The following is a 261,869-nucleotide window of genomic DNA, read 5'->3' as shown; positions in this document are numbered from 1 at the left end:
TTGGGACTCAGACTGGTTCTCCTTGCTCTTCAGCCTGCGAGCCTGTTGTGGGACCTTGTGATGGTGTGAGTTAATACTCAATAAACTCCCCTTTATATGTGTATCTATTCCATTAGTTCTGTCCCTCTAGAGAGCCCTGACTAATACAAGGGCGTGTCACCATGTTGGCCAAGGCTGGTCTCAAACTCCTGACCTCAAATGATCCACTGGCCTGAACCTCCCAAAGCACTGGGATTACAGGCATGAGCCACTGCTCCCAGCCTACTGACCTTTCTTAAATGTATCTATAACTCACATTTATTTCAATGGTAAATATTGAATGTTTAATGTTCAATGTTTTGGTCTTTAGAAGTTTGAGCCTGGACAACACAGCAAGACCCTGTCTTTAAATAAACAAAAAAATACAAAATTTAGTGGGGCATGATGATGCACCCCTGTCACCTCAGATATTTGGGAGGGTGAGGCAGGATGATCACTTGAGCCCAGGAATTTGAGGGTGCAATGAGCTATGATCATGATACTATACTCCAGCGTTGGTGACAGAGTGAGACTCCATCTCTAAAAAAATTAAAATTAAAAGAAATATGTTTGAGGACATTTCTATGACCAGAATTATGCTGTAGGAACTCAAATTTTGTTTATATCAGTTAGCCTATAGTAAAATTGGTTTTGCTATCACTGTTTCACTTAAAGTTGAAGTTGAAGTTTCCAAGAACATATTGATAATATTAAATGAGAACCTTACTGTGGTGGTGGTGGTGGTGGTGGTGGTAGTGGTTGTTGTTGTTGTTGTTTTGATACAGAGTCTTGCTCTGTCACCCAGGCTGGAATGCAGTGGCGTGATCTTGGCTTACTCCAACCTCCTCCTCACAGGTTCAAGCGATTCTCCTGCCTCAGCCTCTCGAGTAGCTGGGATTACAGGCCCCTGCAACCACGCCCGGCTAATTTTTGTATATTTAGTAGAGATGAGGTTTCACCATGTTGGCCAGGCTGGTTTTGAACTCCTGACCTCAAGTGATCTGCCCACCTCAGTCTCCCAAAGTGCTGGGATTACAGGCGTGAGCCGGTCACTGCGCCCGGTCTGTATTTAGTTTTTTTTTGAGATGGAGTTTTGCTCTTGTTGCCCAGGCTGGAGTGCAATGGCAGGATCTCAGCTCACCACAACCTCTGCCTCCCGCGTTCAAGCGATCCTCCTGGTTTGGCCTCCCAAGTAGCTGGGATTACAGGCATGAGCCACCATGCCTGGCTAATTTTGTATTTTTAGTAGAGACGGGTTCTCCATCTTGGTCAGGCTGGTTTTGAACACCTGACCTCAGGTGATCCACCTGCCTTAGCCTCCCAAAGTACTGGGATTACAGGCGTGAACCACAGCTGAGGCAGCTGGCGTGACCCCAGGCTGTGGCAGCTGGACCATTTGAGGTCAGGAATTTGAGACCATCCTGGCCAACATGGTGAAACCCCGTCTCTACTAAAAAAAAAAAAAAAAAATTAACTGGGCTTGGTGGCATGTGCCTGTAGTCCCAGCTACTCAGGAGGCTCAGGCAGGGGAATCACTTGAATCCGGGAGGCAGAGGTTGCAGTGAGCTGAGATGGAGCACTGCACTCCAGCCTGGATGACAGAGCCAAACTCCATCTCAAAGAAAAAAACAAAAAAAAGGTAATGCAGTCCCTGTGTTGCTTCATCTTCTGATTTTTCAGGAAAAGCTAAGAATTCAGATTTTTAGTGAAAGTTTCTGATTTGTAAATTTAGCAGCTAATTCAAACAGAACAACAAAATAATCATTTTATGGGCATATGCACCCTTTACTTCAGTTCTAGCCGGCTTAGAAAGGAGGAGGTGGTCATTGGAAACTGGTGTTTCAGGAAGTACTTCCTGAAGGAGGTGAGACTTGAGCTTAACCTTAACCTGGGCAGAGGTGAGAGGTAAGTGAAGAGGAGTGTATTAGTGTCTTCACACTGCTGATAAAGGCATACCTGAGACTGGGCACTTTAAAAGAAAGAAAGAGGTTTATCGGACTTACATTTCCAATACAAGGGAATTGTGGCTGGGGGGCCTCACAATCACGGCAGAAGGTGAAAGGCATGTCTCACATGGCCAGAGACAAGAGAAGAGAGCTTGTGCAGGAAAACTCCCCTTCTTAAAACTATCAGATCCCCTTAAAACTTTGCTATTACGAGAACATCACAGGAAAGACCTGCCCCCATGATTCAATTACCTCCTACAGAGTTCTCCCACAACACGTGGAAATACAAGATGAGATTTGGGTTGGATGATTCAATTACCTCCTACAGAGTCCTCCCACAACATGTGGAAATACAAGATGAGATTTGGGTTGGACACAGCCAAACCATTTCAAGGAAGAAAGAAATTATATCGGCCTGGCACGGTGGCTCACGCCTGTAATCCCAGCACTTTGGGAGGCCGAGGCGGGCGGATCACAAGGTCAGGAGTTCAAGACCAGCCTGGCCAATATGGTGAAATGCCATCTCTACTAAAAATACAAAAATTAGCCAGGGGTGGTGGTGGACGCCTGTAGTCCCAGCTACTCAGGAGGCTGAGGCAGGAGAATCGCTTGAACCCAGGAGGCGGAGGTTGTAGTGAGCCGAGATCGGGCCACTGCACTCCAGCCTGGGAGACAGAGTGAGACTCCGTCTCAAAGAAAAAAAAAAAAAAAAGAAAAGAAATTATATTACAGAGATCAGAGATCCCTGAAGGGATGATGGAGAAGAGCTCACAGGTTACAGAAAGAGAGGACATTGTAAAAGTAGGTTGGAGTTAGATTGTAGAGTGTTTTGGATGTTGAGAAGGCATCGGAATCATACTCCATTGGCAGCAGGAATTCCTGGAAGACTTTGAACTGGAGACAAAATGGTAGAAGATGTGACATTAGCAAAGTTGTGTTTTAGAAAGGCTGAACTAGTGGTAATGTTGGGCAGAAGTGACAGCAATAGTCAGTGAAAACATCAATGAGTGGTCCCTCTTGGTCCTATCTGTTATCCCCTTTTTCTTTTACAGTTTAATTTATCCCTCTCTAGTTGTTCCCCAAAGCCTAGTAACATACATGCATCCTATTCTATTATGCTCAATCTTTCCTTTCCCTCTGGCACTGCTAATTTCTTATCTTATCTTCCTGCCAACTTCCTTAACTGCTTTGTTGGCTCTCATACACTCTTTAATCTGTTTCATTTGGGTCTATGTTCTCATGGATTCCCTGAAATTACTGTGGTAAGGTCATTAGTTTTAAATTGAATAGATCCTTTTCAGTTGTTATTTTTCTTCATGTTATTAGCATTTATTGACAGTTTATTATGTGCCAGCACTGTGTTAATAGCTTTATTTACATTATCTAATTTAATCCACACAATAACTTTATAAAATAGGTGTTATGATTGTTAACCCCTTTTTACAAATGTTTATAAACTTCTAGTGACCTCTTAAAAGTGTCATTGCTGATAAGTGGCAAAGGCAAGTTTTAAACCCAGGTCTGTCCAACTACAAATCAATATGCAAAAGTTTGACCTCATCCACCATTTTCTTTAAAATCCCCTTCCTTCTTTTGAAAGACAAAATTCTTTCATTCCTTTTTTTTTTTTTTTTTTTTTTTTGAGACAGAGCATCACTCTGTCACCCAGGCTGGAGTTCAGTGGCATGATCTCAGCTCACTACAGTCTCCATCTCCCAGATTCAAGTGATTCTCATGCCTCAGCCCCCGAATAGATGGGACCATAAGGGCCCGCCATCACACCTGGTTAATTTTTGTATGTTTTGTAGAGACAGGGTTTTGCTGTGTTGGCTAGGCTGGTCTCAAACTCCTGGCCTCAAGTAATCTGCCTGCCTCAGCCTCCCAAAGTGCTGGGATTACAGGTGTGAGCCACTGTGCCTGGCCAAGACAAAATTCTATCCTGTTTTTTTTCCCAAACTCTCTGGCTGCTCATTCTCTAGTTCCTTGGCAGTTTCCTCTTTCTCCCCTCATTTAACTGTGTGTTGTTGTTGTTGTTGTTGTTGTTGTTGTTGTTGTCGTCGAGACAGGATCTTGCTCTATTGCCTAGGCTGGGGTGCAGTGGCGTGATCTCAGCTCACTGCAGCCTCAACCTCTTGTACTCAAGTGATCCTCCCACTTCAGCCTCCTGAGTAGCTGGGACTACAGGTGCACACCACCATGTCTGGCTAATTTTTGTTTTTTTTTGTAGAGATGGGGTTACACCATGTTGCTCAGGCTTTTCTCAAACCCCTGTCCTCAAGCGATCCACCTGCTTTGGCCTCCCAAAGTGCTGGGATTACAAGGGTGAGCTACCGTGCCTGGCCCTTTGAAACATTTTCTAAGTCAAAGCAAGCAAGCAAGCAGGAGAGGCTATATTAATATCACATTAATTGACTTCAGAACAAGGAATATTAGCAGCAATAAAGAGGGGCATTAAATAATGACAAAGGAGTCAATGCACCAATAAGGCATTAGCAATCTGAAATATTCATGCAACTAACAATAGAGCTTCAAAACCCATGAAGGCTTTACGCAGGGATAACTGAAAGGAAAAACAGAGAAATCTGCAATTATATTTGAATCCATCAGCACTCTTCTCTGAAAAATTGATGGAACAAGTAGATGGAACATCGGTAAGGATATAGATGACCTGAACAACAAACACTGTCAACCAACTTGAGTTCACTGATGTGTTCAAAGCATTTTGCTCAACAGCAGTTGAATATACATTCTTTTCATGTGAAATCCCACAACAAACTTGAAGAATTATGTCTTGACCTGAGATTGTCAAGAATGGGCTTCCCACTCTTACAGAGTCAGAGTTTTCCAGGACACCTCGGGCAAACTCAAACTTTGTCAGATTCTCTGCTTCTGAGTACAGCTTACTTATGGACCTAGCATTTATTTAGCCACGTGGAGACCTCCCCTGATGTGTCTGCCTGGTGTCTCCCTAAGCACTGATGGCTTTACATGGCTGGTTTCTGCTTTGATGTTTGCTATCCGCTACAGGGAAGAAACATCTTCCTTAAATGAATGCCATATCTGATACATAATATAAATCGGTTTATCTGCAGTGGCTCATACCTGTAATCCCAGCACTTTCAGAGGCTGACTCGAGCGAATCACATGAGGCCAGGAGTTTGAGACCAGCCTGGCCAACATGATAAAACCCCATCTCTACTACAAATACAAAGTGAGCTGGGTGTGGTGGCAGGCGCCTGTAATCCCAGCTACCTGGGAGGCTGAGATGGGAGAATCGCTTGAACCTGGGAGGTGGAGGTTGCAGTGAGATGAGATTGCACCATTGCACTCCAGGCTGGGCAAAGAGAGCGAGACCCTGTCTCAAAAAAAAAAAAAAAAAAAAAAAAAAAGAAATTAATTTATCAAGAAACCAGCAAATGTTTCAGGCCCAACAGCCTTTTTTTTCCACTTCCTCATTTCTTCTTTTTCTTGTTTGTTTGTTTTTTTTTGAGATGGAGTCTTGCTCTGTTGCCCAGGCTGGAGTGCAGTGGTGTGATTTCAGTTCACTGCAACCTATGCCTTTCAGGTTCAAGTCATTCTCCTGCCTCAGCCTCCCAAGTAGCTGGGATTGTAGGCATGCGTCACCACGCCAAACTAATTTTTTTATTTTTAGTAGAGATGGGGTTTCACCATGTTGGGCAGGCTGGTCTCAAACTCCTGACCTCAAGTGATCTGCCTGCCTCGGCCTCCCAAAGGGCTGGATTACAGGCATGAGTCACTGCACCTGGCCAATTTGTACTGTTTTAAGCCACCAAGTTTGGGCAATTTATTACAGCAGCAGTAGAAAACTAATACAGCAGTCAAATTTATCCATCTTTCTTTTTTTTTTTTTTTTTTGAGACAGAGTCTCACTCTGTCACCCAGGATGTAGTGCATGGTGAGATCATGGCTCACTGCAACTTCTACCTCCCCAGATCAAGTGATCCTTCCACCTCAACCTCTGGAGTAGCTGGGACCACAGGTGCCTACCACTAGGCCCAGAAATTTTTTGTAGAGATGAGGTTTCGCCATGTTGCCCAGGCTGGTCTCAAACTCCTGGACCAAGGTGGTCCTTCAGCCTTGGTCTCCCAAAGTACTGGGATTACAGGAGTGAGCCATCGCACCTGGCCCCATCTTTCTTTTTATAGTTGTCTCGGTTTGAGTACTTGTATACAAAGACCTTTACCACTCTGAGATTATGAAACTTTTTCCCCAGTCTCTTTTTGGAACTGCCATGGTTTTAGATTGTATTACTTTAATATATTTACTAATTAAAAGAATTAGTACACATCTTGCACTGATAGCGTAACAAAAAGGACACACGGTTGGCAAAATTATTGTCCATTTGACCTTTGGACTGGGGCCTGTCTTTCCCTGCAGGAGTCTGCTAGCATAGGTGGCGATGGCTGTTTACTGTCTATGCAGCTGACATTCAAGACTGCAAAACTTAGGCTTGGGGCACAGTGTTCTTGGGAGAGTGAAGGAAAGAGAGCAGGAACTCTTTTTGTGAGAAAGGATGTGTTTTCCTCAGTTGGAGTAGAGAGGTGGGACGTCCACATTCCTGAGAAAAGACTCAGATAAGTACATAAGCCTGAGGGCTGGCTACATAATGTGTGGGGCCCACTGCAAAATGAAAATGTGGAAACACTTGTTCACAAAATAGAAAAAAAATACTGTCGGCTGGGCGTGGGGGCTCACGCCTGTAATCCCAGCACTGTGGGAGGCTAAGGCCAGCAGATCACCTGAGGTCAGGCATTTGAGAGCAGCCCGACCAACATGGAGAAACCCCACCTCTACTAAAAATACAAACATTAGCTGGACGTGGTGGCACATGCCTGTAATCCCAACTACTCAAGAGGCTGAGGCAGGAGAACCGCTTGAACCCGAGAGGCAGAGGTTGCAGTGAGCCGAGATCACGCCATTGCTCTCCAGTCTGGGTGACAGAGCAAGACTCCTCTCAAAAAAAAAACAACAACAAAAAACCATACTGTTAAAGGTGCTAAAATATAAAGCTTTGCCCTTTCTTCTAGTCCAAACTTGTTCAACCCACAGCCTGCAGGCTGCATGCAGCCCAGGACAGCTTTGAAAGTAGCCCAACACAAATTCAAATTCATAAACTTTCTTAAAACATGGGATTTTTTGGAGTTTTTTTTTTTTTTTCCAACTTATCAGCTATCATTGGTGTTAGTATATTTTATGTGTAGCCCAAGACAATTCTTCTTATTTCAATGTGGCCCAGGGAAGCCAAAAGATTGGACATCCCTATATCTAGTCTTTCTTGACGTGGCATTTTAAATTTACTATTTAATGCCATTCTTAGTAAAGAAAATTAATTCTTTTTTTTTTTTTTTTTGAGACAGAGTTTCCCTCTTGTTGCCCAGGCTAGCGTGCAATGGCGAGATCTTGGCTCACTGCAACCTCCGCCTCCTGGGTTCAAGCAATTCTCCTGCCTCAGCCTCCTCAGTAGCTGGGATTACAGGTGCATGCCACCACACCAAGCTAATTTTTGTGTTTTTAGTAGAGACGGAGTTTCACCGTGTTGGTCAGTCTGGTCTCGAACTCCTGACCTCAGGTGATCCACCCGCCTCAGCCTCCCAAAGTGCTGGGGTTACAGGCATAAGCCACCACGCCCAGTCAAGAAAATTAACATTTAACATAGTTAGCATGACTTCATCTTTATATTGTGCAATGCCGGCTTTATGGTTTATTTATTTATTTATTTATTTATTTATTTATTTTTATTTTTTTTTTTTTTTGAGACGGAGTCTCACGCTGTTGCCCAGGCTGGAGTGCAGTGGCGCGATCTCGGCTCACTGCAAGCTCCGCCTCCCGGGTTCCCGCCATTCTCCTGCCTCAGCCTCCTGAGTAGCTGGGACTACAGGCGCCCGCCACCGCGCCCGGCTAATTTTTGTATTTTTAGTAGAGACGGGGTTTCACTGTGGTCTCGATCTCCTGACCTTGTGATCCGCCCGCCTCGGCCTCCCAAAGTGCTGGGATTACAGGCTTGAGCCACCGCGCCCGGCCTTATTTATTTATTTATTTGAGACAGTTTCACTCTTGTTACCAAGGGTAGAGTGCAATGGAGCAATCTCGGTTCACTGCAATCTCCACCTCCTGGGTTCAAGCAATTCTCCTGCCTCAGCCTCCCAAGGAGCTGAGATTACAGGTGCCCGCGACAAAGCCCGGCTAATTTTTGTGTTTTTAGTAGAGATGGGGTTTTACCATGTTGTCCAGACTGGTCTCGAACTCCTGACCTCAGGTGATCTGCCTGCCTCTGCCTCCCAAAGTGCTGGGATTACAGGCATGAGTCACAGTGCCCGGCCTAATTCCAGCTTCTTTTTTTTACTTATTTTTTTATTGAGATAGAGTCTTGCTCTGTCTCCCAGGCTGGAGTGCAGTGGCACAATATTGGCTCACTGAAACCTCTGCCTCCCAGGTTCAAGTGATTCTCCTGCCTCAGCCTCCCGAGTAGCTGGGATTACAGGTGTGCACCACCACACCTGGTTGATTTTTCTATTTTTAGTAGAGATTATTTTTAGTAAACTAAAAATTTTCTATTTTTAGTTTAACCATGCTGGCCAGGCTGGTCTCAAACTCCTGACCTCAAGTGATCTGCCTGCCTCGGCCTCCCAAAGTGCTGGGATTACAGGCATGAGACACCACGCCTGGCCTTTCATGGTTATTTCTTGATCTTATGCTAAACAAGGGGCAGACTATTCATTAGTTTACTGGGAAAGGGGTGAAGATTTCCCAAAACTAAAGGTTCATCTTCCTTTCAGACCATAGAGGGTACCTTCTAGACACTGCCGTGGATTTGTAAACTGTCATGGTGCCAGTAGGAGTGTCTTTTAGCATGCTAATACATTCTAATGAGCATATAATGAGCAGTGAGGTTGACTAGGGGTTACTCTCATCACCATCTTGGTTTTGATAGGTTTTGACTGGCTTCTTTATCACATTCTGTTTTATCAGTGAGGTCTTTGTGACCTGTATCTTGTGCTGACCTCCTATCTCATTCTGTGACTAAGAATGCCTAACCTTCTGGGAATGCAGCCCAGCAGGTCTCAGCCTCTTTTTACCCAGCTGCCATTCAAGATGGAGTCGCTCTGGTTCCAATGCCTCTGACATACCCACTCTGAATCAGGCTGAACTTCCATGAAATGCGGGTCTGCTAGAATTGTCTACTCATAAGGCACTGCAAACCTATATATAAATGGGAGGCAGTGAATGATGGACATGCATATTATGAGTATCTTCTCTTCCCATGTGCATTCTCCATTGTCCCAACAGACTTCATTTACAAAACACGAGTTCAAAGATAAGAATTTCTTTCAAAGGTAAGAATTTCTTTTTTTTTTTTTGAGACGGAGTCTCGCTCTGTCGCCCAGGCTGGAGTGCAGTGGCCGGATCTCAGCTCACTGCAAGCTCCGCCTCCCGGGTTTACGCCATTCTCCTGCCTCAGCTTCCCGAGTAGCTGAGACTACAGGCGCCCGCCACCTCACCCGGCTAGTTTTTTGTAATTTTTAGTAGAGACGGGGTTTCACCATGATAGCCAGGATGGTCTCGATCTCCTGACCTCGTGATCCGCCCGTCTCGGCCTCCCAAAGTGCTAGGATTATAGGCTTGAGCCACCACGCCCGGCCAACAAAGGTAAGAATTTCAAGATGGCAACAGCACAACATTAAACCAAGTGCAGGGCCCTTCTGAGTGCCAGGCCCCATGCAACTGCTCGGCCAGCGTGCCCAGGAAGCTGGCCCTGCATGGGAAATCGCGCTCTTGTGAAGGGCTCCAGGTTCCTTTCATTTCTCCTGGAGAGTCAAAGAAGCACTGGAGATAAAAAGAAAAGGTTAGAGTTTTCTGGCTATGTTGTCATATTCTTCTGAAATGATCCTAACCCTTCGGGTAGAGACAGACATCTACCTTCCCAGTCTGGAGCTGGGAATGCTGAAGGAAACGATTGGCAAGAGGAAAGGGAGGCCTGTTTACTTCCATTTCCCTCTAACTTCAGGGGAGCAGGACACTGGGTTATTGACCGAGAGTTTCTGGAAATATTTGCAAGTCAGTATAGGCCCTCAGCCCACAGGAAACCCAGAATTGACGATAAAGCCTGTCATAGTAAGGGGGTGCTGAAGGAGGACAGATGCCAGATGGACAGCAAGACCTCATCTTCCGTTCACCATTAGAGGGTAGGAGTTTCTAGAGGGAAGGAGGGAACTTAGTAAACCTCTGTATTTTGTACTAAACAGTATCCCGAATGAAGACACACAATCAACATAATATGGGTTTGAATAATTAGTTCACTTTATTTAACTAATTAAGGAATCAAAATGGGTTAGTTATCTTTGTTTGTTTGAGGCAGAGTCTTGCTATCGCCCAGGCTGGAATGCAGAGGCAAGAATACGACTCACTGCAGCCTCGACCTCTTGGGCTCAAGCGATCCTCCCACCTCAGCCTCCCAAGTAGCTGGAACTACAGGCAAGCACCACAATGTCTAGCTAATTTTTGTATTTTTTTGTAGAGATGAGGTTTTACCATGTTGCCCAGGCCGGTCTTGAACCCCTGGGCTCAAGCCATTTGCCTGCCGTGGCCTCCCACAGAGCTGGGATTACAGGCGTGGACCACTGTGCCTGGCCTTGGTTATCTTTATATCTACTTTTACATCCTATCCTAATCTTGAAAAGATTTCCTCATATTTAGCATTATCGAGTGTATGAGATAAGACAATTAGTCAAAATTCCCTGGCAACCAATGTGAGAAAACAAAACCATAAATTGAAAGAAACAAATTAACATTCAATAAAAAATTTTTCATTGATTCATTTGCAAAAAATTCTTAAAACAAGAAATAAACAGAAAAGTTACCTATCTAATAGGAGACAATCTACAGTGCATTAATCATTCTTGATTTGGAAGAGTATGTAAGTGTGATTGGCTGATCGCGGTATCCAGCTTGTTGGTGTGTAAACAAGCAAGAGCTGCGTTAGGGCCCAGCGTGGTGGCTCACGCCTGTAATTGCAGTACTTTGGGAGGCCACAGCGAGTGGATCACCTGAGATCAGGAGATCGAGACCAGCCTGACCAACATGGTGAAACCCCATCTCTACTAAAAACACAAAATTAGCCAGGCCTGGTGGTGGGCGCCTGTAATCTCAGCTACTTGGGAGGCGGAGGCAGGAGAATTGCTTCAAGTTGGGAGGTGGAAGTTGCAGTGAGCCGAGATCATGCCATTGCACTCCAGCCTGGGTGACAAGACCAAAACTCCGTCTCAAAAAATAAAAAAGAGCTGGCTTAGTTTATTCCAGGACCTGCCCCCAACTGATACGTTGTCCCTCCCACCCTTAATGGGTGACCAGCTGTCTTCATAACTTCTAATTTAGATCCCATAACTTTTCATCCCCTCTTAGTTATGAGAATTCTCTCATGCCAACGTTTAAGATTTTGTTCAGTCCATTTAAGCTTCATTCTCACATAGGATACAAACTTCTCCTTACTTGACTATGGGGTTGTCCTTTCTCTGCCCTTGCTGCTGCCCTGGCTAACCCTGCTTGGTCATCAGTACCAGACTGTCATGGTTCCCTCTGTGTGGCATGAATTTAAATGCTGGCCACTTGGTGGAGTAATGGTCTGTTTTCACTCACAACACTTCTGACACCAAATGGTGGGGTTTTTCCCCAACAGCCGACCAATTTTCCAGCTTTCTGGACACCAGTTGGGTGTCCTGCAATTCAATTCTTACACTAACCTGCCTGTCCTTATCTACAATAGTTTGACTTATTTAACCCAAATATATATATATAAGTAGTTACAGAATTGCTAAGCCATGCCTCTGTGAGATACAAATTTACCAACCAGAGTGCAGTTTTTGTATGTAGTTCTTTGTGTCCTTATCTACAGTTACAAGTCAAAACATTGTTTTCCAACTTTAATTGTCAGTTCTTTTTTTCTCCATCCCTTTCAGTTAGTTGATATCATACATTTATAATACAATTAGATTCCTTTGCCACAGTTTGACATCTTGGGTTCCCTTGACAGTCTGTTCATTTTTTAAAATTTAAAATTTGCATATAAAGCCCCTTTGTCTAGTGTATAGTTTTTTTTTTTTTTTTTTAAAGACAGTCTTGCTCTATCGCCCAGGCTGGAGTGCAGTGACGCGATCTCGGCTCACTGCAACCTCGCCTCCCAGGTTCAAGTGATTCTCCTGCCTCAGCCTCCTGAGTAGCTGGGACTACAGGCGCACACCACCATGCCAGGATAATTTTTGTATTTTTAGTAGAGACAGGGTTTCACCATGTTGTCCAGGACAGTCTCGATCTCCTGACCTAATGTTCCACCTGCCTCGGCCCCCCAGAGTGCTGGGATTACAGGTGTGAGCCACCGCACCCAGCCATGTGTATAGTTCTTGTGTTTGCAAATGGATATAGTCATGTATCCACCACACGGTACCATACAGAACAGCTCCATCAGCCTAAAAATTCCCTTTGCAGCCCATTTGTAGCAAACTTCCCTCCTTTTTCCAAACCTGGCAACAACTGATCTGTTCTTCATCCCTATAGTTTTGGCTTTTCCAGAATGTCATATAAATAGAATTGCACAGCATGTAGACTTTTAGGCCTGGCTTCTTTCACTTAGCAAAACGGATTTAAGATACGTCTATATTATTGTGTGAACCAAGAGTTCATTTTTTACTGTTGAGTATGGATAAACTCAAGGAATGGATATCAACAGTTTATCCAATCACCCGTTGAAGGATATGTGGATTATTTCTAGTTTTTGGTAATTATGAATGAAGCTGCTATAAACAGTCATGTGTGAGTTTTTGTGTGAACATAAGTTTTCAGTTCACTTCGGTCAATTTCTAGTAGTGAAATGGCTGAGCCATATGATAAGTTATGCTTATAAGAAAAGGCTTAACAGTTTTTCAAAGTGGCCCTGATGCTTTGCAATCCCATCAGCGACCAGTGAGGGTTCCTATTCTTCTGCATCCTCACCTACATTTGGTTGCCCACACTTTTTTTTTTTTTTTTTTTTTTGAGACGGAGTCTCGCTTTGTCGCCCAGGCTGGAGTGCAGTGGCCGGATCTCAGCTCACTGCAAGCTCCGCCTCCCGGGTTTACGCCATTCTCCTGCCTCAGCCTCCCGAGTAGCTGGGACTACAGGCGCCCACCACCTCGCCCGGCTAGTTTTTTGTATTTTTAGTAGAGACGGGGTTTCACCATATTAGCCAGGATGGTCTCGATCTCCTGACCTCGTGATCCGCCCGTCTCGGCCTCCCAAAGTGCTGGGATTACAGGCTTGAGCCACCGCGCCCGGCCGCCCACACTTTTTTTTTTGAGAGCGACTCTTGCTCTGTCACCAGGCTGGAGTACAGTGGCACAATCTCAGCTTGCTGCAACCTCAACCTCCCCAGCTCAAGTGATTCTCCTGCTTCAGCCTCCTGAGTAGCTGAGATTACAGAGGCACACCACCACACCCGGCTAATTTTTGTATTTTTTGTAAAGAAGGGCCATGTTGTCCAGGCTGGTCTAGAACTCCTGGCATCAAGTGATCTGCCCTCCTCGGCCTACCAAAGTGCTGGGATTACAGGCATGAGCCACTGCACCTGGCCTGCCTATACTCTTTAAAATGGAAATTGTCCACCTCACTCCACTCCAACTTCTTCCTTCCTTTTGACCTCTACCTGGATTATACAATAATCTATACTCCTGCTTTGCAGCCTGTTGGTATTAATGAAGGTAATAATCTTAGAGTACTGTGCACGACTTTCCTGCTTTCCTCACAGTTCTAGGAAGCAGTTTCAGCAAACGTTCTTAGGCTGGTGCAGGAGATAACTACACACTGCTTGAGAAGAATTCCCTTCTGGAATTCCCAAACCTCTGCTTTTGTGTGGCCTCTTAGTTCCCTGCTCATCTCAGCCTCTTTTTAATCTAACCAGTGAATCCACTGAAGCACTAAGGTGATCACGGGTCTGCACCAATCTATCCCATAAGATAGACTACTTGATGTGGCTTTACGGCTGGGTATCTGGGTCTTCATTCATCAGGAAGGAGCTGAGTGCCAGGCCCCTGCTCAGAGTCCCTGCCTCCTAACTGGGCAGTTAGCACATTCTCATAGTCATTGGAGTCCTCATTTGACATCTCTTCTCTATGTTTCATCTGACTGTTCTCACTCTGTGTGAATGGCTGAAAGTCTGCATAATCCCCTGAAGCAAGGGATGTCCTTTTGACACATCGGACGTGGGTCCCTGGATCATCTGTCTTGTCCTCAACATGACCTATGTTTGAGGATGGCACATCTTTCTCAGCCTGCTGCTGGCTTCCACTGGGATCTGCTGCTGGAACATTTTCATAGTCTCTGCAGCACTGAAAAGTCACCCAGAGCTGCCTCTCCTGGATGGCACCGAGATCCAACCCTGTCATGTTGACATAGTCATTTGAGGTCTGAGAAGAACCTTCTCCATTGCTGAGTGAATCACTGTCCTCAGTTTCTGGAGAATACAAACTGGTGCAGTCACCAGCATCTGCACAGCCCTCATCTCTTTCCTCAGTAAACTCCAGCTTCTGGGCACTGGGAAGAACAAAGAGATTTCTGGAAGGGCTCTTGGTAGAAGCTAGAGTCTCAGCAATCTCTTCTGCTGTGGGGACATTGACATACTCATGTGAATCCTCTGAAGAAATGCTTGTGCAGTCTCTGGAAGCTCTGACATTGATGCAGCGTGCTGAGGGAGTGAGGCTGTCACACATCTGGGGGACCATGGCATTATCATAGATACCTACTGCGTACTCCACAGCATGGACGTGGGCTCTATGCTCCTGGAAGGCATTGCCTGCTTGGGAGGGCTATGAGGAAGAAAAGGAAGCCAGCAATCAGATGCAAGCAGAAATATGGACAAAGCCTTTCTTCTTGGCAAATACCACTGGCATAGTTCACTTGGCTCTCCACCTCGAAGAAAATCTCTAAATCAGGGTCCCGAACTGCAAGGCTCTACATGCCAGGTAGGTATAAGGGAAGAGGGATGAGTTTAAGAAGAGCAACAGTGCAAATGTGATGATAAATTGCAACTGGTTTTTGGCCACAGTATGGGAATCAATTTGGGGGGTGGGGAACGGGTGGGACGAAAGTATTATCAACCAAAGAGCCCATTGAGAGGAAGTGCAACGTAGTGGCTAAAGGTGAGGCTTAGACTAAAGGCACAAATCCTAGCCTCACCACTTTGTGCCAAGTAAGTATGAGCACCTGACCTAGTCTCTCGGTGTTTTCATTTCCCAATTTATAAAATGAAGATTATCGTAATATTTACATCATAAGTTTGTTTTTATTTTTGTTTTTGAGAGGGAGTTTCGCTCTTGTTGCCCAAGCTGGAGTTCAGTGGAGCGATCTCAGCTCACTGCAATCTCTGCCTCCCATGTTCAATCGATTCTCCGGCCTCAGCCTCCTGAGTAGCTGGGATTACAGGTGCCTCCTACCACCGCCTGGCTAATTCTTTTGTATTTTTAGTAGAGACAGTGTATGTTGTGTTACCAGGCAGCAGACACACAAACCTGTTGGTCCTGTAACAACCTCATTTGATCAAACACTTTCTACATCAGCTACAGTGCTGAATGACTTACAGACATTTCTGCTCCTGAGGGTAATTGAAATAATTGACATAAGCCCTGGAAGTAATATCCAAAGCAGGGTCGTAAGTGTGTTTTGAGCACCAATGGCATTGTTGGAATATTTGCATACCCTCCTGAGATGATTACTTTGAAGGGAGCGACATTCATTTGAATAAGCATGTTGTCATGTCTTTGTTAAAATAATCAATTGGCAGGGCATGGTGGCTCACACCTGTAATCTCAGCACTTTGGGAGGCCAAGGTGGGCAGATTGCTTGAACTCAGGTGTTTGAGACCAGCCTGGGCAATATGGTGAAACCCCATCTCTACACAAAATACGAAAGCTGGCCAGGCGTCGTGGTGTGTGCCTGTGGTCCCAGCTACTTGGGGGACTGGAGTAGGAGGATCGCTTGAGCCCAGGAAGCAGAGGTTGGAGTGAGGGAAAAAAAAAAAAAATGGCTGGGCACAGTGACTCATGCCTGTAATCCCAGCACTTTGGGAAGCCAACGTGGGCAGATCACAAGGTCAAGAGATCGAGACCATCCTGGCCAACATAGTGAAAACCTATCTCTACTAAAAATACAGAAATCAGCTGGACGTGGTGGCACATGCCTATAATCCCAGCTACTTGGGAGGCTGAGGCAGGAGAACCGCTTGAACCTGGGAAGCAGAAGTTGCAGTGAGCCAAGATCACACCACTGCACTCCAGCCTGGGTGGGAGAGCAAGACTCCATCTAAAAAAAAAAAAAAACTACATCTATACATACCAATCAATTTCAGTTCTGACATTGTGCACTTGAATATCTGTACCCTGGTGCCCTTTTTAAAATTCCAAGCACTTGCCTCTGTCCTTAATTTTTCTTTTTGGGTCTAGGGAGGTCCTGAGGCTAGTCTTCCCAATTTATTAATAGGACCGCAGGGCGAGCGCCAAAGGACATGCTGTTTGTTTGCAGTGAGACCAGATCCAAGCCCTATAACTCTTTCCCCTCAGTTCTTCTGCCAGAGACATGTCATTCTCCCGAGAAGCATGACTCTTACCACATGCTCAGGGCTCTCAGAATTTCTGGAGAGGAGGCTCTCAGTACTGAAAATGCGCATACTCCTTGACTCATGTCTCCCTGAAAGGACAGAGAACAAATTCTGAAGATAGCCAGTCCTCTGAGTGCTTCAGCCCAAATAATCCCTGCATCATGGATGAACTGGGTTTGTATGGTGTCTGGAATTTCCAGCCTTGGGTCCTGTGTTCTCCTGTGTTCTGAGGTCAGAGCTATGGGGATGACACTCTGAGAACCGGAAGCCCCTCAGCTTCTGTGGCATTGGCGGATGCTATCACGGGGATTGGGAGGCTGAGAAACACGGTCCTGTGGGAGAACCTCCTCCCCGCCCCTCCTCTGCCTGTGATGCTGGCACTGAGTTCTCCTCCTTTGTGTCTCCCCATGCCTGGACACACGTGGCTTTCTTCTGTTGCCTTAATATTAAGAAAAAACAAAACTCGGCCGGGCACGGTGGCTCAAGCCTGTAATCCCAGCACTTTGGGAGGCCGAGACGGGCGGATCATGAGGTCAGGAGATCGAGACCATCCTGGCTAACACGGTGAAACCCCGTCTCTACTAAAAATACAAAAAAAAAATAAGCCGGGCGAGGTGGCGGGCGCCTGTAGTCCCAGCTGCTCGGGAGGCTGAGGCAGGAGAATTGCGCGAACCCGGGAGGCGGAGCTTGCAGTGAGCCGAGATCTGGCCACTGCACTCCAGCCTGGGCGACAGAGCCAGACTCCGTCTCAAAAAAAAAAAAAAAAAAAGAAAAAAAAAAGAAAAAACAAAACTCCCAGCCCAGATGACCCTCTGCTCCCTCTTTGGAGCCCTCCAGGTTCCCCCGGAGTTGCAGCTGACGGTCTGTCTATCCCATTCTCCCTGATACTCTCTGAAGGGCAAACAGGTTTGAGAACTTAGAGAAAGTTGCTTCTGGAGGGTGAGAGGCACATTCTGGGAGTGGAAGTTTGAACATCTGGACTCCATAGATTAGAAGGAAAAACCTACCCAGGTCTTCCTGTCGCCAAGGCAAGATGTCATAAATATTTTTGGCTCTTTGTCTGTTTTGTGGCAGAGTCAGCAAGGGCATGACGGTAACTCGGAGGTAAGGAACTTGCCCTGCAAGGCAATGAGAGAGATGGGAGTCAAGGCAGGGGTCAGCTACACAGAGTGAAGGAACTCATGGGAATGAGATGGCCCCTGGAAATGCTCCCCATCCTTGCCAGTTCTCACAAAAATACACTTTCAGATTTGAGTTTTCATTTGAGTGAGAGGAATAGGGGATTCCTATTTGAATTTTCATTTGAGTGAGAGGAATAGGGGACTTGATGGACAGAAAGTAAAGAAGAAACTGGACACAGGGGCACCAGGGCAATGATTTTCCCAGGGGAACTCCATCAGCACTGGGCCTTTGGAGCCACAGTTCAGGATCTTGAGTGAGGCAATGACCAGTGTATCAGGTAAGAACTGAGGACTCTCCAGGCCAATAGTTTATCCCTGGTAAATAAGCTGGGCTTTACATTCCAGGCTAGATTATTAATCCTACTATGTCTAAACTCAGGACAAACAAGGGACTCACGCTTCTTCCGTTTATTCCAGTTCCACAGGATGCAGAAAACTGCAACGACCAGGAGGATGGCAAGGAGTCCCGCGAACCCAGAAAAGATGTTGCTGATCTGGTCTTTATTTCTAGAAAAACAATCAAATGCCATGTGCTAGCTGTAGGAGGGTGGGGAGGCTGGAGGAGACATTTCCTTCAGGAGTTAGAGCCTGAAGATTTGGAATTGGAGCCGAGTGAAAGAAAGCCCAGGTGGGGGGCGGTGGAAGAGAGGGTTATCTCTGAATATTGACTTTATGAAGAGAGGGAACTTGGACAGGGGAGAAGGGAACTGTTCTTTTCAAATGCCTACCGGGTGCCAGGGGTTCGCATGTGAAATTTAACCTCCTTTCTTCCTTTCTTCCTTCCTTCCTTCCTTTCTTCCTTTCTTCCTTTCTTCCTTTCTTCTTTTCTTCCTTCCTTCCTTCCTTCCTTCCTTCCTTCCTTCCTTCCTTCCTTCCTTCCTTCCATCCATCCTTTCTTTCTTCCTTTCTTCCTTTCTTCGTTTCTTTCTTTCTTTTATTTTTTATTTTAGGTGGAGTCTTTCTCTGTCGCTCAGGCTGGAGTGCAGTGGCATGATCTCAGCTCACTGCAACCTCCGCCTCCTGGGTTCAAGTGATTTTCCTGCCTCAGCCTCCAGAGTAGCTGGGATTACAGGCACGTGCCATGACGCCCAGCTAATTTTTGTCTTTTTAGTAGAGATGGGGTTTCACCACACTGGCCAGGATGGTCCCTGTCGCTTGACCTTGTGATCCGCCTGCCTTGGCCTCCCAAAGTGCTGGGATTACAGGCATGAGCCACCACGCCCGGCCCTTGAAACTTATTTAATCTTTACAACAATCCTATCTCACTTTGTGTCCAAGTAACCTGAGCTTTAGATTCAGAAAGGTAAAGTAACAAGTCAGAGATCACCTAGGTAGGAAGGAGCAGAGAAGAAATGTGAATCTAGGTCTGTTTGCGTCCAAAGACTGTGCTCTTTCCACTCTGCCACACTGTCCTCCAAACCTGCAAAGTCAGTCATTTGGCCTTGCCCTTTCTCATCCCCTACTCGTGGCCTTCCTGGCTTGCTTGGAGGAGAGGATTAGCCAATTTACAATTAGGGAGTGGCTCTGTGACAGAGTCCATCTTGCATGAACTTGAATAACCCCCGGCACCAATTTGTGGAGCTGGTCTCCAAGCAACACGCTGTTGTGTGGAGTTTAACCAATTCACGTTCTGTGCTACCTTGCAATTCCCTGGCAGGGCTGGCGTCACTGCTCAGTTTTGCTTGGGTGTTGAAATGCGTCCAGATGATTACAACTCCAGATGGCTATGCCTAATGCAATAGAAAGCTGCCAACTGAAGTTACAGCAGGACTCAGGAACTGACGTGCTACCCCCAATTATTAGAAACCAGGGCATTTAACAGGGAAGGTTTTTGTCCCCTTGAGTTTTAGGGTTATTTATACAACTTTCTTTCTTTCTTTCTTTCTTTCTTTCTTTCTTTCTTTCTTTCTTTCTTTCTTTCTTTCTTTCTTTCAGACAGAGTCTCGCTCTGTTGCTCAGGCTGGAGTGCAGTGGCATGATCTCGGCTCACTGCAACCTCTGCCTCCCAGGTTCAAGCGATTCTCCTGCCTCCGTCTCCTGAGTAGCCAGGACTATAGACACCCGCCACCACGCCAGGCTAATTTTTTTTTTTTTTTTTTGTATTTTTAGTAGAGATAGGATTTCACCATGTTAGCCAGGCTGGTCTTGAACTCCTGACATCAAATGATCTGCCCGCCTCAGGCTCCCAAAGTGCTGGGTACAGGCGTGAGCCACCGCACCCAGCCTATTCAAGTTTCTAGTGGGCATTTCTAACTAGCTGCCTAACAGACATCTCAAACCAAAACATCTCCCCACATAAACCTGCTACTCCCCACGTGTTTCCCATCATCTAGTGACTTAGTCAAAAACCTTGGAGCCATTCTTGACTTGGAGCTCTTTTTCTTTCATGCCCCACTTCCAGTCAACCAATAGATTCTGTCTGCATTACCCTGGGCATTTACCCCAAACCCAACCACCTCTTGCTCCTCTGTTGCCACCACTTGGGTCTAAGCCACTGTGTTTCACAGGAATCTTTGTAATAACGTTCCTGATTGGTTTCCTTGCTTTAACTCTTGGCCCCAACATACTATCTTCACGCAAAAACCAGTGTGATAATTCTAAACAGTAAGTCAGATCACATCCCTCCACTGCTCGTCACTCTCCGTGGCTTCGAGTAACTTAGAATAAAGTCTATAGTCCTTCCTCAGTGACGACTTTATGGCACAATATGATCTGGCCTCTGCCTACCTCTGACCTTATTTCCTACCACGTTCCCTCTGACTTTGACTACCAGGATCCCTTGCCCACGCAAAGCACAGTTCTGTGTCAGACCTGCCACTCCCTCTCCCAGGAACCCTCCTCTCCCAGCTGTCTGCATGACTGAGTCCCTCTCATTCAGGTCTCTTCTGAAATGTCAAATGTCATCTCCTCAGACAGGTCTTCCATGGCCACACCCTATTACTTGCAGTCCCCTGTGCTCCATTTTTTCTTCATATCACTGATGACTGATTGATGTATCTTTTTTTTGAGATGGAATTTCGCTTTTGTTTCCCAGACTGGAGTGCAGTGGCACAATCTCGGCTCACCGCAACCTTCCCCTCCCGGGTTCAAGCAATTCTTCTGCCTCAGCCTCCCGAGCAGCTGGGACTACAGGTGTGCATCACCACGCCTGGCTACTTTTTGTATTTTTAGTAGAGATGGGGTTTCATCATATTGGTCAGGCTGGTCTCGAACTCCTGACCTCAGGTGATCTGCCTGCCTCGGCCTCCCAAAGTGCTGGGATTACAGGCATGAGCCACCACGCCTAGCCTGATTGATTGATACTATACATTCATATGCTTACCTGTTTATCATTTTTTTATTTAAAAAAAAACAAAAAAACCAAACAACAACAACAACAACATTGAGACAGGGTCTCCATGTGTTGCCCAGGCTGGGTTTTGAACTCCTGGGCTCAACTGATCCTCCTGCCTTGGCCTACCAAAGTGCTTGGATTATAGGCATGAGCCACCACATTCAGCTCTGTTCTTTATTTGACTCTCCCCTTTGACTATAAGCTTCCAGTAGTTATGGACTTGTTTATCCTGTTCACCTAGTGCCTTAAATAGTGCTTGGTACTTTGTAGGGCCCTGATGAATATTTGTTAAATGAATGAATGACTGAATTAATAAATAAATGAACTAACATAGAAATAGTTTTAAGTGTAGTACAGCCGTTATGGAAAACACTATGGAGGTTCTTCAAAAATTAAAAATAGAACTACCAAGGCAGGGCGTGGTGGCTCATGTCTGTAATCCCAGCACTTTGGGAGGCCGAGGCAGGCAGATCACCTGAGGTCAGGAGTTTGAGACCAGCCTGGCCGACATGGTAAAACCCTGTCTCTACTGAAAATACAGAAAAAAATTAGCTGGGCGTGGTAGCACACGCATGTTTTCCCAGCTACTCAGGACGCTGAGACAGGAGAATCTCTTGAACCCGGGAGGCGGAGGTGCAGTGAGCTGAGATTGTGCCATTGCACTCCAGCCTGGGCGACAGAGTGAGACTTTCTCTCAAAAAAAGAAAAGAACTACCATACGAGCCATATAATCCAATAATCTCACCACTGGGTATATATCTGAAGGAAATGAAATCATATTTGAAAGACATGTCTACACTCCCATGTTCATTGCAGCATTATTCACAATAGTCAAAATATGGAATTAACCTAAGTGTCCATCAATGGATGAATGGATGAAAAAATGTGGTATATATACTCAATGGAATACTAGTCAGCCTTTAAGAAAGAAGGGAATCCTAGGCCAGGCGCGGTGGCTCAAGCCTGTAATCCCAGCACTTTGGGAGGCCGAGACGGGCGGATCACGAGGTCAGGAGATCGAGACCATCCTGGCTAACACGGTGAAACCCCGTCTCTACTAAAAAATACAAAAAACTAGCCGGGCGAGGTGGCGGGCGCCTGTAGTCCCAGCTACTCGGGAGGCTGAGACAGGAGAATGGCGTAAACCCGGGAGGCGGAGCTTGCAGTGAGCCGAGATCGCGCCACTGCACTCCAGCCTGGGTGACAGAGCCAGACTCCGTCTCAAAAAAAAAAAAAAAAAAAAAAAGACATATCTTTATTATATTTATCACTACATTTTATTCATGACAAGTTTTTGGATCTCAACACACATCCTTGGAAAACTCAGCCTTTCATTTCTGTCATGGTGACACCTGGGAAAGACTGACAATAGGATTCAGGGCCTCTGAGAGGTGAGAAATCCAACCAGTCTAAGCAACTAGCTTTAAGGACCAGTGTTACCACAGTTTTTCCTCTACCAAATATCTTCTTTCTTTCCTCAATACCTTCCTTTCCCCCTAGCACCCCTGAGCAAATGCCTCCAAGCCTAGAGTTTGGTGGTCTTAGTAGACCCGAGCCTGGGTATTGAGAGGAGACAGCACTGCTGTGTAAGAAGCTCCTAAGTGTGGACTAGGACCTTCTGCCTAAATCAGGGCAGGGTGGAGCTCACCACCCTGAGTCACTCACCTGTCCAGGCTGCGGGGAGTCACATGCAGAGTGCTGGACTCCAAGGTCCTCCCTCTGATTGTCGAAAGGGTTGGAGTGACACCATCCATTGTATCAGGAACCTTTGAGATGCTCTCTGGTTTCAGCTTCTAAGTTTCTCTTAATCATAATCAGTTAGCCAGCATGTCTGCCACTTCTCCCCACCCCCACAACAAACTGCCTATCTTGTGTCTACCTCTGAAATGTCAGGCCAAGTTGACCCAACATACAAAAGCAACAGGTTTGGTTCTACCTGGACGTGGCTAATGCCCGCTGCAGGAGGTGCAATCTCATCCGGACGTGGTGCTTCCAAGTGAGGTGGCTCAGGGAGAATCTATGGCCTCTGCCTTCTGGTGGAAATGTGAGGGGCACAGAGGGGGAAACTGCCAAGAGGCTCAGGAGAGGCTCCGTGAGAAGCTCATCTTCCTTCAACACCCAAAGCAGAGTGAAAAGAGCAAACCACTTTGCCAGAATGGAAACAGAGAGTCAGTCACCGGAAACGACACCACCAATGTGCTAATGAAGCACAGGGCACAGGAAACGCTGCTCAGCTCTTAATCTGCTAGAAGAAAACATATCTTTAACCCACCGTTCCCTGGGTTTGCCAGGTGCTCTGTGGTCTGTGATGAGTGTGATTAAAAATGGGGCAGGGTAGTAGAGAACTTGTGATTCTTCACCCTGGGTTTCTGAGACACTTAGAGTTTTACAAGTCTTCAGTTTTACAGTGTTTTCTAAGCAAGTTAAGGAGCACTGGAGGTTGCCTTTTAGAGTCAAATGCAGATCTCCAGGACCCTCTTCTGATTCAGTGGGTGGAGGGTGCAGAGGGGGCAGGCTTTGGATGTCAATGCTTTGCAGGTGAATTTGATGGAGCTTTCAGGTGATTTTGATGGAGCTGGTCTGTTTCATGTTTTGGGAACCTCTTCTCTGGGCACTACCTTAAGAATAGAGGTTATGCTGGGTTAGCAGGACCCCTGCTCCCCAAAGGTGACCTTTCACAGCTCCTGGCTGCTGGTGATCTCCTGTTCTCAGGGCTCTTCTGAAGATCAGTTGCAGTCTTACTTGTCACACATCTGTCTCAGAAGCTGAACAAGTTCATCCCTAAGAGCTACCCAAAGTGTTCCAAACTTTGAAGATCATTAAAAATTTGTTGCTAACTCCCCTCCCTTCTTGAGCCTACTAATCTCCAGAAACACTCTTTGCATCTTGGGAGAGTCCAAAGAGAAGGGGCCACTAAGACTGTTGTGAGGATGTGAAGAAGAACTTCTCTGATTGCACTTTCCACGGTGAAATGAATTCCCAGATGAATGGAAGGGCAGACCAGCAGTACCCTCCTAGAACCATGCCTCCCTCCCATCTCTTCCCAGTGGACATTGAGGTCCTCAGCTTTCCTGAGGTGACAGCCCCTGGCTTGTCTGCATCCAGACTCTCACAGAGTCCCCAGGGGCTGCAGACTGGCCGTGGCTGGCTTTCCACAGAGCTTCATCATCCAGGTCCTGGACCCCTTCCCTCCTAGGAGCTTCACCTGGTAGGAAGCAGAAATAGCTCAGAGGCAGCTGGTGCTGGAGCTGGAACCTGGGTCTCTGCCCACTTCTCCTTTGGATCAGGTCTGAGTAGGAACTAGGACTACTCACAAGATCCATCATGCTGGTGGCAGGGACTGGGGTCCTGGGCCATTGGAACCAATAGGGACTGTGTGTGAATCAGGACCTTGGAAGGCAGTACAAGGAAAGGACACATGGAACCAAACCTCAGAACCATGAATGCTACTCAAAAAAAAAAAAAAAAATTCTTTCTTTTTGAAAGAACTTTTCCATTGCATGTGATCATTTCAAGGCCTCACTTATCTTATCTACCCAATCTGCTGCAGTTAGACCAATCTTCCCTCTGATTGTCCGATTCTCTCCTGCCCCCACATCTGAGGGGAATCACCACCTCAGAGGCAGCTGCACACGTTACCTGCCCCAGGCTGCAGGTGAGTGCCAGGTTTCCAGGCCCCGGCTGTGCCCCTCATCCTGCTCTCCTTTCCTTCCCCATGGGGCAAAATCCAATCAAACTGACAAACTAAAACAAAAAGTCGGTAGCTGAAATGATTCATCATAATAGCGGGGAAAAAACAAAACACTGGGAAATGGGGTGTTTTTTTTTTTTTTTTTTTTTTTTTTTTTTTTGAGGTGGAGTTTTGCTCTTGTTGCCCAGGCTAGAGTGCAATGGCGTGATCTTGACTCACTGCAACCTCTGACTCCCTGGTTCAAGCGATTCTCCTGTCTCAGCCTCTAGAGTAGCTGGGATTACACGCATGCACCACCACACCCAGCTAATTTTGTATTTTTAGTAGAGACGGGGTTTCTCCATGCTGGTCAGGCTGGTCTCGAACTCCTGACCTTGGGTGATCTGCCCAACTCGGCCTCCCAAAGTGCTGGGATTACAGGCAGGAACCACCGCTCCCGGCTAAGCAGTGTATGTTTTAAATCCGATTGCTCTAGTGGTGTTGATGGTGTTGTTTTTTTCTGAGACAGGGTTTCACTCCTGTTGCCCAGGCTGGAGTGCAGGGGCATGCTCTTGCTCACTACAACCTCCACCTCCCAGGCTCAAGCCATTCTCCTGCCTCAGCCTCCCAAGTAGCTGGGACTACAGGCACACGCCACCATACATGGTTAATTTTTGTATTTTTAGTAGAAATGAGGTTTCAACATGTTAGCCAGGCTGGTCCAAACTACCGGGCTCGAGTGATCTGCCCACCTCGGCCTCCCAAAATTCTGGGATTACAGGTGTGAGCCACTGCACCCAGCCTGCTCTAGTGTTTTAACCACTTTTCATGATTTTCTGGGGTCGGATGTTACATATGATTGTTACCAGACCCCAACGCTTACCCAAAGTTAGCCGTTGGGTTACGGGTTTCTGCGTTATAGTCCCTTCAGTGGTTGCCAGAAAGGTGTTACAGGAAAGGGGTCCTGATGCAGACCCCAAGAGAGGGTTCTTGGATCTTGCCCAAGGAAGTATTCAGGGTAAGTCCACAGAGTAAAGTGAAAGTAACTTTATTAGGAAAGTAAAGGAATAAAAGAATGTCTACTCTATAGACAGAGCAGCCTCAAGGACTACTGGTTGCTCATTTTTATGGTTATTTCTTGATGATATGCTAAACGAGGGCTGGATTATTCGTGCCTCCCCTTTTTAGACCATATAGGGTAACTTCCTGTTGTAGCCATGGTGTTTGTAAACTGTCATGGTGCTAGTGGGAGTGTGGCAGTGAGGATGACCAGAGGTCACTCTCATGGCCATGTTGGTTTTGGTGGGTTTCAGCTGCCTTCTTTACTGCAACCTGTTTTATCAGCAAAGTCTTTATGTCCTATATCTTGTGCCAACCTCCTATCTCATTCTGTGACTTAGAATGCCTTAGCTGTATGGGAATGCAGCCCAATAGGTCTCAGCCTCATTTTACCCAGCCCCTATTCAAGATGGAGTTGCTCTGGTTCACATGCCTCTGACAGAATTCTAAAGTGTTAAGACTGGTTTTTGGCCAGGCACTGTGGCTCACACCTGTAATCCCTGCAAGTTGGGAGGCTGAGGCAGGTGAATCACCTGAGGTCAGGAGTTTGAGACCAGCCTGACCAACATGGAGAAACCCCATCTCTACTAAAAATACAAAAAATTAGTTGGCCGTGGTGGCACATGACTGTAATCCCAGCTACTCAGGAGGCTGAAGTAGAAGAATTGCTTGAACCAGGGAGGCAGAGGTTGCAGTGAGCTGAGGTCATGCCATTGCACTCCAGCCTGGGCAACAAGAACAAAACTCTGCTCAAAAAAAAAAAAAAATATATATATATATATATATGTGTATATATATAAAATATATACTATATATATTTTTGAGGGGAGTTTTATATATATTATATATATATATATTTTATATATATATATATTTTTTCTTCTTTTTGAGAAGGTGTCTTGCTGTCTCGCCCAAGCTAGAGTGCAGTGGCGTGATCTTGGCTCACTGTAACTTCTGCCTCCCAGGTTCAAGTGATTCTTCTGCCTCAGCCTCCCGAGTAGCTGGGACTACGGGCGTGCACCACCACATTCGGCTAATTTTTGTATTTTTTTTTAGTAGAGACGGGGTTTTACCATATTGACCAGGCTGGTCTCCAACTCCTGACCTTGTCATACACCTGCCTCGGCCTCCCAAAGTGTTGGGATTACAGGTGTGAGCTACGCGCCCGGCCTATTTATTTACTTTTTAAGACAGAGTCTTGCTCTTGTCGCCCAGGCCAGAGTGCAATGGCACAATCTTGGCTCACTGCAACCTCCATCTCCTGGGTTCAAGTGATTCTCCTGCCTCAACCTCCTGAGTAGCTGGGATTACAAGTACTCACCACCACGCCTGGCTAAATTTTTTATTTTTAGTAGAGACGGGGTTTTGCCATGTTGGCCAGGCTAGTCTCAAACTCCTGACCTCGTGATCCACCTGCCTTGGCCTCCCAGCTTGCTGGAATTACAGGCGTGAGCCACCGTGCCTGGCCTAGACTGTTATTTTTGTATGTGGTTTTTTTTTTGTTTTTTTTTTTTTTTTGCGATGGAGTCTTGCTCTGTCAATCAGGCTGGAGTGCAATGGCGCTATCTCAGTTCACTGCAACCTCCATCTCCCAGATTCAAGTGATTCTCCTGCCTCAGCCTCCTAAGTAGCTGGGATTACAGTCAAGTGCCACCACACTCAGTTAATTTTGTATTTTTAGTAGAGATGGAGTTTCACCATGTTTGCCAGGCGGGTCTCAAACTCCCAACCTCAGGTGATCCGCCTGCTTCAGCCTCCCAAAGTGCTGGGATTACAGGTGTGAGCCACCGTGCCCGGCCCTAAACTGGTTTTATTTATTTATTTGAGACAGAGTCTCGTTGTGTCGCCCAGGCTAGAATGCAGTGGCATGATCTAGAATCCCTGCAAACTCCACTTTCCGGATTCCAGCGATTCTTCTTCTTCAGTCTCCTAAGTAGCTGGGATTACAGGCCATGCCACCATGCCTGGCTAATTTTTGTATTTTTTGTAGAGACAGGGTTTCGCCTTGTTGGCTAGGCTAGTCTTCAACTCCTGAGCTCAAGTGATCCAGCTGCCTAGGCCTCCCAAAGTGCTGGAATTACAGGCATGAGCCACAGTACTTGGCTTAAGATTGGTTTTAAATAGAAATAATTTATGTACCTAAGTCCACAAAGTCCCTTGGTGGGGATGGGGGAACTACATGTTATTTTCATGATGTTGCTAACACCAGAAACTTTGCAGAAGTTCTCTTTGTGAAGGCAGAAAGCACATGTTAAAAGCATCAACCTGAGTTCAAGTTCTAAATTACTTCCTGGCTGACCTTAGCAGTTCATTTAATCTTTTTGGGTGTTTCCTTGGTTGTAAAATGACAATAATACTACTACTTATGTAATGCTGTTGTGAGAATTAATTGGACCAACAACGAAAAATGCTTGGTGTAGGACTAGGCGTATTTAAGAGCTCATTCAATGGGGCTACTATTATGACACTAGCTCATTTCTTTATTCTTAATGGATCCCTTTGGTCTTTCTCTTTTTTTTTCTTGATGTTTACTTGCCTGCCTTTCAGGTGTTACTTTATGCTTTAAATACATATTGATGGGACATCTCCCACGGCATTGCACTAGGCATTGGATTTGTACATAAAACAGACAGTCCTTACGGCAAAGTGGCCAGTCTGGCATACTGCCGTCTTGCAGCTGCACACTGCATTCCAAGCAGACCCAGTTCATTGTCACTTTTGTATTCTGGGCCTTTACATGAGTTCCTTCTGTTTTCTTTTTTTTTTTTTTTGAGACGGAGTCTCGCTCTGTCACCCAGGCTGGAGTGCTGTGGCCGGATCTCAGCTCACTGCAAGCTCCGCCTCCCGGGTTCCCGCCATTCTCCTGCCTCAGCCTCCGGAGTAGCTGGGACTACAGGCGCCCGCCATCTCGCCCCGCTAGTTTTTTGTATTTTTTTTAGTAGAGTGGGGGTTTCACCGTGTTAGTCAGGATGGTCTCGATCTCCTGACCTCGTGATCCGCCCGTCTCGGCCTCCCAAAGTGCTGGGATTACAGGCTTGAGCCACCGCGCCCGGCCGAGTTCCTTCTGTTTTCTTCCTTTCTTTCCTTTCCTTCCCTTCCCTTCCCTTCCCTTCCCTTCCCTTCCCTTCCCTTCCCTCCCCCTCCCCTCCCCTCCCCTCCCCTTCCTTTCTCTTTCTCTTCTCTTTCTCTCTCCCTTTCTTCCTTCCTTCCTTCCTTCCTCCTTCCTTCCTTTCTTTCTTTCTTTCTCTCTCTCTTTCTTTCTCTCTCTCTCTCTCTCTCTCTTCTTTCTTTCCTCTCTCTCTCTCTTTTTTTCAGAGTCTCACTGTGTCACCCAGGCTGGAGTGCAGTGGAGCAGTCACCACAGCCTCCTAAATAGCTAGGACTACAGGCATGCACCATCATGCCTGGCTAATTTTTGTATTTTTTTGGAGAGACAAGGTTTCGTCATGTTGCCCAGGTTGGTCTCGAACTCCTGGGCTCAAGCGATCTACCCACTTTGTTATTGGAAAGGAGTCCTGATCCAGACCCCAAGAGAGGGTTCTTGGATCTCACACAACAAAGTATTCAGGACAGGCCTGGCGCAGAGGCTCATGCCTATAATCCCAGCCCTTTGGGAGGCTGAGGCAGGCGGATCATTTGAGGTCAGGAGTTCCAGACCACCGTGGCCAACATGGTGAAACCCCATCTCTACCAAAAATACAAAGCTGGGTATAATGGCGTGTGCCTGTAATTCCTGCTACTTGGGAGGCTGAGGCAGGAGAATCACTTGAACCCAGGAGATGGAGACTGCAGTGAGCCTAGATAGCACCACTGCACTCCAGCCTGGGTAACAAGAGCAAAACTCTGTCTCAAGAAAAAAAAAAGGAAAGAAAAAAAGTATTCAGGGAGAGTCCATAGAGTAAAGTGAAAGTAAAGGAATAAAGAACGGCTACTCAATAGACAGAGCATCCCTGAGGGCTACTGGTTGCCCATTTTTATAATCATTTCTTGATTATATGCTAAACAAGGGGTGGATTATTCATGCCTCCCCTTTTAGACCATACAGCGTGACTTCCTGACATTGCCATGACATTGGTAAACTGTCGTGGCACTGGTGGGAGTATAGCAGTGAAGACGACCAGAGGTCACTCTTGTCACCATCTTGTTTTGGTGGGTTTTGGCCGGCTTCTTTACTGCAGCCTCTTTTATCAGCAAGATCTTTATGACGTGTGTCTGTTGCTGACCTCCTATCTCATCCTGTGACTTAGTGTCTTAACTGACTTGGAATGCAGCCCAATAGGTCTCAGCCTCATTTTACCCAGCTCCTATTCAAGATGGAGTTGCCCTGGTTCAAATGCTTCAGCCTCCCAAAGTGCTGGGGTTACAGGCATGAGCCACCACACCCCACTGAGTTCCTTAATTTAATTTAGTTAATTTTTTTTTTTTTTGAGATGGAGTTTCACTCTTGTTGCCCAGGCTGGAGTGCAATGGCATTGTCTCAGCTCACCACAATCTCTGCCTACCAGGTTCAAGTGATTCTCCTGCCTCAGCCTCCCAAGTAGCTGGGATTACAGGCATGTGCCACCATGCCTGACTAATTTTTGTATTTTTAGTAGAGACGGGGTTTCTCCATGTTATTCAGGCTGGTCTCAAACTCCTGGCCACAGGTGTTCCACCCGCCTCGGTCTTCCAAAGTGCTGGGATTATAGGCGTGAGCCACCCCACCTGGCCCGTTAATTTTTTTTTTTGAGACAGAGTCTCACTCTGTCACACAGGCTAGAATGCAGTGGCATGATCTCGGTTCAGTGCAACCTCTGCCTCTAGGGTTAAAGCAATTCTCATGCCTGAGCCTACCAAGTAGCTGGGATTGCAGGTGTGTGCCACCATACCCGGCTATATTTTTTGTATATTTTAGTAGAGACGGGGTTTCGCTATCTTGGCCAGGCTGGTCTCGAACTCCTGAATTAAAGTGATCTGCTCGCCTTGGCCTTCCAAAGTGTTGAGATTACAGGCATGAGCCACTGTGCTGGGCCTGAGTTCCTTCATTTTAACAGCAGCTTCTTTTTCTCGTGTAAAATTCCAGTAAAGTCACACTTTAAAACTTTACACTGGCTGTTTCTCAGTTATGTGGCTGAGGTGTTTTGTTACTTTCTTCTTTGGACTCTTACTGCTTGAATTTTTACAAAGTTGTTTTTTTTTTTTTTTTTTTGAGACGGAGTTTCCCTCTTGCTGCCCAAGCTGGAATGCAATGGCATAATCTCGGCTCACCACAACCTCCGCCTCCTGGGTTAAAGTGATTCTCTTTCCTCAGTCTCCCGTGTAGCCGAGATTACAGGGATGTGCCACCATGCGCAGCTAATTTTGTCTTTTTAGTAGAGACAGGGTTTCTCCATGTTGGCCAGCCTGGTCTTGAACTCCTGACCTCAGGTGATTCGCCCACCTCCGCCTCCCAAAGTGCTGGGATTACAGGTGTGAGCCACTGCACCCAGCCGAGTGTCATTTTTATAGACAAAAACTATTGCACCTAGACAACATAGTAAGACCCTTGCCCTAAAAAAAATTTTTTTTTCTTTTTTTTTTGAGATGGAGTCTTGCTGTGTCCCCCAGGCTGGAGTGCAGTGGCACAACCTTGGCTCACTGCAACTTCCGCCTCCTGGGTTCAAGCGATTCTCCTGCCTCAGCCCCCTGAGTAGCTGGGATTACAGGTGCACACCACCATGCCCAGCTAACTTTATTTATTTATTTTTTTTGTATTTTTAGTAGAGATGGGGTTTCACCATGTTGACCAGGCTGGTCTTGAACTCCTGACCTTGTGATCCGCCCGCCTCGGCCTCCCAAAGTGCTGGGATTACAGGTGTGAGTCACCATGCTTGGCCTAAAAAAAATTTTTTTTTAAATTTAGCCAGGCATGGTGGCAAATATCTATAGTCTCAGCCACTGGGGAGGCTAAGGCAAGAGGTTTGTTCAAATCCAGGAGTTTGAGGCTGTGGTGAGCTATGATTGCACCACTGCACTCCAGCCTGGGTGACAGAGCAAGACTCTGTCTCTGAAACAACAACAAAAATAAACCAAAATTATTATTTAAAAAAAATGTGCCCCAAGTGCCACCAGCTCTGCGAGCCTTTCCCTTCTGAGACCTGGGTTTCCTCTTCTGTGCCCCCATTCCACTATGCATGAATCTTTGTGAAAGCATCTCTCAAGCCGCTGGGGTTATTTGTTGAAATGTTTGTCTCCCCAAGTAGCCTTTGAGAACCTGAGGGCAGCGGCTATGTTTTATTTATTGCATCTCTGGCATTTAGCACAGTGCCTGACCACAGGAGTTGATTGGGCCATCTGAAAAGGTCTCTTAGGTGCTTCTTGCTGCTGTGAATTTGGGACATAACTGTGTGATGGTGTCAGAGGTGTTAGAACCACAGCCACTCCATCTTGAATAGGGGAGGGGTAAAATAAGGCTGAGACCTACTGGGCTACATTTTTAGGAGGTTAAGCCATTCTTAGTCACAGGATGAGATAGGAGGTCGGCACAAGATACAGGTCACAAAGACCTTGCTGATAAAACGGCATGTAGCTGGGCGCGGCGGTTCACACCTGTAATCCCAGTACTTTGGGAGGCTGAGATGGGTAGATCATGAGGTCAGGAGATCGAGATCATCCTGGCTAACACGGTGAAACCCCGTCTATACTAAAAACACAAAAAAATTAGCTGGGTGTGGTGGTGCGTGCCTGTAGTCCCAGCTACTCAAGAGGCTGAGGCAAGAGAATCGCTTGAACCTGGGAGGCGGAGGTCACAGTGAGCTGAGATCATGCCACTGCACTCCAGGCTGGCAACAGAGCGAGACTCCGTCTCAAAAAAGAAAACAAACAAATAAACAAAAAAAAACAACAACCAACAACAACAAAAAACACAAACAGCATGTGATAAAGAAGCCAGCCAAATCCCACCAAAACCAAGGTGGCAACATCTGGTCATCCTCACTGTTTATTATACACTAATTATAATTCATAAGCATGCTAAAAGACTCTCCTACAAGTGCCATGACAGTTTACAAATGCCATGGCAACATCAGACCCTATTTGGTTTAAAAAGGAGAGGAGCCCTCAGTTCTGGGGATTGGCTACCCCTTTCCCAGAAAACTCATGAATAACCCACACCTTGTTTAGCACATAATCAAGAAATAATCATTTATTTATTTATTTATTTATTTATTTATTTATTTATTTTTGCCCTACCAAAGTGTTAGCAGTAAGTAGCTTTTGAGGCCGGGCATGGTGGTCCATGCCTGTAATCCCAGCAATTTGGGAGGTTGAGGTGGGAGGATCACTTTGAGCCTGAGTTCAAGACCAGCCTGGGCAACATAGCAAGACCCTGCCTCTAAAAACAAAAAAACCTAGTAGCTTTTGTATTTCTGTGCTTCCTTTTTTTTTTTTGAGACCAAGTTTCGCTCTTGTTGCCCAAGCTGGAGTGCAATGGCATGATCTCAGCTCACTGCAGCCTTCTGCTTACTGGGTTCAAGTGATTCTCCTGCCTCAGCCTCCTGAGTAGCTGGGATTACCAGCATGAGCCACCATGCCTGGCTAATTTTTGCATTTTTAGTAGAGATGGGGTTTCACCATGTTATCCAGGATGGTCTCCATCTCCTGACCTTGTGATCCGCCTGCCTGGGCCTCCCAAAGTGCTGGGATTACAGGCATGAGCCACCACGCCTGGCATTTCTGTGCTTCCAAATGCCAAAATTGGGCCGGGCGTGGTAGCTCACGCCTGTAATCCCAGCACTGTGGGAAGCCGAGGCAGGTGGATCACAAGGTCAAGAGTTGGCGACTAGCCTGGCCAACATGGTAAAACCCTGTCTCTACCAAAAATACAAAAATTAGCTGGGCGTGGTGGTGCGTGCCTGTAGTCCCAGCTACTTGGGAGGCTGAGGCAGGAGAACTGCTTGAACCTGGGAGGCAGAGGTTGCAGTGAGCTGAGATCACTCCATTGCACTCCAGCCTGGGCAACAGAGCAAGACTCTGTCTTGAAAAAGAAAAAAAAAAAAAAAGAACAAATGCCAAAATTGTCCTGTATGAAAGACAATCCCAATTAGGCTTTGTTTTTGGTTTGAGGGCTGGGACAACCATGGTACGAAGACACAGGAAGCCTTAATGGTGGCAACCCCCGCCCACCCTTCCTCATGTATTTGCATATATCCTGGAGGCCTCTCCAGTCCAGACAAGTCTGAAACAGAAAACAAAGGCAGCAAATGCCTCCTTTTGAAGTTAAAATTGTGAGAGACTGGGGTTAGGAAAGAAAGATTTAGAAAAGTACAGAAACATGTCTCTGCTCCCTGTCTCCACTCTACCCGAGACCCTTGAGAAGAATGAGGAGTATGTATTTGCAAGCAGAGTGTGTGAGCAGACTCGGGGAAGTTTCTGTTCCCTTGCTTAGGCCAAACTCTAATGGAAGAGGTGGGTTGGTACTGCTAATGGGTAAGAGAACCCTTTTCCTTTTCTTTTTCATTTTTTTTTTTTTGAGATGGAGTCTCACTTTTTTGCCCAGGCTAGAGTGCAGCGATGCAATCTCAGCTCACTGCAACCTCCACCTCCCAGATTCCAGCGATTCTCCTGCCTCAGCCTCCCAAGGAGATGGGACAGGCATGTACCACCATGTCAGGCTAATTTTTGTACTTTAGGTAGAGACAGGGTTTCACCATGTTGGCCAGGCTGGTCTTGAAGTCCTGACCTCAGGTGATCCACCTGTTTCAGCCTCCCAAAGTGCTGAGATTACAGACATGAGCCACCGCGCCCGGCCTGAGAACCCTTTTTTTTTTTTGAGATGGAGTTTCGCTGTTGTTGCCCAGGGTGGAGTGCAATGGCGCGATCTCGGCTCACCACAACTTTTGCCTCCTGGGTTCAGGTGATTCTCCTGCCTCAGCCTCCCATGTAGCTGGGATTACAAGCGCCTGCCACCAAGCCCGGCTAACTTTTGTATTTTTAGTAGAGATGGGGTTTCACCATCTTGGCCAGGCTGGCCTCGAACTCCCAATCTCAGGTGATCTGCCCTCCTCGGCCTCCCAAAGTGCTGGGATTACAGGTGTGAGCCGCTGCACTCAGCCTAGAACTCTTTTCTTAAGTCTGGTGCCCTGAGAGCAAAGCAGGCCTCTGCCTCCTTGTTCCTTCTGGGGTTCTCTATTTGGCAGCCTCCCCAGTGTCCCTTGAGACCTACCAGCTGCACAGCCACAAAGCAGAGGTAGCTGTGAGGCGGGTAGGGATGAGCAAATACCTGCAAACAGCCCCACACCATCCCTTAGCCCAGAGGAAGTGAGTGCAAACAGCCCATTGTGAGTGAGCCGGCCTCTCTCTTTCAAGCGCATACACAGAAAGATTCTGACCCAGAGCTGTGCAGAAAGGGGGCACTCCTCAGCAGAGGGGACAGGGTAACTAGTCACATCAGGAATTAGATGAGGGCACAGCGTGTCTCCGTGGAGGTGAGGAGGGTGGAGGGCCTGCCTGGGGACCAGGCAGTGAATGTGACAACAGGAGTGGGGAACCAGAACAGGGAAGGCACAGGTGAAGGCGTTCTTTTTGGTGCCCGTCTTGAGTGAGTAGAACCCGTCTTGAGTGAGTAGAACATTTCACTTACTAACCAGGGTGTTATTTATTTATTTATTTATTTTTTTGAGATGGAGTCTCGCTCTGTTGCCCAGACTTGAGTGCAGTTGCGTGATCTCGGCTCACTGCAACTCCACCTCCTGGGTTTAAGTGATTCTCCCGCCTCAGCCTCCCGAGTAGCTGGGATTACAGGCACCTGCCACCATGCCCGGCTAATTTTTGTATTTTTAGTAGAGACGGGGTTTCACCATGTTGGCCAGGTGGGTCTCGAACTCCTGATCTCAGGTGATCCACCCACCTTGGCCTCCCAAAGTGCTGGGATTACAGGCATGAGCCACCGTGCCTGGCCCGCTCCCTGGTTCTTATCACCACTTGACATGCTATATATTTACTTGTTTCTTTAAATTTTAAAATTTAGTTTATTTTAATTTTTTAGCAATAGGGTCTCATTCTGTCACTCAGGCTGGAGTGCAGTGATGTGATCATAGCTCACTGCAGCCTCAAACTCCTGGGCTCAAGTGATCTTCCTGCCTCAGCCTCCTGAGTAGCTGGGACAGCAGGTACGCACCACCATGCCTGGCTTACTTGTTTGTTTCTCCTCCACAAGACTACATTCTAAGAGGTAAGGGACTTTATTTTGTTTATCTGCAGTGCCTGGCACCATCAATACTTGTTAAATGAGTGAGTGAGTAAATCAATATCCAAGGGAGAGGAGACAAGATGACAAACAATGACTAAAGGGAGACCCCTCACTGATCTTGGTGACTGCAGGATAGTTCAGTGCTAGATTTGATTTAGAAAAAAATAAGGAGGCTCGGTGTGGTGGCTCACACCTGTAATCCCAGCACTTTGGGAGGCTGAGGTGGGTAGATCAGCTGAGGTCAGGAGTTCAAGACCAGCCTGACCAACATGGTGAAACTCGTCTCTACTAAAAATACAAAAAAAAAAGAAAAGAAAAAAGAAAAAAATTAGCTGGGCTTGGTAGCCCACACCTGTAATCCCAGCTACTCGGGAGGCTGAGATAGGAGAATTGCTTGAACCTGGGAGGTGGAGGTTGCAGTGAGCCAAGATGGCGCCATTGCACTCCAGCCTGGGCAACAAGTGTGAAACACCATCTCAAAAAAAAAAAAAGGGGGCCGGGCACTGTGGCTCATGTTTGTAATTCCAGCACATTGGGAGGCCAAGGTGGGTGGACCACCTGAGGTCAGAAGTTCAAGACCAGCCTGACCAACATGGAGAAATTCCCTCTCTGCTAAAAGTACAAAAATTAGCTGGGTGTGGAGGTGCATGCCTGTAATGCCAGTTACTCAGGAGGCTGAGGCAGGAGAATCATGTGAACCCGGGAGGCAGAGGTTGCAGTGAACCGAGAGTGAGCCATTGCACTCCAGCCTGAGCAACAAGAGCGAACCTCCCCTCCCTAGGGAAAAAAAAAAAAGAAACATAGAAAAAGAAACATATTCGCACTTTAGGGGTGTGGATAAGTTTGTCTTTATTGCAGTTACAAGCGACTGAGCCTGATGTGAAGCCTGCCTGCACATGCCCGGTATGCAGTATGCGTTCAATACACACACAATAATGCTACATTCCAGGGAGATAAAGCAATGAAAGAGAAATTCCATGTAGACATTCTCCAGCGGTTATTAATGGCAATTAGATGTGAGAGCAAGAATGGAAAGAGTGTCAGAGTTGGAAAGACCCTTAGGTTCCCGAGCAAACGAGGTTCAGGGTCAGCATTATAACACAGGCCTTCTAGTTCCCAGACCAAGTTCTTTCCACCACGCCTTGGATGAGACATCTCACTTCTTCTCTCTAATTTTATGCCATTCCACTGCGTTAGATCTCTGCATTCCCAAAAAACTGCTCTTTCCATCATAAATTTCAAAGCAGAAGGTTATCATTCCACTGCAGAATCAGCTAGATAATAGTCTCAGTAGGCTAGACTACAGTCATTAAGATTTGCTGAATTTTACTTGTGCATGCATTGATAATTGTAATGGGAGATAATTTGAGACAGGATCCAAGTTAGGCTTGCTTGTTTGTTTAAACACAATTTGTTACATTACCACCCAACTTTGGACTATTTGTTTTGTTAATTAATATCATAGCATTTCAGAGTTGGCAGGGACCTTAAGGATGAACTAGGTCAGTATTTTTTGTTTTAGTTTTTTTGAAATGGGATCTTGTTCTGTTACCCTGGCTGGAGTGGCATCATCACAGCTCACTGCTGCCTCAACCTTCTGGGTTCAAGTGATCCTCCCACCTCAGCCTACTGAGTAGCTGGAACTATAGGTGTGCACCACCATGCTTGGCTAATTTTTTTAAATTAATTAATTTTTTTTGAGATGGAGTCTCACTTTGTAACCCAGGCTGGAGTTCAGTGGCATGATCTCAGCTCACTACAGGTTTTGCTTTCAGGTTCAAGCAATTCTCCTGCTCAACCTCCTGAGTAGCTGGGATTATAGGCATCCACCACCATGCCCGGCTAATTTTTGTATTTTTAGCAGAGACGGGGTTTCACCATATTGGCCAGGGTGGTCTTGAACTCCTGACCTCAGGTAATCTGCCCACCTTGGCCTCCCAAAGTGCTGGGATTATAGGCGTGAGCCACAATGCCTGGCCAAAATTTTTAATAGAGATGAGATTTCACTATGTTGCCTAGGCTGGTCTCGAACTTCTGGCCTAAAGCCATGTTCCTGCTTTGACCTCTCAAAGTGCTGGGATGATAGGCCTGAGCCATTGCGCCCAGCTGGTCAGTGTTTTAAAGTCATCTTTTAAAAGCTACAGCTGACCTGGAAGCCAATAACATTTTTTTTCTTTTCTTTCTTTCTTTTTTTTTTTTTTGAGATGGAGTCTCATTCTGTCTCCCAGGCTGGGGTGCAGTGATGCAATCTCAGCTCACTGCAACCTCTGCCTCCTGGGTTCAAGCAATCATCCAGCCTCAGCCTCCCAAGTAGCTGGGACTGCAGGCATGTGCCACCACGCCTGGCTAATTTTTTGTATTTTTAGTAGAGACAGGGTTCTGCCATGTTGGCCAGGCTGGTCTCGAACTTCTGACCTCAAGTGATCCACCCGCCTCGGCCTCCCAAAGACCTGGGATTATAGGTGTGAGCCACCGCGCTTGGCCCAAAAACATTTTAAAAACGTGCTATTTTTGTTGAACGCCTGTCGACCCTAAATTATCTCTCAGGAGTTCCTTTCTGATCTTCAAAATGTAATTTGGAAATCACTAATGCACTTTAATGATCTCCTTGTACAGATGGGAGACTAAGCTGGTCAAGAAGCAGAGTTGAGGTCGGGGCATGTGTCTCCTGCCTTCCAATCAGCGGCACATCAGAATCTTACTCTTGATTTTGCCATTTTAGCTCCTCCATCAAAGAGTAAACAGAAAAACATTCAAACCCCATTCCCTTTCCTACTTGGTCAGCAGCAGCAGCTCAATTCAAAAGGTTTGATAGAAAGACATAGGAATTTTTTTTGTTTTTTTGTTTTTGTTTTTTTTTTGAGACAGAGTCTTGCTGTGTCGCCCAGGCTGGAGTGCAGTGGCACGATCTCAGCTCACTGCAACCTCCACCTCCCGCATTCAACTGATTCTGCTGCCTCAGCCTCCTGAGTAGCTGGGATTACAGGCGCCCGTCACCAAGACTGGCTAATTTTTTGTATTTTTAGTAGATACAGGGTTTCTCCATGTTGCCCAGGCTGGTTTGGACCTTCTGAGCTCAGGCAATCTGCCTGCCTCTGCCTCCAAAATTGCTATGATTACAGGCGTGAGCCACTGCGCCCAGCAGGAATTCTCTTTTTTTTTTTTTTTTTTTTTTTGAGACAGGATCTATCTCTGTAACCTAGGCTGGAGTGCAGTTGTGCAATCTCAGCTTGCTGCAACCTCCGCCTCCTGGATTCAAGTGATCCTGTCACCTCAGCCTTCAGAGAAGTTGGGATTACAGGCATGAGCCATCATGCCCAGCTGATTTTTGTATTTTTAGTAGAGATGAGGTTTCACCATGTTGGCCAGACTGGTTTGATGCAGGAATTCTTTACTCAAACGGTTTTGGATGGTCATGGATATATTTGTTCTTCCTCTTAAGCATGGTTGAAGGCAATCTCTAGGTACCAGTTCAGCTCTTCCCAGCCGTACTCCCTCTTTCAAATGAGTTATCATATATACTTGCTTTAAATAGGCCAAGACATGAAGATCTGGAGTTATAAAACACAAATCAGTCTTTCAATGGAGTGTTCCTGGGTCTAGCATAGCAAGAAAGCTTAAATCAATTGTGCTGTGTTTGGAAAAAGAATGTGCTAAAAGGAGATGGTCTATATGTCCTCTGTGATAGGAGACACCAGAGGAACCAAGCGATGCTTAACACAGGGCCCAGTTCTATTCTAGAGTAGAGACAGGCCAGGCATGGTGGCTCATGCCTGTAATTCCAACATTTGGGAGGCTGAGGTGGGAGGATAGTTTGGGCCAGATGTTTGACACCAGCTTGGGCAACATAGTGAGACACCATGTCTTAAAAAAATTACAGGCATGGTGGTGCATGCCTGTAGTCTCAGTTACTTGCGAGGCTGAGATGGAAGGATAACTTGAGCCAAGTCTAAGGCTGCAGTGAGCCTTGGTCATGCCACTGCTCTCCAGCCTGGGTGACAGAGCAAGACCCTGTCTCAAAAACAAAAAAAAAAAGAGTAGGGACAGATATATCCCCTGTGAGTGTAACAGCACTAGCCACTCAGACAGTTCTATTATTTTCCCTTGCTTAGAGTTCATGAGCAGAGGTTAAATTTCTGACTGTAATCTGGCTTTCCAAATGTGTAGATCATTTCAATTCTTCTTCTTCTTTCTTTTTTTTTTTTTTGAGATGGAGTCTTGCTCTGTCACCTATGCTGGAAGACTGGAGTGCAGGATCTTGGCTCAACCTCTGCCTCCCAGGTTCAAGCGCTTCTCCTGCCTCAGCCTCCCGAGTAGCTGGGACTACAGGTGCATGGCACCACGCTCAGCTAATTTTTGTATTCTTAGTAGAGACAGGGTTTCACCATGTTGGCCAGGATGGTCTCAATCTCTTGAGTTTGTGATCCACCCACCTCAGCCTCCCAAAATGCTGGATTACAGATGTGAGTCACCACACCCAGCCTGTTTTCATTTTTGTTTGTTATTATTTATTCTCCATCCCCTATTTTAAAGAAACTAAGTGGGCAATGTGTTCATGCCTGTGGAGAGCAACGTAGGACAGAAAAGAAAAGTGGGGATAAGATCTCAGATCATGTAAGTAGTTTCCTTTTCTTGAGATGGAGTTTCGCTCTTGTTGCCCAGGCTGGAGTGCAATGACGCTACTTCGGTTCACTGCAACCTCCTCCTCCCAGGTTCAAGTGATTCTCCTGCTTCAGCCTCCTGAGTAGTTGGAATTACAGGCATTCCCCACCACGCCCGGCTAATTTTTGTATTTTTTTGTTTGTTTGCTTGTTTTGTTTTTTGAGACGGAGTCTCGCTCTGCCACCCAGGCTGGAGTGCAGTGGCCGGATCTCAGCTCACTGCAAGCTCCACCTCCTGGGTTCATGCCATTCTCCTGCCTCAGCCTCCCAAGTAGCTGGGACTACAGGCGCCTGCCAGCATGCCCGGCTAATTTTTTGTATTTTTTAGTGGAGACGGGGTTTCACCGTGTTAGCCAGGATGGTCTCGATCTCCTGACCTCGTGATCTGCCCACCTTGGCCTCCCAAAGTGCTGGGATTACAGGTGTGAGCCACCGTGCTTGGCCCAAAAACATTTTAAAAACATGCTATAATTTTTTAGTAGAGACAGGGTTTCTTCATGTTGGTCAGGGTGGTCTCAAACTCCTGACTTCAGGTGATCCGCCTGCCTCAGCCTCCCGAAGTGCTGGGATTACAGGCATGAGCCACCGCGCCCGGACTTTTTTTTTTTTTTGAAATGGAGTTTCGCTTTTGTTGCCCAGGCTGAAGCGCAATGGCGCGATTTTAGCTCACCGCAAACTCTGCCTACCAGGTTCGAGTGATTCTCCTGCCTCAGCCTCCGAGTAGCTGGGATTACAGGCATGCACAACCACGCCTGGCTAATTTTTGTATTTTTAGTAGAGATGGGGTTTACCCATGTTGGTCAGGCTGGTCTTGAACTCCCGACCTCAGGTGATCTGCCCGCCTTGGCCTCCCAAACTATTGGGATTATAGGCATGAGCCACTGCACCCGGCCATAAGTCTTTTTCAACCAGGGCTAGCTCCTCCTTCAGAAGCAGACTATTAGAATAGCCAGGAGAGTTTGGGATGTTCTTCAATGTGTGTGACACTTTTCCTAAAGGAATTTGGGGAGTGGACAAGGTTCTTTCTTCCCTACGATGTGTATTTTGCGTGTGTGTGTGTGTGTGTGTGTGTGTGTTTGGAGATGGTGTCTTGCTATGTTGCCCAGGCTGGACTTGAACTCCTGGGCTCAAGCGATCTTCCCGCCTCAGCCCCTTCACCTCCCCAGTATGTGGGACAACAGGTGTGCACCACTGTGCCTGGCTCCACCCTGTGATATTTTAAAAGAGGGTTGGGGAACTTCGTTGTGCACCTGGATGAGAGCTGCCGGAAGGAGTTGACTCAGATATGAAAGCTCAGAATGTAAATGACCTGCCGGGAAGCTGTTTTGACCTGAAACTGGGCTTAATATGAGTCTCTAGCAAGACTGAATTAATGGAAGACATTTTTTAAACTATAGGGAAGGGAGGGGGAGGGTGGAAAACCCGAGGGAAAGGCAGCTAATATAAGGGAAACTACTTCTCCTAAAAGACATTTCATATAAAACAAATCAAAAACAAAACCAAAAAAAAAAAAAAAAAAAGGACAGAAAAAAAGCAAGGACTGCCAAGACTGCCTCTTATTCTTCCAAAAGCTCCAGCTCCTGAATTGTGGATTCTAACCAAGGTGGGTGGAGCAAAGCTTGTACTACAAGGGAATGAAGCCAATGCAAGGGCCCAGAGGTAAGGGAAGCGTTGTCAGAGTCTAGTGGTAAGCTGAATTCTGTGCCTGTTTAAATGGGGTTGTCCTTGTGGTTGTGGCATTTCCCTTCTCAACTTCAACAGACAATCAGCAGCATTACTCAAAAGTGGAGACGCATGGAGGACAGCACAGTTACAAGTGGGCATGAGTTTTTATTCTCAGTGCACAGCAGTATTGGTTTCTGTTCATCAGCAAAAAGCTTTATTGGTTCCAAAAAATTATCCCTTTTAAAACTCCCCTTCTTCTTCTGGTCTCAGTGGAACAACACATTTGAATTTTAGATTTGACAGTTTATAGCATTTTTTTTTTCCTAAGAACCATATAAATACATGCAAAACTTTGTACATAGAGCTTAAATCATATCAAAATGCAAATATAGATTGGGTGCGCTGTTAAGCTGAATTGCAAATTATGGCAACACACACTGGGGTATACATTGCTTTGATATCACCATTTGTTTGTTTATGTCATGCAGACCACAATAGTCAATCTTGTTTTGTTTTTCTTTTTTGTACAAAAATACCAGTGCTTGTTATACTAGTTACTAAAAGAAGAAGAAACTCAAAATTCCTATCTGCGTGCTAATTTGAAAAGAACAACATAGATAGATTTGTTGGCACATATATATGGCATATTCACATATGGCATATATACATATGGGGAGAAAACATGAACCAAAGGCCAATTCAGTAATGGGAGCTCATCTCCTTCCATCTCTCCTAATCAAGAGCAAAGGGAACAGCAGGCCTAACAGCAGGGTTGGGAAGGCAAAAGGACTGGCACTGAACTAAGTGAAAGGGCATCTGGTCTATTCAGAGGAAGAGGTTGGAATGGCTTAACAATAGCAGGCATTTATAAGTGCCCACCCTCACCAATGCAGTGGGGGTGGTCCCTAGATAAGAAAGGTGAGGAAGTCTCTGCATATTGTGATGGTACCACAGGCTGCTTCAATTGTAAGGCAATGAAGCAGGAAAGAAAGGAAGGGATGCATTTAGAGGCTTTTCCGCACAAGCGAGTGTGCCATGTCCCTCTGGGTTTTCAGCAGTGAGGTAACCGTTCAGATTTAACCGTGCCAATTCTCCTCTCTGAAGCTCAAGGGGAAGAAGAAACTCAAACCCTGAAGAACCCACAAGTGCCCAGTGGGATTTCTAGGTGATCTCTCTCTTAACCCCTTTAGGGATAGGAGAGTCATTCCAGAGGACAGATGATACTATGGGAGGGACCTAGCTTTAAGACTGTCACTCAGAGCTAGAACCAGCCATTGTTTTATCATTTAGAATTCTGTCCCCATTTAATATATTGCACAAAATCTTTCTAGGGGAGAAAAGCCATCATAAATAAGATCCTTGCACAAAAACTCACTAATGGAAAACCCCAGGGGGAACCGGAAATGAAAACTATGAAAAATGCAAACCCCAAATCAGAGTATCCTTACAGACCAGGAGAGATTCGTGTCTTTGGTACCACTCTGCCAGCTATTCTTCAAGAAACACAAATCCAACGGAGGCCCCTAATCCTCATGACAAGTCAGGAAAGAGTCTGTCTATCCGTCTGCGTGGGGAGGGGGGCGCGGTGGGGAGGATTCCTTTCCTAACAGCTGTGTCCCTTGCTGGGTGTTTTCCTGACTATCCACGGTTTACTACCCGTTTTTCTAGGTTTATTAAGAGAGGAAGCTAGGATGATACGTTCTCCTTCTCCCCATCAGACCCTTTTCAAATCCGAAGCACCATTTTGGGGAAAAGGGTTATTAACTTATGCCGTATTTACCCACTGCAAGTTGGATCAGTGAAACTGAATAGAAAAAACTTATATAAAAAACATATGCACATAGACACTTAAACTTACTTAATTCCATTATCAACAAAATTTATATTAAAAAAGTCTAGAACCCAACATTTTTTTTCCCTAAGTATAAAGATGGCTGTTTGCAGAAAGAAAGTATGGTGTATTGGTTTTAAAACCAATTACAAATATACTAAGTCACCTGTCATGCCAAACAGCTGGTTATGTGCTCCCTTCCACAGAGCTACATGACGGCACTTTATTTTAAATCCTTTAAACAAAATACATATGGCTGACTCAAAAATATCAGTTTCTGATCTAAAGAAAACTATATATTTTTGCATATATTTCTATATTTTCTCTCCTATTATGGAAACTAGAACACAAGAAAAAAACCATTGACTTTTAAAAAGTAGACACAAGCTCTCAAGAGTAACCTGTCAGGTACCATGAGAGTCTTTTGCAAACAGGAATGGTAAAATAGCCTTCAAACCTTGTTATTGGCTTGCTATTTAAAATGATCTGAGGTAATACAAGACTTGATAGAATTAAATCTTCTAAAGTAGTTGATGAATATATATGTGAACACCTAACACCTTGGGTGAGCTGTTTTTTCCCCTATGAGTATTTAAGACACAAAGAAGAATTATTGAAGCATGTACATTTTACAAAACCAGAATCAAATTTGCTTTCCTATTTCCTACGATGATGGATTATGTAGTCATGGGGATATGCAGGGGGTATTGTTTCTCTATGTTTCCTACTGTGGACAGCTCAGGTGAAAGGGGTGAGGGAGGACAGATCCGGAAGAAAAGGCTAGGTGGATCAGGTCATCTTCCTCTCGCATGGGAATTTGGCCGTTCATATGTCCCCTCTTCTTGACTCTCATCACTCTAGAAAGAGGCGGGTGGGCTTAATTTATCTAACGAGAGGTGAGAGTCAGGAACATGAACTGGCCCCTGCACAGAAGTCAACACCAGCAGGGATACAAATGGAGCTCCTGTAAATGTGGCTCCACCTTGTCCCAGTAAGGAACACTTAAAAAATCTCCTAGCAAAGTCCCCAACTCCTGAGAGGCAGAGGGGAAGGGGATGCTTTGGGCAATATTCAGGGAAAAAAAGGCACAGGGCTTTACTGGGCAGCAGCTGCAGCATGTGGCTGAAGAGGGGCTGGAGGAAGGGGGAGTGTGCTGGGGGGGGTCTTTTGCTCCTTTAAGTCGGCAAAATGTCACAGGGGCCTCCCACTTTGGATATATATTTTCAAAATCAGAATATTTGAGAAAAGCTGGGACCTTCTCAGATACTGGGAAAGTTGTGACACGTGCAAAAACTAGAATTAGAAACTGGAGAGAATGTCGAAGCTGGTCCCCAGGCACCACAGCTCAAGGTTTCCGGCCCCTGCAGGAAGGTTTTCTCAGATCATACTAGAATGGCTCTTTGGCCTCTCCCAAGGCTTCTGAACACTCGTTCCCCACCTGTCAGGTCCTGCCCTGGAGAGCCTTGGCAGATGGCTTTGAAAGCAGTGGTCACCCCAAAGAGGAGCCCACAAAAGTCTGCTTTGATGGTCTGTCTTGTCCTCGATTTGGCAGTGGCTGGCCCTCAATATTCAAGCCCAGTAAGGAGGCGGGGTTGAATATATACCACACATATGCAACCTCCATGGGCAAGGCTGATCTCCCTGGCACTTAAGAACCACATATACCTGACAAGATGGCAGTTTAAAAGCACAAGGTAACCTGGCAACAACTGAGAAATATTCTTACCAGCACTTAATTGCTTCAAAGGGACCCTTTTAACAAAGAAACTGGTTGGATTCTAGAACTAAATCAAGGGTTCTTTTGGGCCAAAAGGGAGAAGGATCAAAGTTTATGCAATTCACCCATATCCTTTCCATTTTCTTAATCATCATTAAAAAAAAAAAAAAAAGGAAAGGAAGGGAAGACAAAGACAAAAAAGAACCTTGGAGAGGTTTGACTGGAAGGGCAGAAAGAGTTAGAGGCCTATAGGCCTTTAGGTGTAAGTTTTCAAAGTGGGAGAATTGAAAAACAATCATACTACTGGCGGATTTTAGACATTCCATCTCTACCTCAACATATTTCACTTGGGGATATTTGTCTCCCTCTGAACCCTCAACTTAGCTTATAAATGGCACAGACTTTTAGGACAAAATCCAGAATTCAGGAGATGAACATCAGGGGAGAATGTGGGGTGGGGTGATGCCAAGAGGATTGTCATCATTTCTTTAAAAATGACAAGTGACTATCAAGGAGTAAATTCTACCATGACCTGCCTGGGGTTTGACTGGGCCCCGCTGCAAACCCCAAGTCAAAGTTAAGTTGAAATCCTTGTAAGTCTGTGCTCTTGCCTCTTCGTGGTCAGGTGGGGGTTCACACACACTGCTGTTTACACAGCAGTTGACATGACGATGAAAAGTCCCATCATCACCTCATAGATGCGACAGGCGAAAATGGAAATAGGGAAAATAGGGATGAGAGTCAGAGAAAGAAAATTCAAACCGATGTCTCTAGGCTCTGTAGAGAGCTGTCCGACTGTGGGAGCTGCGCTTGGTTGCAGTCCACTGCATTGTTGTTTGTATTGGCGTATGGAGTGACCTCACCATCCAACAGGAGCACCCCAGTCCCAAACTTAGAAGCCTTGTCAGGATTTTCCTCCTCTTCCTTATCCAGGAGTGGTGTTCGCGGCAACTCCTCATCTATGGCGAATTCAGGGTGGGTCATGAAGTTGTGGATGGAGTTTTGGTTGTAGGGTTTCTGAATGGTTTCGTGGAGGGAACTATGGAACGCTTTGACCACTTTGATCTATACCAGGGGAAGGAAAAGGAGGATGAGAAAATAGGGAGGTGAGAATTGGCTGGCAGAACAAGGAGATGGTGGTTTTAGGAGAGAAACAAAACCCAAACTATAGAACATGACTGCTCAGCAACCAAAACCAAACACACATCAGAGGAGATCATGGGGCACTAGAAACATCACACGGCTCAACTTTCAAGCAGTGGGGTGGGCTGGGGTGAGTGATGGCAAACAACTAGGACATTTTGAAAGCTGCATTTAAAGAAGTAGAAAACCCAAAGCAACGTTAGCATTCCCAAACAATCTACTTTTAAAATGAAACAGAAAACAAGAAGTTTCATTAGTTCTTTTAGATGGAGGGCAAGGGCATGGGAACTAGATGCAAATTGATAGCCAAACTTAAAAAGATGATTCAGACATGTGGATTTCTGTGCTGAGGCCAAACATTTTGTGAATGGGGAATGAAAAAATTATGCATTGAGGTTTAGTTATCTGTTTAAGGACCTCAAAGAGCCAGCATACACCAATCTGCACATAATACACGTTGGGTGACGAGTGACCACGAATACTGTGCAGCCAGGCAGACAAACCAGTCTTCATTTGTGTCAGCAGCATGCAGGAACTTAAAACTCTCCAGTAATAATTTGCCCTTTCAGCCAGGAAACATGCATATTTTTACATCCCACGACCACCACTGTGTCCCCTCCCAGCAAATAACAGAACTTCACTCCTTCAGCCCCTTCCCTAGAAGAAGTGGATAAAATACAGGTGTCAAAAGATGCTTTCCTCCTGCCTATTGAGAAAAGACCTGGCTCTCATGATTCAAATGCACGTTCATGTCTCTGATACACAGCAATGGTGCCCAATCATGCTGCTTTCTCCAGCTGTTTCCAAATTGTGAAGAGGAGCGTAGTCTTATGTGGAGAAGGGAATGAAAGGGACCAGTGAGAGAAACCTAACTCAGGAGGCGGTGCTACAAACAAGTGGCCTTTCTGATGGGGTGGGTGAAGAGGATGATGGAAAGGAAACCATGTGCAGTTTGTGCGGTTTTACTGGGCAAAAGGAGATGCATTGCCCAGTGTCATAGTCTCTGTCCTACTGTGCAAAAAGGAAGGGATTCGGTCAGTTCAGAGTCATGAAGAAAAAACTGACAATAATTGATTCCTGTGAACAGCTTTTGCTTGTCCACAGGCACCAGCAATTTTGGCAGCTCTGCTTTTCTGAACTGTAGGTCTCTCTGAGGCATGGCTTAGAATCAGGGTTGGTAGAATTGGGGTAGAGGGAGAGGGTTGGAGCTCCAAGAAGTTAGAGAGAGGGGCCAGGGGAAAGGTAAATGGTTTTAGGACAGTTTTAGTTGTTGGAAGGTGGCTGATCCTAGTCTTGTCCCAAAAATCTTCACTCAGAAAAGAAATGGGAGTAATGTGGGGGAAATTGTTGAGGTTGGGGGGGTAGGAGTGATGAAGGTGAGAGTAAGGTACCTCTTTCATTCCTCTGCTGTTTAAGCAAAAAGTATATCCCAGGAGAATAGGCAAGAATTTGGAGACAGCAGAGGATACAAAGAGTCAGCCAAATTAACTGTTTGGATTACCTGTTTCAGTGCTTCCTACCACCATACAGAACTTTCATAAATACCACTCAAAGGCGGCTCACTATCAATACTGCTGGTCTATTTTCTCTGGAGGAGAATGTGTCTCTGCTGGCTAAGGCTTTCTTTATCTTGCCCCACTCTACTACAGCCCACCCAGGACTGAGGGTGCTCAAAGCTCAGAAGGCAAAGGACTCCTTGCCACTCAATAGCATCAGCTCAGTACCTCAGCTAAGAGGAATCAGGGAGCATAGGCACACACTCACCATGCTGAACAGAAAGTGAGGACCACATTTTTATTATCTGATTCCTATTTGACCATCTGATGGGGGAATTTTACCTGTCATGTTGCCTTTGCTCCAGATCTAGGTGAGATCAGATGGAATGGGGGCTCCATCTGGTCTTCAGGAAGTCTCAAGTTTTCATTGATCTACATAAAATCTCAGAGCAAGGCAATTTGGATTAAGTGAGTCCAAACCCAATGCCTTCTCCTTTGGCCCTGGCACAGATACACTGGCCAAGAGATGGGTCCAAAGCCATCCCACCCCATCAAAGCCGTCACTGTCAGGAGTGATGACATAGCTCACATTTTCCATATGCTTTCAAGATCTCAAAATTTCTACCAGCTATCACAGGAGGGCAGGTGCCTTTATCCACCAGTACATTATCTTCAATATCAGTGAGTTTCAACTTCCTGCTTCCATTCAATTGAATACTTTATGAAAAAATTACATGTGAAGTCCACTATAGAAAATAAATTTGCAACAATTGGGGTTGGAGTGAGGGTCTGGAGCCCTGTTTGTTGGCTTTTCCTCTCACCTGTTGCGGTGACCAATAATACTGTTACAGGTAAACAATGAGGGAGATAAAAGTGAATTGGGGATGGGTAGATGGAAAAAATACGGGAAACATCTTTTGGGGAGCAAGAAACAGTCATCCAGCTAGACTGCAGGACTTCTGGAATCTAAAGGGAAACCAGCCACCTGTAAGGAAGCTCATGTGAAGAGGGGTCAGAGAGCTAGGGGTGACCAGCTGGCTTGCTGGGTGGAGAGAAGGGGGAGGGAGGAGAGGGCATGGGGCTGTGCCAGGATGCCCCAACTCCAGCACTGGCCTCAGAGAACACATGCTGATGAACAACCACACACCATATCACCACCAATCCACCCAGGGCTGGCATCTCCCTTTCCTGGAGCATGATGCCTGGTGCATGAGCAGTGTATGGGGACAAGACAGGGCTAGTGAAGTAGGTGCACAGAAAGCTTTGAGCACTCTCCACACAGCCAGTCAACCCTTCCCTCCCTGGTCATTATTTCTCAAAACCTTGGGGAAATGTCTCTTCTAGGGCCCTGGCCTACAGGTGGAAGTGGCTGGTTGAAGGGCAACTCTTTTCATGACTCAGGAGACTGGGTATGAGTGCTGAGGGCTACTCTCTGCAGCTCAACGAGTGGGCGGGTGAAGACTCCATTTCCTCAGCCAGAATATTGCGTAGTTTTCTGCTCCTGTTTTTTTTGAGATGGAGTTTTGCTCTTGTTGCCCAAGCTGGAGTGCAATGGCGTGATCTCAGCTCACTGCAACCTCTGCCTCCCGAGTTCAAGCGATTCTCCTGCCTCAGCCTCCAGAGTAGCTGGGATTACAGGCGCCTGCCACCATGCCCAGCTATATTTTTTGTATTTTTAGTAGAAACGGGGTTTCACCATGTCATGTTGGCCAGGCTGGTCTCGAACTCGTGACCTCAAGTGATCCACCCGCCTCGGCCTCCCAAAGTGCTGGAATTACAGGCGTGAGCCACCACACCGGGCAGTTTTCTGCTCTTATCAGAAACCAGGAGAAAAGGATTAGGGCCTCCCTATGCAGGGAAATCTTAGAGATCTATCTAAAGAAGGTTGGACAAACAGTTGGTTTCATTTGGAGATCTGGAATGGGAAAGAGGGTTTTAAAATGTATGGCTATAACTTTTAGGAGCTCCAACTAAAAAAGGACAGCTGGAGAAAGAGCAGGTGTGGCCCGTCTCTCCTCTGATCTTCTGGTGTTTGAGGGTTTGGAGCACACCCTCTACCAGCTCCTCTACAAGATCCCAGTAGGCTCAGTCTTCTGCTTAGTCTCCTTCCACCATCAAACCATCAGGATATCTGACACTAACTCTTCCTACCAGAAAGGGATGATTAAAACAGAACAGAAGCTAGTTAGAAGGGGATGGCAGAACTAGAAGGAAAAAAGGAATTAAGAGAGGAATATGAAAGAACGGGTGCGAGAGGTTCCTGGATATTTGCAGGGCAAGACTTTGTTAGTTCTTTCTTGCCTGTTTTTTTGACCTAAAGAAATTGTATGTATCTCTATCAAGTCCCACCCCCATCAGAACACTTTGGCTAAAGAGACAAAACAAATCTAAGTCTGGTCAACCCGCACAGTCCGTGATCATGTGAACCACAGACAAGGCGACTGTTCTTTCTTCAGCCCCTTCCCAGAGGTGGGAGTGGGTGAGGTTGGGAATGGGGGAGGAAGGAACAGACTGACCACTCAGATATTTGAAACCCACATTATATTTAATACAGATAAACTCCTTCCCACATTATCAGCAAAGAGCTGGCTACCTTCTCTCTCCTCTCTGAGTCCCATTTGGGGAAGGGAAAATGACCAAGAATAAGAGGGCATAAGCATTAGCAAGAATCTAAGAATCTACCAATAGGAACACCAGCTCTTAGGTTGTGAGTTGATAACATTCCAATGGAAAGTCGGGCTGAGAAAGGGGTTCCTGAAACTTTATTCGCAAAAAAAGTGCCGGCTATTGGAGAAACAATCAAACTAGAGAAAAGGAGAAGCAAAATAAAAGGGACTCCTCTTCAGAAACTCCTAAAAGTTTAGTAAATGAAGAAAAAACGTTATTTTGACTCTTTTATATATTTCTCCCACCTTGATGTGAAATAATTGATTTTTTTTTTCTTGAGACAGAGTCTTGCTCTGTCACCCAGGCTGGAGTGCAATGGTATGATCTCAGCTCACCGCAACCTCCGCCTCCCGGGTTCAAGTGATTCTCCCGCCTCAGCCTCCCAAGTAGCTGGGATTACAGGCACACACCACATTGCCCGGCTAATTTTTGCATTTTTGTAGAGACAGGGTTTCCCCATGTTGGCCAGGTTGGTCTGGAACTCCTGACCTCAGGTGATCTGCCCACCTTGGCCTCCCAAAGTGCTGGGATTACAGGCAGGAGCCACCGCACCCAGCCAAGATTAACTGATTTTTAAACCGGAGTCCCTGAAAAGTAAAAAAATGGGGATATTCAACCATATACATTTTGAACTGACCTACCTTCTTTTCTTCACCTATAGCTACAATTTTTTTTTTTTTTTTTTAGACAGAGTCTTGCTCTGTTGCCCAGGTTGGAGTGCAGTGGCACAATCTTGGCTCACTGCAACCTCTGCATCCTGAGTTCAAGTTGATTCTCCTGTCTCAGCCTCCTGAGTAGTTGGGACTACAGGCACCTGCCACCACGCCTGGCTAATTTTTTGTATTTGTAGTAGAGATGGGGTTTCACCGTGTTAACCAGGATGGTCTTGATTTCCTGACCTCATGATCCGCTTTGGCCTCCCAAAGTGCTGGGATTACAGGCGTGAGCTACCGTGCCCGGCCAGCTACAACTTTTATGCTAAAATTGCCAGTTGGCAATACAGTGGTAGCCAAATGGACTATTATTATTGACCAAGTTTAATATTGGCTCAATTATGACAAGTCCACTAGTCAAAACACACCCACAGGCACATTAGCTCCCTTCCTTCCTTTCCTCAAAAGATCCCAAACCTTGACCCCATGTAAAGAAAGTTCCTGGGTTTTCATTTGGCCTAATCTCACATCTAAGCTTAGGAGGTAGAGTTCAGACTCAAAGGAGCAGGAGAAGAGGAGAGAAACAACAACATATCCCAGCAAAGCGACAAACAAACAGACAAACAAAAAAGGCAAAACAAAACAAAACTCAAGAAAAGGAAGAAACGAGCAATGCAGGGGAACAATCAGAAAACAGAATTATTGTCTTTAAAACAGTTAAGGTTTAATAGCTTTTCTACATTACAAAAATAAAATACAAGGGCACACAGGCTGGTTTTAGAGTGGGATTTTTGTCTTTTCTTCCCTTAAATCAAAATATCAAAGGGAAAAACCGAAAGAAAAGATAACCATGGTTGGTTAAAGTGGATGCCACGTGCTGTCTTGTGGTCATTTTAGCAAATCATGCATCATAATAGACTATCACTCACTGCCCATAGGAGGAGATGAAACAGCAGGAACAGAAGTGGTGGGGGAAGATTTGACTGGTGCAACTGCTACATAGGATGAACTAGGAACAAGTTTTACATCAAGGTGTTGACCCATGTTCTGTCGCCTTAGGACTCCCTTAAAAGAGGCTCCCGTCTGGAATGTGTTAATTACGTCGATCTGCAAAGAATCAGAGAGTGAGACAGCTTTGCTCCACAGTCGGAGAGGTGAAGAAATAGGAAGGGAGGGTCATGGAAGGTTTGGGAAGTGGGGATGGAAGTAGATGGGAAAAGGGGACAGGAGACAGCTAGAGAGAGCTTCCCTCCCACACAAAGCAATGGTGAGGAGAAGGGGAAAAACGTTAATTGCATATCATACTTCATTTAGGGAACAATTTGCCAGGGAGTCCCAAACGCCCAGCCAGAATCTAGTTTTCTCTTCCCTTTGAATCCATGGTGGGCATTTGAGGTGTAGAGGGGGCCAAGAGTATTTAAAATTTGAAGGGACTTTTCCCCACTCCATCACTCCTAACAGCTAGACAGATTGTTCATTGTTTTTACCTGTACTCTTTTTTTTTTTTTGAGATGGAGTCTCACTCTGTCGCCCAGGCTGGAGTGCAGTGGCGTGCTCTCAGCTCACTGCAACCTCCACCTACAGGCCCATTTTTACCTGTACTCTTAAAAATAAGGTAAACAATTTAAGATTCTGAAGGCAAATTATGTATTACTGAATTTCAAGGCTCAGGAACCTCTTAATCAATTCAATCGACTACCTATTTTTGCAGATTTTCCAGGAAAATAACTCATGTGTTTAAAGAAAAAACGGGGCCGTGTAGTAGCCAATATACAAGTGGCCATGATGGAAAGGCCCCTGGGCCATGAGTTGCTGGGGGCTCATCCTCCTCTGGGTATCTTGTCTGAGTTATCCCTTCCCTGTGCTGAAGTAGGCAGGGTGGAGCTCAAGAGCCCAGTGGCCAAGCCCACTAGAGAGAATGCTACTAAGTGCATTAATGCATTAGAGATTCTGAAATGTCTGGCAGAAATGCTGACAGTAACTCGGCAATTAGACTGAGGGAGGGGGAGGAATAGGTTTTGGTTAGCGGTTGTTGAAATAGCTACAGTTCGAGACTTACACAAGTAGTCTCTGGTTTTCAGTGCGCTGTTCCTCAGAGATAGAGGCAATTATTTTCTTGCTTTCTTTTTTTTTTTCAGACAAAGTCTTGCTCTGTCACCCAGGCTGGAGTGCAATGGCACTATCTTGGCTCACTGCAACCTCTGCCTGCTGGGTTCAAGCCATTCTCCCGCCTCAGCCTCCCGAGTAGCTGGGACTACAGGTGCGCACCACCACGCCCAGCTAATTTTTTTATTTTTAGTAGAGATGGAGTTTCACCATGCCGGCCAGGCTGGTCTCGAACTCCTGACCTTGTGATCCACCCTCCTCGGCCTCCCAAAGTGCTGGAATTACAGGTGTGAGCCACCGCGCCCGGCCATGCCATTCATTTTCTGACAATGGTCCTGATCTAGGGCCTCAATCAACTCTACCATCCTTATCCCTGACCCTAAGTAACAGGGATGAAATCAAAAGGAATTTCCTTTAGCCTTCATGAAACTGGTAGAATAATCTTAGAAATATCTATCTGCTTAATGCCAAGGGTTAATCTACCAGGAATGTAGGAAAGGTGCTGATTCCATTAACTGGACTTCATTTTCCCAGGAGGGAAGATGAGAAAGCAGGCAGAATATGAGTGAGATAGTTCTTTTATAAAGCTTCCTGAGAAGCCATGAGCTGTTTAGGGCTAGTTTCTGGATCCAGATTACAGTTTGAGCTGAAACACCACTGCTTCCTCACATTATTCAGTTTTAGTTCCCTGGGACTGAGGAGCTTGAACCTGCAGGAGGAGAGGGTTTACACTTGGGGTTGGGGGGTGGGTGGTGATTCCAGCTCCATAGAAGAAGGGACTGTAGAGATACCTTCTTCGGTGCTTGTTGGAGTTACAAGGTCCCAACCCTCACAATTCTAGTCTCTAAGTTTCCTAACACCTCCCATACCAAAGCACTGTGATGAGAATGACAACAAAGATCAACGTGGAGATGACAGGGGGTTTTGTTAGAACCCAGCTGAGGTTGAAGGGTTGATGTTGGGAGCGGACCTCAGGGATCCAGGTACACGTTAGCATCATTAGCCTCATCAGCTTCCAGAGTCAGGTGCATCCTGGGATGGTGTGAATTTGGTCACGGTGGCATCTTGAACATGCCTCACTTTAGGCTTTAATGCTATTGTGGCCTAACTGCCTCACATTCCACCAATGGGGAAAGGTAGTATACCTAAAGCTATGTGGGCAGTGAAACCAAAAGACCTTATAGAGAGGTGCATAGTCAAGGAAATAGAAATTGGTAGTGGAGGGGAAGGAAGACCCATAAATCTCAGCCTCCCAGGACAGAAGACTGGAAAGGAGCAAGGAGGCACTGGACTGAGGGAATCGTGGCTAGGAGAAAAGATATCATGTAGTAGAAGAAGTGCTTGATCCTGGAGAAAAGAAAAGCAAAGACAGGTTATTTCGGAAAGAGCAGACCCACAGGAAAGCACTGGGGGCTTTAGAGATGGGAGCCAAAGGCGCCAGGTTCTATGGGTACTTGGACTCAGCAGCCTGGACGGTGGGGTGGAGTAGGGAGTGGGCATGGGGACTCTGGATGCCACGAGGCACTTTGTGCAGGTCCCGCTGGAATTTTTCTTTCTGGAAGGAGGAACTCGAGAGAGGGAAAAGGAACCCTAGTGTTTCCCTACCTAGCCCTTTTCCACTTTTCTTTTTCTTTTCTTTTTTTAAAATTTAGCTCTTTATATAATGTCCCTTGTAAAAATGAAAGAATAAAAACAAACTAAAAAAGAGAGGCAGGGTAATTTTTTTTTTTAAAAGAAAGGAAAGAGAGGAAAAGGAAATAAAATAAGACAATTTATTGCTTCTCCTCAGCATCCTCCTTGGTCTCCTCCTTCACTGAGAGAGCTTCTAGCTTTTCCGCCACTTTTCCGGCATGATTGTTTTTGCCTGATCCTGGCCAATTCGCCTCCTGGAGTCTGTCTTCTTGAAACTCAATGACCAAAGGAAGCCAAGTGGATGCATTCAAGCACCGCCTAGACCATGGTCAGGCTGCTCAGTGACACCTGGTCACTTGCCACCACAGCTGCAGTCCAGCCTCACGGCAGAGGTGACCAAGCCCTCTGAGAGACAAACTGAGGACCACTGTGTAAAGCACCTTCTGGTGAGCTCCAGGCAGTGCCCGGACTCCAATGCCTGCCCAGTTGGATGTGAGGCCAGCAACACGGAGAAGTGCTCAGGCCTCCCCAGGAAGCACCTGTGTCCCCAGGGAGCTGCATCGCCCTGGATAGGTGAGACAGCCACAGTACCCTGGAATGTTTATCTGGCAGACAGAAAAAGCACCCGCCTGGAAGTATAGTCAGGTGCAGAGTGAGTCTGCAATCCATTTTTCTTTTTCTTTTCTTTTTTTTTTTTTTTTTTTGAGACAGAGTCTTGCCTTGTTGCCCAGGCTGGTGTGTAATGGCACAATCTTGGCTCACCGCAACCTCAGCCTCCTGGGTTCAAGTGATTCTCCTGCCTCAGCCTCCCGAATAGCTGGGATTACAGGTGCCCACCACCACGCCCAGCTGATTTTTGTATTTTTAGTAGAGCCGAGGTTTCACTATGTTGGCCAGGCTGGTCTCGAACTCCTGACCTCATGATCTGCCTGCCTCGGCCTCCCAAAGTGCTGGGATTACAGGCGTGAGCCACCACACCCGGCCTCTTTTCCACTTTTCTATCTGTTGTCTTGCCTATACGAGATAAGTTCCTACTAGGTATGCAGTTTAGAATGTTCACTTCATCTATCTCTCTTATATACTAAGGAGGTGGGGTTGACTGGGGAACTTTCTTTCTTTTTTTTTTTTTTGAGATGAGTCTCACTCTGACACCCAGGCTAGAGTGCAATGGCGTGGTCTTAGGTCACTACAACCTCTGCCTCCCGGGTTCAAGCGATTTTCCTGCCTCAGTCTCCCAAGTAGCTGGTACTACAGGCATGTGCCACCATGCCTGGCTTGTATTTTTAGTAGAGACAGGGTTTCACCATGTTGGCCAAACTGGTCTCGAACTCCCGACCTCAGGTGATCCACCTGCCTCGGCCTCCCAAAGTGCTGGATTGCAGGTATGAGCCACTGCCCCCGGCCTTTTGTTTTTTTGAGACAGAGTTTAGCTCTTGTTGGCCAGGCTGGAGTACAATGGCACGATCTTGGCTCACTACAACCTCTGCCTCCCGGGTTCAAGCAATTCTCTTGCCTCAGCCTCCTGAGTAGCTGGGATTACAGGTATGTGCCACTACGCCCAGCTAATTTTGTATTTTTAGTAGAAACGCGGTTTCTCCATGTTGGTCAGGCTGGTCTCGAACTCCTGACCTCAGGTGATCCACTCACCTCGGCCTCCCAAAGTGCTGGGATTATAGGCGTGAGCTACCATGCCTGGCTGACTGGGGAACTTTCTAAAACATTTGCAAGGCCAGTTTTAGACAGTGAAACTTAATAACTTATTTAGAAGATCTCCAGCCAATCAGCAGAGAGAAATACACCTGTTCTCTGGAGACCACCCTTGAGATCTTGGAATTTACAGTGTTTTTCAGATGGAAAATCTCAGGATTAAAACAATAAAGCTATGTGGGGTGAGAGCAGGGGAAGACAGAATTATCAATGCCTAGATCAGCCCATTCACCCAGGAGAAAGTAGTTACAATTGATGCATGGAAAGTGGGAAAAAAAAAAAAAAGTTATTGTGGGGCTATAGGCAGGGGATATAAGAGCAGCAGGGGTGGCTTCTATCCCATTTCAGAAATTGCAAGAAGGGAAGACGCTTGAAGAAATTATTGCTTCCTCCTTGTCAGGAAGCCAAGTTTGAATCCTGCAAAAGATGCTCAGACATCAACAGACTATTGTCATTTTTACACATGAAACCATCAGGTTCCCCACCATGGCCTTACACTTTGAACGGGAGAGATATAACAGGGTGAGTTTCTTTTACAAAGACCCTTCCAGATAGCATCTATTCCTATAATGGCAGTGTCTGGAAGCTAGATTAAGTGAATGCTGGGTATGTTGGCATATTGATATTGTCTAACTCCTTCCTTCTGAAGGGAGGGAAAAACGGAACATAAGAGACCTGAGACCTTCAGCATAAGAGACCTTATGCTGAAGCTTGCCCATTTGACAGAGGATAGAAGGGTGGGCTTTAGGGTCAACCCAGAGCTAAAGGACTATGCTAATGGCCTCCCATGGTCTAGGTCATTTGACTCCTCTCCTCTCAGAGGACCCCACACAGATCCCTTTGCCTATCTGTCCTGAAGCTGAGGATCTAGGGCTGCCCATCAGTAGTGAGCCTTTGGAAGGGAAGAGATGCTGGCCAACAAGAACTGCTGCCCTCCCAACACCTTCCAATATGGGAAGCTTCTTCTCCCAAGGGAAGGACAGACCACTATCAGAGTACCTGAGTCTGGATACGGTTCAGGCCCCGGAACCAGAGGATCTGGCCTCGGCGCAGCTCCATCTCAGCATGGTCAATCTCATCCAGCCCCTCAGCATCCTTGGTGATCTCCTCTTTGGTGGTGCCATGCCCAGCCTCCTTCAGGAACTTCAGGGATCGGGTAGGTATTGCGGAGATGAACTGAAAACAAGTGCAGTGAAGAGGGAGACATCAGAATCAGCGTGAGAAGAGCTGTCAGTCAACTTACATGAGCCAGGCCCTTGGGCAGGTTACTCTTTGTCCTACCACGCTTCCCACTGGAAGAGCAGTGGGCAGAAGTACCAATCCATCCAGGCAAGCATTCTCCAAGTGCCCACCAGTGGTCAGGCTCTTAGGAAGGCTTTCTGTATTTATGAACACACACAAAAGAGAGCTTATGTTCTAGTAATCAACCAGCCATCTGCCTGGTCATATACTTCATTTTTCTCTTTCTGTCTCATTTCTTCTGTTCCATTTTGCAATCTGTTTTTAAGGTTAACGTAACTATACTGCATGGTATGCAGTAGGAAGGGACAGAGACCAGGACCTGGGGGAAAACAGTCTGGGGAGAAGATGGTGATATCGTATATGTATGGGAAGGGGTTGAGAAGGGTATTGGAAATGAATGACCCCTTTCTTAGTTGCCATATGCAAAGTAGTTTCTGTGTTACAAACTCTCGTGAAAGGATATCGAAAGTTTTCTTGGGCTTGAGATGAGGAAGTGGATGGGATAGTCCATGGAAGAAGGGACACATGAGTATTATCAGAAGACAAGGAGCAGTACATTGGGCTTGAAATTCAAAATAAAATTTCCCGGTGAGCTCAGCACCTGTCAGTCATTTCTTTCCAGACAAGATGAGGAGTAGCCAGGGCTCACGTGGGGAAGAGGGACTGTATGGGCAATCTGATATGGAGTCAAGTGTTTTGAAATGGGAAGAATGCTAGAGCTCTGCTTCTGAATGTGGAAAGAGCTGCTGCGATACAGAAGGAAGGCTGCTGTCTGGCATAAGGCCCCATGGCCACATGTGAGGCAAGAGCCAGAACAGAGTTTCAAACAACAGGTGAAACAACCAAGCTTTACCAAAGCATAAAACTGCTTTAGGAACTCACTGATTTAAAAAATATATATATTCACCAAAAAGAACAGGGTGGAGGGAATTGGGTCAGACATTAATTAGGGAGGGCTGGGTGCAGCGGTTCATGCCTGTAATCCCAGCATTTTGGGAGGCTGAGGCAGGAGGATTCCTTGAGCCCAGGAGTTCGAGATCACCCTGGGCAACACAGTGAGACCCCCATCTCTTTATTTTTTGTTTTTTGAGATAGAGTCTCACTCTTGTCACCCAGGCTGGAGTGGAGTGTCATGATTTCGGCTCATTGCACTCTGCCTCCTGAGTTCAAGCAATTCTGCCTCAGCCTTCCAAGTAGCTGGGATTACAGGCACGTGCCACCGTACTTGGCTAATTTTTTTTGTATTTTTAGTAGAGACGGGGTTTCACCATATTGGCCAGGCTGGTCTCAAACTCCTGACCTCAGGTGATCTGCTCGCCTTGACCTCCGAAAGTGTTGGGATTACAGGCGTGAGTCATTGTGCATGGCCTGAGACCCCCATCTCTTAAAAAAAAAAAAAGAAAAGAAAAGAAAAGAAAAAGAAATTAATCAGGGAGGCATCTAGGTGTAAAATAAATAACTAGCAGGTTTAGGGGGGAAGGCCTGAAGGTCCAGAAAGAGCTCTTCGAGGCCAGTTAGGGCAAAGTGTCTATTACCTGGGTGGCTGGGCACTAAGGGATTGTTTGCAGAGACCTGGGGTCTGTAAAGAGAGGCATAGCCCAGGCCAGAGCGGAGGATGAGGGAGGTTTGTAAAGCGGTATTAAGGAAGAAGTGCAACTATTAGACTTGATGATACTATTATAATCTTAATAGCTTAAAATTTGAATGAGTATTTATAAGGTATTAGACATTAATCTAAGTCTTTTCTATATAGTAACTGATTCACTAATTAACAATGACCTTGTTTTCCTAAGTTGAAGACACTGAGACACAGATTGGTTATGTAACTTGCCCAAGATGATTCAGCTTATAAAAAGGAGAGCTGAGGCCGGGCACAATGGCTCAGGCCTGTAATCTCAGCACTTTGGGAGGCCACGGCAGGTGGATCGCCTGAGGTCAAGAGTCTGAGACCCGCCTGGCCAACATAGTGAAACCCTGTCTCTAATAAAATACAAAAAATTAGCTGGGCGTAGTGGCAGGCACCGTAATCCCAGCTACTTGGGAGGTTGAGGCAGGAGAATGGCGTGGACCTGGGAGGGGGAGGTTGCAGTGAGCCGATATCGCGCCATTGCACTTCAGCATGGGCAATAAGAACGAAACTCCGTCTCAAAAAAAAAAAAAGGAGAACTGGGCTGGGCGCGGTGGTTCACGCCTGTAATCCCAGCACTTTGGGAGGCCAAGGCAGGCAGATCATGAGGTCAGGAGTTTGAGACTAGCCTGGCCAACAAGGTGAAACTCTGTATCTACTGAAAATATAAAAATTAGCCAGGTGCAGTGGTGGGTGCCTGTAATCCCAGCTACTTGGGAGGCTGAGGCAAGAGAATTGCTTGAACCCAGGAGGCAGTTTGCAATGAGCCAAGATCACACCACTGCACTCCAGCCTGGGTGACAGAGCAAGACTCTGTCTCAGGAAAAAAAAAAAGAGTTGGATTCAAACCCAGACAGTCATTCCCAGAGTCCAACCACACGCCACACTGCTACTCTAGAGATCTTGTAAATCTGAATTTATCTCAGGTAAGAGTTAAGCATTCCACCCAGATAAAGCCATGGCAAGAAACAGAAGAGGCTGGGAGCCCTGAATTATGTCAGCCTGGCAGCCCACAGCCAGGTTGCTGTCTCATGAGAATAAAGACACATGTCTTGTAAACTCTTCTATTTCTAAGACCGTTATTATATTTATTTTTTTGTAGCAAAATTCCATTGAAAAGTTTAGTTTCTGTCCCAGAGAAGCCAAGGGATTTTTCTACCTCCAGGCATGGTTAGAGAAGAATTCTGAAACTTCTGAAGTGATCACTCCACCTTGAGATCCTATGAGATGGCAAGAACTTGAAAACTTGAGTGGGGGTGGGGAAGAAGGAAGAGAAGATGAAGAGGAGGAGCTGGGGGGTCTCCACAGTTGCTTGATCCATCTCCTGTAGAGGAGGAGAGGTCTGCAGGCTGTGAGAATGCACCAGGAGGGTGTGCCGGTACTCACCTGGCCCCAAAGAAGTTCTCCAATCCCAATGAAGAGACACCACAACCACTGGGACAGGCTGAGGCTTGTACAACTGAAGGGTTTACCCCCAAATTCCACGATGAAAATCTAGAACAGAGAAAGGGGCAGCCCACCATCAAGGAAATGACTAACAGGCAGCTGGCCCTCCAGCCAAGGCCCCCAAAGCCACATCATCCCACTGCCTCAGGATCCTTGGGTGCAAGTCCTGATTTGCTTGCAGGGGAAGGGAAAAGAAGAAATCTCAAAGGGGAGACAGACAAAAACAGCCTTTACAGAGCACTGTGATGGGGAGACAGACATAGTTACTGTGACTATGATTCACAGACGATCTGGAGGAGTTAGGGGAGCTGGAGGCTTCCTGTGACTAAAAGCCAGTTAGTGACAAGGAGAAGGTACAGTGGTGGAGTGAGGAACTGAGGATGAGGTGGGAGGATTGCCTGAACTTGGGAGATTGAGGCTGCACTCCAGCCTGGGTGACAGAGAGACAGAGAGATCCTGTCTCAAACAAACAAAAAAAAAAAAAAAAAAAAAAGAAAAAAGAAAAAAAGAAAAAAAGGCCAGGCACAGTAACACTTTGGGAGGCAGGAGGATTGCTTGAGGCCAGGAGTTTGAGACCAGCCTGGGCAACAGAGTGAGATCCCATCTCCATTTTTAAAATTAAATTTAAAAAAAGGAATTGAGGATGGGGACAAATAAAGGGAGGTAACCCGCTGAGGGATGGGACAGGAGCTCTTCTGTTACATAGTCAGCTCATAGTCTCGTACCGGAGGAGTGCAAGCTGGGCTGACTATGTAATATATGTGTACAATCCCATTACTTCTCTTTCTCTGAGTTGCACAACACTTTTTATCATAAGCCCTTCAGAACAAAGAGGCAGGGACAGGGAGAGTCTATACTAGATGTGCATGCACATTTCATATAGGCTGACAGGAGCCACAGAAAGGGACTAGAAGAGAACGACACTTCTTCTGGTCACTCTGTGAAATTTCTGTGTATTTAGAAAGATCATGAAATGATTTTAGAAGTATTATTTTATTTCCAGTCAACATGCTACCCTGCACTGGAGCTCTTGACACACTGGGGTCCAATTCTAGAGCAATGGGCAAAAGAAAGCAAATTGGGAATCCCAAAGTCCCCCAGTTCCCTCATTCCTTTTCTTAGGTATGTAGGGAGCCCTGTCCCAGTCCCCATAATTCCCTCATTCCTTTTCCTAGGTATGTAGGCAACCCTGGCTCCCAGCTTCTGCCCTTTGTCAATCCCAGATCTCCTGCCCCAACTGCAGACAGAATCTCACCTGGCAGATGAATGTGCCCAAGACTACAGAGCAGAAGATGATGTTGCGGTAGATGCCTGAAAAGACGTTCTTCTCTCCGTGGATCTTTCGGGAGTTGATTTCATTGAAGAGCTGCATCAGCACGAAGGTGTTAAAAACAATGGTATAGTGCTGGGTGGGTGGTGAATGTAGAGGTGCCTTCCTCCCACTATCAATATCAAAGAATTTCTCACCTAGTGGGGAGAGGAGAAGCACTGGAGGTTAAGTGTGGTCTGAACTAAGAGTCAGAATGTGTTGGTACAGCTATACTGCTTGCTTATGGCTGGTGTCCATTCTAATTGATCAATATCTGAGCTGTACTAGTTATTTATTTTTTTGACATAGGGTCTCACTCTGTCGCCCAGGCTGGAGTGCAGTGGTATGATCACGGTTCACTGCAGCCTGGACCTTCCTGCTCAAGTGATTCTTCCACCTGAGCCTCCCAAATAGCTGGGACTACAGGCGTGCACCACCATGCCTGGCTAATTTCTTGTTGTACTTGTTATTACATATTTCAAATGTTAGTTCTGGTCTTATTTTACCTTCCCTCTCAGTTTGCTGCATTGATACCTGCTCTCATGTAGTGCAGCATGGTAGTAAGACTATGTGCGCTGAAGTCAGGCAATCACAGGTTTGAATTTTAGTGCAACTATGTACTCATTATGGGACCTGAACTTAATTTTTTGCATCTATAAGAAAGAAATAGGCTGGGTGTGGTGGCGCATGCCTGTAATCCCAGCACTTTGGGAGGCCGAGGTGGGCAGATCACAAGGTCAGGAGATGAAGACTATCCTGGCCAACATGGTGAAACCCTGTCTTTACTAAAAATACAAAAATTAGCCGGGTGTGGTGGCGCATGACTGTAATCCCAGCTACTCGGGAGGCTGAGGCAGGAAAATTGCTTGAACCTGGGAGACGGAGGTTGCAGTGACCCGAGTTAGCGCCACTGCACTCCAGCCTGGGTAACAGAGCGAGACTCCATCTCCAAAAAAAAAAAAAAAAAAAAAAAAAAAGAAAGAAAGAAAGAATAAAGCCTCCCTTGTGAAATTATTATTGAGTACATACAGTACACACAGTACACACAGTACTGTCTGTACTCAAGAGTACTGTATGAGTACGTACAGTAGCATAATGCACCATGTAGCAGAGCACAGGAAGCACTGGGAGGTGAAGCTGCACTTATTCCTGGTCTGTGTGCTTGCTCTCACGCTACCTTCTTTCTCTGCCTCTACCTCTAACCAGCACCCCAGCTGCTAGCCCACCCCCAAAGTGGCTCACCCGCAAAGACAAGGATAAAGATGACAAGGAGCTGATAGAACGCATGGCCCAAGATGTTCTTCATCATAGTGCGTGAGATCAGAGGCTTATTTCGGCCATAGGGGCGCCGCTTCAACAGAGATTCCGTAGGGGGCTCTGTGGCCAGGGCCAATGAAGCAAAAGTGTCCATGATTAGATTAACCCATAACATCTGCACAGCTTTCAGTGGGGAATCCTGGTGGGAAGAAGAACCAGTCCTTTTAGCTTTTCTCAGAAACCAGCCCACCTTTGCCCTGTCGATGGCCTAGCTCCCACGACCCACCTAGACTTGGAATCTGGCCACTTCCTAGCTGAGTGACTGTGAGAAACTTACTTAACTTCCTTGAGCCTCAAGTTCCTCACCCGTAAAATGGGGATAATAATACCTACCTCACAAGGTCATTTTTGAAGAATACAGATAGTGCATATAAATGCTTATTATAGTGGCTGACACGTAAGTGCTAAGCGAAGGCCTGTAAGTTACCATCATTCCACATAAGCAGATGAAGACAGCGGACTTAGAAGAGCTAACTCCTGTCCCAACGTCACAGGGAAACCCTGTCTTTACTCTTCAGTAAACACACCGTACCCTCCACCCCATATTCCTTAGCCCCTGACTCATCCCTCCCGTCTCAGCCCACCCACACCCCCTTCACCTGAGTGATACAGGCTCCAGCAAAGGCTACAATCACGGCCACCACGTTGACAGTGAGTTGGAACTGCAGGAACTTGGAGATGCTGTCATAGACGTTTCGTCCCCACATCACTGCCTTCACAATGCTAGTGAAGTTGTCATCTGTTAGGATGATGTCTGAAGCCTCCTTTGCTACATCTGTGCCTGCGATGCCCTGAGGTAAGATGGGAGGGAAAATAGTGAGGGAGTGGATAAAGCCCAGGCTCCGTTTCCTGACCTCCAGGAAGCTTCAGACTTTGGTGTAAATACTACAGGGCACACTAGCCACACAAAAGAAAACAAAGAGCAAATGTGTCACTGTCACTCTATAGAAAGGATGGCTGGGGCCTGATGTCACCAACCTTACTGTTGAGCCCAGACTGGGAATTACAGTCATCTGTGATATCCCTTGCACCCTCCCCTCCTACTCCCTCAACCTTAGAAACTAATTAAAAGGTAGAGAGCAAATCCTGTCTATTCTACCTCCAAATTCTTACATTTCTGTTGCCACTGCCAGTATCTCATTTAAGCTCATGTCATTCCGACACTGTTGAGAAACTCTGCATTTGTTCTAGGAGCAGTAGTATGGCAGCACAGTTCCAAAGTTTCATCTTTGTTCAAAATTTTCTTTTTAAATTAAATTAAAAAAAAATTCGAGACAGGGTCTTGCTTTGTTGTCCAGGCTGGAGTGCAGTGGCACTCAGCTCAATGCAAGCTCTGCATCTGGGGCTCCAGTGACCCTCCCACCTTGGTCTCCTGAGTAACGGGACTACAGGCATTTGCTCATCCTGCTTGGTTAATTTTTAAATTTTTTGTAGACATGGGGGTCTCTCTATATCGCCCAGCTTTATAATCACTATTATGAAATAATCTCCAAGTTATGTTGTTAAGTGGAGAAAGAAAGGTAGAAAAAAGAGTTTATGGTATGGTATCACTTATCTAAGGGGGCAGGCCATAAATATATTACATTTATTTATTTATTTATATTTTTTGAGACAGAGTCTTGCTCTGTTGCCCAGGCTGGAGTGCAGTGGTGTGATCTCGGCTCACTGCTACCTCAGACTCCTGGGTTCAAGTGAGTCTCCTCTCCTGCCTCAGCCTCCTGAGTGGCTGGGATTATAGGCATGCACCACCATGCTGGGCTAATTTTGTATTTTTAGTAGAGACAGGGGTTTCATCATGTTGGCCAGGCTGGTCTTGAACTCCTGACCTGAGGTGATCCACCCGCCTTGGCCTCCCAAAGTGCTGGGATTACAGGCATGTGCCACCATGCCGGGCCCGCATTTGATTATATTTTAAAGGAGCAAACCGAAGAATAAACCAAAAATGATAGAAAAAAATTACCTATTGAATTAAGAGGTAAGCAACAAGGCAAAGGCAATGAGGGTAGAAGCCGGATTTCTATGAATATACCTTGTTTTGCACATTTGACTTTAGAATCATGTATTTTATTTCTCTCGCTTCTTTTTTTTTTTTTTTTTTTTGAGACAGGGTCTTGCTCTGTTGTCCAGGCTGGAGTGCAGAGGTGTGATCTTGGCTCACTGCAGCCTTGAACTCCTGGGCTCAAGCAATCCTCCCACCTCAGCCTCCCGAGTAGCTGGGACTACAGGTATGTGCCAGCACACTTGGCTAATTTTTATTTTTTTTTAGAGATGGGAGTCTCACTATATTGCCTGCCTCAAAATCCTGGCTTCTAGTGCTCCTTGCCCCTTGGCCCCCCAAAGTGTTGGGATTGATTACAGGTATGAGCCACCACACTGGCCTAAAAAGCAATCTCTAAAATGGAAAGTAACATGATATAAATGATCTGGTCGCCACTTGGTGGCACAAGTGCACACAAAAAAATGTTACAAATGCCTTAAAAACAATAATTTGATGGCACATTCCTGGTAGCATATACCTATGGATAAAAGGAACTATAAGAAAAATATTGAATTATTTTTGGCAGAGTAATTGTATTATTAATACTATTGATATTTTGTAACCACTTGAAATATTTTAGAATAAAACAAAAAATAATCATGTTAATGCCATTAGGAATCAAAATTTTCAGCTTAAGGGATACAAACATAAAATCAGGGAAGTTAAATACAATTAGAAGCTGGGTGTGGTGGCTCATGCCTGTAATCCCAGCATTTTGGGAGGCCAAGGTGGGCAGATCACTTGAGGGCAGGAGTTCGAGACACCCCCTGGCCAAAATGGCGAAACCCCATCTCTACTAAAAAATACAAAAATTAGCAGGGTGTGGTGGTGCATGCTTGTAATCCCAGCTACTGAGGACGCTGAAGCAGGAGAATTGCTTGAACCTGGGAGGCAGAGGTTGCAGTGACCCAAGATCATGCCACTGCACTCCAGCCTGGGCGACAGAGTGAGACTCTGTCTCAAAATAAATAAATAAATATATAAATAAATAAAATAAAATTCGAAAGTTATAAATTAGGAAGTTAGACATCTATAATTCTTTTAAAAATTATTATTTATTATTATTTCTTCTAAAAGTGGAATAAAAAGAAATATATAATTCTAAAGTTAAATGAAAAACAGAAATACGGAGCCTTGGAACATGTGATTTTAAATGAACTTTCCAAGTGATTCTGATGCTCTTGGCCTCAGAAGTGAAAAGCAGAGTACCCAGTGGTGCCAGCCACACAGTGCGCTTCCCATAGGAAACATGAATCTTCTAGAGTTTGCCCAGTTGACAACATCACATGTTTATGGGCAAGTTTATGTTGGTCTGGCTTTCCTGCATATGATCCTTCATGACTTCCCTCCCTCTGATCTACTCTTCATACTTGATGGGTCCCCAATTACATATATAACGATTGACCAGGTAGATAGGAGAGATGGAGTTGGACAAAAAAGCACCCCGTGGGCTATGCCGGTGTAGCAAGCAGCAGGCAACCAGAAGCCGGACCTGGCTTTCTGATGGAGAAGGCAGCTTGCAATCAGAGAGACGCTGTGCTGAGCTTACCATGGCAAAACCAACATCCGCTTTCTTCAGAGCAGGTCCGTCATTTGTGCCATCACCAGTGACAGCCACAACCTGCCGCTGTTCCCCAACAGTGCTGTCAATGATGCCTGGGGGAAACAGACACACCACAGTGAGGTTTTCTGGTCTCCCTCACCCCTCAGTTCTACCACCCGCCACTCCTTCTACTTTCCTCTTTCCTTCCCTTTTCCCTTTCCTAGAGGTTCTACAGGAACCACCCAAGGGCAGTAAGTTGTTCATGGGTAGCACTGAACTACGTTTGTCCTCATCTGGTACCCTAAGGCAGCTATGAATAACACATTGGATGGATTTCAAGGCAGAGACCTAGGGGTCAAACTGCACCATTTCCAGCTGGGCAATTTGGGTAAGTTACTTGTCTTCTCAGCCTCAAACTTCCTCATTTGTAAAATGGGAATACCTGCCCTGCCTAGTTCACAGTACTATTGGTAAATAAGACATGATCATGTTTTTAAGAACCCAACAACTTGCCAGGTGCAGTGGCTCACGCCTGTAATCCCAGCACTTTGGAAGGCTGAGGTGGGCAGATCACCTGAGGTCAGGAGTTCAAGACCAGCCTGGCCAACATGGTGAAACCCTGTCTCTACTAAGAATACAAAAATTAGCCAGGCATGGTGGTGGGCGCCTGTAGTCTCAGCTACTCAGGAGGCTGAGGCAGGAGAATCACTTGAACTCAGGAGGCGGAGATTGCGGTGAGCCGAGATTGCGCCACTGCACTCCAGCCTGGGTGACAGAGCAAGACTCTGTCTCCAAAAATAAAAACAAAAAATAAAAAAATTAAAACCCAACAACTTTATTGTGTGTCATACTCACCAAGGGCTCGGATGTTTGCTAACTGTATGTTCTCCCCATATAGCCTGGGAGATCTCCTAGGACCTCCCTATTTGGACAGGAGAGTGACTTTGGCTGGTGGTTCTTATCTGTCTTCGCCCTGGCCTGCCTTCAGCTGTTGCAGGCACCTATTTGGAAGCCAACCTCACCTTTCACCAGAGTGTGCTTGTCAGTGGGAGAAGATCGCGCCAGGACCCGAAGCTTAGGCCAGATCTTGTCCAGCTTTTCTTGCTCTACCTGCCAACACCAGACCACACCTGGATCAGTCAAACTCAGAAAAGCTATCCAGGAAAGTCTTGCTTCTCCATATACTTGGAGCCACTGGGAGATTGGGTACGCCACAGTCCCACATGACAGTGTTATTCTGGCTTCAGCAGAGATTAAACAGCCAACCAGTCTCCAAGGGTAGATTCATGGATGATGACCATTCAGGCCCTGCTTTTTTTCTTTTTCCTCCCAAGTCCCTACCTGGGAGCCAATCCCCCATTTCCCAGACCTTTAACGGGAGGTGGGCCAGGGTTGGCTGTTGGCTCGGGTGGGTAAAGTGGTGCTTCGGAGGTCTTAGGTATGATTTCTATGTAGCTCAGGAAGCTTGGATCTGTGCCACTGCCAGACCACATTCTCCTTTAGCCACTGTTAGCCAAAGGGCAGGGACACAGGAGGGGTGGGCTAGCGGGAAGTCAGTAAAAAAAACTGAAAAAGCAGAAAGACATGAAAAACTAGTGACACTGTCTCAAAAGATAGCTAGTGAGCTCACCAGCTTCATTCACAAGCAACTCCCATTTTTTTGTTTTTGAGACGGAGTTTCGCTCTGTTGCCCAGGCTGGAGTACAGTGGCGCGATCTCGGCTCACTGCACCCTCCGCCTCCCAGGTTCAAGCTTGTCTCAGCCTCCCCAGTAGCTAGGACTATAGGTGCATGCCACCATGCCGAGCTAATTTTTGTATTTTTAGTAGAGACAGAGTTTCACCATGTTGGCCAGGATGGTCTTGATCTCTTGACCTTGTGATCCACCCGCCTCGGCCTCCCAAAGTGCTGGGATTACAGGCATAAGCCACCGTGCCCGGCCAGCAACTCCCAATGTTACCATATGAGCAGCTTTGGTACAAGGAGATGTTTCACTATAAATAGCTTTCACTTTAGAAAACACCCACTTTCCCGCACATGACCCAGATGTCTTATGCTGGAACCCGCCTTTTCCTCGTCAGGGGAGGTCCTGGATCCCCCTACCCAGGACCCACCTCGCCTTTCTCGTTGCGGATGAGCCGGTTGAATTCTTTGCCTTCTAAGCACAGGAAGTCATCCCCAGGTGTTAGAATGCCACATTTGGTGGCAATGGCCCGGGCTGTGTTGATGTTGTCACCTGTCACCATTCTGACAGTAATGCCAGCTTGTTTGCATTTGGCAATAGCATCTGGCACCTTCAGAGAGTGAAGAAAGGGGAAAGGTGCAGATGAGGGTGGTGACCCTGGTAAGCTGTCCCTGTACGTCTGTCCCATTGTGGCAGACAGGAGAGAGGCACCCTAGAAGTGGTGCCATGTGGCATGGGCTAGGTCTGGTCATGTTGATATTGTTAGGTGCCACCTCACTTCTGTCCTACCTACAGCAGTCACATTTGAATTTGCCCTATTGCACCACGAGTTGAAGGGGAAATTTGCTTTGGGAGCCAGGTGTAAAAACTTGCTCTCCACTCACAATCGAGACTCCTTGGCAGGGCATGGATGGCATTTTGCGATTTGGCCACTGCTTTCTTTTCTAGCAGAAGCTTCTGCCACTCTCCACCCACCTGGCCCATGCTCCAACCATATCAGCTCTTTGTAATTTCCCACATGCATGACACCCTCTCATGCCTCTGGGCCTCGACAATTAATAGTCCATCTGTCTATGCTTCTTAGAAGCAGAGATTTTCAATCCCCTAGTGTCTAGAATAGTTATCAGCACACAGCAGTTACTCAAAAAGAATGTGTTGATTGAAAGGAGGGAGCTAAAGACAAAGTTGGTGTCCTGATTAAATCAATCTCCTGACAATACTTAAGTGTCAAATAATGAGCCCAATAAGCCCTTTGCTTCTGAACACTCAGACAGCATTAACCCTAGGAATGCCACATTCTATCAAACTGGTACTCCACAGCAGTCCTGTGAAGCAGGAAGCACAGAAACATCTATCCCTGTAAGTGAGAAGCAGTTAGGTTACCTGCCTGGGGTCACAACTAGAAAGGGAACTAGTACTCCACTTCCTGAGACTCCTGGGTGGCTTCCCACCCTCTCACCTCTGGGCGCACAGGGTCCTCAATGCCCACCACTGCGATACAGGTCAGTTCAGTGAGGATCTCATTCTCATTGTCCCAAGAGGGCTCTGCGTCATTGAAATCCCGGTAAGCTATGCAGATAGTCCGGAGTCCATCACAGGCCATGGGCTCGATGACAGTGCGTATCATATCATCTCTGTCTTTATTCCTGAATGGCACTGCTTCCCCTTTCCGGTCCAGGATTCGATTACACCTGGGGAGGCGCACAGTAAGAACACGGTGTCTCCCTTCCCACTCAATATGTTTCTACAATCATTGACAGACATTTTGGCCACTCTGTATTATTCCTAAAGACATTGCTCCAAGCATGGCCAAACATTTCCTTCGTCCATCACCCAGCGGAGTCCCTCTTTCCAAGGTGGGTGGGCTGTGGATGGAGTAAGGTCTAGGTAGGTAGAGAGTAGGATTCTCCCATGTCATCTATTCTTACCCATATGTGAATGCAATGCGAGTCATTTGTGAATCCCCTGCTCTTTTGAACTTCTTGAAGGCAGAGAGACTTTTTCAATCCGAGTATTCAGAATAGTGCTCACTGTGTGGTGGTGGTTTAGGGGGAGGTTTCCTATACAAGAATGTGCTGATGAAAAGAAGGTGGCTAAAGCCAAGTTGGGGTACTGGTTAATTCAGCCCTACTGGCCCTATACCTAAGTAGGGTCAACTTTTGATGATCTATGGGTAATCTATTAATAGTCACTTTTTTTTGGTGAGACAGAGTCTCACTCTGTCACCCAGGCTGGAGTGCAGTGGTGCGATCTTGGCTCCCTGCACCCTCTGCCTTCTGGGTTCAAGCGATTCTCCTGCCTCAGCCTCCTGAGTAGCTGGGATTACAGTGCGCACCACTATGCCCGGCTAATTTTTGTATTTTTTTTTTTAGTAGAGACAGGGTTTCACCATGTTGGTCGGGCTGGTTTCGAACTCCTGACCTCATGATCCGCCTGCCTCGGCCTCCCAAAGTGCTGGGATTACAGGCGTGAGCCACTGCGCCTGGCCGAATAGTCACTTTTAAAGTTACATAAATTCCCTGTAATCAGAAATGGGAATGGGAAGGAAAGAGAAGGAAAAGAGAACACAGAACAAACATTTCTAGTACTTGTTATGTACAAGGCATTTTACATACATTGAATCATTTAGTTACAGTGAGGAGCTGAGTACCGCTCTCTCTGTTTTCAGATTAGGAAATGGGAACTGAGGATCGTCCAGGTCTGAATCCTGGCTGTGCCACTGTCAGCTGTATCACCTTGAGTGAGATACTTAACTTCCTTATATCTCTGTTTTCTCATCTGTAAAACTGGGATCATCACAGTACCCACCTTCCTGAGTTGTGAGGATTAAATACAACAAGCCACCGTAAGCACTTAAATAACATGCGTGGCTTGAGTAGACGCTTGGATATTAGTTATTATGGCACCACCTGGCTGGAGGGCTCCCTCATCCGCATGGGTTCAGTGTGGGGTGTGCACCCATGCCTTCCTGAGGAGAGGCTCTTGAAGGGAAGCAGAGCTGTCAGGGGTGCTCACTTGCGCAAGATGATCTCAGAGGCGCCCTTGCTGTACATACGGAAGCCACCGCTGGGATTCCTGATGACGGTGCTCATTGACTTGCGCACTGAGTTGAAGGTGTACACTTTGTAGAGCTTCTCCTCGGGCACTTCATTACGCACAGCCTGGTAATCCTGCTTCAGATCTGTGACAAAGCCTAGCAGGGCACACTCGGTCTTGTTTCCCACCTGCCGAGGCAGGCCTCCCTCCTTCTCTGGAGGCTGGGAGAAGAAATATACACAGCACTAGTGAGTAAGATGCCTTGACAAGGCAGAGAACTTAGGGAGGAACGAACTCATTTACAAAGCCTTCACATTATATACCTGGAGCTCATGGGGGAAATAACATTTGTTTTTTGTTTTTTTTTCTTTTCTTTTTTAGAGATGGAGTCTCGCTCTGTTGCCCAGCCTGGAGTGCAGTGGTATAATCTTGGCTCACTGCAACCTCCACCTCCCGGGTTCAAGTGATTCTCCTGCCTCAGCCTCCCGAGTAGCTGGGTCTACAGGTACCTGCCACCATGCCCAACTAATTTTTGTATTTTTAGTAGAGATGGGGTTTCACCATGTTGGTCAGGCTGGTCTCAAACTCCTGACCTCAGGGGATCTGCCCACCTTGACTTCCCAAAGTGTTGGGATTACAGGCGTGAGCCACCGCACCTGGCATCTTTTTTGTTTTTCTTTTTGACATAGCATCTTGCTCTGCTGCCCAGGCTTGACTGCAGTGGTGTGATCTCAGCTCACTGCAGCCTTGACCTCTTAGGCTCAAGTGATCCTCCCACCTCAGCTTCCCGAGTAGCTGGGACTACAGGTGCGCAATCATGCCTGGCTAATTTTGTTTATTTTTGTAGAGATGAGGTCTCACAATATTGCTCAGGCTGGTCTCAAACTCCTGGGCTCAAGCGATCCTCCCACTTTGGCTTCCCAAAGTGCTGGGATTACAGACGTGAGCCACTATGCCCAGCCTGTTTTTTTTCAAGGATAGGCAGAGAGTGGTCAGTAGTAACTGTGATCCTTGTGCCATCCAGGGCTTAGGGATTTTGTAGTTTGCTCTAGTGGTAGTGCTGGTGTCTCGCCTTGTGTGGGTCTTATTCTAATACTCTGTGCTTGTTTCTAGAAAGTGAGTAATTTACTTCTGATAAGCCCAATTCTACTTTGGGATACGTTCTACTTGCCCTCCTTAGAGACATTGCCTTTACATGCTAGTTGGGAGGGTATTTCCTGGCCATAGATTCTTACAGGCCCTTGCCCTGAACCCTCCATTGACTCCCAGGTACTTTTCCATAGTCTCACCCAAACATGTTCACTCCAGAGTGAGAAATGGTGCTCACTCTCACCCGGGATGAGAATTTAGGGATGGCAATTTAGGCAGTGTAAACAATAAGCGGGTTCATTTCAGAGAAAATGGATGTTCCCTTCCAACCAACCACCCATTCTGAGTGTCTAGGCAAAGGAGATGCTTACCAGAATCTTGGAGGTATAAGCACTGTTGATGGAAATGCCATTGACAATGAGGTCCAGGACTTTGGGCAGGAAGACATCAGGGCTTGGGATTTGACGGTAATGGATGCCCCCAATATAAGCTTGTACCACAGTCATTCGGTTCATGGTCAACGTGCCCGTCTTATCAGAGCAGATGGCGGTGGCATTGCCCATGGTCTCACAAGCATCCAAGTGCCGCACCAGGTTATTGTCTTTCATCATTTTCTACAAAGGAGAAAAGACTTGAGGGGGGACTAACTGGACTCTCCTAAATATAGGTCAAAGCCATTTCCTAGCCAATATCTCTCCATATTTCATCTTCCAGTCCCACACAAAAATCCAAGATACTGGCTGGGTGCGGTGATTCATGCCTGTAATCTCAACACTTCAGGAGGCTGAGGTGGGCAGATCACCTGAGGTCAGGAGTTCAAGACCAGACTGGCCAACATGGTGAAACCCTATCTCTACAAAAGATACAAAAAGTAGCTGGGCATGGTGGTGCACACCTGTAATCCCAGCTACTTGGGAGGCTGAGGCACGAGAATCAGTTGAACCTGGGAGGCCGAGGTTGCACCATTGCACTCCAGCCTGGGTGACAGAGTGAGACTCTGTCTTAAAAAAAAAATAAAAAAAAATCCAAGATACCATTTTTGTCATTCTCTGAAGGTTCTACAGGGTCATTTCAACATTGATGCATCTGACAGAGATGGTCCTTCCATTAACACCAGGGACTTCTGCTCTTGTGAGGCACCAGCCAAAGTTTACAGATGATAGAATGGCTTATCTTTTCACTAAGGGTTACATGGTACCCTTTCCTCCCATCTCTATCCTAAAGGAAGAGATACGATTGTTCCAGTCTCACCTTCACAGAGTAGGCCAGTGAGATGGTGACAGCCAGAGGCAGCCCCTCTGGCACAGCCACCACCAGTACAGTGACGCCGATGATGAAGAACTTGACAAAGTACTGGATGTAGATGGGAGTACACTCAGGGAGCCATGGTCTGCGATTTATCACAAAGTTGTCAATCACGAAGTATAGAATCAGGATGAAAACTGTGAGAGCAGACATGAGCAGACCTGTCCAGAGAAACAAGTCACATGAACCCAGGCCTGAGGGCATTCCTAGGGCCCTAGCCAGAGATAGAATGGCATCAGTTGTAGCCTTTGTTGCCAATTGTTAAAACCACCATCTCCAGGAAGACTTACTAAAATCCCCGCCCAGTCTCTGTTGCTTATACATTATAGCATAAGGAACAAACACTGGTTTCGTATTTCAAAGACACAGGTTCTATTCTCAGCACTGCACTAACTTGACTTGTGGCTTTGGACAAGTCATTGACCCTCTCTGGGCCTGTTTCCTAGATCAAATTCCTCATTCATAAATCAGGGGGTTGATCTGTTTCCTGAAACAGCATTCTATGATCCTATTCCACACCCACCCTCTCCCTACGATTCATAATGTCATGACTGTATTTGTCCATTTCCTAGTAGTTTATCAATTTTGACTTCTCCCCTACTAACCTCCGAATGCTGGACAATTCACACCTTGTTTACAGCAATGCCTCTGTGGTGCTAGTGTATCACCTGCATGGCTAACTCTTAGAACAGTGCTTCCCAACCTTTCTCTTGTCATGGCACACATAGAAGATGCCAATAACAGTAAATATTTATGTGGGCACCTACTGTGGGCCAGGCAAGCACTTCACAACAACCCTGTGAAATAGGTTACTATTATCACTCCCTTTTTAAAGATGACGAAATGAAAGTACTGAGAGGTCTTTGGTATGGCCCATTGGTAGAGTGACCAAACCATCCCGAGACTACTGAACAGTTTCCAGGGATGTGGGGGTTTGCTAAAATTGAGAAAATCCCAAGCAAACTTGGACGGTTGGTGACCCTACACATTACAGTACATGAAAGAATCTGCTGAAGGTCAAAACCGACTGGCCTAGGGATTCTGATTGCCATGGGTGCTGCCTGAATGCTTTGAGGGCTGATGGAATCAGTATCTGGGGACAACTGTCCCTAACTGTGGCACAATATTTGGGAAAAGCTCTGCTTTAAATCATTGTCTGGTTTTGGTTTTTGCTTTTCCCAAGGGCCAGATGATTCAGGGGCCTCCAAGCAAGGCTAGAGATGATGATATCAATGAAAGCAAATTCTTCTGTACTTTACTTGATTAGGGCCAGGACTCAGGTGGAGAAGCAAGCCACTGAGGGTGCAAAATTAAGAAGGAACTCACTCTTCAGGTGGTGGAAGGCATCTGACTTGCCTCACCCTATTCCTGGACTGGCCTAACATATAAAATAAAGCAACAAAGGAGACTAGTGGCCAGCCATCAGGTAGCTTGTACTCTCTAAGAAGAACAAGGCAGGGGCCAGGTGCAGTGGCTCACACCTGTAATCCCAGCACTTTGGGAGGCTGAGGCCGGCAGATCACTTGAGGCCATGGGATTACTTGAGGCCAGGGGCAGATCACTCGAGGACAGGAGTTCAAGACTAGCCTGCCCAACATGGCGAAACCCTGTCTTTACTAAAAATTAGCCAGGCATGGTGGTGCATGCCTGTAATCCCAGCTACTCGGGAGACTCACTTGAACCCCTGAGGTGGAGGTTACAGTGAGCCAAGATTGCATCACTGCATTCTAGCTTGGATGACAGAGTGAGGCTTTCTCACAAACAAACAAATAAGCAAAAACAACAATAAAAAAACAAGGTAAGGATTAGGAGAATAGTACAAGGGTTAGGTGGGGTATATTTAATGTTTCAGACCTGTGTGTTTGATTCTGCCCCTGCAATTCATCTCATCCATGTATAGTTTATATGCAAGAGATTTCACAGCAGTTAAAATTAGCTGGGCACTAGAACGGACACAAAGAGGTTAGGCCAACTCAGTCCAGTAGATCTTTCTGTGAAACGTAAGAAGTTCTCTATCTGTGCTGTCCAATATGACAGCCACTGCTAGCACATGTGGCTCGTGACCAACTAAAATGTGCCCCAGCAACTGGATTTTTAACTTTATTTACTTGTAATTAATTTAAATTGCAGCAGTCACATGTGGTGAGCGGCTGCTATGGTGGGCAGCATGGATCCCACCATCCAGTGTGTGCAAACTGAATCAGCGGTGTTGGCATCCTGTGGGGGTTTGTTAGGAATGCAGAATCTCAGGCTCCACACCAGACCCTCTGAACTGAATCTACACCTTAACAAGACCCCCAGGTAAGTTGCACACAGCTGTATAAAGTGCAGAAATGTGCTGATTATGATTGTGGTAAACAGAAAGGTGGAATCACAGAATAAACAGTGGTAAAAGACTATTCTCTGGCAGGGCACGGTGGCTTATGCCTATAATCCCAGCACTTTGGGAGGCCGAGGTGGGCGGATCACTTGAGGCCAGGAGTTCGAGACCAGCCTGGTCAACATGGTGAAACCCCATCTCTACTAAAAATACAAGAATTAGATGGGCGTGGTGGTGTGTACCTGTAGTCCCTACTACTTGGGTGGCTGAGGCAGGAGAATCGCTTGAACCCAGGAGGTGGAATCTGCAGTGAGTTGAGATGGTGCCACTGCACTTCCAGCCTGGGCAACAGAGAAAGACTCCATCTCAAAAAAAAACCCCAAAAAACAAAAAACAAAAAAACTATTCCTTGAGGGATATGTCCACTGAAGTAGCAATCTTCTATTTCTTCTTCCCACTCCCCATTCTCCCCCTCCATTGAAAGAAAGTGGTAAGACAGGAAAATGCAGAGGCAAGTGATGGAGAAGCCACTTTCTCATATGCAGAGTGCATTTAGAGAGGGCCTGTCTAACCACAGCCTTCCTTCTTCCTCCAGTCCTTACTTGGTATTTATTGCTTTTTGCTTGGCCAGATCCTACTACTATGCTAGGGAATTGCCTCTAGCAAGCTGCAGCCTTCTCTATCTTTAAGGAATTTACAACCCAAAATAAGAGACAGGTAAGTAGTTATTAAAATCTTCCTTCTTGCTAATGTAAATCTCCCCTACTGTAATATATGCTCTTTACTTCTCATTCATTTGGATTAAGAGATCTCACGGCCATTAACCCTTACACACAGGAAAACATTTCTCTCTGAAAAAGCCTAGGGAGAAACCAAACAGTGGCGGAGATAGGGACACAGCTGCCTAGCCCCAAGTAGCCATTCTGAAGTTTCACCTTCTTTCTGCCAGTCTCAGTTGGTGCAGAAAGAAGGGGATAAAAGTGATGAGGATGCAGGATAACACTGATAACCACAATGAGGCTGCACCCTACTCACCAGCTTTCCCAATCTGAACAGCCAGGCGAGTCAGCTTGCCCTGCAGCACTGACTTCTCCTTTTTAGGCACCTTGACTGCCTTCTTGTCTTTTTCCTCATTGTCGATTCCCTCCTGGCTATTGAGTGGCTGGATTTCCAGGGCCACTCCGTCTTGGGTCTTTGCTAGAGTGTACACACAAATAGGACAGGTGAGCAGGCAAGGTGGTAGCACTGAGTGGCAGGCAGGTGGAAACCAAAAAACCTTCCTGTCTCTTTCCCAGAATCTACCTTGGACCTGACATCAGTCCCGACCACTCGCAACCCATGCTAGACATGGAACTTGCCTTCAACACTCTATTAGGGCCTTTGGAATAATATTCTAATGACTTCAGATGAAACTGGGGTGCTTTTAGGATATGGATTTCTTCTTCAGTGGCAGCTTCCTGGCACTACCTGAGTCCCAAGCCAGATTTATTCCAGCAAGGGGATTAATCATGTCACTAAGCGCTATTAAAACAACCATCCTTCCTGGAACTCAGTGCTTAAAATAGTGAATCTTTACTGCAGATAGGGGCTGAAGGAGAGGGTTGGTAGATGTTTCTAGAGCACAAGATTGCTCTGTTAAATGGTTTATCTCTCTCTCTCTCTCTCTCTCTCTCTCTCTCTCTCGATTGTCAGGGAAGAAACACATACCCCCAGACCCAGGGTATTTTCCAGCTCCTTCTAGCAGTTGAAGGATAGGAAAAGAAAATTCCCTTTCTTCCCTGCCTAACAAAGGTAGAGAGATACAGAGTGGGACCTAGGGTTAAGTCTTTTGGGGAAGAGGGAAGAAGCTGGTGTGAGGGACCTCCTGTAATAAGAGAAAGCAGGGATAAAGAGAGACATATAAATCCATTTTGCTTTTAAAAGAAGAGTTAAAGAACTAAAATTAAAGAATTATTTCTGTTTAGCTCTGGTTTTCTAATGTGATGACTTTATTTCTAAAGACTGCTGTGATGCGGGTTACAAAGTATAAACAAATCTCTAGGAGTGTCACAAGAGAGCAGTTCTTGCTGGCTCCCAGCACCACTCCATTTTCACCCCTGCAGGGCTCAGCCCCTTGCTTAGGATACCCTTCCTGAGTAGTCCCTGCTGTCAGACTCACAAACAAGAAGACAGAGATGGAATGTGAACACAGCCACCAAAAGAGAAACACACATCAGATCAGGAGGAAGAAAACAGACTGTGGCAAGAACAAAGAAGAGAGGTGGGGAGAGAGGTACAGAGAAAGGGCTCTCTCCAAGCACCCCTGAGAAGACCAGCAGAGAAGGGATCCAGACCAGAAGAGGACACCGATGAGGAAGCTATCAAGAGGAGGGTGCAGGGACTGCCCATCCCACCTCCCTCCGCCATGAGGACCCTGAAGTCTTCCAACCCAGGAACTGATGACTGTTGGTGTTTAAATCAGGCTGAGGGCAATGAAGCGGAGCTCAGCTCCCTGGGAAGAGCAGATCAATCCTACACACTCCCCAAGAGAAACCTTGACATGACATTCTGTGAGCCAACAGCAGAGGGTGCTGTTGTCCCATCTTAGATTGGGATCAGGCCCTTGAGACCACCCCAAAAATCTCTGCACCTTCCTCAGGATGAGGCATCTGAGCCACAGCAGGAGATAACAGATTTATGGAGAGGAAAAGGGAGAAGGCAGATGGCCTGGAAAGGTCTGGTTTGAGCGTGGGCAGGTAGAGATGGTAAATGAGTGGTTGGAGAGGTTACCTTTGTTGCGATTTTCAGGGACTCCTTGCTTTTTACCTGTTTGAACAAGAAAGAAAAAAGTGGGGTCGAAACCCAAAGTGACTATTAAGAGATCCAATTTGTTGGTCCTGCTCAGAGCCCAGAAGGGCGACAGTTAAGTGGTCGGGTTGCAGGGAAGGGACATAAATGTAAAGGAAGCTCACATCTCTGCTTTCATTCATTCTTGCTAGAGGCTCTCATGAATCCTCGGGATAGCCACCAAAACGCTCACGTAGGTGAGTGCATACTCACACCTGAGGTGCTTTCTCTTGCTCCTGGCCTGAGTCACATTGCTTGGAAAAATAGGGTGGGGATTAGGAAGTGAGAGGTTTGAACTGTTTCTGCCTGATGGCAAAGACTCTGAAAGGTGTCTCCGTGTTACTTCAACAGCACCAGGCAAGCTTCCTCCTTATTCATCTGCAGGCAGCTGCAGAAATGAATTGTTTAGTTCCTGAGGGAATGTGTTTTGTTTCCTTTTCATAAACTGTCCTCCACTAAACAGCTCAAGATGATTCTCCAGCCATGTGGTAGAAACCTTCTCTCCCCTAAGGGAAGAAGGAATGCTTAGGGAAACGGGTAGACTTGGTTTTAGTATCTTTTCCTCTTTCTCCCTCTTATTCTTTCCTTCAGGAATAACTGAGGGGCAAAGACTGAACTAACTGTTCCTACTCTTCTAGCTGTGTGTCTCTTCCACTGAGAGCCCACAGTTTCGGCAGAAATCTATTTTATTCTTCTGGCCAGTTTTCTCTTAGTCTTGATGGTTCGTTTAACCCCCCATCTTTGAGGAAGAAAGTTGGGGGAGGAGGAGTACATGGAAGGCATTTGGGGCTACAGCACCTAGCCAGTTTATTTAGGGCAGGCTTTATAACTTACCCCTTTACAAGCCACCAATAGACACAAAAATCAAGCTCAAATTCAACCTGATTTGGGAGCCTAAAGCCAGGATCTGGTTTTCATCAGAGCCCCCTGGAGCCAAGGATTTACATCTTTATCTCAGCAAGGAGTTTGGATATCTGCTTTCTTCATCGCAGCAGATTCTTCTAACCATGCTTTCTATCCAGATCTGCTCCCTCACTTCCTTGTTTGTCCATGGGGATGAGAGGAAAGAGAATCTCAGTCCAGATGCCCCTTACCTTTCTTCTTCTTCTCCCCTTCGTCATCCTCATTGACCCCCAAGAGAGTAAGGATGATTCCAGTCTGAGAGTTGACACCAACAGCCGTCACCACCATCCGGCCAGAACCTTCCATGACATGGGTCCCTACATGGGAAAGGAGAAGATGGGAAGGAATGTTTTTTTTTTAATACCTAGACATGATTTGATATGAAACACAAATTTAGAAGAAAAAAATAGTCCTCCCTACCCCATGGATAATGATGTGTTTAGCACAGTAGGAAAAGGTCAAGAGCTGGGCACATTTAAAACAGACCAGACAAACTGGGAGTAAGGAGGAAAATGTGTCTGACTGCTTTAGGGTAAGCCCTCCCTCCTGCCCCCACTCCCACCCCTGCAACCAGCAGAGCCCCTTCAAGGGCCTTATTACACTTGTTTCACGGAAAACTTCATTTAGGCTGCCTGATATCCTTGTATTCCACCCACCAAAATGCTGCTGCCCCAGTTGAATCCCAGGGAAGGAGATGGGACACAGTCAGAAGAGAGAACAGGGTCTGGATCCTGTGGCCTGGGTGTTTGCAGGGAGGTAAATGGGAACTTGGGTAGCCAGGGCCTATACCTGAGAGCAACATGGGGTCTTTGTCCAGGGACTTCTTGACATGATCGGATTCCCCTGTCAGAGAGCTCTCATCAATCTTCAGATCATTCCCTTGGATCAGGATCCCATCTGCAGGCAGCAGATCACCTAGAGCACAAAGGGGAAGAAGGGACAGTGAAGGAGATAGTAAGAGACTGGCTGAGGGTAGGGACCTCCAACTCCTTCAACCCCATCTCACGGCTGCTCCCGTGGGCCCTATCTGGAGGGCAATGGTCGTGAGTACATGGAGGGTCTTTACAAGACTTCAGCTCTGTACAACCTGGGAGAAGGCTGCTTTCCAGGCATTATAAATTCAAACTCTTATTCATCCCCACACCTTTCCATGGCCTGAATATTACACACTTTTAACCCTAAGACACACAGAGTACAAGTCTGACAATCTCGTGGCAGAGCTTCAGCTACTCCTTTCTGAAATTCCTTCCCACAACCTCTTTAAACTCTAACCTAGAAGTGAATACAGTTTTGGATCTTATCTTTTTGGGTTTTCAGCAATTCCCAGCCCCCTCATACCAAAGGACCTATCCCTTAAATGGGGGTGGTAGTGGGGTAAGCAAAAGAGACACGGAGCTCTCACCGTATTTGACTTGGGCAATATCACCGACCACAATCTCAGCCACAGGGAGCTGGATGAGTTGACCATTTCGGATGATGGAGAACTTTTGCTCCTGTTCAATGCGGTTCTGCAGCCCCCGGAATTGCTTCTCTTTGCTCCAATCATTAAAGGCAGTCACTAACACCACGATGATCACTGAGAAAAGGATGGCTGCCCCCTCAATCCAGCCAGCTTGTGCCTCACTTTCATCTTCTGGGGTACTTGCAACTTGACCACACACTATCCCAGGAAGGGAGAGAAATAGTCACTGAAGGGCTTTTGTTGACAATAAGAAATGGGAGTGGTGCTTCCACAATCCCAAGATAGAAAGTCAGGAAAAGTGAATAATAGCAAACACAACTGTTGGCTGGAAGAGGATATCAGAGGATAGTAGGATTGAGTATTATCTTATCACGAGTGTAACTATTTATGTTAATCCAAAAGAGGTAAATGACTAAATAGTACAAACTATCAAATTTAGGCAAGTCACATGTAAGGTCACACTTATGGTTCCCAACATGGTCAGGCTTTTGCTACTGTTTCCCATAATGTGAGACAATTGGTGGCGGGGGGCACTTTGAGATGCAGGGTTTTGTTGGTTGGATAAGGGTAGAGAATTCCTGGCTGGGGATGTTGGTTCACACCTGTAATCCCAGCACTCTGGGAGGCCAAGGCAGGCAGATCGCTTGACCCCAGAGGTTTGAGACCAACCTGGGCAACATGGTGAGACCTTGTCTCTATGTTATAAAAATTATTAAATAGGCTGGGCAAGTGGGTCACACCTGTAGTCCCAGCACTTGAGGAGGCCGAGGCAGGTGGATCACCTGAGGTCAGGAGTTTGATACCAGTCTGGCCAACATGGTAAGGCCCTGTCTCTACTAAAAATACAAAAATTAGCCAGGTGTGATGGCACACACCTGTAATCCCAGCTACTCAGGAGGCTGAGGCATGAGAATCGCTTGAACCCAGGAGTTTGCAGTGAGCCTAGATCAAGCTGCTGCACCCAGTCTGGGTGACAGAGCAAGAATCCATTAAAAAAATAATAAATAAATAAATAAATAAATAAATAAAATGTCTTAAAAGGGTAGAGGATTCCTGACATTCTGAAAAAAGATTTAATGGAAGAAAGAGGGTGGGGGTATGGTGGGGAGGAACCCTTGGAATAAGGATGAGTTGGAAGAATAGCTTAGTACTACTGCTGGTTTCCTTTGGAAAGCCCACTCTGGATAATGGGGGGAATGTTTTAAGCTATAATCTGTCAGCTACCAATACTAAGTGCTTTTTGGTGGTGGTGGAAAGCACCCAGATAAGAGTCACGCTGAGTTGTTTAGGACACTCACGTTCATTTTCTTCACCAGCAGGGCGATAAAAGGACAGGACCAGGGAGATGATGGCTGCAATCTCCAGGATGATGAGTGTGACATCTTGAAGGGCTTCCCACACTAATTCTAAGAAGGTTTTGGGCTTTTTGGGGGGGATCACGTTGTGTCCGAACACCTGCCTACGTTTCTCCAGATCTGCAGGGTTCCCAGATAGACCTGAAAAGGAGATAGGAGTGGATGAATGAATGCAAAAAAAAAAAAAAAAAAGAAAATGATAAAAGGCAGTTTTGAAGTGGTGATGAGTCATGATCACGCCATTACACTTTAGCCTGGGCAACAGAGAGAGACACTGTCTCAAAAATAAATAAAATAAAGAGCCAGGCATGGTGGCTCACGCCTGTAATGCCAGCACTTTGGGAGGCCAAGATGGGTGGATTGTTTACATTTAGGAGTTCAAGACCAGCCTGGGCAACTTTGTGAAACCCTGTCTCCACAATAAAGACAAATATTAGCCAGGCATGGTGTGGTGCACCTGTAGTCACAGCTACTCAGGAGGCCGAGGTGGGAGGACTGTTCTGACCTCAGGAGTTTGAGGCTGCAGTGAGCAGCAGTGATCATGTCACTGCACTCCAGCCTGGGCAACAAAGTGAGACCTTGTCTCTAAAATAAAATAAATAAAAAAGATCCCCTGCTTCCTGATTTGCTCAAGTATGAGATCCAGTTAGAGACAACCATCCTAATCTACCCAGGACTCAGAGAGGGTGGAACTTTCAGGCTAAAAATGGGCAAAATGAAACTGGTCAGCCACGGGACCACTCACTTATCTTAGTGGCAAGTATAATCTGGATAAATTCCTAACCAGACATAACATCTTATCTGCTACTGATTGAGTATGCCCCAGGGTCCAGCTCTGAGAATATAAATATTAAAGTGGTTCTTGGGATTCACATAGAACTTTTATGTCATATGAACAGGTACATGCTGTGGTGATTTAAATGCAGAGTGAGCTGCCATCCATTGGCTCACACACAAAGGCCAGGAAGAAGAAGCTCCTTGCTCAAGGTCATGCAGGATGGAGGCAGAGCCCACACACGTGTCCTGATTCTAAGATCCAGGAGCTTTAGGGGAGCATCAGAGCAGAGTCTTTGAGACTATAACTTGCGGGCATTCCCTTTAAGCACATGTGCCCCTCCTTTTCTGTCACACACATATACACACCTGTGTGCCTATGTGTGTGCATGCACACACACTCACAGAGGCACAAACACACACCACTGAGAGGTACTACCATTCTACTAAAGACTAAGTAGGTACTAAGGGAAGTACTACTACTCAGATTGAATAAAAAGCGAACAAGAAAGGTGAGGCCACAAAGTTTTCAGATACTACACAGTACTTGATCACCAGCATCCTCCCCACCAACATATGTTTGCTTACATACCTCTGTGTACACACACCACATACCACACATACCATACAGACACATATACACCACAAACCACATACACCACTCACATCACACACCATATGCACAATATACAGACACATACACACCAAACACAAACCACATACACAGTACATACCACACAGATATACGACACACACACACACACAGACCACGTACCACATACATACCATACCTACTCTCTAGACACCTTCTCAGAAGGACAAGAGATAGGCAGAATTATTCTCAGTGCTTTCCTTATAGTTGGGTCCTTTCACAGGTCCCCAGGTAGGGCTACTCTTGAAGGGAAGAGGGGAAATCCTACCGTGGCGATTAATGCCAGTTGGTATTCATCAAGTTGTTTACATGCTGAAGCAAAGTATTACTGGTTTTGACACTGGAAGTTGTTGGCTGCTGGTTTGAAGGGTTTCCCACAGGCAGGGTGGGGTGGCTTTTGTCTTGAAAAAAGGTTAGCAGCTGAGGAGGGTCAGAATCAGAGGAAGGGAACTTCAACTGAGCTTCACAGAGAGAACAAGACGAAGTGGATGACGGGGGCTGCAGGGACAAAACAGGCAAAGGACTTGGATGCCAGAGGCCTTCCTCACACTTTAGTCAATGGGAAGGGCTATTCTGTTGCTGAGGAAGGAATGCAGATGTGATATAAGGGCAAATGTCTACTCTTCACTGAAAATCTTCACTGAATAGAACCCAAGAGTGGGCCAGGCATGGTGGCTCATGTCTGTAATCCTCAGCACTCTGGGAGGCCGAGATGGGCGTATCACTTGAGATCAGGAGTTTGAAACCAGCCTGGCCAACATGGTGAAACCTCGTCTCTATTAAAAATACAAAAAAATTAGCCGGGCATGGTGGCGCATGTCTGTAATCCCAGCTACTAGGGAGGCTGAGGCAGGAGAATTGCTTAAATCTGGGAGGCAGAGGTTGCAGTGAGCCGAGATCACGCAACTGCACTCCAGCCTGGGCGAGAGAGAGACTCTGTCTCAAAAAACAAACAAACAACAACAACAACAACAAAAACCAAACAAACCCAGGAGTGTTACCTTAAGTGTCAAGAGGAGAGATTTGCGTTAGGACCTGAGGAAGACATCTGAACAGATAAAGATTTTGAAAATGGGAAAATAGGTACCCAAGGGAGTATTATTTGCAGAGCTTGGGATGGCCTCCATTTCCCTATGCTATAAAACAAAAAGCACCAGGAGACATACTCAAGATACTCGTCTGTCTGGGAAGGTACATGTGGGGGGTGGAAGATGAAAGTGAGGGGCAGGGGATGAACTGGCATCCACACCTGTGCAGTCAGGGGTGTGAGGGCCTCTTTTGAGACCACATTCACTTGCTAGTGCTTAGGAGAGAGACACAGGAGCTGGTTAGGGAAGTGGTGCCTGATGTCTTACCCAGGGTCTCCTGATTCCCAGTGCCCAAGCACATCACCCTGGCCTCCAGCGCAGTGGCACAGCTGAGCCCCGCAGAGCTGTGAGGATTGGCCAAACCTCCAGAAGCAAACTGAGTTGCTCTCCAGAGCCTCCCTGCCCCCACCAGCCGGAGAAGTCAGGTTCCTAGTAGGAGGGACAGCCAGGGCCTGGGAAAGAAGTGTTCTGGGTAGGGCATCTTTAGCCCCAGACAGGCAGAGGCAGACTTGCCAGGGGGCAGGGCCTTGCTGGTCCTTTCTCCCCAGGGACCAGAGATGGCAAGGCTGTGCCAAGTTGGACCTGCTGTGCTGGAAAGCCAGGCTTGCTGAAGGGAAGCAGGAGTGCTGGTAATTTGTTAACCTACCTGGGATGCTTCTCAAAGAAGCAGGATTCACAATGTAAAGGGAGGAGATGCCCTTTCCTCCTTACCATGGGTTAGTAGATGATTATGAGGGCAAAGCAAGATACCAGATATTAAAGATCATAAGGCGCACCCCAACAGCCTAATGAAACCCTCCCTCCCAAAAAGAGGGACGTACGAGGGGTGGAGAACAGGGTTACCGTCCCTCTCTGCTCTCATGCTAATACCCCGTAATCATCCATGATGCCCAGCCCCCTATCTCCTATATCATGTAGTCGAGAAATCCTACCAGCTTCAAAATATATCTAGTCCAATCACTTTCCATTTTCACTGTTATCATCCTGGTCTAAACCATCCTCTCTCATCTGGATTATAGCAATCGTCTTCCAACCGGTCTCCTTGCCTCCACCCTCGCTCTCCTGTTCTCAGTCTCTTCTCAATGTATCAGCCAGAATGATCTTTTTTAAGATCTAAGGCAGTACATGCGATTCATCTGCTCAAAACCCTCTGGCTTTTACTTAGAGTAAAACTAGGCACCAAGGACTTGATGGGCTTCCAGGCCCCTTATGACTCCCCCCCGTCCCCCAGTCCTTATCTCCTACTAGTTTCTCCATGTTCACTGAGATCTGGCCCAGCCAGACTGCCTACTGTTCTCTGAACGCACTAGACATGCGTCTACATCAGGGCCTCTGCACAAGCTGTTCCTTCTGCCCAGATTCCTCTTTGCTGGAGAGGGCTCACTTCCTCACCTCCTTCAGGTCTTTGTACAAATGTCTTCTTTTTAGTGAGGCCTACCCTGACCACTGTATTTACCCGGCACTCTTGATCCCCCTCATCCTGCTCACTCATTTCCCTCCACAGGTCTTCTTACCTAGCATATAATAGGATGCATTCATTTATTGTTTGTTCACCTCCTCCACAAGGGCAGGATTTTTGTCATCGTTCCTCAGGCCTACAGCATTGCCCGGCACATCGTACACATGCAAATTTGTAGAATGAACTGAGTGATAACTAAGATTGCTAACATTTAAGTGATTACTATGTGCCAGATGCCTCACCAGGCACATTCATGCCTTCTCATTCAAGCATCACAAACCCCTACATGGTAGCTACTATTAACCCGATTTGACGTAGACCCAAACTAAGGCCTGGCAGGGGTATAACTACTTGAGCTTAGTAAGTGGCAGAGTCTATGCCACCCCACAGCGGGCCACTGGATGCCAACCTAGACACAGAGGACACTGGGGCATGGAGGCAGCTGCACTCAGCTGAGGCTTCAATCTAGTGTGACTAACTTGTTCCGGTTTGCCCAGGACTTGCCAGGTTTTAGCACTGAAGTTCCTGCCTCCTGGGAACCCCGCTCAGTCCCAGGCAATCAGCGAGGGTTGGCCTCCCTACTTCCTTCATCACAGGGCAGGGTTGCATGCTGCTTTCCTCTGTACCTCTAAGCAAGCCAGCGCTCTTCCCGTTGTCTACAATTGGGGTGGATTAGTCCTGTCTTCTTCCTTCCTGGCCTCAGGGATGGTAACATCGCCACCAGGTTCATCAGAGTCCAAACCTATGAATTTTGTACTCAATAAAACGTTTCTTATGGCCTTTTTTGGACCCAAGCAAATGAAATGACCTAACTGCCCTCAAAATCACTTGCTTGCTTCTTTTTTCACCATTTTCTACTCATCTGTGTGTTCCACCTTAAGTCACCCTGAGCTCGTACAATAGCAACCTTAAGAAGTCAAGTGGCTGTCTCAGTTCCCAGTATGCCCTGCAGCAGGGCAGGGCAGGTCAAGGATCTTAGCTGTAGTAGCCTTGGGAATCCTCTCTGACATGTGGTAAGGCATGGGAAAGCCATGTGGGACTGGGAGATCGGCCAATCCCCAGTTTTGGGCTTTCCATTCCAATTCTTTCTGCCCTAGAGAGTCTTTCAGGCCCTGATCTCAGCAGCTGTAATTTCACACAAATACTTGTCCAGCTCGGGAAAAGGCTCTAAAAGGCCCTGATCTCTGCAGTGGTTTCTCAGATACTCACACAATCTCCTGGAGAGGGGAAGGAAAAATTGGCAGGGAGAGAATGCTGGAAACACAAGAAAAGGGTTTCCCCTAGAAATTCCTCAGGAAACTGAGGGGAAATCTTATCCTCAAGAACATGAAAGAGAAAGCCCCACCTAGAGTGGGAGTGCTTCTGGCCCTGTGAACCAGACTGAACACATGAGCTGGGAGAGGCAAACAGAATGTTCAGCTGTGAAGTCATCACCCCCACCCCATGCTGGGGAGTTGCACGGCCCCTGCCCAGGCTGGGTGGGAACATGAAATAAACAGCAGTGGAACATTTGTGTCTGCCATGAGTGTGCAGGACCTAGGGCCTGGGAGGAGAAATGCAGCCCAGCCCTCAGTGGCTTGGCTCCAGCAGGGAAGGGCCAACGACATTGGCAGAGGCACCACTTATCAGAACCAGCTCAGCCCCAGAAAGGGTGGGGCTAGGGTAGACATCAGGAGGGACTTCCCAGCTGTCTGAGTTATGATACCTTGCCAAAGGAGGCAGCAGAATCTTCTCCCACACATATAGTACCAGGGAGAATTTTCTCTGGGTTGATTTGAAGGCAGTCCTCTTTTGGTACTTGAGAAGAACAGCAGCAATAAACCTTTCAAGTCTTTCCTTAAAAACCCTGGATTTGGGCTTCATTTGGCGGCTCACGCCTGTAATCCCAGAACTTTGGGGGGCCCAGGTGGGAGGAGAGCTTGGGCTCAGGAGTTCAAGACCAGCCTGGGCAACACAGAAAGATTCTGTCTCTACAAATAATAATAAAAAAATAGCTGGACATGATGGCATGAGCCTGTGGTCCCATCTACTTAGGAGGCTGAGGCAGGAGGATTGCCTGAGTCCAGGAGGTTGAGGCTACAGTAAACCATGATTTTGCCACTGCATTCCAGCCTAGGCAACAGAGCAAGACCCTGTCTCAAAAAAAGAAAAAAAAAGTTAAAATTAATTTAAAAAAACCCCCAACAACCCTGGATTTGGGGACTGAGGGGGAGGAGTAGCTTAAAATCAAAATAGGGCCATGCAAGATCTAGCCATCTCTGGCTAATAACCAAATGCCACTCTTCCAAGTATACCGCAGTTTCCCTGCTTCAGCATCTCCAGTTTAACACACCCACGGCTTGGAGATTTGCTCCCTATCTGCTAGACTTCTTTAAAGCCATCGATTCAAGGTCACAGCCAGAGGATGATGAACCTGGAGTACAATGCTGCTTTCCTCACTCTGGCCAGCAAAACCCTTCCCAAGGTGGGCCACTTCCTCAGGGCATGCTTCCCTTTATCCCGCCCCCTGCTCTTCGCCTTTTTTTGAAAACAGCAGCTGTGGCCCAGGGAAAAAAGGCTCCCTAGACAGCTCTCTGCTTAGCTTTCTGCTCTGCCACTCTGCCATCTTCTGTACTTCATGAATGTGCTTCTGTCGATGTCATATTCCCACCTTGGAGCTAAATAATAAGAATGAAAGCCCCACTTTCGGTAGATGCAGTATCTGCTTCACCCAACGAGGGAATGCTATTTTTCTTCCCACCAACAGCTAATGGTTCAATGCAAGGCAAGGTTAAAAACCAAACCAGACCCCTCAAAAACTTGCAAGTGTTGCTGCTGAATTGTCAAAGGAGCATAAAAGGCTCCAGGAGAGAAAGCAGGAAGGGGAAGCTTCCTGCTTCCAGGTTGGGGAAGCCTTAGCCACTCTCCATCCCTCTGACCCCAGCTGGGCAGCATTAAGCCAGTGAACCAAGAAGCCCAGCTCCAGGCAAGGAGGGCTAAGTAGAAAAGAACTGGCAGAGCCTGGGCTGGGCTAGGAAGAGAGAGCCCACAGCCTTCAAGAGGCCTAATTCAGCCCTAGGCATGAAACTCAAACCAGACAGGGAATTCCCAGGATGCAAAGTGGAGTTCCCTGCGGTGGGGGATGCAAAGAGGAGGACATTTTGGCTTGAGTCTCTCTCACATCTTGAACTAGTTAGTGATAATCCATCTGCCCAAAGTTTGGTAGGCAGAGTGGACCACAGAATGTTAATCTCTGAGGCCATGCCCAGATCACTGTTATTAGGGTCACTTATTTGCCATCCTTAGCAGAGTTGGGGCAAGAGATGATGGCTGCAGGGCAGAGGGCACAAAGAAAGAGGAAAAATAGCGGTTATGCTTCTAACCTCAAATGGAGGAGCTCCTAAAAATTGATATTCCTGAACAGACTATAAGCTCTAAAGATAGGGAAGAAAATCTCAAAGAAGCCAGTTGCCCATCTTCCTGTCACATCTGTTCCATCCCATCTTCACTCGCCTAGTCCTCTGCATCCCCCTAACACCACCGTGCTTTAGAGCGGCGGTCTCTAAGTCGGGGGCATGCATCCATCTGTTAGAGTGTGAGGAAAATATCAGACCATTTTGTATCACCTCATCCATTTCTATGTTTGCCTATCTTATTATGTAAATAAAAGTGTTAAATGTATTAATAGTAAGGCAGTAGTTTTGTAGGTGAACATTTATTTGGAATATGTACTCAATTTTTTCCAGATTGACAATACTACCAGAAATTTCAATCTGCCACACTGAGAAAGAGCCCAATCCCAGTATATCTCAGCTTGTGGCAAAATGGACAAATCTTGGTAAAACATGCCACTGCCCTCAGAAGGCAGAGTGACAGGAACACAGTTAAGCCCCAGAGATCTTAAGGTGATAGGAGATGTTCATCTAAATCCTCAAGCTAATAAAACAAAATTGTAATTTGGGCTGGCCATCTTAAAACACATTTTTTTCCCCTCCTGCCATTTACTCCCCAAGGAATCTCAGCTCCCTAAACCTAGTAACCACCCAGTAATTAAGGAAGGCAAAAATGCTTGCATCTTATGCCAAGAATATTCAGCAGGTGGTAGCAATTATCATAGAGCGTGGCCATGCTAGAGCTTCCCTGGGTGATCCCTAGATGATACAGGTGTACCATCTCCAGCTTCTAAGCCCCCATCCCATCCCCTGCAATGCCTTCAGCTTAAGTCCCCATACTGTGTTCCCATAGACCCTGCTCTTCCTCATCAAAGCCCTATGACCAGATTCCTGAAATTGTCTTCATTCATATGCATCTTCTTTTAGCCTACAAGCTCTGTGGAAGGAGGGACTACACCTGTCTTGTTCACCCTTGTGTCCCTAGCACCTAGCAGTTATTAAGTATTAGATGAATGTTGTTGAAAAAGAATTGGAGGACCTCAATATCTCACTGTCACACCTTCAACTCTGCAGAGGAGAAAAGAAGTAGAAGGGTACAGAAGGAACATAAAACAGAAAGTTCCACCAACAATCTTTTAGATCCAAATTCAACCAAAATAGTCTTCAGCCTTTTGAAAGAAGGCCTACAGTTAATAATTTACTGTTTATTCAAGGCTCCCCTTCTCTCCCATTCTGGTCTGAGCCCAGACCTTGCCTCCAAGGAATGGCCTAACTCTTCCTCAGAAAACACCATTCTTCCTCCTAAAAAGGATAGCATAGCTAAGGACCAATGTGCAAAATTCTATAGGGAAAAAAGAACACGTATAACCTCTACCTAGGTCAAAGAATCTCTCACCTAGGTAGGACCATCCGTTTTTTCTACACACAAAAGGGGATTGAGACTAAGGAAAATACCTCTTCTTTCTTCCCCTTAAGCCACAGGTAATTTTTATCCCAGATTCACCAAAGGCTGCTTCTACTCACGAGGCCATAAGATTCCACAGGAAAGCACTCAGAAGGTGAAAGGCTATCTTCCAGCCTATACCAACGAAACTGCTCTGTTCTTTGGGGATTGGAAAGATTGATTGAGGTGGGAATGGGATAGGGAAAGAAGAAGAGAAAATAAAAGGGGGGGAAAAAAACTGGAATGGGGAACAAAGCAAGCAAATGAAAAGGATTCCATTGTGCAAAATGCTCACATTGTCCCTCCTGATAAACCCAACGCAACACAGCTCGCCCAGGAGCTCCAGCCTCACCCCCACATCTTTGCTTTTGTTTATATACAGCCATAAAGACTGAAATCTTTAGTTACCTCAATGTAAATATGTATTCTCCTTTGTGTCTCCCGCCACCCTTTCTTGTTGCCCTAAATTTTCTCCTCTTTTTGGCTCCTGCTGTCAGCCTTATTTCTGGCTGTTGATGAAGGCCATGTAGCTAAACATCTCCAAGCCTTCTTAAGTCTAACCAACTCTTGGCCACGGGGGCAACTCCTCTTACTCTAACTAGCTAATGTATACTCGAGCAACACAAGTATCTAAACATTGGGCTGAGGCAGGGCGCGAGGGCTCATGCCTGTAATCCTAGCACTTTGGGGGGGCCAAGGTGGGCAGATCACTTGAGCCCAGGAGTTCAAGACCACCCTAGGCAACATGGAGAGACCCTGTCTCTACAAAAACTACAAAAATTAGCTGGGCGTGGTGGTGGACACCTGTAGTCCCAGCTAACCAGGAGGCTCAGGTGGAAGGACTGCTTTGGCCTATTAGGTGGAGGTTGCAGTGAGCCTGATTTCACCACTGCACTCCAGCCTCAGTGACAGAGCAAGACCCTGTTTCAAAAAATAAAAATAAAATTGAAAACAACAACAAAAAAAACATTGGGTTGGTGGCAGCTCATGCCTGTAATCCCAGCACTTTGGGAGGCTGACACAGAGGCGGCAAAACCCCATCTCTACCAAAAAATACAAAAATTAACCAGGCATGGTGGTGTGCATCTGTGGTCCCAGCTACTTGGGAGGCTGAGGCGGGAGGATCAGTTGAGCCCAGGAGGCGGAGGTTGCAGTGAGCTGAGATTGTGCCACTGCACTCCAGCCTGGGTGACAGAGTGAGAATCCGTCCCAAAATCATCATAATAATAATCTCTTTCTCTCTCCCTCTCTCCAGGCTAAAGGGTTTAAATGACCTGTCTAAGGTCTTACTACCAGGCAGAATGGGATGGAATATTTCATGCCCTCTGACTTACACTCCATTAATGCTCTGCTGCTTCTTATGCTAGAGCAGTCACACAGAGAATCTTAGAAGCACAGATAGTGCTGGGACTACAGGCATGAGCTACTGCGGCCAGCCGAAAGAGATAATTAAGTCCCACCTGCCTTTAGAATTGTGTAAATCTATGATAATAAAACCACGTTAGTGTCAGAAATGTAATAAACCCCAAGTTCCATAAGTCCCCTTAACAGCTAGAGTTTAAAAAAAAATTCTATCAGTCTATACTAAAGATGCTATCAGTCCATAGAAAATAAAGGAAAAGGTTTATATTCTAGGAATCAATCTCTCTGACCTTCACTTTCACCTTGGTTCCCAACTAGCAGAATTCAAGCACCAGGTAAATTTCTTTATTCTTCTTATTGGTCCACTGGGACCTCCCACAATGACAAAATTACGTTGGGCTGTCAGGCTGTGTGGCCTTCCATGAACAGGCTGGCTTTTTATAGCATCAGCGTATTGGGGACCTTTTCTCTGCCTACCCTAACTAAACAGGTGAGCATTACCCTTGCCTGGGTAGATACTCTTATGTCTTAGCTGTTCTGTATCTCCTTTTCTTTCTTTTTTTTTCTTACTTTTTTTTATCTCTTTATTCCTCTCATACACTAGGAGGTCACTGTTGGTATTGGGGACAAAAAATTACTAATGGAAAGGTTGTTTTCCAATACCCTGTCTCCCCAGTTCCAGAGCAAGCCCTATGGTAACTCCTACATTAATACAAACTGATGAGGCAGAAGAACTGCTTCAGTCTAGGAGTTCGAGACCAGCCTGGACAACATAGCAAGACCCTCATCTCTTATAAAGAAAAAAAAAAAAGGCCAGATGCGGTGGCTCACGCCTATAATCCCAGCACTTTGGGAGGCTGAGGTGAGTGGATCACCTGAGGTCAGGAGTTCAAGACCAGCCTGGCCAACATGGTGAAACCCCATCTCTACTAAAAATACAAAAAACTAGCCGGAAGTGGTGGCGTGCACTTGTAATCCCAGCTACTTGGGAGTCTGAAGCAGAAGAATCGCTTGAACCTGGGAGGCGGAGGTTGCAGTGAGTGAGCCAAGATTGCACCACTGCACTCCAGCTTGGGCAACAAGAGCAAAACTCCTTCTCAAAAAAAAAAAAAAAAAAAAGAAAAAGAAAGAAAAACACCAGGACGCATATTTGTGATCTAAGGAAGCAGTACATGGCAGTAGACAACTGTGCCAGTGGTAGGAGTCCTAGGCTATAGCATGGCCAGGGGCTGTAATGAGGGAAACACTTGCCATTGGAAGGGGCTGAAACCAGGACTGGGAAAGGATCCAAGAGCATTAGCTATGTCTGTAACATTTGATATTCAATGTTGACAGAAAGTAGAATGTATGTTGGCCTTTGGGAATGGACGCTCTCTGGGAATCAGAAAGTAAACAGTGGCAGCTCTGGGAAGGGATCTGGAAAACTGGAGGAAAGCCGGAATCCTGTTGTCAGGAGCTCTCTAGGTTCCAGCTTCTTTGGACTCCCGAGTGCCTGTTTGTGAGAGAGACAGCTGACCAAAGGGATCAAAAACAGCATAGGAAGGGAAAAAGAAAGATCCTGTTTAAATTCTGACGGGTGTTTGTAAAGTACTGCATGATCTCAGTGAAGATATAATTAAGAACAGACCCTCAGCAGTCAATATGGCTGTAAAAGTGACCAAATAAAGAAATCTAGCTGGCAAGAAGGAGACAGAGCCCAAACGGCTATGATTAAGGGCTACCGTTAGAAGGCAGAGACTGAGCCACATGAAAGCCATTAGATATTGCCACCTTACCCGTGGGGTTTGTTTTTTTTTTGTGATTAAGAAGTGAGCAAATGAAATGGACGGTGGTTGCAGTTACACATACAGTAACCTCTCCAGATACGACAAAACATTGCACTCCATAGGCACCCATATTCTGGCAAGTATCTAGAGACACATGGACTCTGTTTTAATCTGAGAAAACTTATCTATTGAACACCTAATTATAAGTATGAGCACTGCACATATATTATTTAATCTCAGTAACTCTATGGGCTAGGTGTTATCAACTCTTATTTTCAAAGAAGAAACAGACTCAGGGAGGCTGAGTAAACTATGGAGGGCTACTTAGCTAGTAAATGGTGGAACTAGTGTTTGAACTCGAAGCCTGTGAGATAGGAAACCAAATTCTAGAAGTAAAGAAAATAGGTAGGGAAGCTTCCTTAGGTTGTAAAGAAAATAAGACATAAACTAGGTATAGATATCTATGTAAAAATCTCTTTCTCTTTTTTCATCCTAAAGAGTCTAGGCTCCAAGTCACTAACTTATAATACAGCACTGGCAAAGGATAACAGCTTCTTAGAATTGGTGAGAAATATGCTGTGGTCTCTGAGGAAGGTTCAGAAATAGGAGGCCGCATGAGGCTGAAAGCCCCTAATGGAAAAGATCTTTGCTCCATCTCACACTACTCAACCATGAACTGCCAGGCGTACAGGGCCAAATAAGTATCTGCTACGGAGATGCTAAAACCAGGCAAAAGTGAAAAAGCAAGTTTCCTTTTGTTCTTTCTACATTTTTATGAGACAAAATTTCATCACACCATGGCACACCGGGCAACTGGGCTGGGCCAGGAAAGCCTGAAGCTGGATTTTTCATTATCTTTGAACTTTTTTTTATTTTTTAAGAAGAGATTAAGACCGGGCACAGTGGCTCATACCTGTAATCCCAGCACTTTGGGAGGCCGAGGCGGGCGGATCACCTGAGGTCAGGAGTTTGAGACCAGCCTGCCCAAGATGGTGAAACTCCATCTCTACTAAAAAGACAAAATTAGCCAGGTGTGGTGGCACATGCCTATAATCCCAGCTACTCGGGAGGCTGAGGCAGGATAATTGCTTGAATCCAGGAGGCAGAGGTTGCAGTGAGCCGGGAATGAACCATTGCACTCCAGCCTGCCTGGGCAACAAGAGTGAGACTCCATCTCAAAAAAAAAAACCCCCAAAAAACAAAAAAACAAACAAACAACAACAACAAAAAGATTAAGAAGAACTACATTAAAAGTGTATCCAGCAGAGTTGAAAAAATCACTTATAATTCTCTGACACAAAACAGTGAGTGATCCAAAGATATGATGGGTACAATTATATACCTTGTGATTTAGCATTCCATTTCCTTCTTTTTCCTTTTTATTTAAAATAAATAGAGGCTGGGCGTGGTGGCTTATGCCTGTAAGCCTCCTCATCCCAAAACTGTGGGAGGCCAAGGCAGGCAGATCACCTGAGGTCAGGAGTTTGAGACCAGGCTGACCAACATGGTGAAATCCCATCTCTACTAAAATACAAAAAATTAGCTGGGCATGGTGGTGCACACCTGTAGTCCCAGCTGCCTGGGAGGCTGAGGCATGAGAATTGCTTGAATCTGGGAGGCAGAGGTTGCAGTTAGCTGAGATCATGCCACTGCACTCCAGCCTGGGTGACACAGCAAGACTCTTGTCTCAAAAAAAAAAAAAAAAAAAAAAAAAAAAAAAAAAAAAAAAAAGAGATGGGGTGTCATTGTGTTGCCCAGGCTGGTCTGGAACTCCTGGGCTCCAGTGATCCTCCTACCTCAGCCTGCCAAAATGCTGGGATTACAGATGTGAGCCACCCACCCTGCTTGGCCTATCATCCCATTTCTAATGGTATATAATAGAGAAGTTCTCAACTGGGCAGCTGGACTTACTCACTTTTCTGTACCCTTCCTTCCTCCATTCGTTCAACTGTAAGATCAGTATAGGGAAGAATTAAAGTATTTTATAATCAGACATATAGAAGAAGGGACTTGATTATTTACTGACAACAACATTTATATCATAAACATTTTAAAACTAAATGGACACTGATACAGAAAAAGGAGAAAAGAGGCGTCAGGAGCAGGCGTGATCATGGCTCACTGGGCCTGTAATCCCAACGCTTTGGGAGGCCAAGGTGGGAGGATCATTTGAGCCCAGGAGTTTGAGATGAGTCTAGGCAAGATACTGAGACCTCATTTCTACAAAAAAATCAAAAAAGCTAGCTGGGTGTGGTGGCACACACCTATGGTCCCAGCTACCCAGGAGGCTGAGGTAGCAGGATGGCTTCAGCCCAGGAGGTTGAGGCTGCAGTGAGCCATGATCATGCCACTGCACTACAGCCTGGGTAAAAGAGCAAGACCCTGTTTCACACACACACACACACACACACACACACACACACACACACACGCACATACACACAAGAAAGAAAAAGAAAGAAACAAAAGAAGAAGAAAGAGAAAAGAAGAAAAGAAAAAGGAGAAAAGAATAATCTTCAGAGAATAGCAGTTTCTAAACATCATCTCTGTGAAAGATACGGCTCTTCATGGCCTCACCTCCTTTCAATGCTTCAGAAGCCATACCTTTCCAACCTGACAAAAATATACCAGTTGGGCCTCTAGAAATGTGCCTTCTCTAGAAGCTGGGAAAAGAATATTTTGAAACACTAGCCACCTTCCTCCAACTCCCCACCCCTGATATGGCCTTTACCTTCCACAGGGGAGGTTTTCAGTCTACTGCAGAGATTCTGTACACCTCCATAGTGGACGTTAATCTGGGTCAGAGCATCCCTCGAACGCAGCTCCATGAGCTTCCTCAGTTCCATTACTGTGCAGCCAAAGTCCCCTTCACGGCTCTCGGCCATCGAGTTGGCAGGCAAGACACGGTCTGATGGGTTCGTCATTTTGCCTGTTGTTACCAAGCCCCTCAACCAGAGAAGATGTAGTGTTTCCCTTCAACTGACCAGTGTCTCCTGCCTTCCTGTCTCAACTTCTTCCTACTTCTTGCTTCTCTGGGGGCCCAGTGAGGGAACAGATCGAATGTATCTTGTGCAATAAGCTCCCGAGTAGCTGTCCGAAGTCTAGATCCTTTCTTCTGTATGAAATCTGGCAGCGAGAGGAGGAAGAGGATGGGGGAACTGAGTGGAAGGTGGACTCCGTGTCACGTTGATTGGTGTCCCCAGGTGGTGATGATAGTGGTTGTCCAGGATAGGTAGGTTCCTAGCTTAGACCAACTTGCCCAGATGAAAGTGTAAACAGGATGTGCATGTTACCATGGCAGCAACCTTAGCAACAACCAGCAACTGTAGTGGTAGAGAGGCATCAGGAGGAGGAAGAGGAGAGCTTCCTGGATACTGATGACAACCGGATCTCTGCAATAAAGGTTCAAAGATAGACAAAAAGAAACCATTAGAGCAGCCATGAGTATCCAGAATCTGCAAGGGCAAGAGGTACCCAGTCTAAGCACAAGGGTTTAAGTGACAGTTGAGGTCTGAGCTAAACTGATAGCTGAGGCCTGAGCTTAGGGAGCTGACTCAGGAGAGGCCCGTTCCTCCCTGGGAGGCCCCCGCAGACTGCAAACCCCAACGTAGAGGAGTAATTTCAATATACCCTAGTCTTTATATCTCACCTCTCCCAACCAAGCAACATAAAACCCACAGCTTCAGAAACTTGGAAATAAATGGTTACAACCTCTAATGGCTCTAGTGTTTTCCCTGTCTATTTGAGGGACCTGTGACAGGATACTTTAGTCTGACATTATCTATAAAAGATGAGAAGAGGTCAGAAAAAGGAGTTCAGATCTAAGTCATCTGAATGGTTGCCTGTCAGTCGGCCTACCTCTCCCACACCCCACACTCTTCCCACTCCCAACACACACATTTACACACAAGGAAGACAACCTGATAGAAGATGTCAAAATCCTCCAAAGCCCCTTAGAGTACTCAGCTTCCAGGTGTATGGAAATTCTGTAGCCTGTTGCAGGTGTCAACCTGGCAGGCACCAAGTTTTGGTCTCAAGGCTAAGCTCCACCCTACTCCAAGAGGCTTTTGGGGAGAAGAGGAGAGTAAAATGCTTTGTCAGTTGGCGATACAGGGTGAACTTTTTTTTTTTTTCTTTAGTAAGGGGGACAGAAGGACCTCTGAGGAGGAAAGATAGGGAGTTTGAAGCCTGAGCATTAAAGTTTCTCTGGAGTGGGAGTGATAAGACACCTCTCAATTCAGATAGAGGACAGGGCCACAGCAAGGTCAGCAGGGAAGACAAGCTAGCCTGTGAGTAAGCACCAGAGTCTCACTCATCTCAATAAAGGCACCAGAGAGAGGCCAGCATTTCTCCCCTTAGAAAGATGCATTACCTCTCATGCATGCTAACTAGGGGGTGTGGTGGACCTATGTGTAGGTGAGGATACAGAGGGCTGAAGGTGGGAAGAGAACTTATCCTGAGGCCCCTTCTCAGTTTTAAAGTGGGGCCGCTGTGTGTCATAACACTGACAGGTGTCACTGCCACACATCAGCCTTTCAAATGTGAAGGGGCTCTTAGCACAGCACCAGGACATGGGACCCCAGCCCCAGTTACATAGTCCCCACTGATGACTTCAGTTACCAGGGGGTGGCAAGGAGCTCTGGCCAACCTCTCTGTAATAAATAGATGCCACCCTTACTTCTAGAAGGTGAACAAAGAAGCACAAGAACTATCAGATAAGGCACTTGATTCTTTTATCAGTGATCTCCTCCAAAGTCACATGTAGCCAAAGTCTTTGCCAATTCCTGACAATCTTCTTCCCAGAAGCTTCCACAGGGATGCAGGTTGATTTATACTCCTCCCTCTCCCAATTTGCCCCTTGCCTCCTCTTCCTCCCATAGATTTTTAGCACTACTCTTGACTCACAAAGAGTTAAGAAAGCAGGGTTCTATTTGTTTTAAAATATCATAACCCCTTCTCATCTGGGAAATAAGAAGATCCACAAAGAACCTGAGGCAATGTGTCAAACTCCCTTCATTCAGACTGGTGTAGGAACAGGCAGGACCACAGAGTTTTCACCCCAGTTCAGCTTCTCCAAGCCTGGAAGAAATGGGAAGAGCTCTAGCAGCAAGAAACCCATCTTGACCCTCAAGTAGAACTCCTTCACCTTTCAAGAGGATGTTGGGAACAATGCTGATAGTGTTGAACAAGGAATCAGAGGATTTTTACCTTTTCTGTCTTCACCCACTACAATGTTTGCTCCAGGAAGATAGGGATGTTACTTAGCCTTTTCAGGACTCGGTTCCTTCCACCTTTAGTTGGGTAGAGAATGGGCCCTGTCTTTTCGCACCACCCTAAGAAAGTGATAAAGGAATGGAATTTTAGAAATAGTCCTTGGAAATCTTAGATGAAAGCTGTCCAGTGTGCAGAATAGGACACTTAAGTGATGGGAGAAAGCCTAATTTGATCTTAATGAACTTTTGTTATCAAGCCCTTTAAGTAGAAGAAAAATAAGCTCCATGTGCCCTTCCATCTTTCCTTGCTAGGGAACCCCCCACTGCACAAAAAGAATGGAATATTCTAGGGCAGCTTCATTAACAAAAACCATTAGCTAGGTTATAACCATTAGCAGTAACCACCAGCATATAGGTTCTTGAGTCTCCTGAGAATTAGAAAAGACAGTCTGAGTCAGAATTCCTTCCTTATTTTTTCTGAGAAAGAGTCTCACTCTGTCACCCAGGCTGGAATGCAGTGGCACGATCTTGGCTCACTGCAACTTCCACCTCCCAGGTTCAAGTGATTCTCCTGCCTCAGCTTCCTGAGTAACTGGGATCACAGGCACCCACCACCATGCCCAGCTCATTTTTTGTGCTTTTTTGTTTGTTTTTGAGATGGAGTCTCGCTCTGTTGCCAGGATGGAGTGCAGTGGCGTGATCTCAGCTCATTGCAATCTCCACCTCCTGGGTTCAAGTGATTCTCCTGCCTCAGCCTCCCAAGTAGCTGGGACTACAGTTGCATGCCACCATGCCCAGCTAATTTTTGTATTTTAGTAGAGATGGCGTTTCACCATGTTGGCCAGGATGGTCTTGATCTCTTGACCTTGTGATCCACCTGCCTCAGCCTCCTAAAGTGCTGGGATTACAGGGGTGAGCCACTGCGCCCAGCCAATTTTTTGTATTTTTTTTTTTTGAGACGGAGTCTCGCTCTGCCGCCCAGGCTGGAGTGCAGTGGCCGGATCTCAGCTCACTGCAAGCTCCGCCTCCCGGGTTCACGCCATTCTCCTGCCTCAGCCTCCCGAGTAGTTGGGACTACAGGCGCCCGCCACCGCGCCCGGCTAGTTTTTTGTATTTTTTAGTAGAGACGGGGTTTCACCGTGTTAGCCAGGATGGTCTCGATCTCCTGACCTCGTGATCCGCCCGTCTCGGCCTCCCAAAGTGCTGGGATTACAGGCTTGAGCCACCGCGCCCGGCCAATTTTTTGTATTTTTAGTAGAGATGGGGATTCACTCTGTTGGCCAGGCGGGTCTGGAATTCCTGACCTCAAGTGATCTTCCTACCTCAGCCTCCCAAAGTGCTAGAATTACAGACATGAGCTACCACACCTGGCAGAATTACTTCCTTACTTTGAATCTCTTTTCAGAGTACCAAAGAGGAGAGATTCTTCCACTTCCACAGGCAACTGATGGAAAAGGTTATGTAAGATTAGAACACATGGGGCTGAAGAACACATGTGGAAAAGAATGAAAAGGTTTGTTTGCCTCAGGCTGATCTAGAGAAACACACAGTAGGTCAAGCACTAAGCTGCTGGCACAAAGTCCAAAGGGCAGTGCAGAGTTGGAGCCCGAGGTTTAAGGTGGGATCTCTATAATATTAGGAAGAATATCATGATGTCCGCACTTCTGAGTTTTGAGCTCTCTGGAGTATGAGCTCTCTGCAGCTGCTGAGCTTGCCTGGCCCCTAATCTGCCAAAGAATAATCTGAAGGTGCTCACACCATCTCAGCATCAAATGCGCTGCTCAGACACCTGGAAGGTACTACCTCTTGTCAGGTAAGGGTTAGTCATTCGGCTTGGGGCGTTCTGAGTAAGGTATGTGCTCCCTCCTCTTTTCTAGTATTTTGCAAGCCTAAGAGATGATAGGATAGAAGAGCGAACTCTCTCATCTCTTCCTCCTAGGGCAAGAAATTACAATGCTTTACATGATCATTAAGACAACATTTTACTTTTTTCCTCCTAAAGTCCTAAAACATCTTTTCTATAATTTGTAGATGACATGTGAAAGCATTGGTCATATCAATTCTAGCTAGGACAGCTGTGACCCTCACCTTACAAATGAAGATACAAAGGTCCAGGGAGATAAAAAAGTGGTTTGGTCTTAACAAGTCAGTGGTCTTGACTGCCTGGCGCTCTTTTTGTTACACTTCACTCCTTCTCTTGAGCCTAAACCTCCTCATTTTCTGGCAAACTTCTAAGAGGCCCTCTAAAAGGCAGGCATCTGCCAGGTGCAGTGGCTCCTGCCTGTAATCCCAGCACTTTGGAAGGCTGAGGCGGGAGAATCACTTGAACTCAGGAGTTCGAGACCAGCCTAGGTAACATGGTGAAACCCTGTCTCTACAAAAAATACAAAAAGTAGCTGGGCATGATGGTGCACGCCTGTGGTCTTAGCAAGTTGGGAGGCTGAGGTGGGAGGGTCATTTGAGCCCAGGAGGTGGAAGCTGCAGTGTGCAGTGAGCTGTATTCATATCACTTAATTTCAGCCTGGGCAAACCAAGTGGGACCCTGACTTCCAAAAAAAAAAAAAAAAAAAAAAAAGCCTCTAGAAATGAGGAGCTGCCAGAGACAAGAACCTTATGCTCTAAGTCACCAAACTGTAAACACTAATCAGACACACTTTCCTCCAATTTTGTCCAAGGAATCTTTCACTCTTAGCTTTCCCAGGGTGCTAAAGAAGAAATACATCCCCAAACTATGAGGAAAAAGAATGACACCTAGTATAGGTTATAGAGTGGGTATATTTGAAAATATGAAAGGAACTCACCCCGAGTCTCCCCGCTACTAAATGCTCCTATCGAATGTGATATGATGCATAAAAATGGGAGAAAAGAAACAGGAGGGGCCAGGGGCTAGGGCTTCAGGCTGCTGCAGCACTGCAGATAGACCTGCCTGGAATAACAAGAGGCTCTAGTCCACTCTGGCCTCTGGGCTACAGGCTGGGTCTGTTCAGAGGAGCAGACACTTCCCTGCCCTGCCCTACTCTGTCCTCCCCAGTGGGCTGAGAGCCTCTGCTCAGGAGCAAGCTGGTAGCACTTGGAGACACTCTGGCAGGGGTGACAGCATCCCTGCCAGGCATGACTTGAGGGGTGAGGAAGGGCAGACCTCTGGAGAGGGGAAGCAGCCTGGTCCCACTTTAGAATGCACCCAACTACAATATAAAACCTGCTTCAGGGCCGGGCACGGTGGCTCATGCCTATAATCTCAACACTTCGGCAGGCTGAGGCAGTTGGATCAACTGAGATCAGGAGTTTGAGACTAGCCTGGCCAACAAGGCGAAACTCTGTCTCTACTAAAAACAGAAAAAATCAGCTGGGCGTGGTGGTGAACACCTATAATCCCAACTACTGGGATTCCCAACTATTGGGAGGCTGAGACAGGAGAATTGCTTGAACCTGGGAGGCGGAGGTTACAGTGAGCCGAGATTGTGCCACTGCATTCCAGCCTGGGCGACAGCGAGACTCTGCTTCAGAAAAAAAACAAACACACACACACACACACACACACACACACACACACACACACACACACGCTTTAGGAGCTCCTCAGAAAATCCGTAGTCTTTTTTTCTGACTTAGAATCAGTCTCCCTCATTCCAAGTGAGGCTCTACTTCTCCCTATACTCAAGAACAGGGATGTGGGATTGGAGAGGTTGGAAGGGAGGGAAAAAAGATTTGTTGAGCACCTTCCATGTGCTAGGGGCCATCCTAGTGACTTGATATGAAAATGAGAAATTATATATATACCCCTATGTATTAGGTAGTGCCTGGTTAGTGGCTGGTCCACACACTGTAGCTATTATCAGTCTTACATATACTGTTTCACTGAATTCTCACCAACAACCCTATAAGAAGGACCTCTCATCTTATAGCAGGGAAATATAGATTCAGAGAGCCAGGATTTGTGCCCTAATCTGAATCCAAAGCCACCTTGCCTCAAGTACGAGAACAATGATATAAAAAAATGGAAACAAGGCTATGAACTTACTTCCTAAACCTTGAAAAGAAGGCTCACATAAACCCATCTGTCCCTTGTTCCTGACTCCTAAAAGGCTCTGAAATAGGTCAGGGAAATATCTACCTCTTGTGAACTTTCTGGGAAGGCATAGAGATAGACCCAAAGCTTTTTGGGAACAGATACCCTCTCCTCCCCTTTTTCCTCCCCTCCCCTCACCCCACCCCCACCCCAAGCCAGAAAGCACTGGGCTCTAGATTGCTGTGAGTCCAAGCATATCCAATTCCTGCCTGGAGAGCCCAGCGGTGGGGATGAGGGCTTCCTCCACTCAGTCATCTCATGCCCTTGGCCTTGCTCCCCATGGTGATCTGGGAGAAGCACAGAGGGAGATCCTGCTCTGCGTTCTCTGTCTTTTTTCCAGCAGGGCTGTTTCCTGTGTACTACCTGGGAGGGTTTAAGCTCTACTCCTCTCTGGCACTCTGACACTTCCAAAAGGACCGTGCCCTATCAAGAAAGCTGGCAAGAACCTGACCATGGTAGGCTGCCTAGCCTAAAACATCCCTGGCTAGCCCTTCTCTCCAGAGGTGTGAGTCTCGGGCAGAGGCTGTTCTGCCCGCCTCCTCATCACAGGCTCCTTATTTCCATGACCCAGATTCTAGTTCACCCTGGCCACTTCCCATCCCTCAGGTCTGACAGCCATCCTCATCACAATCCTGGGTTCTTCCTTCCCTCCCCAAGTCTGCCCTGCCCTAATTGCTCCTTAAATGCCAACTGGTTTGCAGAAGCAGACCAGAGCACATGCCCTCCTTCAGCCTACTGAAGCCCTTTGGAGGCATGGGAACAAGGTCAGAGGCAGCATGTGTTGGCTAAAGTTCAGGTGGTGGGTGGCACTACTTGTCATCATCATCCAACAGCCACATCCAACCCAGGAAGCCAGGTGAGGGCGGGTACACCAAGCCAGGCCTCTGGCCTCACCATGGGATAGTATACCATGGCCTGGTCAGGGAATCTGATGCTAATTTTCAGCTAGCCCCTAGAACTTAGCCTCCTGGGGGTGGGGTACTCCCATCCTGAAGTTCTGGGTTCTGGTTCATGTCTCCTTTGCTCTTCCCTCTCCCTCCTCTAGTCCTTCCAGGTTGCTGATCTCTGCTTCCAGTCATCTCAGGACAGCCCCCTTTCCCAGAGACCCAAGGAAAGCCCACATCCTTTTAGTCTTTGAGAAAACAGATTTGAGAGGATGTCATTCGCAGGTTCAGTTCTCTCCTTCTGAAGATAGAACACCACTTTCTGGTTAGGATGTGGTATCCATGGACCTCCCTCACTTACTTTCCCCTCTCCAAGTCTGCTACTCTGACAGCACCTTCTTCAATTCCACCGCAAAACGTAGTGCTAAAGTCAAAGCATCTATCTGGAGAAAAAGTGTCACTCCTAGCCCCTGGGTCTCAGGAATCCAGAATTCATCCCTCCTCCCCAGAACCACCTGGTACTTTTTGGTCAAACTACATCTGTGCATGCTGTGGACCCAGTCATCTAGTCCTGGCTACATCTTCCAAAGAAATTCTCGTCCAGGGCCTGGAGGGGGCATGTGCAAGGATGTTCACTGGAGCATTATCTATGGCGATCTGAGATCCAAAAAATAAAAACACTTCTCAGTCTTGGAGTGGCTGTGTTGTCTAGGATATGCTGTGTAGTGACAATGGTGGCAAAACTTACCAGTTCTGGCCAGATGCCTTCAGAAGGCAGGGAGAAGTTAGGATCCACAGATAGCAAAAGCTTTCTCCAAACAGCGATACCAAGAATGGACCCAAGGTTGACAGCCTGATCCTGATCACCTGGTCTGCTAAGATCCAACCCATGTCACAGGCTCTAAGAACCACCAAGATGAAGACAGAAGGCTCCAGGGCATGGGCAGGGAAACAGTGTGGTGGGAGGAAGCAGGAATGTAGCTGGGAGGGTACTGCTGTCCCCCGACCCCTGTCCACTGGCTCCATCTTGAAATGGCATCAGTATTATCAAGAAGAGGCCAGTGGCTCATGCCTGTAATCCCAGCACTTTGGGAGGCCGAGGTGGGCAGATCACCTGAGGTCAGGAGTTTGAGACCAGCATGGCCAACATGGCGAAACCCCGTCTCTACTAAAAATACAAAAATTCCATCCTGGCTAACATGGTGAAACCCCATCTCTACTAAAAATACAAAAGATTAGCCAGGTGTGGTGGCACATGCCTGTAGTCCCAGCTACTCAGGAGGCTGAGGCAACAGAGTTGCTTGAACCCGGGAGGTGGAGACTGCAGTGAGCCAAGACCGCACCATTGCACTCCAGCCTGGGAGACAGAGTGAGACCTCATCTCAAAAAAAAAAAAAAAAAAGAAAAGGGCGCCTGTAGTCCCAGCTACTCGGGAAGGCTGAGGCAGGAGAATGGCGTAAACCCGGGAGGCAGAGCTTGCAGTGAGCTGAGATCCGGCCACTGCACTCCAGCCTGGGCGACAGAGCGAGACTCCGTCTCAAAAAAAAAAAAAAAAAAAAAAAAAATTAGCCAGGTGTGGTGTTACATGCCTGTGATCCCAGCTGCACGGAAGACTGAGGCAGGAGAATCGCTTGAACCTGGGAGGCAGGGGTTGCAGCGAGCTGAGATCGCACCACTGCACTCCAGTCTGGGTAACAGAGTGAAACTCCATCTCAAAAAAAAATTTATCAAGATGAAGAAGGGCAGTCCCTCAGGCCCAGAGCCTTGGAAAAGCCAACCTCTTTCAAATTGTGTGAGTCACACTGGCCTGGGTCACCTCTGTGTCCTCCAATGACTCAGAGGGTGTATGGGGTGGAGGTAGGGGTGTTCACAGCAAGCTAGAGCTCAAAAAAATGTAGAGGATGAAACAGCAGCACTCACCATTTCCTTCAGTTGTTTAAGGAGGACAAGAGCCACCTTCAGGTGGAAGGTCTGTTGTTTAACAAAAGGGGTACTGGCAGCCTCTCCTGACCCCGTTCACTCAGGATAAGAGTTAGCAAGGATAACTGCTTCTCACTCCTCAGAGCTGCGGCAGGAAGCTTCTAGGCCACAGACAGGACGCAGCCCTCCGGCAGCAGCATTCAAGTATTTCGTATATGCACTCCCTTGGACTACATAGACTGCCTGTCCTCTGGCAGCAGCATTCAAGTATTTCGTATATGCACTCCCTTGGACTACATAGACTGTCTGTCTTGGGGCTGCTGTGGCTTTCCATATTCTGGTTTCAAGGGAACAAAGGGGCTTTTTAGCAGCTGGATCGGATCCTAGGTTATTTTTAGAAACGAATTTCAGCAGAATCATGTTATGCTCATGGAGAGGGGTCATCTCCCTGGGCTACTGGGTCAGGACCTGGTTGTTCCCAGGCTTCAGGTTCTGGTGGAGCCCTCAGGACAAGGGGGAAGAAGCTGCCTGGCCACAGACTGAGGAGGCCACATCTCATCCACCAAAAGGGAGCACCAGGGGCAGCTGCTCTGCCCCCAGGCATTCAGCAGGAGAGGACGCAAAACAACATTCCTGTGGCCCAGACACTAGTCAGCATGTCCCATACTGGTCATCAGGCCTGCCTGCTCCCATTCCCTCTCTCTCCTCTGACAGTCTCACCTGTACAGAGTACAGAGAACCTCCCATCCCCACTTTACCTATTCCAGCCTTCTCTGGGCCAGTTTCCTGGAAGTCACAGGCAAATGAGCGAGGGCTCCATGCTGAAAAGACAGTGCTTATTAAAAAAGGGGGCCAGGAACGATCCCTAATAACCTGCCACCCCTCTGCGCCTGTTTTACTCTTCCTTGTTCACACATTGCACAGACAGGATTCATTCAGTCAGCCTCGGGCTTTGGAAAGTGGACTGATCATGCTTTCTTGCACTTGAGTAATGCTTTCGAGCCGTGGTTCTCAAACCCAGAGTGAGCACAAGGATCTCCTGGAGAACTGGGGCAAACCTGTTGGCCCCCTCCCTGCCAACTCCTGAGTTTCTGGTGCAGAAGAACGGAGATGAGACCTGGGAAGGTGCATTCCTAACAAGTTCCTTAACAGGGTGAGCGGTTGCTTCTGGTCTGGGGACCACACTTTGAAAATGCTGCGAGGTTCCAAAGCATTTCCATGAACCCCTTTAGCTCCAGGCTGACATGGGAAGGCACCGGAAGGTCTTGCCATGTATCTCCTTCGCTCTTCCCTCTCCCTCCGCTAGTCCTTCCGGGTTGCTAATCTCTGCTTCCATTCATCTCCAGACAGCCCCCTTTCCCAGATAGAGCCCCAAAAAAGCCCACTTTTTTCAGTCTTTGAGAAAACAGACTTGAAAGGATGTCACTCAACAGGCTACAACAGAAGCCAAAGTCTATTTGAAAAGTTAAAACAAGCCACCTCGTGAGGTTCAGAGAGACACCCAGGCCCCTTTCAGGTTCCGGTGGAGCAAATGCCCTCCCAGCCCTGTCTTCTATCTCCACAGGAGATGAGCTATGCTGGGGCCCATACACAGGTGAGGGGAAAAGGAAGACAAAAGACACCCGCTGCTCACTTTGGCTCCCAAAACATTACTGCCCCGGTCGCCTCTGGAACCCAGGCTGCCTTTCCCCTGCCCACGGTTCCACAAGAAGCGCCAGACCCACCGCCTCCATAACACCTCTCAGGGAGTACCTGCCTGCTGCTCCGAGGCCAGGCCGGCCAGCAGCAGCTGCTGGTTTCCAGGCCAGTTGACAGGCTGTTATAAACAGTCGCTTTAGGTTGCTATGGCAAAGCGAGTGTGCAGCCCAGTGACGGCAAAGCTATTTATGTGCCTGTAATGGCAGAGTGGTCTGTTTTTTATTATTTTACTTTTAAAGTTTTCCTTTCCCAACCCCCTAAATCAGCTTAAAAAAAAAAAAAAAAAAAAAGAGCCACCACAACTTTCTCAGGAACAAAAAGAGGATAGCCAGAAAATAGAGCCTATGACTTGAGCCAGGAAGGGGAAGATGGAAGCAAGGAGTATGGGAGAGCTCCCTTCCAAAAGGGAATGTGCAGCCTCTGGCCACACAGGCCTCTAATCACTTAGGAACCAAAGCCCTGCCTCTGGCTCAGCTCCTCAAGGAGAAATGCCAAACCCCAGGGTCTTCTCACCTTACTGCACTTATATTACCGAGAAGAGACAAAGCCACTTGGTCTTCTTGCTCTAACAGCAGCACTCCTCCATTACCCCAGCCCCCACCAGCTGCCAGTATCAAGGGAGGAAGATGCGGAGGATTCACCAGGGTGGTGGGAGGAGAGCTTCGAAGCCCCCACCCCTCCCCCCAGGCAAGGAGCCTGCTCACTCTAGCTGGAGGGTTGCAGGGAACCACCTCTAAAGGTGCCTCTGAGGAGACACATGTTTCCTCCACTTCCACAGAGAACTTTCATCCAATCCTTTCTCCTTAGCTTTGGGGTGAAGGGCTACTTCTGCACAGAAAGACTCAAGATTTTAGTCAAGGTGTGGTGAGGACCCTTAGCACCACGGAGTCGGAGTCAGCATGCGAGGTTCAGATGCTGATGGATGAGTAACAGTGCGGCTGATTCCTTCCTAGACACATATGTCTCAGGCACCAGAGACATGGGAAAGGTTTTTGGCCGAGGGGTGTTAAGGAGTGATCAGAGGTCAGTCTGCATCTATTGGAGGGAAGCACTATGGCCCTCTGCCTTGACTCCCTCAACCAAAACTAAAATAGCAAAGAAGAAAAGAAATAATGGCCATAGATGGTTCAAGATGGGCAGGAGAGGCAGGCACGGTGGCTCACGCCTATAACCCCAGCTCTTTGGGAGGCTGAGGAGGGAGGATTGCTTGAACTCAGGAGTTTGCGTTCAGCCTTGGCAACACAGTGAGACCTATTTTTTTAAATCTAAACAAAATAAAGAAAAAAAATGAAGGTCAAGAAAGTGGGAGTCACAAGTCCATGTGGTGATTAATCACAGGCATGCACACACACACAACTGAGCTGAAAGCGTGAACTGACTAATAAATATGCTATAGGTCGTCAATCACTAAACAGCATGTGAGTAAGAGAAAGAGTCACCTTTCAGAAACATCTAGTTGGAATATAAAGATGCTGCAGGAATTTATCAACCCCTTTTCTCCACCTTATTCCAGCTTCTTTTGGATGGGTATACACTTATTAGGAGATTAAAAACCTCTTACTGCTGACAGACATATTAACCAGATAAAAATAAAGTTAGGGCAGTGTTAAAAAGAACAAATAGAATAGACTGTTCCATTTCGTCCCATCTCATAAGATAACTGAATGTCTCCCAGATGCCACCATGGCTCAGAAAGGATATAGATGAGAACACTCCCCACGGGGAGGAGAGAGGGCAGGAGAAGGGGGAGGACACTGATGCTCCCATCAGGGAAGCATCCTTCTGGTGCCCCAGGAGAGGTCAAAGTCCTAACTGACAGCCCTGGTTAGCTCATAAGCTCTTGTTGGAGAAATCAGAACTTGGGATAAAAATCAGTCTTGGCAGCACCTTGAGGTCAAAAGAGCAGAGCAGGCACTATTTCTAAACCTGTCAAACCAACTATCACCAGCATCCTAGTTCCTATAGGGTAGGAAGAGAGAAGGGAGAGGTGAGGAAAGGGTCCAGAGATAAAAAAGGTATAGTCCTGGACTGTTGGGTATAGGCTGATGGAAAGGCACTAACCATGAATTAAGGTTCCAGATAAGCTGTGCTTCTCTTCCTAAGCTTAAGAGTATGAACTTGGCTGGGCACGGTGGCTCACACCTGTAATCTCAGCACTGTGGGAGGCCAAGGCGGGTGGATCACCTGAGGTCAGGAGTTAGAGACTAGCCTGACCAACATGGCAAAACCCCGTCTCTACCAAAAATACAAAAATTAGCCAGGTGTGGTGGCACATGCCTGTATTTCCAGCTACCTGGGAGGCTGAGGCAGGAGAATCACTTGAATCAGGGAGATGAAGGTTGCAGTGAGCTGAGATTGTGCCACTGCACTCCAGCCTGGGTGACAGAGTGAGATTCAATTTCAAAAAAAAAAATTAAAAAATAAGAAAGAGCATGAACTCAAGCAGAGTGGCCATTACTTGGGAAGACATAAAAAGACAAAGAGAGATGCAGACATGTTTCAGTGTCCCAAGGTAGAGTGAGCTTCCAAAACCCATGGACTAGAAAGAACATCTATTCAAAGGGCTCACATCCACAGTGATGGACACAGGGCTCATTGTTGAAAGAGACAAAGGGCAGGCAAATAGGTGACTCAGCCCCAGCTGGTCATTGTTGATGAAAGTGTCTCAGGGGAGAGAAAGTGGAGAGTATTGTGTATTTTTCTTACAAGTGAGCAGAAAGGTTGTGTCATCACCTCTTTATCCCAACCTCAGCTCCAGAGCCTGGCCTAACCTGTGCAATTAATGACTGAGCCACCTCTCTCTGTTCCATCCAGCGTGCTTCCGTTTCCAAGGGAAGGGAAAGCATGAAAGTCCCAGAAAGGGGCCGGGCACGGTGACTCACGCCTGTAAGCCCAGCGCTTTGGGAGGCTGAGGCAGGCAGATCACCTGAGGTCAGGAGTTCGAGACCAGCCTGACCAATATGGAGAAACCCCGTCTGTACAAAATATAAAAAAATTGGCCGGGTGCAGTGGCTCACGCCTGGAATCCCAGCACTCTGGGAGGCAGAGGCAGGCAGATCACGAGGTCAGGAGATCAAGACCACCCTGACTAACACGGTGAAACCCCGTCTCTACTAAAAATACAAAAAATTAGCCGCGCGTGGTGGCGGGCGCCTGTAGTCCCAGCTACTCGGGAGGCTGAGGCAGGAGAATGGCATGAACCCAGGAGGCAGAGCTTGCAGTGAGCCGAAATTGCGCCACTGCACTCCAGCCTGGGCAACAGAGTGAGACTCCGTCTCAAAAAAGAAAAAGAAAAAAAAAAAATTAGCCGGCGTGGTAGCACGTGCCTGTAATCCCAGATACTCTGGAGGCTGAGGCAGGAGAATCGCTTGAACCCGGGAGGCAGAGGTTGTGGTGAGCTGAGATTGCGCCATTGCCCTCCAGCCTGGGCAACAAGAGCGAGATTCCATCTCAAAAAAGACAAACAAACAAACAACAACAACAAAAAGTCCTGGAAAGGGATCCAGTCTCCACAGACAATCAGCAAGACCCAGGCACCATTCCTTCAGCACTTGCTCCATCTCCCCGCATTCTTTGCACCTTAAAATTGGCGGACTGAGTGAATGGTTGAGGGCACATCTCCCTTGATCTCCAGGACACAGTCAGAGAGGTTCTGGTCCAGATAGAAGGGGGATGAGCCATCACTGAAGGAATCCATCTAATCTCCAGGGAGAGGCAAAGGTGAACACAACCCAGCTGATTCTAAACTCCCATATACACTGCTTTAACCACTTCAACCTCCAAGGCAAAATCTTGGTGGGATGGTGGTGGGAGGTTTGTAGGAAGTAACAGAATAAGATATTTTCTGGATTATTTCACTTCAAAAGCCTTGAGCTACCAAGATCATAAGAAGAATACCTAGCACCAAACTATTTCCACGTCCCCATTTTTCTCTATACCTCATTCCCAAACTTCTAACTTTATTATCCCGTACTTATGTGTATCCCTTCCCCTACCTCCTCCTCTCCTATCTGTCTATTTCAGTCTCTCAGTCTCTCTCATTCTCTTTTTCCACATCTCCAGGGACAGCCTAATTGGATGGAATTTAACTCTCCTTGCCTGGATAATTTCTGAAACCAATCAGTCCTGTCCTAGTCCACAGTGGTTCACATAGTGGAAGGAGCAGGAATGTGCTGAGAAGCAAGTCAGGTACTTGTGGGGCTGTCACAGCCAGCACCAACCCAGGGCCCATCTGTGTCACTGGGGTCACGGATGATGGGTCAAAGGCATATGGGACCAGATTCCATGAGCCAATCTGCATTATCCCCAATCCATCTGGAGCTTGCTTGTCTAAGTCAAACATTTATGCAGGAACTAACTACACTGGAGGTAGAGATAAACAGCTAACATTGAAGACTCTAGGTAGGGGAGGGGGAGGGATAGGAGAATATTCCCATGGATTAAATACAAAAGTCAGTTACAGTAACTACAGCCTTCTAAAAAATGAAAAAACAAAACAAACCACCAAAGTCAGGATGTAGTGTGCTCAGCCAAGCTCCCAATCTAGCATAAATAGAGGAGTGGCTTGTTGAAGGAAGTGGCCAGGAGACTAGACAGATTGAAAAGGCACCTGGGGCTACAGTCTGACCCTGGCTCCTTTCAGGGTTCCCAAGGAAGCTGACAACTCAAGAACTGAACACAATAAGCTAGTCCTACCCAACTACAAGCTGCAAGATGGCTCCACTGTTCCACCTCCGTTCCACTCTGAGCCTACAGAGCGTGGTGGGGAATAGACATATGGACGCTAAAATCCAACCCCTGGTGACAGGCTGCTTTCTTCTCTCTTTCCCCATCACTACACAAGGACTCGCAGAGGAGGAGTAGCATCATGCATCCTATCCAAGCAGAGTGAAACTTTCGTAGGCATCTCATGCTATTTGCCTAACATTTGCTTCTGCAGAAGATTGCCAGAGCAAGCTTCCCCCCAGTTCCTCCAGTCTAACACGCCCTGGCCAGCTGTTCCAAATTAGCAAGATCTTCATCACCAGAGAAGGATCTTTTTCAGTGTGGGGGGAGGGGGTTGCTTTCCTCCCTTTAGGGTTCCTGTCACTGGGCCCTCTCTCTGTAAGCAGCCAGATCCTCAGAGAAGCTGAGGACACGCCAGCCAGCTCTCTTCCCTCCCTCCTCCAATGGCCAGCCCAAGAAAGAGAGCGCGCTCCTTCATGCGGGGGAAGTCCCATGGCAGTGAGGCTATGGAAATTTTGCCGTCTAAGGCTGTGGAATTCTTCCACTGGGCTCCTGCAGTTAATCATCGCAGCTCCCTGGATTCCCAACTTTGGGCTTTAAAAGGTAGCACCCGAGCAAGAAGGACAAACATATCGAGAAGAAAGAAAAAAAAGTTGGTGTAAGCGAAAAGATAACTACCTCCAACGCTTGTCTACTGAGTAACTGAGTAATTGTGAGAAGCGGAAAGAAGAAAAGAGCACAGGAAAAATAAGTATAGACCACACTCCAGAACATCACTCCAGATTCCCAGCGAAAGCTGCCCAGATCCACTCTCTAGAACCTACACAGAACATTGCTCCTTTGCTAATGTACTTGTAGAAGGATTACCTACGGTTGCTTTGTTTGAAACTTTCTCCTCTCAGCAGATCACCGGCTTCTGTCCCCCTTTGGAAAAAAGTACTAGAGGCCGGGCACGGTGACTCACGCCTGTAATCCCAGCATTGTGGGAGGCTGAGGTGGGCAGATCGCTTGAATCCAGGAGTTCGAGACCAGCCGGAGCAACATGGTGAAACCCCATCTCTACAAAATATACAAAAATTAGCCAGGCATGCTGGTGCACACCTACAGTCCCAGCTACTCTGAAGGCTGAGGTGGGAGGATCTCCTGAACCCTGGAGGCAGAGGTTGCCGTGAGTGGAGATAGCACCACTGCACTCCAGCCTGGATGACAAAGTGAGACCCTATCTTAAAACAAAACAAAACAAAACAAAAACAGAAAGGTGCTAGAGAGCTCACAGTTGTGAGTACACAGCTCTCAAATATTAACTTCCAAGATGCTCAAGGTGGCTTCTTAGGCCAGGTTGTCATGGTTTCCAAGACCACAAACAGAAGTTTGGTTCAAAAGAAGGGCAGGAAGGGAATTGCCTTTTTCTCCCTAAAGGAATAGTTTCTAGAGCCAAGATGAAAGGGGGATATGGCAAAAGGAAGAGAAGTTTCCATAACAGGGCAAAGAAAATGGACAGTCTTGAGAGTTCAATTTTTCCTGGTGAGCATAGGTAGAGAGGCCTCATGTGTAGGATTATAAGGCCCTATTCAGAGGGTGAGATAAGCCTAGGAGGTTAATAGGAAGAGGAGTCAGCTTTCAACTATATTAAATGTCCACCCAACCAAACCTAGGAGGCAGGAAGAACAGAGGCCAAAATTAAGCTGCTTTGGGAAGGCGAAGGCCCTCCAAAGACTCTGAATTTTGCCTGCAAGAGGGCAATTGAGATAATTATCCCCAGAAGTGATGTGTGGAGGTGCTGTTTCCAGAATTGAGGCCTGCCTTGCTGTCCACCCCCTGCAGGTCCCCTGGTCAGGACTCTTTCAACTCTCATTTCAAAGGAGCCAGAGGAGGAGAACATTGTAAGAAACCAAAATGCTACCATTCCTCCCAGCAGGAGCTGTCAGCTGAGTGCGGCCACCTGGCCCAGGAATTCCCTTTCAGACTCATGGGCAGCTCTCTGCGGCTTATGAGAATCCCCTTGGATGCTTCCTCCTGAGCTGGTGCCAGCTTGGAAATGAGACAGAGTTGCTCACCGCTCTGCTATACCCAGAAGCAGCAACGGTGGCACCACTGTAGGTTAATTACCACGTATGCTCCACCACCTTCTCAAAGCAGACAGGGGCCAGGGTGGGCTGACCACAAGCTAGGAGGCAGTCAGACCTGTCACAATTTTATCACCAGTAACAATACTAGCCAATAAGTTCCAGGTCTTTTCAGGGAGCAGGTCCCCTACTTTTCCCACCAACTACGTCAAACAAGAATCCCATAATCATAGCAACGTAGATGGAAAAGTCTAAACAAATCCCCTCATTTTACATTTAAGCACATACGAGTCAAATATTATGCTGAGCACTGGATAAAAAGGCTACACAATCTTTTTTTTTTTTTTTTTTTTTTAGATGGAGTCTAGCTCTGTCACCAGGTTGGAGTGCACTGCTGTGATTTTGGCTCACTGCAACCTCCGCCTGCCAGGTTCAAGTGATTCTCCTGCCTCAGCCTCCTGAGTAGCTGGGACTACAGGCATGCACCACTATGCCTGGCTAATTTCTGTATTTTTAGTAGAGACAGGGTTTCACCATATTGGCCAGGCTGGTCTCGAACTCCTGACCTCATGATCTGCCTGCCTCGGCCTCCCAAAGTGTTGGGATTATAGGCGTGAGCCACCGAGCCAGGCCAAGGCTACACAATCTTGATGGGAAAGCAGGACAGGGGAAGAGACATCTGAGGCAAAGAAGTCTGTATTGGGTGTCAAAGGAAGGGCAGAAACATCTCCCGTGCCTGCTTGCCTGTGCCTACCCAAAACCTCTAGGTTTTCCCCTGCCGCCAGCTTGTGGTCATCAAGCTGCTGCAGGAGAGAGCTCATCACAGCGTGGGCCTCCCCTTCAGCCTGAGCAGAAGGGGACCTTCTCTTTCCAGAGCTGCTATATACAGTCAGGTAGCATGTGCCCTGAACATGGGCACCAGGTAAGGAGGTGGTTTGGGAGATGAAATCCACCCTAAGTTTTGCCAGATGGGCCTTGCACCTGTGGGCTATATTCACCTTTCTAAAATCTTTCAAAGTAACTTAAGGACTAGCAGGTGCAGTTAACCATCAACCTGGCATTCCCTTGGGTCACCAAATCCTGAAAAATATCTCAGGAAGAAAATCAGAAGTGAATGCAGTTTGACCTGGGGATGCACCAGAGGCAGGGCTGAAGATGCGAAAGCAGGCAGCCCTGTGGGGTCTCTGCACCCGGGCCAGGCTCCTGCCCCTCACAGCTCACAGGCTCTCCTGTGACAGTCCTTCCCAAGTAGCACCAGTGCCTCTCAGCCAACCCTCCTCCAAATCCATTCTCCCTGAGCCTTCGTTTCCTCATCTAAAAAAATGGGGATCAAAAAGTCATCTACCCCATACCAAAGTTGAAAGGATTATTACTTTTTTCATGTGCAATGGCCCTTGCCCTTGGATGAAGATCAAGTATCTTAAAAAACCATTGAACAGTGAGGCACACTGCCTCTGCCCCTCTGTCAGAGCCTCCCCATGCCTCTGGCCACCGTGTTCCTATACTTTCCAGTCCTGGGTCTGGACCCTTGGCTCTGTGTACCAGGAGGACATTGGTACTCCCCATTCACAGACTTCTCCAGAATCTCTAATTTTTGAAGCGATATCTGTGGAATCTGTCTGTCTGAGGTTCCTTTTTAAGTGGTGTCAGCAAGACTGAGTAAAAAGACAGAAAAAGTTCATGACAGTAAAAGAACTCTGTGTTAAGAACTCACATTTGGGTAATGCTTCACAGTTTTCAAAGCACTCTGACATTTGATCTTTGCGACAATCTTTTCAGCTAGACAGGACTGACAATATCGTTCTTTGACAGATTTTATAACATATGGTCTTAAAGGTGAGGTGACTCACTCAATTAAGGCCATTCAACCACAGGAAGAGCATAGAAGAAGCTAAGGTTTACTCCATACTACAAGGTCCTAAGAGAAAGTGGAGAGAAGAGGCTGGGCACGGTGGCTCATGCCTGTAATCCCAGACACTCAGGAGGCTGAGGCAAGAGGATCACTTGAGGACAGGAGTTTGAGACTAGCCTGGGCAATACAGTGAGACACCATCTCTACAAAAAATAAAAAAGTAGCTGGGCGTGGTAGCATGTGCCTGTAGTCCCCACTACTTAGGAGGCTGAGGAGGGAGGACTGCTCGAGCCCAGGAGTTTGAAGCTGCAGTAAGCTATGATCATACCACTGCACTCTAGCATGGTGACAGAACAAGACCTGGCTTAAAAAGAAAAAAAAAAAAGAGAGAGAGCAGCCTGTATAAAATAGTGGGATAATTCTAGGCCCAACCCAGGACATTGGAGCTAGGGATTCGTGTCCTGATGAGCTCAGAGGATTAATACAGGTTCTCCTACTTCCTCTCAGAGGTAACAGTGAGACATGCTGAATGTACGTGTGATGTCTGTGTGTGTCATTCTTCTTGGCCATGGACACCTTGAGGGTACAGTTTGTGGTCTAGATGGAGGCGGTACACTTCCTGGTGTGGTGCTGAGGTACAAAAGGGAGGGAACAAAAAAGGGTGGAGGGAGATTAGAGAAAGAAAGGAAGAGGGCTTTTTCCCTTAGGGAATTCCCAGTCCGCACAATTCTAAATAAAGAAGACAGGATACACCCATATTAAGAAGGCCTATGATTATAGTACAGCACATCCAGAAATATTGAAGTGCATCGGGACCAGGAAAGACAAAGACTGACAAGGGGAAGAAATGCAAAAAACAGAAGCAAATACAAACCCGAAACATATAAACGGGAAACAAAATGTTGCTCTAGAGTCTTTCCACCCTTTAAAGGCCTTCAGTATTGAAAGGAGGGAATCTTTAAGGTCAACAATAGGGTCTTTCCCTAGGAAGGCAAGCAAAGGCAAGATTGTGGCCCCAGATAATCACTTCTCTCTAGCTAGCACTTCTGGGTTCAGATGATGTCATGCGCATTAAGTATTTGTCGAGAAAAGAGACCTCTGGAAGGGTAAAACCTCAGGACGGAGTTTATAAACAGCACACTCAACTCCACCTGTCTTCCACCATCTAGGAGAGTGACCCTCCTCAGTTTCCTGCTACAAAGAAAGAGCAGGCTATTCTCTTCATATTACTGCAAAGGATGATATACCCAAAAAATGTGATTAAAAAAAGGAGGGCCTCCATGGGCAGATGAATGGACAAACAAGTGTGGCACATCCATACAATGGAATTATTATTCAAGGAAGGACGTTCTGACACATGCTGCCACACGGATGAACCTTGAAGACATTATGCTAAGTGAAATAAGCCAGTTGCACACACACAAATAAATAGGGTATAATTCTATTCATATGAAGTATGTAGAATAGGCAAATTCATCGAGACAGGAAGTAGAGTGGAGGTTCCCAGGGGCTGGATGGAGTGAGGAATGGGCATTATTGTTTAATGGGTACAGAGTTTCAGTTTGGGATGAAGGAGAAGTTCTAGACGTGGATGATGGTGATGGGAACCCTACACTGTGAATGTAGTTAGTACCACTGAACGGTCTACTTAAAAAGGGTTAAGATAAGCTGGGTGCGGTGGTTCATGCCTGTAATCCCAACACTTTGGGAGGCTGAGGCGGGTGGATCACGAGGTCAGGAGTTCAAGAACAGCCTGGCCAATATGGTGAAACCCTGTCTCTACTAAAAATACAAAAATTAGGCCGGGCGTGTTGGCTCACGCCTGTAATCCCAGCACTTTGGGAGGCCGAGGCGGGCAGATCACGAGGTCAAGAGATCGAGACCATCCTGGCTAACACGGTGAAACCTTGTCTCTACTAATAATAGAAAAAGAAATTAGCTGGGCATGGTGGCAGGCACCTGTAGTCCCAGCTACTAGGGAGGCTGAGGCAGGAGAATGGCATGAACCCGGGAGGCAGAGCTTGCAGTGAGCTGAGATTGTGCCACTGCACTCCAGCCTGGGCGAGACAGCGAGACTCCATCTCAAAAAAAAAAAAAAAAAATTAGCTGGGCATGGTGGAGTGTGACTGTAGTCCTAGCTGCTCGGGAGGCTGAGGCAGGAGAATCACTTGAACCTGGGAGGTGAAGGTTGCAGTGAGCCAAGATCATGCCACTGCACTTCAGCCTGGGGGACTGAGTGAGACTCTCTCAACAACAACAACAACAAAATGGTTAAGATGGCAAATTTTATGTTCTGTATATTTTATCACAGTAAAAAATAAATAAATAAATAAATAAATAAATAAAAATAGGAGAAGAAAGAAGAGCAGATGGAAGACTCATGCTGGTATAGACAGGTGAGAAGGGTGGAGAAGGGAAGAGCAGAGCTAAGTTCCAGACGTGGGACCAGCAGCTGCTGTCAGCGGGGCTCAGACCCATTGTGGTAATGGAGGTGCAGGCCAGTGGGGCACAGGTCAGTCACCACAGACATGCCCAGGGCTGGGAGCCCACACAGAGCCTGGCACAACATCAAAGAACTCAAGGGACCTGGCAAAGCTGAGTGACAAGGCAAAGGGGTGGAGAAACAGACTGGGCTTTCTGAATACCATGCAGTGTGTTTGTGTGTGGTGGGGGACAATGGTGGGAGTGCACTGAGGGTGGTGGGCATAAGATAGACAAATCACCTTTTTAAAGAGCAGGAGAGAGGCATCTGTGTTCATCCTCTCCTCTCCCAAAGTCACCCTATCATCAGCTCAGAGAACACAGGCACCTGGTTAGAGCAGGTACAGCTAAGGCTTTCTTGATCTAAGACGGAGAAGTAAGTCTCCAGGCTTTTTGATCACTCTGTATTAGTATCTCATCTGATCCTCTCAACGACCTTGGGAAATGGGTCATATCACTCCCATTCTACAGAGGAGAAAACTGGCTACATAATTTGTCTAGGCTCACACAGTAAGAAGACAAGCCAGAATCCAAACCCAACTTTGGCAGAAGCCACACTTTTTTCATAATACTGCCTTTGAGTTGCTTTCCAGACATGAGAGCTCTCCTTCTCAGTGATCATTCATCTCTTAAAGTATGGTACAGTGATTAAGAGCGTAAGCTCCGTGGAGAGACGGCCCAAATCCCAGATCCACCACCACCATCACTATCCATTTGACCTTGGGAAAGTTTTTTTTTTTTTTTAAGACCAAGTTTCTCTTTTGTTGCCCTGGCTGGAGTGCAGTGGCGTGATCTCAGCTCACTGCAATCTGCCTCCTCGGTTCAAGCAATTCTCCTGCCTTGGCCTCCCAAGTAGCTGGAACTAGAGGGCCACCCCACCATGCCCGGCTAATTTTTGTATTTTCAGTAGAGAGAGGGTTTCACCATGTCGCCAGGCTGGTCTCAAACTCCTGACCTCAAGTGATCCGCCCACCTCGGCCTCCCAAAGTGCTGGGATTACAGGCATGAGGCACCGCGCCCAGTCCCCATGCTCTTCTTCTTCTTTATTTATTTTTTTTTTTTTTGAGACAGAGTCTCACTCTTGCTAGGCTGGAGTACAATGGTGCAATCTTGGCTCACTGCAACCTCCATCTCCCAGTTCAAGCGATTCTGCTGCCTCAGCCTCCCAAGTAGCTGGGACTATAGGTGCTCACTACCATGCCCAGCTAATTTTTGTATTTTCAGTAGAGACGGGGTTTCACCATGTTGGCCAGGCTGGTCTCGATCTCTTGACCTCATGCTCTGCCCACCTTGGCCTCACAAAGTACTGGGATTACAGGTGTGAGCCACCACGCCCAGGCCTCCCCCCACCCCCCACCTCCGTTCTCTTCTTACTGCTCCCTAGGAGCCTATTCATCTGCTGTTACACTGAACTGGGACCTCATTTTTTATCTCCACCACCCCAAGTGATGCATTCTCACCCCAATGGCATGCATTCTCACAAGTTTCCAACCTACTGCCTTTTGTGATAGCTATTTTTATCCCCTTTCAAGAATTGAAGGAACTGAGACCTAAAGCCCTACAGTTAACTTGTGGCGAAACTGGACCATAAACCCAGGTCCAAAAAACCCATGTTCTTGGCTGTTACATGACGTTTTGGCATCAGAGACAAAAAATCTACCACATGGTAAAGGGGAAAGTAGCTTGGGTTGAATTTCAAATACTTGGATTGGAATCCAAGCTCTGTGACCTCGGACAAGTTTCTGTTTTTTTTTTGTTTTGTTTTGTTTTGTTTTTTTTGAGATGGAGTCTTGCTCTGCCGCCCAAGCTGGAGTGCAGTGGCATGATCTTGGCTCACTCCACCCTCCGCCTCCCAGGTTCAAGCGATTCCTGCCTCAGCCTCCTGAGTAGCTGAGATTACACCACTACGCCCGGCTAATTTTTTGTATTTTTAGTAGAAACAGGGTTTCACCATTTTGGCCAGGCTGGTCTTTAACTCCTGACCTCGTGATCCACCCGCCTTGGCCTCCCAAAGTGCTGGGATTACAGGCATGAGCCACCACGCCCTGCTATTTATATATGTTTTTTAGCTATAGGGTCTCACCCTGCCACCCAGGCTGGATGGAGCAATCTTCCCGCTTCAGCCTCCCCAGTAGCTAGAACTACAGGCATGCACCACCATGCCTAGCTAATTTTTATTTTTATTTTTTGAGCCAGGGTCTTGCTCTGTTACTCAGGCTGGAATGCAGTGGCATGATCAGAACTCACTGAAGCCTTGGCCTCTGGGCTCAAGTGATCCTCACACCTCAGCCTCCTTTGTAGACTACAGGGGTGTGCCACCATGCCTGGCTTAATTTTTAAATGTTTTTGTAGAGACAAGGTTTTGCTATGTGGTCCAGGCTTGTCTCAAACTCCTGGGCTCAAGTGATCCTCCTACCTCAGCCTCCTTTGTAGACTACAGGGGTGTGCCACCATGCCTGGCTAATTTTTTAATGTTTTTGTAGAGACAAGGTTTTGCTATGTGGTCCAGGCTGATCTCAAACTCCTAGGCTCAAGTGATCCTCTCACCTCTGCCTCCCAAAGTGCTGGGATTATGGGTGTGAGCCACTGCACCTGTCCAGAAACTATAATTTTAAATGCCTGCTTTGGGCTTGTCATTCTGACATATATTACATGAAATTATAAAGATTAATGATTCAAAGTGATTAATATAAGAGCTATTCAAGAAATGGTAATATTATTTTCTTCTATATCACAACATTTTTTTTTTTAACTGACACATTTCCTGTCATTTTCATTTGTATTTCCTTTTCATTTTTCTTCCCCTCTGCTAGTTTGGAAGTTACATTATACCAAGTTTTGAGTATTAGCCTAGAAATCTTAACATGTATTAGCCTAGAAATCTTAACATAAAGACTTCTAATAATCAATATCTTTAATTTTTTCTGTAGAAAATATAAGGATCTTAGAACACTTAAACTCCAATTACTATATTCACCTTCCAATTTTTTTTTTTTTCAGATGCAGGATCGCTCTGTCACCCAGGCTGGAGTGGTGCAGTGGCGCGATCTAGGCTCACTGCAACCTCCGCCTCCTGGGTTCAAGCGATTCTCCTGCCTCAGCCTCCTGAGTAGCTGGGATTACAGGCATGTGCCACCACGCCCAGCTAACTTTTATATTTTTAGTAGAGACAGGGTTTCACCATGTTAGCCAGAATGGTCTCAATCTCCTGACCTTGTAATCTGCCCTCCTTGGCCTCCCAAAGTGCTGGGACTACAGGTGTGAGGTACCGCGCCTGGCCTCTCCTTCCAATTTATATGCTATAGTTACTGAGGATTTTAATTATACCTTCATTTTATTCATATCTATTAGACATTTTTATATTTCTTGTCTTTGACATCAATATTTAGATTTCACTCCATGTTTACCATTTTATTTGCTCATCATCCCTTCTTTGTTTTTATTTATTTATTTATTTATTTATTTATTTATTTATTTATTTTTTGAGACAGGGTCTTCCTCTGTTGACCAGGGTGGAGGGCAGTGGTGCCATCATAGCTCACTGCAGACTGAATCTCCTGGGCTCAAGTGATCCTCCCACCTCAGTCTCCCAAGTAGCTGGGACTACAGGCCTGCATCATCATGCCAGGCTTTTATTTATCTATTTTTAAATTTTTATTAGAGATGAGGTCTATTTTGCCCAGGCTGTTCTTGAACTCCTGAGCCCAAAAGATCCTTTCATCTTGGTTTCCCAGAATGCTAGGACTATAAGGCATGAGCCACAGTGCCCAGTCCATCATCCCTTCTTGAATCTTAGACTTTCCTTTGAGTACAGGCATACCTCAGAGACATTGCAGGTTCCAGACCACTGCAATAAGGCAAGTTCCTGGTTATTTATTACTTTTTTGGTTTGTCAATGCATATAAAAGTTATGTCTACACAATACTATAGTCTATTAAGTGTTTTTATGGTTAAAAAACACAATGTGACTACCTTAATTAAAATATATTTTGTGTTAAAAATGCTAATGATCGGCCATGGCTCACGCCTGTAATCCTAGCACTTTGGGAGGTTGAGCGGGGCAGATCACTTGAGGTCAGGAGTTCAAGGCCAGCCTGACCAACATGGTGAAACCCTGTCTCTACTAAAAATATTTTTTAAGGCCGGGTGCAGTGGCTCACGCTTGTAATCTCAGCACTTTGGGAGGCCAACGCAGGCAGATCACGAGGTCAGGAGATTGAGACCATCCTGGCTAACACAGTGAAACCCCGTCTCTACTAAAAAAATACAAAAAAAAAAAAATTAGCCGGGCGTGGTGGTGGGCACCTGTAGTCCCAGCTACTCAGGAGGCTGAGGCAGGAGGATGGCGTGAACCCGGGAGGCGGAGCTGGTAGTGAGCCGAGATCGCGCCACTGCACTCCAGGCTGGGCGACAGAGCGAGACTCTGTCTCAAAAAAAAAAAAAAAAAAAAAAAAAAAATTATATATATATATATTTAAAAAAGGGTGACCCTTTCTTGTCCCGGCCTGCATGGTATGGGTTCATGGGTCTCTGAGACCTTAAAATTGAGAGCGTTTTTGCACTCCAGGGGCTGCTCCTGGTGGCTCTGTGGCCGTCACCATGCCACAGAACAAATATATTGAATTACACCGTAAACACTATGGATACCATTTGGAATACCATGAGAAAAAGAGAAAGAAGGAAAGTCGAGAGGCTCATGAATGTTCAAAGAAGGCAAAGAAAATGATTGGTCTGAAGGCTAAGCTTTACCATAAACAGCATCATGCTGAGAAAATACAAATGAAAAAGACTATCAAGATGCATGAAAAGAGAAACACCAAACAAGAGAAGGATGAAAAGACTCCACAGGGAGCAGGACCTGCCTGTCTGCTGGACAGAGAGGGACAATCTCGAGCTGAAGTACTTTCCAATATGATTAAACAGAAACGAAAAGAGAAGGCGGGAAAATGGGAAGTCCCTCTGCCTAAAGTACGTGCCCAGGGAGAAACAGCAGTATTAAAAGTTATTCGAACAGGAAAGAGAAAGAAGAAGGCATGGAAGAGGATGGTTACTAAAGTCTGCTTTGTTGGAGATGGCTTTACAAGAAAACCACCTAAATACGAAAGATTCACCAGGCCAATCTGCGTTTCAAGAAAGCCCATGTAACACATCCTGAACTGAAAGCCACTTGGTGTAAAGAATCCCTCATCCCCACTGGACACAGCTTTGGGTGTTATTACCAAAGGTACTGTCATTGAGGTAAATATGAGCGAATTGGACCTTGTGACACAAGGAGGCAAAGTTATTTGGGGAAAATATGCTCAGGTTAACAACAATCCTAAAAATGATGGATGCATAAATACAGTCTTACTGGTTTGACAGCAATTTCATATATAATTATTGAGGACTACACACCAACTGAAAAAACTGCCATTACTGTAATGTTTCTACCAAACAGTCATACATGTCTGCAATCAAGAGATTTACTACATTGTAAACATTCAAACGGTCCAGTCTTATAAATGGTCTTTATTTTGAAATCTGCTTAGACCCCATGTTCATAAAATTGAATGACTGAATTGAATGTTCATAAAATTCAATTGAAAAAAAAGCAAATATACAAATATCCTACTTCATCAATATCTGCATTTATGAGTGGGTATTCAGCAATTTCCTGAAAAACCACCAGTGTCCGTTGAAAATCCTTTTCAAAAAGGTTAATACACACTTAATTATGTGCCTGAGAATTTAACTGAAGTATCTTCTACCTCATTCATCATTAATCCTAAAAAAGGTAACATTAATACAGATGTTAAGTTTACAATGTTTATACTAAAAGTATGTGAGGAAACACAAAGTTCAGAACTCTTAGAGAAATCTTCTCACCTGTGAAATCCTTAACTTCTGAATACAGCAAAGGTCCAGTGAATTCACATTCTAAACATTTTTTTCGTCTCATTTACCACGTATAATAACACCTACTTGGCACTATTTTCTACTCGAATCATGAAAATGAAAAAAAATACTAAAGTCTTTGTACTTTGTTAGCATTTTCTGTATTCTAAACAGCATATTTCTACTTTCAGAATGGTATTAAGAATTAGTTTAAGCAACTCCAGCTAAGTTTTAAAAGGAAAAAAGAAGACTGCACTGATTCTCTGAGGAGAAATTTATTTGTAGTTACTTAGATGATGTAAAAAAGTAAGGTTTTTTTTCACTGGTGAAAGCACTTTTGTTATCTGTGATATGTTGTGGCTTTAAGGATGGCTGTATATTACATTAATCTATTAATCACCAAAAAAAAAAAAAAAAGTTGGGCGTGGTGGCACATGTAATCCCAGCCACTCGGGAGGCTGAGGTGAGAGAGTCGCTTGAACCCAGGAGGCGAAGGTTGCAGTAAGCCGAGATCGCACCACTGCACTCTAGCCTGAGCAACAGAGTGAGACTCTGTCTCGAAAAACAAAAACAAAAAACCAATGTTAATGAACATCTGAGCCTTCAGGAAGTGATAATCTTTTTGCTGGTGGAGAGTCTTGTTCTAATGTGGATGGCTGCTTACTGATGGGTGAGGTAGCTGTGATGATTTCTTTAAATAAGACAATAACAAAGTTTGCTGCATTGACTGACTCTTTAGTGAGACTTCTCTATAGCATGTGATGCTATTTGACAGCATTTTTTCCTTTTCTTTCTTTTCTTATTTTATTATTATTATTATTATTATTATTATTATTATTTGAGATGGAGTCTTACTATGTTGCCCAGGCTGGAGTAAAGTGACACGATCTGAGCTCACTGCAACCTCCACCTCCCAGGTTCAAGCAATTCTCCTGCCTCAGCCTTCCAAGTAGTTGGGATTACAGGAATGCACCACCACACCTGGTTAATTTTTGTATTTTTAGTAGAGACAGGGTTTCTCCATGTTGGCCAGGCTGGTCTCGAACTCTTGACCTCAGGTGATCCACCTGCCTGGGCCTCCCAAAGTGCTGGGATTACAGGTGTGAGCCACCGTGCCCAGCCTCTTTTTTTACATCCTCATGAAGGACTGATATTTGATAGCATTTTACCACAGTAGAACTTCTTTCAAAATTGGAGTCAATCCTCTCAAACCCTGCAGCTGCTTTATCAACTATGTTTATGTAATATTCTAAATCCTTTGTTGTCACTTCAACAGTATTTACAGCATCTTCACCAGGAGTAGATTTCATCTCAAGAAACCACTTTCTTTGCGCATTCCTAAAAAGCAACTCCTCATCTGTTCAAGTTTTAACATGAGATGGCAGCAATTCAGTCATATCCTCAGGTTCTACTTCTAATTCTAGTTCTCTTGCTATTTCCACCATATCTGCAGTTACTTCCTCCACTGAAATCCTGAACCCCTCCAAGTCAGCCATGAGGGTTGGAATCAATGTCTTCCAAACTCCTGTTAATGTTGATATTTTGACTTCCTCCATGAATCATGAATATTCTGTTTCTTTCCTTTTTTTTTTCCAGACAAGGTCTCACTCTGTCACCCAGGCTGGAGTGCAGTGGCACAATCATGGCTCACTGCAGCCTCGACCTCTCAGGCCCTAACAATCCTCTCACTTCAGCCTCCTGAGTAACTGAGAGCACAAGAGAACACCACCATGCCTGACTAATTTTTTCACTTTTTGTAGAGACAGGGTCTCCCTGTGTTGCCAGGCTGGTCTCAAACTCCTAGGCTCAAGTGATCCTCCTGCCTCAGCCTCCCAAAATGCTACGATTACAGGCATGAGCCACCATTCCCAGCCCTTGAATGTTCTTTTTTTTTTTTTTTTTTTTTTGAGACGGAGTCTTGCTCTGTCGCCCAGGCTGGAGTGCAGTGGCGCAGTCTCGGCTCACTGCAAGCTCCGCCTCCCGGGTTCACGCCATTCTCCTGCCTCAGCCTCCCGAGTAGCTGGGACTACAGGCGCCCGCCACTGCGCCCGGCTAATTTTTTTCTATTTTTAGTAGAGACGGGGTTTCACCATGGTCTCGATCTCCTGACCTTGTGATCCGCCCGCCTCGGCCTCCCAAAGTGCTGGGATTACAGGCGTGAGCCACCGCGCCCGGCCTGAATGTTCTTAATGGCATCTAGAATGGTGGATTCTTTCCAGAGGTTTTCAATTCATTTTGCCCAGATCCATCAGAGGAATCATTGTCTATGGCAGCTATAGCTTTACAAAATATATTTCTTAAATGATAAGACTTGAAAGTCAAATGTGTTCCTTGTTCCATGAGCTGCAGAACAGATTTTGTGTTAGCAAGCATGAAAACAACATTCATCTCCTTGTATGTCTCCATCAGAGCTCTTGGGTGACCAGGTGCATTGTCAATGAGCAGTAGTATTTTGAAATACTAGTAGTAGGTTTCAACAGTGGGCTTAAAATATTCGGTAAACTGGCCAGGCACGGTGGCTCACGCCTGTAATCCCAACACTTTGGAAGGCTGAGGCAGATGGATCACATGAGATCAGGAATTTGAGACCAGCCTGACCAATATGATGTAACCCTGTCTTTATTAAAAACACAAAAATTAGCCAGGGTGGTGGCGGGCGCCTGTAATCTCAGCTACTTGGGAGGCTGAGACAGGAGAATTGCTTGAACCTGGGAGGCAGAGGTAGCAGTGAGCAGTGAGCAGTGAGACCGCACAATTGCACTCCAGCCTGGGCAACAAGATCGAAACTCCATCTCAAAAAGAAAAATATATATATATATGTATACAGCAAACCATGCTGTAAATAGATGAGCTGTCATCCAAGCTTTGTTGGATGATAGACCACAGGCAGAATAGATTTAACATAATTATTAAACGCCCTAGAGGCCTGGTGCAGTGGCTCACATCTGTAATCCCAACACTTTGTGAGGCCGAGGAGGGCGGATCACTTGAGGTCAGGAGTTTGAAACCAGCCTGGCCAATATGGTAAAACCCGTCTCTACTAAAAATATAAGTTAGCAGGGCGTGGTGGCGGGTGACTGTAATCCCAGCTACTCAGGAGCCTAAGGCAGAAGAATCATTTGAACCTGGAGGGGTGGAAAATAAATAAAGACCCTAGGATTTTCAGAATGGTAAACATTAAACAAATAAAGACCCTAGGATTTTCAGAATGGTAAACATTGACTTTAACTTGAAGTCACCAGCTGCACTGGCCCCTAATGAGAAAGTCAGCTTGTTCTTTGAAACTTTAAAGCCAGGCATTGACTTCTCCTCTCTAGCTATGAAAGTCCTAGATCTTTTTCCAAGAGAAGGCTGTTTTATCTACATTAAAATCTGTTGTTTAGCATAGCCACTGTCACCCATTATCTTAGCTGGATCTTCCGACTAACTTGCTGTGGTTTCTATTTCAGCACTTGCTGCTTCACCTTTATGTTGTGGAGACAGCTTCTCTCGTTAAACCTGAAGAACCAAGCTCTGCTAGCTTCTAACTTTTCTTCTGCAGCTTCCTCCCCTCTGTCAACCTTCACAGCATTGACGAGATTTAGGATCTTGCCTTGGATTAGGCTTCAACTTAAGAGAATGTTGTGGCTGGTTTGATCTTCTAAGCAGACCACTTGAACTTTCTTCCTGTCAGCAAATAAACCTGTTTTGCTTTATTACTTGCGTGTTAACTGGAGTAGTACTTTTAATTTCCTTCAAGAACATTTTCCTTTATTTACAACTTGGCTAACTGGCACAAGAGGCCTAGCTTTGGGCCTATCTCAGCTTTCAACATGACTTCCTCCGTAGGCCTAATCATTTCTAGCTTTTGATTTATAGTGAGAGACCTGTGACTCTTTCTTTCACATGAACACTTAGAGGCCATTGTAGGGTTATTAACTGGCCTACTTTCAATATTGTTGTGTCTTAGGGAATAGGGAGTCTGCAGGAGAAAGAGAGAGGTGAAGAACGGCTGGTCAGTGAGGCAGTCAGAACATACACATTTGTTGATTAAGTTTGCTGCCTTATATGGGCACCATTTGTAGCACCCCAAAACAATTATATTAGTAACACCAAAAAAATCACTGATCACAAACCATCACAACACATATAATAATAATGAAAAACTTTGAAACATCATGAGAATTACCAAGATGTGACACAGAGACATGAAATGAGCACACGCTGATGGAAAAATGGTGTTAATAGACTTGCTCAACACAGGGTTGCCACAAACCTTCAATTTGTTTAATAATTTTAAAAAAAGGCAGTGTCTGAAGTGAAATAAAATAAGGTATGCCTATAATTTTTCTTCTTTTGAATTATTTCTTTTAGAAGTTGCTTTAGTAGGCCTGGCACAGTGGCTCATGCCTGTAATCCCAGCACTTTGGGAGGCCGAGGTGGGAGGATCACTTGAGGTCAGGAGTTCAAGACTAGCCTGGGTAGCATGGTGAAACCCCGTCTCTACTGAACATACAAAAAAAAATTAGCTGGGTGTGAAGGCGCATGCCTGTAATTTCAACTACTTGGGAGGCTGAGGCAGGAGAATCGCTTGAACCTGGGAAACGGAGGCTGCAGTGAGCTGAGATTGTGCCACTGTACTCCAGCTTGGGGGACAGAGCAAGACTCTGTGTCCAAAAAAAAAAAAAGAAGTTGCTTTAGTGAAGGAGTCTGTTGGTAGAAACCTCTGTTGTTATTTGTCTGTAAAGGGTTTTGTTTTGCCCACTTTTTTGTTTTGAGACAGAGTCTCGCTCCATCACTCAGGCTGGAGTGCAGTGGCATGATCTCGGCTCACTGCAACCTCCGCCTCCCAGGTTCAAGCGATTCTCCTGCCTCAGCCTCCTGAGTAGCTGGAACTACAGGCGTCCTGTCACCATGTTCGGCTAATTTTTTTTATTTTTAGTAGAGACGGGGTTTCACCATGTTGGCCAAGCTGGTCTCGAACTCCTGACCTCAGGTGATCTCCCTGCCTCGGCATTTCAAAGTGCTGGGATTACAGGCATGAGCCACCGTGCCTAGCCGTGTGTTCATATATTTAGATACAGGCTCACTCTGTCACCCAGGCTGGAGTGCAGTGGTTTAATCGAAGCTCACTGCAGCCTCGAACTCCTGGACTCAAGTGATTTTCTTGCCTCAACCTCCTAAGTAGCTGGGACTGCAGGCGTGTGCTGCTGTGCCCAGCTAGTATATTTTTTAGATAAAGCATATAAAGCAAGTACAAATAATATGTTTCTTTAGGCATACATATGTTTATCAAGAGAATGGTGAATACAACATTACAGCGCAAGGCAGTGGTTGGGATAGGTGATGAGGTGGGGGGATAGAATAGGAAGGGCTCATAGGTGGATGCAAATGGTAGTGATCTCATTTTTGGGTGGTGGGTTCAAGTGTGTTCATTACGTTAAGAAAAATCATTAATAGCATATATAAATAAGTAGAAAAAGAAAGGCATGCATAAACCAGTCAAGAAAGTGTCATGAACTGTAGATTTTCCATCCAATTTTGTGCACCTGAGAAATAAACAAGAGATAGAACTAGAAATGAAAGGCAGAGACAGAGAGAGAGAAGAAAAAAAAAGCTTCCTATTTTTACCAGCAACCTTTTTTAACTTGTATGATCAAAGATAGCCATGGAACCACCTAAAGGTATCAAGACTCTTTTAAATAAGAACTTTTGTTGACAATTTCATGGTCTAAAATAGCCATTTAACAACACAGTCAAGGCCAGGCACAGTGGCTCACGCCTGTAATGCCAGCACTTTGGGAGGCTAGGGCAGGAGGATCACTGGAGCCCAGGAATTAAGAGAGTAACCTGGGCAACACAGTGAGACCACATCTCTACGAAAACACAAAACAAAACAAAACAAAACAAAAACCATAGTCAATATACTGCATCTGATGTTATTAGCCTAATAAAAAAAATATCAATCAACTTAAACATTCTGGCTTTTTGGTGGTGGTAGAGGGAGGAGGGGGATGAGAGTGGGAGTACAGTGAATGGCAGAGGTGCTCATCTGCATTTACTGCTCTAGGGACAAGAGGCCTGGGAGCTGCCCCGTGCAGGACCTCCGTGGCCCGCACGCGGAGCCTCGCACCAGCGAGTCCCGGGGGTGCGGCAGCCTTGCCGCCGTCGCTCGCCCCAGCCAGCCCCGCTCCCCGCCCGCCCTCGCCCCGGGCCGGCCGAGTTCGGACCTGCAGCTCCCCGGCCCTTTGCGCGGTGCGACTCAGCCGCAGGCGCCAGGCTCAGCTGGCTCCCAGCGCGGCCCGGGGAGCAGCTGGGGAAACAAACGCCTTAGCCCTGGAGGCCTGGCTCAGCACAGAAGCGCCAAATAAGGCGGGCCGACTCCACCCGGGCAGCAGCGATTGCTCAGAGGGGGCCGATGACTCACTCGACCCAGCCAGCCAAGCACCTCTCTCCCTCCCCGGGGACCCTCGTCCTGTCCCCCACCACACCACACCACACCCTGGGGAACACACCTGGGGAACCCTCCCAGTTCTTACTCCGCCCCTCACCTGGCGTCCCTGAAACCAAACCCTGTGGCTTCAGTAGCTCAGCCGTCTTCTCAGCACAGCTTCCCCGGGAGCTCCCGTCCTTGAGCTGCCAAAACCCAGGGGAACAGGGACTTGCTCCAAGCTTTACAGGGCAGGCATGCTTGATAAATGTCTATTGATCAATGCATGCATTATGTCAGAGGACAAGGGCAAAAACTGGGCTGGTTCTGGGATGTGTGCGTGAAAGCCACTCTGTTTACATCACCGTGGAAGGGAAGGCTGGGGTAAATCTGAGATGCTTCAACGCAGGCTATTCCAGCGTCTACAAGTGAGTGTTCTCATTAGTGCGCAGCAGCTCTGGAAGAAGGGGAGGTAACTTGGAGCACACCCCACTTAGCATATGGGGACCCTGGGCCCCAGAGTGGAGAGTGTGACTTGCCTGGCTGGGTATGAGTGGGGACTGTGGAGTTTCCGTGACCTCAATTTTTCTGGGCTGTAAAGTACAGCACTTGTTTTTTTGTTTTGTGTTTGTTCTTTAGTCAGGGTCTCTGTTTCCCAGGCTGGAGTGCAGTGGCATGATCAAGGCTCACTGCAGCCTCAATCTTCCTGGGCTCAGTAATCCTCCCACCTCAGCCTCCTGAGTAGCTGGGACTATAGGTATGCACAGCCATGCCTGGCTAATTTTGTTTTGGTTTGGTTTGGTTTGGTTTTGGTAGAGATGGGGTTTCCCCATGTTACTCCTGGGCTCAAGCTATCCTCAGTCTCCCAAAGAACTGGGATTATAGGTGTGAACCACCATGCCCACCCTAAAGTGCAGCACTTTGAACTTTTCAAAGCACTTCCATTTAGATTCCATCCTCTCTCCTTAGATTATCGTAACTATCGTTTGTGGATACAAACAAATGATGAACGAGACAAGTGAGGCTCAGAGGTTAAGTGACTTGCTCAGAGTTAAGAGGTTAAGGTCACACTGTTAGCTACTGGCTTGGTCAAGAGTGGAAATAAATTAAGGAATTCTTTTTAATGCCCCAAGATTCCAAGATTTTTCGCCCACTTTGAACACATCATTCACATTTGCTGGAACTCTCCCACTCCACAGCATGGAGAGAAGCCACCCTACTCAAGAAAGAGGACTCAAATTTTATAGGAGCTGGAGAAATGAATGGTCTCCCCAACCTCAGGGGAGTAAGGAAGGCCTTTCCCATGCAACAATCTCCAAAACTACGAATCTGTATATTTGTAGGTACTCCATGGTATACAAAGTACTTTCACATCCATTATCTCAAGTGATTCTTGTCACTTACCTTACCCTGTAAGGTATTCAAGAGGATATTATCTGATATTTTAAGGAGAGTGAAAAGGCTGCAGCAGTTAAGTGGCATGTTCAACAATAATACCCCGTTTCCTTCCCATGTGTTGCATTACATTGGTTCCCCTGAGGTTCTGAGATAACCAATGTAATGATGAAAAACTCTCTATATTCATAATGGAAACCCAAAGCATCTCCCTCCATATTTCTCATCTCTGTCCTTAAGATGCCCAGGTAGGAGGAAGGTGGAGGGGTGAAACCTTGGTATGGGTCAGGGGACAAACTGTGAGCACAGAGTAGCCCAAGGCTTCCCCAGAGTCATATGGCAAAAGGTGCTACCAGCTCATGGGTGAACCCAAGACTCCATGTCCTGGCCCTGGATCCTGCACCGAACAGGTGCCTTGGACCAGCCTGTATCTGTCATGGAGGCCACCAGGACTCTTTATCACTCTTGAATTTGTAGCAGTCAGTTGTACAACCTCCAAGAGGCTGGCACCTCAGGCTGTCACTCCAAAGCTGCCTAACTGCCAAGGGGTGTCGAGTGGCCCACCATAAGCACAGAGACTTTCCCATCTAGTGTCCCATCACAGACACTAGACATTGTCTTTGTCCCCAGCCCCACGGTTGCTAATTATCTTTTGGCTGGTGACAGCCTCCAGATCTTCCTTTCTCTCTGCCCCTTCTTGCTCTATTCTTGGATTTTTTTTTTAAACGCTTCTTTTCTTTAAAAATATAGCTGCAGATAAAATATACTTAGCTTCTCTTTCACACATATACATTTAAGAGAATGAAGGCAGGAAATCTTTATGGTTCTCTCCAATCACAGGCCAGCATGAGAACCCAAACCACCAGGAGGAGCCAGCCTCTCCGCCATGAATGAGTAATCCCACTCACACGTTTATAGGGGGCTTTATTTAGGGTGTTCCACATCTTATTCCAGAAGCCTGGCCTTTAGCTGAGCCTGCGTAAAAGCCACTTTACATTTTGACTCCCACTTCAAACACAAGTTGGCCTGCCCATCTTCTCACACCTTCATGTGCGATCCAGATACATAAAGGAAGGTACTTCCCAAAGGCGACCCAAGAGTTCCAAGCCTTCTCCCCTCTCTGATTTCTCATCCCAGGATCAGACCCTGTGCACCACCCAGGCTGGCTCCAGGTGATCATCTTCCAAAGCAAAGGCTATGGCCATCAGCACTTTTTTTTCCCCTAATCATTTATTCATATTTTAAATTTTTTGGGACAGAGTCTTCCTCTGTTGCCTAGGCTGGAGTGCAGAGGCACGATCTTGGCTCTCTGCAGCCTCAACCTCCTGGACTCAAGCAAGCCTCCCACCTCAGCCTCCCGAGTAGCTGAGACCACAGACACGCACTACTACGCTCAGCTAATTTTCATACGTTTTGTAGAGATGGGGTCTGACTAGGTTGCCCAGGCTGGTCTCGAACTCTTGGGATCAATTCTCCCGCTTTGCCTCCCAAAGTGTTGGGATTATAGACGTGAGCCACTGTGTCCAGCCATTTGTTTTTTTTTTTGTTTGTTTGTTTTCTGTTTTTTTAGAGAGAAGCTCTTGCTCTGTCGCCCAGGCTGGAGTGCAGTGGTGCAATCAGAGCTCGCTGCAGCCTCAAAGCCCTGGACTCAAGGGATCCTCCTGCCTCAGTCTCCTGAGTAGCTGGGACTACAGGTGTGCGTCACCACACCTGGTTAATTTTTTTATTTGTTATTTTATTTAAGTGATGGAGTCTCACTAAGTTGCCCAGGCTGGTCTTAAAACCCTGGCCTCAAGCCTCAGCCTCCCAAAGTGCTGGGATTACAGGCATGAGCCACCGTGCCCGGCCCTTCAGCTTCTTTATTTCCCTTCTAAAACCACAGACACTTTGCCTCTGGTTGCCTGCTGTCATTGGATTCCACTGGACTATATTTGGGGCTGACTTGTGACCAGTTCTTTATGATGTGGGAAAATGCTCATGATCTAGTATTGGGTAGGAAAAAAAATTAAATCAAAATCTTATTATGCAACGTGTTCCCAATTTCGTTTAAAAAATGTATATACTCACCCGCGTATATAAAAGACTAAAAGAGACTACACCAAAATGTTAGCAGTTATGTCTGGACTTGTGAAAGTTTTAGTTTTCTCTTCATGCTTTTCTGAATATTCCACACTTTCTAGGATGATCCTGTGTAGAGGCAGTGCATAGCTCAGAATCTTTTTTTATTTTTATTTATTTTTTTTGAGATGGAGTCTCGCTCTCTTGCCAGGCTGAAGTGCAGTGGCACAATCTTGGCTCACTGCAACCTCCCCCTCCCAGGTTCAAGTGATTCTCCTGCCTCAGCCTCCTGAGTAGCTGGGATTACAGGCACCTGCCACCATGCCCAGCTAATTTTTGTACTTTTAGTAGAGATGGAGTTTCATCACGTTAACCAGGCTGGTCTTGAACACCTGACCTCAGGTGATCCACCTGCCTTGGCCTCCTAAGGTGCTGGGATTACAGGCGGGAGCCACCGCACCTGTTTGAGTCTTTTTTTACTTTTATTTTTTAAAATTTTTTAGAGATGGGGTCTTGTTATATCACCCAAGTTGGATTCAAACTCCTGGACTCAAGCAATTCTTCTGCCTCAGCCTCCCAAAGTGCTGGACTACAGGCACGTGCCACCACACCCTTGGACTCTAAAGTTTGGGAGCCATGATCTGAATTCCACATCCACCACTTGGTAGTTGTGGGAACTTGGATAAAAGTATTTTATCTCTCTGAGCCTTAGTTTCTTTATTTGAAAGGGAAGATAAGAATGACTCCTTCCTTATTAGGATTGTCATGAGGAGGGAATGAGGTCATGCAGTTTTAGCATGTGTTTTGGTGCCTGAAATACAGTAAGTGCTCAGTATGTGTGAGATCCTTTTTACATATTACTTTTATACTCAGGAAAAAAAGTAAATGTTCTTAAAAAATAACCACTTGGCTAAAAAATTGCCATTTGGATTAAAGTACACCGAGAAAACAACAAAAGCCCTTCTGGAGATGTGGTGTCTCTAAAAGTGACTGAAACAAGAATGATCATAGAATAAGGTAGGGTTTAACTATGTCAATGTTCCTATGAAAAGGGAATATACGGCTGGGTGCAGTGGCTCACGCCTGTAATCCCAGCAATTTGGGAGGCTGAGGCAGATGGATCACAAGGTCAGGAGTTCAAGACCATCCTGACTAAGATGGTGAAACCCTGTTGCTACTAAAAATACAAAAATTAGCCAGGCACAGTGGCAGGTGCTTGTAATTCCAGCTATTTGGGAGGCTGAGGCAGAAGAATCGCTTGAACTCAGGAGGCGGAGTTGCAGTGAGCCGAGATCGTACCACTGCACTCCAGCCTGGGTGATAGAGTGAGACTCCATCTCCAGGAAAAAAAAAAAAAAAAAAAAAGAAAGAAAGGGGAATATAAGATGGGAAGGTGTTGAATGAGGAGTGATGACTGTGATGAATGCAAAGTTGATGAAAGAAAATATAGATGCTTTTTAAATGAAAAAACAAACAAACAAAAACTCACAAAACTAGCTAGATTAGATCACAGAATAATGGACTGAGCTATAAAGCAACAAGCAGAAGAAAAGCATGTAACCCAGAAAGTAGGGAGAGTCTGTGGGTTGGGTAAGCAGGAATGCTCTGTCTAGCTAGGGCGTTAGAGAGGCAGTGTTGCCTAGGGCCCAGGCAGGATGACAGGGGCTGAGTCAGAAACAGCCCTGGGTTAAACTGGGGCAGAAGTTAGATCACATTTAGACAAGGGACTTTGGGGATTGGAACTATGGATTCGGCCAGCCTGGGGAGCTCTGAAACACAACCGTTTATAGCACTAGGTGCAGGAGACAAGCTGAGTAAGTTAGGAGAAGGTGCACTTCACTAATCTGAATATAACTGGGAGCCTGGATCTTCTGACATTGTTCTTAAGCAGTGTGGCCTTCCAATAGCCTGACCTGTTTTGTGCCAGTGACACTAGAGGACGTTGGACACCAGAAAGAAGTAAAAAGAGAATCACCACCATTACTAGGATGCCAAATGGTGTCCAGACCTCCTCTCCACCTTGGCATAGTGGCCACATAGAGTCATACAGAGTGGGGCTACAGGGAGCCTCACAAGCTCCCAGCTTGAGTTTGAAGAGGGAGAGCGAAAGGTGGAACTTCCTTAGACAAGGGCTCAATAATTCTAGGAGACCAGTTCCTAAGCCAAGTCTCCTGGGGAACTGGCCATTGTTTCTTTTCACATTCTAGTCACCAACTTCCTAGGAAGATGTCCCCAGTCTCTGTCACCGAAGCCCAGCTGAGCAAGACAGCAGTGAGATCTTACTTTTAAATGTTGGTACCCAACTATAATTAATCTGTAGCATTGTTTGGGTAGGAGGAAGCAGAGAATGTTAGAGTTGAAACATCCTAGAAGTACATTTAGCCCAAACTATTCATTTTACATCTCAACAAATTGAAGCCCAGAAAGGTTCAGTGATATTTCAAAAGTGATAGAACAACTTAAGTGGCTCAAATTCCAGGTCTCCCAATTTCCAGTCTGAAACTCACTTCTCTAGACCACCCTGCCTGTCATTAAGAAACCTTTGCAATTATTCAGGCATGAGATGATGAGGTTTTGAGCAGGAAAGGCGGCTCTGGGAAGGAAGAAGGTAAAGTTCACCGTGGTCTATTTGTTTAGAAACAATTTTCTATTTCTTTATACCCATCCATCCATCCATCCATCCATCCAACCATTCTTTTTTTTTTTTTTTTTTTTTTTTTCCTTTTTAAGATGGAGTCTTGCTCTGCTGCCCAGGCTGGAATGCCATGGCACGATCTTGGCTTACTGCAACCTCTGCCTCCAGGGTTCAAGCAATTCTCTTGCCTCAGCCTCCTGAGTAGCTGAGACTATAGGCACATGCCACAACATCTGGCTGATTTTTGTACTTTTAGTAGACATGGGTTTTCATCATGTTGGCCAAGCTGGTCTCGAACCCCTGACGTTAGGTGATCCACCCTCCTCGGCCTCCCAAAGTGCTGAGATTATAGGCGTGAGCCAGGGGGCCCAGCCCATCCATCCATTCTTTACTGATCCTCATTCTATGAGCCAAGGACTGTGCTAAACACTGAGTATATAGGAATGACTAAAGCATCACTCTCCTTTTAAGTAGCTTGCAGGTTGGTGAGTGGGCTCAGTGAAAACGCTGCAGCCAAAACCAACAAGTCGCTGCATCTCAGAAACCATGCTGCCATAAGCCTGTTCACATGAACTCTCAGCTAATATTCACACCCTTGTCTGTAAGTCACTGCCTCTGAAACCATCTCCCATCATTGGATGCTATCCCTGAGAAACTGGGAGGGGACCAGAGAATTCTCCCGTTCCAAGAGAGCCTGGAGCACTTAAGTGATCTATAGGAAGCAGGAGCAAGAACTGCACTTAATGCCAAGCACCTTCCAGCCAGGAAAGGCAAGTTCTGGTTCACGCATTATCTCGGCCAAGCTGCCACTTCTTGCCAGCTAAAGTCTCTGTGTGGGTGTGTGCTGGGAAAAGCAGGGAGATTCCAGTCTGAGACTCTCTTGCCTGTTTATCCAGGGGCAGCTCAATTCCAGTGCAGCTGACAGTTGATCTGGGTGACCAAATAGTGATAGCACCCTTGGGCTACAGCTTCTACAAAAACAAGTAGTGTTGTCACCCAGTCTGACTCCCTCCATCAACAAGAGATTTCCCAGCATTGACTTCTACAGCATCTACTCCTAGGGGAGGAATGCAGGGCAAGAGTAAACAAGGTGAGGTGGTTGCAGCTGTCTACCCTCCACTCTGCCTTATTTCACCAGGACTCTTCTTGCTCAAATATCAAGCAAAGCCGTAGAGCTGGCACCAAGAGGGTAACCTGTCTCATGGAAATGATGGGGCCCCTGGTCAGCCCCTTGATGGAGAGGTGCAGGAGGCTGGGGCCTCTGGGCCTTTTGTTACTGGGAGACAATAGGCTATGACCCTTTTATAAATATACTGAGTCCAGAGGTTAGCAGGGAGCAGGTGGGCAGGCTGGTGCCAGGCTCCATGGAAAAGAAAGGGAGAAATGGAGGGACAAAAGAGGAAAAATTAAAATTCAATGACTATCCTGGCTCATAGTAGTGAGCCAGGCACTCAGAACATGTATCACTCTGCATTTGTGTATGTTCACATTTTCCAGAGGAAATTGAGTGTGAGAGCCTAAATAATTTGTCCATGGTCACATAGCTGGCCAGCCAGACTTGAACCCAGTTCCATCACACTCCCTCAAATCTGCACTTTTATATAACACCACCTGCTGGGATTGGAAGGCCAATTGGGTGAGTTAGGACACAGAGCATTGTTATACAGAAAGGAACAGGAATGGATTCAGGATTTGGTAAGCTCTGACCCCTAGGGCGGAAAACCCAGTGGAAATTTGCATTCTTTTCTCTATCAATATAGGACCTCAGCATCCTGTTTCCTAGTCCCAGTAAATGGATTTTCCAGTGTTAAGGAAATCTCTTTTCAACTGCTCCTTTTACAGGGCGAAATGGCTTAGGTCAGATATACAAACAGAAAACAGATAAATCCAGGGTCATACTTTCTTTCAGACTTTTTATATTGCTCCTAATGTCCCCTATCAGATTAGACTGTGAGGCCAGGTGCAGTGATTCATGCCTGTAATCCCAGCACTTTGGGAGGCAGAGGCAGGTGGATTGCTTGAGCCCAGAAATTTGAGACCAGCTTGAGCAACATAGCAAGACCCATTTCTAAAAAAAAAATTTTTTTTAATTAGCTGGGTGTGGTGATGCACACCTGTAGTCCCAGCTACTCAGGAGGCTGAGTTGGGAGGATCCCTTGAGCCCAGGAGTTGGAAGCTACGGTGAGCCATGATGACACCACTACACTCCAGCCTGGGCGACGAAGTGAAATCCTGTCTCTAAAAACAAAAACAAAAACAAAAATGAAAACAAACAAAACATAGTAGGCTGTGGGGGTTAGGGACCAGAAGCATACCCAGAGGGTTACCCCGCTGGTCTCAGTGGCCCACTGTCTGAGTCCTTTTTCCCTCTGACACTGGGAAGCCTAGGAGTACAAAAGTTACCAAAGCAAAATCCACTCGATGATTTTTTTTTATTGAGTACTTACTATGTGCCAAATACTGTTCTAGGCACTTGGGATATATCAATAAGCAAGACGAATATCCTTGTTCTCATGGAGCTTATCTTCCAGGAGAGTAAATAACCCTTTTTTGTGTATTAGAAAGGCCATGAGCTTTGGTGTCAGGCCTGGGTCAGATATCAGCCCCAACCCTAATGAGCCAGATGATCTCTGGGCAAGCTATTTAACTCACTGAGTGTTAGCTTTCTTATCTGTAAAATGGGAACCATAGCATGTTGTAGGACTGTTGTAAGGATTACAGATAATGCATGTTAATTGCCTGGCACAGAGCAGGGTTCAAAAATGGTTAATACTATTTTTCCAGTCCCAGCTGAATCCACAGATTCTGGGACAACTCACATGCCCTGTTATTTAAGGGCTTCAACCAGAGCATTATCTTTAAGATACCCTAGAGAGAGTCTGGTGTGCTGAACAACGTAGTTGGGTTTGAATCAACCTAAGGTCAGTGAATTTTCCCTCTAGAAATGTCTGCTCCCACCCCTAGACCTAATGGAAAAGATAGACCTGATTAGTCTCCCTCCCCTGCCGCAAGCCACAGATCACTGGAGTGCAGTGGACATCAGATCTAAGCTGGAATCAGCATCTGTTGGCGTTTGGACTGAGAGACAGAGTTAATTTACTTTGGAGAGCTAAGCAGGAAGGCCACATGGGCTGAGAGATAGAACCTACTGCCTGGTTCACCCGCAACGGGTCCTGTGCTTGTGGGGGAAACAGCAGGAGCCCATCTGTGAAGAAGAGAGTGCTACAGCTCCAGGATGTAGGTGTGGCCCACAGAGGGGCTACACTTCCCACACCTAAGTTCTGTGCTATTTCCCTGTAATGTTCTAATAAAGCTCGCTTTTACTTTTGCTTCTTTGAGTAGGCTTCTGTTCTCACAACCAGATGATCTCCAAGACAAAGCCTGTATCTGTCTCAGAAGGTGGTTGTTGTGACATAATTTGGAAGCATCTGGCATTTAGTCGACATTCAATAAATGCTGTTGAAACTCCCCATGTTCTTGACAACCAGTCAGTCACTCAGCCATGGAAAGAGGAAATCTATAAACGGGCTAAACTAAGGGTACATCTTAGCCTTATGGTTTATGAACATCTTTATCAATGTGGAAAATGAAGACAATGCTAGTATCGACCTCACCGTTCGCTGAGAATATTAAATGAGATGATTCAAGTTTAATACCTATCACATAAATAATGAATGTTAGCTCAGATTATTACTCCTACCATTGTCATAATTATTTAAGATGTGACAAGAGCTGGGCGCAGTGGCTCACACGTCTAATCCCAGCACTCTGGGAGGCCAAGGTGGGCAGATTGCTTGAGACCAGGAGTTTGAGACCAGCCTGGGCAACATAGTGAAACCCCATCTCTACTAAAAATACAAAATATATATCTATATATTAGCTGGGCATGGTGGCACGCACCTGTAGTCCCAGTTACAAGGGAGGCTGAAGTGGGAGAATCACCTGACCCCAGGAAATCGAGGTTGCAGTGAGCCATGACTGCATCACTGTACTCCAGCCTGGGCGATGCGAGTGAGACCCTGTCTCAAAAAAAGATGCAACAAGTGTTGTTTTAGGTCTTAATCTAGGCAAGGAGGGAGGATGCAGTGAGAGCAGAAGTGGGAGCACACAGAGAACAGGAGGATGTTCTGGGGAGTGGGGTCAAGGGGTTGGGCAGTCAAGAGAAGGAACTGAGATGGAGAAGGGGAATAGGAAGAGGGGGGTCACTGGAATGATAAGCTTTACGTATATCTAGCACTTCAATGTTTATGGGATGCTTTTACTTACAATACCTTATTTGTCTGTCATAACACTCTATGAGGTACATAACGAAAGGTGTTATTACACAAACTTTAAAGAGGGCAAAACTCAGGCTAGGTGCAGATGTGTACAGCATGTACCAACTGAAGCTAAATCCACCCCTTTATCCTTTATACCACATTGCCTCTGAAAATAGGGATTAAGAGGCTGAAATAAGAGGTAAAGACTGGAGAAGAAACAGGAGGGCTTTTCTGGAGAGGTATTGTTTTATTTCTCAGTACCATTTGGATTCCTCTGGGTATCCCAGCAACAGAATATCTCCACCCCATCAGAGGCAGAGGCTCCAGATATAAGCAGGAGATGGTAAAGTCAGGGAACACCAGGAGGCCAATGAAGCGGCTGAATAAACCAGGCTGGACCCACACCCAGCTTCATCACCGTGCCCCGGTCCAGGAGAAGGCTTTCTTTAGCAAAGGACAAGCGCAAGCCCTTTACCATTCAGGCCATGGTCTCACTGCTAACACCAGGGGCTGCCCTGCAATTATATCTAAAGCCCCTCCCAGCTCAGTTGTGTGTCAGGTCTAGATCTTACCTCCCTGAAGTCAAGGGTTAAATGTGCTCTCCAGGGAAACAAATGCTAATTCTCTGGAGCACTACCAACAAGCAGGGCTTGCTGTGAGTTCCCAGGCTCCGGACAATCATCCCTGAGCTTAAGGTCAGTGCTGCTTAGCCCTTCCTTCGCCTCCTGGATACCACTTCTTCCCAAACCCTTAACATAGTGCTTGGCATATGGTCTGTGCTTACTTCATGTTTGTTGGATAAATAAATGGGTACGTGAAAAAGCAAATGAATGACAGACTGGCTCTGGCAATCAAATCAGCCTGGGCTGTCACATTATGGTGACCCCGCCCTCTTGACTCTTAGACCCCAAATCAGAGATCAGCGGCCAACCTGACTTAAACAGCTGCTAAGGAAGGATGGAGTTAATACTGCTTCCCCTCTGCACTTCCTCTGACCTTTTGGAGGAGCCACACCCTGAGGAAAGGGTAGGGCCAAGAATACCCTGGCAGGAGGAGGTCTCTACCCACCTCTTTCCAGGACTTCTGCCTCCCCTCTCAATTACCCTGCCTCTCTCAGCTCAAGGCCCAGTGTGCAAGGAGGAGCTGTGGAGGGGACCGTTAGGAGCTGCATGGTGATGTGAGCTGCACGGTGATGTGGGCAGTGCCAAATTCTTCTTTGCATTTTCTGTAGTGCTAACGACCTTAATTGTTAATAATAACAGCAACAATAACAATCATGCCACCAGCACCTTTATGGTTTCTAGAATCTGTCTTCCAAATTGCTCCTAGCACATGACCTCATACCATCCTTGGAGGGACAGGGATAGTTCTCCCTGCCATGTGGGTAGAGACGTTGGGTACCAGGGAAGTTTGGTGTTGATCTGGTCACACAGTGTTGCAGTGATGGGGTCGAGGGTCCAGTCTTGGAGTGGGGAGAACTGGGCTGTACCCCCAGTTCTGCCTCAAACTAACCCAGCGTCTTTGGGCAAGTCTCGAGGTTCCAGTTCTCCGTCCATCTCAAATGCTCTGTCTCAATAAAATGAGACTGGTGACCAGCCCAAAGCCTGGTGACCGCCCTCCCCTGTACAAGGTCAGAAAGCCCCTGAAATGGATGCTTACTGTGCCTATCCTTGCATCCTAACAGATGTCATATGAGTGCTCCCCACAAAGAAGGTTGTAACATGGACGGCAGGGAGGAAACATCAAAAAATCATCCTAATGGTCCATGAGTGCCAGGAGAGCGACAGGCGGCAGGCCGCTGCTGCCAGATGCCATCCTGCCCACGGTACCGGCGCTGGCTCAGACAAAGGCTGGAGGCCTTCCAGCGAGTGGGATCAGACAGCCTCCCTTACCTGCCAGACCGATTATCCAGGATGCTCCGAGTGTCCTCAGTCGGGATGCAGCAGCATGCCCTTTCCTCCCCATCTCCCCTCCCCTCCTCCATCAAATCTATCCTTTCTCTTTAAAATCCTGTTTGGCAGTCACCTCCTCCATGAGTAATTTCCAGTTGAGCCCTGCCAAATTCTAGTCTCCCCATTCCTACTAACACCCCTTCAGCCCCCAGCCATCCTATTAGTAGCTACCAGCCATCACTAGGTCATGTGTCCCTGTGCCAGATGAGATTTCAAGTGTGTGTTCCCGGTCTTGTATCCCCCTAGACAGAGGACGAATAGGGCCAGTATTTCCTATCTCCTCCTTTCTTAAATTTTCCTCCATCTTCAGCTCCCAAGATAGGAAGCAGGGCATTCGGGACACAAGAATAGCGGACTATAGATGGATGATACATTCCTCTCTACCTTGGGCAGTTTCCCTGGCCAGTTGCCAGGAAGGCTAATGCTAGAATCTCAGCCAGAGTCCAAACAAGGGCTCTGCCAACATGTCTACCTCTAGGGCCGAAAGTCTGGATTGGCAAGGAGGGTAAGCTGGCCTAGCAGCTGGCGACTTCGCCCGAATTTCTAATCCAACCCACAGCTCACATGAAAACCTAACCTCTCCAGCTCACAACACTGACTACAATCCCACTGACATTCCTCCAATGTCGAATAATATTGTAGGGGAGCTACACGAATTGCCTTTGTAGGTCAAAAGCGGTTGTATATTGGCATTTTCATATGGTTCAATCTAATAACTTTTGAGGGATTATGTGCCCTAGGAAACTTTGTGAAAGTTTGAATTTCTCTACCTCTAGCTAATATGCCTTAGTTTCTGGCCTAGGACATAGCAGAATTACGGCCTTGGAAGGTACTTCCTAATCGAAGTTCCGGGCAGGTGGAGGTGGGAAATCTTAGAACCTGTTCTACTCCCAAACCTCAATGGTGGCAGTCCAAAGACATATGCTTTTTGGCCTCTTTTCCCCTGCTTATCCTGGGCAGAAGGGTGGGATTTGCAAGTTGTTACATTGTGCTAGATTCTATCTGTGATAAAAGAGTTTGGTTTGGGCATTGAGAGTTTTACTCCTTTGTCTTCTATAGAAGAGGAGGGTCTTGAATCAGGAATATCTGTATGTCCAAACTTGGTTTCATGTAACAGTGCAGTTGATGAAGGCTCAGAGATATCCCCTGCTTCAATCAAGGTTACACAGCAGACAAGAGTCCAGATGACCACTTTTCTGACTCCCAGTCCCGTGTTCTTCTGGCAAGCCTGGCAGCCCACTAGAACAAACTCCTCCCTGTCTGCCCCCTTCCAACTTCCTGGCTCCCGCTCTTTCAGGCTCCCTCACCAACACAGAAGGGGAATTGACTAAAGGATTAATAGCCCTCGCCTACATGAGCCTACGTAAAAAGAGCCCTGAGTCATGTAGGGCCTAGCCCCAGGGTTTCCAGGAGAAGAGAGGGAGAGAAAAAGAGAGAGAAGCCATCCTGGAAACTCAATCTCTCTCCAGAGCGAGGACCAGGATGGGGAGGTGGGGGTGGGTAGCACAATGATTTGGGTCAATGACAGGACAGTCAGGTGTGCTGTCCTTGCCAAGGGATTGCCTAGAAGGCCTTGCTTAACTCAGGCGTGAAGGCTCTGGGCAGGCACTGCTTGCTGGTTTCTTCCAGAATCACCTAATTAGAGAATTCTAAGGGATGCTAAAGGTTGGTCAGCAACAATCTCTGGGCTGTTTGGTCAATTTCTTCTCTTACAGCCTGGGACCGCCCTCCTCAAGTTAGGCGGGTGACTCTGGAAGCCCTCAGTCCCCAGGTTCCCTCAGCTGGCCGCATGGCATGGTGGGAGGATGCCTGTCATCCTGCCTCCCTTTGTGGCCCACCCATCAGGGCACAGCTGCTCCTGTCTGGACAGAAGAGGCTGTGGGTGGGGAGCAGTGAGGGTGGGAAGGAAGGCTTCCTAAGGGACCTTACTTTCTCAGAAGATCCCTCTGTGTGTTCCATGGGGACTCTCAGCACTCAAGAGCTTAGAAAAGACACTCCTATTGGTCAGGAGTTTTGCAGATAAGGTGAGAAGAAACCAGGAATCTAGGAGTGCCTCTGGCATGGACTTCTCTCTCTGGCTAAGTGTTTGGAAAAATTTCAAACCTGAAAGGTTGAAAAAGATAGCACAACAAACAACTGCAGACTCTTTACTTAGTTTCATGTTTTTTTTTTTTTTTTTGAGACAGGGTCTCACTCTGTCAACCAGGCTGGAGTACAGTGTCATGATCACAGCTCACTGCAATCTCGACCTGTTGGGTTCAAGTTATCCTCCCGCCTCAGCCTGCTGAGTAGGTAGGACTACACACAGGTGCACAGCCACCATGCCCAGCTAATTTTTTATTTTGTAGAGGTGGAGTCTTGCTATGTCATTCGTCTCTACAAAACAACAACAACAATAACAAAATTAGCCAGCCATGGTGTCATGCACCTGCTCCAGCTACTTGGGAGGCTGAGGTGGGAGGATTGCTTGAACCTAGGAGTTTTAAGCTGCAGTGAGCTATGACTGCACCACTGCACTTCAGCCTGGGTGACAGAACAAGGCCCTGTTTCAAAAATAAATGGGGGCTGAGCGTGGTAGCTCATACCTGTAATCCCAGCACTTTGGGAGGCTGAGGAAGGTGGATCACCTGAGGTCAGGAGTTTCAGACCAGCCTGACCAACATGGAGAAATCCCATCTCCACTAAAAACACAAAATTAGCTGGGTGTAGTGGTGCATGCCTGTAATCCCAGCTACTCAGGAGGCTGAGGCAGCAGAATCGTTTGAACCCAGGAGGTGGAGGTTGCGGTAAGCTGAGATTGTGCCATTGCACTCCAGCCTGGGCAACAAGAGCAAAACTCCATCTCAAAATAATAATAATAATAATAAAATTAAATAAATAAATGAGGCCGGGTGCAGTGGCTCATTCCTGTAATCTCCACACTTTGGGAAGCTGAAGCAGGTGGATTGCTTGAGCCCAGGAGTTCGAGACCAATCTGGACAACATGGTGAAACCCCGTCTCTACAAAAAATATGAAAATTAGCAAGGCATGATGGCATGCGCCTTGTAGTCCTAGCCACTTGGGAGGCTGAGGTGGGAGGATAGCTCGAGCCCAGGAGATCAAGGCTGCTGTGAGTTGTAATAGTGTCCCTGCACTCCAGCTGGATGACAAAGCAAGACCCGGTCTCAAAAACAAACAAACAAACGAAGAGATACATTTCTGTTGCTTATTAAGCCACCCAGTCTATGATGTTGTTTCAGCAGCCCAAACTAAGCTATGCTAAGACCAATCTTTCACCCCATTGGGTGAAAGATTTAGTATCCATTAAACGCTAGACTAAATCAGCTATTAGAGTAGAGGCTGCAAACTGGTCAATTTAAAGTTCCAACCTGGCACAGTGGCTCACTCATTATTCTGGTGCTTTGGGAGGCTGAGGCAAGAGCATCGCCTGAGCCTAGGAGTTCAAGCTACGGGCCACTGCACTCCAACATGGCTGACAGAGTGAGACTCTATCTCTAAAAATAGGTAAATAAATAAAGATAATGTTGGCTAAAAGATGCAAAGTTTCAATTAGACAGAAGGAATGTTTCTGAGATTTACTGCACAACATGGTGACTACAGTTAATGTAACGCATGTTTCAGAATTGCTAAGATTTTAAATGTTTACACTACAAAAACAATGATAAATGTGTGAGGTGATGGATATGTTGATAGTTTGACTGAATCATTCCATAATGTATACATACATCAAAACACCACATTGCATCCCATACATATATGAAACTAGTATTTGTCTATTAAAAATTAAATTAAAAAAATGTTTTTTTTAAAGATGGAGTTTCACTCTTCTTGCCTAGGCTGGACTGCAATAGCGTGATCTTGGCTCACTACAACCTTCGCCTCCTGGGTTCAAGCGATTATCCTGCTTCAGCCTCCCAAGTAGCTGGGATTACAGGTATGCACCACCATGCCCGGCTAATTTTCTATTTTTAGTAGAGACAGGGTTTCCCCATGTTGGTCAGGCTAGTCTAAAACTCCCAACCTCAGATGATCTACCCACCTCAGCCTCCCATAAAATTAAATTAAATTTAAAGAAAAATGTTGGCCGGGCGCGGTGGCTCAAGCCTGTAATCCCAGCACTTTGGGAGGCCGAGACGGGCGGATCACGAGGTCAGGAGATCAAGACCATCCTGGCTAACACGGTGAAACCCCGTCTCTACTAAAAATACAAAAAATTAGCCGGGCGTGGTGGCGGGCGCCTGTAGTCCCAGCTACTCGGAGGCTGAGGCGGGAGAATGGCGTGAACCCGGGAGGCGGAGCTTGCAGTGAGCCGAGATCGCGCCACTGCACTCCAGCCTGGGAGACACAGCGAGACTCCGTCTCAAAAAAAAAAAAAAAAAAAAAAAAAAAGAAAAATGTTGTCATTACTACTAGATTTTATTAGTTGGAATTTACTTATTTATTTATTTATTTGATACAGAGTCTTGCTGTGTCTCCCAGGCTGGAAGTGCAGTGGCGTGATCTTGGCTCACTGCAACCTTCGCCTCCTGGGTTCAAGCGATTATCCTGCTTCAGCCTCCCAAGTAGCTGGGATTACAGGTATGCACCACCACGCCCGGCTAATTTTCTATTTTTAGTAGAGACAGGGTTTCTCCATGTTGGTCAGGCTAGTCTAAAACTCCCAACCTCAGATGATCTACCCACCTCGGCCTCCCATAAAATTAAATTAAATTTAAAGAAAAATGTTGTCATTACTACTAGATTTTATTAGTTGGAATTTACTTATTTATTTATTTATTTGATACAGAGTCTTGCTCTGTCTCCCAGGCTGGAAGTGCAGTGGCGTGATCTTGGCTCATTGCAAACTCCGCCTCCTGAGTTCAATCAATTTCTGGCTAATTTTTATATTTTTAGTAGAGACAGGGTTTCACCACGTTAGCCAGGTTGGTCTCAAACTCCTGACCTCAAGTAATCCACCTGCCTGGGCCTCCCAAAGTGTTGGGATTACAGGCGTGCCCAGCTGGCACCACCGTGCCCAACTGGCATTTACTTTTTAATTTTTTGAGACGGAGTCTTGCTTTATCATGCATTCTGGAGTGCAGTGTCATGATCAGAGCTCATGGGAGCCTCAAACTCCTGGGCTCCAGCGATCCTCCCACCTTGGCCTCCGAATGTGGTAGGATTACAGAGTGAGGCCTTGTGTCTAGCCTCGTTGGCATTTCTGTTAAGAGTTTTCCCTCCCTGCTCCTCCTTGTCCAGGTCAACTGTCAAAATAAACTCAAGGAACTTTTAATCTTCAATGTGTTACAATCTATTACCATTATCCTTTTGAATGCTCAATGCGTTTCACATCTGGCTGGCGGGAGACCCTTTAAGCCAGCTCCTGTGCCAACATGTCATGACATGAGCACGCTCTAGTTTCCGGCACAACATAGTTCACTTATACTTTCCTGGTCTCAGACTTGGAATTAGTCATTTCTTCAGGGAGCCCTGTTCCTTACAACCTCCCCCGTGGGAAGTTGTACTTAGAAATAAAAATCCAGGTAGTAGGTGTGTTCCTGTCCACAGTCCTTTCAGTGGACAGACCCACAAGATATACAAAAAACCCCACAAGATTCTTTTTCCCCTTCCCTGGTTCCATACTTATATCTCTCTTTTTCCATAGTGAGACCCTGATTTCCAGAAATATCACCATAGTTACTCATTTCATCTATCATACAGTAAACAAAACATAGTTTCCAATTTATGACACAAATACTACAACCAATAACATGTCTACAAAGTAAAGGTCAATATTTCTTTGTAGTTTTTTTTTTCTTACTTAAAATATGAATTCCACAAAGAATATAGAATCAGGGTTTTAAGCTTAAAAAGTACTTGAATTAGGCCAGGCGTGGTGGCTCAAGCCTGTAATCCCAGCACGTCGGGAGGCCAAGGCGGGTGGATCATGAGGTCAGGAGATCGAGACCATCCTGGCTAACACAGTGAAACCCTGTCTCTACTAAAAATACAAAAAATTAGCCAGGCGTGGTGGCGGGTGCCTGTAGTCCCAGCTATTTGGGAAGCTGAGGCAGGAGAATGGCATGAATCTGGCAGGCGGAGCTTGCAATGAGCCGAGATCCCGCCATCCCACTCCAGCCTGGGCGACAGGCTCCATCTCAAAAAAAAGAAAAAAACAAAAAACAAAATTCTTACTTCTCCTGCTTTCTTATCCCAAAGGTGGCATACTATATACTGTACTACGTCTTGGTTTTTTCACTTAATAATATATCCTAACAATCATGTCATGTAAGTTGGCAGGGCTCCCAGTCATTCTTTCTTTTTCTTTTTGGCTGCCTAGTATTCTATGGTATGGATGTACCATTGTTTGTTCAACCATTTTCTTAAGAATGGGCATTTGGATAGTTTCCAATGATTTCCTATTGTAAATACGCCTTTAAAAACACCTTGTGGCTGGTCTTGGTGGCTCACGCCTATAATCCCAGCACTTTGGGAAGCTGAGGCAGGTGGACTACCTGAGCTCAGGAGTTTGAGACCAGCCTGGGCAACATGGTGAAATCCCATCTCTACTAAAATACAAAAAATTGGCTGGCGTGGTGGCGTGCACTTGTAATCCCAACTACTCACAAGGCTGAGACAGAATTGCTTGAACCGGGAAGGTGGAGTTTGAAGTGAGCCAAGATCGCGCCACTGCACTCCAGCCTGAGCGACAGAGCGAGACTCTGTCTCAAAAAAAAAAAAAAAAAAATCACCTTGTATGTATCTTTCCATATTTGTGAATGAGCATCTTCTGGATAAATTCCTAGAAGTAGGGTTGCTGGGTAAATGTGTATGTAGCTTTGTTAGATGCTGCTAACTTCCTCTCCATTGAGGGTGTACTACTGGTTTGTACTCCTGGCATTGTTTATGCAACCTAGGTAGACCTTGCTATGAGGTGTTCTAAGCTAAGACTTTCCTTGAACCTAGCTGAGAGTCCTTGACCTTCCTACCAATAAACACACTGCTCCAAACTCCCTCTGCCACACCCCAAGTGAAGTGGCAGAAAGGCAAGAGGAAGGGGGTCTTATTAATCCCATCCCAGTTCATCTTCCCTGAGTTGTCCCAGGGGTTTGTGCATGAAACTTGGGAAACTAGAGCAGAGGTGAGTGATGAGGCTGAGGATCTCAGGCAGACAGGAACTGGGGTGAGGAAAGGTAGAAATGGGGGCTCTGCCCCTTGGCACCTATGTTCTCAATCCTTTTCTTTCCTTCGGCCTCTCCACTATCCCTTCACACATAGACTGCCTCTCAACAGCCTCTTCTCTGACCTGGGGCCCTTGGCTCTGGTTCTCACTAGATCCTGCCTGGTTTCCCCCCTCAAGCCAAGTTGGTGTAGGCTGAACACAGAGGACTGGCTTAAGGTAGAGGCAGAAATAGAAAGTCTCTGTCATTTCTGTTTTAACATGTGCGGAGGAAATATGTCAGTGGAACAAGAATGGCTCACACAAGGGAAAGAGGAAAGAGGACACAAAGAGAGATACTGGCAGAGGAAGCCAAGGGCAAAACATTCCACACAAGCATTTTGGACTCCAGCCTCAGGGCCTGCTCTAATCCTATGACCTGTAGAAAAGGGGAAATGAGTGGAGAAAGGTTGTCATCCCAGTCTGACAAGGCAGAGGCCTTGCTTTTCTCATGGCTCTTTCCTTCTCAGCCCTACCCACCAAATACCGACTGGGATGATAGGAATCAATGCTTATCTAAGAAACAGGGAGCTGGACTGCATAGGGAGCCTTGTTTGAGAGGCACCCTTTGGGGGAAGAATTCAGATTGCCTGAAGAATCCTTCCAGAGAAGGATAGTTAAGACTCTGAGTGGGGTGTTCCCCTTCAAGGTCAGATTGCTAATCTAACCTTGGAGTTTGGAGCTAATCTAACCTAAATCAAACAGTTTTTTAGGGGTTTGGCTAACGGGGTTTGTCTTGGTTATTCTGGGGACTAAGAATGAACAAGATGGCCGGGCGCGGTGGCTCACGACTGTAATCCCAGCACTTTGGGAGGCCGAGACGGGCGGATCACGAGGTCAGGAGATCGAGACCATCCTGGCTAACACGGTGAAACCCCGTCTCTACTAAAAAATACAAAAAACTAGCCGGGCGAGGTGGCGGGCGCCTATAGTCCCAGCTACTCGGGAGGCTGAGGCAGGAGAATGGCGTGAACCCGGGAGGCGGAGCTTGCAGTGAGCTGAGATCCGGCCACCGCACTCCAGCCTGGGTGACAGAGTGAGACTCCGTCTCAAAAAAAAAAGAATGAACAAGATTCTTTCCTCTCTCCAAGGTTTAGTGGGTCTGCAATGCTCTGTCCTAGTGGGCAGGGCTGATCCATGTCTTTGGGTGCTGGGTCCAAGGCCAGGAGCATTGAAAAAAAAAAAAAAAAAGAGAGAGAGAGAGAAAAGTGCCCATCGGGGTTTCGGAGTTTTGGAGAGAAGCTAAATTCTTGAATAAGAGGCAGTTTGCAGTGGAAGACTTGACCTGCTGACAGGTGGCAGGGAGCAGCCCAGCCCCTGTTCCTCTCAGGACCTCGGGTCAGTGGGAGTGGGGAAGAGTAAAGCCTCCCGATATCCTGGCCCAGGACGTCCAGCCCCTACACACCACCTTACCTCTTCCAGCACCCACACCTTCGGCAAATTCTAACCGCTCTCCTTCTGCCCCTAACTGGGTCCTCTCATTTTGATTTTCTTCTGACGAAGACCACAGCAATGTGACAAATCTGCCTAGCCACGCCCTGTCACCTCTACTGTGAAGAGCAGGCTTTTCATTGTGCAGAAGGGAAACTGGAGGCCAGACGGCGGGTTAGGAACTCGCTGGCATCAGGCTGATTCCAAGGCCCCCTAAACTGCCCGTACTTCTCTCAATGCGCGTTGACCCAGCGCTCTAACGTCCCAGGCTCTGTGCTGGGCGCTGGGAGTCCCAGGGGTAAGACAGGCTGTGCTCCTTTGACTTGACCTTCAATCCAGAGACTTGGTGGTAAATGGAAGGGAGAAGGGTCTGAGGCTCGGCACGACCTGGAAGGCAGGAAGCCTCCGTTGGCAGCTCAGTTCGCATTCTCCACGGAGTTCTCAGACTACGGCAGAGCCCGGGAGGGTGGAGCCCAGCAGCGGAGAGGCTGGCGGGGCGGGGTCGCAGAGGCCGCGGAAAGCAGAGGGGCCGCGGGGTTGCGCAGTCGATCCCGCCCCGAGCCCCGGGGGAAGGGCTGAGACTGCGGGAGCCGATTCCCCGCTTTGGCAGCGACCCCAGGCTCAAAGCCGCGGGAGCAGGCAACCCGGTGCGCGCTAAATAACGACCTCACGGAGAAACAGTCCCTGAGCCCGTCAACATCGACCCCTAATCAGATTACTGAAAATAGGAAGGCCGGCTGCAGGAATAGTGACACTCTGGGCCCCCACGACGGGAGGCCGCGGCGGAAGCGGCGTGATTTTCGGGGTTGCACCTCAGCAAGATGGTGGCAGGGAGGATGGGACTCCCGAGGAGGAGCAAAGAAATGGATCCCCTCCCTCCAGAACACGGGCATTGATTCTGTCTTGGGGACCCTGCCCACTGGGGAAGGCCTCATTCCCTTACCGACCAGAATACAGGTAGGGAAGAGTCTAGCCAATGGGGTGCAGTCAGATCAATTAACACCTCAAAATGAAAATCGGTTCCTGTTGCTTCCTCAGCCCCGAGATGAGCTCTCCTCTAAGTGTTTTGCTTCCTTCTCCCCCAGTTTCTCAGCTGTAGCCTTTACCACTCCTCCAAGCCCTGGGGCTGAAGGCAGGTGTTTCCTCTCCCCCAGCCTGATTCCCACAGATCTGTCTGCTTCAGGGTTTAGGGCCCACCTTCCAGAACACGGCTTACCAAGCTGCCACCATCCTTCCTGCCCCTCCCGGAGTCTGCTCCCCAAGCCACCACCCTCAGCCAAGGAGGGTAACTCAGCTCATGGGCTAGGAGGCCTCTTTCCATCCCCTTCTTCCTAAACGCTCCTGGCCCAGCCCCTCCTCACCCCCAGGCTCCTTTCCTGGGCCTGGCCCAGCCTGGAATAAGCTTGGTCTCCTTCCTCCAGGTAGAGGGCCCAGAGTGAAGGGGGCACAGGAGGGCCTCCAATGAGAAGCCCTGGAGAAAGGGCAGCTTGGGGAGGGGCTTAAGGAGCAGGGCGAGGGTCTCTAGACTCCCTGCCAGACTCCTCACCCAGAGGAGGGAGCACTACAGAATGGGATTTTGTTTCCCTTCCCTCCCCAACTCCTTTCCCCTCCCCACAGGGGCCTCAGTTGAATGCCGGCCTATTGCTTCATCTGACATTCCCCCTGCCCGGCCAGCAGGCGCCGGCATCATGTCTGCAAGTTATTGTAAGTCCGGCAGGAATGCCCAGGAGGGAGGTGCCTCTGGCCAGCAGAGTGCCCACTCCCCTCCCAAGATGTGGCTGGCCACTCCTGCACCCTCCACACCCAGTTGGAGAAGAGCGGCGGGTACCCTCAGGGAGGTGGAGGAGTGTATGAGGCCAGACTTGACTCGGGGAAGGATGCCAGCAGCCCCCTCTACCAAGAGCGAACCAAGTACGTAAGAGAAAGAGAGAAAGGAGAGCAGGAAGGACAATCCCATTCTTAATTCCTAGCTCTTCAGCAAACCAAGGAAATGACCCAAGATGCTCAGGGACCCTTCCACAGATGCCTGTGGCCCACCCCGTCTGCCAAACACTCACCAGCCCCACAGTCTCCAGCCTTGAAATCGGAAACTTTTCAATTCACCCTTCTCCTTCCTCCCCTTTGGGACCAGAGATGTGTGGGGCGGTGCCCTCGGAGACACTCATACAGTTGGTTCTGGACGCTCACACACTCTCAAACAACAGCGGTACGAGGGAACTCCCAGCTTTTTCCACAGCTAATTATAGATGTGAAAGTCTGAGGATGTTTTGCAAGCAACACAGAGAAACTGCTTAGGTTTCTCTGCAAAGCTAAAGAAATTTAATTTGTGCACTCTCCTTCCCCTACTCCTCCCAACTTCTCCCAGCCCACCTCTACCCCATGGCCCCAAAGTGCCCCTCTCCTAGTTCCCGCTGCAGCCCCCCTTTCCTGCTGAAGATTTCTTTAGTTCCTTTTTTTTTTTTTCCCATCTCTTTTGGGCTTTTGAGAAAGGGAACAGACACGGAAAATATTTTTGCAACAGTTTTCCATCCTGCGTCTCATTCCCAAGCCAAGGGGGAAGGGGAGGGCAGGAATGGAATGGGTTGAGGGAGGGGAGATAAATGTTTTTTCCAAGAGTTCAATTTTGGTGTCAAAAAGAGAGTCCCTCCATTCCCCTACCCCATAGCACAGGAATGACAAGAACTAAAAAAAGAGAGATAAATCACTTATTTGACTATACAGTTTCTCAGAAAACAGTATTTGACAAATCTGTGCACACACACATATTTTTAAAAATCCTCCAAACCCAGTCGCATGAAATATGCTAGAAAGAGGAAAATCGGGGAGTTTTAGAAGCCACTGAGAGAAAAGAAAGAAACAAAGTTTGCAAATCACAAGTCAATTCATTCTCTGCAAGCCTACCTCTCTTTCTAGCAAAGATCCAGGTTTCTCCAAGTGGGACTCTCCCTCCGGGTTTCCATGGATGGGGGTAGGGTGGGGTGACCACCCACCAGTCTCCCCAGTGTGGCAACCAAGCTGGAGACGCTGGCTTTGCTCTCTTGCCTTTCCGGCTAAGGCCGGGGAGTGGGCTGGGTCTCCTCCCCCTGCCCTTCCAATGGGAAGGACCTCTCAGGTTCCTGAAAGAAAAAGGGTGCAGGAGAGCTGGACGGGTGTCTCTGATCTTGCTCTCTTCAGAGGGATGGTTGCCCAGGAAGTTCGTGCCCCCCTCCCAGCCCCCAGCGTTGGACAATCTCAACAGCAGAGCTTTCTTAAGAAAATGCTTGTCATGGCAACAGCTCTAGCTAACTCGGGCCAGACTCCTGCTCACCAGCTCTCCCCAAGCAGTGCGGGAAGAGAGAGGGGAGGAGCAGGAGCTGGAACAGAGGTGGGACTTGGCATGAGGCCAAACCATTACTCTACTGTTAAGGTGGCCCGATTCCTGCGGTTGCTTCCTGGTTCGTCTTAAGGGGGAATGGGGAAAGAAAGGGAAGGAATCCTCTCCCCTGTCGGCTTTCTTCTCCACCCTTGCTCTCACTTGTTGAATAGAAAGCTGAGTGGGGTGGAGGAGGGGTGAGGGTGGAGGTGGGGAGTGGATGTGGGTGGCGGTATTCAACGGTTGCTGGGCGGAGGGGAAAAAAAAGGAAGCTTCGGCAGGCGGTTGGCTTCCTGCAGCTCCCATGGGCCTCTCAACCCCTTACTCACTTAGATCCAGGACCCAGAAACCCAAGGTGTCTGTGGACACTTGTATGTCCCCTCCCACCTTCCTGCTCCTGTCTGAATAGGGGGTTCCTTGGAGAAGGAGAATAAATTGTTTTGTAAACACACACACACACACACACACACACACACACACACACACCTCCTCCCCAACACCTTATATACAGGTCACATTTTGTTCCCTCTTGCCCCTGTACCCACCAGAGGTATACTGACAGTGCATGAAAATAGCTGCCTACTTTTGAGTCCTGCTATGCGTAGGCTATGACACCAAAAGCTTTGTCTATACGATATCATTTCTAGTCCTTATGGCAATTTTGAAAGGTACTTGTTATTAGCCTCATTTCCTAGCTGAGGAAATTGAAGATTGAGTGTCTGGCCCAAGGTTATACATCTGGTTCATGACAGAGCCAACAATTCAAGGCCAAGTCAGACGGACTCCAAAGCCCAAGTACTTTCCTGTACTTGTATCATACTCCGGCACACATTTCTGTTTTAATTTGGACACACTCAGACATCCCTGCACACTTATACACAGCCTGTAAACTGTTAATCACACCCCCATACCCACACACCCACTAGCATTGTGCAACAGTGCCACCCATAGATTTTGCATAGAACTTTATGGCTTTCAAGCACAAACATGCACCATCAGCTAGTTCACACAACAACATATCTTCATTGACTGACAGATTCCCACACCTACCTCAGCAAACACACTCATGTTTATATGCTTGTGGAAGGCGTGTTGACATATATCTCACAGGTTATAGCTATGAGCTATGCTGTGAAGAAGGTGACTGGCCACTACTTCCCAACCTTTTAAACAGAGGGTTGGGAAAAGGCCTCTTTGATCCTATCATTCTAACCCAACACCTCACACCACCCCTGTCCTTCTTTGCTGTCATCCCTGCCCCCAAGAAGCAGAGCCACACGCACATGGAGAAACAGAGTTGTGAATTAGACCCAGGGGTTCAGTTTCCCCTGTGTCCAATTAGCACCCTTCCCAATGTTCTCTCATTTGGGTCCTCTTTTTCCTCTTCATTTTCTTACCCTGCTATTTCTTTTTTCTTTTTTTTTGAGATGGAGTCTTGCTGTGTGGCCCAGGCTGGAGTGCAGTGGCGTGATCTCGGCTCACTGCAATCTCCGCCTCCCGGGTTCACGCCATTCTCCTGCCTCAGCCTCCCGAGTAGCTGGGACTACAGGCGCCTGCCTCCACGCCTGGCTAATTTTGTTTTTGTATTTTTAGTAGAGACGGGGTTTCACCGTGTTAGCCAGGATGGTCTCGATCTCCTGACCTCGTGATCTGCCCGCCTCGGCCTCCCAAAGTGCTGGGATTACAGGCGTGAGCCACCGCACCCAGCCAGTAATGTTTTTAGACTGGTTGGGCTGGGCTCAGAACTCAGAGTTCCTCAATGTGAGGCTGGAGATTGCCTGCTATCATCTGAAAACACAATCCAAAATAACCCTGGCTAGGGTCAGTGGCTCATCCGTGTAATTCCAGTACTTTGGGAGGCTGAGGCAGGAGGATCACTTGAGGCCAGATTTCAAGACTAGCCTGGGCAACATAGCAAGACCCACCCCATCTCTACAAAAAAAGTAAGAGAAAAAAAATAAGCCCCTGCCTGTGCTTGTGCCTCTCCCTGCCAGCAGCTGAAGAAAGTTGCAGGAGTAGGGGGAGATTTTAGGGCCACCCTCCATGGAAACTGTGGGTTGTTTAGTCCTTTTTGCCTAGTGATTGACCCTCCCACCCTCAAGGCACGTACAGGACTCCAAAGGTGACCTTTGTTCTCATTTCAGCCTCTTGCAACTCCACTGGTCACTCTCACCTTCCCAGGGCATTTCAAGAACAGAGTTGGTAACTTGTTAGATTCCTTCCTTCCTCCCTCCCTCTTCCCTCCCTCTTCCTTTCCCTCCCCTCCCCTCCCCTTCCCTCCCCTTCCCTTCTTTCAACGTTTCTTTCTCCTTCCTTCCTTCCTTCCTTCCTTCCTTCCTTCCTTCCTTCCTTCCTTCCTTCCTTCCATCTCCCTTCCCTCCTTCCCTTCCCTTCCCTTCCTTTCTTTCTATCCCTCCCTCCCTCTCTCTGTCTCTTTTTCTTTTCTCTCTCTCTTTTTTCCTTCCTTCCTCTCTTCCTTTCTCCCCCTTCCCTCCTTCCTTCCCTCCCTCCCTCCTTCCTTCCTTCCTTCCTCTCTTCCTTTCTCGCCCCTTCCCTCCCTCCCTCCCTCCTTCTTCCCTCCCTCCCTCCCTCCTTCTTCCCTCCCTCCCTCCCTCCTTCTTCCCTCCCTCCCTCCCTCCCTCCCTCCCTCCCTCCCTCCCTCCCTCCCTTCCTTCCTTCCTTCCTTCCTTCCTTCCTTCCTTCCTTCCTACCTTCCTTCCTTCTTTCTTTTTTTCATTATAGGTCTCCCTGTGTTGCCCAAGTTGGTCTTAAACTCATGACCTCAAGTGATCCTCTCACCTCAGCCTTCCTGGAAACTGGGACTACAGACACACCCCCCAATGCACAGCACCTTTGTTAGATTTGGGTAGACCCTAGCAAAATGTCAGCTTCAGGAGCCCAAATCAGTTGTTGGGGAAGACATGAGAAAGAAAGGAAAAGAAATGAATCAGCCGAAAAGAGCTGCAGATTTAACGGCTTGTCAGGCTCCCTGCTGGATGGCACCAACATGACATTTTAGCACCAATGAGTGTCAGTTGCATCTTTATCATAAGTAAGCCAGTCTCTGAAATGACTCTTTAAACGTATTAAAGTATATTTTAAGCTCGTCTGCAGTGGCTGTGTGTGGAGGCATTGCCTAACTGTTCAGTAAACTTGTCTTGGGGGAATAACAATTTAGGCCAGATGTATGGTCCCATTAAAGAAGAAGTCTGCTTTGGCTGCCTGTTTTGTGGGGACTGGGAAATGATACCCTTTCATAGCTGGTTATTATTGGAAAGGTAAGATCTTCCCCTCAAGCTCCCTGGATTCCAGCGAGACAGGCTCTGCCTGGGAGGTGCTGTCAAAAGAGGCTCTGATGGCTATCCCACCTCTGGCTGGCGAGGATTCAGGGCAGGCCAGGATGATGACTTTCAGGGTGGCTGCAGGTCCTCCCCTTGACCGACTGTGGGGTTGTGGGATGAGAAAAAAGGAATCCCCTTCCCACTCCATTCCCACCCCAGCTCTGCTGCAGACACGAGGGAGGTATGTTGTCCCCAGAGGACAATGTGACCCCAGAGGAGCCGAGTGGACCGTAGCCTGGTCTCTGTCACTGAGCTGACCACTAAGGCCTGTGTTTTCTGGAAAGTTAGAAGCCTCAGTGCTTCGCTTCTTGCAGTGGCAGGTTTGAGGTCTAGAACGGATAAAAATAAATCTATCCATAAAAATAACCACTAGATGTGGGAAAATGGAGTTGGCCCCGCTGGGGCAAGAAGGAGGACACTGCCTCTGGCATCAGAAGTTCATAGTCTGCATGTTCTGCTCAGCTCTGAGCAGTCCTGTTTCCCTCTTCTCGCAGCCGTACTCTTGACTTTACAGGTTCCTGTTCTTTAGGGTCTAGCCTGGCTCTCCTCAGCCTCCTGTCCTCCCCATAGCAGGTCAGTCTCTACAGGGCTTACATCACTGTGGATGCTGTCCCTACCCCATCTCTCACTTGAGGAAAATGCAGTCAGCACTGTCTCTCGCTTAGCTGTTTAACAGAATGTGTTCCTCTGCCTCTCGATGACTCCACCTTGAGTTTTCCAAATCTTCCTCACCATTTCCTGCACCTCCCCCAAATGCAGACTTCATGACTCCCTGTTGTGAATATCTACCATTTTGCCTTGGCTAGAACAGCAGCCATTTTCCCCATGCCCGAACCCAGTTCTTTGGGATGTCCTTTTTTCTCACTGTTAAGATGGAAGCTGGGCCAGGCCTGGTGGCTCATGCCTGTAATCCCAGCACTTTGGGAGGCGGAGGCCGTCAGATCACTTGAGGTCAGGAGTTCAAGACCAGCCTGGGCAACATGGTAAAACCCTGTCTCTACTAAAAATACAAAACTTAGCCGGCACGGTGGTGTGCGCCTGTAGTCCCAGCTACTCGGGAGGCTGAGGCAGGAGAATCGCTTGAAACCAGGTGATGAAGGTTACAGTGAGCTGAGATTGAGCCACTGTACTTCAGTCTGGGTGATAGAGTGAGACTCTGTCTCAATAAATAAATAAATAAATAAAAATACAAAAAAAAAAAAAAAATCACTGGGCATGCCTGTAATCCCAGGTACACAGGAGACTGAAGCCTGAGAATCACTTGAACCCCAGAGGCTGAAGTTGCAGTAAGCTGAGATTGTGCCACTATACTCCAGCCTGAGTGACAGAAAACAAAACAAAACAAAACAAAATCTCAAAAAACAAAACAAAACAAAAAACAATGATTGAAACTGACATTTTATTAGCGGTCCTAACGCCACCTGACCCAAGCTGAGCCAATTACATCCTTTCCTGAGAGTTTTGCACTTACGATCAAACAGAAAACAAGGCTTGGTTCCTGCTGCGAATACTGTGAAGAGAGAGACTCTGGAAGTATCAGGGGTCAAGTTCCCTGCCCCCTGGAAGAAGCCTGCAATAAATGAGAATATAGCTCGCATGCATGCAAGACAGGCAGAGGAGAAATCTAAGGAGTGAGTGCCAGCAGCACTGGAGTTCGTTGTACCTCATATCCCACTGTACCCCTGCCTTTCCTGCAAATGAGTTACATGACTCATTGTGCATGCCTACGCTAGATGAAACTAGGTTTTTTGGTCACTTGTACTAAGTAATGTAGAAATGTAGTGTAGAAAGTAATATACAAAGTCTTTGAGCTAGTACCTACCATTTAGATTCAGTCATTTCTGTGCATTTTATTCATTCAGTAAGTATCTCTGAATACCTACTGTTCAATTTAGCGTACATTTATTGAATGTCTACTGTTTCAACATCTACTGGACCCAGATGAGGTATACAGAGGTAATAAGCTTATAGTTTAGTAGAAGGAAAAGATATTTTCACAGCATAAGTAGCTACAATCAAAGATGCTATAATCTTTTAAATATATTTACTGAATGCTTACTATGTGCTAGGTAGTACACATTAAAAGATGAAATATAAAATGCTAGGAAACGCTAGGGTGATTGCCTCAGATGGGAATATTAGAAAGCTCTAGGAAGGCGATAATATTTGCAAGTACCTGAAAAATCTTGGAAAGCAAGCTTTAAACTGTTTTGGATGGGGGTGGGGTTAGGGTGGGACATGAGCAAAGTCTGGAGGTAGAAAGAATACAGAACGAGGTGGGTGGATTTCCTGAGGCCAGGAGTTTGAGCCTGGCCTGGGCAACATGGCAAAACCCCATCGCTAGTAAAAATACAAAAATTTAGCTGGGTGTGGTGGCACATACCTGTAATCCCAGCTACTTGGGAGGCTGAGGCATGAGAATAGTTTGAATCCAGGAGGCAGAGGTTGCGATGAGCCAAGATCGCGTCACTGCACTCCTGTCTGGGTGACAGAGCAAGACTCTGTCTCAAAAAAAAAAGAAAGAACAAAAGAATAGAGAAGAAAGACGGGGGAGGTGGTTTAGTTTAGTCAATGGAGGGCCCTGAGTGGCCTCACTGGGTCTATGTTTAGCAAGCTGGCTGTGGCAGTAGTGTGTAGGGTAGACTGCAAGCCTAGAGATGATGGGAGGGATAATCCAGGCACAATGCATTACTAGGCAATGTTATGGAACATAGTGATATGTAACATAGTCCCTGCCTTCCAGAAGCATCTAACCTGGTTGTGGAGAGATATAAAGTGAATAACAACGGAATAAAGTATATGCTGAAGTCTAAAACTTTGTTCCAGATGGAAAATCCAGTGAAAGTTTAGCAAAGGAAAGCTGAAGATGGGCTGGAAGCTTTGCAGAAGGCTTCTTAGAGTTGGTGAGACTCCAGTTGGACTTTTTGATTATTTCTAATGTTTTTCTTTCTACCTCCTTGCAGAGCAGGCCTGATAATGGCTGCAGGGTAGACAGATGCATTCATCAGAGTAACTTCTGTCCCCATGTCCTGTGTCTATCCTTATTATACAAAACCCAGGGCAAGGGTTCTAATGGGGAAGAAACTGGATCCAGGAAGACCCACTGAGCTCCAGCTGAGGGACTGGGGGCGTGAATTCTAGGCAGAGATACCAAGGCAGAAGTCCTTGGACTTGGCTTAGGTCAAGATGGCAGGAGATCAGAGAAGGCTGCTAGATGGAGACAGAGATAGCCAGGGTTTACCCTCCAAGACATTCTCATGTACAATGAAAACAACTAATTCTCTGGCCGGGTGTGGTGGCTCATGCCTGTAATCCCAACACTTTAGAAGATGAAAGCGGGCAGATCACTTGAGATCAGAAGTTCGAGACCATCCTGGCCAACATAGCAAAACCCCGTCTCTACTAAAAATACAAAAAAAAAAAAAAAAAAAAAATTAGCTGGGCATGGTTGCATACGCCTGTAATTCCAGCTATTCAGGAGGCTGAGATCAAGCCTCCTGTTAAAGCGGGAATCGCTTGAACCCAGGAGGCGGAGGTTGCAGTGAGCGGAGATCGCGCCACTGCACACTCCAGCATGTGTGACAGACCGAGACTCAATCTCAAAAACAAGACCAAAAACAAAAAACAACAACTAATTCTCAAGTTCAGATTGAGCATTGCTTCAGTAATCAGGGAGGGTCTGCTCAGGGAAGATAATAGTGACTTCAGCTGAGAGGGTCCAAGAAAGATAAAAATGGATATTTCTTGCTGTATTTATATGAGAGATAAGCAAATAGCAGCAGCTGTTTCAGCAGCAATAGCAGCAGCAATGGCAGCAGCAGGCTGGGCTATTTCTCCACTGCAAGAACCTTGATGAGTCCTCCATGGGAGGGCTGGCTTCCAGCTCACCCCCTTGCTGAGTGTGGGTGGTCTTCTACACTTGACAAACAACAATTTCGTTTTTCCCACTTCCTGGGATTCCTATGAGGGGACTGGATGGAACAGCTTTTACAGAGATCATTAGAAAGGGTGTCTGAATCTGCAAGGGTGGGACGCAGAATTAAATCAAAGGACACTTTCTCTGAGGGCTTGAGGAGCTGGTCTCAGAGGACCACCTAGTTATTATCACCACAGAGATCTTTGTGGCTCAACTTTTGTTTGTTGGGTTTTTGTTCTTTGTGTATTGCTGGTTTCATGCTCTGATTCTATGAGGTTTACTAGGGATGCCAAGCGTTCCATGTTACTCTGCGATCTCAGGCGGCTGCTGTGTTAGAGGTGGGTTAAACTGGGCAGAGACAGCCTGTGTTCATGGGAAAAGCCTGTGTGTTGGGCTGTGTGCTCCTGGAGGGAGGGGATTGTCTCTTCTCCATCTTTGCATCCCCGGTGACTAGAGCATCAAAGGCATCTGTGCATACTGTTAAATGAAGAAGTGCAGAATTTGACATGAGAAAACCCGAAACAGAAGGTGAGGGCCAGAAGCATCTTTCTGATCCAGGACTTTCGATAATATGCAGAATTTGTTTCATTTACTTGGGTGCATATTTTGCTCTTCTAATTTCATTCTGGTTCAATTGCTTTGGAAGCTGCAGTTGTTTGATTTTAATTTCACTTTGAACTCATTAACTAAGCTGTTATTATTTTTTTTAATGCAAGTTTGGTTCATGATTTGTTTTTCTAATCAAATATTTGTCTCTCATTTATTTCAGGGTATAACAAATTAGTGCCATTTAAAAATAGTTTTTGGTTAATGGTTGGGTTCAATAGAGCTGAGGAAGTGAGTGTGGAGTGAAGGGAACAAGCGATGATTTTTAAATTGAATTTTGAATCCTAATTAGAGAATCAGCAATGCCCTAAGTACTCGTTAAGTTTCCAATGAAGATCAAAGGAAGTCCAACTAGAAGGATCCTTGTGACCTCATGCTAGATAGAGTTTACAACCTGTCCCACCCCAGACCCCCTGTTCCAGAGCCTTTAACAGTTCTGTGTTTGCTCAGTACATTGCAGTTTACAAACCCACTGAGCTCCAGCTGAGGGACTACATCAAATATTTAATTTGATCCTTGCAAGAGTCCTATATGGTAGGAAGAATTGGGCATGAGTTATTATTCCCATCTTACAGTTGGGGAGACCGAGGCTCAGAGAGGCTGACTATATTGTTTGCTATCACACAGTGCATGGTAGAAATATAACAGAAATCCTTTAACTGCTGGTCCAAGGCTCTTTCCCTTGCCTTGGTGTGAAAGGCTTTCTTACCCTCTACATTCCAGGCCAATTCTGCAGGCTTCAGGATCCACAGATTTGGGGAGAACTGGGGAGAGAAGCCCTGGCCGGGAGGGGATGCTGGGAAAGGAGGGGTGGCAGTGGAACCTATCTCCATGCCAGGAACTGAATCCCAGCTCTTCTGCTTCTCAAGATGACACTGGAGCCTGGATTTCTGAAACTCACCTTCTCATCTTGGGGAGACCACAGGAGGCAGGCCCTCCTAGAAACCTAGTGTACAATTTACTTTGTGGGAGATGCTCAGCTCTCTTTTCCGTCTCTCCTTGACTTAAGCAGCTCCTGACCCCCATCTTCATGACCCCTTCCAGGCACACAGCTAGTGAAGCCACGGCTTCCCAGCCTGGCCCTGGCAAATGCTCAGGTTGTGCGCTTACCTTTCAGTCATTCATCCAACACTTTGTGAGCCTACTATGTGCTAAACAAAGAAGCAAGCCACTTTACCTGCATTATTGCCTTTTACTTTTGGAATCCTAAGAAGTAGGTGTTGTCCGGGCGCAGTGGCTCACACCTGTAATCCCAGCACTTTGGGAGGCTGAGGCGGGTGGATCACCTAAGGTAAGGAGTTCCAGACCAGCCTGGCCAACATGATGAAACTCTTGTCTCAAATAAAAGTACAAAAATTCGCAGGTGTGGTGGCAGATACCTGTAATCCCAGCTACTTGGGAAGCTGAAGCAGGAGAATCACTTGAACCCAGGAGGTGGAGGTTGTAGTGAGCTGAGATGATGCCATTACACTCCAGCCTGGGCAACAGAGTGAGACTCCATCTCAAAAAAAAAAAAAAAGAAAAAGAGAGAGAGAGAGAGAAAGCAGCATCCAGGCCCATCCCTGAATGTCCAGGGCAACAGAGAAGAGAGAAGTTTTAAATGTCTGTCCAGGCTGTGTGTCCATCTCACTGTAGTAGCCTCCAGAAGGCAAGAGCTGAGAATGGCACAAATGTCTTGTGCTCACTGCAGAGGCTCTTGGTCCATGGGGGAGGAAGGCGGGAAAAGGAAAACTACTCTCTATATTTAACCTGGGAAGTGTGCAGAGTAGAGGTGGAGACCGGGCTACTGGGAGCAGAAAGCTGGACTGGGTGAATTTTTGTTTTGTTTTGAGATGGCATTTTGCTCTTTTCGCCCAGGCTGGAGTACAATGGCGTGTGATCTTGGCTCACTGCAACCTCTGCCTCCCACGTTTAAGCAATTCTTACAGGCGTGTGTGCTACCATGCCCAGCTAATTTTTGTATTTTTAGTAGAGATGGGGTTTCACCATGTTGGCCAGGATGGTCTCATACCCCTGATCTCAGGCGATCCATCCGCCTTGGCCTTCCAAAGTGCTGGGATTACAGGCATGAGGCCCCAGGCACAGCCAACTGGGTAAATGTTTTTAAAGAAACTGCTCACTACCCAACAACTGTCTGCCTCACTCTGTTCCCAACTCCTTTGGGTCTTCCCAGACCTCTGGAGAAGAAGATACCCTGGACTTTTGGGAAATCTCTCCACCCATACCCCTGCCTCCCAGCTGAACTGCAGATGGCTCAAAAGATAGTGAATGCTCAGAGAAGGAGACTTTGCAGCCTCTCCGGGTTACACAGCCCTACTTTTAGCTACTAGATGCAAGCAAGTTCTTCAGGAAGTCTGTTCTTAGTCCTTAGTGCACACTCTCATAGGGCACCCACCAGAAACAAAAAGGGAGCAGCAACTGAGATATGAGGCATTTTAAGACTTTTGCTGAGTCTTCCCCAGCATCCCCCTCCCAACTGACTTGGAGTTCTACCTTAGAGGCCCTTTCATCTACTGGAACTGAAAGTGAGGATGACATAGAGAGGTGCTCGCCAGAGGCAAGGAGGAGTGGGGGAGGCATTGCTCCAGTCTGGCTTCATCTGCCTTCTTAGCTTCTTCTGGGACTTGGCGTCAGGGATAGGGAGAAAGTTTGTAGGCAGGAAAAGCTAATCCTGTTGTGTAACATGGAGGAGTATGGGTTATCTGTTAGGGGCCATAGACAGCATTTTATTTTTGTTTTTATTTTTAAAATTAATTAATTAATTAATTAAGTTAGAGACAAGATCTCACCCTGTCACCCAGGCCGGAGTACAGTTGTTCAGTATTGGCTCTCTACAGCCTCAACCTCCTGAGCTTAAGCAATTCTTCCACCTCAGCCTCCCAGCTAGCTGGGACTACAGGTGCATGCCACCATGCCAAGCTAATTTATTTTTATTTATTTTTATTTTTTTGTAGAGACAAGGATTCACACCATGTTGCCCAGGCTGGTCATGAAACCCTGGGCTCAAGTGATCTGCCCACCTTCCATGAGCCACTGGGCCCGGCCTTATTTATGGTTTGCTGAGTGGCCCTTGCAAAGTGTTCAACCTCTCTAGGCCCCTGTGGGTTTCCCACATCTGTGGCACTGGTGTACAGGTAGGGGACACAATGGGCTGTCTTTCCTATGTAGGATGAAACCTGAAACGTCGCTAATTAATTTTAGGGAAAGGCCCAGGCAGCACCTTGAACCAAGATCCTTGGGATAAGTTAGAAACACAGAGGCAGATTCTGGAACTGTGGGCTCCAATGACAAATGGCATCTTCAGAGGTCATCTGGTTCTTCCCCTCCACATTCTAGGCAGGCATGCCCTTGCCACTACCCAAACAGTAGCTGATTCTGAATCGAGAGAGATTTCTGGAGAAGATAGTCTCATAGCCTAGCCTTATGTGAACACACTCTTTCCAAGTCAGCTACCGGCCTCCATTGCTGCACTTCCTGTTGACCATGGAAGTTGCAGCACCCTGATGGTCCATCCTGACGGGACCACCTGTTTTGGGACCATAGGATACCACTCACCACAAGAGGTCATAGTGCCCAAGCTGTAATCACAAGTATGGAGCTATAATTTCTGCTTGGTAGTTACCCCAGTGCAGTCAATGTGCTATCATCTCCCTATGATAATCAGCCCGACAATAACCAACCTATTATGCTTCTTGCATAATAAAGGTTGAGGAACAGCAGTCACAAAATAACTGTGGCTCAGATCCATCTGCTCAGCAGTTTCTTAAGACTCAGCTCTATGCCACCTCCTCTGAGAAGTCTCCCGGATCTCCTCTCCCACACCCAGCTTAGGTGTCCTTCAGGGCTTCTGTAGCACTGCTTAGTTTCAGACCTTGTTCTTCACTCTGAAGCCTGTATGTTCTCTTCCAAAGACTCTGCTCCTGGGGTCCATGGCTCTGGGACCTCTGACTTTCCTCCATCCTTACCCATTGCTCCCATTTGTCTTTTCTGTTTGTTTGTTTGTTTATTTATTTATTATTTATTATTTTTTTTGAGATGGAGTTTTGCTCTGTTGCCCAGGCTGGAGTGCAGCAGAGCAATCTTGGCTCACTGCAACCTCTGCCTCCCGGGTTCAAGCAATTCTCCCACCTCAACTTCCCGAGTACCTGGGATTACAGGCATGTGCCACCACACCCATCTAATTTTTGCATTTTTAGTAGAGACGGGGTTTCATCATGTTGGCCAGGCTGGTCTCGAACTCCTGTCCTCAGGTGATCCACCCGCCTTGGCCTCCCACAATGCTGGGATTATAGGCGTGAGCCATAGCACTCAGCCCACTTGTCCTTTCTTGTCTTTAACATTTAGTCAGCTGTTTCAAGTTCACAGGGTAGTTTATTACGGAGTCTGGCCTCTTGGTGGATAAGCTCAACCCCAGTGAGCTGAGAGGTGTACAGACTCTGACATCTGGTCCTGTCAGCACAGGCTCCCTGGTGCACCAGCTTCTAGAGCCACATTTCTCGTTCCCTCTCCCGAGTTTCCATTCCTTCCATCTCACTCCATGGCCAGGGACATTTCTCTCACTTTCTACTGTCACACCAGAAGCAAAACCTTCTCTGTCCAGCACCAGTTATCTCAGCTGTCATCACAACAAGCTCAATTCCAGGTCATCAGATCTCCTGAATTATAAAACTAGAATCTCCCAAGTAGTTTCTACCTCTTTGAGACACCTGGGACAGATTTTTTTTTTTTTTTTTTGGCTAAACATTCTTTATTTTTCTTTATTTTATTTTTTACAGTTTTCCTGACTACCTTATGGGTAGTTAAATCAAATGCACAGAATTTATGCCAGGCTCTGTTTTAAGACTGAGACAAAGGTGGATACAACGAAGCCCCAAGGGTTTGTCAGAAGTTCCTCATATTACCCATCGATTTAAATACTTTGCCAACTCCTGACACATACTTTAGTGGTTGCCTGGATGCCACTGATTCAAGATGGGATCCTTAGTGGTCATGCGTAGTCTTGGCTGTACTCTGATTTTTCGGAAAAGTCACTGCACTTTCAAGAACTTACAGTTTGGGAGCACTTCACTCCTAGCTCCAGGAATGGGCATGTAACCAGAATCAATGAGACTCAGTTCTGGGACTTTGGTTGAAATTATTACCAGTAGAATTGAAAATAGTTGGGTAGGCCAGGAACGGTGGCTCACGCCTGTAATCCTAGCACTTTGGAAGGCTGAGGCGGGCAGACTACTTGAGGTCAGGAGTTCGAGACAGCCTGGCCAACATGGTAAAACTCCATCTCTACTAAAAAAATACAAAAATTAGCTGGGTGTGGTGGTGCGTACCTGTAATTCCAGCTACTTGGGAGGCTGAGGCAGGAGAATCACTTGAACCTGGGAGGCGGAGGTTGCATTGAGCTGAGATTGCACCACTGCACTCCAGCCTGGGTGACAGAGCAAGACTCTGTCTCAGAGAAAAAAAAAAAAAAAGAATATATTTGGGTACACACCTGGTGTTTCTGGGAGCCATCTTGCCAATGCCTGTCTGAGAATGGGGCCAATGTAGAGGAAAGCTCAGCTATGAGTTGGAGCGAAATTAGTCCTGACCACATCCTGTGAGCTCTGTGTGCAGCTGGGCCTGATATATACACAAATTGTGCTCAAGTCAATCACAACTGGATTTCTTTTAATTGCAATGGAAAAAATCCTCACTAATATGAAATTCAGGACCCATATTAATTAAAAAGAAAAAAAAAGTTGCCTCTTCCCACTAACCCTAGGGAACAGGAGTGAATTTCTCTTTCTTTGCATATCTCCTGTTATATATTGGCCTCTTTTTGTACTTCCTTTCCTCTTCAAGGCTGTTGCTGGGGTATGGTATATCCTGATTTCATCAGGATAAGCATGCTAGAGTGTGCAGATGGTGGTGGAAAGGCAGGCCTCCAGATATTGCTGTCCTGGTAGTGCAGGGCGGCTGAGGCCATGGAGGGCTCCAGAAGCAAGGAGCCTTAGGACCCCTCAGTTTGAGGTGGTCTAGCCTGCAGTTCATCCCAGGAACAGCCCTAAGGGTGTCGGGTTACTAAGATTGGGTAAGGGAGTAGCCGTTGGTCAATGGCTTGGTCTCAAGGACAATTATACATCTTTTTTTCTGAGACAGCATTTCACTCTTGTCACCCAAGTTGGAGTACAATGGTGTGATCTCGGCTCAGTGCAACCTCTGCCTCCCAGGTTCAAGTGATTCTCCTGCCTCAGCCTCCCAAGTAGCTGGAATTACAGGTGTGCGCCACCATGCTCGGCTAATTTTTGTATTTTTAGTAGAGACAGGGTTTCACCATGTTGGTCAGGTTGGTCTCAAACTCCTGGCCTCAAGTGATCTGCCCGCCTCAGCCTCCCAAAGTGCTGGGATTACAGGCATGAGCCACCGCATCCAGTCTGTTATATATCCTTCTGAGAAGTGGTCTGTGATGGTTAATACTGAGTGTCAACTTGATTGGATTGAAGGATACAAAGTATTGATCCTGGGTGCATCTGTGAAGGTATTGCCAAAGGAGATTAACATTTGGGTCAGGGGACTGGGAGAGGCAGACCCACCCTTAATCTAGGTGGGTCTGATCGGCTGCCAGCATGGCTAGAATATAAAAAGCAGGCAGAAAAATGTGAAAAAGAGACTGGCCTAGCCTCCCAGCCTACATCTTTCTCCTGTGCTGGATGCTTCCTGCCCTTGAACATCAGACTCCAAGTTCTTCAGTTTTGGGACTCAGACTGGCTCTCCTTGCTCCTCAGCTTGCAGACAGCCTGTTGGGGGGGCTTGTGATCATGTGAGTTAATACTTAATAAACTCCCCTTTATATATATCTATCCTATTAGTTCTGTCCCTCTAGAGAACCCTGACTAATACTTTGTCCAACTCTGTACTTTCTGATTCTTGAGCCTGAAGTAAGTATCCTTTTTGTCCCCAAACTCTGAGATACCTGGGGGCCTTACTCCTATCTTTTTCTCTCCAAGGACCCCCACCATTAAGAGAAGCAGCTGGGGGTGATTTTACCCACAAAAGCAAAGGGATCTGGAATTCAGTCGGTATTGATATTAAATCTAAAGATCACATTTAGCCGGGTGTGGTGGCTCATGTCTGTAGGTCCAGGACTTTGGGAGGCCAAGGTGGGAGGACTGCTTGAGGCCAGGAGTTTAAGACCAGCCTGGGCAACATAGCGAGACCCTATCTCTACAAAAAATAAAGATTAGCCGGGCATGATGGCCCATGCCTGCAGTCCCACCTACTTAGGAGGCTGAAGCAGGAGGATCAGAGATTGAGGCTGCAGTGAGCCATGACTGCACCACTGCACTCCAGCCAGGGTGACAAAGCCAGACTCTGTCTCAAAATAAATAAATAAATAAGATAAAGATCACACTTTTAAATTCAATTAAATGTAATTAATTTATTTTTACAAGGTTTCACTCTGTCACCAGGGCTGGAGTGCAGTGGCATGATCATAGCTCACTGCAGCCTTGAGCTCCTGGGCTCAAGCAATCCTCTCACCTCAGCCTCTCTAGTAGCTAGAACTACAGGTGAGCACTGCCATGCCTAGACACTTTTTATTTATTTATTTTTTATTACAGAGATGGGGTCCTGCTATGTTGCCCAGGCTGGTCTTGAATTCCTCACCTCAAGTGGTCTTCTGGCCTTGGCCTCCCAAAGCCCAAAACACTGGGATTACAGGCGATCATGCCCAGCTAAATGTCACACTTGAGATAGGTCACATCATTAGGGTATTTCTCTACCAACTAGATATTGCTCAAATGCATTAGACTGGCAGAGCTGTCTTCTTATGGTGCACTGCAGACAGATCTGTCAGCCACTCCTTCTGCTTGTTCCTTTCCTCTGTCTTCCTAGTTCCTGCATCTATTTTGGCTCCTGGCCAGGTTGTTTTTGAATTACCATTGAGAGAAGCAGTACTCGTATGAATTATCTCCATGGCATTCTTTCCCTCTGGCCTCCTTTTCTTCATCTGGAGATTCTGAACCTTGATAAGAAGGGCATCCTAACTAGCAAACACCTGAAAGATGGAAAGCATATCCCAGTCCAGGAAGAGTGCAGCAGCCCTGCCTGACAGGCTCCTTTGTCTCCTGAGAGCCTCCTTACCAATCAGACAGGGGACCAGTGCCTTTCAGTTCTTAACTTGGCTGTTAAGTTAAGGCTGGATGCCACCTTGGTTGGGGCCCTTCTGGATTCAAACTGTTCCTTCAGTGACCACCACCCCCTTGTGGAACCCAGACAATTGGCTGCCCCATGGGCTGCCCGCACTATGCCCTACTAGGCTGATGAGATACCCAGCACCACCTAATTTCACATTAGCACGGAGACACTTGTGTTCCCTTGGACACTGTTCCTAGCTTGCCTGAGGTTTGCCCCAGCCCCAGCCTCTGTAGCTATGTCTGCATTGATGTCTCAGTCTGGGTCTGCGTGGTTACTTTCCTTCCTAAAGGCCCCAGCCACCTTGAACTAAATCAGTATCATGAAAAGCAGAAAGGTAACGGAAGAAAAGCCCTCTGGGCCCCTCTGCAGGACTTGTGCCTTAATTCTGGCTGTGGTGGTAGGAGGCTCCCTCATGCTTGCTCATCTCATGCCTGGTTGGGCAGTGGCACAGAACAGTATGGGTGGCTTGGACTCAGAGCCGTCTATATCCTGGACCCTAAGCCCCAATCCCATTAGGCTAATGCGCTAACTAAGCTAAGTCCATTCATTTATTCGGAACACAAATAGCTTTACCATCAAGTGTGTGACTGGCTTTGTACCAGCTGCAGGAAGAGTTACGAAAAGGCTGTGGTATAGTTGCATGTAAACACTTACACCCATGAAGAATGAACCAGTGACATAATAAAGCAAGGCATGGGCCGGGCGCGGTGGCTCAGGCCTGTAATCCCAGCACTTTGGGAGGCTGAGGCGGGCGGATCACCTGAGGTCAGGAGTTCAAGACCAGCCTGACCAACATGGGGAAACCCCGTTTCTGCTAAAAATACAAAATTAGCTGGGTGTGGTGGTGGGTGCCTGTAATACCAGCTACTCGAGAGGCTGAGGTAGGAGAATCGCTTGGACCCGGGAGGTGGAGGTTGCAGTGAACTGAGATCACACCGTTGCACTCTGGCCTGGGCAACAAGAGGGAAACTCCATCTCAAAAAATAATAATAATAATAATAAAATAAACTAAAGCAAGGCATGAATGACATGAATGTCCCAGAATGGTCTGTGATGTGTTGTTGAGTGGATCAGAAGAGAAATGCTGTGTGTTCAGAGTGATGAGATGAGCGGACACTGGGATTGTCAGAGAAAGTCCATCAGGAGTTGATGTGGATCTTGAAGGTTTCAGGATCTAGACTGGGCAGGCCTGGCCTCCCAGGGAATGACTGGAACCAAGGCAGGGAGGCCTGAGCTTCAGAGGAATCATCCCTCAAAGAATATCAAAACTGAAGCCAAGGGTGTCTGTCGGAGGTCAGCGGAAGATGAGAGGGTGACTCTTCTTTTAACAACTTTGGGGAAAATCAAGAACTTGGCCATCAAAATAGTGAATACCATTTGTTGCTGAAGTGCTTTATACAGATAAAGGACTCACTAAATCCTTAAAACAACCCCATGAAATAAGCACTATTATTACTACTTCCCCACCCCCGCTTTTTTTTTTTTTTTTTTTTTGAGACAGAGTCTCGCTCTGTCGCCCAGGCTGGAATGCAGTGGGGCGATCTTGACTCACTGCAACCTCCACCTCCCAAGTTCAAGTGATTCTCCTGCTTCAGCTGCTTGAATAGCTGGGACTACAGGCACATGCCACCATGCCCATCTAATTTTTGTAGTTTTAGTTGAGATGGGGTTTTGCCATGCAGGCTGGTCTCGAATTCCTGACCTCATGTAATCCACCTGCCTTGGCCTCCTAAAGTGCTGGGATTATAGACGTGAGCCACTGTGCCTGGCTCTTCCCCATTTTTAAAGATAAGGAAGCTGAGGGCCGGGCATGGTGGCTCACACTTGTCATCTCAGCACTTTGGGAGGCCCAGGTGGATGGATCACTTGAGGTCAGGAGTTCGAGACCAGCCTGGCCAATATGGTAAAATCCCATCTCTACTGAAAATACAAAAATTAGCCGGTGTGGTGCCATGTGCCTGTAATCTCAGCTAATTGGGAGGCTGAGGCAGGAGAATCAATTGAACCCAGGAGATAGAGGTTGCAGTGAGCCAAGATTGCACCATTGCCCTCAGCCTGGGCAACAGAGAAGACTCCATCTCATTTCTTTTGAAATAAAAATAAATAAAAAATAAAGATAAGGAAGCTGAGACCCAGAGAGCTGAACACCTCTGAGATGTGTCAGGATTTGAATCTGTGTGCTGTCAAAATACTTGCTTTTCTCATCATGCCATGCTTCCCACCCCAACCCACCCGGCCCCTCTTTCCTGTGGGTCCTGGTGACTCATCCTGTTTCTTGGCAGACATTGTGGTTTTCAGACATTGTGGTTTTTGATACCTCAGTAAATGAAGTCATCCTGTTGTTGTTGCTGTCTCTGCTCCTTGGGCCACAATCCCGCCCCGGTGTCCTTGTGCTGCCTCAAGGCTCCTGGTTGCTGGAGCAGGAACTCTTTAGCTACTGTTGCTTTTTTTTTGTTTGTTTGTTTTATAGTGTCTTTGAAAGAACATGATTTCCCCAGGGAGTGAGCCAAGGCTATTTAAGTGATATGCTCAATGCTATCTAACAACGTCTTTCTTGTTTTTTTTTTTTTTTTTTTGAGAAGGAGTTTCACTCTTGTTGCCCAGGCTGGAGTGCAATGGCGCGATCTCAGCTCACTGCAACCTTCACCTCCCGGGTTCAAGCGATTCTCCTGCCTCAGCCTCCCAAGTAGCTGGGATTACAGGTGCCTGGCACCATGCCCAGCTAAGTTATCTAACAATGTGTTTCTTTTTCTTTGAGATGGAGTCTCACTCTGTCGCCAGGCTGGAGTGAAGTGGCGCGATCTCAGCTCACTGCAACCTCCAACTCCCTGGTTCAAGCGATTCTCCTGCTTCAGCTTCCCGAGTAGCTGGAATTACAGGCACATGCCACCACATCAGGCTAATTTTTGTATTTTTAGTAGAGACGGGGTTTCTCCATGTTGGTCAGGCTGGTCTTGATCTCCTGACCTTGTGATCCGCCCACCTCAGCCTTCCAAAGTGCTGGGATTACAGACATGAGCCACCGTGCCTAGCCCACAATGTCTTTCTTATAGATCAAGAACCAGTGTTCTTATCTCAGGGTGTGTTTTCTGCTTTCCCAGGCCTCCCCACACTCACAGTACAGGGGCAGCCTTCATCTTCCCTTTTTGCTTGAAGCCTCAAGCCTGATATTTCAGCAGCCTGATGCTCAATCCCAAAGGCCTTTACCTTTTTCTCAGTGCCCTCCTGGCCCTTGTAAATGTGATGTATCGGTTGTCAGCATCAGGATCCCAGAATTCCCAGGGTGGATGTCCAATTAGGCTCACACCCTGCCCCTTGCTGGTGGAGATCATGGAGGGAAGTAATACCAAGGAAAAGAGGAGAGGAAAAGGAAAGAGCTAACGTATACTGAGTAATTTCTACAAGCTAGGCACAGTGCCTTACATAAACAGTCCTGAGTCACTTAACAAACAGAGCTATCATCTGAGAAATGCGTTGTTAGGGGATTTCATTGTTTTGCAAACATCATAGGTATACCCATACAAACCTAGATGGTGTAGCCTACTACACACCTAAGCTGGATGGTATAGCCTATTGCTCCTAGGTTATAAACCTGTACAGCATGTTATTGTACTATAGGCAATTACAGCACACTGGTGTCTAAACATAGACAAAGTACCATGAAAATATGGTATCATAATTTATTTTTTATTTACTTATTTTTTGAGACAAAGTCTCACTGTTGTCACCCAGCTGGAGTGCAGTGGCGTGATCTAGGCTCACTGCAACCTTCATCTTCTAGGTTCAAGCAATTCTCCTGCCTCAGCCTCCTGAGTAGCTGGGATTACAGGTGCCTGCCACCACGCCCAGCTAATTTTTATATTTTGAGTAGAGACGGGGTTTTGCCATGTTGGCCAGGCTGGTCTCTAGCTCCTGACTGGTATTATAGTTTTATGGGACCACCATTGTATATGCAGTGTGTTGGTGACCAAAACGTCATTTTGTGGCACACAACTGTATCTTAAGGTTTAATCACAGTAACATGATAGCAGTACTATTGGCCTCATTGTGCATTTGAGATAATGGATGCTCAGAGAGGTTGAAGTAACCTGTCCATCAAGGGCAGGGCCAAGATTGGTACCAGGTCAGCTTGATTTCAAAATGTTGTTTTGTCTCCTAGACAACAAAGCATCATTGAAGGTGTTCAACAGGAAACTGAGAGGCCAAAGCAGCATTTTGGGAAGATTAATACGACAGCAGTGGGTGGAAGGAATGGGAGAGAAGCAAGGCTGAAGCTGTGGGGACCCACTAGGAGGTTGGTTATGCAACATCAGCTTGAGACTCCTCCGGGAGGACAGCAGAATCAGAAAGGAAAGGAGGGGCAGCTGTGAGAGACAATGAGAAGCAGAGATTAGCAGCCCTTGGCAGCTGAGTAGTCCCAGACATGACAAGGAAACCCTCCTTTTTCTGATTATTTAGGGTCCTGCCATATGTTGGTGGCCTATACAGGGGATAAGGCCTAACTGTCACTTCTACTTGAGTTATGCAGGAGCAGAGAAGGCAGGGAACACTTGTGGTGAGAGGGTGCCTTGCTCAGCTCCTCGACAGGGAGGGCTAGGGTAGGTAGTCTGCCGTCCCTGGGCAAGGCCTGGGTTACCCAGCCCAGGATATGGCATCTTGTGTGTTCAATAAATGGTAATTGGTGGTGGTGAGCTCAGAAGCATCTCTAAAATAGAGAGTGAGACATCACTGTTTACAAGCAACTCGTCTCCCCAGCTGGTGGAAGCACATGGATCTAATGACTCCTTTCCTGGTGAGGAAACCGAGGCTCAGAGGTTTCATGGCTTTCCCATGGTCTCCTGGAGAGCCAGAGGGCAGAGTTAGGGTTCCAGTGCATCATTCCCAGCTCTGACCTCGAGTCCTGCTGCCTTCCCCAGCTTGTCTCTCTTTGGTGTCAGAGAAACAGGGGGAATTAATGATAAACCTTCACATGAGTAAGGCCATTTACAGTTTACAAAACTGCTTCCCATCCATTATCTCATTTGATCCTCAAACAACTAGGTATTATTATACTAATTTTGCAGATGAAGAAACTGGCTATGGTCATTCAACTGTGAGTGAGAGACCTAGAATTCAAAATGAAGTTTTCTGACTCCAGGTCTAAGCTCTTTCCAGGAGGCCATGAGAATAAGGGAGCAAATGAAAAATAGAACAGCAGGCCGGGCGCGGTGGCTCAAGCCTGTAATCCCAGCACTTTGGGAGGCCGAGACGGGCGGATCACAAGGTCAGGAGATCGAGACCATCCTGGTTGACAGGGTGAAACCCCGTCTCTACTAAAAAATACAAAAAACTAGCCGGGCGAGGTGGCGGGCGCCTATAGTCTCAGCTACTCGGGAGGCTGAGGCAGGAGAATGGCGTGAACCCGGGAGGCGGAGCTTGCAGTGAGCTGAGATCCGGCCACTGTACTCCAGCCTGGGCGGCAGAGCGAGACTCCGTCTCAAAAAAAAAAAAAAAAAAAAAAAAAAAAGAAAAATAGAACAGCAAAGGGGAGAAGAAATTTTCAGGGGAGATCAGTGAATGCAGCATAGATGGTGCTGGAGGGCTTCAAGTTAAACACAATAAAAGCTTCTGGGCGGGAAAGATTGTTCATCACAGGTACTGTCAGCTGGGGGAAGCTGGTTTATCTGGGGAATTAGCTTGGTTTTTGGTAGAGGCTGATTGGTTGAAGAGATAATCTCTAGAAAAAATATTTCCTGCCTTCTTACCCTTGGATATTTCCTTCCTTCTTACCTTGGATCTTGCGAAGTAAATGAAGCAGGACAGAGAGGAAAACACTAATGTTAGCATTTGCCTTATAGATGCCCAATAAACTGTATTGATTGGATGGATGAATGGATGGCTGGATGGATGGATGAATGGATGCCTGGGTGGGTGGGTGGGTGGATGGATGGATGGATAGATGGATGGATAGATGGATGGATGGGTAGATATTCAAGTGGGTGTGTGGATGGGCCATGGATGGATGGGAGAGATTTAGAGAAATTGCACATCTCTTTGGGCAACCTCATGGTCCTGTTTACAACTCCTGAAGTTACTCTACCTCTGTTTCTCCCACCCTTTAATCCACATTATCTGATGTTATAAATGATGTTCTCATCCCAGGAGGAAGAATTAGTGTAGCATTCAGAGAGAAGCCAGGAAGTAACTTCCTTTGTCCCAGGAAGGTGAATGGGATGGAGTATCTCTGTCCTCCAGTTCACCTGAAGTTTCTGAAGCCCTGCTCTAACCTATTAGTCAGGATTTCTGAAGCCTGGGGACCCTCCAGCTGCTCCTCCTGGGGGGGAACAGCCATCTTGTCATGTGGTGGTAGATATGGCATTTGTGGTTGGGCTCTAGAAAGACTAAGAAGGACCCAAGGGATCAAGAACTATGCTGGCCCGAGGTCTCTTTACTCTGCAAGTTCTTTGCCCACTTGTCAGGGAAACATTGCAATGTTGTTTTCCCAAGCTAGTATGGGGTGGGGGTTAGATAAGGCCAAAGGGTTAGAGATGATCCATACAGGGTGCACATTTGTCCCCTACTTATGGTCAATCCCTACTTGTTACCAGTAGAACCAGTTACTCTGGCCCTAAGGCTGCATGGCAGTCTTATACTGGAGAATTCATGGGACAGGGTGTCCCAGTCTTGCGTTCTGGTTCTAGCTCTGTCACTGAGTATGTCCAGTGTATAACACAGCATCTGCATGTAGTAGATGCTCACTATATATCCAATGAGAAGGCCAGGCACAGTGACTGGCTCATGCCTGTAATCCCAGCACTTTGGGAGGCTTAGGCGGGCAGATCACCTGAGGTCAGGAGTTCGAGACCAGCCTGGCCAACATGGTGAAACCCCATCTCTACTAAAAATACAAAAATTAGCCAGGCATGGTGGTGGGCACCTGTAATCCCAGCTACTTGGGAGACTGAGGCAGGAGAATCGCTTGAACCTGGGAGGCAGAGATTGCAGTAAGCCAAGATTGCACCACTGCACTCCAGCCTGGCAACAGAGTGAGACTCTGTCTCCAAAAAAAAAAAAAAATATATATATATATATATATATATATATATATATAAAAACATATATTTTTTGAGAGAGTATATATAACACAGATTATATGTAGACTATATATCTTCAATGAGATATATTGACTATATATATAGATAATATATAGAGAGACTATATATATATATATATATATATATATATATATATATCTCTTCAATGAGCGAGTGAACGAATGAATGAAATAATTAACTGTGACCTTGGGCAGATTACTTTCCTCTTCTGGACCTTGGTCTCCACATCTGTAAAATGGGGATAATAATGCCGGCCCTGTCTCCCACTCACAGCCATCCTGAGCTCTTGCGAGTAAATGAACAGATAGATGTGAATGGTGGTTATGTACTATGAAGTTCTGGACCCACTCCAGGGACTACATGGTGGTTGGCATTTGAGCCACCTCCCCCACTGCTGCCCCAAGGCCCTGCACATGCTAGCCAGGTCTGCTGCTCATCTCACGCATGCCACAGCCCACACCTCTCCACATCCCTGCTATCCTGTCCCATGGAACTTGGTTGTCCCACATCCCCTACCTTCAGGGATCCTGCTCTGTTAACATGAAAGTGATACTATTTACCCTTTATTAACACCTATGTGTCGAACATTTAGGTCATTATGTCCTCATAATGGTCCTCTGAGGGACTCACAGTAGTGAAGTGACCTGCCCAAGGCGACACAACATTTAAGCAGTAGAGCCAAGATTCCAGCCAGGTCTCTGATCCTGCTGCTGAGTCTCCTGGCCTTGTAGCTGTGAACTCTTGGTCTACCCAGGGCGGGCAGTTTCATTCAGTGTGGTGAAGAAAGTACAACAGTCGGAGGTGCAAGACCTGCATTCAAGCTTAGGCTTGACCACTATTAAGCTGGGTGTCAGCCAAGCGTGGTGGCTCATGCATGTAGTTCAGGCTCTACAGGCCAAGGCTGGTGGATTGCCTGAGCCCAGGAGTTCATGAGACCAGCCTGGGCAACATGCCAAAACCCCATCTCCACAAAAAGTACAAAAATTAGCCAGCATGGTGGCACATGCCTGTAGTCCCAGCTACTTGGGAGGTTGAGATGGGAGGATCGCTTGAGTCCAGGAGGTCTAGGCTGAAGTGAGCAGAGATAGCATCACTACACTCCAGCCTGGGCAACAGAGCTAGATCCTGTCTCAAAAACATAAAAATAAAAATGAACTGGGTGTCCTCAGCAAGTTCCATCAGTGTACTAAGTTGTGGGGATCAAAAGCAATGGTGTGTTCAAACCACTTAGCAGTGTGTCCCTCAAATATTGGAAATGATTTTTATAGGAGATCTGCTACAGGCATTGGTGTAACAGGAAGAAATGGCTCTAACAGTGGGGATTACAGAGACCACAGCAGGCTGGTGAATGCTTTGGGGAAAGAAGTCTTTCAAAGTTGCTTAGGCCACATGATGAATCCTGAGAGTTGCTCCCGCTCCGGTTAGGAAGGCTCTGTCCTCAGGCTCTGGGAGTTCCTAACCAATAGCAGAGTCCTAACTCGCTGTGCCCCACAAGTTCCCGGTTACCTAGGTCCCAGATTCACCTAAGATTTAACCCATAGTTCCTTTTTCTTTGGAAGAGCTTGCCCATGTCAGGGGAGAACTCTCCAATGTACCTGGAGGTCCCCTTTCTATGCTCAGTCCAGGGCCGGTGAGGCAAGGAAAGAAAATAGCTCAGTGGTAAACTCATCCCAGCTGAGCCTCTTACGGAAATGCTGACAGACCCTTCAAGACTAGACGCCAGCTCCAGCAGTGGCGCCTTTCTAAAGCCCCGGCTGGGAGCTAAATATAGTGGCAGGAGGGACTGGGTGTGGACGTGGGGGATGGATGGGGAGGGGAGGGAGGAAGCCTGGAGAATGGGAGAGGGGAAGAGAGGAGGGGAAAAGAAAGATAAATAAAGGAGAGGGCAGGAAAAAAAATTGAAGAAATGGGGAGAAGACAAAAAGAGGCTCAGAAAAGAGTTTTAGGGAGAGGGAGATGAAGAAGAAGGCGAGATGGAGAGCAAGCAGACGTGGCTGGGCATGGGAGTGCGGCTTAGGGTTCTAGTTCGGGTTCCGTGTGGTGCAGAGAGCTAGCTGGTGGGGCAGCCTAGAGTTTCAACAGACATAGTCCCAGGCTAGGCCCCTGTCTGGCCGGCCTGCAGAAAGCCCTCGGTAATTGTTTATCTGTTGCAGCACTATTGGAACCAAGAGACAGCCCAATTCTCCAGACTCCAGACTGCGGTCTGCCTCCCCACATCTTCATTTGGGTGCAGGCCTGCCTCTGGCTGTCCCCAAGACAGTCCATAATGCTGTTTAGGGTCCTTCCAGTTGGGCTGGGGCCTCTGGTAGGGGTGAGGTGGATCTTTGTGTAATGGGGGCAGGGTTGTGGGGGTGGGGTGACTTGCTTTTCAGTGAGGGTGGGAGTGTGGTACTGCACAGTGAGAGTGCAGCCTCAGACGTGCTTGAAAGAAACCTGCTTTCTCAGGCTGAGGGGGCAATGGGCAGGTTAGAGCACTGAAGTGGAACTAGATCAGGAGGTGAGACCCAGCTGAACTGAACCAGACTCCTAGTGTCAGAGGTATATGAACCAGACGGACTCCATTTTGACTAGGGGGGTAAAATAAGGCTGAGACCTACTGGGCTGCATTCCCAGATGGTTAGGCATTCTAAGTCACAGAATGAGATAGCACAAGATTACAGGTCACAAAGACCTTGCTGATAAAACAGAGAGCAAATCAAGATGATGAGGAGAGTGACCTCTGTTTGTCCTTACTGCTACACTCCCACCAGTCCCATGACAGTTTACAAATGAAAGAGTCATAAAAATGGGCAACCAGCCGCCCTCAGGGCTGCTCAGCCTATAAAGTAGCCATTCTTTATTCCTTTACTTTTTTTTGGTTTTGATTTTAGAGTGAAAGCAAGTTTATTAAGAAAGCAAAGGAATGACTAGTCCAAAGGCAGAGCAGGCCCTTTATTTTCTTAATACATTCGCTTTCACTTTACTCTGTGGATATGCCTTGGATTCTTTCTTGTGTGAGATCTAAGAACCCTCTCTTGGAGTCTGGATCCAGAGCTGGTTGGACTGGCAGCTGGTTGGACTGGTGGGGTGTGGGGGAGCCCTGGAAAGAGGGGAGGGGGTAGTGAAGCCCCAGCATCAGGGAGGAGAAGCAGGAACTGGGGAACTGTCCTAGAGAGATTTGGGAAATTCACTACATTTTGGTTAAAAATCTAAAACTATGCCACCATCATATGCAACTGTTTGCTTTCACCGCGACTACTTTTTTGTTGTTGTTTTTTGAGACCAAGTCTCACTCTGTTGCCCGGGCTGGAGTACAGTGGAATGATCTTGGCTCACTGCAACCTCTGCCTCCCGGGTTCAAGTGATTCTCCTGCCTCAGTCTCCAAAGTAGCTGGGATTACAGGTGCCCGCCACCATGCCCGGCTAATTTTTGTATTTTTAGTGGAGACAGGGTTTTGCCATGTTGGCCAGGCTGGTCTCGAACTCCTGGCCTCAAGAGATCTGCCTGCCTTGGCCTCCCAAAGTGCTGGGATTACAGGCTTGAGCCACTGCACCTAGCCCACAGCAATTACTTTTGAGGAATAGCTCTGGCCCCTTTGAGATGTGGGGCAAGGCTTTGAACAGGCCCCCTAATTGTGTGGGGTGGGAGGATCTAGAGGAAGGAGAAAGGGCTGGGTGTGCTTTGCTGTGTAAGTCAGCAGTACTTAGTAGCTGCTTAGTAAACATTTGTGGATAGTGATGTAGGGCAGGTGTGTTGAGAGCCTGGATAACAAGAAACTGAACTCTTGTCTTCCGCATCCCATTCCCCCTTTCTCCTAGGCTCTGGGAGGGAGAAGTGGATGAAGAAAGAGAGAAAAAGGAAGACCCCAGTGAGAGAACAGGAGGAGATAAATGAGTCTTGTCACCCTTCTCCCAGGCTCCACAAGAGCGGAACAGCTCCTGTCCCCTACAGGAAGATCAGCCATTATTTATGAGCTTGTCTGGAGGGGACTCTGCTGGAATATCTAGCTTTGCTCCCTCTCCCCTCCACTGGGGAGGGGGGTTTGGGAGGAGCTGGTGGTGTCTGAAGGCTTGTGCCTTCTTAAAGGCACAGAGGCCCCTGTGGGAGCCTGGGTTGCCCAGCCCACCCTGAAGCCTGGGCAGCTTCCCAAGTAAAGGAAAGAGAGGAAACTCAGACCTACTGCAGAGCGAACTCCATGATGGGGAAGGATCCTGAGACGCTGGCTTGAAGGAAGGAAGGAGCTTGGGGTTTCCGTGTACCTGAAGTCCTCAGAGACTGTGTCAGAGCTGCAGAACCCCTCCTGGTGCTGGCCCCACTCAGCCAGCAGGGGACATACCAAGAAGTAAAGACTGGGAATATGGGGAATGAGTGAAGGCCTGAGAGAGAGGAGAATGGAAATAAAAAATGTCTGTATCCCAGGTTTGGGTTCCTATGGCTAGTCCAGCCTCATTTATGGTTGGAGAGGCAATAGCTGAGGGTCCAAGACCCAAAACAAGGAGCCAGGCAGAAAAGGGAGAGAAAGAGGGGCTGAGAGAGGTTTAGAAGGGAGCAGCAGTTAGAAGAGTTGGATGGGAAAGGAAGGGAGAAGCTAGAACAAAGCGATGGCGAGACAGTGGACACTAAAGACAGAGGAAAGGGTTCCAGGGATAAAAAGCAAGGCCAAGCAAAGCTAGAGGTGAGGTTGGAGAGCAAGAGGGACAGGATAATGGCAGAGACAGGAAGTGGGGGCCGCAGAGTTCCTACAAGGCAGGAAAAGAGAGATGAAGGAAGGGAGCAGTGGGCCAAGAAAATCTCACAGGCTGGTGAGAGGAGGGGAACGGAGAAGGAGCTCAGGCCTGGAGTCTGGCAGGGGAGGGAAGAGTGGAGGTGAGAGGGCCAGGGAGGGAGGGCAGTCACGCCAGCAAAGGAGAGACTGCAGCTTTTTTTCTTCTTTTTCGTTTCAACTGCTATCAATAATACATTCCCGAGGAGCCGCCTTTGACAGCAATTAAAAAAGCATTTATGCTCCCAAAGAGAAATTGAAATGATTTCCTCCCACTTCTCTACGCTCTCTGGGCAACGGTCCCTAGCGATGATCTCCCTGCTGGTGTGCAGTCCAAACTGGGGACACACGAAGGAGGGGGATGGAGAGGGGCCAGGGAAGATTCTCCACCCCCCTCCCCAGAGGGAGAATATCTGAATGTTTTATCCCAGCTCTGTGTGTGGGGGTGGCTGTGGGGAGATGGGCGGATGCAGAAGCTGGGGATTTTAAATATGGCACGAAAACACTTTGCTGATGATCCCACCTCAGTGCAGATGAAAGGGAGGCTGGCCGCCTCTTCAGCCTGCTGGCTGGAGGTGACCCTTGTGTCTTTGCTAAAGCACCAAGAATCTGGGAGGCTGAGCTGTGAGGGACACTGTCCAGAGCTGCTTTCAATTCAGCAGACCTTTACCAAGCAACTGCTATGTGCCAGGACCTGCGATAGGTGGTGAGGGTGTTCCCGAAACGAGTGAGACAGGCAGTCTGTCTTCCAGAAGCTTATTATCTGGTGGGTAAGGGATGCATGCACAAAGAACTAGGTTGCCAGGCAGATGGCATAAGGAGCCATTAGGAGTACAATAAAGCAATAGAGGAGGGGGAAGGAGGGAGAGAGGGACAGGGCAATGGGAGACCTCCTTCCCAGGACTGGGGAACAAGGAAAATGATCATTGCTCCATTGTTTAGTACCCCTCTAAGCCAGGCTTCATGCTGGACACTTCATATATATATTACTCCTTTGACTTGAACCCTGGCAGCTACTTTCCAAGAAGGCAAGTACTTTCACAGACTAGGAACCAAGGTGTAGAGAGGCTACCTTGCTTGAGATTGCACAGCTGGGAAGTGACAGACAGGATAAAAGGCACCAGTCTACTCTTCCCCCATTCGATTCTGCCTCACTTTGGGAGTGTTTAATTCCAGAGCCTCTTTACTCAGCAATTTCATGTCTAGAAATTTATCCTACAGATGGCCTTGCACATGTGCAAAATGACATTATACACAAAGTTTCTCACTGTCACATTCTTTTTAATAGCAAAAGATTAGAAACAACCTACAACATCCATCACAGAAGCCTGGTTAAATGGATTTGTCAACAATGGAATACTCTGTAGTCATCAAGAGAAATGAAAGACACTTTATGTCTGGATATGGGATAATCCCCAGAACGTATGTTTAGTACAAATTTCAAGCATAGAGTGATGTGTATAATATCTTGTCATCTGTGTAGAAAGAGTGGGGGAAGGAATATTTATGCAGAATTACTTGTTTTGCATAATATATATATGGAAGATACATATTTCAGGAGATAGTAACATCAGTTGCTTCTTTTTTTTTTTTTTTTTGAGACAGAGTTTCGCTCTTGTTGCCCAGGCTGGAGTGCAATGGCACGATCTTGGCTCACTGCAACCTCTGCCTCCTGGGTTCAAGCGATTCTCTTGCCTCAGCCTCCCGAGTAGATGGAATTACAGGCGTGCACCACCATGCCTGGCTGATTTTTCTTTTTTTTAATTTTTTTTAATTTTTAGTAGAGACAGGGTTTCACCATGTCGGCCAGGCTAGTCTCAAACTCCTGACTTCAAGTGATCCTGACGCCTTGGCCTTGCAAAGTGCTAGGATTACAGGTATGAGCCAAGACTTTTAATAAGACAATCTTTGGTAACTTATAAACTATTCGAACATATGGCTTATTAAAAATAAAGAATAACAGTTAAAAATGGGCCCGTGTAGTGGTTCACGTCTGTAATCTCAGCACTTTGGGAGGCCAAGATGGAAGTATCACTTGAGGCCAGAAGTTCGAGACCAGCCTGGGCAACATAATGAGACCCCCATCTCTACAAAAAATTTTAAACAGTAGCCAGATGTGGTGGTGTGTGCCTGTAGTCCCAGCTACTTGGGAGAATCACTTGAACCTGGGAATTTGAGGCTGCAGTGAGCTACTGCACTCTACCCTGGGTGACAGAGCAAAACCCTGTTTCTATTGAAAAAGAAAGAAAAAAAAAGTACCAGCCTGGACAACATGGCAAAACTCTGTCTCTACCAAAAATACAAACAATTAGCCAGGCATGGTGGCTTGCATCTGTGGTCCTAGCCACTCAGGAGGCTGAAGTGGGAGGATCACTTGAGCCTGGGAGGCAGAGGCTGCAGTGAGCTGAGATCGTGCCACTGCACTCCAGCCTGCGTGACAGAGTAAGACCCCATCTAAAACAAAAACAAAACCAAACAAAATGTAAATTTCCTGGCCTAGGCAAGATGCAGTTTGTTTTGTTTTAAATTTAATTTAATTCACAAGAAGGAATGTAGTCCTAATGAGTAGGAAGGCTTACAGGGAGCAGCATAGTGGAGAGTTTGTCAAGATTAGCTTTAGAAAGACCTGGGTTTGGAGTTGGGCGCAGTGGCTCATGCCTATAATCGCAGATCTTTGGGAGGCCAAGGCGGGTGGATCACCTGAGGTCAGGAGTTCGAGACCAGCCATGACCAACATGGAGAAACCCCATCTCTACTAAAAATACAAAATTAGCTCACCATCGTGGTACGTGCCTGTAATCCCAGCTACTCAGGAGGCTGAGGCAGGAGAATTAATTGAATTCAGGAGGTAGAGGTTGCAGTGAGCCTAGATCGCACCGCTGTACTCCAGCCTGGGCAGCAAGAGCAAAACTCTGTCTCAAAACACACACACACACAGACACACACACACACACACACACACACACACACAAGAAAGACCTGGGTTTGGATCTATATACTACCACTCACTAGCTACAAGTCTTTAGACAAGTTACTTAACCTTGTTGTGTCCCATTGGTTCTTTTTCTTTTTTTATTTTTGAGGCAGAACCTCACCTTGTTGCCCATGGCATAATTTCGGCTCACTGCAGCCTCTGCCTCTCGGGTTCAAGCATTCTCCTGCTTTAGCCTCCTGAGTAGCTGGGATTACAGGCACATGCTAATTTTTGTATTTTTAGTAGAGACAGGGTTTTACCATGTTGGCCAGGCTGGTCTCGAACTCCTGACCTCAGGTGATCCACCCGCCTTGGACTCCCAAAGTGCTCGGATTACAGGCATAAGCCATCGTGCCCGGCCCCCACTGACTCATCTGTAAACAGGGATACACTTTCCTCATGGCTCTTTTAGTGAGGAAGTTATATGATGATGTAGGTGTGTGCTTAGCAGAGGGGCTCTGTGCTAAGTCCTCAGAATGTGGCAGCTGTAACCACCTGGTCCCTGGAAAAACCCAAGGGAAGGAGAGCCTGGGTGCTGCTCACGTCTGACTAAGCGTAAGGAGGCCTCGCTGATTCTAGAAGGCTTCAGGGCCTCCCAGAGTGTATCTGTGCTGCTTGACCATCTATGACGTTGTCCTAGTTACTGGTGGGTGGAAGGAAGTATGGAGTTTACCAGGCAAAGACTACTGGCTCACTAGTGGCAACCCTCTTGCCTGACAGCGTTGGCCTCTATCAGGAACTACTATGCCTCACCTGGTGGCAAGAAACCCCAAGGGCAGCCGCAGCCCTGCACAGACCTAAAGACCATCTCAGTCTTCCCCTTTCTTGCATCCTGCTTCGAATCATCTTCAAAGACCTTTGTATCCAGCCCAAAGGCGGAGATACCTTTCCTGTGATGGTTTGTGAGAGCTATGTCAGAAGGTGAGAGTGACTGAGCCGTGTGGGGGCAGCGTGGTAGACTAGAGTCAGAAGACCTGTGTCCAAACTGGGAGCTCCAGATCATTACTCCATCTGTAAGCTTCCGTTTCCTCACCTGTATAATAAACATCCACTTGTGAAGATCAAATAGCTGGTAAAACTGTGAGTGTGGAAGCGGGAAAGCTGCAGAAATCTTGCTTTTGTCATTCTGGGTGGTTTTGATACCAACATTGTGGAGACTGATACATGAGTACAGAAGCCCTCAAGCCAGTCTCCTGAAACCCAAACAAGATCAACCAGGGGCTTCATAGCGGCGTGGTGCCAGCATGATGGGTGCTCCTGCTGCTTGGGGGAGCCTAGGAGTGGGCAGGTGAGCAGTGTGCGGGAAAGGGAGGTTGAGTGGTCAGCTGCAGTGATTTTTCTGGGAGTCTTCTCCACTCACTCAGCAATCAGGAATGGGTATCCCTTTACTGGCTCCAAGAAAAGATAAGACATGAGCAGCCCCATTCTTGAGAAACCTTCAGAGGTCATTTGGTCATTCAGCAAACACTTACGGAGCTACTTGTGAAAAGGGCTGCGAGAGATGCCCAAGATGGATCAGCCACGGTCCCTGCTCTCCAGAAGCTTGTAGAGGAAGGAAAGCTACTTCACCGCACACAGGATGAATTTTCACAAGAGGAAATGACCATTGTGCCAGTTGATCACGTGAGAATGGAGGGAACGTAGGGGGATGAGTAGTGAGAGCCAGGGAGGCTTAACCAAGAGAGGCTTCCTGAGGAGGATGGAGCCTGGACCTGGCAAGAGGCCACTCTGAGAAGAGGAGGGGTGACCCATGTAGAAGGCTGGAGAGCAGGGTCTCCAGGAGCATGATGTATAACCATCTGGAGAGGAGGGGGCTGCTGGTAGGTGGAGACCTGGAATGCAAATAGACTGCTCTCCAAAATCCCTACCAGTCAGACAGCTGTGGTGCTGCCTTGCACCCTGGGGGTGAATAAGTTGCTTCTTATTCTTCTCCCAGCCCCCAGCTTCCTTCCCCCCACCGCCCCATACCCCCTCACCCCCCACTCCCCCAACCCTCCCACCCCCCCAGCCTTACTTAGGGATTTCGCCTGGTCAATCACTAGAGTCAACAGGCAAGAGCTGTGAACCTCAGGCAGGGGTGGGAGGAGCTGCCAGAATGAGACAAGGGGCCCATCGGACCTCCCCAGACGTGAGGGCTGGAGTCTCAGGGTCTGGCCAGCTCCCGGCTCCTGTAAGCCTCAGCCCAGCCAGAGACTCCAGGCATCTGGAGCGGCACGGCTCCTCGCTTGCTTTGTGCCTGAGTTGAAACCCGCCCAAGCTGGGGATGGCAACTCTCTGCCTCTGTCTGCTGGGCCTCCCTGTGGAAGCTAGGCCTGGTGGCTTCACATAAATATTGTCTACTCAGCCATCCGGGCAGGGAGAGAGAGGCCAGGCAGGACAGGGAGCCCAATCAGGCAGCGCTGGATGAATGGAGTCCTGATGTGAAGGAGCTGGGGGGATGCCAGAGGCTTACAGAGGAGAGGCAGGAATCCTAGGGCAGAGAATTTCCCAAGAGGGATAAATGCCAAGTTCAGAATAGCGGTCACCTGGGGAGGAAGAGGAGCATAAGCAGGGCCTTCGGGGGTGGCAGCAGTGGTTTATTTACTCTAAGCAGGGCTTCACACTCATTAATGCTATTCTTTGTATCTGTATGTCTGAATCGTTTATAATACATTTGTACCTAGTGTCCTGTAGAGGTCCTGTCTTCCTTGCCCCAGCCTCTAGGCAAGACTTCAGTAATCTACTGGACAAGGTGCTGCTCTAGTGTAACTCTGAACTTTTTTTTTTTTTTTTTTTTTTTTGAGACAGAGTCTCGCTCTGTCGCCCAGGCTGGAGTGCAGTGGCCAGATCTCAGCTCACTGCAAGCTCCGCCTCCCGGGTTCACGCCATTCTCCTGCCTCAGCCTCCTGAGTAGCTGGGACTACAGGCGCCCGCCACCGCGCCCCGCTAATTTTTTGTGTTTTTAGTAGAAACGGGGTTTCACCGTGGTCTCGATCTCCTGACCTTGTGATCCGCCCACCTCGGCCTCCCAAAGTGCTGGGATTACAGGCATGAGCCACCGCGCCCGGCATACTCTGAACTTTTAAAGAGAGATTCCCAAGATGCCAACACAACCCAGGCCCCATCCTGATTCCAGCCCTTCCTCCAGCTTGGTCAGGGAGAAGGCATTCTTCCCCTCGTTCAGCTAACAAGTCCGGACTGCGTCAGGAGGGAGCCCGTGGGCTTTGGGGTCTGGGCAGCAGCCCTGATGTCCTGCTCAGTGTTCTGTGCTCTGGTCGGATAGTTCCTCTTCCTTCCATCCTCCTCACAGATCCCACTGTCTGAGCCATCAGTCAGGGAAGAGATGTCTGTTGCCTTTTGGAGCAATCAGGCCTTTGGGAGAGAAGCAGGCTCCAGAGAACCTTTCCACTATCCTCTTTTCCTTGCGCATTCCCTCCTTCCCAAAACAAACGCCCTTATGAAGGACCTGGGACTTAGACCAGACTAAGAATTTCCATAAGAAAATCTCTCTCTCTCTTTCCCCACACCACCACCCCTGTCCCCTCCACCCCCTAATTCTTCTCTCTGCTTTTGAACTCCTGGCCTCAAGCGATCCTCCTCCTCCTGCTTCGGCCTCCCAAAGCACTAGGATTATAGGTGTGAGCCACCGCGCCCAGCCTCCTTTATTTTTCTTGTCAGTTTTTATCTTTCTCCCCTTTCTGTTTCTCTTCCTTTGTTATTACTCTTTTTCCCAAGCCCACTTTCTTTCTATCATCTTCCTCTCCCTTCTTCCCTCTGTTCCTCTGCTCTGGCTCCTGCCTTCCAGGGCCTCCCCTGCACTCTCACCTGGCTGGCTTTGTCCCACACTCTCCCTGGCATAGGAGACTCTTCTAGGGAATTCAAGGAAAAGAGCAGGAAGCATCTTCTGCCTTTGAAATCAGATGAGGGGCTGCTCTCTACTCAAGCCATGCTAATCATTAGACAGTCATTTCTGGGAAGGGCTCTTAGCTCTAGAACCCAAATGGCTCCAGCCCTATGTCATTGTTCCTGTTTCTCAAGGCCCCTGGTCTCCATCAGGGTCCTCTGCAAACCAATAGGCTTGAAACTTTAACAATTATGTCATCTGAGTGGACTCCTTTCGTTGAGTACACCCCGAGGACAGAATTCTACCAGACCCTGAAGGGAGGGGATGCTGTTTGGAGGATGAAGAAGCCTTTATCTAGTAGTGGAGATGGTACGCTCATGAGTCAGACCTGACACAGCTCAGACAACAAGCAATAAACAGAAAGCAGTTTTCTTACCAAGTGCCGAGAAGCCAGATCATTTAGAACAAAACAGATTTAATTAGAGAAGACTTCTTGGAGGGAGTGAATATGGGACAGGGACTGAAAAGAGAGGTGCTGGTTAGCCAGGCATGGTGGCATGCACCTCTAGTCCCAGCTACATGGGAGGCTGAGGTGGGAGGATTTCTTGAGTCCAGGAGGTTGAGGCTGCAGTGAGCTGTGATCTCACCACTGCACTCCAGCCTGGGCAACAGAGCAAGACCCTCTCTCTCTCTCTCTCTCTCTGTCTTTTTTTTTTTTTTTTTTTTTTTTTGAGGCACAGTCTTGCTCTGTCACCCAGGCTGGAGTACAGTGGCGCCATCTCAGCTCACTGCAACCTCCGCCTCCTGGGTTCAAGCAATTCTCCTGCCTCAGCCTCCTGAGTAGCTGGGATTACAGCATGTGCCACCATGCCCAGCTAATATATATATATATTTTTTTTAAAATTTTTTTTTTTTTTTAGTAGAGACGGGGTTTCATCATCTTGGCCAGGCTGGTCTTGAACTCCTGACCTCAGGTGATCCACCCGCCTCGGCCTCCTGAAGTGCTGGGATTACAGGTGTGAGCCACTGTGCCCAGCCCTTCCTGTCTCTTAAAAAGAGAAGCATTGGGGGGCTGGTGCTGGGGGAGTACTGAGATAGAGAACAGTGGTCTGGTTCCTCTTGAAGGGGGGCTAGTGTGAAGGTACCTGGGTTGTGTTGTGTTCAGGGACCAAGGACCTAGTTTGACGTGCTGGAACCAAGAGCCACCAGAATGAAGTGAGATTGTCTGGGGAGGGACGGGGGAAGATTTGTCTCCCCAGAGCAGCTCGGCCAAATCCAAGGATGTCAAACTGTCAGTCATTGGGATGACTTGTGCTGTGAGGGCTTGGGCTGCCACATGCCACACCGGCTCTTCCCATTTCCTGGGAAAAATGCAAATAGTGTTAGTTACTCCCCAAGCTCCGGGCCCAGGCTAGATTGCTTTCTGGGAGAACCCCACCCTGCGGGAGGGAGAGCAAGGTTGGAAGGTATTGTGTGATTTCATGACTTTTTATTATATATGTTGGTAAGGTAGGGAGGCAAAGTATATCAGGATCTTAAAGTGCGTCTCTGCTTTTATGAGTGTGTATCTTCATATCTGAAAAAAGATGTGCTTTTGTGAATCTGCATGAATGAATGTGTTATGTACACAAGTCCCTAAGCCACACCCCTCCTGTTTTTATTAACAGCCTCTTTCTGTCGTTCTCAGACTTTCTCTTTCACAGCCTGAGGCCCCATCAGCCCTCCTGCTGAGCAGGGGCTGGGATGTGAGCTGAGCCCAAATGCATCTTTCTCCTTAGTAATGCCACACATTGGCTCCAGAGAGCTCCAGGCCCAGAGTGGATCAAGAGAAAGTCCTTTCTCCTCTCTGACTAGGCTGGGGACAGCTGGGCCTGCCGGAGAGGATGGAAAAAATGATGGGCAGTTATTTAGGGATTAATTCACTGATGCTCATGCAGCATGCATTTTTAAAAAGCTTGCTTTGTGCTGGGTGCTGTGGATAGAGTGATGACATAGCAGGGAACTCCTTACATCCAATGTTGCCTTGGCTTTCACCTGAAATTTTCTTTTTCCAGAGAAACTCAGTGGCTAAGGCTGGAATTGCCAGGTTTCCCCCTTCCCCACTTCCCTGCTGTCCTTGTCTTCTCATCTTTCCCTCCCTCCTATTGCAGCAACCTGGGCTGGGGCAGACAGAACAGGATGGACCTTCAGGTCTCTAAGCACTTTGGAATGGGAATGAAGGGGTCATATCCTATAGCAAGCTGGCAAACCAACACCTAGCATCCCAGGTCACTGGCTGTGTCTGCTTCTCTGTCTCTCTCAGAAAGGACTTATCTGCTCTGGATGAGAAGATGGCCTGGGCCAAAGTTCTAGCTCATTGCCTTCCTGGTGGTCCTTGGTTCTCTGCAGACAGCAGCCTCAGAAAGCAGCAATTGGGCTGGGCGCCGTGGCTCATGCCTATAATCCCAGCACTTTGGGAGGCTGAGGTGGGCGGATCACCTAAGGTCAGGAGTTCAAGACCAGCCTGGCCAAAAAGGTGAAACTCCATCTCTGCTAAATATAAAAAATAGCTGAGTGTGGTGGCAGGCACCTGTGATCCCAGCTACTCAGGACGCTAAGGCAGGAGAATCTTTTGAACCTGGGAGGCAGAGGTTGCAGTGAGCCGAGATGGCACCATTGCACTCCAGCCAGGGGGACAGAGCAAGACTCCACCAAAAAAAAAAAAAAAAAAGGAAGAAGAAAGGAAGAAAGGAAGAAAGGAAGGAAGGAAGAAAGAAAGAAAGAAAGAAACAAAGAAAGAAAGAAAGAAACAAAGAAAGAAACAAAGAAAGAAACAAAGAAACAAAGAAAGAAAGAAAAAGAGAACACATTTGGAGGCCTGAAGCTGTCACCGTGAGTTTTTCATCTGCTCCTTTGGGGGAGTAGAACTGTGGCCCAGGGGATCACTATCGGTGGGTTCTTAGCTGTTAAACCAGACAGGGTGGGGAACTGATGGTCCAGGAGCAATGCCGGTGAGGGGAGCAGGACTGGGTACTTATTTCTGTGACTGTTCTCTTCATTTTGTCCTCTGTCACGATTCTGTACATTCTCCATGGAAGAGGAAGTGTTATCACGTTTTTATTTGCCATTTCTGGGTCTTCGTGCTATTATTGTTTCGTTTCATGAATGTATCCTTCTCTGTACCTGTTCACCCTTTCAGACTGGAACTTTCCTGAGAGAAGGCGTGGTGTCTCCCAAACATGAAGCCTGCTGAGGACCATGTATCCTGCCCTCTCTTCAGGGGTTGTACATGCTTTTGGTTGATTAGGAAACTTGTTTCCTGCCAGAAGTCCCTGGGCCACCAGGAAGGTTAGGAGTGAGCATAGAGCAAAATCATTAGATGGCTTCTTCCTCCAGAAACTCCAAAGAAACTGGCTGGATGTGGTGGCTCACGCCTATAATCCCAGCACTTTGGGAGACCAAGGTGGGTGATCACTTGAGGCCAGGAGTTCGAGACCAGCCATGGTCAACATGGTAAAACCCCTTCTCTACTAAAAATAAAGAAAAATTAACAAGGCAGGGTGGTGTGTACCTGTAATCCCAGCTACTCTGGAGACTGAGGCAGGAGAATTGCTTGAACTCAGGAGATGGAGGTTGCAGTGAGCCAAGATCACACCACTGCACTCCAACCCGGGCAACAAGAGCAAAACTCCATCTCAAAAAAAGAAAAAAAAAAAAAAAGGCTGGGGGTGGTGGCTCATGCCTGTAATCCCAGCCCTTTGGGAGGCCAAGGTGGGCAGATCACCTGAGGTCAGGAGTTCGAGACCAGTCTGACCAACATGGAGAAACCCTATCTCTACTAAGAATACAAAATTAGCTGGGCGTGGTGGTGCATGCCTGTAATCCCAGCTACTCAAGAGGCTGAGGCAGGAGAATCGCTTGAATCCCGGAGGCAGAGGTTGTGGTGAGCCAAGATCATGCCATTGCACTCCAGCCTGGGCAACAGAAACTCCAAAGAAACCTCCAAAACCCTTGATTAGCAAAATCTATATGTCCCCCTAAGGTGTCTGGGAAACCAGAAGACAAAAATCACCATTTTTCTCTATCGGAGTAGAGAGTCTCTGAGAAGTCAAGCATCTTAGCCAGACACACAAATCTGGGAGTAGCAAAGTGAGGATTCAAATGCACAGCCTTTTTTCTCCAGTCCTCAGCTTGACCCCCACTCCTATTTGGTGGGCTCTTAGCAAGCTGGAAAAATAGCCCAATGCATCAATAAGAGACACTGAAACGGCTCCGCAAATCCTCGCTGGCATCTTTATGAAGTCAGTTTGCTCACTCCCGCTAATGAATAATTCAGGTTAGCTGTACAGTGAGACAGATCAGACAAGGGGGCTCTACATGTGCAGAAGACAGCCGCCGCTCTAACCGAAAGCAGTTTCCAAATGCTGTCACAGGAGATGAGGAAATTGCATGAAAGGAGAAGTGGGGAGCGAGGCTGCGTGGCAGGCAGGGATGCTAGGGAAAGGTCTGCAGGGGTGAGGACAGGCTACAGTGGGGCCTAAGGATGGACAGATCATCTCCTGTTGATACTGAGTCAGATAATGAAGCAAGGCAGCCAGCGAGAGTAGTCACTCATAGGGTCCAATGCATCACAGGTGGGAAGGCCTGGCGGGGAAAGAGGGATAGGGACCCTCCTAAGCAGAAATGAAAGACCTGGCTGAGTAGGACCAGAAGGGCGGGTAGGGGAGGGGATGGAGGGGTATTCGATCACACAGCCTTCAGCTCCTAAGAGTGACAGCCCTAAGGTTTCCTAGGAGTTGGGGACCAGAAACGGGAGGAGTAAGTGGGTGCTGAAGAGGATGGAAGAGTGGAGGGGAAGAGACAGAGACAGGCAGGAGACTCCTAAAAGCCTGGAACATGCAGCAGGGAGGGTAGGGGAGGCTCTGCACCCAGGTCTTCCAGCCACTGAGTCCCCTGAGTGAGCCCGTCCTTGGCAGGGGGTTCTGCTCCTCACTTCTTATTGTGTGTTCACCTTCACTCCTGACCCAGGTGGGGACTGGGATGGTGGGTGGTTCCTAAGAATGAAAGAAGATGCATTTCCTGATGACTTCAAAATGTTATCTCCTCTCTCCCACCCTTTCAAGGAAGCAAGCCTCCTTCTGCATCTCCTGGACACCCTCTTTCCCATTCTCCCCTGACTTCAACAACCATTGCTTTTGCTTTGTCTTACTTTCCCTGGGATTGGGGGCAACTGTTGCCTGCACAGAAAAGAACTTGGTAAGTGCTCACAATTCCCCTGGGAGGCTGGTGTGTTTTGTGAGCTGGAGCTATTGTTATATCACATTAGAATTTAAGCTTGCTGTTTTTGGTTATCTTTAAAATCAATGGCAATACACAAAGGCTCCACTCAAATCAATGCCTGTATCTGTAGGTGCTAAGAATCCACAGGGGAGAGAGATCCATTAGCAGTAAAGAAAGGGCAGATAAGGGGTAGGGAGGAAGACAGCAAGAGCCAGGGCCTGAGATCAGATGCTAGGACTCAGGGCAGGCACAGGGAGAGGTCCTCAGCATCTGGTCTGACATCTGCCAGGTGGGGCCCTTGGAACCACAACCAGAGGAAAGCGAGAATTAGGGAGGCTAAGTGTGGCCGCCTTATTCATCCCTAGCTCAGCCATGTTCCTTGCAGAAGAGACACTCCTGTCCATCCAGTGAAGTGGGATGATCTGAATTAAAAGCCAAATTGGGGCTGGGGACAGTGGCTCACGCCTGTAATCCCAGCACTTTGGGAGGCAGAGGCAGGTGGGTCACTTGAGGTCAGGAGTTCAAGACCAGCCTGGCCAACATGGTGAAACCTGTCTCTACTAAAAATACAAAAATTAGCTGGGTGTGGTGGCACCCGCCTGTAGCCCCAGCTACTTGGGAAGCTGAGGCAGGAGAATTGTTTGAACCCAGGCGGCGGAGGTTGCAGCGAGCTGAGATTGTGCCACTGCCCTCCAGCCTGGGCGACAGAGTGAGACTCTGTCTCAAAAAAAAAAAAAAAAAAAAGCTAAATTGGGGGCCAGAGAATTTCAAGGGATATTGCCCCCCTTCCCCAACAGAGGGTGAGATATGTAGCTATGTAGCTTTCTGATCTGAAGCCAGAAGGGTAGAGCAAAGCTCCTACAATTTGAATTTTTATGAATCTTATTACTGTCAGCGATGTTATAAATGATTAATAAGGCATTTGAATTGGAGGTATTGTCCAGTGGAGACAAGGAAGGAGGGAAGGAGGAAGATTAGTATTTATTGAGTACCGACATATATCAGGCATTCCGCTTGGACTTCCACACACATTATCTAGTGGAGTTGAACCTAAATGAGCTGCAGCCTGGGTTTAACACCTTGCCTCCCACAGCTTCCTCCTGTTTGCTTTTCCTCTCTCTGGGCCTTTGGAACTCATGTCAGTATTCCCTCGGAATTTTTGTCCCCAGGGGCCATCTTGGAGCCGCAGGATCAAGGGAACAGGTTTTCAGGATTTTCTGTCCCAAGCCACCAAGTCAGAAAAGAGCAGACAGAGTCAGCTGGAGACGTGTGGAACAGGCTTGGAGAAGGCAGTAGGGGAACTTGACACTTTGCATCATCTTTTCCAATCAGCACAGTGACCCTCTCTCTTGACAGAGCCTCTGAGTAGGTGCTGGGCTGCAGTCACAGCCTGTGCCATTCTCCTCTCCCCTGGACACTGCTTGGCACGCTGAGGTCCTGAGCCCTGGTCCTGGCTTAGCCTCTGCTCGCTCACTTTTCTCCAAAAGTTGAGGAGCTGTTTCTCAGGCCTCAGCCAATTCCAAGCTTCCATGATGAGCTGTAGAGTGTAAGCTCCATCAGAGCAGAGACTTTGCCTGTTTTGGACACAGCCGTGCCTGTAACAGTGCCTGACACATAGTAGGCAGTTGAAAAATATTTATTGAATGAGCCTCCTTATCCTCTCTTCCTTCATGACACATCCTTTCCTAGGAAACCCACATTACTCTGCTCTTGGACTTGTTCCTGGCAGTAGTGTGGGGAGCCAGATGGAGAAGTGAGGGTTTTGGCTTTTCCCTTCCTTCCTTCCTTCCTTCCTTCTTTCCTTCCTTTCTTCCTTCCCTCCTTCCTCCCTCCCTCCCTCCCTCTCTCCCTCCCTCACTTTCTGTCTCTCCTTCCTTCCTCTCTCTCCTTCCTTCCTCTCTCTCCTTCCTCCCTCCCTCCCTCCCTCCCTCCCTCCCTCCCTCCCTCCCTTCCTTCCTTCCTTCCTTCCTTCCTTCCTTCCTTCCTTCCTTCCTTCCTTCCTCTCTCTCTCTTTCTCTCTCTCTTTTTTTTTTTTTTAAGAGATGAAATCACTTCATTGCCCAGGCTGGAGTGGAGTGCAAATGGTGTGATCCATAGTTTTGAACTCCTGGGTTTTAGCCACTTGAAGTAGCAGGGGACTATAGGCATACACCACCACACCCAGCTGTTTGTTTGTTTGTTTTTGGTGGAGACAGGGTCTCATTATGTTGTACAAACTCCTGGACTCAAACAATCCTCCTGCCTCGGCCTCCCAAATGTTGGGATTACAGGTGTGAACCGTGACACCTGGCCCACCTTGGCTTTTCTTGCACATTGTTCATAGGGTCCTGGCTTCCCGGCAGGCTCAGCAACCTGCTGCAGCAATGCCAGCCTATGCCTTTCTCTGGCGCAGCAGAGGAGGGTTAAGGAGAGGGTTGTTTCCAGCAGACTCTACACGTGGTCATCAGAGGGTGGGCATCTCAGAATGTGAGGTCACAGGAAATAGGGAGCCTGGGAGGAGGGAGTTATCACACCGCATGAGGTAAAGAGGCAGGGCAGTGAGAGAGAAAGGGACCAAGGAAAGGTGCCACCTTCAATAAGGGTTTAAGTTATCACAAACAAATATTTCCACTCAATCCCACAAAATCTTCAGAGGTGGTAAACCCCTACTCCTAGAGGCTTAGTCCCCCACTGGGGAGTGGCTAGAGTCCCCTCATCCTCCTGTCCCAGGTCATGAACTGTGGAGCTCATTGGTCGTCTGGGAGTCCAAGATCCTGGGCAGGAAGAATCCTCCAGGGGCCAAGTAGCCGCCCCCACCACAGGCACTCTGGGAGCCTCCTGACGGGCAGGCTGGCTAGGAAGGAAGGTCAGCCTCCCAGGGTCGGCCTTCCTACTTCCCTGCAAAGGCCCCTGCCATGCCCCTTTCCAGCCAGGGCAGGACTTGAGCAAGCTTAGAAGTTCATTGCACCGTGGAGGAGTGAGCACACTCCTAAACTTCCAGTGGGCATGGGCTCTTCATTATGCAGAGGGAAAGCCTGGAATCTGGGCCATAGGCCTTGGCACAGAACAGCCCTTGGGCCCCAGTGCCAGCAGCATGGGCAGAGGCCAGACACGGGGCCAGAAGCTCTCCCTTTTGCTGACAGCAGGCTGGACTCTCCCCAGCAGATCCATAGGATCGGCCCTGCCGTAGATGGGAAGAAAATATGGCTGCCATCCTACATGGCCTCCTGGAATTGTTGCCTTAGAAAAAAAAATGCATGTAAATTTTATTGTCTCTTTATGCCACCAATTGTATACCAAAATTCAGGAAACTAATTCTGTGCCCCACAGTTTTCCTGTTCCCTCTCTCCCCTAGGGTCGGTCACCTAGGTAATCCAGCTCAGAGGAGCTCAAATGGGGAAGCTCTCCCTAGGGGCATGAGAGGGCTGGATGTTCCCATCACTTTAGCTCTGTCTGGTCTCCAGAGAAGCCCCCCTCAAGGGGCAGCAAGTTGGGAGCTGCTGTCTGCCTGTTTGGGATATTTGCCTGGGTTCCGAAAGGGCAGTCATGTCATTTTCATTAGTGTTGACCCATTGCTGCCTATTACCCTGTTCCTTCTGGGGGTCCCTCTGTTTCCTCTTTCATGCACTTCCCTTCTCAGTAATTAACAGGCCCTGGAAGAGCGTCCCTCCAACAGACGGCCAAAAGGCAGAGCAGGCAGCCGTGACAGTGGCAGTGCCAGCAAAAGGACAGGAGATTAAAACAAAATGATTCATCTTGGGAATGAGTGCAAATCGCTTTCCATTTACAGGAATTGGGGCCGCGTTCCAAACAGCCTTTGTGGGCTCGTTGGGGAGACAGGAGTCTGGTCCATTGACCATTAAGTAATGAGCTCCTCTGAGTGCTCCCTGCTGACTCTACAGAGGGGGATGTGGCGGGCAATGTGGGCAGAGAGCGAGGGAATGGGCAGGGAGACCTGGGGCTGCTCGGCTTAGGACACAGGGAAAATGGAGCAGGGCCCTTGCAGGTGGGGACCCTGGTGATTATGGAGATCCAGAGTGCTCCTGGGCACCTTGTTATTGGAGACCAACAGAAAGGAGTCAGGCTGCCCACCTAACTCTTTGCTCTGCTACCAGGAATTCCAGAGTCCACAAGGTTATCTAAGGAGTATTTGCAGAGTGTGCCAGTCACACTCTGGGAAGTCAGAGAAGAATAAGGCAAGGATCTTGTCCTCAAGGGACTTATAGTCCAGGGTGGGTGGTGGGCAGGTCAACCAAGGGGAGCCAAGGATAAGAGCTCGGCAACAGGCCGGGTGCAATGACTCACATCTGTATTCCTAGCATGTTCGAAGACCAAGGCAGGAGGATTGCTTGAGCTTGGGAGCTCAAGGCAAGCCTGGGCAAAATAGTGAGAATCTATCTACAAAAAATAATAAGACAATTAGCTGGATGTGGTGGTAGCATGTGTCTGTAGTCTGAGCTACTTGGGAGGCTGAGGTGGGAGGATTGCTTGAGTCTGGGAGGTTGACGCTGCAGTGAGCCATGATCGCACCACTGCCCTCCAGCCTGGGTGACAGAGCGAGACCCTGTCTCAAAACAAAAAAACTAGCTGGGCGTGGTGGTACGTGCCTGTAGTCCCAGCTACTCAGGAGGCTGAGGCACGAGAATTGCTTGAACCTGGGAGGAGGAGGTTGCAGTGAACCAAGATCACGTCACTGCGCTCCAGCCTGAGCAACAGAGCAAGACTCCATCTCAAAAACAAAACAAAACAAAACAAAACAAAACCCAAACAAAGGAAAATTCTATGATAGAAACAGATGGAGGCCATAATAGTGGGGATACGGAGAGTTCAGTCCTACCTGGCAGGGGTGGAGCACCTGAGTGACTCTTGAGCTGGGTCCTGAAGATGACTAAGTATTCTCCAAGTGGGTTGGTGGTGGGGCAGCTGAGTGGAGTGGGGAATTAATCCAGCTAGAGAGATGAGCCTGAGGAAAGGACAATGAAAGGACCCGTGCTGGAATTTGAATAGCCTGCCCTGGCTCTGTCAGGGAGAGGAAGGCAAGTGGACACGGACCGGGGCTCAGGGCTCACAGGAACGCCTTACCAAAAAGCCTGGACTGAGCCTGGAGGCTATGGGAGCCACTTAAAAGGTTAAAGCAGGGGTGTGATGAGATCAGGCTGCATTTTTAAGCAACTTCCAGCAGTCCTGGGGCTTTTCAATCATATCTCATCCAGGCAAGCACACTATAGTCCAAAAAAGAATCTAAGACAGGTATCACAGACTGTTAGTATTTGTTTTAAAAGAGTAGTAGCAGGCCAGGTGTGGTGGCTCATGCCTGTAATCCCAGAACTTTGGAAGGCTGAGCAGATGGATCATGAGGTCAGGAGTTCAAGACCAGCCTGGCCAAGATGGTGAAACCCTGTCTGTATACAAATACAAAATACAAAAAAAAAAAAAAAAAAAAAAAAAGAAAGAAAGAAAAAAAGAAAAGCTGAGCCAGGCATGGTGGCTCACGCCTGTAATCCCAGCACTTTGGCAGACTGAGGTGGGTGGGTCATCTGAGGTCAGGAGTTCAAGACCAGCCTGACCAACATGGAAAAACCTCATCTCTACTAAAAATACAAAATTAGCTGGGCATGGCGGCGCACCCCTGTAATCCCAGCTGCTCAAGATGTTGAGGCAGGAGAATCGCTTGAAGCCGGGAGGCGGAGGTTGCAGTGAGCCGAGATCGCGCCATTGCATTCCAGCCTGGGCAATAAGAGCAAAACTCCATCTCAAAAAAAAAAAAAAAAAGTAGCTACATGGGGGTCTGTTATTTTATTTTCTGTACTTTTACAAGGGTTTTAAATTTCGGAATTAATAGTGAATGGGCATCCATATGATAGAATACTGTGCAGTGTTGAAGAATGAAGGTGAAAACATGTATTCTGTCATGACAAAATACCTGATATGTTTTAAATAGCAAAATAGAATATATATTATGATTGTATTTTTGTAAGAACAACAAATAAATAAAGCGAATCTGGCAGGAAACGTACCAAACTATTAATAATGACAAAGTTACTGTTGCAGGGTGGGATTAGGATACTGAGGAGGGAAGGAGGAATTTTCATTTTCTATGCTGTGCCTTTTAGAATTGTATAAGTCTTAAAAATGATCTTGCATTATTCATTATTTTGAAACAAAAATCCACTTTTGGGGGGATAACTCTTTTTTCTTTTCTTTTTTTTCTTTTTCTTTTCTTTTTTTTTTTTTTTGAGATGGAGCCTTGCTCTGTCACCCAGGCTGGAGTGCAGTGGCATGATCTTGGCTCACTGCAACCTCCACCACCTACCAGGTTCAAGTGATTCTCCTGCCTCAGCCTTCCGAGTAGCTGGGACTACAGGTATGCACCACCACACTCGGCTAATTTTTGTATTTTTAGTAGAGATGGGGTTTCACCATGTTGGTCAGGCTGGTCTCGAACTCCTGACCTCAAGTGATCACCCTCCTCGGCCTCCCAAAGTGCTGGGATTACAGGCATGTGCCACCTGGCCCTGGGGGGTAACTATTTATTTTGATGCAATTTCAAACCCAAAGACAAGTTGCAAGAGGCCGGGCATATTTAATTAGCCAGTTGTGGTGGCATGTGCCTGTGTGTAGTCTTAGCTACTTGGGAGGCTGAGGTAGAAAGATTGCTTGAGCCCAGGAGTTGGAGGCTGCAGTGAGCTATGATCGCACCACTGCACTCCAGCCTGGACAGCAGAATGAGACCTTGCCTCCAAAAAAAAAATAAAGGAACTCCTATAAACTATTTAGACCTCACCACTTGTTAATATCTTGCCCCACACAACATACATTTTAAAAAAGATCATCCATTACTTCCATTTTGCAAACCCCATTGGCCACTTGGGGTTTATCTTTCTAGGCCTCTCTGCTGCTTCTGACCCTGCTATCCTCTCCTTCCTTCCGGAAACCTCCCGTTTCTTGTCTTCTGTGGCCCTGAGTCTTCTCTGTTTTCCTCCTACTTCTCTGACTTCCCTCTAGCATTATCTTTCGTAGAGGCCTCTTTTTCAGCACCCTTTAAACACGGGAGTTTCTCAGAGTTCTAGCCTGAGCCCATTGCTTGGCTTTGTGTGTTTTCTTCCTGGGAGAGCTTGTTCACTTCCATCTATTGAAGCTATGATCCGTTTGCTGATGAAGCCCAAATCCGTGTCTTCAGCTGCCGCCTCTCCCTTCAGTTTCCTATGCTAATATTCAAATGCCTGTTAGACACATGCTCTCAAGTAGTCCACAAACATTCAATACTCAACTTGTCTCAAACATGTCATCGTCACCCCTCCCTCTTGCTAAGTGTTCTCTTTCTGTGTCCTCCGTTTCACATAATGGCACCACATCTTTCACTTTGACAATGGCAATCAACTCCTAATTGGTCTCCCTGGCTACAGTCTTCCTCCACATAAATTCACTCTCACACTGTAGTCAATGTGACATCCCTAAAATGCAAATTTTACCACATCAGGCGCTGAGAAAACCTGTCAATGAGTCTCCATTACCTATGGGTTGAAGTCAAGCCTGTCAGCCTGGCGCACATAGCTGCACCTGATTCCACCGGGCTTCTCCAGCTCTTGTCATGTCCCTGTCACCTCTGCACCCCATTCCACATTGGCCCGTGCGTCCATGTGTTTGCTCATGCTGCCTCCTTAGTGGGAGCCCCTCCCACCTCTCTCCCCTTGGCTGACCCATCCATCAACACTGAGCTCCACGGGCATCTCCTCCAGCTAGAAGTGTCCCTCTATTGTGTTCCCATTACACTCTTCTTCTTCTCTTACTTCTACCTAACAACTTTTTAAAATAATGCTTTTGTGCCATGAAAGGTGGCCAGGCATGCTTTTATTTTTATTTATTTATTGAGACAAGGTTTTGCTTTGTTGTCAAGGCTGGAGTGCAATGGCACAATCATGGGCTCACTGTAGCCTCGACACTTCCAGACTCAAGTGGGCCTTCTGAGTAGCTGAGATCACAGGTGTGCACCACCATGCCTGGCTAATATTTTTATTTTTGTTGAGATGGGAGTCTCACTACATTGCCTAGGCTGGTCTTGAACTCCTAGCCTCAAACTATCTTCCCTTCTCAGCTTCCCAAGGTGCTGGGATTACAGGCACGAATGAGGTTCAGCTCTCTGCTGAACAAATTTTTATAGTCTGTCTTTGTGTGTGTCTCTCTCACTGCTCTGTAAATCCCGGAAGGAATGGGATTTGCATGTGTTTATGTATACCATCTTGTACCTTTGTACCTTAATGCCTTAGTGCAGTGCCTAGCATGTAGTAGACAACTGAGGTAAGCATTCACTATTTATTCACCCCTCTCTGCCTCCTTTCCCTGGCAGCAGCAAGCTCAATCCCATGCCCTCTGTTTCCCCATCAGTAGTTACATTCCAGGCCTCAGTTCCTTGGCTGTAGCCCCCTGTCCAACAGGTTTGGCTCCTATGTGCTCTTTCTCCCAGCACTTCTCTCCCTCATCTTCTCTTCTGCTTCTTCCCTTCTATTTTGATCAGCTCTTGTTAGCCTCCTGTATCTTTCCAGATGCTTCTCTCCCACTCTTCTCCCCTGTGGGGGCCACTCAGGGCAGTTCCAGCCCACTTCTGGCCCAGGTGTCTGCATTAGGACTTTACGTAATTATCTTCACAATGGGGCCTAATGACTGAAAACCATTTTCATCTCAACCCACACAATTCCAGATTTACAGCAACCAAGGCCTCAGGGTTAGAGCTGAATGCATACCCCACCAGGTCCCTCTCTAGAGTATCTTTTGGAAGAAGTACCTTACAGCTCTTTAAGAAAGAGGGTCACTTGATAACAGCTTTTCTGTCTAGTACTTTTAAATGTAAGTACTTAGCTTCGTTCCTTAGTTCTCTGCACCCCAACTCTGTAGTGAGGATCGCATTCATCACACTCCACCAGGCATGTAGGATGCTCTAAGCTGATCTTCTTCCATGTGGGGACCTTCAGGGATGAACATATTCATTCTGTCATTCACTCACACATTTACTGAGCTCCCACTAACACTGCCCATGGGGATGGGGACAGAGGATACAGACAAGGGGTCACAGATGAGTATGTCCCCCTCTAAGACCCAAAGGAACTCACGGTCTGGTGAGGAAGACAAATCTGAAAACCATTTTGCTAAGATAAGAAGTCCTTGGTGGAGATACATGTCAGGTACTATGAAAACGTAGAGCCGGGCGCGGTGGCTCAAGCCTGTAATCCCAGCACTTTGGGAGGCCAAGACGGGTGGATCACGAGGTCAGGAGATCGAGACCATCCTGGCTAACACGGTGAAACCCCGTCTCTACTAAAAAATACAAAAAACTAGCCGGGCGAGGTGGCGGGCGCCTGTAGTCCCATCTACTCGGGAGGCTGAGGCAGGAGAATGGCGTGAACCCGGGAGGCAGAGTTTGCAGTGAGCTGAGATCCGGCCACTGCACTCCAGTCTGGGCGACAAAGAGAGACTCTGTCTCAACAAAAAAAAAAAAAAAAAAAAAAAAAAAAAAGAAAACGTAGAGTGGTCACTGGAGCATGCCTAGGTAGGAGGAAGGTTTTTGGTTGATTTTTTGTTTGTTTGTTTTTTGTTTTTTTAGAGGGAATTTTTCCGTTGTTGTCCAGGCTGGAGTGCAATGGCACGAACTCAACTCACTGCAACCTCTGCCTCCCGGGTCCAAGTGATCCTCCTGCCTCAGCCTCCCGAATAGCTGGGATTACAGGTGCACACCACCACGCCCGGCTAATTTTGTGTTTTTAGTAGAGATGGGGTTACACCATGTTGCTCAGGCTAGTCTTGAACTCCTGACCTCAGGTGATCTGCCTGCCTTGGCCTCCCAAAGTGCTGGATTACAGGCGTGAGCCACTGCGCCCGGCCTGGAGGGAAGTTTTACAGGATTTAATTCGAGGAGTGAATAGGAATTGATGAGGCAGACAGAGACAACGGGGTTGACACTTGTCATGTTTTTGATTGTCCAGTACTGAGCAACTTTCCTATTTTGGAGGGAATTCCTCATTATAGGAGTCTTAGTTGGGGAAGGATTCTACCTTTGACCACATGCTAAAGAGGGCAGGGTTTGTGTCTCCCTGCTCCCCTCACCCCCCATAAATGTGGTGTGGGCAGAGTGAGGGTGGGGTGAGGATGGGCTCTGGAAGCTGAGCTCAGCCAATCTGATGTTCCCATTGGGATCTTCGGGACCTGGGCAGGAGCAGTCATTCGTAGCAGTGGTGGCCATTCTGGACTCCTTCAGAACAGTATCTAGTGTGGGGGATGGTGTGGGTGGTGAGGGGCAGAACCAGCTGCAGTGCCCCAACAAGGTGCTCCCTGTCTCGTGACCTTGTTGTGTTCTCTGCCACCAGCATCCCTTGGTTCCCGACTGTGAGGGCAGGTGCTGCCCATCAACTCTTGAGCTAACATAATTTAACTTTCCAGACTATTTTTTTTTTTTTTTTGAGACCAGGTCTCTCACTCAGTCACCCAGGCTGGAGTGTAATGGCGCGATCTCCACTCCCTGCATCCTCCGCCTCCTGGGTTCAAGCGATTCTCCTGCCTCAGCCTCCTGAGTAGCTGGGATTACAGGCACCTGCCACCACGCCTGGCTAATTTTTGTATTTTTAGTAGAGATGGGGTTTCACCACGTTGGCCAGGGTGGTCTCGAATTCCTGACCTCAGGTGATCCACCTGCTTCGGCCTCCCAAAGTGTTGGGATTACAGGCGTGAGCCACTGAGCCCAGTCCAGACTATTCCTTGCCTGCTAGTTAGTGAGAGGTAGTTTCTGTTATTCACAATGGAGTTCCTTGTCTGATGTAGGCTGGAACAGTTGAGGAAGCTGGGCAGTGTAGAATAGAGTTTGGGGGAAGGTAGGTAGGGTGATGTGGCTGGAGCACTGGAAAACATTAAAAAGACTGGGGGGCCAAGCTCAGTGGCTCATACCTGTAATCCCCGCACTTTGGGAGGCCAAGGCAGATCACCTGAGGTCAGGAGTTCAAGACCAGCCTGGCCAACATGGTGAAACCCTGTCTCTACTAAAAATACAAAAAATTAGCTGGGCGTGCTGGTGGGCACCTGTAATCCCAGTTACTTGGGAGGCTGAGGCAGGAGAATCACTTGGACCCGGGAGACAGATGTTGCAGTGAGCTGAGATCGTGCCAACGTACTCCAGCTTAGGCAACAAGAGCAAAACTCCGTCTCAGGGAAAAAAAAAAAAAAAAAAGACTGGGAAGATGGGCAGCGAGAGGTACATGATAAAGGGCCCTGTCAACCACGCTAAGAAATTTGCCTTTTTCCCATTAGGAGAAAGGAGCAACCACTGAAGAGTTTAAGTAGGGAGGGTCTCGGTGAGACTAGTAACTTAGGAAGATTATAGGGGACTGATGATGATCTTCCTATGGAAAGATCAGCGCGATGGGTGTGACCAGGGCCGCTACTGACCCTGGGTGAGATTTTAAAAAGGCGCCTCTAACTAATGCAGGAGCAGAAAACCAAGTACTGCATGTTCTCACTTATAAGTGGGAGCTAAATGAGAGAACGCATGGGCACGTCGAGGGGAACAATACACACTGGGGCCTACTGGAGAGTGGGGTGGTGGGAGGGAGAGGATCAGGAAAAATAACTGATGGTGACCCTCCTCCAGGTAGCCTCCATCCTACAGGAGGCGCTGGTTGGCTGGATTTCAGCCCCAGTTCACCCCTTCCGTGGGGCACCATTGTGCAGAGCACAGGTGGTACCATAGTTCCCAGGGGTCTGGATTCCAGGGCCCAGCACTCTCCCTGATCCTAAGGAGCTTACATTATTGCCTCTACTTTGCCTTCTTCTCTTGATGACAACCCCTTTCTCCCCTGGCCAGAGAGACCGCCTCTCTCAGTCTCTCATCTTTGAGAAAATAAGGCCACTTTCTTAGCTGGTTCTCAAAACATGATCCTTTCTTTATGTCAGGCAGAAACTGGCTTTCTGGACAGGGCCTCACCCCGAGGTGGTTGTTCTAGCCTCTTTAATTCTCATGCCCAGAAATCCTCCTGTGTTTTTTTTGTTTTTGTTTGTTTGTTTGTTTGAGGCAGGGTCTTGCTCTGTCACCCAGGCTGGAGTGCAGTGGCACAATTACAGCTCATTGCAGCCTCAATCTCTTGGGTTCAAGTGATCCTCCCACCTCAGCCTCCCAAGTAGCTAGGACTACAGGCACGCATCACCACACCTAGCTACCTTTTAAAATTTTTTTTGTAGAGACAGGGTTTCACTATGTTGCCCAGGTTGGTCTCCAACTCCTGGGCTCAAGCAATCCTCCCACCTCAGCCACCCAAAGTGCTGAGATTACAGGTGTGCACCACCACGCCTGGCCCCGCTGGGTTTTCCTTAGGCATCTACTCTTGAACCCGCTTAAGTCTTCCAGGAAAAACAGTGACTAGGCTCTTGGCTGATGAGTGGGAAGGTCAGCTGCATAGGTGAATGCCTGTGTACAGAGGAAGGGGTGACCCCTCTGCCCTCAGCCCCTAGGTCATCATGTGCTAAGTGGTCCTGTGGCACAAAAGACTCTAAACCACAGATTCTGGAATTTTCCTGCCAACAGAACCTCAGGGATTATTTGGCCTAGGAGTCTTCTTTATAGGAGTCTCCTGTAAAGATGGACATTCAGCACCTGCTTGAATACCTCCAGTGATGGAGGACTCACTACTTGATGTAGCAGCTTGTGTCTCAGTGGCATTGAGCAGTGTATTTAGGTGACCTTTGCAAGGTCACATGCCACTCTGTGACTGCTGCCTGGAACCACAGGGTTATTCCTCTATATCCCTTTCTCTGCTTGCTGCCTCCTCCTGCTCCCAGGACTCACCTCCTAGGGTAGCCTGACTGGCACGCTGTCTCTCGAGCCACCACGCCTGAGGTGGCAGGGTGCTGTTGGAGTGGGTGAACTGCCTGGGGCGCCAAACTTCGCCTGCCCTGCAAGGCTCAGAGGAGAGGGGGATGGAAGTAGTGTGGGTGTGTGGCTCTGTGGGGTGGGCAGGGTGGATTTTTTTCCCTATTTGTTTTCCATTTTTCTCTCCTCCCAGTGGTTGGGCTGGCTGATTGGAGGTGCGGGTGTGTGGGGGTGGTGTGTGCTTGTGTGTGCACGCGTGTGCGCGTGTGCATGCACAGCTGTGTGGGAGGGCATCCGTGCCGGAGGCTTCACGCTGGAGCGGCCTCTCCTTGCCGACCAACTCTGACAGAGCTCCCACTGATTTGGCCTTAGAAAGTTTCCTGGTTTTGATAGGAACAAAACAGAAGATGCAGATAGGCTGTGCGGTTTCCTTGGCAACTTGAAAACATGGGTTGGGGAGGGGATGGTGGGAACCAGAGAGAAGGGAGTGATTGGGCTCCACCACTCAGCTCTGTCCCCTCCTTTTTTCCCCTCAAAATAGCTCAGGATAAAATGTTGAACCATTCTCAGCATTCCCGTCCCTGGCCCACAGGAATGGGTAGGAAACTCAGCAGCAAGGAAGGAGCAGAGGTGCCCCTTGGATAAGGGAAGCAAGAGACCTGCCTTCTAGAGGATTCTGACGCCTCTTGTTCTCTTTCTTACCAAGCTGACTTATCTCCTCTACCTTCCACTCCCTTATTTTGTTATCCTGGCAGCATTAAGAACTCCCATTCTCCAAACTAACCCAAGGAAAAGCAGAACCCCACGCTCCCAGGTTCTCTACCTTAGAGAGACGTGACTGGTAGGGAAGCAAGGAGTGGATGTCTTTCCTTCCCCACCACCCACGAAACCTTGGGACAGCTCCATTCCTAGAAAGCAGGAGACTGAACTAAGTCGGAGGTGGATTACAGAGACTGTTCATTAAGGAATGAAGACGTTGGGCCAGGCATGGTGGCTCATGCCTGTAATCCCAGTACTTTGGGAAGCTGAGGTGGGCAGATCATGACGTCAGGGGTTTGAGACCAGCCTGGCCAACTTAGTGAAATTCCATCTCTACTAAAAATACAAATAATAACCGGGTGTGGTGGTGTGCGCCTGTAATCCCAGCTATTAGGGAGGCTGAGGCAGGAGAATCTCATGAACCCGGTAGGCAGAGGCTGCAGTGAGCCAATATCGCACCACTGCACTCCAGCCTGGGCAACAGTGTGAGACTCCGTCTCAAAAAAAAAAAAAAAAAAGAAAAGAAATAAAGACGTTTATTACTAATTAGTGAAACTGTCTTCCCTACTGCAAGTTCACCTCCCAAGTGAACGTGCTCAGACCACCTGCCTAGAGGCAGCACCCCAGAGCTCCAGTAAGACCCACGCCCAGCAATTCTTTTTTCCTTTTGAAAAAGGGTCTCACGTTGTCACCCAGGCTGGACTGCAGTGGCACGATCTCGGCTCATTGCAGCCTCGACCTCCCCAATTCAAGCAATCCTCCTGCCTCAGTCCCCTAAGTGGCTGGGACCACAGGTATGTGCTACCACATTAGCCTGGTAGCTAGTAGGCTAGCTTTTTTTTTTTTTTTTTTGTAGAGGCAGAGTTTCACCATGTTGCCCAAGCTGGTCTTGAACTCCTGAGCTCAAGCGATCTATCCACCTCAACCATCCAAAGTGCTGGGATTGCAGGCATGAGCACCACGTGCCTGGTCTTATGCCCGTCAATTCTCTCTCTTTTTTTTTTTTTTCTTGAGACAGGGTCATGCTCCGTCACTCAGGCTGGAGTGCAGTGGTGAGATCTTGGCTCACTGCAGCCTAGACTTCCGAGGCTCAAGTAATCTCCCCACCTCAGCCTCTCTGGTAGCTGGGACCACAGGCTCGCACCATCATGCCCAGCTAATTTATGCAATTTTTCTTTCTTTTTTCGGTAGAGACAGGGTTTCGCCATGTTGGCCAGGCTGGTCTCAAACTCCTGGACTCAAGCGATCCGCGCACCTTGGCCTCCCAAAGTGCGGGGACTAAAGGCGTGAGCCACTGTGCCCAGCCCTATGCCCAGCAATTCTTGACAGCCACCGGCCCTTTTCTAAAGCACAGGCCTCTGGATCTAATTAGCCCCATCCGCTGTCCCTGGTCCCTCTTATCTTGGGCACTAGAATTCTTTTACCTGAGAATATGGAGGTTCTGAAGACATTTTTGCATACATTTTTAAAACCAAACGACCTTAATGCTATCCCAGTCCTGCAATTGAACTTTAGTGGTGGCCATGCAGCCTGCCCTTGGCACAACTCAGACACCAGGGAAGGGGACCTTAGGGGGCTCTTGGAGCAGCCATCCTCTGTCGGGGTGTTGAATGTATTTAGGGAGCACGAGGCAGGCAGGAGAAGAGAGCTGAGAGGCTGTGGGGCCCCTGTGTTCACAGTCTCCTGGATGAGTCAGTGGAGGAAGGGGTGCTGGGCTGGGAGTGAAGAGGCCAGAGTTCTAGTCTCACTCGGGCTCTGACCAGCTGTGGGTGGGAGGAAGACAGCCACACTTTGGTGGTCACATTCCTGCAGCAAGCTTGGGACATACAGTCTGACAGACACTTGGGGGTGTGGGGAGGGACCATGAAGCAGAAGATTTGCAGTGAAACAGATGGTTACCAGGATCATGGCCGCGTAGCTTCCTGAGTGTGGCCCTTCCCATCCCCCCATGCCTGTGTGCTCCATACCTCCCAGGATGAGTTTGTCAAGCTTGACTTGGCTTTCCACCCACAGGAAATCAAAGATTCTAGAGCATGGTCACTCTGCCTCCTCCCCATCAGCTGTCCTGATGCATGGTGACTCAGGGGAGAGAGAGTCCATTTATCTCGACTTCTGCTCAATCTCTCAAAGCTCTTCTCCAACATGGTCATCGTCCCACCTCCGCCTCCCCTGGAGTTCTCTCCACCCTCAGTTGCCTCAGCAGCAATACATGGAGGATAGGCCCTCCGTTAGACTCCACATCCCCACACCCAGCCCATACCCAGGAAGAGAGGACAGTGCCCACCCGCTCCTCTGGCTCTGAGCTCCCCTGGCAGATGACAGAGCTGGGAGTCCACCCATTCTTCTCCAGGAAGGAGAAGAATGAGTGTCAAGGGCTATTCCCCGCTGCCCTGCAGGCCCCAGCTCTGGGGAGAAGTCAGGCAGTTTTGAGAATGAAATAAATACAAGATGCCCCAATAAATGGCTAAGAACTGATTATGAGGGGGGCAAAGTGTCCAACCAAAGGGAAGAGAGTACAGGGAAGGGAGAATGACTCAGGAGACCCTGGCTTGTTCCTACGTGGTAGTGCATCATGTAGGTGGCCTTTAGAAAGGCCCTGGCATTTGGCCCTTTGTCTACTCTGGAATGTTCTTCCCAAACATCACATAGGCACATCCACCCCCTTTAAAGGAGGGGCTCTTTCCCAGATGCCTTGATGGTGGGAAATGAGGACAATGGGTGCCTTCTCTATTGGAATGTCTACTCGGCCAAAAGGAAAAGAAAAAAACAAATAAGTAAAAGAGTGCCTTCTCTATATGGGTGCCATTACTGGGGGTTTCCCTGACGTCCCTGTCTTGAGGGCTGGGATCTTGGTTTCCACTGGTTTGACCTCTCCGAGCCTTGCACCTAACCATTCTCTGCTTCCCCCAGGCTAGAGAGGCCATTGGGTGTTTTCTGTGACTCGTAGCCCTGGTTGAGAAGTGAGGCGGGGGAGGAGTCCATAGAGGATGGTCCCTGTCTGGGCTTCTTCTGTTTGAGTGAGCCTCTGAGGAAGCAGCCTGGGGAAGGTACCAGGGAAACTGAGACCAGAAGATGTGAGCTGAGCAGATGCGGTGTCACACAGGGGAGGCGGGCAGTCCCTGGGCTTGGCCTGACTGAAGTCCCCACTGAGTGGGAGCAGAGGGCACTTCAAGTGGGGTTTCTTGTTTTTGTTTCTGTTTTGAGACGGAGTCTCGCTCTGTCACCCAGGCTGGAGTGCAATGGCGTGGTCTCAGCTCACTGCAACCTCCACCTCCCAAGTTCAAGCTGCCTCAGCCTCCTGAGTAGCTGGGATTACAGGCATCCACTGCTACACATGGCTAATTTTTGTATCTTTAGTAGAGACAGCATGTTGACCAGGCTGGTCTCGAACTCCTGACCTCAGGTGATCTGCCTGCCTCAGACTCCCAAAATGCTGGGATTACAGGTGTGAGCCACCACACCCGGCCTCAAGTGGGGTTTGTGTGTGCCTGAAGTGGGCATGTGGGAGGAGAAACTGGGCGGGGAGGTGGCATGTGGTAGACTCTGACTTCTGAAGACGCTCTCCTGGGCAGTGCTGGAGACAGCAACACTTGGGCCACTGAACTAGGGGATATGGTCAGGGTTCTCTGCAACCAAGAAGAGTGAGTCTCTTTGTAGCCCCTTTGCCCAGCTCCCTTGTATTAGTTCTTAAGGTTGGTGTAATAATTTACCAGAAACATAGGGCTTAAAATAACAGAAATGTGGCCAGGCACGGCGGCTCATGCCTGTAATCCCAGCACTTTGGGAGGCCGAGGCAGGCAGATCACAAGGCCAGGAGATCGAGACCATCCTGGCTCACACGGTGAAACCCTGTCTCTACTAAAAATACAAAAAATTAGCTGGGCGTGGTGGCACGTTCCTATAGTCCCAGCTACTTGGGAGGCTGAGGCAGGAGAATCACTTGAACCTGGGAGGCGGAAGTTGCAGTGAGCCGAGATAGCGCCACTGTACTCCAGCCTGGGAGACAGAGCGAGACTCTGTCTCAAAAAAATAAAAATAAAAAAATAACAGAAATGTATTCTCTCACAGTTCAGGAGAGCAGAAGTCAGAAATCAAAGTGCTGGCAGGGCTGGCTCCTTCTGGAAGTTCTAAGGCAGAGCCAGTTCCATGCTGCTCTCTGAGCTTCTGGCTGCCACCTGCCATCTGCGGCATTCCTTGGATTACAGATGCATCGCTCCAATTCCAGCCTCTGTCTTCACATGGCTTTCTCCTCCACGTGTCTTCTCTTCTTCTTATAAGAACACCAGTGGTTCAGCTGGGTGTGGTGGCTCACACCTGTAATCCCAGCACTTTGGGAGGCCGAGGTGGGTGGACCACTTGAGGTCAGGAGTTGGAGACCAGCCTGGTCCATATGGCAAAATCCCCTCTCTACTAAAAATACAAAAATTAACTGGGCATGGTGGTGCACACCTGTGATCCCAGCTACTCGGAAGGCTGAGGCAGGAGAATCGCTTGAACCGGGGAGGCAGAGATTGCAGTGAGCCAAGATTGCTCCACTGTACTTTAGCCTGGGCGAAAGAGCAAGACTCTATTTCAAAAACAAACAAACAAACAAACAAACAAACAAGCAAACAAACCACCAGTTGTTGGATTTCATGCCCACCCTAAATCCGGAATGATTTATTCTTTTTTTTTTTTTTTTTTCCTGAGACCAAGTCTTGCTCTGTCGCCCAGGCTGGAGTGCAGTGACATGATCTCCACTCACTGTAACCTCTGCCTCCTGGGTTCCAGTGATTCTCCTGCCTCAGCCTCCTGGGTAGCTGGGATTACAGGCACCCGTCACCACGCCCGGCTAATTTTTGTGTTTTTCATAGAGATGGGGTTTCGCCATATTGTACAGTCTGGTCTCAAACTCCTGACCTCAGGTGATCCACCCACCTTGGCCTCCTAAAGTGCTGGGATTACAGACGTGAGTCACCGCACCTGGCCAGGATGATTTATTCTTGACAGACTTACTTATACCTGCAGCAACCTTATTTCCAAATGAAGTCACAGCCTGAGGTGCCAGTTGGATATAAATTTGGGGGAGACACTATTCAATCCACAACAGCCCTTAATTCCACACTCGTGCCAGAGCTGTGGAGGGGTGAGGAGACCCCCAAAGTTTGATCAGCAGTCCCAAGGGCAGGATGTTCAGAGGACACACAGGGCCTGAAGTTCTAACCCAGCTCCCCCGCCTCCATGTTACCCTGAGCTTCCTAGAAAGTTGCAAAGCAAAAACGATTGAACACCATTCCCCAGGGATTGTCAGAGATGGTCTCCTCCACTCAAAAGAGGGCCAAGTGTCTGGAGTGTTTCCTTGTAAAATAAGTTGCATCTTGGACTGCTTCTTCTTAGCTGGACGAGTGTCTTTCTTAAGCCTACTTTAATCCATCTTGCAGCAGCTCAGCTGTATCTTCTCTTGGTCTGTCCGTGAGGCTGATGTAGAACAGCCTCTTCCTGATCTACCATTCTTCTAATGCTCAGCTAACGTTTGTCATGTCTTTCCCCATTTCAGTAGGGGATGTCTTTGCCTGGAGAGGGTATGTCAGAGGCATTGGGAATGTCAGGGATGAAACAACCCACCTAAATGCAGAGAGTTTGAATTTTCTATATGAGCCTTCCCAGCTAATTTTTAGTTTGCACACCTCCCTTTGCCCCTCCCGCCCCAGGGCTGGTGACAAGCTGAGCTGACTCTCTTCTCTCACCTCACATCTCTGAGCCACCCTCATCTACCACCAACTCTGCACAATTACTCTTTAGTAAAAGAGCAAACCGGGAAGACGAGCTCCAGCTAGCACGGCCATCAGTCACCATAACGTGCTGAAATCAGCAATCATTATGGTGATAAATTGCTTTAGAATTCCCATCACAAATAGTGCTGCAGAGGGGAGACGGAGGTTTAGACAGGAGCCCCCACTGTGCTCATCTCCTTTGGCATTTTAAGGAGAAAAGAGGCCAGCTTTGCAGTGCTAGGTTTTCTTCTTTAGAACATGAGGATGGCAAACAGTTGAATAGGAAGGGGACACTGTAATTTGAGGGTCAAGCAGCTCTCACCCCAGTCTCAATCTATAGGACCTCCAGGGTTATAGAGCTTGGGAGTCTGGTGCTAAGAACAGGTCCTGCTCAGGCAGATCCCAAGGGTGAGTGGAAATAGAGGAGACTGGGGCGGGCCCCGGGGAACAGAAAGAGAAGTGTGCAGACACGCCATAGATCAGTGTCTAAGCTGCAGTGAGGATCCAGACTACTGGTGTCACCTCCAGAGCCATGAATTTTACCTCAAGACAAACAACTAAATAAAAACAGCTATTATTTTGTGCCAGGCTCTGCACTATGGTTGTTTTGTTTTGTTTTGTTTTGTTTTGTTTTGTTTTGTTTTGTCTGAGACAGAATCTCGCTCTGTCATCCAGACTGGAGTTCAGTGGTGCAATCTCAGCTCACTGTAACACCCGCCTCCCGGGTTCAAGCCATTCTCCTGCCTCAGCCTCCTGAGTAGCTGGGATTACAGGCACTTACCACCATGCCCAGCTAATTTTTGTATTTTTTGTAGAAATGGGGTTTTACCATGTTGGCCAGACTGGTCTCAGACTCCTGACCTCAGGTGATTCCCCTGCCTTGGCCTCCCAAACTGTTGGGATTACAGGCGTGAGCCACCACGCCCACTGCACTATGATTTTTATACATTACCTAATTTAATCCTTACCACACCACTGGTAAAGAAAATTATACATATATGAATATATATTTTTAAATATATTTTACATTTTCTTATAAAATTATTACACTTTATCTTTTTGTTTTTCTTTTCTTATTTCTTCTCTTTTATGAGACAGGCACTTGCTCTGTCGTCCAGGCTGGAGTGCACTGGTACCATCACAGCTCACTGCAGCCTTAACCTCCTGGGCTCAAATGATCCTCCCACCTCAGCTTCCACAGTAGCTGGGATCACAGGTGCCACCATGCCCAGCTAATTTCTTAATTTTTTATAGAGACGGTGGTCTCACTATGTTGCCCAGGCTGGTCTCAAACTCCTGGGTTCAAGCAATCCTCCCACCTTGGCCTCTCAAAGTGTTGGGATTACAGGTGTGAGCCACCTCACTGTGCCATTATTTATATTTTACCGATTGAGAAAATGAAGCTCAGAGAGGTTACATAATTTGCTCAAGATCACACAGCAAGTTGCTGGAGCCTAGTTTTGAATTCAGATTTGTCCCACTTCAAAGTTAGTAAATATTTGCAAGCACCTTGCAAAACAGCTTCCTTTTCTCTTTGGTTCAGGGCGGAGCTGAGGAGCTTGTGAGGTGAAAGGGGGAACCCTACCAGTGGGGTGCAGGAACCACTGAATTGGGGCAGCGGGTAAGTTTGCTGATGAGGAAGCGGGGGCTCCCAGTGACTGGTACTGGACACCCGTGTGGTGGGGAAAACGAGTCTGGCTCAGTCACTGGAGTTGGAAACTGACAGACTTTGGAAACATGGGCTTGGCAGGGAAAGATCAGGTGGTAGTTGACTGGGTCAGGATCTGTCTTATTCATGGAGGTTCCTGCCTCAACCCTCTCCCCAAAGTGAAGGTCCCTTTACTTCTCTTAAATAACTTTATTTCTGCCCCTTGGATGTGCAGAGCTAATCATACTCATTAAGTCATTGGTCTGCGTGAGGCGTGTGTTTTATTATGTTATCTTCCCTCTCATTCTCTGCCCCCACTCCTGTTAACCATTCACCATAGATATTCACTTCAGTGCATTGGTATATATGCTTCCAGTTTGCCTTCCATATGCCTAAAGAGATATGTGCATATTCCTGAAAAAGATTCCTAATATTATTTCATGGATGTGTATGTGTGTTCTTAATTTACATAATTGATTTTGTGCTATAAATCTTATTCTATTTCTGGCCAGGCACAGTGGTTCTTGCCTGTAATCCCAGCACTCTGGGAGGCCGAAGCAGGTGGATCACCTGAGGCCAGGAGTTTGAAACCAGTCTGGCCAACATGGCAAAACCCTGTCTCTACTAAAAATAAAAAGATTAGCCGGACATAGTGGTGAACATCTGTAATCCCAGCTACTCAGGAGGCTGAGGTGGAAGAATCACTCGAACCCATGAGGCGGAGGATGCAGTGAACCGAGGTTGCTCCATTGCACTCTAGCCTGAGTGACAGAGTGAGACTCCGTCTCAAAAAAAAAAAAAAAAAAAAAAGAAAAAGAAAAGAAAAAAGAAAGAGAGAGATAAAGAAAAAGAAAAGCTTTTATTCTATTTATTTGCTCACTCAGTGGTAGTTAAGACCTGTGCGTGTTGCCATGTGGACTTTTTATAGCATAGTATTCCATCATATACACACACCACATGTACTATCCATTCCTAAGTTGCTTCCAACTCCCAGGCACTACAAACAGTGCTACAGTGAGAATCTCACACATGTCTCCTTATTGGCCTGTGAGAATATTTCTCTGGGATGGGGATACCAGGACATAGAGGGTTTGGATACATCCTAGTCTTCTCAACCCCTCCTGGCAATTAATCCCTGTAACCCACAATGTTTAGCATTGTGTTCTGTCCTTTAATTGCTAGCGATAGCTTCAATTGTACATATCTTCTCTCTCCTGCTACATCCTAAGTGTAAAATGAGACCCTGTTTCCCTTTGTTTTTCATTTTTTGCAGGTTCTCATCTACATCTTATCCAGAGTTGGTGCTACATAAAACATTGTTTTAATAGACTGAACTAACATCTCCTTTCCCGCAGGAATGCATATTTCCTTAGAGCAAGATTAGCCGTGTTTCATTCATCTCAACTGAGTTCAGAATCTGGCACTCTAAACTATTCAAAATATCACTAGAGGACTTCCTAAGACATGATTCATGACCTTTTCAAACATGGAAAAATAGTACCATTAAGTACAAAATGGGGGCTGGGCACAGTGGCTCACGCTTGTAATCCCAGCACTTTGGGAGTCCAAGTCGGGCGGATCACCTGAGGTCAGGAGTTCGAGACCAGCCTGACCAACATAGTGGAACCCCGTCTCTACTAAAAATATAAAAATTTGCTGGACATGGTGGCAGGCACCTGTAATCCCAACTACTCAGGAGGGTGAGACAGGAGAACTGCTAGAACCTGGGAGGTGGAGCTTGCAGTGAACCGAGATCGCGCCACTGCACTCCAGCCTAGGGGACAGGGAGAGACTCTGTCTCAAAAAAAAAAAAAAAAAAAAAAGAAGAACGAAATGGATTAGACGTTAGGGGATCTAAGCGCCATATAACCAGTTTTATGACCTTAGACAAAGTAAACGTCTCCTCTGAGCCTCAGTTCCCTTATATGTACAATGGGAGGGTTTAGTGGCTTCTTGCTCCTAGCTGGATTCCGGAAGATGATGAGGGAGTGTTACAGGTCCACCTCCATTTGAGAAGCCTGCTGGGTCGGCCTGGTCTTCCAGGATGAGAAGGGGGCTGAGGGGAAGATGGGGCCTAGCACATTGCTTGGGAGGCAACATCCTTCCTCCTCTGGTTTTCTCCTTTATTCCTCGAATCATCCCATGCAGTTTGGCTTGATCCATTTCCAGAATATTCATCACTGATGACATGGGGCCCCACCCAGGGGTTAGGACTGTCTTGGGAAGATCCAGATACTAGTCAAGAGAAAAAGAGTGGAGAGCAACTTACAGAAGATAAAAGGCCTGCAGTAGTAACTGGGGCAACAACTGGAATCCAAGGGATTCAGGAGCAATCAGACTCAGGAATAGAAGAAATAGGGCAAGTCTGGAACACACTGTCACCTTAGAAATGTGAGCACCAGGACTGACCCAGTGGACCCTGCCAGTGCCCACGGGGGATACCTGTTCAAGGAGGGGTTAAGGTGGTAGGGGAGGAGAATGACAGGGACTCAGATTACCCTAAGAAAATCAAATGGGGTCAGGTGTGGTGGCTCACACCTGTAATCCCAGCACTTTGGGAGGCCAACACTGGAGGATTGCTTGAACCCAGGAGTTCAAGACCAGTCTAGGTAACATAGGGAGACTCCATCTCTATAAAAAAATTTAAAAATTAGCTAGGTATGGTGGTGTACACCTGTGGTCTCAGCTATTAAGGAGGCTAAGGCTGGAAGATCACTTGAGTCTGGGAGATTGAGGCTGCAGTGAGCTGAGGTCATGCTACTGCACTGCAGCCTAGGCAACACAGTGAGACCCTGTCAAAAGAAAGAGAGAGAGAGAGAGAGAGGAAGGGAAATTATATGGTTTGGCTGTGTCCCTACCCAAATCTCATCTTGAATTGTAATCCCCATAATCCCCACATGTCTGGGGAGAGACCTGATGGGAGGTGTTTGGATCATGGGGATGGTTTCCCCCATGCAGTTCTCATGATATTGAGTGAGTTCTCATAAGATCTGATGGTTTTATAAAGGGTTCTTCCCACTTTGCTCCTCACACTACTCTCTCCTGCAGCCATGTGATAAGTTCCAACCTTGCTTCCCCTTTACCTTCCACCATGATTGTAAGTTTCCTAAGGCCTCCCCAGCCATGTGGAACTGTGAGTCCATTAAACCTCTTTCCTTTATAAATGACCAAGTCTCAGGTATTTCTTTATAGCAGTGTGAGAACAGACCAATACAAGAAAGAAAGAAAAAAAGAAAATCAAAAGAGAAAAGAAGCTTAACCTACATTTAAACTTACCTTGGGATTCCAAGGGCAAGTGCAGGACTGGATGGGTTCCTAATCAGGATGCAAGAAAATCACCACTGGGAGGAATTTGGGAAGTAAAGCCTAGCCCAGCAGAAAGGTCAGTTGCTTTGGGAAATGCAGAAGTGTAAGGGAAAGAGTACACCAATGCTGGGGTCTGTGCTAACCTATTTGGGCTCAGCACTGAGCAATGCTGGGAGCCCAGTGGTGAGGGGCTAGTCAAGACTATAGGTGATCTGGGTTGAAGATAGATCTGCTCAAGGCTCCAGGAGACCCAGGAGGAAGCTGCGGGCCCCCTCAAAGATCAGGCCTGGAACTGGCCTAGCATTACTTCTTCTTCCCCTTCCCCTTCCCCTTCCCCTTCCCCTTCCCCTTCCCCTTCCCCTTCCCCTTCCCCTTCCCCTTCCCCTTCCCCTTCCCCTTCTTCTTCTTCTTCTTCTTCTTCTTCTTCTTCTTCTTCTTCTTCTTCTTCTTCTTCTTCTTCTTCTTCTTCTTCTTCTTCTTCTTCTTCTTCTTCTTCTTCTTCTTCTTCTTCTTTTTTGTTAAAGACAGGTTCTTGGGCTGGGCATGTGGCTCCTGCCTGTAATCCCAGCTCTTTGGGAGGCCGAGGTCGGTAGATCACCTGAGGTCAGGAGTTTGAGACCACCCTAACCAACATGGAAAAACCTCGTCTCTACTAAAAATACAAAATTAAATTAGCCAGATGTGGTGGTGCATACCTGTAATCTCAGCTACTTGGGAGGCTGAGACAGGAGAATCGCTTGAACCCGGAAGGCAGAGGTTGTGGTGAGCCAAGATCACCCCATTGCACTCCAGCCTGGGCAACAAGAGTGAAACTCCATCTCAAACAACAACAACAAAAAGACAGGGTCTTACTCTATTGCCCAGGCTGGAGTGCAGTGGCAACTCACAGCCTCAATCACAGCACAGTACAGCCTCAAATTCCTAGGTTCAAGCAATCCTGTAGCTGGGCCTACAGGTGTGTGCCACTGTACTCTGCAATTGCTGTCATATTCTATTGACCAAAGCAGTCACAGGCCAGCCCAGAGTCAAGGGGTGTGGTAATAGATCCTGTTTCTTGATGGAGTGAATGTCAGAGTTCTTGGTCATCTTTATCCTCCTGCATGTGCTACTATAAAATTCTCCCTCTCAGTCCTTTCTCTCCCCTGCTTCCCTATTGCCCCTATCACCTGCAGCCTCTGTCTTCCTCTTATTGCTTTAAGCACAAACCCCTTGTCTGGTCTCTGCCTTTTAGCTCTCAGTCCCCAGCACAGTTATCCCGTTCCAGTGCCCACACTTTTTCCCTGCCCCTCCACAGGTCCGTTGGACTCTCCTCTGTCATTGGCTTTGCCTTAGATAATGCTTTCCCTTCCCCTCCCCGCATAACTTTCCCTCCAACAGAACCAGCACTTTCCAAGGGCAGCTCTTCCCATGAAGAAGCCTCAGCTTTCTCCCTGCTGCCCACCATGACTTCTGGACTATGCACAAAACAGGACACAATGGAAATGAAATTGTTGTATTTAGTCTCTCAATCCAAGTGGAGACTGGGGCTAGAGATACAATTAATCAGTCGAACAGTTATAAACTGGAATGTCCAGTCTGGTGGGGAGCTGAGCACATAACAGGTCACCAGTATAGGGTGTGTGGCCAGCAGGTATAAACAGAGTGCTATACCTGGATTTATATATAAACTGGACAGAGAGATCCTTGAGGGGAGGGCCCAAGCCTTGTTTATTTGTGTTCTCAGAGCCCAGCACAATGCTGAACTAATGTTAAATGAGTGTAAAAATGAATGAATGATTGCTCACCTATCACAGGTAAAAAATTACTTCTAGAAAGTTAACTTCTCTTGAATTAGATTAATTGGAATTCACATGAGTCTCTGGAGGAGGCTGGGCGTGGTGGCTCATGCCTGTAATCCTAGTACTTTTGGAGACTAAGGCAGGAGGATTGTTTGAGCTCAGGAGTTTGAGACTAGCCTGGGCAACATAGGAAAACATCATCTCCACAAAAAATTTTTTAAAACATAGCTGGGTGTGGTGGCATACACCTGTAGTCCCAGCTACTTAGGAGGCTGAGGCAGGAGGATTGCTTGAGCCCAGGAGGTCAAGGCTGCAGTGAGCTGAGATCACACCACTGCATTCTAGCCTGGGAAGCAGAGCAAGACTCAGCCTCAAAAAAATAAAAAAATAAAAATAAATAAATAAATAAATAAATTAATTAATTAAAGAAGTCTCTGGAGAGCATTGGGGATTAAGAATTAAGATTCTTCTTTAAAAATCTGTACCATTTGGCCATCTGCTTTTCCTGGTTTCTCCTCATCCTGAATGATGGTGCTCATAAATCCAGAACTAACTTTCTTTCTTTCTTTCTCTCTTTCTCTCTCTCTCTTTCTCTCTTTCTTTCTTTCTTTCTCTCTCTCTTTCTTTCTTTCTTTTTCTTTCTTTGTTTCTCTCTCTCTTTCTTTCTTTTTTCTTTCTTTCTCTTTCTTTCTCTCTTTCTTTCTCTCTTTCTGTCTTTCTCTCTCTTTCTTTCTTTCTCCTTTCCCTTCCCTTCCCTTCCCTCCCCTCCCCTCCCGTCCCCTCCCCTCCCCTCTAGACTGAGTTTTGCTCTTGTTGCCCAGGCTAAAGTCTGATGGTGCAGTCTGGGCTCACTACAACCTCCACCTCCCAGGTTCAAGTGATTCTCATGCCTCAGCCTCCCAAGTAGCTGGGACTACAGGTGCCACGCCTGGTTAATTTTTTGTATTTTTAGTAGAGATGGGGTTTCACTAAATTGGCCAGGCTGGTCCCGATTTCCTCAGGCGATCCACCCACCTCAGCCTCCCCAAGTGCTGGTATTACAGGCATGAGCCACTGTGTCGGGCCCAGAACTTTCTAAATGACCTCAGCATCTGACTCACAGCCTATTCCACATCATGCACCCCCTGCCTTCTGTCTTGATAATTCAATATCTATGTGTGGCTGTTTCTTTTCTAGTCCCCTGAGTTAACAGTCCTTGACCTCCGCCTCCTTTCTGTTCATGTGCTGCTGCCAGCTCTGCCTTCCAGCCTCATTGCTCAGGATTCCTTTCTCTACCCTATGCTATCAAACTAGGAGCTCCTCTTCCCCTACGCTATGGTACTGGCTGAATGGACACCATCTCCAGGAGCCAAACTCCTTCATCAAACTCATTACTGATTCACCCAACCATGTGTGATCTTTTCTTTCCTGAAAATTGCAGGGGATCTGAACAGTCGTTCTCTCATGGAGTTTGTCATAGTCTGCCTTCTGGATAAATGTGTCCTTGTCTCATCTTTCCTACTTTGATAGAAGTTTTCATGAAGAGGAGACTCTGCCGTACTCACTTTTTGTCACACTCTGTCATAATGGCAACTAGCACAGAACAGTGGACATAGGTTATTTTGTCTTCACAGCATCCCATCTTTTAAAGAACCCTCCTTCTTCTACTTCTATATGACCCAGGGTGGGCTGTGAGTCATGGTGTCCCACCTCTGCCTCCACAGAGCAGCACAGAAGATGCAGCCCCTGGCCTCAGAGATGGCTGCAGGGATGGACACACAACTTCCATACACGGAGAAAGAGCTCTTTTCCTGAGACCAGAGGCTGAAAGGATTATGTAAGGTGGGGTTGCTTGGGGCCGTCTCTCTGGACCACATGGAAGAAGGCACCTAATAGGAGAGAATGAGATTCACCTCCAAAGAGGCAGAGATGGAAAGAACAATGGCTGATATAGTAGGGTGCTGATTTTGTATCAGACCGTGCTCCAAGCACACTGTGTGGATGATCTAATTTACTCCTCACAAGAATCCTAAGAGGTAACCATATTATTATATCCATTTTACAGACAAGGAAACAGGGCACTGAGAAGTTAAGCAGCTCATCTGAAATCATCCAGCTAGTCAGGTGGTGGAGTCCAGATTGGAACATAGGCTATGGGACTCCAAAACGGTCATGCTATGCTATGCATGCTATGCTGCCTTATGTATGAGCCAAGATGAACATAAATGGGAGTGAGATGGATTTACACATTTATGAGCAAGTGCAAGAGAGAACTGACAGCATCTTTTGAGCTCCTGGATCTAGCTGTGCCTGGAGCCAGCTGACTCATGTGCTTTTTAGTTAAATAAGCCAAGGCATTCCTTGATTTGCTTAAAATAGTGTATTTGTCACTTGCAACCTCCTGGCTTCATTGTGGAACAATGTGACTTAGTGATAAGGCACTACTTCTGTGTTTGCCTCCTGGCACTACCCCTTACTTACCATCCAAACTTGGACAAATGATTTGACCTCTCAGGCCCCTGGGGAGTAATGACCTGTCAGGGATGAGGGGATGGTGACTAGAGAAGAGATTACATGTAAATGCACTTAACACTCTGGGAACACAATTTAAGTACTCAATCATGGTTAGATTCTCCTTTCCCTATGTGGAGTAGCTGTTCAATAAGCATTTGTTGAATTGAATTAAATCCTCCAGAGGCCGCAGGATTTTGCCTGAGCTTGCAAGCAGCTGGAGCTACGGAGTCTCCAATCAGGGGAGCGTCTCAGCCGAGGGGTTGCCCAACAGCTCTATCTGGCCATTGGAAGGAAAAAAAAATATTTTACTCTTCTCCTGTCTCCTGGACAGCTTCATCCTCTCTGACTTCCAGATCTCTCCAACAGAGAAAACAATGTCTGTCTGCTGGATTCCTTCATGCCCCGCTTTCCTCCTCCTTACAATTGCCCTCTAGAGTCACCTACCAACCAGTCCTATTGATTCACTTCCTAATTTTTCTTAGTCCTGCTCTCTCCTCCACCCGCCTCCCTGTGGTACCATTGCTCAGACCTTCATCACCTTTTGGATATTTGCAGCAGCTTCCTCTCTGACCTCCCTCCAGCCTTCCAGCCCATGGTGCAGCCCAAAACACCCTTGTTAAAGGTGACCGAATCACTCTTCACCTGAAAGCTGCCTTGGCCTGCAGGACAGTGAGCCAACCCTTGGCAGACACACAAAACCCTCCTTGGCTCCACCGGCCCCTGCCCGAATTTCCAGGACAGTCTCCTGCTTTGCTTTTCCATGCCTCCGTGCCGTCACCACCCTGCCAGTTCTTACTCATCCGCTAAGACTGTGCTCCATTTGCTTCTTTTTTTCTCCTGGAAACACTCATGGAATTCCCACTCCCCCTCTCCAGGCCAAGCTGGAGAGTGATAACCTCCTCTGTACATAATTCTGTCTTACTCTTTTATACTGATAGGATCATTTTATGCACCTGTTTTGAGGACTCTGAGGCCCAGGGTGAGGTCATACTCATGTCTGTAACCCTTGCACCCCATACAGTGGCTGGCATCCATAGGCCCTCACCTCCAGGCATCATGAAAGCTCCATGTGGGACTAGAAAGGGGAAAGGAGAAACTACATTTCTTGCAGACTAAGCTCATGATGCTCGTGTATTCCTGTACCCTGCCTGATTTCCTTCATCCCTAGACTGGGGCCAATGTTTCTCTTAATGGCAAACACAATAGCCTTAGGGTTTAATTGTTGGCGAGATGGGGGCAGTTTCTCACCTTGTAAAGTGGGGAGGGATCCTACTTCCCCACTTTACGAGGTGAGAAATTCCACTAGTGGAGGAAATGGAAAAGAGAATTTTTTCCGGGGTCCTGAGTGATTATAGATTATTCATGTAATTCTCCATACAGTTTTACATGCATCATACATGAACAGGTAACCTTTGGCTGCCTTAGAATAGCCCCATCTCAGTTTTCAAAAGGATACGATTATTTTATTACATCTAAATATAGGCAAAGAGTCTTTGCTGCTGCATAACTTAGGCAAATACATGCAAATCTCTTGCAGACTGGGGACCTGATCCCTTCACTGAGTTTCTAATTCTCAGGCCTCTGTTGCCCCTCCTCTCTCGTGCTGCTGCTCTTGAACAACAGGATCTGGTTGATCCGCTGTGCTAGTGACTCTGGTCAGCCTACCGCTCAGGGCTGCTGTGGGGGTCCGATGAGGGACAGGGCAGTGAGAGGGCTGTGCACATGGATGTGCAACCCCGTGGCATGCGGGAGGTGGGGCCTGGAGGGTGGTGAGCAGGATCATCGTGGGAGGCCACACCAGGCAGGCCTCCAGCTGCTCTGCTGGGAGTGCCGGGGTTTCATTCCTCTCTCATTCTCATTTTTTCCCTTCTCAAATCTGTTTCCCATTAAAATGAAATGTGTTCTCCTCTCGGCTTTCTGCCTGGCTCCCTGAGCTGCGCCTGGCCCAGCTCTGAGAACCGGGCTGCGTTTGCTCCTTTTTAAGGCACCCACTAATTCAAACCAAGCAAGTGGGAGGTGGACTGGCCCGTGGGGCCACCCCCCATCCGCCTACCCTGGCCTTTCTCCACGGATGGAAAATTTGGCCTCAGCCTGCCCCTGTGACTAGAAAAAGCGGGGTCAGCTCATCAAAGCAGAACAGGGTTGTTAGCTAGCGTTCCTCTTTCAGAGAAGGTTATATTAAGAAGGCGTGGCTCAGGGAGGGGGTTATTGGCCCTGGCTGGCCCCAGTCAGAAAGTTGTGGGGGGTTTGCTAGAGCAGCCAGATGCCTGCCAGGGTCAGGGAGAGCTTTCTGAGAGGGTGGTGAGAGACTGGGGAGGTGGGAGAGGGGTAGCTGTGAAAGGAAAATGTGTGGAGGTGACATGGTCTGTAGGTTAGGCCAGGCCAGAAGAGAAGGTCAGAGGGAAGTGAGTGTTCCAGTCAGCCTTGCTGTCTTGGGGAAGATCCTGGGGTCCAGCCCACTGCCCCCTCCTCTCCGTCTCTCCTGCTCCCTGGGCTGAGGGAGCGGAAGGAGCTGTGCCACTGTGAGGAGGAGGACCACTATATGTGAGGGACCTGCTGGGGCCAGCTGCTGGGGAGTCCAGCTTTCTCTCAGTGGCTGAAGGGGACTGTCTCTTTCCCAAGGGGCAGCTGCCATGCCACCACAGGAAAACCCGGCTTGCCATTTTGGATACTTGGATTTTCCCACAGTGTGAGGGGGCTGGGGGTGTGGCCCAGGAAAGTGCACCTGAGGTGGGAGAAGAAAGAAGGAGACTGGTTGGGAGTCACTGAATTGGGGGCCGCAGAGGCTGGGGTGGGAGGGAGGGAAGGATGTGTCAAAGCTCAGCCTCCCAAAGCTGAGCAAGAAGAGCATGATGGGAGGGTGTTTCCCGCCTCCTCGCCCACTCCAGTGCAAGGTCCTGTCTCCATCCAAATGCTGCAAGCCTTTCCACATTCCTGCACCACCTTTGGAGATCTGAGCATTTTCAGGAATGAACTCTGGGAAGTAAGTCCTGGCTTTGCATGCAGGGGAAATGCAGAAACAACAATGTAACAGGGCATGGTTACAGCTCCTAAACACACACTGGTTCCTTCTTCCTTTATAGTGAATCTCAAAGCTCAGCAAGGCATCTGGCTCCTTGACTCAAGACTACACTTCCCAGCTTCCTGTGAGGTGAGCTGTGGCTTTGTGATGGAGTTTTAGCCCATGGGATATGAGTGGAAGGGACGAGTGCCACTTCTGGGTAGTTCCCTAAAGTCCAAGGCATACGCTCCACCTCCCCTGTACCCCTCTGACTGACTGGACAGTGGATGTGATGGCAGGAGCTGGAGCAGTCATCTTACTTATTTTGTTTTTTTAATTAATTAATTTATTTATTGAGATGGAGTCTCGCTCTGTCACCCAGGCTGCAGTGCAATGGTGTGATCTCAGCTCACTGCAACCTCCGCCTCCCAGTTCAAGTGATTCTCCTGCCTCAGCCTCCTGAGAAGTTGGGACTACAGGCATGTGCCACCATGCCCAGCTAACTTTTGTATTTTTAGTAGGAATGGGGTTTTGCCACGTTGGCCAGGCTGGTCTCCAACTCCTGACCTCAGGTGATCCACCCGCCTCAGCCTCCCAAATGCTGGGATTACAGGCATGAGCCACAGTGCCCAGCTTTATTTATTTATTTTATTTATTTAATTTCTCTTTTTGAGACAGGGTCTCTCCCTGCCACCCAGACTGGAGTGCAGTGATGTGATCACGGCTCACTGCAGCCTCAAACTCCTGGGCTCAAGCAATTCTCCAGCCTCAGCCTCCCTAGTACAGGGACTGCTACCCAGTAAGTCAGTAAGCAGGATGGTTGTCCTGATTCTAAATATCCTAGACCCAGGCCCGTCTCCTCTCCCTTTATCCTCAATTCAGGCAAGGTCAGGTGGTTGGGGCCAAGTCCAGGTACCTGCCCTCGAGCCTTTTATTGTCTCTGTCACACACCAGGTGATGGATGATGTACACACAAAAGACCCACACCTATGAGCCTACTCAGATGAAGACATAACCCCACCTACCCCAGTTCTGCAGGGAAGTAAAGCAATACAATAATTCATGTGGCGTAGGAGTGGTGGCCACTTCCTGCTGGCTGTGGTGGCCAGTTGTTTGCAGCAGTTTGTGCACTGGCTGTCTCCTCATCCAGTCAGGAATCTTCCTTCCCACTCAGGAATGCCTATTGCAATGCAAGGAAGTCAGAATGACATTATTAAGGATGTAGCCTTGAATTGTTTCTAATTTATTTATTTATTTTGAGACAGAGTCTCACTCTGATGCCCGGGCTGGAATGCAATGGCATGATCTCGACTCACTGCAACCTCTGCCTCCTGGGCTCAAGCAATCCTCCCTCCTCAGCCTCCCAAGTAGCTGGGACTACAGCCATGTGCCACCACACCCAGCTAATTTTTGTATTTTTTGTAGAGACAGGGTCTCACCATGTTGATCAGGCTGGTCTCAAACTCCTGAGCTTAAGCGATCCACCAGCCTTGGCCTCCTGAAGTGCTGGTATTACAGGTGTGAGCCACTGTGCCCAGCTCTAATTTATTTATTTTATTTATTTATTTATTTATTTATTTATTTTTTGAGACGGAGTCTCGCTCTGTCACCCAGGCTGGAGTGCAGTGGCGTGATCTCGGCTCACTGCAAGCTCCGCCCCCTGGGTTCACGCCATTTTCCTGCCTCAGCCTCCCATGTATCTGGGACTACAGGTGCCCACCACCATGCCCGGCTAATTTTTTTTGTATTTTTAGTAGAGATGGGGTTTCACCGTGTTAGCCAGGATGGTCTCGATCTCCTGACCTCATGATCCGCCCGTCTCGGCCTCCCAAAGTGCTGGGATTACAGGCATGAGCCACCGCACCCGGCCTCTAATTTATTTTTAAAAGGTGAATTGCTTCAGAAGTGTTTTGAGCATTCTTAGCACCAGCACATCTCTTTCTTCATTTTCACACCTGACTGGGGTAGGCCTGGTTGTCATGCCATCTCTGTGGAGAGTCACCACCTGGGGGACTGCTTAGTGATCAGTGAAGCCTTCAGTTGGCCAGCTTTCCCTTCTATGGTCTGCAGCACCACAGGCAGGGACAAGAGAGCACCAGTTCTTCAATGTGAACAGAACTCTCTCAACATCATCAGAAGGAACGTCTGCTGGTTTGGCCTCCCCAAGCATCCTTTCTGCCTTTTTCTGCTCGCAGCATCTTGCTTTCCCTTCTGGGAGTGCCTACTGCTCGTTCCATCTGACTGATGTCTGCTCTCTCCAGTACTTAGGCATGTGACCCCGTCAGACCACAGTGTCTCTCCTGAGAACCCGGGGTTGTGGCCCCAGCAACAAGATAGATAACAGTTAGGTCTGAGTGCTCTTGACCCACGAATTCTTACTACTTTGAGTTTTGAGCAGGGTTTACATAACAAATAAATTAGAGCAAGCTCAAAGTTAGCCCTAAAATACTGTCACTTTCTCTTGATTTTAATATACTTTCTTGAAGAGGTGAGAGAAGGCTTGCACTATCCCTAATAGGTAGGAAGTTGTATGTCACCTGCATGATAGCTGTGGCCTGGGGTCCTGACCTTCCCAAGCATGGCTGTCCAAATCTTCTAGTTTAGGAATCTAAACTGGAAAATGTAGTCACTGCGCAGCACTGCCTTCAAACCATCCAGAAACCAGATATTTCATCTTTCCTTAAAGTGCCCCAGGAATAGGGTTACTAGATTTAATAAATAAAAATACAGGATACTCAGCTACATTTGAATTTTAGATAAACATGAATGAATACTTTTTTTAGTATAATTTTGTCCCATGCAATATTTGGGCATCCTGTATTGTGTCTGGCAACCCTACTCAGGGAAGAAAATGATGTTTCGTCCTTGCGGTTGACTTAAAAACACTCATCCTCTTTTACCCGATTCTGCTGTCCCTTCTCCCCCACAAGCCAATGGCTTCTGTAAGAGTAGACATATTACTTACCACATGGGTGGACCAAGGGTAGGCACCTGACACAAGATGGACCAAGCAGTGCAGCTTCCTAAGAATTTTCCAAACAGTAAGTATGAAAGAATTAAGTGCTTTCAGGTGTTGGAGTTTGAGACATTAAGCTCAGGGACTGGTGGCAGCCTTGATTTCCAATACATGGACAGGACTGGCCTCTATTGAGAGAGAATGAGGTAGACTCACAGGCAGAAGCAGAGAGTGCTGACAGTGTTCAATTATTAAATTCCAGTTGTTCTTGAGGGGCTCCTTGCCTTTGCCATGTTTCTTTTTCCTTTTTTTTTTTTTTTTTTTTTTTGAGACAGAGTCTCACTCTGTCTCCCAGGCTGAAGTGCAGTGGTGCGATCTCAGCTCGCTGCAACCTCCGCCTCCCTGGTTCAAGCAATTCTCCTGTCTCAGCCTCCTGAGTAGCTGGGATTACAGGCACACACCACCATGCCCAGCTAATTTTTGTATTTTAGCAGAGATGGGGTTTCACCATGTTGGTCAAGCTGGTCTTGAACTCCTGACCTCAGGTGGTCCGCCCTCTTCGGCCTCCCGAAGTGCTGGGATTACAGGCGTCAGCCACCACACCCAGCCTGCCTTGTTTTCATAAACTAAAAATAAAATCCTAAGCCCCCCAACCAATTAAATGGACCCCCTCTTTGCCCAGGTGACCCCAGAGAAACCTGAAAACCTGAGTTCTTGGCCATGAGGGGAGGGAGGTCAGACACACCTCATTATATCCTCTCCCTTTTGGAGTTTAAGCACAGCTGACCAGCATTAATGTTAAAACAGAGCTCATAAGACTAAGACTAACAAAATGGACTCTTCGTAACAATAGATACTGAATTATAAACAGGACCTAAGGCCATGCCAGACAAGGGGTAATTCACACATTCCTACAGGTCACTGCAACCCAGTGTATTAGTTAATAGAATTCCTTATCTAAAACATCCCTTTCTGCTGACTCCAGATTTTTAAACAGAGCTTTACTCCTTTAGCCAATGACAAATTAAAGAATTTCTAAGTCCACCTATAACCTGTAAGCTCCCCCACTTCAAGATCTCCTGCCTTTGCAGGCTGAACCAATGTATACCTTCCATGTATTAATTTATGACTTTGCTTGCAAGTCCTACCTCCCTAAAATGTATAAAACCAAACTGCAGGCCTGGCATGGTGGCTCACACCTGTAATCCCAGCACTTTGGGAGGCCAAGGTGAGCAGATCACCAGGTCAAGGGATTGAGACCATCCTGGCCAACATGGTGAAACCCCATCTCTACTAAGAATACAAAAGAAAATTAGCCGGGTGTGGTGGCAGGTGCCTGTAATCCCAGCTACTTGGGAGGCTGAGGCAGGAGAATCACTTGAACTCAGGAAGCGGAGTGAGCTGAGATTGCTCCACTGTACTGTACTCCAGCCCGGTGACAGAGCGAGACTCCGTCTCAAACAAAACAAAACAAAACAAAACAAAACAAAAACCTGTAGTCCCCAACTGCTTCCCGCATACTATCTCAGGACCTCCTGAGACTGTGTTCCCGGGCCATATTCATTCATATTGGCTCAGAATAAACCTCTTTAAAATATTTAGAGCCTGGTTTTTGGATTAACATTTTGATTATTTATGCTTTTTTAGTTTACATGAACTATTAAGTTCTTTTTGCTCAAGGGTTGAAACAAAATACAAGTTGCAACACTTTATCGTATTGCAGTCAGCTGTTAAGTTTCTGTTCCCAAGATGTGAGGAGGAGCAGTGTCTTACTCATCTTGGTCTCCTCAGCATCTAACCCAGCAACTGGCATAGAGTAGGAGCTCAATCATGTTTTCAATAAATTAATAAATGACTGCCTGGGCATGGAGATGAGCAATGTAGTGCACATTTGACTGATTTGATTTCTTCTTTTTTAAATAAAGAATTTATTTCTTTTTAATTATCTTTGTAGAGACAAGGTCTTGCTATGTTGCCCAGACTGGTCTTGAACTCCTGGCCTCAAGTGATCCTCCCACCTTAGCCTCCCAAAGTCCTGGGATTACAGGCATGAGCCACCATCCTCAGCCATGATTTGATTTCTTGACAGAAACTCACCAAACATTAGGAATCTTTTCCACCAGCTCACTGGAAAATCCTGAGACTTAGAGAATCTCTCACCCCACAGCTGGCCAGAATGGGAGGCAAGGTTGTGGTTGGGTTACATGCTTTTGCCCAGGTAGGAAAGTAATGGGGCCTTTATGATAAGGATCATGGTTGCCGAAACAACCATGGTTGCTTCCAAAGTAGCCTCCTTGCATTATGCAGTTTTTTTTTTAAGTTTATTTTTAATTATTTCTTAGAGACAGGATTCACTCTGTTGCTCAGACTGGAGTGCAGTGGCATGACTATACCTCACTGCATCCTTGAACACCTGGGCTCAAGTGATCCTCCTGCCTCAGCCTCCCAAGTAGCTGGGACCACAGGCACACACCACCATGTCCAGCTCATTTTCAAGTTTTTTGTAGAGACAGGGTTCTGCTGTATTACCTTGAACTCCCAGGCTCAAGGGATTCCTCTGCCTCAGCTTTCCAAAGCACTGGAATTACAAGTGTGAACCATTGCACCTGGCCTCTGCAGTTGTTTTGATTTCCTTTCTAAACAGATGAGAATGAAATATGAGCAAATCCAGTTGGGTCCTTCTAAAGAGGCTCTGGGGAGATGGCACCGGCTCTCTTTGTCTACGCCCAGGACAGCTCCCGGAGAACAGTGGGGAAGCATAGGAAAGGGTCCCTACCAGGTATGCCCAAGGTGGTGCTGTCAAGAACAGTGGAACTTGGCTGGGTGCAATGGCTCAAGCCTGTAATCCCAGCACTTTGGGAGACTGAGATGGGTGGATCTCCTGAGGTCAGGAGTTCAAGACCAGCCTGGCCAACATGGTGAATCCCCATCTCTACTAAAAATAAAAATACAAAAATTAGCTGGGCATGGTGGCGGGTACCTTTAATCCTAGCTACTTGGGAAGCTGAGGTAGAAGAATCACTCGAACCCGGGAGGCAGAGGTTGCAGTGAGCCGAGATCACACCACTGCACTCCAGCCTGGGCAACAAGAGTAAAACTCTGTCTCAAAAAAAAAAAAAAAAAAAAAGAAAAAAGAAAAAGAAAAAAACCTCAAGACCTGAGCCTTGAGTTCCAACATGTCCTGCCTGGCCTTTGTCCCGTCATCCCCATTACCCTGACTCAGTATTCTCAACAGCCGGGAACACAGTTGCCTTCTAGTCTCAGGTTATACCAGAGGGGGCACCTGGATGCACAGCACTCCCCCCGCCACCGCACCCCGTAGACTTTCAAGAAAGAGGAGTCAGCTCTCAGTGGGACTGCCAACCTGTCTGGAAGGAGAGAGGACAGCAAGCTGTGCAGCATCCCTAGAGAGTGGTTGCCCAGTCTCCCAAACTGCAGGGAGACAGCTCTCTCTCTTTGCCAGTGGAAGAATGAACTTCTATCGCCCTCTGCACTCAAGGAACTCCATCACCTCTAAATTATTTGTGTCAACCACTGGAGTCCAAGGAGAATTTCAGAGCTGGGAGAATTTGTTTGTATTTTCACCATTTATAATGCTGTTTTTGTCAGACCAATTTGCTAATACAAAAGGATGGCCTAACATTCAATTATGGAGAGAGGAAACACAACAAGCAAACTAAAGCTTTTGTAACATCACAGTGAATATTATCTTTGGCAAAATGTAAAAAAAGTGTGGGGGAAAAAATGCTGCTAGGAAGGTTCTGTTACTAAGGTGTTTGTCAGCTGATCCCCGAGGCCCCTTTTGGCTCTGAAGTTCTGGAGAATTAGATTCTTTCCTACATTTCTTCTGCTTTCTTTGTCCTTTTATCGCATATTTTATTTCACCAGGTTTGTTTCTTCTATGCTCATCACATTTGCATGCTGATTTTTCTAGCAATGTTGAGGAAAGTCTCTCTCTGAATGGAAATTTTGATAGCACAATGGGTGGACCGGACAGTTGTGATTTGCAGAAATGTTTCCTCACAGCTGTCTTACCTGCAGGAATATTCTTGTTGGGACACCCTAAGGAGTGTGCCTTCTTGTCTTTTGTTCCTTGAATAATAACCTGATCATTTACTGACCTGTTGACCTAAAAATATATTCCATATCACTTCTCTCTCATTAATGATGTGTCAACTGTTATGGTACAAGATCCAAATATATTATCTCATTTAAAATTCCTTTTTTTTAAACCAAGTCTCACTCTGTTGCCCAGGCTGGAGTGCAGTGGCGCCACCTCAGCTCACTGCAGTCTCCACCTCCCGGGTTCAAGTGATTTTCATGCCTCAGCCTCCTGAGATTAGAGGTACCCACCACCACGCCCAGCTAATTTTTTGTATTTTTAGTAGAGATGGGGTTTCACCATGTTGGCCAGGCTGGTCTCAAACACTTGACCTCAAGTGATCTGCCCACCTTGGCCTCGCAAAGTGCTGGGATTACAGGCATGAGCCACCACACCCAGCCCCATTTAAGACTCTTTACAATCCTGTTGGGAGATATTATTCTCATGTGACAATGAAGAAAGTGAGTCCTGATGAGATTAAGAAACTTGATGCTATCACATAGCTGGTAAGTGGCTGAGCCAGGGGTGGGATCAAAACTTTCCTGACTCCAGAATCTTTCTTTTTTTTTTTTCTTTTCTTCTCTCTCTTTCTTTCTTTCTTTCTTTCTTTCTTTCTTTCTTTTTTCTTTTTTTTAGAGACAGGGTCTTGATCTGTGGCCCAGGCTGGAGAGCAGAGGCTGCTTATGGCAGCCTCAACTTTCTGGGCTCAAGCAATCCTCCCACCTCATCCTCAACCTGTAGCTGAAACCACGAGCACGAGTTACCACAGCCAACTCAGAATCTTAATGAGTTTGTGTAACTGTCTCCTTTGCCTGCCCGCTTTCCCTAAATTGTTAATATCATCCTCTTTCTCTTCCCTCAAGGCATTTCAGAGTCTATATTTTCCAGTGTAGGGAATCTTCATTTGGGTTTGCAGAAGAGCTTCAGGGAATGAGTGAGCCCCACAAAATTGTATGCACCTGCTATATGTAGCTATTTGTACACATGCTTCTGAACGAGGTACCACCACTTTCATCACATTCTCAAATGGTTATTGGACTCTGAGTGTTGGTGTGAGGTGGCTCGTTCCAAGGATCTCAAGCTTCAAGTTTTAGGACAGAGGTTACCAAATGTGAGTGTGCATTAGTCTTACCCAGGAAGCTTGTTAAAATGCAAATGTTCTGTCTCACTCCCATTGACTTATTGACTTATTTGGTAGATCTGGGGCCAGACCAGGAATCTGCATTTTAATAAGCACCTCGGTTGAATGTGACACTGTAGATCATGCCTCCTTAGGAGAATAGTTTATTCTCCATGACAAGTTACTCAGTAGTCCTCATTCAGTCTCCTGGTGACGCTGGATTCTTGAGTTACCCCACCACTTAACTGTAGTGATTTCCTTGAAATAGATCCAGGCATTTTCCACTTCTCCTATGACAGATTCTTAACCCTATTAGTACTGACTGTCAGGGTTGTGCTCCATGGAAAGAGAAAATTGGCCAGGCACAGTGGCTCATGCCTGTAATCCAATCGCTTTGAGAGGGCGAGTCGGGAGGATCAATTGAGCCCAGGAGTTCGAGACCAGCCTGGGAGGTAGCATAGGGAGACCCCCAACTCTACCTAATGCTAATACCCACAACAATAATAATAAATAAGGAAGAGAAAATTCAAAATATTAGGACAAATCAAGAGGAATTGCAACAAATTCTCCCTAATGGAAGAATTTGCTGGATACTCCAGAACTGATGCCATCAAGACATACTACCTACTCAATATTAATTCTCACTCTGCCCCCAGGAGAGGGATTTTCTTTTTCTTTGTTTTCAGAGACAAGGTCTCACTGTGTTGCTGGTCTGGCCTTGAATTCTTGGGCTCAAGTGATCCTCAAGCCTCAGCCTCCCAAGTAGCTGGGATTACAGGTGCGTGCCTCCATGCTTGGCCTGACAGAAGGTTTCTAAGATGATTGTCCTTGTCCCCTTTCTACTCTACATTGACACAATTAGGATAGCTGGAGTTTTAAAAACCAGATGCCTCTCTTGGGCTTTCATGGAGGACTCCCTCAGGAAGGCCAGTGGCTCTCTACTCAGATGCTTCCTAAAGTGGCCTTCACCCGGATGAGTCCACTCAGGACCAGGAAGGGACCTCAGCCTTGCAGGTTCTTCAACCTTCATGGCAGATATGTGGGTCATTTTTTCTGCCATGACCAGGTTAGCCTAACCCCCTTTGTCAACAGGAAGCTGGTGGGATATGAAACTCTGTGACACTTGTCATTGTATTTTAGGTCAGATATGACTAGAGTGGCCACCTGACTCATCCTAGGTCAATTAAATTGTCTCTTGGATTTTAAAATAAAGAGGCTCAGAGACCTTAAACTGTGCGGAGCTGGAAAATTATGTGAATTAAGGTCTGAGACAGATATGTCTGATTTTATAAGCTAATGGAACAGAAAAAGTCTACTGGGGAGTAGCATTGGGAGAGAGACAGAGAAAGTTGCCAGTTTCCGTTTTTTTCTGTGTTCAGTTGTTTTCTGTTCTTGGTTATGAAATGCGTCTGTAAGTCTTTCAATAAACCCCTCTCTTTTTTGCTAAAGTAAGCTCAAATGAATTTTTTTTTTTTTTTTGAGAGGGAGTTTTGCTCTGTCACCCAGGCTGGAGTGCAGTGGTGCAATCTTGACTCACTGCATCCCCCACCTCAGCCTCCCAAGCAGCTGGGATTATAGGTGCCTGCCACCATGTCCGGCTAATTTTTGTATTTTTAGTTGAGATGGGGTTTCACCATGTTGGCCAGGCTGGTCTGGAACTCCTGACCTCAAATGATCCACCTGCCTTAGCCTCCCAAAGTGCTGGGATTACAGGTGTGAGCCACCATGCCTGGCCCAAATGATTCTTTACTATAGCGCTTCTCAAACTTTTCCACTGCAGATAGAAAATGCTACTTGCATGTAACAAATTTTACTATGGTATAAGCACACTTGCACCATTCATGGTACCACATTTGGGGAGTTTCGCTTTACTATGACATAAAATAGGATAAGGAAGAAGGTTTGTAACCAGTAGACTGCCAGAGAAAATACGAAGTAGGCTGTGGAGTTGAGATAGACTATGGGTTCATGCTGAGGTGGAATGTGGGTGTAAAGATTCCCTCCTTCCAGGACAGGTAACCAGTGGCTTTTAGTACAAGACATCTCAGCCTCTTGGAATCTAGCCATGGTCTGGTTCATTGAGGTCAAAGCTTTGGGGAACTGTAGCTACAAAACTCTAGACTGACTGTGCTGGTTCTTTCTTACAGCCTTGTGTCCTAGAGTACAGCAAAAAAGGGACAACCTCCAGTCTAGGTTGCCCAGTTGAAAGCATTTAGGGCAATTATATAGTTAATCCCTTTGTGGGACACCCTTTTTGCTCTGCCAGTATCAACTCTCAGAGATGCGAGAGACCACATTGAGAAATTATGAATTCATCTTGCCAGACAGCAACAGTTGAATTCTCTGCCATGCCCTTTCTTTGGCTCAGGTTAATGCCTTAATTAGAAAAGAGAGAGATTCTTGGCCGGGCATGGTGGCTCGTGCCTGTAATCCCAGCACTTTGGGAGGCAGAGGCGGGGGAATGACTTGAGCCCAGGAATTCAAGACTAGCCTGGGCAACATGGTGAGACCCTACCTGTACCAAAAAACAAAAACAAACAAACAACAAACAAAAAACGAACAAACAAAGAAACTTGGCCAGGCATAGTAGCACCCTCCTGTGGTTCTAGCTACTCAGGCTGCTGATAAGGTGGGAGGATTGGATTGCTTGAGCCCAGAAGGTCAAGGCTGCAGTGAGCCATGTTTGTGCCTCTGCACTCCAGCCTGGGTGACAGAGCAAGACCTTGCCTCAAAAAAGAGAGACAGAGAGAGAGAGAGAGAGAGAGAGAGAGAGACCCTGATAACTAAAAATGAGCATAACTGAGAAATGGGGAACCTGGGCCCTGGGCCCCTCCAGAGCACTCCCCACTGCATGCCCTATAAAAAATGTCAGATGTATTACATGAGAAAACACATTCTTTGATTCGGACAGGAATGCAGGGAGGTCTGGGTGTCAGACTTGAGAACAAACATGACAAAGGAGACCCAGTCCATTTTTTTCCCCTGAAGTAGAATAAAGAAGAAAAAGAAGGTAGAGTTTGGGTGTAGCCCAAGTTGCTGCTAAGCAGAAGAGACCTTGCAGAAGTGGTCACTGCAGACCAATTAAGGAGCTGTTTCTAAATAACCGGCAGGTTATTTATTGCTTATAACCAATAGAATTCCTTAAAATAAAATTGACAAACAGCCCACCAGGTCTCTATGGAAAAAAGATGCCCCCGTCCTTCATCCAAATGAACATGTCAGGGAGTCTTACCTCTGCAACAGCTGACAGGCACCGCGCAAAAGTGCACTGCCGTGTTCCGGAAGCAGAGCATCAGTTTATTCACGTACTATGTGAAATACCATGCTAAACTTTAAAGTTTGTGGAAGAAAATATGCAAGAATAGCCAAGAAGTTCAGGCATGGTGGCTCACGCCTGCAATCCCAACACTTTGAGAGGCCAAGGCAGGCAGATCACCTGAGGTCAGGAATTCAAGACCAGCCTGGCCAACATGGTGAAACCCTGTCTTTACTGAAAATACAAAAATTAGCCAGGCCTGGTGGCACATGCCTGTAATCCCAGCTACTCAAGAGGCTGAGGCAGGAGAATTGCTTGAACCCGGGGAGATCGAGACCATTCTGACCAACATAGTGAAACCCCATTTCTACTAAAAATATAAAAATTGGCTAGGCATGGTGGCACTTGCCTGTAGTCCCAGCTACTCGGGAGGCTGAGGCAGGGGAATCGCTTGAACCTGGGAGGCAGAGGTTGCAGTGAGCCAAGATCGCGCCACTGCACTCCAGCCTGGCAATAGAGCAAGATTTTGTCTCAAAAAAAAAAAAAAAAAAGAAAAAGAAAAAGAAAGAAAGAAAAAAAGAAAAAGAAAGAAAGAAAGAAATTATTATGGTGGCATTTTAAATTATTGGGTATGAGGTATTGGAATTATTAGATTTTAATTTGAAAATAAAATGAACTTAGATTTACACCTCACATCATATCAAAAAATAAAATTCCAGATGAATTAAAGATCTAAACATAAGGAAAAAAATTAAAAAGTAATATAAAAAATAATATTATAACAGGCAAAGTTTTTTAAAAAGTGAGCCATGAATACTAGAAGCCATAAAAGAAAAGATTATCAGATTTGAGAGTATAGAAATGTTACACTTCTTTTTAAGGAAATATATTATAAACAAAATCAAAAGGCAAGTAGCAGACTGAAATAAAATACTTGGAACATATAGTCAATCACTATTAATTTCAACAAACAAACAAGAAAAACCGTGAAATAGTGTAGCCAGGCACAGTGGCTCACACCTGTAATTCCAGCACTTGGGGAGGCCAAGGCAGGCAGATCGCTTGAGCTCAGGAGGTTGAGCTCAAGCCTGGGCAACATGGTGAAACCCAATCTCTATGAAAAATACACAAAATTAGCCATGCCTGGTGGCTGACGTGCACCTGTAGTCCCAGCTACTCAGGAGGCTGAGGGAGACGGATTGCTTGATTCCAGCAGGTTGAGGCTGCAGTGAGCAGAGATCCCACCACTGCACTCCAGCCTGGGTGACAAAGCGAGATCCTCTCTCTCTCTCAAAAAACAAACAAACAAAAAAAACAGAAACAAAAAACCAGTCTAATAATTTTATTTTTTTTGAGATGCAGTTTGCTCTTGTTGCCCAGGCTGGAGTTCAATGGCGTGATCTTGGCTCACTGCAACCTCCTTCTCCCAGGTTCAAGCGGTTCTCCTGCCTCAAACTTCCAAGTAGCTGGGATTACAGGCGCCTACCACCACCTCCAGCCAATTTTTGTATTTTTAGTAGAAATGGGGTTGCACTATGTTGGCCAGGCTGGTCTCAAACTCGTGACCTCAGGCAATCCACCCACCTTGGCCTCCCAAAGTCCTGGGATTACAGGCGTGAGCCACTGCACCTGGCCCAGTCTGATCATTTTAAAATGTAATTTATAACAGAATACAAATAACTTAGAAATAGAGCATACCAGCAAAATAAAATAAGACCAACTTACTACTTTCTACCCATCACATTGGCTAAAGTTAAAACACAAAATAAAGTATCATCAAGGCTTTTGGGAAACAGTTATGCACGTACATCTTTTTTTTATACTATCCTGTCTCCAGATACACATATATCCTTGATAGGAGTGGAAATCTAAATTTGTACCAAGTTTTTGGAAGGCAGTGTGTAGTCTGTATTCCATTTTCATTCAATTTCCAGGAATTTATTCTATAGAAAAGCTTACATATGTATAGTCATGAGTAATGTATGGGTACAAAGATGTCTTTAGCAGCTTACGAGAACAACAAAAACAACAACAACAAAATAAAACTAGATCATTTCCTATTTCTGTTTCTTTCTTTGAACAAGGTACAATTGATTAAGTTGACACTCAACAAATTACAATTCTTCTTGCGGAAATTACATCCAATTTACTTTGATTGGAGTCTAAGGCATTTCCAAACTCTTCCGTCACACTTTCCAGAAAATGTCTCAGTTTATTCCCGCATTCACTTTGTATGAGTTTTACTGTTTTAATTCTCAGAGGACAATCTGATTTTCTAGGACTCATGTATTAGCAATTAGAAAACTGGTAAAATGCCATGTGGATTCAATGTTACCAACTTTCCTGTCCCACTTTAGAGACTAAAGGGCTGTTGCTCTTATGGACTCATGGCCAAATTGTTGAGGTAGAGGGATCCTAAATGCAAGGTACGGATGTTGGAGATGCAGAGGAGAAGGGAACCAAAAGAGGAGTTACTAGTAAGTGCTCGTCATCATAAAAAGCAGTAGATCACACCGTGGGCTATTTTACTCCCTAGGAGATGTTTGGTCATACCTGAGGAAGTTTTGGATTGTCACAACTAAGAGGCTGTTATTGGCATCTAGTTAGTAGAGGCCAGGGAGGCTGCTAAGTACACTACAATGCACAGGACATCCCCCCACAACAAAGAATTATCCAACCCAGGATAACAATAGTACTAAGATTGACGACTGATGTAAGGGGATACAAAGCACCTTACATGGATTATTTTATTAATAGTTGCAATGACTCTATGAGGTAGGAACAATAGAAAATCTCCTAATAGACTTTCACTGATTCAACTCACTAATCAAATTAACGGATGCTCTCTGCTTGTTCCATAAAACATATGCAGTGATGTTTACAGTCACAAAATGTTCAAGGCTGGCCACTCTCTGGGATGCCTGTGCACTTCTGCTTCATCACTAGAGCTGTACTTACCAAGTTGATTTTAGTAATAGACCTTTTAATTTTTTATTATTGTAATTATGTATTTTAGTCACATATTGCATAAATCAGAGTTTCCAAATCTTTTTTTTTTTTGAGACAGAGTCTTGCTCTGTTGCCCAGGCTGGAGTGCAGGGGCATGATCTTGGCTCACTGCAACCTCCACCTCCTGGGTTCAAGCAATTCTCCTACCTCAGCCTCCCAAGTAGCTGGGATTACAGGTGTGCACCATCATGCCAGGCTAAGTTTTCTATTTTAGTAGAGATGACATTTCACTATGTTGGCCAGGCTGGTCTGGAACTCCTGACCTCAGGTGATCCACCCACTTCTGCCTCCCAAAGTGCTAGGATAATAGGCATGAGCCACCGCGCCTGGCCCCAAGAATTTCCCAATCTTGGCATTGACATAAATGAATGAAATGAGTGCAGAGATAAAGGGAGTTGTTTCTGTGATAGCATAGTCTCATGTGACAGAAACTATGTCCTCACAAACCTGTCTCCTCTAATTGCTGGGCACAGAGTTGGACTACATTTCCCAGAACTCTTTGCATTAGAAGGGACTATGTCTCTACTTTTCTTACCAAGGGACTGTGGGCAGAAGTGGTATGCTTCCACTTCTTATCTTCCAGGCTGAGGTAGTTAGTTAAGAGCGAGTGTGCCTCCATCATCCTTCCCTTCTTTCTTTTCCCTTCTTCTCACTTGATGCATTCAAAAGCAGTAACCTTGGAAGCCACATATGAAAGATTGCAGAGCCAAAAATGAAGGGCCTACACATCCCTGAATCACGCTTGGAGGAGAGCCACTCATCAATTAGGAGCACCTGCTTTGGCCTCTATGTGAATAAGAAGCTTATATTGTTCTTGAATTGCTACACATTTCTGGGTTTGATTGTTAGAGTAAATAGTATTTTCTTAAAAAAAATACAACTGGGTTGAAAGTTTTGGAAATACTTGTAAAAGTGAGTCCCTCAAAATTCACAATTAAATTAGGTGTGGAGGCTGGGCACAGTGGCTCATGCCTGTAATCACAGCAGTTTGGGAGGCTGAGCAGGTGGATCACCTGAGGTCACCTGCCTCAGGTGGCCAACATGGTGAAACCCTGTCTCTACCAAAAATACAAAAGAAAATTAGCAGGGTGTGGTGGTGGCTGCCTGTAATCCCAGCTATTCGGGAGGCTGAGACAGAAGAATCTCTTGAACCTGGGAGGTGGAGGTTGCAGTGAGCCAAGACCGCACTGCTGCATTCCAGCCTGGGTGACACAGCAAGACTCCGTCTCAAAAAAAAAAAAAAAAAAAAAAAGAGAAACAAACAAACAAACAAAATTAGGTGTGGGAGAGACAATGGTAAAATATTAGGAACAAAGTCATAAGTATCTAACAGAATTTTATATTTCTATTTATTTTTAAGAGTCTTTAAGCTCTGGCTTCATTTTGAGGAAATCATTGACTATGCATTGCTGGCATGGCTCATGGAAGGAAATCATCTTGGATTCTAATCAGCAAAACCCAAAGGCCCAGCCTTACATCAAAAGATTGACCTATATTCACGTGCATTTAGCTATTTTAAGTTGAAACTCAATGTTTAAAGTAAATATATATCATTTTTTATAATGTCTGGCTTTAACTAATTTTTAAAAATAACCTTCTCGCCACTAGTCTCAATCCCATTGAATGAGAGAACTTCTAGAGTTCTGTCAGTTTACAAAGGAGGAATCTGGGGTTCCAGAAGGTATGATGACTTTCCCAAATCATGTGGCTAGCAGGTGGCCCAGCCAGAATTTACTCTAGGCTCCCATTTCTCCACTGTTACTTGTGGTGTCTTTTCTTTCTCTTGGGAGCTCCGGGAATACTGAGCCAAAGGCCATGATATCTGTATCTGATGGAGAAGCCAGTTCTGGCTTCCAGAACCCATTGTTACAAACAATGGGGAGCAAATGCTCCCATGGAAGTTGCCCATTTGGCAAATGCTTTAGTTTTTAGGGGTACTTAACTGCATGAAAAATAGAGCCAAGAAGCACAGACCCTGGCTCTGTGTCAGTCCTGCTCAGAGATCCCAATGCAGGCTCCACCTCGATGCCACTGGTGTCTCCATCCCTGCAGTGCTATAGCTACTAGTCCTTGGGAAATGCTCCCGATCTCAGGCTCCCTCTCACTGTCCCAGAACTTTCTTTATGGTTCACAAACACGTTAAGCACATTATCTTGTTTAAGTCTCTCAACCACCCTGTAAGTTAGGCAGGGCAGATTTAACCTCATCTTACAGAACATTGAAGCTGAGAGAGGTTTCATCATTTTCTGAGGTCCCATGGCTACTATGTGGCAGGGTTAGAAAGGAAATATCAACACAGGTTTTGTATTTCCCAGTTCCATATTCCTTCTGCCACATCACGTGAACTTCTGCTACCACATCAAATCTTGTCACTCTACAACACTGTGTGCTTTCAGCAGAGGCAGCTTGGTGCCCTGGTTAGAGAAGGCCTTGGGCCGTGGCCAGAACTGGTTTGAGCCAGAGCTCTGACTCTTATCAGCCTGAGCTGCGGTTTCTTCATCTTTTACGTGGATGTGAATAAACAGATCAACTCATTCATGAATGGTGAAGACTGTACATATTTTGTGAGAAAGTCATGATTGCAGTGCCTGGCTCATAGTAAATGTTCCATCACTGCTCACCCCCCACCCATCTGCTCTCTACAGTTTGTGTTGTACCTGTACCCACCTGAGTGCTGATGTCTGTGCCTGCACCTGTACCTTGCATCCTACCCCTACCACTGACTAAATGCTGGGCCTCTTCTGCCTGGATGGAAGCTTCCCAAGATCAGGGACCATGACTCCTTCATGAAAAAATGCTGTGAGATGGCTTCTCTCCTTGACCAGGAGCCAGGAGATCTGGATTCCAGTCTTGTGTTACTTTCTTCCTCCGAGCCTCAATTTCCCATTTGTAAAGTGAGGGAGTTTGACTAGGTGCTCTTTTGAATGATGATGATCCATGGTTTCCAGATCTCTCACATCAGACTAGAAGCTCCCTGGAAGCTAGAGGAACAGTGGCTGCCTCACCCCCTGGATATTTCCACCCCAGAAAGGGCTCTGCATATTCACAAGCCTTTAAGTGCACAGCATTGTGTGCCAAGCGTGGTGCTACCATCTTGGGAGAGACACAAGGAACAGAAAACAGTTCTTGCCCCCAGGAGTCCTGCCTGCCAGACTTATTGAGGAGCGAACACAAACACAAATTAAAAAGCTGAAGATCCTAGCTCAAGCCCTGGGCATCTCTCCACTGGAGAAATACAAACAACCTCCTAATAGACCTTCTTGCTTCTCATATCCCTCCTTGTCAGTTCATTATCTCAGCTATACAAAAGTCTAAGACTGATCAGCTCACCTGTCTCAAAGCCTTTCATGGCCCCCTCTGTCTTTCCAGTGACAATCTGAACTCATTAGCATGATACGAAACCCTTTGCTATCAGGCCTCTGCCTATCCGGCAGGGTTCCAATCATGATCACTTTTCACTGGCAACCTGGACTCTGGACATTTGGCACCACCTCCCCTCATTCCATCCCTCACCTCTACCCCAGTAAGCTCGGTCAACCTTTGCAACCACCATGACTCACTTGATTAGCTTAGGTACAATCTGATGACATCTCTTTTACTTCTCTTATTTCAACATTTGGGCCTGAGGTGCCCTTATCAGCAGGAATTTCAGAATCTTTCTGGTAAGGCCTCTCATCTCCCACTACTCTCTGGTACACAATTGCCCAATAACTTGGGGGTTTATATAATCCAAAGATATTAGTGTGTGAAGAAAGGGAAAATACAGGAAAGAACAGAACCCTGCCAAATAAAGTGGGGCAGATTTCCTGGAGAAAGATATTTTCATCAGGATTTAGAAACATATGAGAACTTGGGCAGGTAGTTTGTGTTGGCAATGGGGATGGGTGGACCCCTGAGTATAGGAGTAATACTCAAGAAGTAAAAAGAAGCAGCATCCCTGGGTCAGAACACAGTGACTTCAAGTTGATAAATTCCAGTCTGGTAAGACTCTCAGGAAATGGGTGAACTCATTCAACGCTGATAATGTTTCAGATTGGTATAGTCCTAGAGAGCCATAAACACAGTCTTGCCTTTGACAAGTAATCTTGCTCGTGAAAATTTATGCTAAGGAAATAATTCAGTTGAACACCAAAAACTCCGAACAACAATATTCATAGGCATTCTTTAAACTAGGGAAAATCTGGAAGCAATCTAAAATTCAACAGTAGGAGTTGATTAAATGTAACATCAAGTGGCCGTGGAATGAAGTGTTGGGAAGACATTAAAAATGATACTGGCCAGGCACGGTGGCTCACGCCTGTAATCCCAGCACTTTGGGAGGCCGAGACAGGCGGAGCACAAGGTCAGGAGATCGAGACCATCCTGGCTAACATGGTGAAACCCTGTCTCTACTAAAAATCCAAAAAAAAAAAAAAAAAAAAAAAAGGCGCCTGTAGTCCCAGCTACTCAGGAGGCTGAGGCAGGAGAATGGTGTGAACCCAGGAGGCAGAGCTTGCAGTGAGCTGAGATCACACCACTGTACTCCAGTCTGGGCGACAGAGCGAGACTCTGTCTCAAAAAAAAAAAAAAAAAAAAAAAAAAAAAAGATACTTAAAGCCAGGCGCAGTGGCTCACACCTGTAATCCCAGCACTTTGAGAGGCCAAGGTGGGCGGATCACTTGAGGCTAGGAGTTTGAGACCAGCCTGGTCAACATGGTGAGACCCGTCTCTACTAAAAATACAAAATTAGGCAGACGTACTGGTTTATGCCTGTAATCCCAGCTACTTGGGATGCTGAGGCAGGAGAATCGCTGGAACCCGGAAGGCAGAGGCTGAAGTGAGCTGAGACTGTGCCACTACACTCCAACTTGGACAACAGAATGACACTCTGTCTCAAAAAACATTTAAAAATGATACTTAAGATTTGCATTATTCAAAAACAATTCAGCAAATATTGATGGAGATGTTGACGGGGTTAGTTTCTTCTGAGGCCTCTGTCCTTGGCTTGTAGATGACTGTCTCTTTCTTGTGTCTTCATGTGATCTTCCCTCTGTGTCTGTTTCCTGGTCTCCTTTTCTTCTAAGGACACCAGTCATATCAGATTGGACCCGCCATAATGACTTCATTTTAACTTAATCTCCTCTTTGAAGGCCCTATCTCCAAATAGAGTCACATTCTGAGGTACTGTGGGTTAGGACTTCAACATATGAATTTGAAGGAACATAGCTCAGCCTCTAACAAGATTTTCTGTCTGGGACTGTGCTGTGGACTTGTGGGACTAAGACATAAAGGACCCAACCACTGGTTGCCAACATCTGCAGACAAGGAAAAGGCTGTCTTTGATGGAAGGATGGAACTCTGACGGGGAAAAGCAGTGGTCTGCAGCAGCATTTGCAGGGGACAATTAGGGCAAATGTGGGAAGCAGGACACAGATCCCATTTGGTGGATGTGGAGTGGGACTTGGATGGTGTACACACAGCACTCAAGGGCTGTAATCAGGAAGTGCCTTTATTTTGTCTCTCACTTGCCTTTAAAATTTATTTATCTTGGAAAATTTCCTCCTCTGCTCCTGTATTTAAAAAATCATACAGTCTTCTGACTTTCTTTTTCTTTCTTTTTTTTTTTTTTTGAGACATAGGCTGTCTCTGTCACCCAGGCTGGAGTGCAATGGCAGCGATTCTCCTGCCTCAGCCTCCCAAGTAGCTGGAATTACCGGCAGGCACCACCATGCCTGGCAATTTTTTGTATTTTTAGTAGAGATGGGGTTTTGTCATGTTGGCTAGGCTGGTCTCAAACTCCTGACCTCAGGTTATCTGCCTGCCTTGGCCTCCCAAAGTGCTGGGATTACAGGCGTGAGCCACCGTGCCCAGCCAGTCTTCTGACTTTCTGTTCACTGTTAGGTAAGTCTTTCAGGTCATGTTAAGTCGTCAAACTCTGGCCCAATTTAGAAATGAAAATGTCAAGCCGCATGTAATAATCAAAGTTTCCAACTTACGCTATAGCTGTTTGTCTGGGTGGGGCTGCCAAGGTAGGCTGTCTGGGCAGGCTCCGGGGAATGGGCTTCTTCTCTCTTCACATTAACCTCCTCTCTCTACTCATTATCCCTGTCTCTGCCTCTGTTTCCGGTCCCTACGGGATTGGAGTTGAAGCAGGGAAAAAAGATAGACTGTTCTTGTATATGTATTATCTCTGTGGCTAGGACAAGATTCTCCGGCTCTTGGCTTGGGAGTGGGAACACTCCCTGGGCTGCGGGGGATAGAATGGCTTTGAACAGGCTTGTCAGTGGTGGACCAGTTGGCCAAGAGCTGAGAGACAAGGGAGTCATCACCCAAGACCTCCCCCGGCTGCCAAGGAGGTGATACAGCCTGGCCTGTGGTTTCTCAAATGGCCATCTTAACTTCAACCTGCTCCTAATCATGAATCATCTTGTGACTGCAGCTAGTTCTTACAAGGACCTTTCAAGGAAAGAAGTAAGCCAACTCCAACAGAAACTGCAATGAAAATTGATTGCGATTCTGGGTCCACATTTAATTTTACCTTCTCCACAGAAGCTGTCGGAGACGTCAGAAGTGGTAATCCTCAGGAAAGAGAAAGAAGGTCAGCCCTTGTCTGACGTCTCATAGTGGTTAGGCACCGGGGCCTGGATCTGCAGAACTTTGACCTGAAAGATGCTGAATTACTCACTTGAATGAGGCGTTGTGGGGTAAAGAACAGGCTTTGGTGCCACAGACTTTAATTCTGATTCCATCTCTATATTAATTTGCTCTGTGTTTTTGAACAAACCACCTAGCCTCTCTGGGCCTTAGTTTTATTTTATCTAGCAGATAATAAGTTTTCACTCATGAGGTTGTCATAAGGATTGCACCACATAAAATATACAAAAACATCTACCCAGTACCTGGTGCGTGAAAGGTCTTAAATTAATTTTATATCCTTCCCCTATTAATGCTGAAATACAGTCTATTTCTTGGTCTGAATTAAGACCACAGTCATATCAGATGTGACTGGGTTAATTCACCAGCAATCCAGACCATGTTTAGATTTCTAGGTCCTGAGGGTAACCCAAGTAACACTATGGGGAAGGATGCAGTTCGGGTTGTTCAGGCAGAGATGCTGCTCAAAGAATTTCTATTTCTCTTCTGGAACCTCCAGCTGCTCCTAGTGCCCTGGGCCCACTCAGCCCTGGACACCAGAAGGCTAACCCTCTAAATAAATAGAGTCCTGGCAGCCAATGGCTGTGTCCTTGGAGTTTTAGTCCTGGTGACCTTACCAGGGAAGGTACATTGCCCATCTTCCTCCATCTGCTACCAGCCCACTAGTCAGTTTCCCACTGGACTTATCGCTATTTCTCATGCTGGACCCTAATAAGTTGGGATGGATGCATTCTCTACTCTTCCTGTTTCCATGAGAAATGACTCATCTGGAGTAACATTCCTGGTCTCTCACCCCAACCCTCTCTCACTCCACTGGAGGAGCAAGGGAGGGACTTACCTGATTAGTGATCTTAAAGATGGAGCTGGGCCGGGTACAGTGGCTCATGCCCGTAATCCCAGCACTTTATGACGCCAAGGGGGGCGGATCACCTGAGGTCGGGAGTTTGAGACCATCCTGGCTAACACGGTGAAACCCCATCTGTACTAAAAATACAAAAATTAGCCGTGTGTGGTGGTGCACTCCTGTAATCCCAGCTACTTGGGAGGCTAAGGCTGGAGAATCACTTGAACCCAAGAGGCAGAGTTTGCAGTGACCAGAAGTCATCCCACTGCACTCCAGCCTGGGCAACAGAGTGAGACTCTGTCTCAAAAAATAAATAAATAAATAAAAAGAAGAAGGAGCTGCATGTATGTGGTGAGCCCCTCTGAAATTCCATCTTGCAATCTATTAGGTTGGTGCAAAAGTAATTGCAGTTTTTGACGTTAAAAGTAATGGCAGGGCCAGGTGCGGTGGCTCACGCCTGTAATGAGGCTGAGGTGGGCAGATCACTTGAGGTCAGGAGTTCAAGACCAGCCTGGCCAACATGGTGAAACCCCATCTCTACTAAAAATACAAAAAAAAAAAAAAATGGTCAGGCATGGTGGTAGATGCCTGTAGTCCCAGCTACTTGGAAGGCTGAGGCAAAAGAATTGTTTGAACTCTGGAGGCGGAGGTTGCAGTGAGCTGAGACTGAGCCACTGCACTCCAGCCTGGGCGACAGAATGAAACTCTGTCTCTAAAAAAAAAAAAGGCTGGGTGCGGTGGCTCACGCCTGTAATCCCATAATCCCAGCACTTTGGTAGGCCGAGGCGGGCAGATCACGAGGTCAGGAGATCGAGACCATCCTGGCTAACACGGTGAAACCCTGTCTCTACTAAAAATACAAAAAAAAAAAAAAAAAAAAAAAAAAATTACCCGGGCATGGTGGCGGATGCCTGTAGTCCCACCTACTCGGGAGGCTGAGGCAGGAGAATGGCATGAACCCAGGAGGCAGAGTTTGCAGTGAGCCAAGATGGCGCCACTGCAGTCCAGCCTGGGCAACACAGCGAGACACCGTTGCCCAGGAAAAAAAAAAAAAAAAAGGTAATGGCAAAAACTGCAATTATTTTTACATCAACCTAATATACCCTGAACAGAGCATGTTCTGGTTCTTTGGAACAGGCTTGCTGTTTGGGGTGGAAGTGGGTCAAAGTATAATTTTCAAAGAAGTTAAAAATGTGACTTCCATACAAATATAGAATGGACATGTGTCAAAGATCCATTTAACTCATTAACAAGGGAATAAGCAGTATATTAAAGACGGTTCTTAAGAGCATTTGATGAACAGAGATTTGTATAGTTAGTTGGGAAAGGAATGCAGAAATAAGTTTATTAAATTAGATGCAAAATCAGTTAATATCCTACAGTGCAACAAAACTGTAGCCTTTGCAATTATTCTTCTACCAAACAGCAAAAATTTGCATCTTTACTAGACAAAAATATACAAATTAACATGTAATGTTAATGAGTGTTAATGAATCCGGGCCCTAATATATAGTCAATATGAAGGCAAGCAAAGACTTGTTTCTCATAGCGAACGAAATAAATTTTGCTGGACCTGTTAGATACGTCACAGTATAACATCGAGAGGACAAGCAGTCATCTTTTTGCATTATTTCCAGCTTTTGACAATTTCAAGTGATGCTCAGCAAAGGATAAATTCAGTAGTGAGGGAGGAAATATCAGTAAGCACATGTAAGCATTCTGTTGAAATAGTTTTTCTGGGGGAGCAAGCAGGGCAGGGATGGTAGCTCACGCCTGTAATCTCAGCACTTTGGGAGCCCAAGGCAGAAGGAGAGCTTGAGCCCAAGAGTTGGAGACTGGCCTGACAATATAGAGAGACTCTGTCGCTGCAAAAATAAAAAAAATTAACTGAGAGTTGTGGTGCATGCTTGTAAGTCCTAGCTACTTGGGAGGCTGAGATGGGTGGATTTCTTGTGCCCAGGAGTTCAAGGCTGCAGTGAACTTTGATTGTGCCACCGCACTCTAGGCTGGGTGACTGAGCGGGACCTTGTGTTTAAAAACAATAAAAACAGGCTGGGCGTGGTGGCTCGTGCCTGTAAGGCCCGCACTTTGGGAGGCTGAGGTGGTGGATCATGAGGTCAGGAGTTTGAGACCAGTCTGGCCAATATGGTGAAACCCTGTCTCTACTAAAAATACAAAAATTAGCCGGGCATGGTGGTGCACGCCTGTAGTCCCAGCTACTCAGGAGACTGAGGCAGAAGAATTGCTTGAACCTAGGAGGTGGAGGTTGCAGTGAGCTGAGATCGCACCACTGCACTCCAGCCTGGGTGACAGAGTAAGACTCTCTCAAAACAAAACAAAACAAACAAACAGAAAAACAATAAAAATAAATAAGTACAATAGTTTGGGATTTTTAATTTTTCTATCTCTGTCTTTGTAATTTCTTGGTCTAACTCTCCTTTTGCTTCTTTTCCCCCCTTGGGTAGAGAATAGAGGAGTGTTATCTGTTGAGCCTCCCCAGCCGCAGTGGGCATCGTCTTCCCTAGCAGGGCTGCCTGTGAACAGTCGTGTGTCCCCGTCTCCCTGGGCTAGCTCTGGGCGGGTGGTGGCCCAGATTTTATTGCCTCCTCCTTCTGCCAGTCTAGAAGGCAACATCAATTCCACTTTCAGGCTATGAAAGCACACAAGGAAACAGACTTAGTCATTTTCTGCTATAAATTTGCAGAGATGCCAGTTTAGTAAACAAAATAAATATCTCTTCTCAGCGTATTTGCCTATTATGAATATGTATGAGCTCTTAGAACTTTGGGAAGAGGCAGATTTCTGGGGACAGCTTCTGGATTTAGAGCCCCTAGGTGGAGAATGGCAAAGGGCTTGCATGCTCTGTTTCTCAGCACCCCCACCCCTCACCTCCAAACTGGGCTCTGAAGAGGGTGAGGAGGAAATCAGATTGGATGAATAGCCATACTTACAGAATCAGTCACTAACACTTACTGAATGCCTATTATGTGACAGCCACAGAGATAGGAGCTGATGCTACAAAAATGACCGAGATGTATAGTCTTGGGCCATCACCAGGGCATGGTCTCCTAGATGAGAAACTTACAAACAAGCAAATTACAATGTGATACACCCTTATGCCCATATGTAATAATATAACGTGTACATGTGTACATGTTACAATGATACACACAATGTGATATCACAAATATAATGTGATAAATACAGCAACGGAAGCCTGTGTGTGGTATGGGGGTTTGTTTAAAACACAGATTGGGGTAGGGAAAAATATAAACTGCAAGCAGACACAGCTAGGGTCAAATTTCAGCTCTACCACGTAGTTGAATGCTTTAGATCACTTATTTATAAAATGGGGTCATTCCTTCCTTACTGTTCTTGAGAGTATTTGCAATAATGTATTTAGAGCACTGAATATAGTAACCAGCACCTAGTTGGCACTCAATAAATTATAGCTATTAATGAGAGGTATTGATGGTTTCTTTTTTCCTTAGGTACAATAAATAGCTCGCAATAGAATTGCCATTTGTAGCATCCAAGGCACTTTCAGTCCATTATCTCAACACTGGGAAGGAGGTATTTTTGGCCTCTTTTCACAGATTAGGAATTCTTGGTTTAGAGTGGTGAGGAGCCCTGGCCAAGGCCACAAGCTAGTGCAGAAACGCTGAGAAAGAATCATTTTTGGGTGGGACAGAGAGCTAGTGAACCCGTGTCAGATAGAAGGGCAGGAACTCTTCTGCCTTACCTGCATTTTTAGGCCCAAGTGCTGAGAAGCAGGACCAGCAGCAGGAAAGGAATCAGTGTGGCCTTTGCTAACACAGGGATGTCCAAAAGATGGTGGAAGTCACGGAGCCCACTTGGGTGAATAAAATCAGATGATGAAAGCAAACGAGGACCCCTATCTTTTCTTAGAAAAGAACTTTATACAAGAGAGGCCAAGACTAGGTATATGTCACAAATTTTGGAACCTTTGTCATTTCCCCTTGCTTGATAATTTTATCTTCCATCCATTTCCCTGAGTAGTGAGCAGTGAACTCCTGATGAGGGAAACCACCTATCTACATGTTTTGAGGGCAGTAAGAAAGCAGGAAATGGAAAGACAGCCTCCTACGGGGACAGCAGGGAAACAGGAACTGGGGACAGCATCCTACTGCATGGGGACAGCAGGGAAACAGGAATGAGGGGGACAGCATCCTACTGCATGGGGACAGCAGGGAAACAGGAACTGGGGACAGCATCCTACTGCATGGGGACAGCAGGGAAACAGGAATGAGGGGGACAGCATCCACTGCATGGGGACAGCAGGGAAACAGGAACGGGGGACAGTATCTTACTGCATGGGACAGCAGGGAAACAGGAACTAGGGGACAGCATCCTACTGCATGGGACAGCAGGGAAACGGGAACTGGGGACAGCATTCTACTACATGGGGGCAGCAAGGAAATGGGAACCGGGGAGACAGCATCCTACTGCACAGAAAGAGGAGAACCCCAAGGGATGTGTGGGTGGTGGCAGCTTTTCACAGAACAAGCAGGAAAACTGAGTTTCTGGCACATTCCAGAGGCTGGAAAGGAGACATGAGAAGAACAGAGGAACCAGTGGGGCCAAAAAGAAGTCTTGGGGTTTCACGGTAGAATAGCCAACTGAACATCCCCCACGCAGAGACAGACTGAAAAGCCAGGCTTTCAGATTCCAGACTCTTGTCTCCACTGCATATATTCCCATACAAATTCACCTACACAAACTCTGTGTGCTGGAGGGACTCAGAGGCAGATCTCTGAGAGGGTTCAGAGATGTTGAGAAGGATTGGATAGTTGGATATTGGCTGCATCTGCTGCTGGGCTGAGAAAGGAAGAAACCGCAGGAAGATCTCCTGGAGCTTGCCCAGCTCCGAGCACTGGGCTCACGGTGGCGTATCCAGAAGCCTTTTCAAGCTGCAAGAAAGAGTAGCCATGTGGGAGTGACCTGGGTCCTGGTCCCAGCCCTGCCATTGACCACTCTATGCTGCTCATTTACACAACTTCCCAGGCCTCAGTGTCTTCATCTGTAAAATGGGGGCATAAAGTCCAACCATAACCATTTTATAGTATTCTGAACAAGAACCAACTAATGTAATAGATGTAGAAGAACACTGGAAATTGTATGAGCTCTGAAGTGCTAGGAGAGAATTTTGTGGTTGTTTATTTTAATTATTATTATTTTTTAAATCACGGTCTCACCCACTAGGCCATTTATTGCTGACTTGGAGCTCTCTGATCCTGGTGCTCTGGGCTTATTTCCCCATGTAGACTGCATGCTGACAGAGAAGGCTGAGGTGCTCAAATCATACTTCTCCATATTTCTCTCATTACTGTCCCACCCTATACACCCCTCTCCCCAGCAGGGCAGCTCTGACACAGAATTTGATGAGTGACTGATTGATAGCTTGGCCGTGTGTTCCTGGGGATATCCAATTTTTCCTCCAGCATATAGTCACTGCCTTTCCATCTGTTTGGGTACTGGGGTGGGGATGGGGTGGGGGGTGAGCAGCCAGTTTCTCTGCCATCCAGTGTTGAAACAGAATGTCACGTGCTTCATTTGCAACAACATGGATTTAGGCTAGACGTTTTTTTTTTTTTTTAAACAGGGTCTCCCTTGTCACCCAGGCTGGAGTGCTGTGGCATGATCTCAGCTCATGGCAGCCACGACGTTCTGGGTTCAAGAAATCCTCCTGCTTCAGCCCCCCAAGTAGCTGGGACTACAGGCACACACCGCCATGCCTGGCTAATTTTTGTATTAATTTTGTAGGGCTTTCGTCACGTTATCCAGGCTGGTCTCCAGCTTCTGGGCTCAAGTTATCCACCCACCTTGGCCTCCCAACTAGAAGGGGAAAAGGAAAGAACCATGAACTTTTGAAGTTTCTTGGTTACGTTTTGTTGGTTTTTTGTTTTCCAAAGTATTTTAGAGTAAGTTACAGGTATGATTTTTCATCCCTAAATACTTCAGTTTGTGTCTTTGAAAAATTAGGGGTTTTGTTGTTTTTTTTTTAGGCTAGTTAATTAAAGTTACAGCATTTTTGATGTGTGTGTGTGTGTCGTGTATGTGTGTGTAGTGTATGTGGTATGAAGTGTATGTGAATTACATAAGAGGGTATGTGTGTGTGGGAGTGTGTGTGCTGTGCATGTGCTGTGTAAGCTAATTTGAGTGTATGTGGTGTGTGAGCTAATGTGAGTGTGTGTGTGAGCTTATATGAGTGCGTGTGCTGTGCGAGCTAATGTGGGTGCGTGTGCTGTGCGAGCTAATGTGGGTGCGTGTGCTGTGTGAGCTAATGTGACTAGGTGTGGTATGTGAGTGTAGGAGTGGTGTGTGAGAGTGTGTGTGGTGTGTGAGCTAATGTGAGTGTGTGTGCTGTGTAAGCTAATGTATGTCTAGGTGGGTATGTGAGTGGAGGAGTGGTGTGTGAGAGTGTGTGGGGTGAGTGTGTGTGGTGTGTGAGCTAATGTGTGTGTGGTATGTAAGCTAATGTATGTCTAGGTGGGTATGTGAGTGGAGAAGTGGTGTGTGAGAGTGTGTGGGGGGAGTGTGTGTGCTGTGTGAGCTTATGTGAGTGTGTTTAGGTGTGGTATGTGAGTGGAGGAGCGGTGCGTGTGTGTGTGTGTGTGAGAGAGAGAGTGCCTGCGTGTTTGTGTCAAGTGCAGACAGCTCTTTGGGGAGGATTTGGCTGCTGCTCTTCTTAGAGGCAGGGGAGTGGGCCAAGGAAGGCCTTGTTCATCCCTCCGGGCTCAGCCAAGCCCTCAGGGAGGGGAGGTGCCCCGCACTGGGGAAGGGAGCAGCTGGGGAAAGTTGACTCAAGACAAAGTTCCCGGCTTCTCTTCCCCCCCCTGGCCAGGGACTCCATAATCTCTCACTGGGAAACCGGGACAGAATTGAGTGCTGAGTGTGGTACCCAAACTGCAAATTAATTAAGTCTGAATTAAATATTTCCTCCCTTTTCTTTCAGGGAAGTTTCTTGGGAGGAATTGGCTTGCTGGTTTTGTTTTTTGGTTTTTTTATTTTTCATCCTGATCTTTAAACACTACTGCTGAAAGACTAATTGTGTTGTGCAAGGTATAGCCTAGTCCTCTGTTACCCGCCTCCCTCCCTGACTCTTGTAGCTTTCCTCTCCAAAGATGAAATGTCAGCCATTGGGAGAAGTGGCTCATAAGAACATGACTGTCTGCCATTAGCCCACAAGGCCGTGGCTGGGCAAAGGGCAGTCCCACCCCTGGATACCTTTTGGCTTAGACATTTAGCTCCAGGTGAGAGGTCAAGGCTCCATCCCGGGCCAAGTAAGCCATGCCAACTAAAGCCTCCCATCTTTAGCATCTCCTGCAAGCTTGCCAGGACCGGGGTAAGGTATTTAGGATGTCCTGGGCCATAAAAAGATAGTAGTGCTTTCCTCACTGCCCCCACATCCCCATATAACATAGAGTTAATCAGGAGATCAATTAGAGTAAGGAACACCTAGAGTTCTGTTTCTTCCCATGATGATGACTAGGATATCAAGCAGTAAGTCACTGACAGGTTTTGGTTTGTTTGTTTGTTTGTTTTAGAGACAGAGTCTCACTTTGTCGCCCAGGCTGGAGTACAAGTGGTACGACCTTGCCTCACTGCAGCCTCCACCTCCTCGGTTAAGTGATCCTCCTACCTCAGCCTCCCAAAGTGCTGGAATTACAGGTGTGAGCCACTGCACCTGGCCTGTGTGGGCCCATTTCCGAGGGAAGCTAGAATTTCACACCCTGGGCCTGGTGGTCTATGGTCTAGAGGGCTTCCCCAGCCTCCCTGGAGAACTGCCAGTGGCAGGTTCTAGGCAGCATTTGAACCCTTCAACCCCACCCCCAAGCCCCATTCTCTTTCCTCCTGTGTGCCAGCAGCTTCCTGGACCTCCTGCACTTTCAGCCAGCAACTGGCTATGACAGCAGAAACAGAAAACAGCCAGGTCTCTATTCCCAGAAGACCAGTCTGTAGAGGAGGCTGTTCCGGGATGAGCTTGTTAGCAGAGAAATGTAATTACTGCCCTCCACCAGGCTGAAGGTTCTTTGCCTCCATAGAGTCTCCCTCCTGAGCACCCCAGGTTCTTTATGAGAAGGCCTGTTGCTCTCAAGGTGAAGGTGTGGAGAATGGAAAATCTCAGGCTGGCTCAAGAGATTACAGAGTTATCCCCAGGAGAAGATCCCAGGCTCCAGCCTCGGTGCATCTTCCCACTCTGCCTTATCCGGCTTTGCTGGAAATTCCTCAGTTTCCGTCTCTGGAATGGGTCAAATCTGGGCTTGCATGGCAGACAGCATTCATTCACAAACATCCATTGAGGCCTATTGTGCGCCAGGAGCGCTAAGGTAAAGGAATACTGGGATAAAAACACAGCCAATGATCTGAAAGGCATCTCCCTGTGGAGACAGACACATACGCAATGACACTATAGTGGGATAAGTGCTGCAATAGGTCTACCCACTAAAGCATGTAAGAGGGACACCTACGGCATGCCCATGGTGGGGCAGGGGTGCAGGGGGCAGGGCTGATTCTGAGCTGATCCTTATGAATGGGTTAGCCAAGTCCAAAAAAGTGTGGGGGATAGGGAAGGGTGTCCCCAGAAGAGGAAACAGCCTAGAACAAACAGAGGGAGGCTTTTAGGAGCCCCCGTGTTTTCTGCAATGGGGTGTCTGGTGCTGTGAGAGACGATAGGGCGTGCATATAGGCCTTGGCATCAAATTGCAGAGGCAGGCTGCCCAAGTGTGCTTTGGGTTCTGTCATGCTGGGAAGTCTATACAATGGGAACAAATAGGACCAGCTTCATGGGGATTTGGGGACATAATGAGCAAATGAGATGATCTATATGAAGTACTTAGCATAGTGTCTAGCTTGGGATAAGCAGTCTATATATTGCTGTTAGCAGTTCATATCATTACTGATGAGTTGTATGATCTTGCAAAAGTTACGTTATAGCTCCATCCTCAGTTTTCTCATCTGTAAAATGGTGTTTTTGTTTGTCTGTTTCTTACAGTCTATTCAGCTGTGAACAGATCAAGGGACTGCCTTACTGACTTTAACTTCCCATCTCCGAAGGCAGTGCCCAGTATACAAAGATCAGTCTCTTTTCCTTCCCTTTCATTTCATTCTTCCAGCCCACTTAGGGCCTAACTGCTCAAAAAAGTGGCTATTTGTTCTCCTTTCAGTTCTGGGTACATTTTGCTCTATACTCAACTTCCAAAAATAGATCTGACTCCAAGTTCTGCACTCTTTCCACTAAACTCCGGTTGCCACAACAAATTTTTACTCTAACAATGATGTATAGATTTTTGCCTAAAAAATTAGCAATGCATTTTTTACAATCCAGTGGTGGTAAGTTTACAGAGAAACAGGCAAGTTTATACATTGCTAAGATAATGTTTTAGATGCAATATATTAACCATTAAAATCCTTTAGGATAGCTAATGAATAATATGCATCAAAAACCTAAAAATGTTCAGGTTATTTTTTTTCTCAGTAATTCTTGATTCTGACAATCCCAAGGGAATAATCCTAACTATACAAAGAAACTTGTTGCACAAATATATTTGTTGCCACATTACGGATAATAAGGAAAAATCAGAAATGATCTGTGTAATCAATCCTAAGAGAACAGTTAACTAAATCCTGATAGAGCCACCTCCTCAAATTTATGAGGTACCTAGAGTAGAGTCAAATTCACAGAGGCAGGAGGTAGAATGGTTGTTGCTTGGGCCTAGGGCAGAAGAGCGCAGGAAGTAGTTTTTGTTTGTTTTTTGTTTGTTTGTTTTTTGAGACGGAGTCTCTGTCACCCAAGCTGGAGTGCAGTGGCACGATCTCAGCTCACTGCAACCTCCGCCTCCTGGGTTCAAGCAATTCTCCTGCCTCAGCCTCTTGAGTAGCTGGGACCACAGGTGCATGCCATCATACCTGGCTAATTTTTTTGTATTTTTAGTAGAGACAGGGTTTCACTGTGTTAGCCAGGATAGTCTCGATCTCCTGACCTCGTGATCTGCCCACCTCGGCCTCCTAAAGTGCTGGGATTACAGGCTTGAGCCACCGCGCCTGGCCTTGCTTGGCCATTTCTATTGAATCCCTCAATATCATCCTCATAAAACTCCTCCTCTGGAGACAGACAAACTCCTCCTCTGAAAGGTAGTGGCTAAGCAGACCAGCTCACTTGTTTTTAGGCTTTTTAGAGCAGATGAGACACATGGGGTGGCTAGGCAAGGATGTCACCAGACAAGGCACTCTGGAGGGCCTCGGGGTTGGTGTCAGGTTCCCACAGCCATGAGGAGGGCCTGGTCCATATTCAAAACTTAGACAACATAGAGAAGAAGGAACAGGAGGTGCTCTGCCACAGACCCAGGACCCTTCCACGCTTGCCAATGCTTGTTAGAAACACATTTTGAAACATTCTCAGACTCTGCGATGGGGGGTTACATACAAAGCGGAATAGGATAGTGCTAAATGTCATAATTGGCAGGGACTGGGAGTGAGGGCATGAGGAGGACCTTGGGGCAGCTTAGTGCACCAGCAGTCAATACTGTTTATTGAGTGTCTACTACGTGCCAGCCGTGGAGGTAAAGAAGCTGCGTAGAAAGGGATTAAGTGCACAGATGGTAAAGTTGGGCCACCTGGTTCAAGTTCTGGATCTACCACTTAAAGTTTCATTACATTGGGTACATTATTTAACTAACTCTGCGACTCAGTTTCCTCATCTGCAAAGTGAGGATAACATCTACCTTGTTGGCTATTATGAGGATTCAATGAGTTTATAGCAGCAAAATGCTTTAAGCAATGCCTGGCACACGGTAAGCATGATGTACATTTCTATTAAATGAGATTCAATAAATTATCAGCCCCATGCTGCTCAGGAAGTGAGACACTCTCAAAACCTGAACACCAAACCTCAGACTCAGGCTCAGCAGTTGTCCTCTTGTCTCCACGCACGGAGTTCCTCACGCCTCTCTCTTTCCCGATCCACCTTCCTAGTATCCCTTTGTCTCCTCTCATCCAGACAGGGAGCTTTTATTCAGGTGGGTGAAAGGAGTGGACGTGGGGGCTGCGGAGCTCCAGAGGCTGGGGGCAGGGTGAAGCCAGCAGACTGGCTGCTCTGGCTGGCGGCCGTGCCTCCTGCCAGGCTCCAGGAGGGCATGCCAAGAGCAGATGGATGCAGATTGGGCTGGAGGCAGATTAATATAATCACTATATTACCAGCCCCACTCACTCCCCCAC

At 47.0% G+C, this 261,869-nt stretch overlaps 2 protein-coding genes, 4 long non-coding RNA genes, 1 other non-coding gene and 1 pseudogene across 28 annotated transcripts; 4 read left to right on the top strand and 4 right to left on the bottom strand.

Annotated features, from left to right (window-relative positions):
* Window positions 1-12,747: 12,747 nt before the first annotated feature.
* LAX1 (lymphocyte transmembrane adaptor 1) lies at window positions 12,748-23,328 on the bottom strand. Of its 6 annotated transcripts, XM_078003687.1 has the most exons (6): window positions 23,054-23,247; window positions 22,783-22,920; window positions 18,181-18,290; window positions 17,610-17,720; window positions 16,612-16,691; window positions 12,748-14,815 (listed from the first exon to the last, which is right to left on the bottom strand). In XM_078003687.1, exons 2-6 carry the CDS (start codon window positions 22,869-22,871, stop codon window positions 14,009-14,011), a joined length of 1,197 nt encoding a protein of 398 aa, XP_077859813.1. In that variant the 5' UTR covers window positions 22,872-22,920; window positions 23,054-23,247; the 3' UTR covers window positions 12,748-14,008. The 6 variants fall into 6 exon arrangements, with proteins under 6 accessions (XP_077859813.1, XP_001101278.2, XP_077859823.1 ...); XM_001101278.5 differs by having other exon boundaries at window positions 22,783-23,328; XM_078003697.1 differs by lacking the exon at window positions 22,783-22,920 and having other exon boundaries at window positions 23,054-23,283.
* A 19,196-nt stretch (window positions 23,329-42,524) lies between these two features.
* ATP2B4 (ATPase plasma membrane Ca2+ transporting 4) lies at window positions 42,525-157,156 on the bottom strand. Of its 16 annotated transcripts, none has more exons than XM_077993426.1 (22): window positions 156,770-157,156; window positions 115,125-115,316; window positions 98,480-99,140; window positions 83,776-83,973; window positions 82,418-82,675; window positions 81,805-81,930; window positions 81,207-81,332; window positions 80,056-80,091; window positions 78,322-78,483; window positions 74,913-75,127; window positions 74,033-74,275; window positions 72,552-72,793; window positions 70,996-71,227; window positions 69,967-70,146; window positions 68,876-68,963; window positions 67,860-67,966; window positions 64,872-65,063; window positions 64,198-64,411; window positions 62,902-63,113; window positions 61,587-61,694; window positions 58,331-58,507; window positions 42,525-46,992 (listed from the first exon to the last, which is right to left on the bottom strand). In XM_077993426.1, the coding sequence occupies exons 3-22, from the start codon at window positions 98,670-98,672 to the stop codon at window positions 46,684-46,686; spliced, it is 3,618 nt and encodes a 1,205-aa protein (XP_077849552.1). In that variant the 5' UTR covers window positions 98,673-99,140; window positions 115,125-115,316; window positions 156,770-157,156; the 3' UTR covers window positions 42,525-46,683.
* LOC114675138 (small nucleolar RNA SNORA77) lies at window positions 56,162-56,286 on the bottom strand. Its single transcript, XR_003726238.1, has one exon. It is a non-coding gene; the product is annotated as a small nucleolar RNA SNORA77 (small nucleolar RNA).
* LOC144341211 (uncharacterized) lies at window positions 95,766-96,959 on the bottom strand. The gene is made up of 2 exons (XR_013418028.1): window positions 96,643-96,959; window positions 95,766-96,264 (listed from the first exon to the last, which is right to left on the bottom strand). It is a non-coding gene; the product is annotated as an uncharacterized LOC144341211 (long non-coding RNA).
* LOC144341207 (ribosome biogenesis protein NSA2 homolog pseudogene) lies at window positions 125,183-126,943 on the top strand (annotated as a pseudogene). The gene has a single exon (XR_013418019.1). The product of XR_013418019.1 is annotated as a ribosome biogenesis protein NSA2 homolog pseudogene (transcript).
* LOC144341210 (uncharacterized) lies at window positions 135,043-145,829 on the top strand. Its single transcript, XR_013418022.1, has 3 exons — window positions 135,043-135,944; window positions 137,466-137,663; window positions 143,025-145,829. It is a non-coding gene; the product is annotated as an uncharacterized LOC144341210 (long non-coding RNA).
* LOC144341209 (uncharacterized) lies at window positions 139,084-142,883 on the top strand. The gene is made up of 2 exons (XR_013418021.1): window positions 139,084-139,460; window positions 141,311-142,883. It is a non-coding gene; the product is annotated as an uncharacterized LOC144341209 (long non-coding RNA).
* A 32,587-nt stretch (window positions 157,157-189,743) lies between the features above and the next one.
* On the top strand, window positions 189,744-227,616 carry LOC144341206 (uncharacterized). Its single transcript, XR_013417995.1, has 4 exons — window positions 189,744-189,885; window positions 195,067-195,330; window positions 196,991-197,123; window positions 224,921-227,616. It is a non-coding gene; the product is annotated as an uncharacterized LOC144341206 (long non-coding RNA).
* The last annotated feature ends 34,253 nt before the right edge of the window (window positions 227,617-261,869 follow it).

This window comes from Macaca mulatta, chromosome 1 (assembly GCF_049350105.2).
Source record: "Macaca mulatta isolate MMU2019108-1 chromosome 1, T2T-MMU8v2.0, whole genome shotgun sequence".
In the NCBI taxonomy this organism is placed as follows: Eukaryota; Metazoa; Chordata; class Mammalia; order Primates; family Cercopithecidae; genus Macaca; species Macaca mulatta.
Note: the sequence above shows the minus strand (reverse complement) of the source record. Positions and strands in the feature narration are given on the sequence as shown.

Bases quoted from the DNA above. Each gene is read 5' to 3' on its own strand.
- ATP2B4 (XM_077993232.1), bottom strand. From the start codon at position 98,672: ATGACGAACCCATCAGACCGTGTCTTGCCTGCCAACTCGATGGCCGAG. The intron at 74,276-74,912 runs GTGAGACTGGAA...TCTCCTTTGTAG, and splicing joins CACTGGCCTACTCTGTGAAG to AAAATGATGAAAGACAATAA. The intron at 65,064-67,859 runs GTAAGCTCAGCA...ATCTTACCTCAG, and splicing joins CGGATGTTGGTTTTGCCATG to GGCATCGCAGGCACAGATGT.
- LAX1 (XM_078003708.1), bottom strand. From the start codon at position 18,669: ATGGAAGGAAGGAAGGAAGGAAGGAAGGAAGGAAGGAAGGAAGGAAGG. The intron at 17,721-18,180 runs GTGAGTCCCTTG...ATTGCCTTGCAG, and splicing joins CTGGAATAAACGGAAGAAGC to GGCAAGTTCCTTACCTCCGA. The intron at 14,816-16,611 runs GTAAGAGTCATG...TCTTCCTCATAG, and splicing joins CTGAGAGCCCTGAGCATGTG to CCCTCCCAAGCAGGCAATGC.